General features: G+C 47.9%; 8 protein-coding genes and 1 long non-coding RNA gene across 25 annotated transcripts; 6 read left to right on the plus strand and 3 right to left on the minus strand.

Moving 5' to 3' along the window:
- The first annotated feature begins 6,772 nt into the window (after positions 1 to 6,772).
- On the plus strand, positions 6,773 to 21,126 carry CSF3R (colony stimulating factor 3 receptor). Of its 8 annotated transcripts, none has more exons than XM_059047046.2 (17): positions 6,905 to 7,023; positions 8,177 to 8,323; positions 10,281 to 10,364; positions 12,607 to 12,903; positions 13,838 to 13,961; positions 14,119 to 14,306; positions 15,115 to 15,284; positions 15,400 to 15,553; positions 15,646 to 15,725; positions 16,120 to 16,333; positions 17,216 to 17,404; positions 17,804 to 17,905; positions 18,519 to 18,665; positions 18,779 to 18,919; positions 19,206 to 19,299; positions 19,549 to 19,630; positions 20,015 to 20,814. In XM_059047046.2, the coding sequence occupies exons 3-17, from the start codon at positions 10,301 to 10,303 to the stop codon at positions 20,492 to 20,494; spliced, it is 2,526 nt and encodes an 841-aa protein (XP_058903029.1). In that variant the 5' UTR covers positions 6,905 to 7,023; positions 8,177 to 8,323; positions 10,281 to 10,300; the 3' UTR covers positions 20,495 to 20,814. The 8 variants fall into 8 exon arrangements, with proteins under 8 accessions (XP_066867451.1, XP_058903029.1, XP_066867414.1 ...); XM_067011313.1 differs by having other exon boundaries at positions 6,910 to 7,023; positions 8,269 to 8,323; positions 20,015 to 21,126; XM_067011330.1 differs by having other exon boundaries at positions 6,910 to 7,023; positions 8,269 to 8,323; positions 15,475 to 15,553.
- Positions 21,127 to 23,363: 2,237 nt separating this feature from the next.
- MRPS15 (mitochondrial ribosomal protein S15) lies at positions 23,364 to 29,530 on the plus strand. Its single transcript, XM_059047270.2, has 8 exons — positions 23,364 to 23,595; positions 23,898 to 23,942; positions 24,864 to 24,939; positions 25,735 to 25,783; positions 26,264 to 26,348; positions 27,636 to 27,694; positions 28,937 to 29,128; positions 29,381 to 29,530. The coding sequence occupies exons 1-8, from the start codon at positions 23,379 to 23,381 to the stop codon at positions 29,516 to 29,518; spliced, it is 861 nt and encodes a 286-aa protein (XP_058903253.1). The 5' UTR covers positions 23,364 to 23,378; the 3' UTR covers positions 29,519 to 29,530.
- A 5,095-nt stretch (positions 29,531 to 34,625) lies between these two features.
- On the plus strand, positions 34,626 to 61,519 carry OSCP1 (organic solute carrier partner 1). 2 transcript variants are annotated; one of them, XM_067011372.1, is made up of 11 exons: positions 34,640 to 34,843; positions 40,347 to 40,376; positions 44,182 to 44,336; positions 48,950 to 49,117; positions 49,965 to 50,045; positions 55,639 to 55,742; positions 56,201 to 56,329; positions 56,870 to 56,939; positions 58,766 to 58,905; positions 59,827 to 59,890; positions 60,131 to 61,519. In XM_067011372.1, the coding sequence occupies exons 1-11, from the start codon at positions 34,732 to 34,734 to the stop codon at positions 60,245 to 60,247; spliced, it is 1,170 nt and encodes a 389-aa protein (XP_066867473.1). In that variant the 5' UTR covers positions 34,640 to 34,731; the 3' UTR covers positions 60,248 to 61,519. The 2 variants fall into 2 exon arrangements, with proteins under 2 accessions (XP_058903219.1, XP_066867473.1); XM_059047236.2 differs by lacking the exon at positions 40,347 to 40,376 and having other exon boundaries at positions 34,626 to 34,843.
- Positions 61,520 to 68,835: 7,316 nt separating this feature from the next.
- Positions 68,836 to 72,745, plus strand: LSM10 (LSM10, U7 small nuclear RNA associated). Its single transcript, XM_059047396.2, has 3 exons — positions 68,836 to 69,004; positions 69,839 to 70,518; positions 71,997 to 72,745. The coding sequence occupies exon 3, from the start codon at positions 72,021 to 72,023 to the stop codon at positions 72,390 to 72,392; it is 372 nt and encodes a 123-aa protein (XP_058903379.1). The 5' UTR covers positions 68,836 to 69,004; positions 69,839 to 70,518; positions 71,997 to 72,020; the 3' UTR covers positions 72,393 to 72,745.
- A 6,752-nt stretch (positions 72,746 to 79,497) lies between these two features.
- On the plus strand, positions 79,498 to 116,928 carry STK40 (serine/threonine kinase 40). Of its 5 annotated transcripts, XM_067011392.1 has the most exons (14): positions 79,498 to 79,673; positions 84,326 to 84,368; positions 85,083 to 85,160; positions 88,905 to 89,035; positions 97,403 to 97,522; positions 99,710 to 99,795; positions 100,110 to 100,253; positions 102,347 to 102,574; positions 103,366 to 103,418; positions 109,020 to 109,135; positions 112,030 to 112,174; positions 112,312 to 112,431; positions 113,063 to 113,147; positions 114,549 to 116,928. In XM_067011392.1, exons 5-14 carry the CDS (start codon positions 97,411 to 97,413, stop codon positions 114,765 to 114,767), a joined length of 1,308 nt encoding a protein of 435 aa, XP_066867493.1. In that variant the 5' UTR covers positions 79,498 to 79,673; positions 84,326 to 84,368; positions 85,083 to 85,160; positions 88,905 to 89,035; positions 97,403 to 97,410; the 3' UTR covers positions 114,768 to 116,928. The 5 variants fall into 5 exon arrangements, 4 of the variants coding, with proteins under 4 accessions (XP_066867493.1, XP_058903115.1, XP_058903193.1 ...); XM_059047132.2 differs by lacking the exons at positions 84,326 to 84,368; positions 85,083 to 85,160; XR_010836208.1 differs by lacking the exons at positions 84,326 to 84,368; positions 85,083 to 85,160; positions 88,905 to 89,035 and having other exon boundaries at positions 79,499 to 79,673; positions 114,549 to 114,924; positions 115,356 to 116,928.
- LOC136792427 (uncharacterized) lies at positions 111,439 to 113,543 on the minus strand. The gene is made up of 2 exons (XR_010836212.1): positions 112,907 to 113,543; positions 111,439 to 112,217 (listed from the first exon to the last, which is right to left on the minus strand). It is a non-coding gene; the product is annotated as an uncharacterized lncRNA (long non-coding RNA).
- Positions 116,929 to 124,161: 7,233 nt separating the features above from the next.
- EVA1B (eva-1 homolog B) lies at positions 124,162 to 125,800 on the plus strand. The gene is made up of 3 exons (XM_059047347.2): positions 124,162 to 124,337; positions 124,746 to 124,843; positions 125,126 to 125,800. Exons 2-3 carry the CDS (start codon positions 124,777 to 124,779, stop codon positions 125,536 to 125,538), a joined length of 480 nt encoding a protein of 159 aa, XP_058903330.1. The 5' UTR covers positions 124,162 to 124,337; positions 124,746 to 124,776; the 3' UTR covers positions 125,539 to 125,800.
- A 796-nt stretch (positions 125,801 to 126,596) lies between these two features.
- Positions 126,597 to 149,005, minus strand: SH3D21 (SH3 domain containing 21). Its single transcript, XM_067025942.1, is given in 14 exon segments — positions 126,597 to 126,781; positions 126,866 to 127,099; positions 127,101 to 127,799; positions 127,949 to 128,043; positions 128,162 to 128,214; positions 128,309 to 128,402; positions 147,412 to 147,457; positions 147,560 to 147,615; positions 147,800 to 147,890; positions 148,140 to 148,258; positions 148,338 to 148,564; positions 148,658 to 148,797; positions 148,799 to 148,824; positions 149,002 to 149,005. Coding segments are annotated over 14 exon segments (1,956 nt in total). The 3' UTR covers positions 126,597 to 126,709.
- A 1,293-nt stretch (positions 149,006 to 150,298) lies between these two features.
- THRAP3 (thyroid hormone receptor associated protein 3) lies at positions 150,299 to 222,544 on the minus strand. 5 transcript variants are annotated; one of them, XM_067011426.1, is made up of 13 exons: positions 222,350 to 222,443; positions 221,794 to 221,929; positions 196,230 to 196,338; positions 170,473 to 170,640; positions 165,228 to 166,133; positions 162,980 to 163,693; positions 161,654 to 161,826; positions 160,809 to 160,920; positions 159,217 to 159,301; positions 156,881 to 157,068; positions 154,285 to 154,480; positions 153,671 to 153,814; positions 150,299 to 151,885 (listed from the first exon to the last, which is right to left on the minus strand). In XM_067011426.1, exons 4-13 carry the CDS (start codon positions 170,607 to 170,609, stop codon positions 151,664 to 151,666), a joined length of 2,877 nt encoding a protein of 958 aa, XP_066867527.1. In that variant the 5' UTR covers positions 170,610 to 170,640; positions 196,230 to 196,338; positions 221,794 to 221,929; positions 222,350 to 222,443; the 3' UTR covers positions 150,299 to 151,663. The 5 variants fall into 5 exon arrangements, with proteins under 5 accessions (XP_066867527.1, XP_066867534.1, XP_058902834.1 ...); XM_067011433.1 differs by having other exon boundaries at positions 196,279 to 196,338; positions 222,350 to 222,420; XM_059046851.2 differs by lacking the exon at positions 221,794 to 221,929 and having other exon boundaries at positions 222,350 to 222,544.
- Positions 222,545 to 239,618: the final 17,074 nt, after the last annotated feature.

The raw sequence follows: 239,618 nt of genomic DNA on the forward strand, positions 1-239,618 counted from the left end.
TGGGATCAAGAGGAAATCCCACCATATTCCTGGCCCCTGTCGTACCTGGAGCTTGGGAGAAGGAGCTGCCTCCTTTCCTAAGGGCCACAGGGAGGTAGTGTGGGAGGGATGGGAGGCCGGCAGAGGTTCTGTGAAGAGTCTAAGGGTGTGGAAGTTTTGCTTCTACAAAAAATACTTGCTGGATTGATGAGCGGGTGGGCAGATGGGTGAATGAATGGGTGGGTGTGATGGATAGACAGTGGATGGATGGATGAGGGGGTGGATAGATGAGTGAGGGGTGGGTAAATGAGTGAGCGGATGGGTAGATGGATGGATGGATGGACCAGTGAGTGAGAGGATGAAAGGAAAGAAGAGTGAGATGGTGGGACGTGCATGGTGGTGGCAGGAGGATGTGAATAAATAAGTGAATGAGTTGAATGACCTGGACATTCCAGGGAACATAGCAGAACAGCCTGGGAGGTCAGAGAGGTCACAGAGCTAATAGGCCAGGCCTTGCCCCAGGAGTCTACACCACTCATTAGAACACCTATAACCACAAGAGGTTGCAAAAGCCATCATCCCTCTACTCCCTGGGAGCCCCCCGCCTAAAGGCTCACCCAGGGGCAAAAGCCTCCATCTGTGGCCCCTGAGTCTAGGCTGGAGGGACAGAGGACACAGGACTAAGGGAACAGACTGGCTACATCTGATGACCCCTCTTCCCTCTCAGGATCCAGGCCAGGTACCCCAGGAAGCAGCAGAAGAATGCAGACCCTAGGTTCTCATCACAGAAGTTATGGCCCTGCCTTCACCTCTCTCTTGCCTTAACCATGTTATTTGACTTCTCCTGACTACGCCTCCTGGTAAGATTTTGAGGAAAAATGTCCCTGTCTTCTCCCTTCTACCTGCCCACCCCAATGCATGGGGACATGAACCAGCTGCCTGGATGCAGCTACCTCATTTAAGGAAGCCCACGATCAGGGCAGAAGCTGGCCCTGCCTGGGGACTCTCTGCCAGCCACAGGGTTGCAGAACAGATAGGTTTCCTCCAAGCCAAGATAAGCATCTGAGCTTTATCTCACCTCAGCCTCTGATTCTACCACCACCACCAGGACCATAACCCCCACCCAGACACACCATGGCAGGCCAAGGCCGGGAGAGCAGAGATAAGGCCCTCCTGGCCAGCAGACCACAAGCAGCAGATGGGGCCAGGGAGGGAGGGGGTGTCTTCCCTTTTGCCCACCCAAAGCTAGAATTCTGCTTCCTTCCCTAGAAGCAGGCCCTCCAGGAGAGCACTGGGCAGCCATCCTAGCCTCTTCGCAGGTTGAGGCCCTGCATACGGCCCTCCAGCATTCAGCATTGATTACGTCCTAATTGATTTATCTCTCATTTGGGGCACCAATCAAAGACAGAAAACCCTGCCAATCTGAGCACCAGGGAAGCAGGAGAGTGCAGTATGGGCTGCCACTGGGTGGAAAAGACTCTTCCAGATCCCTTGGCAGGTAAACTGATGACCACTGGTGATCCCTCCGGCCTGAAGACCCAGGTCCAACATCCAAACTGCTCAGCACCCTTTCACAGACACCTCCTCCATGCCAGGCCCATGCTGGAAACTGGGGTCACAGATCCAGTTCAGGGCTTCACAGAGCATCTGGGAACCCGGATGAGCAGCACCTAACCCAGCCTGGGAAATCCAGGGAGGCTTCACAGAGGAGGTGACATTTCAGCTGGATTTTAAAGGATGAAAGGGATTTCTTCAGACACAAAAATAAGGGGGATGGGCATTCTGAGCAGAGGGAAGAGTGTTGGAAAGCCCTGGAGCCTCAAAAAAGCAGCACATGATTGGACAGTGATGGTAAATGGAATGGCTGGGGTTTCAGGCCCCTAAGGGGAGGAGGAGGTTGGAAAGGGAGTATGAAGAGATGAGGCTCCAGCATCAGGGAGGATTAAGGGCTGGCGACGAAGGGACTCAAAGGCCATGAGGAGGACTTGGAACTTTATCCCATGGGCAGTGAGGAACCAATGGAGGGTTTTCAGTTGGTCAGCGACATGCTGGGAATTGTGTTTTGGAAGAAACCCTCCAGATGAGTATAAGAAGGGTGGTATCCCAGGAACGAAGGCAGGGAGACTGGGAGGAGGTCGTTGCCATCATTCTGAAGAGTAATGATGGTGGCCTAACTCCTGCCATGGCAGTGAGGTGGGAGAGAAGGGGCAGAACCCACAGGAAAGGGTGACAGGCCAGATGTGGGGCGTAAGGAGCAGGGAGGAGTCCAGGCCGAATCCAGGTTTCCAGATGCCTGGACAGAAAAGCAGGTTTTCAGGAGAAAAAGTGGAGGAGCTCAGGTGGGGGCATGTTTAGTTGGGGCATCTGTGGAGTATTAGGGGGAGATGGGGGTCTGAGACGCAGGACTGTGAGATGCTGCCCGAGGTGGTGCAGAGTCAATGTCATCTCCGGGTCTAGGATGCAGCCCTGACGCCACCACCATCTCCCACTATTCCCAGGCGCGTGCTACCTCTTCCTACCTCTTTAACAGCCTTCATACACACTCTTCCCATTGCAGCCTCCATGTCTTTGTTCTTGCTGTTCCTCTGCCCTGAATACCCTTCCTTCCTCTGTACAAATCCCACTCATCCCTCAAGTTCCAGCTGTAGTTCCACCACAACCCAGGGCCTGGAGCAAAGATCCAGGGTCAGAGGTGGGGTGGGGGTCGGAAGAGAGGTAGTGAGTGTGGCAGAAAATGCAGAGACCTGATTTAGAGCCCAGCTCTGCAGAGAGCTGGCTGTGAGACATGGGGCTGGTCACTTTCCCTCTCTGGGCCTCAGTTTCCTAACCTTTCAGAGGAGAATAAGGAAAGGTCCTTGTCCTCAGGGAACTCAAAGTCTAGACAGGGCCATAAGGTAAAACATGACCTGTGAATTTCGAGGTCTATCAAATGCCCAGAGTATGCAAATGAGGGAAAAGTTTATGGAGAAAGACTTAGTGGCATTTTCTCTCAGCCTTGAAGAATGGGTAAAATTTCAACAAGCAGAGATGGAGGTGGAGGAGGGCACTCCAGGAAGGGAGGACAGCCTGAGCCAAGGCTGGGAGGCAGAAAGTTCAGGGTGTGTTCAAGGAAGAATGAGTGTCCAGATTCTGGTTCCTTCTGAGTCAACAGCTCAGGCGATTTTTGTAAGCGGGCAGCCCAAGCTGGGCAGCCTCCAGTAAACACCTGTTTGCACAATCGAGGTCACACACGGGGGCGTGTTTGCACAATGACCTGTTTGCACAATCTCAGCCGACTGCTGTATTCCAGCCAAACCAGCCCCTGGCGAACGAGCAGAGCCTCCGCTTCTGGACACTCACCCTGGCTGGCCCATCTGGCCTCTGCCTGCAGAAACAGAAACCACCCAACCTGCAGTAGGGCTGCTGAGCATGGGGTTCCCCACCCACTGCAGAACTCCTTGACTGGGGTTTCCAGCCCCCAGAGGCCACCCAGTCTGAGGGAGAAGGGGGCGGGGCAGGAGAGCTGGAGGAGGAAGTATCCACAAAGCAGACACTAGGTGTGAGGGAGGGGTTGACTTCACAGCTGTCTCGTGCTTTCCAGCTCACCAGAGTAAACATTTATTGAGCATTTACTGTGAGCCTGGCTCTGTCCCATAAGCCTCACACGCATTAGTTCACTGATTTCTCTCAAGGATCCCCTGAAGTAAATACTGACATTATCCCCATTTTAAAGATGATGAAACGGAGGCTCAGAGAGGTCACACAACTTGCCCAGGGCCACAAGGCATTAAGTGGGAAGTCGAAGCAGTCTACTCCTCACTCTCTGCTCTTAGCCTCTCTATCTGCTAATGCTTCTTACCTAAGGAAAGTTTTTCCTTAAGTCTAATTTTCATTTCAGCTGTGGCATCTCCATTGCCTGGTGCAGGTCCTCAGTGGAGAATGGAGCACAGATGAAATCAGTAGAGTCTTGCTCTGACATACTGAGCTCTGCAGAGCGGAAAGAAAGTAAGGAATTTTCTTGAACATCTACCACGTGCTTGTTACCATGCTAGGCTCCGTACCTCCCGTAGCTCATTTAATCCTCACAAAACCCCTGGGAGGAGTTATTACCCCTGTGGCAGATAAGGAAACTGAGGCTTGGAGAGGGGAAACAGCTTCTCCAAAGTCCGCAGTCCAGTAGATCTGCACTGAGAATTCTGGGTGCCCTGTGCTGAGGCTGCAGGCAGAGAAGAGAACGTGGTTTCTGCCCTCAAGGAGCGCACAGTCTAATGAAGGAAGCAGACAGCCAACAGCCGCTGCAGCATTACAGCATCACCAAGGAGGGAGGGCACCCGACCCAGCCCGGAAAGATGCTCAGGGCAGGCAAGGTGCCCAAGCGGGGGCAGAGCCAGGACTTGGCCAGCCGGAGGTGACAGGGGTTCAGCCCCGGAGGGAGGAAGCAATGTGTCCAGGTGAGGGGTGGGGAGACCTGACAAAGGCAGAGAGAGGAGATGAATTTCTGAGTTCTTGATAAGCCTGAGAGCTCCATCAAGGCAGAAACTAGGGCTGCTTTTGCTCACCATCATGCCCCTGCAACCTACTTGAACAAGTTTTCTGAATGATGAACAAAAGGCTCATTCTCCTTCATTAGGAACTGACTGGATGTGACAGTGTGGGGGAGGGGCGTGAAGAATGACTCCTGGGTCCCTGGGTTGGGGGACTTGGGGGTGATATAATTTACCAAGATGAGGTTTGCAGGGACTGGGGACAGGTTTGGTGAAGTGGAGGGAAGATGCATCCATTCAATCGTTCACTCAACAAATATTATGTATTGAGGGCTCCCTGTGCGACAGACAGTGTTGAAAACCCTGGAGATAAAGTTGGTTTTGTTTTTGTTTTTTAATTTTATTTATTTATTTATTTATTTATTTATTTATTTATTTATTTATTTATAGTTGCTCCGTGACATGTAGGATCTTCCCGGACCAGGGCTCGAACCAGTGTCCCCTGCATTGGCAGGCGGATTCTTGTGGGTTTTTTTTTTTTTTTTTTTTGTGGTATGCAGGCCTCTCCCCGCTGTGGCCTCTCCCGTTGCGGAGCACAGGCTCCGGACGCGCAGGCTCAGCGGCCATGGCTCACGGGCCCAGCCGCTCCGCGGCATGTGGGATCTTCCCGGACCGGGGCATGAACCCGTGTCTCCTACATCGGCAGGCGGACTCTCAACCACTGCGCCACCAGGGAAGCCCTGGCAGGCGGATTCTTAACCACTGCACCACCAGGGAAGTCCCTGGAGATCAAGTTCTAAACAAAACAGACTAAAACCCTTGCCCTCGTGGAGCTTCCATTCTAGTGGGAGGTGGGGCTGGGGGCAGCCAGTGTCAGATGGTGAAAAGGGTAATATTAGTGGGGAAAGAAAGCTAGAGAGTGAGGGGTGGTTGCAATTTTTTTTAAGGGTGGTCAGAGAAGGCCTCAATGAGAAAATGACATTTGAGCAAAAAACCCAAAGAAGGGGAGGGAGTGACCCATAGAGTGATTTCGGGGAAAAGAGTCCAGGCAGAGGAAATAGCAAGTGCAAAGGCCCAGAGGCAGGAGGGAGCCTAACAAGTCCAAGAAATAACAAGGACAACAGATTGGCTAGAGCAGAGCAGCAAGGGGGAGAATAATCAGAGGAAACCCCGGGTTGAGTAGGGCTTTGTAGGTCATTGAAAGGGCTTTGACTTTGAGTGAGATGAGAGCCCTTGGGAGTTTGGGGCAGAGGATGACATGAATTGACTTTTGTTTGATCAGTACCACACTGGCTGCTGAAGGAACAATAGACAGGTCAGGAGGATGGAAGTAGGAGACCAGGGAGGGGCCGCTGCAACAAATCAGGTGAGAGAAAGGATGGCTTAGAGCTGGCTGGTATTGGTATAGGTGATATTTATATTTTCCAATTTTTCATCAGGAAAATATCCAAACATATGGCCAAGTTGAACTTTACAGTGCATACCTATCTACCCAGGATTCTGGTTATATTTTGAAAGAAGAGTCAATGGGATTTGTTGAGCACCTGAGCCTTCTGGGACACCTCGGGGAGGTTGCTGCAGACAGTTGGCTATTTCGTTCTGGAACGAGAACTGGAGCCCAGGTCTGCCCTATCACAACAGACTCAGAAACCCACTTTTTCTAAAAAGGATCGTATGTTATAGACACTCTGCTACTCTGTGGGTACCTAATCTTTATTGCATCATAAACCCAATAAACTGTGAACAGTCTGAACCCCCTTTAGAAAAATGCACAGAAAATTATTTGTAAACAATTGCAGAGGAATTGTGAAAGACATAAAATGTAGTCTGTTTCACTCAATGAACCAATATTCAGTTTGGCAGAATCACTGTGAGTTAACATTACTAATCTCTAGTGAGCCCGTGAAGACCAGAGCCTCACAGACAATCCCCTGCCTTGTCCCCAGAGTCCGCATTCCTCTGTCTGTGTGGCCTTTGGGCAACAGTAAGGAACATGCCATGCAGAGAGAGTGGGGAGGAAGGTACTGTGTTACAGAATTCCCTGTAACCTGGAGGACGCCCCTCTGCATATTGGGAGGATCAGGGCCCCAAGGCTAGTGCTAAAAAGAGGCTTAGAGCCGAGGGAGCCTTGGAGCCAGGGTCTGTCTCCAAGTGATGCTCCCCAAGGGCAGGGGGTTGCGGGGGCATGGGAATGGCACCCAGGCGGGTTGGAGCCTGGGCCCTGCCAGCCTCAGAGCTTTGAGGTCAGGAAATCCGGAGGCAGAGGAGGGGGACAACGTTGCCACATCCCTCTCTGCCCCTTTAAGACCCCCGAGGCAGGAAGGCTGCCCGGGCCCCACCAGCTTCCCTCCTAGGCTCCTTCCTGGGAGGAAGGGGCTGCCCGTGCCAGCTTCGACAATGCAAGGGCGGGAAGGAGGCTGGGCAGGTGTTGCAATCCGCAGCCCCTGCGCCTGTCAGAGGCCGAGCCATTAACGACAGGGCTGGGGAGAGCAGCCGGGCAGTGGCTGTTTTCAGGAACTTGCCTTGAAGAGGAGAGCAGAGACCAGGGAGGCCAGGCGGGCGCCCGGCCGAAGGCTCCAGGGTGAGTAGGGGAGCCCCAGGGAGGGCTGGGCCTTGAGCTCGAGGGGACCCTGGAGGGCCGGTTACACTCCCCCAGCTCTGTCGAGGGCGTGCGTATGCAGGGGGCCTGGGAGCAGAGCTCCTGCCTTTAGGATTTGTCCCTTGGAACCAAGAGCCCGGGACACTGAGTTACTTTACCCAGAGTGCCCCTACTTTTCTTTGCATTGGGGAAGTCACAAACAGACAAATATCTCTTTGAGGACACTGATCTGGGCTCAAGGAAGGGCTGGACTCAGGGAAGGGCATACTCATTGCCCCTCTCCCCCGGCACTCTCTCTCAGAACCTATGTCTTAACTGCTCCTGGTCTCCATCCCTGTCTATTTCACTCTCCTTCTCTCTTTCCTCCTCAGCCCCTCTCTGTCTTGCCACGCCTCTGAGCTTCTCTCTGTCTCAGAGTCTCTCTGTGCCTCTCTTTTTGTCTCTCACGGTTCCCTTTGTCTCTTGAATCTTCAAATCTCGGGTATCTCTTGCTTCTCGGCCTCTGAGTGCCTCGGTCTCTGTGTATCAGCATTCTTGTCTCTGGCTCTTTTCTCTCTCCTGCCTCAGTCTTTATCTCTGTGAGTCTCTCTCCATCGTTTTGCTCTGTGTATCTCACTTTCCTACTTTTTCCGCTTGTCTCTCTCTGTCTGAACCACATCTGGGAAGTCCTCTCCCTTTGTTCATTCCCAGCCTCCTCCTCCCCCCAACCCTCTTTCCATGGAAATAATCTCCACGTGAAGGGGAGTAGAAAGAACAGGTGAGAGAGGGGTGTGAACTGGAGAAGGTTGAGTTTGATGGGAGGGACAGGAGAAGAAAGCAGAAAGGGGGGGGTGCAGTGCAGTGACCCCAGGGGCCAGCGTGGTGTGCTGGGACTCAGAGAGAGGCCAGAGAATGAGCCGAGACGGCTGGAGAAAGAGGGGAGACTGGGGGGGGCCAAGGAGCAGCGGACTCAGAAATGGGTCTTTGAAATGTGCGGTGTGACACAGACAAAAGCAAGGTGGCAGTCCTAGGAGGCTGTGACCACGCAGCCTGTAAGCAGGGGAGGGAGGCACTAAACTATGCTGATTCCACGAGGCGGTGTCCCGCTTAATGGCACGTGAAAATAACATGGTTATTGAGTGTTTCCTCTGTGCAGGCTCCGTATTAAGTGCTTTTATCACGGACCATCTCATTTCATCCTCACCACAACCCTGAGAAGTGGGTGCTATTGTTATCCCTCTTCCACAGATGGGGTAACTGAGGCTCAGAAAAGTGGAGTAACTTGTCCAAGGTCACCAAGCTGGTAAGTGGCAGAGCCGGGGTTCAGACCAGGTGGTCTGGCTCGGGGCTGGGCCCCCAGAGAGTGAGACCATGCTCTACCCGGCCCCAGATCCCACTCAGCTGGGGTAGGGAGCACCCAGGGCTGCCATGGGGGACCAGGGACTGATGCCAAACGTGGCAACGCTTGGCAACCCTGGGAGAGGATGCCTGGGCCCCTGGGGGTTTGAGGTTGCATGGCCCTCTCTGGACAGGAGCCAATGGAGAGGAATGAAGTGGTACTTCGCTGGGCAGGAGGGCTGGGATATGATCAAAAATACATGGAGATGGGCACCGGTGTCCCAAGATCTGGGCCAAGGAGGCTAAATCTTCCCCAACAAGTGTGCATGGTGGATACTCATACTGGCACGCTGTAAGAAGAAAGTTGCCAACCACTGATAGATAGGCTGGGGTGCTCTGCAGGTTTCTCACTGCACAAAGCTGCCCAGCAAGCGGAGGTTGAAATTCAGCCTGTTCTCTAGTTGCCAGGTCCTAGTGTGGGGCTGCGTTCGTCCAGAGGAAGGGGCGCTTTTTTCTTGATTTGCAAAAAGGTGACTTATGGGCTAGCATTCACCTGGTGTCCTGATACTGCAACTTAGTATTGGTTTTAGTATCCTTAGACCAGTATTCCTGATACTGGTCTAAGGATAGACCAGGGGTTTAAGTAAGACCCAGGCAGGCAGGAATAGCCTTGGCTATCTGGGCATTTCTTATTCACACCTCTGTCTTGGAGGGAGAGAAAAGGGAGAGGAGTTTAATTCTTTCTGAGCACAGGGGATCAGCTGAGACACCACCTACATGTATGTGTTCATGTATGTACAGGCTGGTGATTCCCACTGACCTGTCACCGAGAGCGTCAGTTAGTGCTGGAGGATCAGGTGTGTGGCCCCAAGACCCCAATGGGAGCAGAGTGGACAGGCTGGAAGCCCACCCCAGCAGTAGAAACCTATGCATACTTCCTGAGACTAATGAACTAATTAGGGGGAACTAATGCTCCCTCCATCTGGGCACTGTCGCCACGACCACAGGATGCCTGGCCCCAGAAGGCCTCCAGAGGTCTGTGCCCAGAACTGGGGGTATCCTCCAGCCCACCTTCCCTTTAGCCATCTCTGCGGCAGCCAGCTTCCCAAGGTGTAAACTGTCCTCAGCTACTCTGTGGAGTTGTCCCTTTCTGCCAGGGAGCGTCTCTGACGTCACCAGCGTCAGAGGAAAGGACTTTGAGCATGGCTCACCCAGGAGAACCTGCCTGGTACTCATGCATGTGCAACAGGGACATGCCAGAGAATTAATACCTCAAGGGACAGCCCTTGACCAACGGGGGGCAGGAATTGGTGAATAAATGTTCCCATTCTCTCAGCCAGCCAAGGGATGAATTGTCCCTTGGGTGGACAGTTCTTGAGGCGTGTTCAACTTGGCTCCTTGGAAGGTTCCAGCAGGACCGAGCCCCAGCTGTCCATAAATGTGACTGGCTTGATGACGAACCCTTGTGTTGGCTTTCCCTCCTTACCCATTTCATTCTCCCCACTCCCTCACTCTGTTCCTGGAATCTTCCCAAAATAAACTCCCTGCATGCAATCCTTCATCTCAGGCTCTGCTTTGTGGGGGGAACCCAGCTAAGACAGAATGGAAGTTGAGAAGAATACTGTTCCCTGTGGCTCCTTTCCCTGCTCTCTCCTGGAAGGCAAACAGAATAATAACAGTGGCTGTCACTTACAGAGCTGTCTCCTATGTGCCAGGCACCGCGTGAAGCCCTTGACTTGTATCATTTTGGGTCCTCCTCCCAAAACCCTATGCAGTATAGGCTGTTGTTACCTCAATTTTGCAATGAAACTAGGCTCAGAGAGATCAAGTAACCTGGCCGAAGCCACACTGTGGCAGAGCAAGGACTAAGCTCAGCTCTGACTGCAAAGCCCATGACCTGAACCATCCCCCTCTGCCTCCAGGTGAGCACGAAGCCGGCACTATGGCGGGGCTGGGAGCCTGCAACCTAGCGGGAGCTGCTCTTATCATCCTGCTGCTGCCCAGAAGTGAGTGTGGCCAGGAGTGAGGGTGCCAAGGGGAGAGGGGAGCACAGGGAGAGATGCTGGGGGTGGAGGAAGGAGGCATTTCCCCAGCACTGCCACAGTGCTCCTGGGACTCCCAGAGAATCGCGAAAGAATCAACTGGGCCACAGATGTGGGGTAGCCAGGCTCCCATGCATAGACCTCTGTAGGCAAACCACCACCTCTGAGGAAAAGTGAGAGGATCTGGGCTGGCCAGCCCGGAGAAGGTGGGGTAGACCCAGGTCTTGTCTGAAAATCTGTGCCATGTTGTCAGAAGGAACCCCTGAGTCCTGTGCAGCCTTCATGGGCAGCAAAGGGATCAGGGTGAAAGACATAAGGAGGCAGCTTTAATCCTGAAATATAGAATCCCAGGGAATTCCCTGGCAGTCCAGTGGTTAGGACTCTACGCTTCCACTGCAGGGGGCACGGGTCTGATCCCTCATCATGAAACTAAGATCCCGCATGCCACATGGCATGACCAAAAAATAAATAAATAAAATAAAATAAAAAGAATCCCAGGCAGAGCTCTCCAGACTATGGAAACTCTATCTTGATAGGTGGAGAGCCTCCCATCTCTGGGGGTATGCAAGCCAAGGCACAGCAGGGGTCGGCAAACTTTGTCTGATGTAATGTTCAGCTTTTCAGGCCACATACAGTCTCTGTTGCATGTTCTTGTTTGTTTTATGTTTGGTTTGGTTTTCAACCCTTCAGACATACAAAAAATGTTCTTAGCTGGCAGGCCATACAAAAACAGGCCATCCTAGCCTTGCTGTGGAGGACTCAGTATCAGGTGGAGTTTTGAAGTAAACAGTTGGCAAGTTTCCTTCTAGTCTGAAGTTCTGAGTCTGTGGAGTAGTAGAAGCCTCCAAGAACTTGCTCTGTGACCCTAAACAAATTGCTCCTCCTCTTAAGGGCTCACCATCCCCATCAGCAAAATGGGCTGAAGAACACCTGGGAGAGGAGAGAAGGCATCGTGGGCAAAGTGCAGTGCTTACTCGTTTATTCCATATGTATCCACCAAGGGCCTGCTCTGTGCTAGGTGCTGGGAATGCAGCAATGAGTGAAACAGCCAAGGTCTCTGGCCTCACAAAACCCACGGTCTAGTTTGGGGGACAAACAAGCAAATAATCACATGACTCCATAATTATGAAGGATAATAAGAGCTTTGGGAAAGTTCAAGGGGCTTGGCCTGGTCTGGTTGGTCAGAACATGGTCTGGTTCCCCACAAGACGCCTAAATGCTAACCAGGTGAAGGAGGGGTGGGAGACAAGAAAAGGAGCACCTCCAAAAGGATCAGCAGGTACAAACATCCGGAGATTGGAGGGAGCATGGCGTTTTCAAGAAATAGCAAGAAGGCCAGAGTGATGGGAGCTGGAAAAGGATGGTCTGAGCTGGAACCAGGAGGGTTAGGTAGGGGCCAGGCCACAAGGGCTGTGAGAAGGATCTGAGTCTTTATCCTAATCAGGGCAGCAAATATTTACATGCCAGGCACTGTTCTAAGTGCCTTACACGTGTTCTCACATCTAATCCTTCCAGCAAAACTAAGGTAGGGACTTTTTTAATCCCCATTTTACAGATGAGAAAACTGAGGCACAGAAAGTCTCAGTGACACATCAAGGTCACATAATTAATAAGCAATAGAACCAGGCTCTAAACCTAGGCAGTCTAGTTCCAACATCCATGCTCTTATCCATCATACCATACTGCCTTTCAGAGGAATAACGTGCCATTGAGGTGCTAAGATCAAGATGGGGTAACCATCAGATTTGAAATCTGAAAAGATTGCTGTGGCTGTGGGGTTCCTATCATTCTAACCATTGTTTCACCACTGCTGGGGAGGGGACTAATCTCCCATCTGGTGGTGTGCTGGGGTTGGCTTGCAAGCGCTGATTGTGTACATCTCTTCCCAGGTTCACATTCAGTGATGTCACACTGGTAGCTTGAAATCAGCCACGGTGGGAATATTCACACCAGGGAAAGCAGCCCAGGCTACAAACCAGAATCTGTTTCTCTCTGTATAGCCAGCTGATAAACATTTACCCACACACCGCTATCTTGGTCTCACCCCCAGAGCCTCTCACAGTCCCCATACACATCCTCCCCATTCCAGCGACACGTCTGGAGGTAAAGCATGAAGGCAAAGGCACAGAGTCTAGGGGTACTGAGTCTAGGAGCCCGGCTCTGCCAGGCAGAGGAGTCACTTATGGCCCCTTCTCTTCCACCCCAGGCCTGGAGCAGTGTGGGCACATCAGCCTCTCAGCCCCCGTCGTCCGCCTGGGGGATCCCATCACAGCCTCCTGCATCATCAGCCAGAACTGCAGCCACCTGGACTCGGAATCGCACATTGTATGGAAGTTGGAAGCAGAGCTTCAGCCCGGGAAGAGGCAGCAGTACCTGCCGAATGGGACCCTGCAGTCCACCATCACCTTGCCCCACCTCAACCGCTCTCGGGCCCTTCTCTCCTGCTGCCTGCACTGGGGCAACAGCCTGCAGATCCTGGACCAGGCTGAGCTACAGGCAGGCTGTGAGTCCCTGCAGCCATCCACCCACTCCACTCTGCCTCCAATGCCCTCCTGCCAATACTAATAAGAACTATTCTTTCTTGAGCTCCTGCTCAATAAGCACTTGGAAGGCACAATATCATGTCATCTTCCCTACCGGTGGGTAGTGTCATTTAGCCCCATTTTGCAGATGAGGAAACCGAGGCTCGGGGAGGGTAAGTGACATGCTAAAGGTCACAAACTAATAAGGATGCAGCCAAGATTTATAACAGGCAGTGTGGCTCGAAAGCCAGTATAGTAACCACTACTCCACATGGCTGCCGAGTAAGCCCAAGCCTCCAGCCATAGGAGGGTGTCTCCAGGGAGGATAGTCTCTAGGAGCTGGGCTTGCTCCCAGCTTCTCCCCTACCCCAGTCTCAGCCTTCGGTTCAAACTGAGAAGGATGGATATGTGCCAAGCCAATGCATAACTAAAAACAAAGAAAGACCAAGGTTCTCATTTAAGAATCAACAATAGTGAAAGCTAACACTACAGAGCACTCACTATATGCCAGGCACTGCTCTGAGCACTGTATACATAGTAAGTCACTCAGCCCTCACAAGAACCCTAGGGGGTAGGTATGTTACCATTACCCCCATTTTTCAGATGAGGAAACTGAGGCACAGAGCCGTTAGGTGACTTCAAGATCACACTGCTAATGAATGGCAGAACCAGGATGAAAACCAGATGCTACACTGTTACTGTCAAAGGGGGCAGAGTTGAGAGGGTTGGAGACTCTGTGGTACTTATCCCTGTATGTGCCTGTAACTTAGCTTTTCCCCAGGGCTGTCCCTCTGGGGTCACCCTGCATGGAGACAAGGGAATGACCCAGGGCAAGGAAACGAGGCCAAGTGGTCCCAGTAGAAGTTTTCTGAGTGGTCTTACCTGAAGCCCTCACTCTCCCCACCCCATACACAGACCCTCCCGCCACACCCCACAACCTGTCCTGCCTCATGAACCTCACAACCAACAGCCTCACCTGCCAGTGGGAGCCAGGCCCCAACACCCACCTGTCCACCAACTTCACCCTGAAGAGCTTCAAGTGAGTAGGGGTCTCTATGCCAGGCCCCATTCCTTTGGGTCCTGGGACAGAGCATGGGTAGGACCGTAGGGGTGGGGGAGCCAGAGCCAAGGAGGGGAGGGAGAAGGGATCCTCGCTTTCTTCACCCGCTTGACACCCCAGCCTGGCCTGTTGGCAGGAGCCGGGGCAACTGCCAGAGCCAGGAGGACTCCATCCGCGACTGCGTGCCTGAGGACGGACAGAGCCACTGCTCCATCCCCCGCAAACACCTACAGCTGTACCAGAATATGGGCATCTGGGTGCAGGCCAAGAACGCGCTGGGAACCAGCGTGTCCCAGAAGCTGTGCCTTGTCCCCATGGACGTCGGTGGGTGACACTGAGTGTGGGGGAGGGGAGCGGCCCCCACCATGGGCGGACACAGAGAGGCATGGGGAGGGAGACACAGACCCAGCGACAGACAATGAGACGCTGGAAGACCTAGAGGTAGAGGAAGAGGACAGAGAAAAACAAAGTGGATGCAGTCCTAGACAGAGCCGTGGAGACCCAGACAAGGACGTGGAAGAAACACAGAGGCAAAGAGATACACTCATTAATTCTTTCAGCAAGTTTCTTGAAGTGCCCACTCTGCGCTAGGCGCCGTTCTAGGTGCTGGGGATACGGCAGTAAACGAAAAGGCAAAACTCTTGCCCCTGAAATGGCACATTCTAGTGGGCAAAATAAACAAAATAGAATGTCGGGTAATGGCAAGCACGATGAGGAAACTGAGCAGGGGGACGCGATGGGGAGAGGGGGCTATTGCTATTTCAGAAAGGTGGTCAGGGAAGGCCTCACTGAGAAGGTGACATTTGAGAAGATCCTTGGAGGAAATGAGGGAGCAAGCCACTGGATATCCAGAAGGTAAGTGCTCCAGGCAGAGAGAACAACCAGTGCAAAGGCCCTGGGGCAAGAGTGTGAAACAGAGAGAGAAACAGACACATATACAGAGACAGACCTGCAGAAACAGGATGACATAGAGATGAAGAGACACAGAGAGAAACAGAAAGACACAGAGATCCCATAAATGGAGACCCAGAGAAGAAATGGAACCACAGACAGGGAGACAAGTGGAAGCTAGCTAGGATAGAGCCCGATAGGACTGATCAGAGAAAGGGTCTGACGACCCCTCTCTTTGCAGTGAAACTGGAGCCCCCCACACTGTGGGCCCTGGGGCCCAGCCCTGAGGTGGCCCCGCCCCAGCCAGGCTGCCTGAGCTTGCGCTGGGAGACCTGGAAGCCAAGCCTACACATAGATCAGAAGTGTGAGCTGCGCCACCAGCCTCGGCTTGGAGAAGCCAGCTGGGACCTGGTGAGGCGGAGGGCAACCTCAGGTGACTGGGGTGGGGCTGGCTGAGGGCAAGGTAAGTTGAGCTGGCACCGAAGGGCAACAGAGATCCAGGCTCAGAGCCACGCCCCCCCACCAGGTGGGCGCCCTGCCCTCCAGGACCCTCCAGTATGAGCTATGCGGGCTCCTCCCATCCACAGCCTACGCCTTGCAGATGCGCTGCACCCGCTGGCGCCTGCCTGGCCACTGGAGCAACTGGAGCCCCAGCCTGGAGCTGACCACCACACAACGGGGTAAGTGGGTGGTGACAGGCTGGGAGCAGCCATCAGGACCCAATCTGGCCTCCAGGGCCCTCCCTGACCCTCTCTTCCTGCTCCATCCACAGCCCCCATTGTCAGACTGGACACATGGTGGCGGCAGAGGCAGCTGGACCCCAGGACGGTGGACGTGCAGCTGTTCTGGCAGGTAACCCCCTCTGAAGGCCATCCCTCCACCTCTTTCAATCCAAACAGACCCCTGCAAGCTGGGGCTCAGGACTCCAACAGATCTGGGAGGCTTGGATGCATTTGTAGGTGATTTGCATGCACTTTGCATGTGCCTAGGAAGCTGCGTAGTACCCTTCTGGAGAGACTACAGTGGAGGACTTATCTAGTTTGGTGCCTGCTGCATACACCGACTTGCTTTTTCCTTCCCTCCCTCCTAGGACCCAGCACAGAGGGAAGAAGGGAGAGAGGGAGGAGGGCTGGCTCCCAGCCTGGGGGGCTCAGTTCTTGGGACATGGCCACCCCATCTAGAAGCTCTCCCCCACTCCAGATGAGCTGGGCATCCCCTTATCGTTTTCCCCCTATGCCCACTGCAGCCAGTGCCCCTGGAGGAAGACAGTGGGCAGATCCAAGGGTACCTGGTCTCCTGGAGACCCTCAGACCAGGCTGGGGCAGACCCAATGCTCTGCAACACCACGGAGCTAAACTGTACCTTCCAACTGCCTTCAGAAGCCCGGGAGGTGACCCTTGAGGCCTACAACACAGCTGGGACCTCTCATCCTACCCCAGTGGTCTTCTTGGAGAGCGGAGGTAAAGGGGGCCAGCAGCTAGTAGAGCATGATGGTTAAGCATGTAAATTCGGAGGCTAGACTGCCTGGGTTCAAATCTAGCCCTGTCACTTGCTAGCAGTGTGATCTGGGCAAGTTACTTACCCTCCCTGGCCTCAGTTTACTCATCTAGCAAATGGGGATGATACAGTGTATAACTCAAAGCATCGCTGTGAAGATTACGAGCTAAGACATGTGCCTGGCACAAAGAAACTGCTCCATGTGTGTTAGCTATTATTATTATTATCATTAACCAGACCAGGTTAAGCCGGTGGTAGTGCCTACACACACACAGTCTATTCTGCCAAGGAAATGGGAAAGAAAGCCCTAAGTTCTTCCAGCTAGAACACAGTCCCTGAGTTAACTGCTCATTCTCAGGGGATCAGCCACTACCAACCCCAGGTGCCCCTGAACATGGATCCTCATGAAGTGAGACTCACAATAACAATAGCTAATATTCCCATTTCCCGGCCATGTGACCCTAGGCAAGTTACTTAACCTCCCTGTCTCCGTTTTCTCATTGCTAAGTTGGGGACCGTAGTTGTGCCCCACATGGGACTGTCAGCAGACTCCGTGAATTAATATACACCGAGAACCACACAGGGTTAGCTTTCATCATCACCAAGCACTACTCCATGCCAGGCCTGTTTCATGTACCACCTCATTTAATCTGCACCATGACCCTACGAGGTAGCAACTTTTATCATCGTTTCCACCTTACAGATGAGGAAACTGAGGCTCAGATGTTGACTTATCCAAGGTCACCCAGCTTGTAAGTAGCAAAGGCCAGATTGAACCCAGGCATCTGGCTCCAGGGCCTGCATTCTTTTCATCTTCATGTCATCGTCTCCTACTCTGTCTCCAGGCCCACCCCTGGGCAGACTCCACACCATGGCTCGAGACCCTCACAGCCTCTGGGTGGGCTGGGAGCCCCCCAGCCCTCAGCCTCGGGGCTATGTCATTGAGTGGGGCCTCGGTCCCCCCAGCCCCAGCGGCAGCCCTAAGACCTGGAGGATGGAGCATAATGGAAGCATTGCAGGGACCCTGCTGCAGGGTGAGGCAGGCCTGGGGGTCTGGGCAAGTGGGCAGGGCCCAGGAGAGGGGGGCACATTTTACCTGCCTGACAGTAGGCAAGGGGCGAGCTGAACCACCCTAAAGAAGCAGATTCCCCAGTCTTTCCTGTTCTTTCACTGTTCTCATCTCAGATCCTCAGAATCAGGAAGTCCATCCTGCAGTCTAACTGGAGCCTCTGTTTCCAGCCCTGACTCTGCCACCTTCCTAGCTCTCTCTTCCACTCTTTGCCCCTTACCCGCACCAAATGGTCCGAAGAAGAGACTGCAGAGGCCAGCCCTGCAGAATGAGGCCCAGGTTATCCCTGAAGTCTGAGGTTAGCCCCCACCTTCATCAGAGGCTAGCCCCTAACCAGGGTGTCGACCCTATTTTCTCTCTACAGAGAACATCAGGCCCTTTCAGCTCTACGAGATCACTGTGACCCCCCTGTACCAGGACACCAAAGGACCCTCCCAGCACATCTATGCTTACTCCCAAGAGATGGGTTCGTCAGCCACCAAGCCTTTTCTCAGAATCCCCTCCCCTCTCTCAAGGCCTGTCTAGGCCCCCAAAATCAGGAATACGAGGGAACATTTTCTTCCTCCCCTACCTCTGGCCCAGAAGAGGGTCTCTCCCAATCCTAAGATTACCTCTGGCTTACACTGGACCCCTGCAGCTGGAAAGAAGTCAGGTGGTGGGGTAAGAGAAATTGGGCAGTGAGAACAGCAGAATTCAGGGAGCAAGTCTGGCAAAAACTGAGCAGGTGTCACGTGTGACAGAAATTAAACTGAGGACCTGGCATAAACTTAAGAGAGTCAGTGGTAGAAATCATATAATGAACCAGACAAAATCAGGCCTGGCAGAAATCAGGGAGCGAGGCTTTGGAGTCAAAGAGGAGCAGGTTCAAATCCCAGCTCAACAACTTATTAGCAGTCGGTGGGATTCAGGGAAAGTTCCTGGGATAATGAGGCTTGGACGTAAGTCCCCCTGGACTCTCTTCTATCACCCACCCCCACAAAGTGTCCCAGTTCTTGGGTCTGGGGAGCCACAAGAAGTCCAACTGGGCTCTCCCCGCCACCCTGCTCCCTGTCAGCCACTGTACCTCTCTCTTCTGGCAGCCCCCTCCCATGGCCCAGAGCTGCATCTAAGGCACATTGGCAAGACTTGGGCCCAGTTGGAGTGGGTACCCGAGGCCCCTGAGCTGGGGAAGAGTCCCCTTACGCACTACACTATCTTCTGGACCAATGCTCAGGACCGGTCCTTCTGTGAGTCTATCCTCAGTGCCCCACAGCCCCAGAAGGCCAGGGAGGGCGGGTTCAGAAGCCTTGGGGAGGCTCAGCAGCCAACCCAGACTCACCATTCTCCTCTCCTCCCATAGCCACTGTCCTGAACGCCTCCTCCCATAGCTTTGTCCTCCGTGGCCTGGAGCCCTCCAGCTTGTACCATGTCCACCTCATGGCTGCCAGCCTGGCGTGGGCCACCAACAGCACAAGCCTCACCCTGATGACCTTGGCCCTAGGTAAGGGGAGAAGGGGGATGGCAGGACAAGGCTGTTGGGAGGGTGCCTCACCCAAAGGATCTCCATTTTGCAAGTAGATAAGCCTTGCATGGATCCCCTGATTTGAGGGAGGAGACCCAGCCCTGCCCTTGGAGCATAGTCTGAGGCAGGACACCCACCCAGCCCAGCCCTTGGATCCCAGTCTGAGGGAGGAAGCCCAGCCCTGCCCTTGGATCCCAGTCTGAAGGAGGAGACCCAGCCTTACCTACGTGCACTCTTGCCTATCCTGGCTTTCCCCTCACTCTAGAGGAGTCTGAGCTGCACATCCTCCTGGGCCTCTTCAGCCTCCTGGTCTTGCTCATCTGCCTCTGTGGGGCTGCCCAGCTCTGCTGCAGACCCAGGTGAGTCCTTCTGAGAGACCTGACACCCAACTAACCCTGCCTATAGGGAAGTACAGGCCTGAGTGAGCCAGTCTAGGCTCCTCTCAGCCTTGCCAGGCCTCAGGACCCAGGTCTGGGGGTCAGGCCCTCCATCTTCTCCTCTCTACGTGAAGGGGTCGTCCCCTCAGCTTCTGGGAGTAGGTGGAAGAAAGGATGGACAGATGGGAGGGCATGCCTGACCTGGCGGCCTTCACCTGCCCCCTTCTCCAGCAGGAAGAATCCCCTCTGGCCAAGTGTTCCAGACCCAGCCCACAGCAGCCTGGGTTCCTGGGTGCCTACCACCACAACGGAGGTGAGAACACTGGAGGGAGAGGGAAATGGGGCTGGGGGTTAGGCTCCCACCCCAGGCTCAAAGTGAAGGGATACCCCTCTGAGGATGAGTACTCAGGCCTTCCCATCACTTCACCTCTTTGGAGCAAAGCAGACCTGAGTGCGAACCCCTGCTCTACCCATTCAAAACCTCAGTCACCTCACTGTGAAATGGGACTAATCCCATGCAGAAACGTTGGGGAGATTCACCACGCTAAGTCTGAAGAGCACAAAACACGTGTCAGGAACATATGAGATGCTTTGCATCCTCTGAGTAACCCTTTGAGTTACAGCAAAGAGCAGCAGAAAGTGGCTGGGGCAGATATCTGAAATGAACCAGGCCCTCACCCCACATCTTTATGTCCAGGATACCTTCCAGATGCCCAGCCTTCGGGACTCCAGCATGCCACCCATCACCAAGATCACGGTGCTGGAGGAGGAAGAGAAGAAGCCAGGACCATGGGAGTCCAATGACAGCTCAGGGACCTGTGGCCTCCCCAGCCTGGTCCAGGCCTATGTGCTCCAGGGGGACCCAAGAGTACCTTGTACGCAGCCCCAGCCCCAGTCTGGCACCAGTGACCAGGTCCTTTACGTGCAGGTGCTGGGCAGCCCCACAGGCCCAGGGCCTGGGCACTACCTCCGCTGTGACTCCACTCAGCCCCTCTTGGGGGGCCTCACCCCCAGCCCCAAGTCCTATGAGAACCTCTGGTTCCAGACCAGCCCCCTAGGGACCCCAGAGCCCCTAGTCCCAAACCCGGAGGATGACTGTATCTTTGAGACACTGCTTGACTTCCCTCTCCTGCAGGGGCTCCGGGTCAGTGGGGTGGAGGGTCTTGGGGGTTTCTAGGGCTTCCTAGAACTCCCCACCTGGGTCTGCTTCTTGATAAGCCTGAGCTATCCAGAGAAGAGGAGGTCAGTAAGCCCTTCACTAAAAAACTCCCAGCCCCAGGAAAGGCAGCAAGTCTCCCAGTGTCCCCCTATCTCTGGCCCCTAGCATCCCTCCCCCATCCCCCCAATTTCCATGGGCTGGGCCTCCCACTTCAAAGGCCAGAGAATGCTTTTTCAAGCCCTGCCCACTAGCTTTTTGTACTGGTTTCCTATAATTTCAGTCTCTTAAACTGGTTTATATTTGGTTTGGCTTGGTTTTGAGAAACTCTTGAGTGTGCCTGAATCTCTGTTCTTTTTCTTTTCAGAGCCCTAGAAATCGGGGACGGTGGGAGGGGAGGGTTACTCCTTAGAATCATTCATTTATTTATTCTTTCCTTAATTCCTTCATTCAGCCAGCCCTCACCTAGCATCTAGGCCCTGTGCTGGCAGCGGGGTTTCCAAAATGACCAGGTTCAGTCCATCCTCAAAGAGTTCCCATTCTAGGGACTTCCCTGGCGGCCCAGTGGTTGGGACACCGCGCTTCCACTGCAGGGGTCATAGGTTCGATCCCTGGTGGGGGAAATAAGATCCCGCATGCTGCACGGCGAGGCCAGGAAAAAAAAAAAAAAAAAGAGTTCCCATTCTAGTGATGGAGACTTGAGAAATGACCATTAGGGCACGGTGGCCAAGGTTACCGAGGGAGTCACAGAGAACTGTGGGACATGGGGAACAAGACCTCAGAAAAAAGTAACCCCTGTTGCAGAAATGTAATTAAAAACAAAATCTCGGGCTTCCCTGGTGGCGCAGTGGTTGAGAGTCTGCCTGCCGATGCAGGGGATACGGGTTCATGCCCCGGTCCGGGAGGATCCCACATGCCGCGGAGAGGCTGGGCCCGCGAGCCTTGGCCGCTGAGCCTGCGCTTCCGGAGCCTGTGCGTCCGGAGCCTGTGCTCCGCAACGGGAGAGGCCACAACAGTGAGAGGCCCGCGTACCGCACACACACACACACACAAAAAAAAAATCTCCTGCCAACCTAGAAAACCTCTCCACAAGGGTAGAAGAAGAAAACTTTTTTTTTAATTGGATGAGAATTAAACCAGAATGTCACAGGCAATCAGCTCAAGAGTTTGCAAAGATGAATTGTATCTGTTTACACAGCCAAGCGGATACAACTCATTGCATACATTTTCTCAAGATAATCACTAGTCCTCAAGCAAGAGGACTTGACAGCACTATTTGTCACACAGGGGTCATCCTAAATTCAGCTGGGAAATGGGGTAGCCACCTGGGTTTGCTAATTGCCATTAACCAAAGGAAAAATAAATTTCTCATATCTTTATGAGAGGAGGGAGGTTTGCAAATTGGAGTTGGGCACCAGCTGAAGTTAGGCTCCTACCCTCCAGCAGAAACTGGGAGACAGGGGCTCTATCTTTTTTTTTTTTTTTTTTTTTTTTTTTTTTTTTTTGTGGTACGCGGGCCTCTCACCGCTGCGGCCTCTCCCGTTGCGGAGCACAGGCTCCGGACGCGCAGGCCCAGCGGCCACGGCTCACGGGCCCAGCCGCTCCGCGGCACGCGGGATCCTCCCGGACCGGGGCACGAACCCGTATCCCCTGCATCGGCAGGCGGACTCCCAACCACTGCGCCACCAGGGAAGCCCGGGCTCTATCTTTCTTAATGATTATATTTCAAAGAGCCGGCTCCCAGGTCCTTGAGAAACACATTCCTGGGTTGTAAAACTGGCAAGAGGCTTTTTTACCTTTTAAAAAGATTTACAGGGCTTCCCTGGTGGCGCAGTGGTTGAGAGTCCGCCTGCCGATGCAGGGGACACGGGTTCGTGCCCCGGTTCGGGAGGATCCCACGTGCCTCGGAGCGGGGGGGGGGTTGGGGTGGGGGGGGTGTAAAGATTTACATACATCTCAAAAGGGCAGAGAAAGAACTCACAGTTACAGGTATTCTAAAGTAAATGCTCTAAGAAAAAATTAAGATTTATCTTTCCTACAGTTACAGGTATTCTAAAGTAAATGCTCTAAGAAAAAATTAAGATTTATCTTTCCTACAGTTACAGGTATTCTAAAGTAAATGCTCTAAGAAAAAATTAAGATTTATCTTTCCTACAGTTACAGGTATTCTAAAGTAAATGCTCTAAGAAAAAATTAAGATTTATCTTTCCTACTTTTAATTGGCATTTGTCGTTACACCCCTCATTTCACAAATATCAAAGCTAGTATTTCTTGAATACTTACTATATTCCGGGTGCTTTGCAGACAACTGCCTCAGTTAATCCTCTAACAACCTAAAAGATAGATACTGTTATTACCACTCCCATTTCATGGTTGAGTAAGCACACTGTGGCCCAGAAAGGTTGAGTGACTTGCACACAGAATCACACAGCCGGTAAACAGCTGAGCTAGGATTCCAGCCCAGGGCTGTCCAAAATCAGCGACCTTAATCACCACGCTGCAACACTGCCAGAGAAGAGGCTGAAACCTAGTAGTTCTTACAGGGGTCCATTCTGCACTCTGGAGGGAGAGGGGGTGGAAATACTAGGTTGGGGGAAGAAGACACGACAGGGCCCAGGGAAGCCCCCAAGATAATCGGGGCCCAAGGTCAGGAACATGGAGTAGGATTAAGGGCGGGAGACATGCTCAAGAAAACGTGGCATCTTAGAGTTTATACAGCACCGCACGCCACTAACGATGTCAGGCAACGACTAAGCTCCCTGAATCTCGTGCTACAGCTAACCAGACCTCTCCCCTCGACCCAACTTCGCGTCATCACTGAGTCCGGCCTGCCAATCCATCATCTCGGTCCTCATCTGCTCATCCGGTCTCGCAACTGCACTCGATTGGTCGAGCCTGAGCCAACATGGCGGCGCCCTATAACCAAGTCCGTACCGCGAAGGCGACGGCGGCCGTGGGGCGGGTCCCTCGGGGGTCAGAAGCCACTATGCTGAGGGCGGTGTGGAGAGCGCTGAGTTCGATTGGGACCCAGGCAGTAACCCAGGCCCCTGTCCTCGGGCTGCCGGGCGGAGGGTGCGCCAAGCTTCTCTCCGTCCAGCGGGGCCTTCCCTCACGTCCTGGAGGTGAGGAGCTGAGAAGCCGGACAGCGGAAGTAGGGAAATGGGGTTTGGAGGAGATAGAAGATACGCGGGAAGAGGTTATGGGGGAGGGGGGCGGAGTGTAGCGGCAGGAGAAAGAGTGGTGGGTGGGGAAGAAGTAAGGCGCGGTGGGAGAGACATGGGGTATTCGGGGTGCGGAAGAAATGGGACTGTGGTTCTCGCAGAGGGGCCAAGACCTTGGAAGAAGGGTAACGCGAGGGCCATAGACTAGAATCGAGGCTGGACTGTTGACGGAGAATGTTCTCAGCCCCCTCTTTTTTGTGTAGGTCTCATCCTCCGGGCCGCCCGCGGATATGCCACCCAGAAACCAGGTAGGAGCTCTTGGGTGGGATTTGGGGCGGAAGAGAGATTAGATTGCTTGGAAGGCTTGGGGTGGCCAAGGGGACAGAGGTGTCTACGTGGAGCCACTGAGGGGGGAGGGGGGTGCGGGGGACAGGGGTGGGCCGGAGATCCTGCGAAGAAGCCCACGTCCACCTTATGACAAAGCCGTGGGCCTGGAGCCTGCATGAAGGGCAAGAGGAGGGGAGGTGGAGGGTGGGATATAGCGCTTCGTATCCGCCCTTCCGAGGCGGGGGTGGGGGGGGGGGGCTGGTTTCCCATTCCCAGGCAGTCTGCATAGCTGTTCAGATCTCTTACTATATCTTAGTATTATTTAATTAGTACTATCTGCATAGCGGCAGAGCAGGGGCTGACTGGAGGAGACAGATTGATCTCTCCCATGCCTCTCCCTCACCTACAAACACACACCAAGCCTGAGGGGTTCCTGTGATCTCTATTTGGTGTCTACAATTGAGGCATTTTAAAGTTCAGGGTCCCTCCTCAAGCCCCTTATTTCATTCATGCAGTCAGCCAGCGAGCATTAGTTGGGTGTCTATTCTGTGCTGGGCCGCAGACCAGACGTGAGGGATGAAAAGGGAGTCGACCTCAGTCCGGTCACAGGACCACCCCATCCTAGCGGGACGTCTGATAACTGTAGAGCCAGACAGGTGTGGGAGAAGTGCAGGCACAGTACAGGGGCACAGTACAGGGTCTTGGGAAAGGCCGCCTACTCCCAGCATGAAATATCAAGGCAGATGCCCACAGGATCTGCAGAGGAGAAACTGAGCCCGGGGTTACCCAGTGCCTTGCTTGAGACCCTGGATGTCTCTGGCAAAGTTGGTGAGAAGAGCCAAGTCCGGGAGGATGGGCAGTGAGGGTTGACTCTGGGTGTTTTCCATCCCTCCACTTGGCAGTCCAGCCCAGCCATGAAGACGACCCACCCCCTTCTATGCTGCTCAAGGACTACCAGGACATCCCTGGAATTGAGAAGTAAGCAGGAAGAAATCTCTTTGATGAGGCAGGGGGCCCTGGGAGGATTGGCAAGGAGGGGGCTTCGAGGTAGATTCCTGATGCAGCTTGACTATGGAACAGGGCAGAGAACTATAGAAGCCCAGGCACGGTGAGGGTGAGTGGGCAGATGGGGCACACCTGCTTGCCGTTTCTGTGCTCTGGGTAAAGACCCTCTACCATGAGGTACCAAGGAGACACCATGCCTCACAGGTGTTTGTAGAAATCTTTCATCTCTTGATCCTGTGAGGGAAGAAATAGTGTCCCCATTTTGTAGACTATCAGACTGCCCAGTGTCATACAGCTCCTAAGGGGCAGAGCTGGAGTTTGAATCCAGGGCTGAAAGATACCAAAACCGGGATCCTCTGCTCAGCCCCTGTCCTGTGCAATGGGAGCTGGGCAGTCCCTCCAGTCCCTCCCACTGTGCAGTGTGACATGAGAAAGAAACAATGACTGTAGAATTGAAGTGTCTCGAGACAGATTGAACCATATTCCAGCTAAAATGGAAATCCTCTTTTTGCTTTCCCTGTGACAAGCCTGAAACACTTGAGCTGACAGCTCCAATTTTCTGTAGTTATCACATCATTCTATGTTCTCAGCCCAGCAGATCAGATCCGTGCTTACTTTGAATCCCTCACTTCCAGAGAGACTCATGTTGTAAAAGAAATTTTCACTCATCCTTGGTTTTCAAACTAAAATGAAAACGGCATTGCTCCCCTTCCTTCTTCCCACCCCACCCCCCCACACCTGTCTCTCATTGCTGTGGTTTTTCCACAGGGTTGATGAGGTCGTGAAAAAACTCTTATCTTTGGAAATGGCCAACAAGGTGAGTGGCCTTTGCCAAGCCTTGGCCTCTCTCAGTCCTCTCCTCTGAGATTCCCTCCTACCCTGGTAACGCCTCCCAGCCCATGCTTCTCAAGTCACAGCACTTATCCCACTTTCATTCTGTATCCACTGTCAGTACGCCCAGACTGAGCACCTCCAAGGCCAGGACAGTCTTGTTTCCCATTGTACCCTTAGCACCTGACAAACAGTAGGTACTCGATAAAGACCGAATGCCTGAATGAGTGGGCACGGTTTGGGGCCATTCATCCAACATTCTTCTGTCAGTGGCATTGGCCTTGGGCTCACCTAGATGTGAACAGCCATGTGGTTGGCCAGAGGCCATACCCTGATGAGCAGAGTAAAGTCACTCCCTGAGCCTTATGGCCTAGTTGCTATGACTGTGGCCGTGGCCCTGGAGGTATGAGGGCTAGTTCTTACAGGGTGGCAGACCTCACAGATTCTCGGTCTCTGTCTTCAACAGAAAGAGAAGCTAAAAGTCGTGAAACAGCAGTTGATGAACAAGGTCGTGGAAAACCCTAAGGACACCGGCTCCCTGGAAGCTCGAAGTTGGTCGGGGGGCCCTGGGGGAGTCGGGGTGCAGGGGAGTCTGCTAGCTGGTACTTGATCCAGGCCCCTCACCTGCTGATACGCTGGTATTAGATGTGACTTGGTAAAGGGAGAAGGGGGAAGGACCAAGGACAGTGAAAACTGGACTCTATCTGTGATGCTGTAGTCAGCACCCAGGTCCTGCCTCATACCTCTGTATGATCTCAGGCCAAGCTCCTCAGGAACCAAAGCCTCTCTCTCCACTGTGCACCTGAGGTGGTGTGAAAGGGCGTGGGGTCAGGGCCAGCGTTCCTGCTGCACTCTCTGCAGTGCTCCCAGAGCTCAGTGTGTGTACAGTAAGGGCCTGCTGTAGTGACAGCCTCTCCTTGGGGCCACCTTCTGCTTTTGCCTTTGCAATATAGGTTTGAGTTAAACAAGAGGATAGCTGAGGGAAGGATATTCTGGGGCTTTAGGAGATGAGTGGGAGCTGATAATTCTGAAAACTCATTAATGAAAACACAGAGATAAGGATGGCAGCTGGAAGGGAAGAGGCAAGGAGGAGACCCTTGACAGTTTTGGGATCTTAAATTATTGCATTGTTGAGGACCTCCAGGTCAGTATTGAATCATAAACCATGATAGCAGCCATCCCAGACTAATTCCTGAATTTAACAGGAATGCTCTAAAGTTTTACCATTAAGAATGCTAATTTGGGATTTGGGGTTTGGGGATGATACCTTCATAAGATTGAGGAACTTCCCTTCCTTATGCTTTGCTTTCTAAAGGAAAGATAATCCAAAGTCTTTTGAGATCTTGAAGTTCAGAGTGCTCTGGGAGTGACAGAGAGGTGTACAAGAGCTTTGGTGATTGTTATTCCTTGAGGTCTTTTTTTTTTTTAATTTATTTATTTTAATTTATTTTATTTGTTTTATTCTTGGCTGTGTTGGGTCTTCGTTGCTGCGCATGGGCTTTTCTCTGCTTGTGGTGAGAGGGGGCTACTCTTCGTTGCGGTGCGCGGGCTTCTCATTGTGGTGGCTTCCCTCTGTTGCAGAGCACGGGCTCTAGGCATGCGGGCTTCAGTAGTTGTGGCACACAGGCTCAGTAGTTGTGGCGCTCGGGCTTAGTTGGTCCACGGCATGTGGGATCTTCCCGGACCAGGGCTCGAACCCATGTCCCCTGCATTAGCAGGCGGATTCTCAACCACTGCGCCACCAGGGAAGCCCTTCCTTGAGGTCTTAAAACATAACCAAGGTCTGGCTCTTCCTTCCTCTGTGCCGAGCTCTCATCCTCTGTGGTTTGTGGTTTCAGTTGTTGCCTTGACTGTCAAGATCCGCAGTTATGAAGAACACATGCAGAAACATCGAAAGGTAACCCTTGGGCCTCACTCACAGCTAGCTGGGGGAGAGGAGCCTGAGCACTGATGGGCTCTGGGTCCAGAGAAACAGCTTGAGAAGCCAGGTGGCTAGAGCAGCAGAGCACCCACCCCTCAGCTGCGGTGGGAAACACACTTCCCTTCCACCTCCAGGGGTGAAATGGGAGCCTTACAGGACAGTGCTGAGTGTCACTAATGGTCAAGAACACAAACTTCAGAGTAAGGGCACGGCGTGTGGCACACAGTGGACGCTCGAGAAATAGTTGAATGCGTGCATGGAGTCAGATTGCCCCAAGTTCAAATCCCAGCTCTGCCGCTGCCACTTAACTGGCTGTGTGGCCCTGGGGAAGTTACATGTCCAAGCCTCAGTTCTCCTGTCAGATGGGGATCATAATAGTACCCACCGACAGGATTGCAAGGACTGTATGAAGTAATGGCAGCCAACATGACACATATAAAGTATTCAGGCCTCATGCTAAATACATGCATCAGTTCATTTAACCCTTTTACTTGTCTTTGTATCCCATTGTACAGAAGAATGAGCTAGGCTGGCGTAATTAAGTTACCCCTCTAGGCACAGGCACACCACTAGGAAATGACGTGCTAGGACTTGAAACTTGGTGATCTTGCTCCAGGGCCCACATTCTTAACCATTCTGCTGGATCTCAGCACAGTGTCAGACGCAGAGCTGCTATAATTAGGCAACTGCTGGTATTTTTAATGAACACACTGTTGTGAACACAGACTGGCCCAGCTCCACACCTAGCACCTCAGTGTTTCCTGAAGCTAGTTGAGCTGTTCCTTGGAAATCAGAGTTGGAGTATGGAATGCTAGCTCCACTGAGGGAGCAGTGCCTGGCTGAGGGCAGGGGTTTTCCTAAGCCTTCCCTCCTCTCCACCCCAGCTGATAGTTTGCTGAGCTGTGCAGAGGCTGAGTGGGGAAAGAGCATGAGATGTGGAGTCAGACCACTAGACCTGGATTCAAGACCTGACCTAACACAAGGTCCCAACCCAGCAGTTCTAGAACCTTTAATGAATCAGTTAACATCTTTGAGCCTTTATTTTCCCACCTGTAAAATGGGAATAAACAGTAATACTACCTACCTCAGAGTTGCACTAATATTTGCCTAAGATTGTGGGGAAGTTTCATTGCCAGGGTAAAATGACCATCCTTTGTTACTGTGAAGTGGCACACGCTTACTTACATAATAGTCAAAGTAATACCAACTCTCGCACAGGACAAAGCCCACAAGCGCTATCTGCTGATGAGCCTTGACCAGAGGAAAAAGATGCTCAAAAACCTCCGCAAGACCAACTATGCTGTCTTTGAGAAGACATGCAGGGAGCTGGGGATTGAGTACACCTTTCGCCCTCTGTACTACCGAAAAGCCCACCGCCGCTGGGTGACCAAGAAGGCTCTGTGCATTCGGGTACGAGTCGGGACTACTGCTTTGGTTGGCCCCACTCCAGGACCATGGTGGGGAGAGCAGAAGGGAGGGGTTGTCTGTTTCTGAGCAAGGCGTGGAGCTGGCCCCGAGGCTTTGAGGTGGCTCCCAGGGCACAAAGCCCATAGAGAAAGGCTAGGGTGACCATCTGGGGGAGTCACTTCCCACCCCAGATGCTCAAAGTCTGATGTTTTGCATAGCATTACACAGTTTTTTCCTGCCCTCTCTCATCCCCAGGTTTTCCAAGAGGCTCAAAAGCTGAAGAAGCAAAAAAGGGCCTTAAAAGCTGCAGCTGCAGCAGCCCAGAAACAAGGCCAGAAGAACCCAGAGAGCCCTTCCAAAACTGGACCAGAGGCAATCAGAGAAAACCAATAAATGTTAAAATTATGTCTTGCTGCCTTAAAGAATAACAGTAGAGAAGGTGGGGCTCTTAGTGGCCTGAGGACGAGGAAGAATTCATTCCATCTTGCAACTCTGGGGTCCCGGGGGTATCTGAGGCAGAGTCCCTGCCCTCACACGCCACGGGACACATTCTCATAACACACACACACTTACAGAAACAACCCCCTGTCCTCCAGCGGCCGTTCAGTGGAGGCAAGACTGAGCACACAGCAGCACGGAGGAAGCGTGAGGAGGCCAGCATAGGAGCTGCCTTCTAGATGGGGCCGTGTAGGATGAGTGGAAGTTCACCGAGCAGAAGTGGGGAGCGAGGGCATCTGGACAGAAGGGATTGCAGGTGCAGAGGCAAAGAAGTGCACGGGGGCATGCTGCATGCAGAGAGCAGCAGAACTGGACGTACAGCTTGACGGGTAAGCTGAAGCTGGGACATGAGAGGTTTCATATGCTGCTGAGGAGACTGTACACGGGCCTCTACGGAGAGGGGAGACAGTTATGGTTTGAAAACCAAAGGCGTGATGATGGCAACAAGGCTGTTTGATAGTTAAGCGGCCTCAGTGTGGAGGTGGATGGGAGGGGGAGAGATCAGAGCGATTGATTGATTGGGGGGCAGGGGTTTTGGTGTTCAGATTGAGAATCTGGTAAAAGCTACAGGTCCTGTCCCTAAAACTGCACATGTACATAACATTGCTTATAAATTCTGGGGTGTCATGGATAAGCCCTTCCCCACAAAGCCCACCCACTTACACCAAGTTAAGTGCCAAGGCCTTGAAGCCTGAGTATGCTTAGCATGTTTGAAGAATCCAAAGACGGTGTGTCCAAAACTGAGGGAGCAAAGAGAAGAGTAGGAGGTCCGAGAAGCAAGCAGAAACCAGGTTAATATGGAGCTTGTGGGGTGTATTAGTCTGTTCAGGCTGCCATTTTTAAATACCATAAACTGGGACTTCCCTTATGGTCCAGTCATTAAGACTCTGCACTCCCCATTGAACCCAGGGGGCCTGGGTTCAATCCCTGGTCAGGGAACTAGATCCTGCATGCTGCAACTAAGAGCCCGCATGCCACAACTAAAAGATTCAGTGTGCCACAACTAAGCTACAGTGCAGTCAAATAAATAAAATACCATAAGCCAAGTGGCTTATACAACATTTATTTTCTCACAGTTCTGGAGGCTAGGAATTCCAAGATCAAAGTGCTGGTTTGTTTGGTTTCTGATGAGGAATCTCTTCCTGGCTTGCAGATGGCTGCCTCCTGACTATGTCCTCACATGTGGAAGGAGGGAGGGACGGGGAGAGTGAATCTCTTCCTCTTATAAGGGCATTAATCCCATGATGAGGGCTCTACCCTCGCGACCTAATTCTCATGATCTCCTAAAGACCCCCAAATACCATCACATTGAGGGTTAGGGCTTCAACATTTGAATTTGGGAAGGACAAATACCCAGTCCATATCACTATGGGGAAGACCTTAGACTTCATTCTGAGTGAGAAGGGAAGCCAGAATTTATAAGCAATGTTTTGTACGTGTGCAATTTTAGGGACAGGACTTGTAGCTTTTATCAGATTCTCAATGTGAACACCAATACCACTGCCAATGAGGAAAGCAGGAAAGGAAGGAAGGTATGTTAAAGTGATGTCCAAAGAGCAGCTGGAGACAGGTTTGGGAGTTAACGTTTAAAGTGACCCAAGCCATGGTGTGAGTGAAATTGCCCAGGGAGGGAATTGAAACAAAGAAGAAAGGACCATGTCGGGATTGGAAGGATGATCTCTGAGGGCATAGCCTGAGTCAGGAGGAGCAGCTGAGGTTAAGGGGAAGGTGAAGTGAGGGCGGAACAGAGGGCCTGGGATCCTGCAGAATCAGAAGTGAGATGAGAGGGTCAGAACTAAAGATGAGCTGCTCAAATACCACCTCAGGAATAAGAGGGAAGGCCTTTTATGGGGCAGGACTCGAGTATACACAGCTACTTAAGAGTTATTGTGTGGAGGGCCAGGTGCTCACATGTAAGGGCGCTAGTGGAAAGAAGGCAAGAAAAGGAACACGTTCGCACATTCATGGAACAGGCCCTTTGGGAAAGACATTGTTTTAAGTGCTGCGTTAGGCACATTAACTCATTTTATCTTTAAAGCCACCTTTACCTATTTGCCCCCCCTCACCATATTGGCATAATTATCCTCATTTTACCGTGAAAGAATTAAGGCTCAGAGAGGTTAGGTAATTTGTCCAAATTCACACAGCTGGTTAAGGGCAGGCAAGGATTCAAACCCACATCTGTCTTGACTCCAAAGCCCATGTTCTGTTCTTTTTTCTTTTCCTTTCCCGGATGTGCAGGCTCAGCGGCCATGGCTCACGGGCCCAGCCGCTCCGCAGCATGTGGGATCCTCCCGGACCGGGGCACGAACCCGTGTCCCCTGCATCAGCAGGCGGACTCTCAACCGCTGTGCCACCAGGGAAGCCCTCTGTTCATTATTATAACACAGCCTAGGGCAAAAAGTGGTCTGAGAAGCTCTGGTAATTACACTGTAGCAAACTCAAAAGCCTTTAGCAACCAGGCAGATAGCATAATGCATGAAGTTCAGGTGTAAGATAACGATGCTAAGCTGCTTGTTACATTCCCATCCTACTTATATTCCCTTTTGTGCACAGACCAGGCAAGATCAAATCAAAGCCTTGGGCTGCCGGCTTTCAACTACTGTATAGTATCCAATGCTGAGATATCAGTTAAGGACCAAAAAGTCTTCATGGTGAAGCAGTTTCAGTAGAGTGGAGGGAGCTGAGTCCAGTGGTACTGAGGTGGGGAATGAGGATGTTATGGAAATTCAGGTTGTGAGTGTAGACTACTTTTTTTTTTAATTTAATTTTATTTTTTGTTTGCGTTGGGTCTTCATTGCTGCGTGCGTGCAGACATTCTCTAGTTGCAGAGAGTGGGGGCTAATCTTTGTTGCGGTGCACGGGCTTCTCATTGCAGTGGCTTCTCGTTGCGGAGTACGGGCTCTAGGCACACGGGCTTCAGTAGTTGTGGCATGCGGGCTCAGTAGTTGTGGCACGCAGGCAATAGAGCGCAGGCTCAGTAGTTGTGGCGCATGGGCTTAGTTGCTCTATGGCATGTGGAGCAACACCAGGGCTCAAAACCGTGTCTCGAACCCGTGTCTCCTGCATTGACAGGCGGATTCTTAACCACTGCGCCACCAGGGAAGTCCCTAGAATACTTTTTTTTTTTTCTGCGGTACGTGGGCCTCTCACTGTTGTGGCTTCTACTGTTGCGGGGCGCAGGCTCCGGACGCACACGCTCAGCAGCTATGGCTCACGGGCCTAGCCGCTCCGCGGCATGTGGGATCTTTCCGAACCGGGGCACGAACCCATGTCCCCTACATTGTCAGGCGGACTCTCAACCACTGCACCACCAGGGAAGCCCCACTACTCTTTTTAAAACTCGGCTTTGGGCTTCCCTGATGGCGCAGTGGTGGAGAATCTGCCTGTCAGTGCAGGAGACACGGGTTCGAGCCCTGGTCCGGGAAGATCCCACAGGCCACGGAGCAACTAAGCCCGTGCACGCTGAGCCTGCGCTCTAGAGCCCACATGCCGCAACTACTGAGCCCATGTACCACAACTGCTGAAGCCCATGCGCCTAGAACCCATGCTCCACAACAAGAGAAGCCGCCACAATGAGAAGCCCATGCACCGCAACTAGAGTAAAGCCCGTGCACAGCAACGAAGACCCAATGCAGCCAAAAATAATTATTTTTTAAAAAAAAAACCTCGGCTTTAAAAGGAAGGAACGTAGACTCGAGAAGGTGTGGGAAGGACTTGAGCTTGGTATATGTTAAGGGAAGACCTTCCAGTGGTGGATGTGGTTATGAGGAAGAGGAGGTGATGCTCCAAAGTAGGGATTACGCAAATGAGCTGACTTCAGCTGGATTGGGGGTTTATTAAGGCAGTGCATAAGAAGTCTCTGGAAAGGCAGTTAGAGCCAGAGTGGACAGCCTTGAATGCCATGCAAAGGCATTTCACCTGTGATCTGCCAAACAGTAGAGAGCCACTGAAGGGATGTCATACTGAAAGTGGTGTCTTCTGAAATTTGGCCTAGCAGCCAGGCCCGTGGAGAAGAAAAGAGAGCAATCAATATGGAGAAACAGTAATGCAGATAGAAAGTAATGAAGAGGTAAATTTGAGAAAGATTTTGGTGGAAAAAGCAGAATTGGTGACATAAGAGGACCAGGGGGAGGAAGTTGGAAACCAAGGCTAAGGTTTCAAGTCTCATTGGCTGGAGGGGAAGATGATGAGTTGGTCATAGAAGTATTGAAATTTACAGAAATGGTTGCTCATCAAAGTAAAAATGTGCAACAGCTGATGAGAAGGTGATCCTGGAGCTCAAGATGGGGGTGAAGTATGTGGTCACTGACCTCAAAGCAGAGAATTGGATGCCAGGCCTGCTTAACAGCGTGGGGGGTAGCTTCGGAGAACCCCCAGCACGCGTCGGCCGAGAGTGGGACAGATGTGAAAAGGCCTGGTTTGCTTCCCGGTGTATCAAACAGGAGGGGCTACACTCCAAGTAGCTTTTAGGGAGGAAATGCAGATAATTCAAGGACTTCTGGTCCTTCCCCCACCTAAAAGTCAGTTACCATTTTATTGAGTGCTTTCGTGGCATTTTGTGATCGCAGTAAGTCCTCTCTGCAACCCTGGGAGGTGGGTGTCCCCTCCATTTTCCTATGAGGAAGCCCGGGCTCAAAACACTTGCCCCAAGTCGAACAGCGAGGAAACTTCAGAGCTGGGATTCAAACCCGGAGTCTGCTCTAAAGGAGTTTTGCTTGGGTCTCCCTCGTTCAGGGGGCACGTACGCACGTGCGCACGCAGCCCGGCGGGGTGAGGGTGACCGCGTGATAGAAGCCGTGCCGCCAGCCCTGCCAGGCCCTCACCCATCCGCCGGGGCTCAAGAAACTCAAAACCGGCGCTCCAGGATGAAGGCTCACGCCGCTCCCACCTGCGTCTCGGACCAATCTACCCTGTAGGTCTTCGCCGCCCCGCCCAATACGCTTCCGCCCCCGGGCGCCTCCCAACAAGCGGCCTGTTGATTGGCCCTTCTTTGCAGTCCGCCGTGTTGCCTAGCAACTGGGCTTCGGGGACGCGTCTGACGGGCCTCCAGGCCTCTGGCTACCAAAGCTCCGGGCTCTGTACCAGCTGCGCTCGCTTCCGGCACCATGTCGGTGCGGGCGCTACCGCTGCTCTTCTTGAACCTGGGTGGGGAGATGCTTTACATCCTGGATCAGCGGCTGCGAGCCCAGAACATCCCGGGAGACAAGGCCCGAAAAGGTGAGAGGGACCAGGCCCGCGCAGCCAGCCCCCGCCCCCGCTCTCGCAGCCAGAGCTCCCCAGCCAGGCCCCTTTACACACTGATCAACACCCCTGCACCCTGCTCTCTCGTAGCCAGGGACCTCTTTCACAACCCACAGCCCCATCCAGGCAGAGCCCCTCATGAGCAAAGTCCCCAAAAGATTGCTTCACCGCAGAGGGATTTAATACCCCCGTTGGATATTATTAGGGAACCTGATCTCCCCGCCAGTTACTCATCCCCTTAAATTGGAGGTGATTTCCCAATCTCTCTTGACAACCGGTCCCTCCCAAATGTGGGAGTCCCAGTGGCCCACCACCTGGAGACACTCTCTGCTGGTCCGAGCATCCTCTTTCCCCCCAGGGAAGCTTCTGAGCTTCCATTCCTCTGTGTGGTATCCTCCTTCATAAACTGGAAGCCAGTCTTGCTAAGTTCAGAAGCTATTTCTCGAAAGGTGAGGTTCTGAAGTAACATAGATAAATAAGAAAATAGAAGACAAGTTGTAAATCTTTTCCCTTCACAATTGTTTGGAGAGAATGCAATTGTGGAAGTAATGATATGAGAGCCTCTAAAGTGCAAAATGTGCCTCCCATGCACAGCACATCTAACCCCAGAGGAATGGCCACCCAGAACTCTCTGCCACCCCTCTTCTCTCCATTTTTCACCCTCTTCTCAACCAACAACTGTTTTCACCAAGTTTCCTGGATTAACTATGAAGGAGATATTATATTTCAAGGTAGAGGAAGAAAAGTTGGTATAAAGGTAACTGACATAGCCGCTGGTTAAAACATTTATTCTCTCCAACAGTCTCTGTATGCTCCATTGATGTTAAACATACAAATTCAGATGTTAAGCATACGTATTCAGATATTCACTACTGTACCTGTGCAACTGAGTCCAAGTCCATGCATAAAGAGATAAAAGAACTCCCTATAGCATACCTCCTCCATTCATTCAGTACACAGCTGCCAGTGAGCTTTCTAAACTGCAAATCCGTCCATACCTCCTGCTACTTGAAACCCTTTTTCAGCTTTCCACTGCTGTCTGGATGGAGGCCAAGTCCTTGGCAGGACATTTCAGGGTCCTTCCTGATCTGACCTCTGTCCACCTCTGCAGTCCCACCTTTCACCACTGCCTGCCTCCTACTGTGTATCTTAATACCAAACTGCTTGTAGGTCTCCATTTAAAGCATGTTCATTCGTGTTTGCATGCTAGTAATTCCCATTCTACCCCACACCTCCCATTTCCATGCTAGTTATCCCCTTGCATCCTGCATTATTCAGCTTAAAAACCATCTCCCTCTCATCTCCGCATGGGAAAGGGCCTGCGCCTACTCCCATAGCACCCCAGTGTGTCCCTCTCCACCTTATCGCTGGCCAGATTATACTGAAATGGTCTGTATATGCGTCTGTCTCCCCCATGTGATTGTCTTATTCATCTTGTATTCCAGCACCCAGCATAATGCCAACAGCAGAATAAATCAGTGCTCAGTAAATGTTTGTTAAACTGCTGTTTTGTATGACATTGCCATTTCTTCCTCAAGAGGGTTCTGTTTTCCTTGGCGCTATGTTATGTGATTTCATCTGGGCTATTGGCACTCGTGAGCTGACAGGTAGTTCTTGGACTGGTAGTCTGCATCTTGGAAGGCAGTGTAAATTAGCAATTAAGAGCATGCTCTCTGGAGTCATACAGATATGGGTCCCAATTCCAGTTTTGCCATTTAACTAGTTGTGTGACCTTGGAGTGTAACCTCTATAAGCCTGTTTCTTTCTCCATAAAAGGGGAATAATAATATGCACCTTACAATGAATTTGTAACGATCGAATGAGGTCATGTATTTAACACGTTTAACCCAATGTGTAGCAGGTGCAGTCTTTCAGGAGGCAGTCTGGGCAAGACCCTGTGAATACCAGGGGACTGGCTTCCTTTGTGTTCAGGAGTTGCAGTCCTTCCGGGTTTGCTAGATACAGTCTCAGGGAGCTTCAGCCACCTTTCGTAATTCACCTTCACATACTCATTCCTTCCACAGTTTGGTTGAGTGTCAGATGCCATGTGAGATGCTGGGTGGAGCCTGATGCAGCCCTTGTGCACATTCTCTGGAGGTAGCGCTTTTGATCAGTCTGTCCAGTAACTGATTCTAAACCTGGGGGATATGTCTTCCTAGTACAACAACAACAAACATTTTTAAAATTTATTTATTTTATTTTTTTGACTGCATTGGGGCTTCATTGCTGCATGTGGGCTTTCTCTAGTTGCGGCGGGCGGGGGCTACTCTTCACTGCAGTGCGCGGGCTTCTCATTGCGGTGGCTTCTCATTGCGGAACACGGGCTCTAGGTGCGTGGGCTCAGTAGTTGTGACTCGCGGGCTCTAGAGCGCAGGCTCAGTAGTTGTGGCACACAGGCTTAGTTGCTCCACGGCATGTGGGATCTTCCCAGACCAGGGCTCGAATCGGTGTCCCCTGCATTGGCAGGCGGATTCTTAACCACTGCGCCACCAGGGAAGCCCCAACAAACATTTATTAAGCACTTAACCATGTACCATAGACGTCTCTGAACATCTTAATCCCCACAACTATCTTATCATATAGGTAATACTTCTGTCCCCATTTTACAGATGGAGAAAGTAGGCTAATTTGCCCAGGGTTACATAGCTGGTAAGAGGAAGAGTAAAGGATTTGAACCCAGGTCATCAGACTCCAGAGCTCATACTCTTCACCCATATCCTTAACTGCTGCCCTGTACTTCCATACCCGAGGGGACTGTATCAGAATCTTTGTGGGGGGAGTTGGGTGGGGAGGGGACTGGAAGATTGGGAGGAGACGGAGAGGTTTGAAAAAAAAACCCAGTATAACCACTGATTTTATAAAAGAAATGACAGTAAGTAGCTGGTTGATGAGGACCTGCAGAAGACAGAGCGAGAAAGCAGGGCAGAGAGTGCGGGATTCAAAACATCGAGAAACACTCATCTCTTCCACTACTTAGAGTTGGTGTGGCTGCAGGAGCAGGGGCCTCTGTGACAAATGCCCCTGCACGGAGGCCTATAAAACACCAGACACGGTAAACTAGTCCTCACTGAAGCTTTGAATGGAAATCGTATTTCTTCTAGATGTTTTCACTGCCTTATACAACTAATTGGTCTCCTGGAGGTCATCCTGCTCCCACAAGGCCAGTGCAGATCTTGCAGTTTTTCCCCGCAGTGCAGCCTCTGGTTGAGCATTCAACAGAAAGGAAGTGCTGTCTCTGTGGGGCAACTTTTGAGTGTTGCATATTGAATGCGGTCCCATGTTTAAGCAACTGCGAGAATAATAAAAGCTGCCTTTGCCTCACTCCCACCCTCTTAAAGATACTCATAAGTAAGAACCTCTTACATTTTGTCTACGTTCCTCAGTTGACAAGGGGAAACTGAGGCATGGGGCCATTAAGGTTTTTTTTCCCCAGGATGCACAGATCACAGTGTAGTACCGAGCAACCAAATGCTGTGAGGTTCTGTTTTTATTTTTCGAGTTCCAATTTAACACGCAGCTCTGGATATCCTTGGGCCTACCTCCCACTCAAAATATAAGTAAAGTGGAATTGTCACAAACAAGTCCTCTGGAGAAATAATAGAAAAACAGGGCATCCTTTACCCTCCCCGGATCCTCAGGAGGAAGGGGGCCAGGAGCACACAGCACGACAGAGACCTCTGCTGGAGCTGATTGTCACTGCCTGCAGGGGTGCCTGGTAGCCCTGGGCATGTGTTCGCCAGCTCTGTTTCGTCAGCAGCAGGTAATCACTGTCCCTTAGGGTAGGCGAGCCCCTGGCAGCCCCTCTGTTCCCAAACACATCTTCAAGAGGGTTGCAGCTCTATGTCTCTGAATTCCCACGAGCCTATCAGGCAAGACCACCTGTAAAATAAATGCCACGAAATGATAGAAGATGCGGACATTATGCCCAAGAAGCCAGCATCTGCTTTTAATTTTTTTTTTTTTTTTTTTTTTTTTTTTTGTGGTACGCGGGCCTCTCACTGTCGTGGCCTCTCCCATCGCGGAGCACAGGCTCCGGACGCGCAGGCTCAGCAGCCATGGCTCACGGGCCCAGCCGCTTCACGGCACGTGGGATCCTCCCGGACCGGGGCACGAACCCGTATCCCCTGCATCGGCAGGCGGACTCTCAACCACTGCACCACCAGGGAAGCCCCTCTGCTTTTAGAAGGCCAGACTCTTGGTGCTGCTTCCCCAGTGTTTTCTCTCCTAAACCCTGTGACTCTTGTGGGAGAAAGAGGATGAATTTTCCCAGAGGAGCCTGACATTGCAGTGGGAACCCTTTGCAGTTAGTTAGGACATGGCACTGGCTGTGCTTTCAGGCCAGTCTCTTCAAAGCTGTTGGTATTGTGTACTGAAGGCACATACATGCTTTGCCATACATGCTTTGCTTATAACCTCAGAAATCACCTCTCAAACAATCTAGTGCAAATGTTTCCAATCTACACCAAAATACAAAATGTTTTTGAAATGTGGATGTGTGTAGAACTCTGTTTATCTGTGGGTGGTTTTTCTAGATTGAAATCTCTCCCCAAAAATTAAGGAAAAAAAATCACCATCCTTTATGGGTGGTGTCCAAAGTTCTGCAGTAGAGAAAGCAGAATTAGGAGAGAGGCCAGCTAAGTGCCTGATGTGTCTGTTTCGTCCCCACAACAACCATACAAGGTAGGTGCAGTTATCCCCCTTTCACAGATGAAGAAACTGAGGTTAACCAAGCTGTTTGAAGTTATCTAGCTAGTAAGTTGTAGAGCCAGGTCTCAACTCATAAAGGGTCTTGATTCTCACAGATTTCTCTAGCCAAGTACATTTTTCCTTATTTGGTCTCTTCTTGGCATCTCCCTGACTACCTTTGTCCTCAGGAGCTTTCTGTACAGTGGTCCCATCGTTATTTCCCTCTTTTTACGTGGAAGTCATGCCTCTCTATATAAAAAGTAAATCAGAAACAAATAGACTTTTTTCCCTATTAATTCACGTTTCAAGTTTTTTAACTTGAGCGGTTCTGTCTGTACTCTAGAAAGCGAAATCTTACAGTAATAAGAAAATCTGGTTGTGAAGAAAGAAAATCCTTTCTCTCCCTGTTCTTGGGATTATTCTTCCTTGTGGAAGGTAGTGTTTTTAAAAGCCTTGTATTGAATGATGTGTATTTTCAGAGTGTTAGAGGGGATGACTTCTTGAGCCTTTCAAGATAAACCCCAGGGTAGCTAGTCCTCCTGAGCTTCCTCTCCTCCTAAGCCACCCTCTGTAAGATATAGCCTCCCTAGAGCTTTTTTGGGAACTTGTTGTTTAACCATCATCCTTTTAAGAGTTTCAGATGGAAGGCAGAGCATTTGCATTAAACATGAATGCAAACATGCAAAATAAAGTTTCATAAGCCAGGTAATTGGAATTGGTATTTTTAAAGCCTCATTGAAAATAACGTTCTTGCTTCATGAACTGGTGTTTTCTTTTTATATGCTTCATGTAGATGAATGGACAGAGGTGGACAGAAAACGAGGTATGCTATTTCGGGGCTGCATGTATTCAGTCTGCATCCACAGGTTCACCCAGTGCTTCATCAGTGGGGCTTAAAGTGGGACCACTCTAAATATTTCCCAATAAAAGAATAGGTGTGAGTTTCTCTTTAGCTGAGACATTGGTTATACATTTGAATCTTTTACTTAAATAAATACAGAGTGGAAGACGAAAACCAAGGAAACATTGGCCAAAGGACCATATTGCACCTGAGGTATTTGTCCCTTTTCATCAGTTCCAAGCTTTGCAAGGATAGCTGGAGCAGTAGCTATATTTCTGGGTTGGCTGTCCTATTTAGTCATCCTTAAAACAATTCTGTGATAGCATCGTGTAGCCTAAGAGCTGTTCTGCTTAACACACGGAGATATCCGTTGAACAACCGAGAAAAATGGAAGCCTATGGCTGCATGGCCACCAGGATTGCGTTCAGAAGGCATATGACATGCATGCACTATGGCCTTATCATGCCAAATCTTCAGTTTCCTCTTCACCTACAACTGGCAGCAAACCTGAAAAAGTTGTCGATTCCTCAGAATAAAACCTTCGCCTTTCTCACCTTTAACCGTCACGAATATCTTCCATCATTTGACATTTGGGTATAGTTTATGCATGTCATAGCCAACGTCCTCGATATTTGAAGTCCTCTCCCCACCAAGCATACACCAAGTATGCTGAGGAGATAATGTATATATTTAAAAGCACAAGCATTAAAATCAAACAACCCCATTCTAATTTCAAGTCCACCGTCTGCTGTGTGATCTTGGACTTTAACTTTTCTAAGGCTCAGTTTTCCCCCTTGACAGAATTGGATAATAATTCAGAGTTGTCCTGGGGTTTAAATGAGGTAATGCATGGAAAATTCTAAGCCCAGTACTTGGAACATAATAAGGCTTCAAAACATGGTAATCATCCAGAAGTAGTAGCTTCTCTGTTTTACCCTTAGTACCAAGTTGTATGTTCCCATAAACAATAAAATTTACAGCAGAGGTAGCTGATTAAAAACTCAGTTGCTTTCATCAAGAGAATTATTTCATCAGGCCAGGCTCAAAGAAAAGCCCAATCGAAGTGGTCGATACTCTTTTATAATATTTCACAACCATCTTTCACCACTTCTCTTGAGCAATTTTTGGCCCATCTCTTGATGCACGGCAGAACTTCAGTTGAGAAGTATGGATTTTGAAGACTCTTCGTGTAAGTAATTGAACCACTGGAATTCATCTTAACTTAAGCGTCCAAAAATAATAAGCAGAAACTGACTTCATAATCTGAACCCGGGATTAGAAGCCTGTTACGTTAAGAACTCAGCTATTGACCCTTCCAGTGCACCTGTGATAAACCACCCCACTCCCTGGCTTTAGTCTCCTGATGAAATCTGGCTGCTAGCACATTTCTGCCTCATGAAAGTATGCAGAGCTCAGGAGAGTGCCAGAAATTAACACCAACACCAACGGACAGATCAGGTTAAAACTATTTCTCAGGTTTAATTGGAATACGGTGTGGGCTGCTACTCTTGGGCAAGGACAAAGTTTACTTCCTCTTTGTGCCCTGATGTTTATCTCAGTGTCTGGTACTCAGCAGGCCTACCTCAACCAAGTGCTAGGTGAAGCATGTTAATTTGTGCCCCCAAGCTCTTTCCAAAGAATTAAGTGAAAGGTGGGCGCTCTGGGTGCCAGGGCCCAACCGTAAAACGGCCATTTCCTCTTGGGGACATTTGTGTTCACTGCTCTGCCCACAGGGACAGGGCCTGTTGTACTCTCTTCCCAGCAGGAGAACTTTCTGGAAGTTCTCGTGCAAGGAGCCACGGTGATACATAGCTTATTCACTTCCCGGGGGAAAGGTTTCATTTTGCTTTTTACTTTGCCAGAGTAGCTAACAATCACCTTGGGATTTTCTTTCCTTTAGAGCTGATTTATTTGAGTCTAAGCTATTTTCCTAGATTCTGCTAAAGGCTCAGAGACCCTAGGGACATATTTCAGCCCCTAAGTGAGTGGGAGCTCTTTGTAAGCATGAACATAATCAGAGCTGATGTGATTCTTGAACTTGAATTCTTCCTCTTTGGCACTCCTCCCTGGCCTACATACACCTATGGAAAATTCTTCAGATTCTCTCTTCTGAGGCTTTATATGTGTCTTTCCATTTGTAGCTATTTCCTTGCAAAATTCTACATGTTGTATAGGCTGTGGTAAGAAAAATGTCAGAAAGCCCAAGTTATTGCAGGTAGGTCCTTGCTTGGTTAGGTCAAAGGCAAAAGGCTGTGCCTGAGGCAAACCCAGAAGAGTTCATCTGTCTCTAGGGAGACAATGGGGAAGTGTTAGTGCCCATCGAGGGTAAGCTGCCCTGGGTTGGAACTGTCCAGTGTTAGGGATGCCCTGTGTTGGTAATGGATCTGATTCTTCCTCACTAATGGGATGGAGTATAGAGTAAAATCCAAAGGTCAAGTGTGAGTTAAACACTTCTGGAAGGAGTCAGAGTCAGTTCGTTCTTTTGTGTCTGGGGGGGGCATGGGGAGGGAGGTGTTTGCCTTGCCCCTCTGCCCTCTCTCTGTAGCCCTTCCATTTAAGATTTAAGTATGACTAGCCCTCAGCTCCCCGCTTCTCCCCAAAACTGCTCTTTGAGATACTTTAAAATGCTGGCCTGAGCCCTCAATGTACGTCTATCAGTTACTTACCGGTTGAGAGGGCGCCCGAAATCATGACCTTGCCTTTACTCTCTAAGATACAAGGCCACAGCCAGTCACCCTGGTGTGTCCTCTGTGTGGCAAGAGAAAGAGGCGTCTGTATCTTTCAGCAATAATCACCCATGTTTGATAATTGATTTTGTATAATTATGTTAAGTAACCAGTTTTCTTTCAAATTTTAATTACTATGAATGTATAGTCTCAGCATCCATATACACTCACCTTTAGGCAGGAATATATCTGGCCTAATTAAGAATAATCTGTGTTCAACCATACCTGTTCTTATTTCTTGTACCAAAAGGCTTTCCTAGCCCTCAACTAATGTTATTTGAGTAGCACAAAATATCTAAATGAATGAGTGAATGAAAAACTAGAATTATAGAAACTTTGGTTTCTATAAAATGCCTTAGGACCTTTTATTCTCACTGTATGGACATTTTCCATCTGAACAACAGTATGAGACATATCACTACAGTATAATATCAATATTATAGATCATATATAGAAATTAAGGCATTCTAAAATGGTGTTTATCTGAAGTACACATCTTATGGAAACATTATAAAAGTTTTAATCTCTAACCAGTGGGTAGACTTGTCTATTTTTGTAAACTGTTTTGCAAAAAAAGGAGTCAATTACCATTGTAGGTCCCATTTTTATAAAATTTAATTTTAAGTAAAAATGTTATATACTTGCTAAACAAACAAACAAAACAGCATGATGCTGTTTCTCATTTTAAGGTAGAGCTCTAATCGAAAAGAATCTTTTTTAAAGATTCTAATAGGAATCTATTTTAAAGAAAGAAGAAACTTATCCCCTATCACCAAGTGAGATAATGTATGTAAAAGTGGTTTGTAACCGTTGAAGCACAGCATATTTGTACATTGTCACATGTATGTTTGCCCTGAGATGGTCTCATAAAGCACTCCTGACCCTGCTTTCTACTGGGACACCTGTTTGGTTTCTCCCCAGAGAGCAGATCTCACCAAACACATCCACATCCCCACTCTACACAGGGCCAGCTCCTCCATTCCATTCGTACACAGAGAGCATTTCCTGAATAAAGCTTCCGCCAGTACCTTGCTCAGCTGCATCTTCTCTTGTCTCTACAGTTCTGAATGACATCATCTCAACCATGTTCAATCGAAAGTTTATGGAGGAATTGTTCAAACTCCAAGAGCTCTATTCCAAAAAGGCCCTGAGGACAGTCTACGACCGCCTGGCTCACGCCTCCATCATGAGACTAAACCAGGCCAGCATGGATAAGGTAAGCAGACAGCTGCCTCTGTCCCCTGGGCTGCATTTCCTGTGGATGATCACAGACTGGAGTCAAATGAGATGACGTATGCAGTGGTGCCCGGCAAAAGACAGGCACATGTAAACATGGGTTGTTCTTGAGTTTCAAGTTGGGAAGGACCTCAGAAGTCATCTGCACCAACCCCTGTGTTGTTTATTCCATTATGTCACCCAAAGAGTGTGCTGATTTGCATGTCCATGTTTAGGAACATCTTAACCCAATACAAGCACCCAACCCTAAAAGCTTTAATTCTGCTTCTTCCTTAACAAAGCTCAGCTCTGCAAACCAGGCAATTTTTTTTTAAAGCAAATTCAAAACTGCTCAGTCTTTTTTTTTTTTTTTTTTTTTTTTGCGGTACGCGGGCCTCTTACTGTTGTGGCCTCTCCCGTTGCGGAGCACAGGCCCCGGACACGCAGGCTCAGTGGCCATGGCTCACGGGCCCAGCCTCTCCGTGGCATGTGGGATCCTCCCGGACCGGGGCACGAAGCCGCATCCCCTGCATCGGCAGGCGGACTCTCAACCACTGCGCCACCAGGGAAGCCCCTTAAAACTGCTCAGTCTTTATTGGGTTGGCCGAAAAGTTCGTTTGGGTTTTTCCATAACATCTTACGGAAATCATCTTAAATGAACTTTTCGGCCAACCCAATATTTATAATATATACATATCTGTTTCTTTGCGAAACCAATTTTGGGGTACTCTGATTTTAAAAGGAATAATTCCAAATAAATAATGGCAGAGCATAGATAAATCTCCTGTTCATAAGAATTCCAAACACTTATATAGATACTCTGCCCTCAGGGATAGAGAGCATAACTCCCCACTGCTTGAATGTGGCTGCACTTGGTGATATCCTTCCAAAGAAGACAGTATGGAAAGGAGGGGGAAAACAGCTAACTTCTCAGTGGAAAAACATGACAAATATTACCTCAACAGGTGATAACATCAACAGTGATAAGCTATGTGGTGGTACCCTGATATGATGTGATGAGGATAACACTTTGCCTCTGTGATCCTCCTCCCAAAAACCCACAACCCCAGGCTGATCATGAAAAAAACATCAGACAAATACCATTCGGGGGTCATGTTACAAAATACCTGACCAGTCGTCAAAGCTGTCAAGGCCACCAAAAACAAGGAAAGCCAGAGAAACTGTCACAGCCAAAAGGAGCCTAAGGAGACATGATGACTAAATATAATGTATGATCCTGGAACAGAAATAAGACATTAGGGTAAACTAATAAAATCTGAATTATACATGGACTTCAGTTAGTTTTTTAAATAATGATAATAATAATTCCTTTTCAAGTCCCTTCATTATGTGAATTTTTATAAATCATGAGGACTGACAGTAGGTGCCAGGTGTGCAAAAATCAACACTGTCTCATTGCTGGTACCTGGAAACCTCAGAGAGACAGACTGCCTTTTTTTTTTTTTTTTTTTGCGGCACACGGGGCTCTCACTGTTGTGGCCTCTCCTGTTGCGGAGCACAGGTTCCGGATGCACAGGCTCAGCGGCCATGGCTCACAGGCCTAGGTGCTCCGCAGCATGTGGGATCCTCCCGGACCGGGGCACGAACCCGTGTCCCCTGCATCGGCAGGCGGACCCTCAACCACTGCACCACCAGGGAAGCCCCAAGACTGCCTTTAACTATGCCTTCTTACCTTCTGTCACTTACCTTTAGAAAGTTACTTTCTTTCCTTGAGCCTCCGTTTTCTCATCTATAAAATGGGGATAATAACAGCTACTTCATCAGTTAGTGGGAAGATTAAGTGAGAAACATAGATACAATGATACAAGAAGGCCTGGCACATAGATGTTCGATAAATGTTTGGTATCTTCTCTTCTCTGCTTGTTTCTCTCCCTCTGCCTTTAGGAAAGTTTAGGTTTCCACTGAGAAAGGACACAAAACTTGGAATTAAAAAACCTGGGTTCAAGTCTTCTTTCTACCAATAGCTCTGAGACGCAATTGACTGAATAACTCATCTGAACTTTCATTTCTTCATCCTATACCTGTTTTTATCCTTTATTCCTAGCACAGTGCCCTGTACACAACAGGTACTTAATGTTTTTTGTTTTTTATAAATTTATTTATTTGTTTGTTTATGGCTGCATTGGGTCTTCGTTGCTGCGTGCAGGCTTTCTCTAGATGCGGCGAGCGGGGGCTCCTCTTCGTTGCGGTGTGCAGGCTTCTCACTGTGGTGGCTTCTCTTGTTGCAGAGCACGAGCTCTAAGCGCACAGGCTTCAGTAGTTGTGGCTCACGGGCTTAGTTGGTCTGCGGCATGTGGGATCTTCCTGGACCAGGGATCAAACCCATGTCCCCTGCATTGGCAGGTGGATTCTTAACCAGTGCGCCACCTGGGATGTCCCAGGTACTTAATGTTTGATGATGATGGTGGAGAGTCTTAAATCTACATCTCTAGTATCAGACACGCCTGCGTGTGTGTATGCACACACACGCCAGGCTGCTCCTGCTGTAAGCCACTTTCTAAGCGAGATGTTTATCTGCATGTTGGAAAAAGGGGATCGTGTAGAGGGTTCTAGCACGTGCTTCAGGATCTGATCGTCTTTAGTTTCAAATCTCACCCTACTACTAAGTACCAGCTCTGTGAAATTAGGCAAGCTTCTTCATTTTTAAACTTGGGATAATACGTACCTCATAGAGTTCTTGTGAAATTAAAGGGGATCAGTTGAGGCCATGCATATCCACGTGCTCGCACAGCACTCAGGTGGCTGTAGTTTAATTCCCAAGCCCACCTCAGATGTGTCCATACCTTCTCTCCCATACTCCCCTGACTCTGTCGTAGCATCATGTATCTCCCAGGCACTAAGTTGGAAATGCTGTGGTCCTTTTGGACAGCCCTCAGATCGTCCCCCGAATCCAGTCAGGCAAGCACCATGTACTGACGGCTTTCCTCCTGAGTGTGTCACATGCTCTTCTTTTCCCTTCCTTATCCATCCCCACCATCTTTATTCCAGGCCTTGCATCTGGGTCACTCCAACAAAATTTCTTTCATTCATACAATCAGTAGATGTTATTGCCACCCTCTTAGGAGCCAGGCACCAGCTAATCCTCCCCAGTCCAGTCTCTCCCTTCTCTCGCATCTCATCATGGCCAGAGTCACCAATCTCACTTAATTACTACTTTTATCACACCAGCACAGAGCATTTCAGTAGCCCCCTAATTCCTACCACATCTAGTCTAAATTATCTTGTCCATCTTTCTAAAACCTCTAATATTCCAACCTTGCCGTACCCACCTTTATTTCCCACCACCCCAAACACAAACCATCCCCTCCAGTCAGGCTGCTCTACTCTTTCTCCCAGGAAAATAGCATGGCTGTGGCTGCCTCCAGACCCTCACGCATGCTGTTGCCCTCCACCAGGATGCCTTTCCCCTCCCTCAGCCAGCTGGAACCTTGCCTTGAGTCTGTAGCAGGCCCAGTTCTTCCACAAAGCCTATCGTGAGCACTTTGGTCCTCACCAGTGTCTCACCTCTGATCTTCATGGGTGGTCATACCATACTTGGGGCTTGTTGATCTCTTACTAAGTTTCATTTTTCATCTCATACAGTTGTGGAACTTCATTCTTGCCACTTTCACATGTGTTTTCTCATTTACTCCTCTCAGCTGTTCTGCAATGTTGGGAAATTAGGGAGTATTTTTTTTAATATTTATTTATTTATTTATTTGGCTGTATCGGGTCTTAGTTATGGCATGTAGGACCTTCGTTGCAGCACGCGGGCTTCTCTCTAGTTGTGGCACTCGGGCTCTAGAGAGCACGAGCACAGCAGTTGCAGTGCGTGGGCTCCAGAGCATGTGGGCTCAGTAGTTGCAGTGCCCGGGCCCTCTGGTTGTGGCGTGCAGGCTCCAGAGCACACGGGCTCGGCAGTTGCAGCACATGGGCTCTCTAGTTGTGACGCATGGGCTCCAGAGCACACGGGCTCAGTAGTTGTGGCACACAGGCTCAGTAGTTGTGGCACACGGGCTCTCTAGTTGTGGCACATGGGCTCTAGAGTGCACGGACTCAGTAGATCTGGCGTGCAGGCTTAGTTGCCCCATGGCATGTGGGATCTTAGTTCCCCAACCAGGAATCAAACGCATGTCCCCTGCATTGGAAGGAGGATTCTTAATCACTGGACCACCAGGGGAGTCCCAGGAATATTTTTTACGCATGAGAAAACTCAGGCTTAGAGAGGCAAAGAGACTTGGCCAGGACCATCCAACAAGTCAGCAGCAAGGAGGACTTGAATTTGGGTTTTCATTCTCCACGCCCAGCACCTTGTCCAGGGCCCCCCAGCTGCCTGTACTGTTTCATGTGTATTCCATCAACAATACATGTAAGCTGGCCAGAAATCCTGGTTTGCCCAGGAATATCCTGGTTTACTCCTGTTGTCCCAGCTTAATTATTACTATCACCCCTTTTTACTCTCAACAGTGTCTTGGTTTGAGTGATGACTAGATATGGTCACTGAGCTGCATGATAAGCCCAGAATTGGTTTCCGGTAAGTGCCGACTGAATTGTTTGAGGTTCTGATGTCTGCCTTTATGGTCCTATTTCTTTTATTCATGTATGGGTTGGCAGCTCTATGACCTGATGACAATGGCTTTCAAATATCAAGTATTGCTGTGTCCTCGTCCCAAGGATGTGTTGCTGGTCACTTTCAATCATTTAGATGCCATCAAGGGATTCATCCAAGACTCCCCAAACATCCTGCATCAAGTGGATGAGACTTTCCAGCAGCTGACTGAAGTAAGCATATCGTCAGTTTATCACCTCTCAGCCCCAATACTCGTTCTCATTCCTCTGTTACGAACAGGCAGATTCTATGCCAAAGAGAACAGGGTGAGAGGAATGACAAAACCTGCCTCTCCCAGAAAACTCTCAAAATCTACAGGTATCCGTTTTGGAAACACAAGAGACATTATCATCTTATACCCTCTCACTGTTGCCTTCATAACTGGGGAAGCAACGATACAGAGCATAGCTGTTCTCTCCTAACTTTTCTGAAAGGGAGTTGGTGGTGGATGTTCTATAGAATCGTGGGGAACAGGGGAGGTAAGGTGCGCGCTGCTCGGTGTGCCACCGTGGGGCTTGTCCCTCAGGCAAGGGTGCAGTGCTGGCCCTCTTGCCCAGCAGCTGAGTCCTCTCCTTGCTCTCTGGCTCCCATCCCTGGGCATCCATCCACCCACCCCTGCCTGTCTGTACTTTCCATCTCACTTCTTTTTTTTTTTTTTTTTTTTAATTTTTATTTATTTAATTTTAATTTTATTATTTTTAATTGAAGTGTAGTTGATTAACAATGTTGTGTTAGTTTCAGGTATACAGCAAAGTGATTCAGTTACACATATATATGTATATTCTTTTTCAGATTCTTTTTTTAAAAATTAATTTATTTATTTTTTAACGTCTTTATTGGAGTGTAACTGTTTTACAATGGTGTGTTAGTTTCTCCTTTACAACAAAGTGAATCAGTTATACATATACATATGCTCCCATATCTCTTCCCTCTTGAGTCTCCCTCCCTCCCACCCTCCCTATCCCACCCCTCCATCTCACTTCTGAAAGTGGAATGCCTCTATCTGCTTTGCCTCCGCAGATATACGGGGGTCTCTCTGCGGGGGAGTTCCAGCTGATCCGGCAGACGCTCCTCATCTTCTTCCAGGACCTGCACATCAGGGTGAGTGAGTGGGCCGCCCGGGAGCTCCCTGCCGCTGCTGTCCTGGGGAGACAGGATGCAAGTCTTCAGGGCAGACAAGGCTGGGATTCTGCCCAGTTAGCAACATCCTCGGTGCTTGGCTCCATGCTCAAAACAAATCTCAGCAGTTTTTCAATGGACCAAGGAAGACAGTGATGCCACCATTCCCTCCCAGTTACCTTATGTGTTTCTTTAAAATATGGCTTCTTCCCTTGCTTTTCCAGGCCACCAGCCTGATCTCAATTCCAAAACCTTTTCTCGAGCCTTTATCATCTTGACTTCTCCAGTGTCTGAGCTGTCAGGAGGCTGCCCTCCTGCTCCATGAAACTGTCGCCTTTCATGGAGTTTCCTGGCACCATACCGTCCTGGCCTTCCCTTACCTCTCCCATCTCTCTGCCTTTCACTCTTTCCTCCCCCTCCTCCTGTTTCCAAACCTTCCCCCTCTGCTTCTACTCACCCCCTGCTCGTGAGGAATCGCTTTCCTCCCCACTTTGGCTGCCGACCGACGCTTCCACCTATGACTCCTACATCTAACCTCTACCCAACCCTTGCCCCAGCCCTGCCGTCCAGACCCACATCTCCACCTCCTTGCTGAGACACTCCCCCATGCCCACAACCTAATGTCTGTAGCTAAACTAGTCTCCACAATTCAAGTCCTGCCCAACTTCCTGGCTTCTTTTCAGGGCGCCACCATTCCCTCACTCACTCGGCTCAGAACCAGAGCATCACACCTTTGATTTCCCTTCTCTGATCTTCTAATTGCTTCTATGGCCCATCGAGTCTGCCTTTTCACTCTCCACACCCTCCTTTCCATTCCTGTCGCCACCAGCCCAGCTCAGGCCTTCATACTTCTTGTTGGCTCTTGCCTCCCAGTTGACCCTGCCTCCTCCAGACAGTTCTACACCCTAACTTTGAAAAACACATTTCTGAGCTTCTGAATTTGGGGCCTGTCTCTCTTGCACAGGACTTTGTTCCTTCCCAGAATTTAACACACTGATATGGGAGGGTAGGTGATACAGCAAAATGAGCCCAGACTCTGGAGTCAGGCACTCCTGTGCTTGAATCCCACCTACAGCACAGCTCCATGACCTTGGGCAAATTACTTCCCTCACGCCTTAGTTTCATCATCTGAAAAATGGAAATGACAGTACCTAATTTAGGGCTTTTCAGGAGGATTAAGTGAACCCTCACAGGTAATATATATGTATTTGCTTGTATATATATGTATAGACTATAGAATGCTTCTGGAAGGATGTGCAGAAAACTGGTCACAGTGGTTGGCTCCTGGGAGTGGGGAACCACATGGAGGATAGGGATATAAGAGAGACTGACTTTCCCTCGTGCACCCGTTGAACCTTTTTTCTTTTTTGGCCGTGCCACACGGCTTGTGGGATCTTAGTTCCCCGACCAGGGATCGAACCTGTGCCTCCTGCATTGGAAGCACAGAGTTCTAACCACTGGGCCGCCAGGGAATTCCCACACTTTGAACCTTTTGAATTTTGTATATGTGCGTGTGTAACATATTCACAAAATAAAATTCAAAAAAAAGAAGAATTAGAATATGCTTAGAACCTGATTGTTATTTCCCTCCTATGGACAGGGAAAGACAAATAGATTTCAATGCTGAGGTCAATTTTATTTTTAACCCCCATGAATAATTTCATTTGCTGTGGATGGAGCAATAATAACATCAATATAAATTAAGATCTCCAATAGTCATCAATTAAAATTAAAAATATGAAAGTACAAATAAGATTAAGTTTTGCATTGCTTTAAAATATTAAAAACTGTATCATATGGTTGTCAAGACTGCATATTTGGACATTATTTTATGGACTGTAGTGATATAAGCAGCCATATTGATTTCTCAATTCTGGCAAGATAAAATTCATTTTGATAAAAAGACTTTCCTAATAATAAGTCTATAACAAAATCATTAAAATATATTAAACCACAAAATATATTAAGCTTTAATTGCTAAATGGGCAGGCGATGAAACATCAGAATGTTCATCAAGAGAAATAGGGATCACATATCGTGACATGACTCAGCCACTGATCTGTAACATCTGGCTGCTTTTCCAAATCTGGTCTTTAATGGTATTTCTGCTCAGCTGCAATTTATGATTGCCTATACAGATTCTCTCTGTGTTCAAAACAATCTTCATAGGTTTTAGATTTTTTTAGCAAAACTAACTAAATCAAGAAAACACAGCTCTGAAAACTCCCTAGCTCGTTGTTTAACCAAAGCAAATGCAAGACTCCTCATCCTAATGTCCAAAGCTTTCTGTGATATCACAAGACAACGTGAAGTGGCCTTAGTATGGTCAAGGCCTGACCTGTGCCCCAGGCCCCAGAGGCTGCATGAAGACCGATTCCATTTGGAGTGCTGAGCAGTTATGTACAGCCATCTCAAGTCCCAAACCCCTTCAGCTCTCCAGAGCCCCTCCAGAGTTGCCTCCTAAAAGGTGGGCCCTCAGGTCACCCACCCTCTTCCGAATGCTCCTTCCCACACGTGCGTCTTCTATCACGGACTTTCTTCCTGTGCTCCCCCTGTTCCAGTTGTTGGAAAACATAACTCCATCTTCGCCTCTTCACAGCATGGTCCTTACACCTCCACTCCATTATCCACTCCACTTGGAAATAGTTCGTCCCTGGAAAACCAGTCAGTCTAACAAATATGTATTGAGTGCCTACTCTACACCAGGCAGTTTTCAGTCCTGAGATACAGAAGTGAACAAGGCAGAGGCCCTGCCTTGAGGAGCTTCCGTGCTAGTAGGTAGAGACAAGGAGGACACGTAAATCGTGTTATGGCTCTGATAACTCTTAGGAAGGTGGCCATATACAGTAAAGTTATAGAAGGCAACTGGGACAGGATGTTGCCTTAGACCAGCACTGTCCAACAGAGCTTCCTGTAGGTGATGGAAATGTTCTGTATCTGTGCTGTCCAATATGAGAGCCACTAGCCACATGTGGTTGTTGAGTACTTGAAATAGGGCTAGTTCGACAGAGAAACTGAATTATTGATTTAATTTAAATTTAAATAGTCATGCTTAACTAGTAGCTACCATACTGGACAGTACATCCGTAGACGATAGAGGCAAGGACAGCCTTTCTGAGGACAGATATTTCAGTTGAGAGTGTAATAACAAAGATCTCAGGCGAGAGCATCCAACCTGAAGGGACAGCTAGTTCAAATGCCATTAGGTAGGAGAAAGCATGATATGCTCCTTGGACAGAGCGAAAGACAAATGAGGATGGAGCATATCTAGGCAGGGGTGATATTTAAAATAAAGTTAACCACCTCTGTAGCATGGGCACTAACTAATCAGAAGAGATGCCAGTCATGAATAAACTGGTACCTACCTACCAGTTGACTTAGGTTTAGACGCTAGTAAAGGAGTTTATTCTAAGAGTAAAGCAAAGATCTGGAGCATCTTAAGGTGAGTGGTAACATGATTTGTGTCTGGAAGATGAATTGAATGGGACAAGGGTAGAGGTAGGACAGCAGTTACAAAATCTCGGTAAAAATGAAAGCACTTGGATTAGGTGCTAGCAGTATGGAATATACCTTCAGGGCAGGGCCAGTAAGATTTACTAAGAGATTGGATGTGGGGAATGAGGGAAAGAAGAAGAAAGAAAAACTCGTAAGGGGCTGGTGCCATTTTCTGAGCGGGGGAAGGACTGAAGGGAAGTGTATTTGAGTAGAAAAAATAATCAATTCTATTTAAATTGGATTTGTTCTCCAAGTAGCAGAGTCAAGTAGGTAGTTGCATACCTAATCCTGGAGCTCAGAGGAGAGCACCAAGCTGGAGACGTAAATGTGGGAATCCTCAGCATATAGCAGAGACGGTATGCGAAGTCTTCTGGCCACCTGAAGGAGGCCGGTCATTCTCCCTCATCCACAGGCAGGATATGAGAAGCAGAGTCAGCATTCTGCCAGTTTCTCCCCCTCACCTTCCGATCATTATTTTCCTGCCCTCACAAACTTAGCGCTCCTCTTGTAAGGCCAGTCCAGCAACCATTACACCATCCAAAGCCCTGCACTGATCCCTCACTGCTGAAACCGACTGCCAAGTCACTCACCCACATTCACCAAGCATTTACATCCCTGGCTCCCTTCCTCTTGGCCACCTGACTCCTACCATCATCCTGTGGAATGTGGGTGCTCATGGAGATGTCTCATCCAGCACTCCAGCCCCACAGCTCCGTGACCTTCATTCCCTCCTTCCATAGGAAACGTGGGTCCTGCCTTCAGGACCTCATCCGAGAAGGGAAAGTGCACTAAGTACCTTGTATATGTTTGGTTCTGACCCAGAAGAGTGTGAAGAGAGAGGACACAACGTGGGCCATGGCCACCTCTACCCAAGAGCATCAGGGAGTCTTCTTAGAGGATCCAATAGCTTTTCAAAGAAATAGGTTTTGGGGCCCTGGCAGTCCAATGGTTAGGACTCCATGCTTCCACTGCAGTGGGCCCGGATTTGATCCCTGGTCAGGGAACTAAGATCCCACAAGCCATGTGGTGCGGCCACAAAAAGAAAGAAAGAAAGAAAAGAAATAGGTTTTCACCAGGACCATGGGAAAACAGGAGAGGAGGGGTTAAGAGGACACCATCTCAGTAAAGGCAAAGGCGTGTAACCACCTGGTATAATTGGTGCCAACAGATGCTTATCCTTGATGATATTACTAATGTAATCTTGTAGAATTTTAGAGTTTCAAGGGACCTTCAAATGTATCTCACTTTACAGATGAGGAAGCTAAGCTCCAATAAAACTGATTTTTTTTTTTTTTTTTTTTTGGTGGTGTTGTGCAGCTTGCGGGATCTTAGTTCCCCGACCAGGGATTGAATCCAGGCCACAGCAGTGAAAGCACCGAGTCCTAACCACTGGACAGCCAGGGAACTCCCCAATAAAATTGATTAACTGCTACAATCTTGATGGGATTTAACCTGCCCAAGACCTGAATACAGAGCACACGAAGCAAGGAGTAGAAGTAAGCATCATGTAGGGTTTTCAGGCACAGAGAAGACCTTCAGACTCTAATGCCAGCTGGATCCACCAGTCCAGCACATAGCTGAGAGCTTGGAGTCAGAAACACAAGGGTTTGAACCCTCAGCCCTGCCCCTTATGAGCTGGCTGGCCTAGAGGAAATGTCTTAACCTCTGAGCCACCAATTCCTCATCTGTAAAACGGAGATAATGAGGTTCTTATAGCTCAAGCCTCACAGCTGTATGCAAAGTTGGCAAGGAACCAAGGAATGGGTGTGGAATTTGGCGTCAACCTTGGTTTTGAATCCTGGTCCTGTCTCTTATTGTTCTCTTTGGGCAAGTCATTGCACTCTGTGAACCTCGGCCTCCTCATCTTTAAGGCAGGGGTAGCACTACTCACCTGGAAGATTTGATGTGTGGCTCCAAAGAAGTTCCGTGTAAAAACACTACACCTCTGCAGGTGTTAAGTTACGGTGAGTTTTTCTCTCTTAGGTAGCATTCTTAAGCCATTACACACTTTCCATCCTCAGAATGCATATGTCTATGGAAATATATCAAGAAAAATGACAATAAGTATTTTTTTTTCCAGGTGTCCATATTTCTAAAGGACAAAGTTCAGAATTCCAGCGGTCGCTTTGTGTTGCCAGTGTCTGGGCCTCTTCCCTGGGGAACCAAAGTTCCCGGACTCATCAGGTGAATTCTCAACACTAATTGTCAGACTAATGTTTGGGGTGCTGGGAAACCAGTATGTGGGCCACCACGTAGAATGCAGCCCTGCTGGGGCCCCTCCTTTTCTTCAGTTAAGCACAGCAGTGAGGAGGTGAGGTTTAATCCCAGCTTGTCACCTCGCAGACACTGAAGCAAACCACCCAGTTCTCCAGGATTTATTTCTTCATTTATTGAATGTTTACTGTGAGAATGAATAAGATAATACTGTAATGCTCCAAAGTGCTACCCAGCACCCGGCACATAACATGTACTCAATAAATATTAGTATTATTATTATTATATTACTATCATCACATCAACCGGCATCTTTATCTTGAAGCAGTGCGTGAATTCCCTTTGGTCCCATAGTACCAAGATTAAAGAAGCCTCTGAGACTCTCGAAGCTTGGAGAACACGTCATCACGTCCTACTTTGTATTGTAGAACGTTCAACAACAAAGGCGAAGAAGTGAAGAAGGCAGAATTCAAGCACGGCGGGAGCTATGTCGCTGCCCCCAAAGAAGGGTCTTTTGAACTCTATGGAGACCGAGTCCTGAAACTGGGAACTAATATGTAAGCAAATTCCTCCTTCCCCAAATGAATTCAAGTCCAACGGAGGTCCCTTCACTTAAAAAACCAGCTTGACTTCTGCTATGAAAAATCCCTGCTGACAATTGGAGGAATTTTCCCTTAGATACACGGCATGCAGAGCCCCGATGTTTCCGAAGGGCACCTCAGATTTCCCAACATAAGGTAACTTAACAAGTTGAAAAGATAAATAATTTTAAATAGCCATGCAAGAGAACTAGCCAAAACCTTTGTTGCAGTGGCGATCCAAAAGGGCCTGGCCTTCATGTACCGATCACGTTTTTTTCAGCGATACACATTACTTTGCCAGAGAAAAAATTTCCACACAGCTTCCCAGATATTTTGTTTGGGGAAGAAGCAAAATTTGAGTGGTTGACACCCACTTAGTTGTATTCTGTATTCCCAGCGCCTTTCTGGACACTTTTTAATGCCTCAAAATAAAAACTATGCACTATATTTATGAGTTGGAAGGAAGTCAGGGTAAAAGGGCTGGACGATGTTTTCGTGGTTTTCTGTTGCCACCAGGTACAGTGTGAACCGGGCCGTGGAAACCCGTGTGTCTGGAGCATCAGAGAACTTAGCTGCACAGACACAGGTAAGCTTCTGCCTCCCTTGTTTATCTTCATAGCTTATTTCTAGATACAAGAGTCTGGATGGGGAGAGGGAGGGATCTCTAGATTTCAGAGCTGGCCAACATTTCCCTCATTTTTTGCAATCTTCTCCATTCCGCCTTACCAGTACACAGGTTTTTGGTTTATTTATTTATTTATTTATTTATTTATTTACTTTTGGTTGCGTTGGCTCTTCGTTGCTGTGCGTGGGCTTTCTCTAGTTGCAGCGGGTGGGGGCTACTCTTCACTGAGGTGCATGGGCTTCTCATTGCGGTGGCTTCTGTTGTGGAGCACAGGCTCTAGGCATGCTGTAGTTGCGGCACATGGGCTCGCAGGCTCTAGAGTGCAGGCTCAGCAGTTGTGGCGGACGGGCTTAGTTGCTCTGTGGCAGGTAGGATCTTCCCAGACCAGGGCTCGAACCCATGTCCCCGGCATTGGCAGGCGGATTCTTAACCACTGTACCACCAGGGAAGTCCCCATCACACAGGTTTTTAAATTACAGTTTCTCATGGAGACTTCCAGTGATCTGACTAATTAGGTAATTTTAAGCTTGGCTCCACCACCATAATTAAGCAGGAACCACACACCAGGACACGTGAAATAGCATCGTACCAGTGCTACGAGGTCCGTGGTTGCTGAGTTTAGCACTTGTGTGTATTCTGATCCTTAAAACTTCCCTTTTCAATGCTTCCCTGTGTAATGATGTGGAAGCTGAGTTCAAAATGGGGTTTTTGGTTCTCTGAATTCTGTTGTGTAAATTTTCACTGAACTAGCTACCAGCTAGCTGTAGGACAAATCATGGAATATTCAGTTATTCTGTAAACATCTGCTGAACTACGTCTATGGGCTGGGTTCCCAGGACACAGAGCTGGCTTAGATGTGGTCCCATCCTGAAGGGGCTTATAAAGACGGTGATGGAACAAATAACTACAACACGGCAGAAGACGGAAGATGCTCGCTCAGCATTCTGAGTAAAGAGCTGGGTCAGAACACATGTCCTGTCCGGGGGCGTGGGGGCGGGGGGCAGGGAACAAGAAGGCTTTTCAGCGGAGGCGACATTCAAGCGAGGCTGTAGAGTGAAGAAGATACTAAACAGCCCAGAGGGAGAAACAGGCGTACAAACCCAGGTGACGGTATGAGCAAAGGCACCCAGAGGCATAGTGTTGGGGGAGGCGGGGAGGCGGTGTCTCTCCCACATGGCTAGGTCGTAACACGACAGCAGCAGTGGCTGGGCAGAGACATGGGGCCTGATTCAAGAGGCCAAGCCGGGGAAGGCTGGGTTAGAGAGAGCAGGTTAGGAGGAGGGGGGATGGCTGCAGTGGGACCAGGCAGTGTGAGTGGGAGCCACAGGACGGAAGGGATTCGGTGGGGGGACGGGGGGAGGGGCTGTTCACGGTCACCACCGGAGCGCAGTGTGGTCGCTGCCATGGAATGAGTGCCCTTGGACCTGGAGCCTCCAGCCAGGCCACTTGTAAAGGCTGGGGGCACTAGAGTGCCTGAAGGAGAAGCAACCGTTCTTCTCCTTCCAGGAGGAAGGTCATTTGAGGAGAATGGGGATCCCTGGGGCCTTCCCCTGATCTCGAGACTCTCTGGATTGTGCCTTGTTAGAGTCCCCTCTGCTTCTGACACAGGTTATTTCTCTCTTGGTTAAGCCTGTTTTCTATGCTTCATTTGGACCTAGTCCTTCCCAGAAGTAATTTAAACTGTTATCATTTTGCCTTGTTTTATAATGCCACCCCAGGGCTCTGGGGTCTCAGGAGAAAATGTGATCACCTTCACGTAGCTAAAACTCATGAAATTGTTCCTGCAGGAAAGCATTGCTCCAAACCCTCTTGCTAAAGAAGAGCTAAATCTCTTGGCCAGGCTGATAGGAGGCATGGAGATTAAGAAACCCAGTGGCCCTGAGCCAGGATTCCGGTTGAATCTCTTCACCACTGATGAAGAGGAAGAGTATGTTTTCAGCCTGTTTCTTTAAAGACCTATATAAAAATCCTAAGTGTGACAAGAACCGAAAAATGACTGTTATAAACCAACGACACTTATAAACGCAGATGTAAAGATCACAAGTGAAATACCAGCAAACTCAATAACCTAGTTAAAGAAGAATCCACCAGTATTAAATAGCCTGAACTTGGTGGATTCATTCAAAAAATAGTTCTAATGTTTCATTTAGCAAAGCACAACTCAATGAGAGAATTGGAAGTCAAGATAATCATGTTAACAAAAGACTGTTAAGAAACCAGAAGGAGGTCGGAGCATGATATCTTGGGGATCAGTCTCCCCCAGAACCAGTAGTGGTGGCAATTCACTGAGACTGGCACAGCGCTTTACAGTTTACAGAGCACCTCTGCCTTCATTATCTCACGTGATGCTCCTCGCAACCAAATATTTGGGATGGGGGTTGCCTTCTATTTCCCTCTCCACTGAAGTGGCAGGTACTGTGGTACGTGTGGGGACCCACAGATAGAGCGGAAGACCTGGGACCTGTCCTCAGGCACTCCCAGTGTCGTAGGAGCATGAACACGTGCACAAGTCACTCGAGCGCCACGTCATAAACACTCCAGTGGAGGACACGGCGACTGACTTTGCACCCGCGGATTGAAGGAGTTGGCAACTGAGCTGGGTCTTGGAGTTTGCCAAGCAGAGGAAGGGGAAGAACGTTCTGGGCAGTAGTATGTGCAAAGGCACAGAGACATAAAAGGACTTCTTGGAGTGTAGGGTGCACTGGTTGGGGACGGGGTAGGAAGCTGAATGGAAAGGGCAGAAGGTGAGGCAGAAAAGAATAGGTTGCCAGATTATCAAGGGCCAGTTTGCCACACTAGCAGGGAGAAAACCCTAACCTTTGACCCATTTCTCTACCATCTTGTGCAGACAGGCAGCGCTAACCAGGCCAGAAGAGTTATTCTATGAAGTTATCAACATCCAAGCTACTCAGGTGTGTGCAGGGGATTACACAAGTCAAATCTTATTCCCCTCCTCATCTTAAAATAACATTGAACTCCAAAGGCCCTCCCTTCTCCTCTCTAATCGGCAGGTAATGTAGTCCCTACTCTGACAAACAGGTGAGGAACTGAAATGCATCACAGTGGTGGGAAAATTAACTACCAACTGCACAAAGAGGCCACGGTGCCCACACATCCTCCTTATTCCCTTCCACCTCTCATCTCTCTCACAGGACCAGCAGACGAACGAAGAGCTGGCTCGGATCATGGGGGAGTTTGAGATCTTGGACCAGCCAAGGCGGAGTGCCAGCAAGGGCGATGATTTGCTTGCCATGATGGATGAGTTATAGCTGTGCTGACCAGGCACGCCCCTCCCGCTGCGGAGAGGCTGCTTGATGAGGACCCTGGGGGATGCCCCAGGGAGCCAAATGATGCTGCTAGTTTTCTACTAAGTGAAGCCCTTCCTTACCTCTTGTTCCTGTTTATGTCCTAACGAACTGTGCGGGTCTCCCTCAGGGAGCACAGTCTCTGGAAGGCACACACACATTCATATTTTCAGCAAAATATATTCTGGCTTTTAAATGGGACCTTTCCCATGTTCTTGCTAGTTTTAATGGCAATCAAAGCATCCGGAGCCACAGGTTCAAGCCTGAGAGTCAGTAAGAGGGCGCTCCTGTTGCTGTTTTCATTACAGCTTTGCTCAGGGGACCTACTGCTCACAGATGCCTGTGAATCATCACAAAACTTCAGAGCTTTCTCGGATGTATTCTGCCTTGTGAGTTTGATGTAAGTGGTTGCCTCAGACAGTCAGGGCCCAGTTTATACAGCCCTCCTCTCCCTGGCACACTGGGAACGGTCACCTCAGAGGCAGAGGAAGCAGGGCCATGACAGGGAATCCTCAGGCAGGCCCCGCGCAGAGCGTGTGGGTGTCTGTGGTTCTCCGCACATCTCTCTCTCCATATGTAGTGTGGGCTTATCCCATATGGAAATGTGTACCAAGGAAACAGTTTGCTTCTTAAGAATGAGACGTCCTCCTTACCCCCAGAGTCTTCCTCTGCCACTTAGTGTTCTTGCCTTCTAAAGACACCCAGCACGACGTGCCATGACGTCTGTCTCCTCTGCTTCACCATCAGTGGCCAAGCAGAGCCTTAGGTTTGATGTACGGGAGGCGCACGTGATGTACCACTTTCCCTTCCGTGCACCAGATGAGTGACTTCCCTTGGCAGGAGGCCGAGTCTAATTGGGATCCATGAGAACTGTCTCAGGCCAGGGCTGCCCTAATTGTTTCAGGAAGGAGGGTCAGCCCTCCACCTCATATGCATCCTGAATTGAGTAACCAAGTGGCGGGCTCAGGATCAGCCAATATCCAGAGGTCAAGGTACATTCAATCCCATGGAAGCAAAATCCAGGACGGCAGAGGGTAGGAGAGAGACTGAGCTGAGCTGATCATTGCCTGAGATTGAGCCAGCCACCAGGACCACTCAGGACCCTTGCACCCTAGCAAGAGTTGAGGCGAACATATTTCTGGAATGCAAGGGTGCCTGTCCTTTAGCTTACCCAAGGCATAGGGTTTGGATACAGACGGGTAAATCACCCAATAAAGTTGCTTCCTGCCCACGAAAGTGACTCTTTCTTACCCACCAAAAGCCCCCAGAAGGTCCGCTGAGGAAGAGAAGCACACCGTGCTGTGTAAGCTGCTTCTTACAGGCTTACAAAGTGCCTTCCGTTGTAGTCTCTTTTAAGCAATCTGGCCACCAGTTGGGGTGGCCTGACTGGATGACAAGTGAAGGGGAAGGCTCTGTCCTAGGTCTGGCTGCCACCGCACTGCCACAAACCTGAATTTCACTGTCTGCTCCGAGCTTGTCCTGGGGCCTTGGAGGTGGGCCACGGGCTGCTGAGAAGCAGCCTCCTCCCTCCACCTATCCCAGAGCCGTGCTGATGATTTCAAACCTATCTGTTCTCTCAGTGAATAAACAAGATACAGGTACACCAGGTAAGGCAGCCTGGTGATGAGGCAGTCTTTGAGTTTCATGTCTCTAGACTTGCACAAATGTTGAGAAAAACAAGTTTATCTGCATGGTGGTTCAGGGTACCCAGAGAAAGCAGGGGAGTCGGGAGGGAGCAAAGGAAAGAGACGGCAAGGATTACTCTGGCAAGAATGTGGACTGAGTACTGACAAGGCATCATTGTTCACTTAACACCAGGCCACGGGGTCTGAGGGTGTCACACAACAGTGCCCAATGCGCTCCGAGGGAAGGCATACCGTGGTCCCCACCCCTTCCCCAAATTCACCACGGCGTCTTAGGCAGTTACCCTCACCGAGCCTCAGTTCTCTCATCTGTAAGAAAGGAAAAGAACTAGTTCATTGACTCAAAGCCAGCTTGCCCCAGCTAAGTTGCTGACTTTACAGATTCTTAGGCCCTGCCCCAGGTGGGGGTCTGAGAACTGGAATTTTACCCACGCCACAATCCCCCACCCCACTCCATGCTTTGGGAGTTATATCTGCTCTCTTCCAGCAATTCTGTGACTTACCTCTTCTCAACTAAGTTTTAAACTGTCCTGCTCTTGTTCTTATCATAGTGTTGGAAGGCCCTGTAGAACATTGCAAGGCAAAGCTCTAGAAAAGCCTTCCGGGCTTCCCTGGTGGCGCAGTGGTTGAGAGTCCGCCTGCCGATGCAGGGGACGCGAGTTCGTGGCCCGGTCTGGGAAGATCCCACATGCCGCGGAGCGGCTGGGCCCGTGAGCCATGGCCGCTGGGCCTGCGCGTCCGGAGCCCGTGCTCCGCAACGGGAGAGACCACAACCGTGAGAGGCCCACGTTAAAAAAAAAAAAAAAAAAAAAAAAAAAAATTGTAGAAAAGCCTTCTGAACAAAAGTACTTTAATGGCTCCCAGAAGAAAGATGTAATAAAAATTGAGAGTGAAGGGGAAGAAAAAACGGAGGAAATGTATTTAGCCCTTAGTTCTAGGATGAAAGTCATCCCATGCAGTCCACATAAGTATGTAACAATTTTAAAAGATAAACTCACTTTTTTCCTTAGAACCAGATCCTGGTAGGCGAGAAACAAATTCAAACATCATAACCAGATCCTGGAGATCCCCCAAGTCTGAACAGGATCAGATTCTCTCATCCTCTTCCACCTGTTTTGTCACTCTGGTTTACATCCATGGAGACCAACTCAAGCCGCAGGAAACCACAGAAAGACAAATGCAAATTTTAGGGGGAAAAAAAATATATATATATTAGCATAATACCGAATCGTAAAGACCCAAATTAAAATCCAAAAACGGATACACTGTTTACCTCCCCCGTCCTCCCTTTGAATTATGCCCTGGAAAACTCCTCGTCAGCTGCCAAATCCCTGGACATCTGGCAGCAGAGGGAGTGAAAAGAAGTGTTTTCAAGGGACTGGACTGGAGAACCCTCTTCACAGTTGAATCTTCCCTGCCCAGTTTCATGATTCAACGTGAAGTAAATTCTCAGATCATAGCCACCTCTCTCCAGATGAGAATGTCAAGATGCGTTCCAAGGGCCGATGGAGATTATTCTGGATTACTTGATCCCCTTAACACCCCACCACCACCCCACATACACACGCTGTGTTCTTTTTGTTTCTGGCTAGTCACTCCTCTGATGTCAAAAATAACACTACCTTCTCTGTTAGTTCCCAGAACCACAGGAAACCCCAGCTGCATTAGGCCTAGTGAGGCCACACCACTAGGTGTGGCTTTTTTTTTTTTTTTTTTAATTTCATTATGAAGGTGAAGGACCTGCCAGGGTGGGTCATTAACACTAGTCCTGTATCCTGGGAGAAAAATAAGAGGAAAAAACTAAAAGTGACTTCTTGAAAGTCACAGAGACAGCTGAAATTACAATAAAGGAAGTTGTTTAAATTCCCATCTCTTCCATAATTCATCCAAAACCACTGTCTATAAACTTCATATATTGTTTCTCTTTATTTTAGGGTTACTTGATACATACAACTTTAAAACACACAAAGGATAAAATAAGTATTATAAACAAAGCTTTATAGAGCTGGGGGCAGACCCAAGACTCCTAAATCCTAGACATGCACATTGGCTTCAGATCATTCCACCCTCCTGCTCTTTATAAAATTCCCCAGGGGCTGACTTTTTTTTCAGGTATTCAAGGGGATGGTCAAGGATGCTTGACTTGGGTTTTCTGGATATCCAGAAGGCCTCTCAGCTTCAGTTACAACTGAGAAGATAATACCTGTGTCAGATGCCCTCCCTCGCCTCTCCTCTCTACCTCACCACATCTTTTATCTCTTTTTCCCTACCCAGACCCCTTTCTGCACCTCAGAAGTTCACCAGGGACTTCCCTGGTGGTGCAGTGGTTAAGAATCCAACTGCCACTGCAGGGGATACAGGTTCCATCCCTGGTCCGGGAAGATCCTACGTGCCTCAGACCAACTGAGACTGTGCGCCACAACTACTGAGCCTGCGGTCTTGAGCCCGCGAGCCACAACTACTGAAGCCCTCGTGCCTAGAGCCCGTGCTCCGCAACAAGAGAAGCCACCGTCATGAGAAGTCTGCACACGGCAAGGGAGAGTAGCCCCCGCTCACCGCAACTGGAGAAAGCCCCCGCGCAGCAACGAAGACCCAACGCAGTCAAATATAAATGCATTCATTCATTCATTCATTAAATGTTTTTTAAAGTTCACCAAATGGCAGCTGGGGAGCTCCTCGGTCCAACCCACGGCCCGCCTGGGCAGGCTCCTCCAGGGCCTCCTCAGCTCACTCACCAGCTCTACAGGCTTCCGAGCTGCCTCGCCTTCCTCCCTCCTGCTCCGCATAGCTCCTGTCACTACACAGGTAGGTCCCTTCTCAAGTCTCCTGGCCTCAGCTTTGCTGGACCCCACCACCTTCTCTGCTCCCCATCCTCCTTGGCCCTGCTCAAGACCCTTTTCTTCCTAAAACTCTCTCACCCTTGGCCTTGGGGGCTCCAATCCTACTAATTTCTTTTCTTTCCCGCACCCCACCAGCCACGCCAGGCCCACTTGCAGGATCTTAGTTCCCCGACCAGGGATCGAACCCGTGCCCCCTGCAGTGGAAGTGCGGAGTCTTAATCACTGGACCACCAGGCAAGTCCCAAATCCTACTGATTTCTGACCACACTTCCCCTCTCTCCCTCGGTGGCTTCTGATCGAGGATGGCCCGTCTTTGATGCAGGCATTAATGTAGCCGTTTATAAGTCTGTCAGAACAGCCAGGGCAACTGCTGGAGGATCCTTATTTCATCCCTGGCGTTTTCCCCCACCCCCATCCTCACTCTCACCTCATCTCTCTCTCCCACTCCATTTCTCACCTTTACCCTATCCCTTATCCTCACCCCAGCGCTCTTGCCCCAGTGCTGACCAAATGTTTTATGTGCCCTGCAGTGCTTAGTTTGCATTCTTCTGCAAATTGTTTTGCATCCCTTTTTTCAGAGAGGCCATTATTTTCAACCAGTACTATTAACTCACAAATCTCTGTATCCCCCGCCTCACCTTGACTGCAGACTCACTTTCCCTGAGATGCTCCATCACCCTAAGCTTAGTGTCTAACACTGACATCATTTTTATTTATTCAGGACATTTATTTCACTTTTGAAAGGCATGAAGAAACTTCTTAAATATAATACAAAATAAGACAGTTCTCCATAGAACAGAACCAGAAGTGATGGGTAGAAGTTACCCCAAACTTCTCAACAATGGAGTAAAACAGCTGGCACAGGAGTGAGTTGCTGGTCACTGGAGTCTCGGGCAATGGTTACGGGGGGGGGGGGATCTGCGGGGGGCAGGGTGGAGTGGGGATTTGGACCCTGGGTGGTAAGTTGGAGCAGGTGACCTGGGAACAGCCCTAACTCTCAGGATTCTGTGAACAGGGAAATCCAAGGCTCTTGAACTCAATTCAAGTGGACACTTGTCTGGGTTTGAGGTTGCAAAAAAAATTGGAACTAATTCTGGCTACTTAGGTAGAGAAGGAATCTACTGAAAGGGCTCCAGGCAGCTCACAGTTGTCAGGAAGACTGAAGGACCATGGGAAATGGCCAGGAACCGAGGAAGGGCAGGCAGCATAGGAAAGCACTCCAGCACCAGCAGCACTCCCAGGAATGAGGCACTGGATGACGCAGACGCCAGGATGGAGCCTAATCAGTTCCTGCTGGTTCATGTCACTTGCTCCAGATTTAGAACCTGATAATGCCTGAGTTTATGTCACAAGCCCATGCCATACCTGACAAGGCCTTTAAGTCATCTGGAGTGGGAAGCAGAACCTCACCTCCCACTGAAATTCATAGAATGTCAGATTTCCCCAAATGGGAAAGGAGTTCGGTGCCTGAGTAGCCAAAAAAATGAGATACCCTCCACAGGCATGACCCCCCAACCCTCTTATTTCTATCAACGGACCACCACCTCTCTGGATACCCAGTGTTAAAATTTAAATCATTGATTCCCCCTCTGCAAACCACACTCCAGATTTAATCAGCCCCCAAGGATTCTGATGAGCTCTCTTCAGAGTCTTTAACACTCATCCCTTCTTTCCACCCCACTGCCACCAATTCATTCAGATCCCCATTCATAAAACCAGTCCCTCCTGCAACTGCTATTTGTAGGGTGAAGCATTTGTGCCTCCTAGGACCTTCTCCCTGTCTCAACACCCAAGAGATGGGCGGGAGAAGCAAGATTTACGTAAATAACTATGGTGAATCTGCATGCAACAAGCAAACATCTACCAAGCAATACGCTGTCAGCGTCACTCCCAATTGGGGAAATCAGGGAAGACTTCAGAAAGGTACAGCAATGGAGCTAGCCTTTGAAGGAGGGATTGGACTTAACATCTATAGATAAAAAGAGAAGATCCCAGGCAGATGGAGCAGGATAGCAAAGGCAGAGACAAGAGTGCAGGGCTTGTCTGGGGGTTGCTGAGTCTGACCAGAAAGGAGGGCAGCAGGTCTCCAATTGTAGTGTACACTGTTAGATGTGCAGATTCCCGGGCTCCACTCCTGAGTCTGTAGGTGTGGGATTGGGTTTAACAAGCATTCCAGATAACTTTAAGGCAACTGGTTCCCAGACCACACTTTAAGAAACACTGGTTGGAGAGTTTGGGTAGAGAACCTGAAGGAGATTCAGCTGGAAGGTAAGTTGGAATCAAATCAATGTCAGCACTGGAAACTTTATTCTGCTAGTGAATTGATTTTTTTCTTAGCAGGTAAGTAAGATCATAACTGTACTTTGAATCTGTTTGCAAAGGATCATGGGACACAAAGACCAGTAAGATGGCTTTTATAATGAATTAAATGAGAAAAAGAGGGTCTCACCTAGAATGGTGGCAGTCAGAATAAAAAGGCTAGTGAGGGCTGGGAGACAAATTCCAAAGAATCTTCAGAGTTCAGTGACTGTGACAGATGTGGGTGAATCGGGAAATGATAGAAGTTGTCAAACTTATTGAAGGTGCCCAACTTGGGTAGTTGAAAAATGGTGGTAGCAACCACAGAAATAGAAAAATTCAGAGTAGCAATTCATTTGGGAAGGACTTGATGAACTTGTCCTATAGACACGCTGAGTTCCAAGTACCAGTGACACGTGAGAATAAGCAACGGACAGTTGGGAAATGGAGGTCTTCTGTGGAGCAGTGTAGGCTAGAGATGTAGACAAGAAATTCAGCATATAGTAGTAGGAGGCAAAGAGATACTCGACCAAGAAGAGAGCTGGGCCCGGAATACAGCCCCAGAAAAAGCACACATGTTTAGGGAGCAGAATGAAGTGGGGTTTAAAAAAGAGAGATGGAGAAGAAACAATCCGAGAAATGGGTGAAACCAAGTGATACAAAGCCCCAGGCGGAAAAAAAAAATACCAAGGAAGACAATGGTCAGTATGGTCAATCACTGAGAAGGATCATGGAAGTAAGGACTAAGAAAGAGACAGAGGTTCTCTTAAGAACAAGGAAATTATTAGTAACCTTCTTCAGAGAAGTTAATGAGAGTAGAACTCAAAATACTCGAGAAGAAGCCAGATTACAGTGAGGTGAGTGAGTAGGTGAAAGCCTTCAGCATAGAGCAGCAGTTCTCAAACTTTCAGTCTCAGGACACTTTTGTACTCTTAAAAATTATTGGGGCTTCCCTGGTGGTGCAGTGGTTGAGAGTCCACCTGCCAGTGCAGTGGACACGGGTTCGTGCCCCGGTCTGGGAAGATCCCACATGCCGCAGAGCGGCTGGGCCCGTAAGCCATGGCCGCTGAGCCTGCACGTCTGGAGCCTGTGCTCCGCAACGGGAGAGGCCACAACAGTGAGAGGCCCGCGTACTGCAAAAAAAAAAAAAAAAAATTATTGAAGGGACTTCCCTGGTGGTGCAGTGGTTAAGAATCCGCCTGCAAATGCAGGGGACACGGGTTCGAGCCCTGTTCCAGGAAGATCCCACATGCTGCGGAGCAGCTAGGCCTGTGCACCACAGCTGCTGAGGCTGTGCTCTAGAGCCCGTGAGCCACAACTACTGAGTCCACGTGCCACAACTATTGAAGCCCACACGCCTAGAGCCCGTGCTCTGCAACAAGAGAAGCCCACAATGAGAAGCCCACACACCGCAATGAAGAGTAGACCCCGCTTGCTGCAACTAGAGAAAGCCCATGCACAGCAACGGAGACCCAACACAACCAAAAATAAATAAATAAATTTATTTTTTTTAAAAAATTATTGAAAATCCCCAAAAGTGTTTGTTTATGTGGGGGATATATACGTGTGCGTATGTGTGTGTATATATATATATATGGTAATCACATATATATGAAATTAAAATTTTAATATTAATTCCCTTTTAAATAACAACAGAACCATTAACATATTTTTATTTAAAAATAACTATATTTTCCAAAAGCAAAAATATGGTGAGAAGAGTGACACTGCTTTATAGTTTTGCAAATCTCTTTTATGTCTATCACAACAGAACAGTTGGATTCTCATATCTGCTTCTGTATTCAGCCCATTGTGCTATGTTGTTTTGGCTGAAGTACATGAAGAAAATCCAGTCTCACACAGAAATGAAGTTGGAAAAGGGACTGCAACTGGAGAACCACTGATATAGAGGCCTCTCCTGAGAAGTTCTACTGTGGAAGGTAGGAAAACAAGAGTAGCATGCATGGAGGAGAAAGACAATTTCAATTTTAAGGATAAGGAGAGACCAGCTGTGATGACTGGTAAAAAGAGAAGCTCCTGGGGAAGGTGGAAACCAGTGAATGAGAGGAGAAGGGAATGACACTAGCCTAACTCTTATTGAGCTTCTCCTGTGTGCCAGGTGCTTTCACACATTAATGACGGTCACTCAAACCTTAAAACAATTCTGAGTTAGTCACGTTTTGTTTTTTCTAATAAAATTGAGGCTGAAGGAAGATAAGCAGCTTTTCCAAGGCTATACAGAATGACCTTTTAAAATGTAAATTAGATCTTGTCACTCTCCTTTGATGGCCTGTCATTGCACTTCCAGTAACAGATGAGGAAACCTGAGGCACAAAGAGGATAATTAACTTGTCTAAAGTCACACAGTTAACAAGGGGCAGATTTAAACCCAGGCACAGCCTCCAGAGCCTGCACTCCTAATCCAGAAATCCAAACGCCTTACCTTGGCTTGCAAAATCCTAAATACCCTGGCTGTTGCCTTCCTCTCCGACTTCTTGTCACACTACTCTTCCCAGTCTTACTGGCCTTTCCGTTTTTCCAAATTGTCAAGCTCATTTGCACCAGGTCCTTTGCACAAACTGTTCCCTCTAATTGCAATGCTCTTCTCCTAGCGTTCACAAGCTTGGCTTCGTGTAATTCATCTCAACTCAGACGGCAAATGTCACCTTCTCAGGACACCCCTGACCGTCCAATAAAATGTCACCCAGTCACTATAACATCGACCCGTTTTAATTCGCAGAAGAAATTTTATCATAATTTTCTTTTTCTCATAGGCGACTCCCCGGCCTCCCCCCACCCAGTAGATTTAAGGGTCGGGTCATCAGATCACGGAGCTTGTCTCCTTGGTCACCCCTACGACCAGAGCCTGGGAAAGTGTCCGACACACGGTGAAGGTTCAATGAATACAGCCGGCCCTCCGTATCCGCGAATGCGGAACCCTCCTATACGACGCCACTTCATAGAAGGGACTTGAGCATCCCTGGTTTCGGTATTCGCGGAGGTTCTGGAACTAACTGCCCCACGGAGGAGGGACGACCTGACTCGCTGAACGGAAGAATGACTCCAAAATAGGAGAAAATCCAATGACGTAGGCCGCGGCTGCAGGCGCGCGAGTCACGCGCCCGCGAGGCCTTCTGGGGATTGTAGTTCCGCGCCCGCCGCGGGGTCGCGGGCCCTGCGCGCCGCCGCACTCTCGATGCTCCGGGAGAGCAGAGCGGCCCCTCGGTTGCCATGGCTTCTCAGTTCGGCCGCGGGAGAGGAGCAGCCTGGCTAGGCGCTCGCTAGTTTCGGCGGCGACGCGCACCTGGACAGCGGAAGGAACGCGCGCGGTGGGTCCGGGAGCCAGGGGCGGAACGCTGGGGAGCCACGAGCCGCGGAGGCGGCGGGAGCGGGGCCAGCGTTTTCCTCCCGATTGCTGAGCGTAGCTCCTCACCCAAGCCTACTCCCACGCTCTGTGAGTAAAGGGTGATCACCATCCCCCTTTTAGGGATTGGCTAACAGGCTTGAAGAAGCCAAGTGGCTTGCTCGAGGTCGCCCTCCTAGGAAGTGGCCGAGCCCGTCCTCGAGACCATACCTGCCTCTTTGCAGTCACTGTGCTGCCCCAAACCCTTGCTTAGACACGTACTCCTGGTGAAGCCTGGGTGGGGTTGTTAGAGTCGGCCGACCCAGCTCCTAGCCTCTCGTCAGTGGTATGGGTAGCTTGCCACACTTAATGCCACCCTGCACAGCCCTTTCGGTATCCTGAATGAGGTCTTAAGGAAAGAAAAGAAAGTTCCACCAACTTGCACTCAGGGTCTGAAAATGGGGGATAGATAAGACAAAGTTACATTAATACAGCATCAGGGCATAATCGAAAGCAAAGGAAAATACATTCAGTGTGGTGAGAGCTTGTTAGCCTCATTTAGCCTATGGTTTAGTAGACGTGGAAACAGGTTCAGAGACATTAAGTAACTGTCCTACGTTTACAGAGTGTGGATGGAGTGAGGAGTCGAACCTCCATTTTTCTACCTTCAAAACGTATGTGTTGTATATGCTACCATTTCTTGTTTTCAACCAATTATCTAAATTTCTGGTTACATGGTGGCAGCATCCTGTAGACCAGTCGTTCTCAGTGCGCCCCAGGTCAGTAACATCAGCATCAACTGAGAATATTTTAGAAGTGCCCATTCTTAGGCCCCACCTCAAACCGACTGAGTCAGAAACTGAAAGGTGGGCCCAGCAATCTGTGTTTTAACAGGTTCTCCAGGTGATTCTGATGCAGGCGATTGTTTGAGAACTGGTGGTTGACCTAGGGGTCACGTTAAAATGCAGATTCTCTAAGTAGGTCTGGGGAAAGCCTGGAGATTCTGTATTTCTAACAAGTGCCTGGGTGATACTGAAACTGCTGGTCCACAGACCATACTTTGAGTAGCAAGGGTGTAAACTACACTTTAGAGCAGTGGTTCTCAAACTCGGATGCATATTAGAATTACCTGGGGAGCTTTTAAAAACTAGGATACCTGGGCCCCACCCCTGACCAAATGAATCAGAACCTCTGGGGTGTGGCAGCCAAGTAAAAACTCAGCGGATGATTTTAACATACAGTGAGGGTTCAGAACCACTCGTGTGGGGTTTGGAGTCAGGCAGCGATGGATTTGAATCCCAGCACCTCCGCTTATCACCTGTGTGACCTTGGGCAAATGACTTAACCTCTCCCGGCCATATTTTCCTCATTTATAAAGTGAGTATAAGTGATCCTTGGCTTGCAAGGTGTGAGGATTCTATGAGATGTGTACCCGAAGCACCTAAGAGTGCTCCATAGACACAGAAATTGGGGAGGTGGGCAGACTTGGGGATGTCTGGGCTGGGGATTTTGTGCCAAAACCTGGTGGAGGTGAGTTAGCAACTGCACCCGCTAGCCTGCCACAGCTCCCCTCTGTGTGCCCCTCCCAGAGCGAGCAGCCGCAGTGCGGAAGAATGGCAGTGAGCCACTCAGTGAAGGAGCGGACCATCTCCGAGAACAGCCTGATCGTCCTGCTGCAGGGCCTCCAGGGCCAGGTCACCACCGTGGACCTGCGGGATGAGAGCATGGCCCGCGGACGCATAGACAACGTGGATGCTTTCATGAACATCCGCCTGGCCCAGGTCACCTACACGGACCGTTGGGGGCATCAGGTCGAGCTGGATGACCTCTTTGTGACAGGCCGGAATGTCCGTTACGTCCACATCCCCGATGATGTGAACATCACCGCGACCATTGAGCAGCAGCTGCAGGTCATCCATCGGGTGCGCAACTTTGGCGGCAAGGGGAAAGGCCGGCGGGAATTTCCCTCCAAACACTATAAGTGAGCCTGTCCCCTCAGCCAGCCCTGGTCCCTACTCAGGTTCCTCCAGAGTTCTACTGAGCCAAAGCCTGCTCTCCCTCCCCGCCCAGAACCTGGGAAGGGAGCAGGGCCAGCCCAGAAGCTGGTATCTGACAGACATCACCTGTCACAGCTGCCTTTCACAGGGTCCCATCTCCCAGACTCACCCTGGGACCCAGAATTCTAGGTATCTCTCTGTGGCCTTGGGGTAGATGACAGTCCCCCCTTTGGATCATTATTTATCTGAATCTCTGATTTACCGGCTTAGGGGATGTGTCCAATAGTTTTCAACCCTCTCCCAGTGAGGATTATTAAATGTGCTCGGCCTGAGCATCCCCATTTCTCTTGTAATTGTGGGTTTTTTTGTCACAAAACTAAATGGGATGCAAACAAGTACTGTGCCTCATGCTTTCCCCTCTGCGCTGGGCTCCCTGTTGGTCCCGTGTCGTAGGGTGCTGGGTCGCAAGCATGGCTGCACGTTGGAATCACCTATCTCACCCTCACCTATTTGGATGGACTTGGTATGAGGTGTGACCTGGTCGGTGGGATTGTTTTTTAAGTTTCCCAGGTGATACGAATATGCAGCAAAGCTTGAGAATGTAGGAGAGGCCTTCAGTCTGGTCGCGGGGAAAGCGGCTCTTCTGTTCCGATGCCCTGTTGAAGAGGTTGTTACTCTCATTGCTCTTGCCTGAGGTGGAGAGGCTGGAGTAATCCTGGGCCCTCCCCTCAAGTGTGGGAGCTCATCCCACAGCAAGAAATCAGGCTCCGATTCTGAGACTCATTGGGTCTTCAGGGAAGAAGGCGTTCTCAGGGTTAGAACCCCAGCCTTTGTTGTAGCTGCCTTGCAGCCATACCAGCCCTGCCACCATCTCGGTAAAAGCGGCTCTGTCCTCTGGAACCAGAGAGTTTGTCTTCATCAAACAAACGTCCACAGCAGCTGCCATGTGCCAGGCCTTCTGCTGAGCACGCATTGTCCAATAAGCTTTGGTCCCTTCTGGAGAGGGGCTTAGAATCTAGCAGAGGAGGTAATCATTTCCTGAGGGAGTTTGGAGAGGAGTGTTCATTTGGGCGCTGGCATCCCACGGTCACTGCATTCACATTCTAGCCCAGTCTGTCCAAGTGTTGGCCCTGGACCACCTCATCAGAACCAACTGAGATGGGTCTAGAAGAGCCACCTTCCTGGCTCCCCAGATTTGAAACAGAACCTGGAACCCGAGAATCTGCATTATCAACACCCACCCACCCACCATGAATCTTCTGCCTATTGTATTTACTTCATTTCCCAGAGGCCCCAGAAGGCCCTTAGACTCTGCCCTTTGCCTTCCGGAGAGAACACTGGGTCGTAGCAGGGAGAAAACCACTTCTCTGAGTTTCCAGGCCCCTTTGACAGCTAGAGTTAAGGGGAGCAGCACAAGAAGACTGCTGGTAAAAGAAACCAGAGGGCAGGCACAGAAAGGAGTTCCTCACTGTGGAAATGTCCATGTTCTCAAAGCCTGTGGGGAGAGAGCCACCCCTTCTGGTAAATGATGAACCGGAGGGAAGTGCACACACAGCCTCCCTTGCAGACATTTCCCACGTGTCTGCAGATGCCCCCAAACTTGAAGAGGTCTCATGCTGGGAGTTTGGCCTAAGGATAGAGGAGAGGTCTAGGTCTGAGGCTTTTACATCGGGAGCAGAGCAAGGAAGAGCCCCCAGGCCAGGGAGCAAAGCGGTTGGGCTAGCACGGGTTGCTGGGAAGAGGGGCTCTGGACATGTTCCATAAGCGTTGTGCACAGATGCCAGCGGGTCTGTATGGTTCTGAGGCAAGGCACTGGGAGGACAGGTGGGAGGGAGGGAACCAGGGTCCACTGAGACACACTCATGCCGAGTCCCTGGGGTAGAGCACAGCTAAGTGTCCAAGCCCCAAGGTTATGGGTCTTGGCATCTGGTCCTGGGTTGCTGGGAAAGGCTGGCAGGGGCCCAGGTGGAGGGGTGGAGGGAGCTCAGTGCCCGCCAAGCTATAGCAAGCCACGGGTCATTCATTCCACAAGTAATTTGAGTCACTGTGCTAGCTACTGAGGGAACATCAAGAGAGACAGAGGTCCTGCTCTCAGGGAGCTGACATTTTGGAGGGGGGAGACTAACAAAAGTAAACATACAGGCATCATGAAGGAAATAAACAGGGCCCTTTGAGAGAAAATAGGTGGTTTTATTTCAGAAAGTATGGACTGAAGAAAAACTGAGAAGGGGGGTGGGATAAATTGGGAGATTGGGATTGACATATATACACTACTATGTATAAAATAGATAACTAATGAGAACCTACTGTATAGCACAGGGAACTCTACGCAGTGCTCTGTAGTGACCTAAATAGGAAGGAAATCCAAAAAAGAGGGGATATACGTATACATATAGCTGATTGACTTTGGTATACAGCAGAAACTAACACAACATTGTAAAGCAACTATACTCCAATGAAAATTAATAAAAAGAGAAAGAAAAAAAAAAAAAAACTGAGAAGGAGCCTATCATTTAAAGAGCCAAGGGGGCTTCCCTGGTGGCGCAGTGGTTGCGAGTCTGCCTGCTGATGCAGGGGACACAGGTTCATGTCCCGGTCCGGGAGGATCCCATATGCCGCGGAGCAGCTGGGCCCGTGAGCCATGGCCACTGAGCCTGTGCGTCTGGAGCCTGTGCTCCGCAACGGGAGAGGCCACAACAGTGAGAGGCCCGCGTACCACACAAAAAAATAAAAAATAAAAATAAAGGGCCAAGGGAGGCAGAGGAAATCGCCAGTGCAAAGGTCCTGAGGTGAGAAAGCTTGGGGGTTGGGGGCAATATCAGAATACCCTTGTGACTGTTGACAGAGGGGAGGGAGGCAGGAGAAATGGGAAGGGGGTGAGGCAAATGATACAGGGCCTTGTGGATAAGCAGTATAGCTGGTTCCATTTTCAGGTGTGTAAGAAATATAAATTGAATTTTCTCTAACTCAACTGAATTCATATTTGGCTTCACTCAGCCAGAGTGGCAGAAACGTAATTGCAGTCAATTCAGAGTTCCCCGTCACTTTCCTCAGAATTGGTTGAATTCTAGGGCACTTCCTCTGAAGATGCCAAAGCTTGGGCAAGGTACTCTGATCTGATGGTGTCTGATCCAGTCACACTAGCATCCCCTGAGATGTCCTAGTTTTGTACTGGTTTTCTGTCTTCAGCCTGCTCAGGATGCTGCTGAGTTGCTCCTTCCTGACCCATCCCCCTCTCAGTATTCAGATTCTTACTCTACTTTTTCCAGGCCACTCAGGCCCAGGAAATTCCTAGGGTCTTGGGTTAGTTAGGCCCCGCTGTTTGCCCCAGTGCAGCACACAGCTGTTTCTTCAGAGGGTTTTATTACTTCTTGGTGCTCCACCAAGAAAAGGAGCACAACTCTTCCTGCTTCCTGGGCCCTGATGCCCTCTAGCTCAGAGGCTGAGGAGAAGCTTCTCTATTCTCAGGCACTGCCCCCTAAAGTCTCAGTCTCCCAGATCCCCCCTGTTACAGTTTTCTAAATTTGGATCTGCACAGATATTCTTTCCATTCCTCCCTGAAGGCAAGCCTCTTGGAATTCAGAAGCAAAAAATGAACTCTGCATTCTGTCGTATCATTTGTTTCCTGGAGTAATGTATGCAGAGTAACCTAACTACCTGCACAAGGGAAGGGTGGAGGGACACCAAGGAAAAGACGAAAAACATATTTCAAAATGTCATCGTCCCATCGGAGTTTGGGTTTTGTGCTCATTGCTGCAGCCTTTGTTCAAGCCCGCACATACACCGATGTGGGGATCCCAGTTGCTGACTGAGCCCCCTGGAATTCTGAGTGCTCAGGTGGGATGGCATGCCCCCTCATCTCCCTCCCCTCCGAGCCTTGGAGAGAAGAGTACAGGATGCTCTCTCATTTGGGGGAGGAGACTCCCAGAGCTGGGTGGCCTATGGCTTGAAGTTCAGATCTCTTTGGGGGGCCACACGAGTGATGTGACATCTCCAGCTCTCAGCTGGATGGGACTTGCAGGAGAGCATCCAGTTCAGTGAGTTCCAGTCTGGCATCCCCAACTGAAGGGTCCCTGAGGGCAGCAGGAGTCCCTTGAGTTCTTATCAGTGTTCCATAGGGACCCAGAGAAACAGCACACGGTATGTGAAGGTTACCCAAGCTAGTTTGGTCTCTGCTTCAGGCTGGAGTTACACCAACAGCGTGGCGGTCACACTGGCTTGCTCCTCCTGATCACAAGCTCTTATGGCTGTAATATGAGGCTGTAATGAATAAAAAGGAAGAAATGACTTGATGCAGGTTGTACGGGAGACAAAATCTTACCAGATATGTGGCTCATGTGGATGGAAAATACTAAAAGAAGCCTTCGAGGTGAGACGGTTGGGAATCACTGATCCAATCCAACTCTGTCGTTTTACAATTGAGGAAACTGAGGTCCACTTTCCTCAGGGGGAAGGTGGAGGCATCTGCCAGGTCCTGTGATTAAGGTAATGGCAGAATGCCAAGATGGTCATCACAGATAGCTACTGCTTGTTGAATCTCACTGTGTGCCAGGCCCTGTGCCAGGGGCTCTATGTGCTCCAGGAGGGCAGAACTGTGGTCTGTTTGGTCCCACTGGGTCTCTAGCATCCAGCTCAGTGCTCTGCACATAGCAGGCACTCCTTAAATCTTTGTGGAATGAATGAATCATCTCATTTCATCATTACAACAACCCTGGAGGTTTATACTAGTAGCCCCATTTTACAGGTGAACAAACAGGCCCAGAGAGGTGACGTGACTTGCTCAAGGTCGAAGAGCCAGTGAAGAGGAATGTGGGGATTTGAACTCAGGTCTGTATGCCTGAAACTCCATGATCTTTACTACTGCACGACACCATTCTGCCTCCCAGCCCTCCTGATGCTGGTAACCGGGTAACATAAGCAGCACCTCTGCTCACAGTGGTGGTACCCAGCCATCAGGTGTGGGCCTGGCACTCGGAACTTGCCATACCTTGGGTCTAGGGGCTTGGCCACAAAGAGAAGTCAGAAGTCAGCCAGTAGGAAGGGTTTGCTGGGTTCCAGAAGCCTGAGGAAGCTCCCCAGGGTTGAATGTCTCCTCCTCTCCTTCTGTAACAGGCAGATCTGCTGGTACATCCTCAAGCAACCATCTCATGCTGTTGTGACAGGCGTCACTTTGTTATGGCAGCGACGTCTGCCAGCATGCCCAGAGTTGGAGAGCCAGCAGGAGAGTATGTCACCGTGCGTGTGTGATGCAGCGGTCTCCTCCTGTCGGTGTCCTGGTGACAGTTTTTCATTTCCTCTGGCTGGCACCTTTCCTTTCTATTCATTACCTCTCCTACTCCTCTCTTTCTCTTCCTCCTCCTCCTCTTTGTTAAAATTCTATATTTTGAATTGGCTGAGAGCCTCCTGGGGGTGGGGATGGTGGTGTCAGCTCTAAGTGATTCATCTAGCTGATAATTAGAGCTCTGGAAAACCCAACACTCATTCCTGTCAGTCAGGGCTTCCGGAATCCCTAGGCTTTTCACTTTGTCAGAGAGAGGAGCTTGGGGGGCTGGGCCCCGCTTCTTTGTGCCTGACTTTCGGTCCCCCACTGCACTGAACCTCGGTAACTGAGAGGAGCAGGAACACTCTTATTCGCCAGGTCCCGTGAAAAGCCCTTTCCACACTCACTGGATCCTCACAGTGATCCCACGAAGTGTTATCCCTATGTTGACAGATGGGGATAACTTGCACACAGTCACTCAGCTTGTAAGGGACACAGCAAGTACTCAAATCCAGCCTTTTCGGAATCTGTCAGACTTGGTTCAAATCACAGCCCTGCCATTATTAGCTGTATGTGTCTTTGGACAGTTTACTTCCCCTCTCAGAGCTCTAGCTGCTTCATCTGTGAACAGACTCCTTAACGCTGATGTCTCTAAAGTGCTTAACACAGTGTGTGACATAATACTGGAGCTGTTTCGATTACTACTGTTATTCAGTCCCATCAGCTCAGTGTGCACTAGGCATTCAGAGACAAAGAGATGGACACAGGAGGAAGCAGCCAGACTCACACCAACTCTCACGTCCTGGCACTGCCTGTGTGGAGATGACAAATGCGTGCATACACGTAAGTGCCTGGCCACACACCCTAGGAAAATCCAGCAGTGTGCACACAGGCTTGGACACGTGTGCCCACATGGATACAGAAATGACACAGCTGGAAAGACACCCGGGGGTTAGACAGTCATATGCAACAAGCACCCTGGCTCACACCTGGAAGACAAAGGAGTGGGCCCATGGTGGCTGGTGCTGCCACCACGGAGCCCTTCTAGCTGCTTCTGCATGCCAGCGGAGGGAAGCCAGGCTCTCAGAGGGCCCCAGTGAGTCACCAGACTGATGCAATCCTTTTAAAGGGCTCATCTGCCGGTTCAAGAAGCTGAATCATGGAGGGCGTGGTTGCTGGAGGAGGAGGAGAAAGGGACCGAAACTGCAGCAGGAGGGGCTGAGGTTAGGTGGCTGGAATCGCTAACAGGAACTCTTCACTGTTAACCTCCCTGGTCGAGACTCTAAGGATCTTCAAATTGAAGCGTGGTTTCTACAAAAGCGAGGGCCCCCGAGGGAAATGAATTGTGAGGGCTATGACAGGAATTCCTATCATTGATTGAGCCTCACGGCAGCGCTCACCACACAAAGCTCCAGAAACAGAGAAATGGGGGTCAAGTTAGAGCCACTTTTCTGAGAAACACACTACAACTGGCCGACCTTTCAAATGCTGCAGACGTCTCCAGACCCGGGAGGGCGAGTGTAGGGCACGCAAGGCTCAGTGGAGTAGGGGCGGGGGCGGTGCCTCCGGCCCCACCTCACCGCAGACATAGCTAAGCGGTAAGTACCGCCCCTTAGGGTCTCAATGTCCAATCGTTTCTCAGGTTTAGGCTCGGACCCCACCCTGAACCAATCCTCAATCGGATTCTGGACTCTTGCCTGAAGGCTTCCGCCCATTGTCAAGATGGCGCCCAATCCCTGCGCCGTGGGCTGTAGATACGGGCAAGGGGCGGGAATGCGGCTCGTCCGGGAGGAGGGGGCGGTGCGTCACTTCCGTTGTCAGGTGGCGGCGCCGCAGCCATGGAGGGAGGCGGCGGCAGCGGCGGCGGCGGGTCGGGCGGCTGCGCCGGGAGGCGACGGTGAGCGGCTCCCACGCCCCTGGACCGGCCCCGGCCCCCCGCGACGGAGCGCCGAGCAGCCCCGGCTCCGGGCTACGGACTATGGGCGAGCAGCGCTGAGCACCGGGGGAAGGTGAGGGCAGGGGTCCGGGAGCTGGGAGCCGGGCCGGGGGTGCGGGTTGGTGGGGCTGGCCTCAGCGACCGTAGCGCGGGGACCCGGGTGACAGCCTGAGGCCGTCCGGCTGCGACAGAAATGGCAACAGCGATTGTGCCGTCCTCCGCTGTGGTTTGCGCTTCTCGGGCGGCGGGGGCGGGGGCTCCTGCGCGCCGGTTACCCGGTGGCTGCGGGGAGTCTCGGTCCCGCCGCAGCCCTGGGAGGTGGCACTGCCAGCCTTGCCAGGAGTCACTCGGCCAGTCAGTGAAGGCGCCGGATTTGAACCAGCCAGGTTTTCCCCAAGAGACACCCTCTGCCTCTCCACGCTGCCCCCTGATCCCGAGAAGGACATGAAAGTTGAAACGAGTCCCCAGATAGGACCAGCCCGGGCTTCCTCCAGGAGCCCTCACCCGTTGGCACGGGCACCATCGCTGCTGAGGAATTTTCGAATCCCGGGAGGTGTTAAGGTGCGGGTCAGAGCTATCTGCCTGCCGGTGCTACGTTTGGCCGGCCTTTTCCAAGGAGAGAGCCTACTGCTTTGGTCAGTGTTTCACCTGCTGTGCCCTCTCAGGCCCGCCCATTCCCACGCCGCTTGGCACCACCTTCCAGCCAGTAGATGGGGGCATCGGGATTCCCGACGCCGAGTACTCTCCACCCCCGCTTCCTAGGTTTGATCCCTGTTTGTTGGCGGAAGGAAGAGATGACAGCCGCCTTCGCTGTCAAGATAGACTTTGCTCTGTATTAAGTCACTGGAGGAAACCGGTTGGCTTTGCTTGGTTTTGAGAGCAGTGAAGAAGAGGGTAGTCACTCTGGGCTGGGCGCCTTCCCTCTTGGCTTAGCTTTACATGAGATAAGGAAAAGCAGGATATGTAATTGTCAGGCCCAAAGAACCCCTGTTTGTAAACAGTGCTTGTGAGCTGGGCCAGTGCTTGGTGGCCCTACTGTGCCAGTTGTTTGTCCCTTAGATCTAGACAGTGTGGAGATAGCCCTCGTTCGTTCATTCATTCATTCATTCCCCACGTGACAACAGCAATGCCCTTGCCTGGACGGGCAAGCACCCTATATTATAGAGGTTAAGAGTGGGCTTTGGAGCCAGAATTCCTGAGTTCAAATTCTAGCTCTGCAGCTTTGTAGCTGTGTGACCTTGGGCACATTGTTTAACCTCTCTGTGCCTCAGTGTTCTCAGCTATAAAACAGAGGTGATAACATAGAATTGTTGTGAAGATTTAAAAAGTTAACACATGTAACACACGTAGAACCATGTCTGCCACGTAATAAGAATTCAATAAATGTTAGCTGTTCTTATTCTTATGTCAAGAAGCTCACAGTCTAGTTAAAGGAGACTGACCTGTAAATAAATAATTGAAACGTAGTCTTGAAAAACTAGTAACAGCAAGAACAGAGGGCTGTGGGAGCCCAGGGAAGGAAGCTTCTAGCTCAGCCTGAGTTGGGCAGGGTGCAGGGAGGTTTGGGGGAGGCTTGGAAGAAATGATGATGCTAGAGCTACGTCTAGAAGGATGGGAAGGCTCAGCCAGGTGAGAACAAAGGGACAAGGTACTCCACTTAGACATGTCAACTCAGAGTTTTTCCAGAAACCTCAGATTGTTCAGTATGGTGGTATGAAAGGCAACCTGGTGCCAGGTAAAGCAGTACAGGTGGACAAGGGAATGCCACATTAACAATTTGGGACTTTGTACCAAGGGCAGTGGGGAGCAAGTGAAGAGGTTTTAAGCAGAGGAGTGTCACGATTAGACTTGTGTTTTAGAATGCTCTCTCTGGAGCCTCAGCAGGAGGGAAGGGAGAAGAGAGGAGAGACTAAAGCACTGGAGACCTCTTCAGAGGCTACTGCAGGCCTCTGAGAGAAGAGAGATGGCGTGGGGTGGGGGATCTTTGCTGAGACAGCACTGTATGCAACTGGTGGCAGGTGACAAGCTCCCTGCATTGCCCTGGGCAGCTCTGCCTGCCCCAGAAGTGCCTGGCACATGTGCCCCTCTCTTCCTGAGATTGCAGGTCACTCGAGCAGCTGGGCTGGTGAGGCTGTCCTCTCAGAAGGTCAGTTGTAAAGTCAGGTGCTCCCTGGGGCCTTTAATTTGGCCTTTTGGGAAGGCAGCAGATTGTAGTAGTTAAGAGCCTATTTGGTTCTGCTGTCAGACAGAATCTCAGTTCAAATCCCAGCCCTGCTGTCAGTAGAGGTTACTTTTTCTTCCGGTTCCCAGATTTCTCATCTGAGGAAAATGTGGGCAGTAAGAGTCCTTCCCTTGTAGGGAAGTTGTGAGGATTCAGTAAGATGTTGCAGGTTGGGCATTTAGCACACACTGAATAAGAAATGCTTGATAAATGTTAGCTGCTGTTGCAGGCTGCAGGAAAGGACTTCTAAGAATTAGTTGAAGCAGTTAGTGGCAACTAAAACTGTGTCCCATTGAGCTGTCAGAAATGTCCTGAGGGATCACAAGACCACAGAATTTTATTGTATTCTCTCCAAAAAAGAAATCTGTGGGGAATTTACCGAGTCTGTATGGGAGCCATGCAGATGATTCAGCTCAGCTCTTTAAAAGAACCATTTTTAAAAATAGAAGCAGGACTACTGAGAAGAAAAAAAAAAATCATGTTTTAAAGTATACTAGGAGAAAAAGTATTTCAAGTTTGTTCCTTGTGTGTCCCTGTTAGTGACCCTAGTCTGTTATCTGAACTAGTACCATCAGGAAGCACACATTGATGTGTTGTGGTGACTTAAAATTCGGAACCCCTGTTCCACACACATGAGCTCCCAAGCGTGGCTGAGGATGTGCTGGGTGCCAGGTGCAGAATGAGAATGGCGAGGCACGCCCTGCCCTGGCGGAGCTTGTGGTCTAACAGGGACCAGGCGGGCTCCTAACCAACTGATATTTGCATAGAGTTTGGTGAGTGTCTCATAGGAGTCTGTGCAGCATGTAGTGGGAGTGAGATGAAGGAGTGATTCTCCTCGGGGATGGGGAGGTGACTGGGGAGAACTTTGGAGAGCCCTTAGAACTTGAGCTGGATCTTGATGAAAATTGAATCTTGAAGGATGAATAGAGCTTTCTGAGGGTTCATGAAGCACTCCAGGCAGGGGAGCAGCAAGGCACAGGCATGGACGCAGGCTGGTGTGTGTGCACACTGTAGGAACCACAAGAGGTTCTGGCACAGGATGTGAAGGGACCTGGCTTTAGGACATGCTGGAGAGGTAAGCATCAGTGCTAAGATGCTTGAACTTCTTATTCTGTTGGTGATGGGATGCTTTGGTTTAAGGGAGGAAACACCATTAGACCTACATCTTGCCTGGAGCCCTCTGGCTGCCAGTGGGGGATGGACTGGGGATAGAACAAGTCTGGAATCTCTGTAGGAGGCTTTTGCAGTAATCGAAGTAAGGGCTGGTGGGGGCCTGGGTCAGGGTAGAGGCAGTTGGGATGAGGAGGAAGGGCATAGATCAGAGCTGTTTTGGGGGAAATCAACTGGACTCTGGGAGTGCTTGGCAGTGATGATTGAGGGAGGAGCAATGATGGCAGGTGACCTCGAGCTTCCCGATTTGGCTGACAGAGTGAATGATAGTGCAGATATAGAGACGGCAGAAGATAATGGCCAGTGAAATCCACCAACTCCATTCAGTAAGCCCTCTCATGGGAGAGTGTCAGTTGCAAAGTCTGTGGCACTCTGTCCAGCTTCGGGCCAGGCTTCTCTCTGGTTTTGCCTGCGTCAGCACCTGGGAAAAGGGCAGCTTCCCTTCCTTCATCTTCCCCCTGCCCAGATTTGCCCAGGACGGTGAACTTCTTCAGTATTTCAGAAACTCAAGTGGCTGAGTCTGCAAAACTTCTGTGACTTCCTCAGCCTTCAGATGGCCCCAAAGGGCAGCCCTTCAGTCAGGTGCCATCCATACTGATTCATCAAGTGATGGGTCCTGGACAGCAGCATGCCCTCAGGGGAGAGATGGTCATTCCCAGTGCTCCTGGGGAGATCTTATCTAGAAAGAGACCTTGAGGTTGGATTTACTCCAGAGGCTGGATCAGCCAACTCAGTCCCTCTTCTCTGGAAGGAGAGATGTCTGCCCCAGGCCACCTGGGACTCACTCAGAACCATTGGGGAAGTGAGAGGGAGCTGCCTTTGTGCCCTTATCCCTCTGAGCTCTAAGGGAGTACAGAGCTAGGCCTGAATCAGACTGGGCTGCAGAGAGGGATGTGCTGGTAGATGGGGCTTCAAACAGTCCCTTTGGAATTGGGGAGATTTTTGCAGGATTTGTCCTTGCATTTGTGGTGTGAAGAAGGTAGAAGAGAAAGTGGCCTGAGACAAGGGCACTTCTTCCTCCTCCACCTGCTCAGATGAGACTGTGGCCTTGAAGGTGGCCCCGGGCCCATAGCAGCCCTGCATCCCCTCTCGGGATCTGTAATCAAGATCCAAGAAGGGAAAGGATGGTGTTGCTTGCTTTGATTTACTTACTATCTTAGAGATGTTTCCACTTTGTCTCCTACACACCTGGGTCATTTTTGGCAATATTGTATCATCATTGTGTAATTTATTCAACAGACTCTCTGCTGATGAACTTAGGTTATTTTCAGCCTTTTGCTCTCCAAACAAAGCTGAAGTGACTATCTGCATATGTGTGGTTTTTCCCACCTTAGGTATCTGCAGGATAAATTCCAAGAGGAGTTGCTGCTTCAGAGAGTATCCTTCATGTTCATTATTTTTAAAGTAATTTCTTGGCCCCCTTTTAGTGAACTGGAGAAGCCTGATTTTCGCTCAGCAAAGCAAAGATACTCTTTTGGGTTGACATCCCTCTTCCCAAGGGGCACTGAGAACCCCAGTGGTGGTCACCCTTTTCTGGCTCTTGGCAGTCTGTCTTGGTGTCAGTTGGGGTTCCCTAGAGCTTACACAGCCCAGCAGTCTTACAGGTCTGATGGTTTCAAAGAAACTCTAGTTGTTGGACAGCACCAGAGAAACTGAGAACGGCTCTTGTCATTTAGGATGAAGCTGTCCCCTCTACATCTGCTTACAGACCATCACCTACTTGGCAAAAGAGACCAAGGATCTTTTGGCTTTGGGGAGTCTGTGACCCAAGGGTCCAGAAGGAAGAGAAAGTAACCTGGACATGGTAGAGGAAGCTGGCAGGAGCAGGACTGGTGTGCCTGTCACCTGTCTTTGGGTTTAGGGCAGAGCTGGTTTGAGGTGTGATCAGGGGATAGCAGGTGCCTCTAGGGAGAGGCTTGGTTCAGCCTCTTGGGAGACCTTGGGACTGGCATAGCCCAAAATTCTGTGGGACTTTTGGAGCCCCACTGCTTGCATTGCCACCTTTGGAGAGCAGGAATCCTACCCCTTTTTGTAGTAGAGCCCCTGGCATTACCATGTTTGTGTGACTTCCATGACTGTGTTCTCCTCCAGCTCCGCTCCCAAGGTGGTCCCTCCTGAAGGAACAGGAAGGAAACCAGCCACAAAAGAAGGATCCCCACCACCTTCCAGGTCCTTTGCTAAGTACTCTGCAATATGTATTGAGGCCTTCTCACAATCTTAAGGAAGGAGAGCTTGACTCTGTTTTACAGAGAACCCTCAGACACTGAGGGGTTAAGGAACCCTCAGCCAGCAAGGGCAGAGCCGGATTTCCAGCCCACACTCGTGTGACCCTAGAGCCCATGCCATCCCATTCCCCCATCCTGGCCAGGCTCTGGCCCCAGGGAGCCCAGGCCGCATGGAATAAAGCCGTAGAGCTGGAAGGGGCCTTGACAAAGCTGAAGCAGTCCCTTCTTTTTTCCTAGAAGAATGGAAACTGCCACTGCCTGGAGACAAGTCCTTCCCCTCCTGCCCTGTGAGTAGTGGGGTAAGGAGACCTTCAACCATGTCACCCAGCATTTAAGGCTCAGATCAGACCTGGCTTGAGAAGCCAGTTCTGCCACTTGCTAGCTGAGTGACCTTGAAGAAATGGCTTCCTATCTCCAAACCCAGTTTCCTCCAAAGTAGTAATGAGGATTAAACACGAGGTGTTACTGTCTGTGGCAGGTTCGGCCTGGTGCCTGACCCGCAGTCAGGACCCAGGGGCTGGCTCTGGTGAAGCCTAGGTGAGCTCTTTGCTGGTGGGCCTGAGTATCCCGAAAGAGGTGTTATGAACCAGCTTCCAGGTCTCCAGTTTGAACGGTTCGGTGGTCTTCCCAGCCTTTATAGAAACCGGGTGGTGAACAGGAAGTTCCTTATAGGCAAATTTACAAGTTACCTGAGAGAGTTTCAATGTACCGGGAGTGGTGGTTTGTCCCTTCTATCCCCCACTCTCCTGATGCAGCCTTGCATCAACATGCAGGCCCACACGTTCGGGGCATTCGCATGCCATACTCCCTCAAGTGTGCCTTCCCTAAGACCCAGCCTCCCCTGATTCCATTACCACTCTTAATAATTCTAATGGGCTCAGAAATTTTTTTAGACTTTTCAAAATTATTATAGTAGCCTACAATGAAACAGGTAAACAATATAGAAGAATATAAAATAAAACTCTCCATCTCCTTCGGGCCCCTAGTTCTATTACCTGGAGGTATCCACTGTTAAGTTTCTTCTAGAAATTTCCTATGCATATTCAAGGGTGTGTATAATCATCTTTTTTTTTTTACCCAAATGGGATCATCTTATACAAATAGTACTGCAGTTTGCTTTTGCTTTTTCATTTATTAATTTATTTATTTATGGCTGCGTTGGGTCTTCATTGCTGCGTGCAGGCTTTCCCTAGTTGCAGCGAGCGGGGACTACTCTTCATTGCAGTGCACGGGCTTCTCATTGTGGTGGCTTCTCTTGTGGAGCACGGGCTCTAGGCATGCGGGCTTCAGTAGTTGTAGCACGTGGGCTCAGTGGTGGTTTTGGCTTGCGAGCTCTAGAGCGCAGGGTCAGTAGTTGTGGTGCACGGGCTCAGTTGCTCTGTGGCTTGTGGGATCTTCCTGGACCAGGGCTCGAACCCATGTCCCCTGCATTGGCAGCCGATTTCTTAACCACTGCGCCACCAGGGAAGTCCCCTGCAGTTTGCTTTTTTTAGTGTAACGTATCCTAGACATCTTCATCTACCAGCAGATGTGGGCCTAGTCTTAAAGGCTGCGTAGTAGTCCCCTGTCTGGATGTACCATGATGGAGTGAACCAGTCCTCTCTTGGCGGACATTTAGATTGTTTCCTGTCTGGGGGAGATGTGTGTGCGTTTTGGTATTTGTGGTTTTGTCTTTGTGGGTAGCCCTGCTACCCAGGGCTCTCCAGGGACCCTTGTTGAGCACATTCATCTTGGTAAACTTGTGTGAGTGAACCTGGAGGATAAATCCCTAGAACTGGATGTGCTGGGCCCGGGGCAAATGCATTTTCTTCTGCTTTGCTAGCTGTGGTTTCACCTTGTCTTCTGCACACCTGTGGGGCCTGTGCAGGGGATTCTGAAGCGGTCAAGGCCCCAGGCCCTGCCCCCAGGAGCTCACCCTCTGGAGAGACACAGGCAAGCATGCTCTCAACCCACTCCTGAGCAGAGTATGTGTCAGGGGTGGCTCGTGGCTGGCCTCAGCAACTCGGAGCAGGTGAGGCCTCGTGTGGGTCCACTTGTCTGAACCGGCCCACTGAGGGCCACTCTGATGGCAAAGCCTGCTGTCTGCCTCTGTTATCTTGCCCACCAAGCAGCCATAGCCAGCAGCATTCAGTAAAACTGCAGAAAGTGAACTGTATTGTTCATTCGCAAGGCTGTGAAATTTAATTGAATTTCATTTTTGATAGAGGCAGTTAAAGAAAGGCAGTTTGCTGGCCCCAATCCAAATTACCTTTCTCAAGGGATGATTGTAGTGACTTTTGCTGTTTAAAACGCTATAAAGAAAGAGAATCCCATGAACCTGGCCCTGGCCCGGGCTTTCCCCTCTGTTGCTGTGGAAATCTGAGATGGAAGGAAGGAAACGCAACATTTACCTAGTGCCTCCCACACGCTGGCTCCCCGCAATCCTCAGGGAACCCTGGGCAGGTACAACACTGTCCCTGTCCTCTGGGTGAGGACCCCATGGAGCAGAGAAACACATGTCCAGGACACAAAGGTGCTCTCAGACTCAGCCAGCCCTTCTTTAGTCACTTGCTGCTTTCTCCTTGCCTGACTTGGGCCATCTTGGGTGTCAAGAACCTGAATTCGGGACTTCCCTGGTGGTCCAGTGGCTAACGTTCCATGCTCCCAATGCAGGGGGCCCAGCTTCGATCCCTGGTCAGGGAACTAGATCCCACAAGCCGCAACTAAAGTTACCGCATACCACAACTTAAAAAAAAAAAAAAAAATCCCGAGTGCTGCAACTAAGACCCGGTGCAACCAAATAAATAAGTAAATATTAAAAACAAAAAGAACCTGAATTCCACAAGGGACCTGTGGCGGGCCTTGTTCCCACTGAGCAAAGCAATAACAGAGCAATAACTGATGGTTTGAGCTGAGGAGGGGTCCCCTTTGTTGCAGGGCAGGCTGGCGTGACAGGGGAGGGCTGTCAGTGACTCAGTCTCCTGTCACTGCATATGGCAGAAGGCCCGCCCCACAGAGCTGAGGGACCACCGGGAAGGTCTCCCAGCCAGGGTATTGGCCGCTTCCCCCGGCTGCTTCTCTAAATAGGAGATACCAGGGCAGCACAGCCTGAGAAAGAGCTATTAAGTCTGTCCCTTCCTCTTCCAACACCCACACACAGTGACGGATTATTTGTTGTCACATCAGCTGCTTCTGGAGGCCCTTGGGAGGGGTGAGCTAGTGGCAGGGCTGGCGATGCTGCCCTGGATTCTCTCTGGTGGCTCTCAGAAAAGCTGCTGCTGAAGCCCTTTACCTCGTCCCAGGGACTGGTTTCTTACTCTGTTTATCTTTTCCCCAGAGGGGCCTCCAGGTCCACCTCTGTGTGCACAGCCCTGGAGCCTCTTCTCCCAGGATCACTCCAGGATACATCCTCCCAGCCTGGGGCCTTCAGGCCCACTCCCCTCCCCGTCTCTCCCCTCAGCCTTCATGGAGGCCACGGAGGAGCCCAGTGGGGCTTGCTCAGGGCAGGGGGTGAAGAGGGACATCACTGATTATGTAATCTCCTTGTGTGTGAATCTTGCCTTCTGGAGGAGACTAGAGTTGGACCTCCGAGCTCTAGATGGGTCTGGTGCGGATGTGCTGAGGGGGAGCAGGCTGGCCACTGGGCCCTCAGTCTGGCTGCCCCTCCCACTTCCCACTGGGCTGAGTCACTTCCTCTCTGGCGCTGCAGGTACTCTCCCACACACCCAGCACAGCAGCCTTCCGGGGGTGAGGTTCACCCCGTGCAAGAGAGGAGCTCCGGTTACTAGCAGCCAGTTCACCTGTCACCCCCAAGGCAAGCGTTTAGAGAAGGATGTGATGGTATGTATTCCTGACAAATTGGAGCTATACATATCCTGCATTTTTAAATGAACAAAATCATCACTCTGTTTTGGAACAGTGGAGATGACAGCACGTGCGTGAATCTTTGTCATCAGGGAGTCCTGGCTAAAGCTGAGGGTTTACTAATCCACCTCCCCATCCCCCCAGCATCCATCCTGAGCACGGAAGCATATGGCTTCCAGTGGGTTCCTAGGGAGATTGCTTGTGGCCTTCAGGCTCCCAGGGAGAGGGTCCATGCCTGCTTCAGGGATGGCTGTCATTCAGACTCAAAGGAAAAGCTCTTAAACAGAGCCCCCTTCTAGCCAGCCAGAAGAGAACAGGCCACAGGTAGCCTCCTCTGGCCCAGTCAGCTGGGCTAGGGCCTCTAGGCTTTGGTTTGTCAGCAAACCAAAAAAGGGGGGAAATCTTTATAAAGTTGTGAGAATTAAAGAAAATCTAGGAAACACTAAGAATGAACGGTTCCTGGCAAGCAGTAGGTATCCATCAAATGCTAGTTTAAAAGGTATGCACCTGGAGAGACTTGTCACCAGGGAGGTTACCTCAGCAAGGAGTGGGGAACGCTCACCTTTCATCCAGTAGAGACCTCGAGACACCCCTCTTTTACAGATGATGAAACTGAGGCCCACGGAGAGTAAATGACTCTCACAGAGGGTAGGTGACTAGTTCAGGGTCATAAAGCTAGTAAATGATGGAAGCTGAAGTTTGAACCCAGGCCTGCCTGACCCCAGAATCCATCTTGCGCTCCCAACTGGCATTTGGGTAACTGGTCCATGGTTTGAAACACCTAGTTCCATGGGCTGCCAAATTTCTCTTGGTTCCCTGGGTTCACTTTGTGAATGAAGAGCAAAGCCTGTAGGGAAGCTGGGCCACTAGTAGCAGCACATACATGTGAGTATTGAGGTACAATGAGGGTGGCTCCCCGAGTGCTTGGGTCAGGGAGGGTTGGGGGACACTGCCTTGTGGTCTGGTGGGAGGGGGTCTCAGTAACGCAGCCTCTGCGGCTCCACAGATCGTCTTGGCTGCATCGTGTGTTGAGATTTCACACCTCCAGTCCCGTTGTTTCTTTCCAGGTGTAGCCAGCTAAATGCATAGCTGGGCCAGAAGGTCTGAGGGAAACGAGTGGTAGGAATTTTTCTGACCACAGCAGAAGGACCTTCACACCGCAAACCTCGCGTGGCCCCCAGGAGCTGTCCCTGGTGTGAGGGGCAGGCCAGGCTGTCGCTCCCACGCTCCCACACTGTGCTGCAGGAAAGCAGATTTTTTTTGCTGGACTCAGCAGAAAGGGGGCTGGTCTGTCACTTCGCCAGTGAGGGGTTGGTCCGAGGCTGCAGGCATGCTGCGAATGGGTTTCATTCCTCGGGGAGGTTGCCCTCCAGCAGCCAACACTGTCTAAGCACAACCCCTGGCTATCAGCCCAGAACCGCCCCGCCCCGGGCATCCAGGCATTTCTGACCTGGGACTTTTCCTGGATAGACTATTCCCAGCACCACTGCAGCCCAGTTACCTACAGCTGTGACCCCGTCTCCCTGGTCTTGGAGTCTGGCTCCTGTCACAAGCTGGTGGACCATCCGTACTTTCTTCTGGGTCCCAATCCAGCGCCTGGCTTCTCGTTGGGTCCTCTCTGTCCCCTGCGTCAATGTGGGCTTTAGTGCCTTCTGGGTGCATAGCAGACAGTTCTACACTCTCTGTTTTCTCATTCAGCAGTTTGCCAGGCACTGGGTGGGTGCAGGGAAGCGGAGATGAACTGGGGTTGCTCAGCCTGTAGAGTGGTGGGGACAGGGGAGTCAGACAATGGTTATGGCATGGTAGGAGTGGACAGAGTGTGCTCTGGGAGCCAGAGGAGAAAAAGACCTGCTGCAGAAGGTGACACCAGTGAGGACTGAGGGAGAAGGACCAGCCAGCCAGGGAGAGGAGGTCAGGGCAAGCGTGTTTATGGCACACTCAGGGAACTGTGAGTCATTTGGTGTGGCTGGATTTATGGGGCATATAAGGGCAGTGAAGCTGGATAGGTAGCCTGGGTCTGGCCAGGCTCACTGAGGAGTTTGGGTTTCTTCTTAAAGACCACAGGAAGCATTGGAGGACCCCCACAGCAGAGACAGATGGAGATAACTGCAGGCCCAGGTCTCCAAACAGAGGAGAAAGAGTAGCCTGCTGGCATCTGTTTGTCCAGCCCCAGTTCCACAGGCAACTGAGGTGGGGGTCTTCTGATGGAGTTGCTCCTGCATTCTTCCTGACCAGCCTGGTGAAGAGCAGTGCCCCACCATCTTGCAGCGCGTGCAGAGAGAAACCCTGTGAAGAAGATGTGCTATAGAAAGACGCCACCAGGTGGCAGACCTGGAGATTGCACAGAGACCTCATTTCTTTTTCCCCCCATTCCTTTAGCACAGTGTTCAGCCTGGAGAAAGGGGGACATTCAAAACTGAACTCCTGTTCACGCCAGGTTGGCTCCGCCCAACAAGTATGAGATTCCAAATTCTGCCACTGTGAGCTGTGTACCCACAAAAAAATCCCTTTGAACCTGTAAATCTGGACAACAGATTCCTCCAGGGTCTTGGGAGCTGTTCCAGCAGGTTGCACTTTCTCTTCTGTCTCCGGGCACCTGAGAGTAAATTGCAAACATCATGACCCTTCACCTCTAAGCATTTTAGCATCTATCACCTAAGAACAAGGACATTCTCCTGTATAAGCACAATGCAGTTTTCAAATTCAGGAAATTTAACATCGTATTATCTAATATACAGTCCATATTCAGATTCTGCCAATTGTCCACTCGTGTTCTGTATAACTTCTTCCTCCCAGGATCACCCATTTCATTTACTCATCCCATGTTCAATCTCCTTTAAGTGAGACTAGTTCTTCAGCCTTTCTTCAACTCTCTGACATTGATGTTTTTGAAGCATACAGGCCTGTTCTGTCGAATGTCCCTTAATTTTAGTTTGTCTCATGATCAGATTGAGGTTATGCATTTTTGGCAAAAAAACAAATAAATAACTGAAATGAGGTTGTATCATATCAGGAGTAACATGATGTTAGTTCTGTTGTTAGTGATATAACTTTGATTATTTGGTTAAGGTTACAGCTTGTTGTTTTTTCTTCTTAATTGAGGTATATTTACACATGGTGAATTTCACAGGTCCTTTAACAGTTCAGTCATTTTGACAAATGCACATACCCAGAGTTATATCCTTTGATAGTAGAAGTTTTACAGCCCAGTATGTGTGCTCTGTCCCCCTCCCACAATCCTCTGCAAGAGATCGTGGACTAGAGGCCCTAGGTCTTAGTTGTAGACTCCTCGCTGCCCCCCAGCTTGGTCATGATGCAGGACCTATTTGGTACGGCCCCATCATCCTTGACCGTCCCTTCCTGCGCCTCGAGTTGATAGTTGCCAGCTGGTGCTCCAGCCTCTGCTCCCCCATAAACCAGTGAACAGAACAAGAGGATGAGATGCTGTGTACCTCTGCCTGCAAGAACAGGCCCTCCCTTTGACCCGCAAAACAACTGTACTCTGCCCTCTACTATAGAATTATACCTGGTACTGCCCAGCACCCCTCTTCCTCCTCAGCAGCTCAGCCAACCCCCAGGCCTCCTGTCCTCCCCACACCCAGTGGAACATGTCACTCAGGCTGGCCATCAGGCCACCCACCCCCACCCCCACCCCCACCCCACCTGTAGTCTCAGGCCAGCAGACAGATGGCAGCTTCAAGGTCTCTTAAGCCTTTAGTCTGGGTACCGTCCTTCTGCCCCCACCCCAAGTCAGTGCCTAACTATCCCTTTCTCCTTGGGCAGGAAGAAAAATTCGAAGCTACTGTGTTTAGGCTAATAAAAGCACAATTTATCAAATGCATATGACATGCCAGTAGGTACTCTTGCTAACCCTTTTTTTGCATGGGTTATCTCACTTAATCCTTAGACCAACCTTGTAAGGTGGATGCTGTACTCTGGGTTGTGTAGGTACAGAATAAGTATGTCATCTGAGATCTCATCATTGTTAAGTGATGGTATGGTGCTGGGCTTGCAACCAGGTTTGGCTCACTCCAGAGCCCTTGCTCTGACTCTGAGCTTCCCAGCCAGAATGGGTTATGTAGGTCAAGATGGTGATCCCTTTAGCCCAAGAGTGACTGGGCTAAGCAGAGGACAGCTGGTGTCCCCAGGCCTTTCACCCCCAAGTGCTGTACAGATGTTTCTGTCTGTACTGTGGCATGAGAAAGACTGAGACGCATTGCTCTGACCACATTGTTCTGCTGCCTGAGTGTCCTGTGGACAGAGACCCCTTTCTACCTCCCTCCTGGGGCCTGGTGCAGGTCTGGCCACACAGACCCTTAACTCATGCATGGCAAATAGGACTGAGGCCAGGGATGGGTGGGAGCATCTGTGCTCATTTCCACGTGCCAGGTGGGCTGGACAGAGGGGCAAGGTCCCTGCCTTCAGTAGACACTACCAGAGATAAAGTCCAGAAGACAGAGGCCTACACAGCTCAGGACCTTTTTACTTGTTTTGTTTTCACAGAGCCAGGAAACATGGGGGTGGGGATAGGGACTGCTGACAGGGACAGCTTGAATCCTGACACCATCGGCTCAGCCTGACCCTGCAGTGTAGACAAGTCCTTAGGCTCCTAGCAGGCATTAGAAGCTGCTGACAAACCGTGGCTACCAGCTGGGGTGTCATCACACACATACACAGAAGTAGCGCACCGGGCCAGGGTCCGCTGCTTGCTCCTTGCGGGGACCGCCCTTGCACTCTTCCTGCACTTGTTCGGTTTGCAAGGTCACCATCTCTCCAGGAACTCCGAGGTTGCAACAAGAAGCCTACAGCGAGAATGAGTGCAGAACTCTTTGCGCGTGTGTGCAGGCCCCGTGCCGCCCCTCGTGTTTGGGGGCTGGTGGCTCACGCTGGCTCTGCGCTTGTGAGTGTCCGCCGTCTGGGCCCACGCGTCTCCTCCTGTCTGGAGGCCTGTGGGCATATGCTTCTGGGTGCGAGTAATGGGCCCCTCCTTGCCTTGACCAGGCTTCAGACTGAGCCAGGAACGCCTCAGTACCCTCTCTCTTTGCAGCCCACCTCCTTTGAGGGTTGGTGGTATGTCTACCATATTGAACCATGCCCTGCTATAGGGTGCCCTGCCTGGCTCTGCCCTGCCCAGCTGTCCTGTACCCTGTCACACTACAGCACTGGACTGGGCACGATGGGCCTTAGAACCTTATGTGGTGCTGATGGCCCAGCCTTCGTTTCCTTCTTGGAAAGCTGGGCTCACATCACCCAGCTGCTTTGGGGCAGGATGACCTTAACAGCAAACTGACAGGGTAGGGCTGGCATCCCCTCCTCTGGGCATGCTGTGATGGCAGACACAGAGCTGAGGCCCACAACTTGCTCCCCAGGTTGGGCCAAGCAAAGGGAATCTCCTGCTTTCAGGGTGGAGGAGCGCAGCCTGCAGGCAGGGATGCCTTCCTCCTGGCCTCACCCCTCACACCCATTGTTGCCTCACTGAGCTTCCGGTTGAATCCAGGTTCTAAAGAAACTGGCGTTGACTTGGGAGGACAGCACATGGAATAGTAGACACATTTAAAGTTCCAGAGACTTCTAAACCAGGCCTGCTGAGTTCCTGGCAAGCTGAGCTGTGGGCCCAGGAGACACCAGGCAGATGGCTCCCCCTTTGCCCGGCTGGGCCAGGGCCCTTCACCCCAGTCTGAGGACCAGCATCTCTGGAGGGGCCTGGCCCCAAGCCCTTCTGAAACCAGGGTAGCCAGAGCTTCCACATCACAGATCTCACTGGGAAGCCAGGATCCCTCAGAGCGGCACCCCTGTGGGAGCATCTTGGGCCATTTGAAGGTGTGTCTCTGGAGGGGGACACATCAGGATGATTGGGAGGACAGGAGGGGCTTGTCTTTGCTCATCCCACCCGCGAGCCCGCAGCAGCTTCCAGTTGCCCAGACCTGCCTCCTCACACTGCTTGCATCGCCCTTACCAGCTCCGGCAGCGTGAAGGGATGTTCGGAAAGGGAAACAGCCTTGCTGCCACTTCGCCTGCCAGCATCTTTTCCCTCTCCCTGCCCATCTGCTCTCATCCTTCTGTCTGCCTACATTTTGGAGCAACTCCCATGCCATTTGCTTGAGTTGAATCCTTAGTGGGGTGGGTGGGGTCAGGCTGAGCCCACTCACTGTCTGTGCTGCAGCTGCTCCCGGCAAACTGCTGTCTAGACCATGCCTGTGCGTGGGCACCTAGGCAGCGTCTGCACAGGTACGGTGACACCACGTGGTGCTCTCCTAGGAACCGGGAAGAGAGAGGAGTCTTAGCGCTCCAGGCAAGGCAGAGAACATCGCCAGAATGGTAATGAAATCAACTCATCTGCCAGGGCAGGGCAGCTGCAGCACAGGGCTGCTGACCCAATAGGAACCATCAGCAACTGGAGGGAAGGCGTCCAGCCATTCATAGAGTATCTGCTGGGCCAGGCATTGGGGGTAATGGTTTTATGTAATTTTTTTTCTTTTTTTCTAGTTCTGAGGGATTTTTAGTCTAGTAGTGGGGAAAAGACATTAAGCATATAAGCACACAAATAAATACATAATCACAAAATATGGAAAGTGCTATGAATGAAAATTACAGGATACCGAGTGAGACTATGACCCGTTGGTGAATTGGCACAGCCTTCCTGAGAGCAACCTGGCAGTGTATGTCACACACCTTTAAAAATGTGTGCCCCAGGGCTTCCCTGGTGGCTCAGTGGTTGAGAGTCCGCCTGCCGATGCAGGGAACACGGGTTCGTGCCCCGGTCCGGGAAGATCCCACGTGTCGTGGAGCGACTGGGCCCGTGAGCCATGGCCGCCGAGCCTGCGCATCCGGAGCCTGTGCTCTGCAACGGGAGAGGCCACAACAGTGAGAGGCCCACGTACCAAAAAAAAAAAAAAAAAAAAATGTGTGCCCCATTTGACCCTGTAGTTCCATTTCTTGGAGTTTATCCTGAGGGAGAGAGGCAAGTATGTCAAGATGTGTGTGCATAACTGCTAATAAAAAATATAAAAAGTGGAAAGAATCTCGATGTCCGTGAATAGGGGTGTGGTCTGATAAATCATGCTATATTCTTACCAAGGAGGCTGTAGCTATTTCAAGTAACGCTACAAAGGAATATTGTCATGCAAGGACGTTGATAATGATTTTTTGTTTTGTTTTTTTACGGCTTTATTGAGATATGTTTCACATACCATAAAATGCACCCTCATAATATATTTTAGGTGGGAGAAAAGGAGGCTTAAAAATGGTATCATAGCGTGGTCTGAATTTTTGTAATAACGAGAACTGTAAGCATACACACACACACAAACAGACACACAGGAAAGTCTGCTTGAATATTAAGATTGTGGGTACCTTGTTTGCTTATTTTTGCATGTCCGTATTTTCTAATGTTTCTGCAGGAAATGCCAATTACTTTTATAAAAAGAAAAAATTATAGAAGCTTAGGGTTCAGTGTTCCCAAGCCCCCTGTGCAAGGGTAAAAGTCTACACTCCTAACGTGGCCATCAGGTCCCCTAGATCTGGCCTTTGCTCCCCTCTGTGGGTCACGTATCACCACTCCCTGTACACTCCAGCGACACAGACTACTTGCAGTTTGTTGCTTACGTGCCGTTTCTTACTATGTACGTTTGCTCACCCAGGCCCCTCTGCCTGGAGTGACCTTGCGTGTTGCCCGGCCCACTCCAGTATCACCTCCTCAGGGAAGTTTTCCCTGAGCCCCTGCAGCCACTCTGGGCCAGAAGCCTCGGGATTGGGCAGCTGGCCTTCCCCGGGCATCCCTATGACCCTCTGCCCTCTGCGTGTGGAGCTCCTCTGTGCACGTGTGTTTCCTCGCCCCACCTCCAGCACACTGCCTTCCCGAGGCGTGAACTGTAGAGAGCTGAAAGGAGCAACTCCTTTTTGTTTTGTTTAAATCCAGGTCTAGAGGTTAACGTCTTCTAGAATCTGGCTCCTGTGTCCCCTTTCCTTTTAGGGGAAAGGGGTATTTGGGGAGAAGGCCTCACTTTGGGAACAGTCGCTCCAGGGCCAGCTGTCTGTCTCAGGGGACCCCAGTTGGCATCTGCACAAAACTCTGTGTCCTTCTCTCTGCATTTGACTGGTCCCTTTGAGGTGGGCCAGCTGCCCACCTCTGTAGCCAGTGCATCAAGCTTGAGCCCCTAATTAATCCCCAGTAAAGGAGCCGTGGTCCTTTGTTATCGAGAACCTTCCATGCTCCTCTGGGAGGGGGAGGAGGTGGCAGGAGGCAGCTGTGTGATGCGTCCTCAAGTCAGACTCGCAGGCTGGGTTAGCGTAAGGAAAGTCGCTGACTTGCTCAGTGAGAAGGCTCTTTTCTGTCTTGTCTAGAGCTGAGAATGAAGCGGAGAGCATCAGACAGAGGAGCTGGGGAAACGTCGGCCAGGGCGAAGGCTCTAGGAAGTGGGATTTCTGGAAATAATGCAAAGAGAGCTGGACCGTTCATCCTGGGTAAGCCTCTGACGGCCGGGTGAGTGGGGTGCCGGGGCAGCACAGTCTGACCTGCAGACACGCAGGGTGCAGCGCCGCGCCCACCCCAGCGTGGGAGCCTGACCAACCCTCGGCCACTTTAAATGGAGTCTGTTGATGAGAGGGGAAGGTCGCTCTACACCAAGAGTTGTTTCTGTTATAGCTGCACCAGCCTTAGATTAGTGTCAGCTGAGAGATAGACTGCCTCTTCCCCCAGAGAATCCTATGTGTGCCCCCAGGACGTCACCCACGGGAAGCAGGCAAGCTGCCTTAGAACCCAAAGGTACATCATCCAAGGCACTTCTTTGACCATTCTTGGAGGGCACAACTAAGTTCACAAAGTGTTTGGTACAGCTGCAAACTTCTTACAAATTTGGCACCGAAATCCTGTAGAACTGGGTGTTTCCAGTGGTCTGGAGGAGCAGCGGGGCCTTTCTGCATGATGTTCAAAGCCCAGCAAGTCTAGACTGCATGTGTAGGGTGGCAGGTGATTTGGGCTCTGAGGACCCCAACTCTTCTAGCAGCCAGAGACTGGGTATGACTTTTGCTTTGGGTCAGCATCTTGGACTTATGAGTACAGGATAGTTCCAGTTCCAGTCACTTAGCAAACAGTTCATGGAGCCTGCCACCTGCTGGGCCTGTGCTATTTGTCAGGGACGCAGCAGTGATTAAGACAGACAAGTTCCTGGGGAGTTTCCTGGTGGTCCAGTGGTTGGGACTCCGCGCTTCCACTTCAGGGGGCGTGGGTTTGATCCCTGGTCAGGGAACTAAAATCCTGCATGCTGCGGGGTGCGGCCAAAAACAAGAATTGGGCATTGGGCAGGACAGTTGGTTGGAGACAAAGGGAGACACACTCTAAAGCTAAAAATAAAGACCATTAAGTTAAAAAAAAAAAAAAAGACAAGTTCCTGCCCTCACAGAACTTAACATTCTAGTTAGAAAAAGAAACCGAGAGTAAACAACACACGAGATCATCATGCGGGTGGGGAGGAGGGGTAAGGGCCTTGAAGGAAGTAAACAAGATGGTGGGAGAGTAAGAAGGGTCTAGAGAGGATGTAGACAAGGAAGGTTCTGTATGAGGAAGTGACAATTGCTCTGACAGCCAAGGATAAGAAGGAGCAGCCATGTGAAAAGCAGGGGAAAAGCATTCCAGACAGAAGGAACAGCAGGTGCAAAGGCCCAGAAGCAGGGAAGGGCTTAACATCTCAGGAATGAAGAGTCCAGCGTAGCTGGAGTATGGTGAGGAGGGGTGGGGAAACGTGATCAGTTGAAAGCTGGACAGGAACCAAATCATGCAAGACCTTGGAGGCCAAAAAAAGGAATTTTGATTGCATATTAAAAGCAGTGGAGGGCTTCCCTGGTGGCGCAGTGGTTGAGAGTCCGCCTGCCAATGCAGGGGACACAGGTTCGAGCCCTGGTCCGGGAAGATCCCACATGCCTCGGAGCAACTAAGCCCGTGTGCCACAACTACTGAGCCTGCGCGTCTGGAGCCTGTGCTCCGCAACAAGAGAGGCCGCGATAGTGAGAGGCCCGCGCACCGCAATGAAGATTGGCCCCCGCTCACCGCAACTAGAGAAAGCCCGCACGCAGCAATGAAGACCCAACACAGCCAAAAATAAATAAATAAATAAATTTATTTTTAAAAAAAAAAAAGCAGTGGAGTGCTGTTAAGGTTTTTTAGCAGTGCATTGACACTATGACATTACCTGATTTATGCTCTGAAAGCTCAGGGTGCTGTCACAGGACATTAAGCCGTGTACATCTCTAAAAGTATAGAAGTTCCCAAAAGCTGATACATCGCCGTATCAGACCGCCAGGGGAACCTGTTAAAGCGACAGTTTCCTGGCTCCTCACCCTGGAGTTGCTGATTCAGAGGGCCCAGGTTGCAGCTGGGATCTCTGTTTTAACACATACTCCTCGGGGATCCCAGCATGCACCCCGTGTTGAGAGCCCCTCTTGAGAAATGTGCCTGTAAAAGCCAGGTGTACTCGGGCAGATGCACACATACTGCTCCAGTTTTGGAGGGGAGACCATGAGTTCAGTGGATGTGAACGTGGTGCCCTCCAGGAGAGAAGATCCAGCCAAAAGCCCACGTGGTGGCCCAGTGCCCCACGGTGCCATGGTAGACAAGGCTCCTGAGAAGTAAGCCAGCGGCTGTCTGTGCCATAGGTCCCCGTCTGGGCAACTCACCAGTGCCAAGCATCGTGCAGTGTTTGGCGAGGAAAGATGGCACGGATGACTTCTATCAGCTGAAGGTAAGTGAGGCACCAGGCGTGGGGGGGCTGGGGACCCCGGGACATCCTACCAGCCCGGCTCCTCCCTCCTCCACCTTCTTCTGCACCACCTGTGAACAAGAGCAGTGCCCTTCTTCCTGGGGAGCTCTGCCTGTGCTTATAGCATTTTGCTGTCACATTGGGAAAGACCGTTTGACTTCGTCCATGCACGTGTGTGGGTGCGTGTGCCAGGGTTGCGTGGGAGGATGTGAAACCCTGCTCCTCCTGTTCTAGTCACTCTGCTTGGAAAAGTAAGGGTTGTGGGGTTTTGTTTTTGCGTGTGTGCCTTCCTAAAGATCCTTACACTCGAGGAGAGGGGCGACCAAGGAATAGAAAGCCAAGAGGAGAGGCAAGGCAAGATGCTGTTGCACACCGAGTACTCCCTGCTCTCCCTCCTCCACACGCAGGATGGGGTGGTTCACCACCACGGGCTCTTCCAGGTGAGTGACACCTCTCCCGTCCCCACCCCAGCTGGCACTGCTGGGGCCACATCACAGGAGCCCCCAGTCTTCCCGCATGCAGAGCAGCGGGACTTCCTGGCGGTGGCCTGGAGGTCGGGCTGGGCCAGCGAGCTCGTGCTCTGATGGTGGCAGCCTAGCGGGAATGCACCCGGTTTGCAGCTTGCAGGCTTTCTTTGAAGAGCCGCTTTTCCGAGAAAAGAGGAAAGTGTGAAGTTATTTAAAGACACGGGCTCTTTCTAGCTGTGTTGTCGGGAATCAGCCAGGCCAGGGTGGAAGGGAGGGCAATGAGGAAGGATGGGCGCCGGGGCACCGTGGATCTCCGCAGCTGCTTTTGGTACCAGTCCTTCTGCCTGCCCAGGCGTTTCAGCTTCTCTGGCAAGGGTCCCTGAACCCCATACTCAGATGTTCCAGGTCCGTTAGGAAGGGTGCTAATTGGCGACTGGTACTCTGAAAAGAGCCCTCCCCGGGGCAGAACTGAAATTGCCTCTCCAGAAATGAAGAACCAGGTTCAGAGTGCTGGAGGGTGGGGGAGGGTTCCTGCTGAGGCCCCTGTGGAGCTTCTGCACCGCCCTCAGCCGGATGCGCTGGCCAGGCCCACTCATGCCTTGGATGGACCTGGCACGCTAGAGGCAGCCTGGTGTCAGGGAGGGCACACAGGTTTTGGAGCGGGCAGTCCTGGATTCAGGTGGTGTGACCTCAAACAAGTCACTTCCTAAGCCTCAGATTCCTCATCTGCAAAACGAGAATAATGATAACCATGCCTACCATGCGTGGTGTTGGGAAGGTGAATGAGAGGGTATAAAGCACCGAGCTGTCCCGGGACATATGTGCTCATCACCGTTGTTATATCAGGCAATAAGAACTCCTTGTCGGCTTGATTTCTTGAGGGAAAATAAGGGGAAAATGCCTCCCAGCCCCACACATAGATCCCACCGAGGTCTTTATTCTTAGATGTGCAATGAGAGACACCTCTGAAACTCAGAGTGTCCCTTAAACATGAAATCAAATCGGGGGTGATTATGATTTCTTAGTATTTCATCTCTGGTAGATTCCAGAGCTTGGCCCTGGTGTATATCATTTTGGATAAGAGAACCGGAGCGATTAGAGGTATTTCTAGAGTCCTCTGTGTGCCGGACACTGTGCTGGGCCTCTGGGGAAGAAAGGATGAGAGGTATGACCTGCTCTTGAGGAGAAATGTGGCATTCAGTCCCCAGGAGTCCCCCAGTCTGCTGGGGCTGGCACCAAGGGCCTCCTCAGGCTGGGAGGATCAAAGTCCTCATGTTGCACCTGTGTTTTCTCTTACTTGAAACACCTTTTCAGCAAGGAAAGTGGGTCCAGAACCACCAACCTTGGGATTGGTAGCGGTGCCCGCTTACCGAGCCCTGGCTTACCGATAGCGAGTCCAGGTGCTTACTAAGCACTTGGCATGGTTGTCTTTTCTCTCAGCAACCTGAGAGGTGGGGGTTGCTGGCTCCCTTTCACACACGAGGTACGCGGGTTGGAGAGCTTAGGGGAGCCGCCCCAGGTCCCGCAGCTAGGACAAGGTGGAGCCAGGGCCTGAACTCAGCCGTCAGGGGCCAGAGCCGTACTCTTAACCACCATTACACAGCTGCCCAGACGTCCTGCGTCCACGTGACAGCAGTTGTCTTGGACACGCACAACACTTAGCTTCCCCCATCTTGGACACTGGAAGGAAGTTTACATCGGTCATTGCCGGAATCCCTGGGAGTGCCAGGAGGGGAGGAAGCCCCGGAGCCCTGAGTGTGCTGCCTGCACACTGAGCTCAGAGGGCCCCTTGGCTTTCAGTGCCCAGCCCTGATCCAAATGCTTAGCAGTAGGATCAAAGCATGAAGTGTGAACCTGAGCTGCTTCAACCTGAGCCACTGGCTGGGCCTGGCACGGGGGAAGCAGGGCAGTGCTGAGCGGCCCATGGGGCCATGCTGCCCAGATCTCAGGCCTCCGCCACTCTCACACATGCAGGCTTGTTCCAGGCTCCAGAAGAGAGCCCCAAGCCCCTGGCCCTGGCCCTGACGGGCCCCCAGCCAAGCCCTGGTCTGCCCCCTTCCTCCCAGGACCGCACCTGTGAAATTGTTGAGGACACAGAAACCAGCCGAATGGTTAAGAAAATGAAGAAGCGCATCTGCCTCGTCCTCGACTGCCTCTGCGCACACGACTTCAGCGACAAGACCGCCGACCTGATCAACCTGCAGCACTACGTCATCAAGGAGAAGAGGCTCAGCGAGCGGGAGACCGTGGTCATCTTCTACGACGTGGTGCGCGTGGTGGAGGCCCTGCACCAGGTGAGGCTCCGCCCCTGCGGCTCCCACCTTCTCTCCACGGAAAGCCACTCTTCTTGCTGCTGCTCAGCAGAAGCAGCTGTGTCCCACCCTCAACCCAGGTGTGCTTTGCAGCGGGGAACATCCAGAAGGAAAGTGGCCAGATGACACACACACCTGAGGACACAGTGCTGCAGGCCTCAGCCCACGGCCCTGGGGAGGTGCGGGCAGCCTAGCAGAGCCCCGCACAGAAATGCCCCAGAAGTCGAGAGGCTAAGTGGGAGATACCCACTGGGTGCAGCCACAGCCTGTCTCTGAGCTTTTCCTAGGGCTGGGGGTGTCGGGAACCCCGAGGCACAGGTTAGGAGAACCTGGGCTTCCTCCAGACACACAGCTTCTGTGGGCCGAGCCTGCAGTACTTGGTCATCAGAACCATGAGAATTCATCTCTGACCCCAGATCTAGGCAGGTGCTTGGGATTTTTTGGTTGCTTTTTTGGTTCTTGGTTTTTTGGTGGGATGTTTGGTAGAGGCAGAGAGAGGAGTGGTTTTCTCCATTGGCTGCTGCCCTAAGGGGAGAAAGAACTGGGGTAAACACCCTGTGTGGGGCAGAGACTGCCTGGGCTCACACGTTACCCAGTTCGTCCGCGTGGTTAACGAGGCCCTAAGTGGTCCGGATCTGTCTGTGGCTTGCCCACAAGGCCCAAGCCTAAAGAGACATGTCTTCCCCAACACCTGGAGAGCCCACCTCTTACAGGCTGGGCCCGACCCTGGCTCTCATCTTCACAGTGCAGACCATGTGCCTGTTGTTTTCCAGAAAAACATTGTGCACAGAGACCTGAAGCTTGGGAACATGGTGCTCAATAAGAGGTAAGCTTCGCTTTTCTTCTTTCGTGATGTAACCTCGGGGTTGGGACAGGCTACGTGCTGCAACTACCCAGAGCCCTGCAGCGTCCCCGTGGGGATTCTGACTCATGGGGCCAGGGGATGGGATGCTTGCTTCTGTCTTTTGCCACATGGGAATATGGTGCTTGCTAAGAAGGGGAGCCTTAAAGGCCACAGAAAGGGAGCTCTGGGAAGGATCTCAGCAGTCCCCCGGGTCCATTCATTTGTCATGCCCAGTGGGTGCACAGTAAATGACTAGAAAAAATAGACCAATAGGTGACAGAATGACAGATGAGCAAAACAAGGCTTTGTCATGGGTCAGGTTCCCAGGAAACGGAGTCTGAGATGTACGTGCAGGAAGTTTACTGAGGCGCGCTCTCGGAGAAGGGGGCAGGATTGGGCTGAGGGAGAAGCTAAACTCTGGGCAGTCACGACGGGGCCTCAGCCTGGAAAGCCAGGTGGCCCTTCAGGTACCCCACATCAAGTCCAGGGGCACATGGCCCTGTATCCCGACTGTGACCAGCCACTGAATGCAGGCTGCTCCCGGGGGCATAGCTTTGGGCAAAGCAGCTTCCTTTGGCTGAGAGGACTTTCCAGGTGCTCCTGGAAAAGGACACAGCTGTGAGTGGTCAGAAGCCGACATTCCCAGCAGCAGGGAGAGAGCACCTCGATATTGGAGGGAATTGGGGTGGCTCATGCCAGCATCCTCGGTGAGCCCGTGGCAGAGGGAGATCACAGGAGGCTCCTGCCTCAGGCTGTCACCCCACTCAGGCAGAGGGTCTGGGCCCCTTCTGAGGGATCTGGGGCAATGGTAGAGGGACGCCAACCATGTAGGGTCCCAGGACCGATGGGAGGAGAACCCACCCTGTGTGTCACCAAGTTCCGAGAAATGCAGGGCCAGGAAGGGCACACCTCCCTCGCCCGCTCTCCCTGAGCCTCTCAGCCTCACCTCTCTCTCACCTCCCGGTGTTAAAGTGGGTCGGCGGGCTTGCAAGTGGCAGGCAGCACACCCCTCATGGCGGAAGTGGTGTGGTGGGGGATTTGTTCCATAACGTGGTTGCCCGCCCTGGAGGGGCCTGGGCCCACTATCCCTGTGAAGTGGCCAGAGCCACACTGGTCGCAGGCAAAGGAGCTCTGGGGAGGGGCACGGGGCACCCGACCCTGCAGTGCCAGCCCGAGATGCCACCGGGAGGATGCGGCTGCCCCTCAGCGCTCGGCACGTCCCCAGCCCCGCCCGGCACTGGTGCTGCAGACAGTCTCCCAGAGCTTTTGCCACCTGGGGGCGACCGGAGGGCAGCCATCACTGTATGAGGGCCAGTGTGCAGAGGACGGAGGGGGCAGAGACTCTGGCCATCTCAGTCAGTTCGTGAAGGATGAGTAAAGATTTGCCTGCTTGAGAAAAGTGAAGTGGTTAAAACCTGGTCCTGTCGTGCTGCACGGGGAGGAGGGAAGGAAACAGGAGTTCCAGGGCTGCTTGAACCCTTGACCAGCCGAGAGAGAGTGAGGAAAGCCAGGGGAGAGTGGGCCCTGGGGTTCAGACCTGGCTCACAGCACAGCACTGCCTCTTAATTACCCTTGAGACCGTGAGCAGTGAGCACTCATTCCTTTGATTATTCACCTGTTGATTAAGCCATTCATGTGTTGAGAAGCTGCTGTGGTACCAAGCACTCCTCTGAGCCTCCGTGTCCTTCTCTGTGAAAGCAGAGATGATCATGCCTTCCTGCAGAGACTGCCCCTCATAAGCTCACCCTGTGCTAGCCAGCCGGGCCGGCAGGGCCTGTATGCTCGCTCCCTCTGGAGATGAGGCCTGCTGTGTGGTGAGTGGCCAGGTCCCGAGACGCCCCGGCCCCAGCTCCGAACTGCACAGGGAGAGGAGGTGTCGGAAAGTGCAGACCATCCTGGCCCTGAGAGCGTATTGTCTTCATGTCGGGGGACTCGGGTCCTGGCCTTCCGTGGGATGTTGGGCCAGTCGCCATCCCACTCTGGGCTGCAGGTTCACTGTGCACAAAGTCGGTCTGGCTGCAGAGCCCATGGCCTCCCGGGGCCTCCGTGCGGCCGTTCACTGGCTCTGAGTGAGCATCCCGAGGGTGCTCACGGGCATGCACCGTCAGGGGCTCCTGCACTGCTAACCAGGCCAGCACCCCAGGCCTCTTTGTCTCTGTGGTGGCTTAGCTTCTGGCTCCCACTTCTCCAGGCCCCCCTAGGTTCTGGGAATATAGTCGGAAGGTTACACCTCTCTTGAGTAACGCCAGTGTAGCTATAGCAGCTCTCCCGTGAGTGTCCGTGCGTGCGTGTGTCTGTGTCTGTGTGCGTGCATGTGCACGCATGGGTGTGTTTCCCTGGGATTGCAGAGCACCCACGCCTCATTCAGACCCTGGGTCTTGGCTGCACATCCTTTAACCCTATAATCCCCTGTCTGTCTTGGGCAGACAGAGGTTCTGGCCTCCTCTCCCTTGAGTCACGGGTGCCAGGAAGGCGCCGGGTGTGCTGCCAGGGACCCACGCTGGCCGCCCAGTGCCTGCTCCCATGTGTCCACACACACACCCCTCCCCTCTCGGGGCCTCGCTTTCATCCTTGCAAAGTCAAGGGTGGACCTGGAGGAGCTCCAGCCCCTTCCTTCCCAGCAGGACAGAGCGCTCGCAGGGAGGGAAACAGGGAGAAGGGTTTGCAAGGCAGCTGCTACAGCAAGTTCCCCTGCTGTGGATAAAGGGCAAGGGTTGCCATCTGAAATCCCCTTCTGAGGTTGGCTGTGGGTTCTTTCTCCATCCTCCTTTCTTTCCGCGTGGGCACGTTGCATGCCCAGTTCTTAGAAAAACAGACGCACTGTGGTAGCCCAGAGGGCCATAGCTGAAGAGTGACTCACTGAGCGGGCCCTCCTGACGCCGAGCTCTCTCCTTGCACCCCTGCTGCCCTTGCCCCTCCTTCCAGGAACAGCCTGGGGGGTCTGGACTCCCAGGGATCTGTGCGCCGCGCCGACTGGGGCAATGGTGGCGGGCAGGGCGCATCGCCAGGCTTCGGGAGGGCTGGGAGTTGACTGTGCGGTTTCCTGTGGGAGAGGCTCCAACCCGGTCCTGCCGCCCACCCTGCAGAGTCTCGGCCGAGCTTTTCTCGAGCCCCATGGGCAGAAGGCTGGCAGGTCCCGCCGGCAGAGTGGAGCAGAAGGCCAGCGCGCGGGCACCTGTGCTCCAGGGCCTGTCGTCACAGTGTGGCCCCTCTCACCCGCGACCTCGGCACGCTGTCTTCCCTGGGGTCTCCACCGGTAACCTCCACCAGCCGTGCCCACCGCCTGAAGATGAGATATAATCCGAGCTGGCCCTTAGTAATCAGTCACTATTTGCCAGGCCCTGGATTCAGTGCTTTCCCTGGGATTATCTTCTTATCTTGTTAAGTCCTAACACAGCCCTGGGAGTTAGGTGCTAATGTTTTCCCTGTTTTACAGATGAGGAAATTGAGGTTTAACAGAGATTAAATAACATGACCAAGATCACACAGCCAGGAAGTGGCAGAGCCAGGACTAGAACCTGGGGATGTGACTCCCAAGCCCACCAGCCTCTCCCCTGAGCGGTCCTCCTCCCAGCATCTCAGGCCGCCAGCTGCCGTGGCCAGCTCTGACCAGGCGAGAAAAGACAGTGTGTCTGCTCTGTGGGGCCCTCGTGGACAAGAGGCCTGAGCAGGCCGTATTCAGTGACATGGGCAGTTCTGAGCGGGAGCAGCCCACTTCTTGACATGATCCTTCCCCGAGACCCTTCGCCTGCCCTCTCAGACTCTAACTGCCCTGGAGGCCACCAGGCAGGTTTCCGTGGCATCTGCCAGGGCGGGCCTGTACGGAGGGCGAGGGCCAGCGTTTCCATTTGGAACGCCGGGGACAGGCTGGCCTTTGTTTTGCACCAAGCCCTTGCCTGCAGAATTCCCCAAGAAAGCTGAAGGGCTCTCGGAGCCTCGTGAGCACAGCCGCACACACCTGTGCCTCTGAGCCAACCTCTTCTCCCCCTGGAGGCTCTTCTACGGAGAGGCCGCCCGAGGTCCCCGGTGGGGCTTCCCTTCCTGCCGTCCTCCCAGGCTTCTCCGCCCAGCCAGCGGGCTGACACGGCAGAGGGGCCCTTCCTCCCTGTGCCCCCCAACACAGGCCGAGGAAGCTCTGCACCCTCACCCCACGTCCCCAGGGGTGGCATACGGCGTCCTCTCTGGGCCGGCTTTTGTTCTCGTTGTGAGCCTCCTAGAAAGGACCAGAGCCCAAAGCTGCTCTCACCACGGCTCTCTCAGATGGGGGATCTATGGTTTTCTAGCCAGTGCAGAGTCTGCTGTACAAGACAAGGGGTGAGTCAGCTTGGATGGAATGGAAGGGAAAGCCAGGTGCTGGGCATTGTCCCGGGACCCAGTGGGCACCCCACTGATGTCACTCAGGGTGCAGAGTCCGAGGTCAGACAGACCTGGGTTGCATGCTGCTCCACTCCTCACTAGCAAGTGACCCTGGGCAAGTGTCTCCACTTCTCTGTGTCCTGATTGCATCATCTGTGAGGTGGGCGGTGAGAAAGTCTCCCTGGTAGGCTGTTGTGAGGGGTGAATGAAAACAGTCCCCATCGGGCACTTAAGCCAGGGTCTGCACTTACTAAGCATTAGGTTTTTGGGGTTTTTTTTAAACTTTCTTCCCTTTTCCTTTTTTAAAAAATTTATTTTTATTTTATTTAATTTTTTGGCTGCGTTGGGTCTTCGTTGGTGCACGCGGGCTTTCTCTAGTTGCAGCGAGCTGGGGACTACTCTTCACTGTGGTGCGCGGGCTTCTCATTGCAGTGGCTTCTCTTGGTGCGGAGCACGGGCTCTAAGCACGCAGGCTTCAGTAGAGGTGGCTCGCGGGCTCTAGAGCGCAAGCTCGGTAGTTGTGCACGGGCTCCATAGTTGTGGTTTGCGGGCTCCAGAGCACAGCTCAGTAGTTGTGGCGCACGGGCTTAGTTGCTCCACGGCATGTGGGATCTTCCCGGACCAGGGGTCGAACCCGTGTCCCCTGCATTGGCAGGTGGATTCTTAACCACTGCGCCACCAGGGAAGACCCAGCATTAGTTTTTAGTACTGTTGGTGCTGCTGCGATAATAATAAAAGTGATGACCAAAGGGGTCAGCACTGGGGGACTGAGGGAGGCCCTCAAGGAAGGCCTCCAAGGATCTGCTGGACTTCCTCTGCCTCCTGTGTAAATGAGGGAACCAGACGAGGTCTCCAGTTCCTCCGAGTCTACTGATAGATACTATGTGTGTGGAGATTGAGGAAATCTCTGCAGTTCTTCCAAGCCCTAAGCTGTAGCCCCAAGACTCATCCAGGGCGCAGGTTCAGGGGAGCACCCTGAAGCTCCCCTGGTCAGAGTGACTCAGATCCCTGTGGGGACGGCTCAGCAGGTGGCAACCAAGGGTGACTAGCCTGTGTCAGCACCCCCAGTGGCACTCCCCACGCAGCTATGGGGAGGCCGGGAGGGCCAATGGAGAAGAAAAGGACGTGGGTGTGATTTGTCTGCTCCTTGGACGAGAGGTGGGGACAGCTGGGGCGCCCGTGGGTACAGACACCGAGGTTTGTTCACTCTCTGCCTCCTGCCCCCAGGACTCATCGGATAACCATCACCAACTTCTGCCTCGGGAAGCATCTCGTGAGCGAGGGGGACCTGCTGAAGGACCAGAGGGGGAGCCCCGCCTACATCAGTCCAGACGTGCTCAGCGGTATGTGCAGGGTGCCAGGCAGCAGGCCCTGCGGCCTCACACAGCCAGGCTCTGCAGCCGTTCATTCAGTCAACAAACTATCTGTGGGTGTGCCCCGGGCTAGGTGCTGGGGCTTCAGTGGTGGCCCAAACTAGTGCTGTCCCTCCAGGTACAAAATTGGGGGTCCCATGGAGGAAGAAGATGGTAACCATTACACTAGTTACTCTGAGATTAGTGCTTGGAAGGAAAGAAACGTGATTTTTGTGAGTATGAAGAATGGGCGCTTGAAGACCCTCCCCAGGGAAGTGGCGTTCGAGCTGAGGTTGTGAGAATAAATAGGAGCCCGCGAGGGGTGTGACTGGGCGAAGGTGGCGCCACATAGTTGAGGAACCACAGAAGGCCCCTGAGGCTGCCGCTCAGAAAGTTCAGGGGGAGGCCAGAGAGGTGGATGGGGGTCCAGCCGCGCAAGGCCTAATAGAGGCCCTGTTGAGAAACGCCATCCTTTAATTCAACTTCGAGAGGACGCCGCTGAAGAGGTCTTCACTGAGGCTACCGTGGTGAGACTTGCATTTCAAAGATATCACTCCCTTTGTTCGTTCATTCATTCATTCATTCATTCATTCATTCTGCTGGTATTTACCGAGGGCCTGCCACGTACGAGGCTCTGTTCTAGACACTTTGAATACAGCAGTGAACAGTCAGACAAACATCCTGCCTCCATGGATGGTGAGCTGGCTTTCTAGTGGGGCTGAGACAGGTAATACACAATATAAGTCAATTATGTAGCTATCACCTTCTGATAAACTGTCAGCGCTGGGTGCTGTACTGAGCACATGACAGGCATCATCTGTATAAAACCACACAGCTACCCTGTGAGGTAAAATTTTTACAGATGGGAAAATTGAGGCTCAGAGAGATCAGACCTCTTGTTCAAAGTCACAGCTAATAGTAAACCAGAAAACTGAGGCTCGATCCCAGGGCTGCCTCCTGCCCAAGCCCACGCTTCTGTTTCACCGTAGGCTTTCTTTCCTTTCTTGCTTGTCCTTTGCCACATTGGGGTCCCTCTGTCTGTCCTGATCCCTCCGGGGACCAAGGGCTCACATCCGCTCCCATCCCTGCGATGCGAAGGTTTCAGGGTTGTCTACAGGGCCCTTTATCCCCAGCACTCACACACGTGCCTCCCTCCTCACAGTGGCAGAAGCAGCCTCTTCCCGAGCTGTCACGTGTCTTCCTGTGGAGCAGGCTGCTCTAACTTGCCTCGGGTGTTTGCGACCTCCTTGGAGTCCCGCTCCCAGCTGAGGGTTCTGCTGGAGCATCAGGCCTCTCCCAGGGCTACCTCTGCAGAGGGCAGCGGTGCCATTCTCCAGGCCTGGGGATTTGGGGTGGAGTCCCTGTGGCCTCTGCTAGAGGATCTGGGTGCCAAGGGTGCCTCCCAACTCCCCGAGCACCCCTCCCCCACCAGCCCAGCCCAGCCTGGGTACCCTCCCTGAGAGTCCCGAAAGCATCTCTGTAGTTGACAGAGCCAGAGCTGTGTCGGAGGTGCGGTCTGTGACTGTATGCAGGCCTGGGAGTGGATGGGCTGCCTCTGGTTAGGCCTCCTCAGCAGTGCCAGGCTGGGGTGGCCTCCACGTGCAGTCACTCCCACCTGCTGCCCTCGGCCTCTCTCTCTGGCTCTTCCAGACTCATGCCAGTCTTGAGGGATGAAACAGAGGAACCCCCTGCATCAGAAAGAGACCTGGACTGGGAGACCAGAGACCCGGGCTCTGGGACTGGGCTTGTTAATACCCAGCTGTGTGACTTTGGCCCTCAACCCCCCTTCTCTGAGCCTCAGTCTCCTTGTGGGTTAAAAGCTGAAAACAGTCCTGCCTCCCTACATTGTTAAGAGGATGAAGTGGGGTGACTCAAGCGGGTTTTGATCCCAGGTCTGCCTTTCATGACTCTGTGTGCCAAGCACAGACCTCAGCACCGGGCATGAAGCTGTGAAATGGCAGTCATGGCCTTGCCCTCACAGTTCATAGTCTGGTTAATACCTGTGTGACCTTGGGAAAGGTACTGACCTCTCTGGGCCTCTAATTTTCTCATCTATAAAATCAGGATGGGGCTTCCCTGGTGGCGCAGTGGTTGAGACTCCGCCTGCCGATGCAGGGGACACCGGTTCGTGCCCCGGTCCGGGAAGATCCCATATGCCGTGGAGCGGCTGGGCCCGTGAGCCATGGCCATTGAGCCTGCACGTCCGGAGCCTGTGCTCCGCAACGGGAGAGGCCACAACAGTGAGAGGCCCGCACACCGCAAAATAAATAAATAAATAAATAAAATCAGGATGATAATAGCCCCTACTTCATTAGGTCCCTGTGGGATTAAATAAGGCCATAACCCAGTGTCTGGCTCAATAAACCATAGCTGGCATTGTCATTACCAAAAGGAAAGCTTGAAGTTCACTGTTCCCTCAAAAGTCAAAGCTCAGGGAAAAGTCACCTGACAGTTAGAGCTCCTGGGAGAGCTTGTCTGCTGCAGAGGCCAGACCAGCGCCCAAGAGCTCGCAGTCAGTAGAGCAGGGCTGGTGCTGTGAGGAGGAGGCGTGAAATGTGCCCAGGAGGGTGGGCTGCACAAGGCCAGGTGTGACCCCTTCCCCTCAGGGGCCACGCCAAGGCGGGGCATCCCCCTGTGGAGCCGGGTCTCCAGAGCACGAGCCGGAACCGGCCTGAGGAGCGGAGGAGGAAGAAGCTCAAGGACTGGGCCCGTGCGGCTTGCTCTGGGAGGAAGCATGGGGCGGGGGGGAGATTGGAAGTGAGGGTGCCAAGGCGGAGGGGTCCTGTGGGTAGGACTTCAGGCGCAAAGCCAGTAAGCCGAGGGAGTGCCAGGGCCGTTCTTCACCAGCCCTGGGCTGAGTGTGCGTGTGTCCATGTGCCCTGCAGGCCGGCCGTACCGGGGCAAGCCGAGCGACATGTGGGCCCTGGGCGTGGTGCTCTTCACCATGCTCTACGGCCAGTTCCCCTTCTACGACAGCATCCCGCAGGAGCTCTTCCGCAAGATCAAGGCCGCCGAGTACACCATCCCCGAGTGAGTCCTCCTTCCCTGGAGTCCAGCCATTCAGGCTTGAGGGCTGGAAACAACACAGTGAGTCTTAGAGTCCTGGGTCCAAGACCCAGAACCAGCCCACCCCGCCTGAGCCTCTCCCTCTCTCTCTCCTGCATCAGGGACGGGCGGGTTTCTGAGAACACCGTGTGTCTCATCCGGAAACTGCTGGTCCTCGACCCCCAGCAGCGCCTGGCTGCTGCCGACGTCCTGGAGGCCCTCAGTGCCATCATTGCGTCGTGGTGAGTGGGCAGGGGCAAGGCCGTGTTCTGCCCACCTATAGGCACTGTCCTGCCTCCCCAGAAAAGTAGCCTGAGGTTGGGCCCGTTTCTCCTCCAGGCAGAGTCAGATCTCCAGATGCTCCTGATGGGCAGGGTTGGGAGGGTGCAGGCAGAACTCAGGGTTGAGCATCTCCTCCACGCCAACTATGGGATGGGTATTATCTCACTGAGTTCTCACCACAGCCTGCGAGGCGGAAATTGTCCCCCATTTATTGGGTGAGGGAATTCCCGGGCAGTCCAGTGGTTAGGACTCTGCACTTTCACTACCGAGGGCCCGGGTTCAATCCCTCGTCAGGGAACTAAGATCCCACAAGCCTCGTGGCTAAGATATATATGTGTATATATATATATACATATATATATATATACACATATATATGTGTGTGTATATATATATATAGAGAGAGAGAGAGAGAGAGAGAGAACTGAGGCTCACCGAAGCAGAGGCAGTCGTGTCAGGAAGGGGCTGAGCTGGGACCTATCCCAGGTCTGTTGATTCCAGCCAAGTCTCAGAGCAGTGGGGACCTGGCCTTTTGGGGGAGCAGGGCCTGGGCTGCCTGGAGCCAGCCTGACTTACCTGCCTCCCCTGCAGGCAGTCCCTGTCCTCTCTGAGCGGGCCTTTGCAGGTGGTTCCTGACATCGATGACCAAATGAGCAACGCAGACAGCTCCCAGGAGGTGAGTTGGGGAGGGCAGGCTGGGCAGGGCTGCAGGGCCCCCTCCGCCCCTTTCCCAACCAGGGCCTCCTTGGCCTCTCCCCAGCCCTTGGAGCTGGGAAAGAGAGACCTAAGTCCTCAGCCGGAGCTGCCTGGGGCCTGCCTTGGGTCTGGCTCAGCTGGCAGTTCCGTGGCCTGAGAGAGGGGCTGTGAGGCAGCCGAGGAGGAGGCCCCACGATGGGGAGGCCTCATGGCAGCTCAGCCTGGCTCTCCCTCAGCTTCCTCTTCCTGCCCAGGCCCTGGCTCTGCCAAATGCCGGCCCTTTAAACGGTCACACTGGCCTGCCCCTCTGACTCACAGGGTTTTCTCTTGCCCTTCCTGCTTTTAGTTTTTCAGATGATTCATTTTCTCCCAGTTTTCTCTCCTCCCCTGTTGCCTACACTGGAGAAAGTGCTGGGCCCGGGGTCAGGGTGGAGACCAGGGCGCAAGGCAGCAGCTAGCGGGTGATCTCAGGGTGCGTCCTGGAGGGCAGGGCTTGGCCGAGCCCGGGGAGGGAAACTGTAAGGACCCTCCCTCTCTGGGCCACCCTGGAGTCCCACAGCAAGCACTGGGCAGGGAGGACCAGACGGAGCCAGCCTGGGACTACAGCAGAGCCTCTTGGCCCTCGAAGAGAGAGTTCCAGGCCCTGCCCCCCAGCTCCCACCCCCTCCCAGGGCTGTTCAGCAGCTAAAAATAATCATCACTAGCATGTAGTGAGTGCCCCTCCAGTACACCTCATTCAGTCCACACTACAGGCCTACGTGTCCTGTGTTCTTATCTCATTTCACTAAAGAGGAAACAGGTTCAGAGAGGTAAAGTAATTTTCCCAAAGTCGCACAGCTTGGAAGTAGTGGCTGAGCCTTGAACCCAAGTCTGATTCCACAGCCCTGCTCTCCCCCTCTCATGATTAGCACAGGGACCACGCGCTTCAGTTTGTGACTATGCCTGGGCTGTCCAGGGAGCTCAGCCTGGGGCAAGACGGAGAAACAGGGTTGCCCAGGTGCTGGCACCCCAGCCCCAGGCCGCTCTCTTGACACTTGACCTGCCCCAGTCCCTCGAGAGCCTCTGTGAGGGGAGACTACTGCCCCGTTTCATGGGGGGCGGGTGGGACGCTAAGCCTTCTGAGGGAACGTGACCTCTTCCAAGATCAGTGAGTTACGGGAGATCACAGGTCTGATTGACACCCAGGTTGGCCAGCAAGGCTGGCTGGAGGGCTTCTGGGACCCACACTCTGGGCCGCTAGATGGTGCCCAAGGGTGTGGTGCCCGGGGAGGGAGGCCCTTGCAGCGGCGGCCAGCTGACGCCGCCCTGCCCTTCCCTCTTGGGTTTCCGCCTCTCTCGCTGTCTCCCTGCCGGGCTCCGTGGGCCTCTCTCTGCCTCGCAGGCGAAGGTGGCAGAGGAGTGCTCCCAGTACGAGTTTGAGAACTACATGCGGCAGCAGCTGCTGCTGGCCGAGGAGAAGAGCTCCGCGCACGAGGCCCGCAGCTGGGGGCCCCGGCGGCAGCCGGGCAGCGTGCCGCCCGTGCGACGGCTGGGCCGCGACGCGCAGCCCGTGAACCCCCTGGACGCAGCCATCCTGGCGCAGCGCTACCTGCGGAAATAGCAGCCTCGGGCAGGGGCACCGGCACCACCCACCACCTCTTCCCGGACCCCAGCCGACAGCGCGGCTGCCCGGCTGGGCGCCGTAGTGCCGAACTCTCTCCCGGGCCGCACCGGGGACGGGGCAGGGACAGCCCAGGTCACGCATGGGGTCAGCAGAGGTACCACGAAGCTACCTTTTGGAATGATTGCTTGATTGTTTGGTTTTTTAATCTGAGAAGCCTAGATAACTAATCTGCTTTTAATCATGACGTTTTAATCTACCTCTGTCTCTTTAACCATGCTGTCTCTGGACTGAGTGAGAGGGAGGAGGAGGGAGCCCACCTGCCTGCCCAGGGGCCCGACCTACCCACTGACCCCCGGGGGCAGCTGCCCCCACAGTCCACATAAGCTGAAAGTGCAGCTCGCTGCTGGCTCCCAACATGAATGCCCGCTCCCCACTGCCCTGCCAGGCCCCTCGCGGTCTGTTTTCCTCCCTCCCCTTCTGACCCCAGGCCCCTCAGTCCAAGCTTTGGAAAACTGTCACCTCATCTTAAGCGGAATTCAAATGTATTTATTTTTGTACTGAAACCAACTTCTCTCCCATCTCTAGGTGGCTCGGCCCATGCCACTCCCTGCCCCCAGCCTGGCTGGACAGCAGGGAGTCCACAGCCCCCGATGGGCCCCCTCCTCGCCCCCAGGCTCAGAAGCCCCTTCTGGCCAGTCCCCTTCCACCTCCAGCCCACCAGTCCCTCCTTGTTTCTGGTGATGCGGAGGCCTTTCAACACTTGGTTCTCTCTCTCCCGTCTCAGCTTCTCTGAGGTGCTGTACACCCGCATCAGCCCTGGTTTCCTCTTCCACCCCTCACCGTGGTACTGAGGTGACGCCGACATGGATGGGAAGGGTGCCTGGTGGGGGGCTGGTGAGGGGTGCTCTGGGCCAGCTGTGAACAGGCGGCCCTGTTTGCACGCCGTCTCACTCCCCTCAGTCCTGCGTGTTCAGAGAACCGTGGGGGCATCTCCTCTCCCGCCCCTGCCTCGTAATAGAGGTGGTGTCTCTCCCAGCAGACCACCAGGGGCGCCAGGGTCCTTCCTGGGGGCTGTAGGACTCGTGGGGAGAATCGTAGGGACTGGGGGGCCCAGCCTGGCTTGAGAACAGCCCTGCTGCCCTTTTTGAGCCGAGATTTTGAAGTGGATGCCTGTCTTGCCAGAAACGCTGTTCTCACCAGAATGCCCTCCTTCCCGCTCTCCCACACTGGACTTGGCCCTGCCCAGTGCCAAGCAAAGACCTTCCCCTGACCTGCCCTCCCCAGGCCCCTCAGAGCAGCTGAGCGTTCCCCTCCAGGCAGCCCTGGGCCCTCGGGCCCTTCCTGCCTGCCTTCTCCCCAGTGGGGAGGTGACAGAGGCCTGTGTGACCTTGTTTCCCAGGGTGTGAGCTGCCCCCTCCCCCAAAGCTGACTCACTGTGAGGGACTTGGGCAAGGTCCCAAACCTCCTTGTGCCTCAGTTTCCCCATCTGGAAAAAATGGGGCCACCTCTTGCCAGCAGTAGCAGGGCCGCCCACGCCCCTTCCTCCCCACGCCCCCATCCCAGCACGTGGGCGCCTCGTGCCTCTGCCTCAGTGGGTCCGTGGGGGCCCGCCTGAGCCCAGCACTTACTCCCCTGAGCCCCGGCTCCGCCTGCCTCAGCCGTCCAGCTGCTGAGAGCCAGGGTCTCGTGCTGGGGTGGGGAGGGGCGGGGGCGTGGTGCGGGATGCCCTCTTTTCTATATTTATTTCAAAAAGAAGTCTCCTAAAGGAGTAGAAACGCAGTCCCCGGCCCAGGGCTCCCAGCCCTGTGACTGTCCTCCCGTGAGGGCCTCACTCGAGCCCCTTGTCCGGCAGCCTGCCTAGACCCTCTGGGCCTGCTTGCCTGGTGGTCTTTCTCCTTTTCAAAGCAATATCCTCCAGGTCTGCAAAGCCTGTCAGACAGACTGGTCCCTTCCAAGGTCAGCCCGTGTGTCTGATTAAGTTCTGGCAAAGCAAATGAGAGGAGTTTGGGTCTGCCCTCACTGGGTGTCACACGCTGAGAGAAGTCCTATTGTAAAAAAACAAAACGGGAAAAGTCACAAAAAAGTTTGTATAAAGTCATATTTTTGTACTACATGGGGACTCTTCCTGCATGTCAGCAATAAAACTTCCTGATCTGGAGCCAGCGTGGCCTGTGTCGTCTCTTACCCTCCTCGCCGCGTCTCCATCTCTCCCACCCAGGCAGGCAGCGCAGGATTCCTGTAGCTCTTGGCTCTGCCACCAGGTGCCCTGGACGGGCGCTCCCTCACCCTGGCAGCCGTCACTGTCTTGAATGGGGGAGGGGGCCAGAACCTCCCAGCAATCTCCCAGCCCCGTTGGTCCAGCCTCCCGCCAAGTGCCCAAGGGGGAACTCCCCCCTTGGCTTGGCTCAGCCCAGACCTGCAGACCTGTGCAGGAAGGAGGCGTCCCAGAGCAGCTGCCACCATCAGGGTATCGATCCTCTCTCCCCTCCAAACAGCCATCTGGGATGGGGGAGCCCTAGCCAGACAGACTGCCTGTTTGCCCACGTGCCCATCCAGGGCAGCTGGGGTAAGAAGCGCCAGGCCAGGCCTTCTCCTGCACCACCCTCCTCTCCATAGGAAACCAAGGGGGGGTTCCTTCCTTCCTTTCTTCTTTCCTTCCTTCCTTCACCTAAATTTAGACTTTGCAGATTGAGCACTGGAGCAGTGAAGCTAGAGGTGGGCTGGCCCTGTCCCCAGCACACCACGGCGCACAGGCAGACCCATTTTTGTGCTGGAACCCACACAGGCCCAGGTCACGAAAGGAGCAGAGATCCGTGCCAGAGGAGCCCCTTCCCTGGCAGGTGTCCACACAGCAAGAGGGGTGGCGCCTCCCCAAGGTGTGGGGAGGCCTTGATTCTTTGCAAATTCTTCAGGGCGGGCCCCGGGGCCCCCATCCCTCCCTGCTCCCACAGCTACCCCAGCAGCCAGGTGGCCCCTATCTTCACGGCCACTCCCGAGTCTGTACAAAACGTTGCCTGTTACCTTACCTGTGGCACTGTCCCGGAGGCAGTGCCAGAAGCTGCCCCACCTGCAGCCCACCCGGGCCACACTCCGCTCCACCAGTCACACCCCCTGGGCCTCATCTCCATCTCGGCCTCCCTCTTGTGCCCACGACCCGATCAGCCTCTGTTCTGCACACAGGTATCACCTGGGCACCTACGTGTCGGGCTTAACTTCAGCAACACCCAAGACAGCAAGTCGCATGCGGCCAGGGACTTTGTTTCGCTCATCGTGTCCTCAGCACCTCAGCTGTCACGCCAGAACTGTTGCTTCATTGATCTAAACTTCTTAGATTGCCCTTTACCAGTTTTTCTTGTGAGCCCTGGAAGCAAAGCAAGGGGAAAGTACCAGAAAGGCGGGTGTGATCAACAGCCTCCTATGTTCCTGAGGAGTCAAACAAGAACCGAGATGTTTCCACCAGTGTTAGCCACCGCCTGGTCCCCAGTGTTCTCAGGCAGAACAGCTTCAGAGGGAAGCCAGCCTGGAGCTGTGGCGCTGCCTCACGTGGGAAAGGAAGCGAGGAGACGGAGGCTCGGAGGCTGAGCTGTGCAACTTCCAAAGCCAGGTTAGCCTGGACCTCTTGCCTCTTTCCCTCTTGTACCCCATGTCCAACCCTCTGTTGAGCCTGCTGGCCAGCCAGGCAAAACCTGACCACTCCTCACAGCTCCTGCGACCACCCCCTCTGAGCCCCCTTTTCTCCCTGCTCCCACTCCTCCCCTGCAGCAGCCCAGGGGCCACAGGTCAGCCAGAGCAAGCCTTTTAAAAATCCAATGTTGTCCCTCTCCTGCTTAACAACCCCCCTCCATGGCTTCTGTACACACAGGGTATCATCCAGAGGCCTGTGTGTGGCTTAGAAAGCACTCTCCACCAGGCCCCGTCTGACTTCCCAGCCCTCCCCTCCCTCACTGTCCCCAGCCACGCAGCCTCCTTGCTGACCCCAAAGGAGCCCTCCTTGCTGACCCCAAAGGAGCCAAGCAGCTTCTACCTCAAAGCCTTTGCATTAGCTTTTCTTTCTGGGAGGCTCTTCCCCCAGATACGTGCATGGCTCACTTCCCTCGGCTCAAAATCTCACCCCCTCGGAGAGGTTGTCCCTGGCCACACCCACTGGGTCTTCCCTAGCCCCTTGCCCTGCTTTATTTCCCTTCATTGTGCTTATCACAGCCTGACACTACAAGGTATGTGTGATTATCGATTATATCCGTCTCCCCTACTCGGATGTTGAGCTCCACGAGGGCGGGAGGATTTTCTGTGTGTCCATGGCAGGGGGCGGGGGGGAATTGGGGGCTGGTCGTCACAGTGACAGAGTTCGAGGGGGGGAGGGTGCTGCTGGCATTTGGGGGGCGGGGGCCAAGGCTCCAGACAACCCCAGAAGGAGGACAGATTCTACATCCTGCTCGACATGAGTGAAAAACGTGTTTCTAATTACCAGAGCCAAGACTCTAACTCCATTCTATACATAAACACAGAGGACTTGTGTATACATAATATACACTGAATTTTCTGGGAAGGCAACTACTGTGTAAAGTGAAGGAAATTTGTCCTTTGTTTTGTTCAGAACTTCACCAAGAGTTCACAGTTTCAGACACTGACATAATATATCCCAGCATCGGTCTGCACTCGTAGCTGTCACCTTCCTGGCAATTAATTACTTCACAAATACACAGCATTGCCCTTTATTTCTTTTATATTACAGGACAAAAATAATGTACATTTTAAAGTTATATTATCTATATTAATTTAATTATATAATTATTCGATTTAATTATTTATTAATTTTAATTAGAGGTGGGTCTATTAGCCATAAATTTCATTTCAGGAGCATACAAGAAGCAATTAGAAAATATCATGGGGGCTTCCCTGGTGGCACAGCGGTTGAGAGGCTGCCTGCTGATGCAGGAGACGCGGGTTCGAGCCTTGGTCTGGGAAGATCCCACATGCCGCGGAGCAACTAGGCCCGTGAGCCACAACCACCGAGCCTGCGCGTCTGGAGCCTGTGCTCCGCAACAAGAGAGGCTGCGACAGTGAGAGGCCCGCGCACCACGATGAAGAGCGGCCCCCACTTGCCGCAACTGGAGAAAGCCCTCGCACAGAAACAAAGACCCAACACAGCCAGCCATACATAAATTTTTTAAAAAAAGAAAATATCATGAAGGGAATTCCCTGGCGGTCCAGTGGTTAGGACTCCGTGCTTCCACTTCCGGGGGCACAGGTTCAATCTCTGGTCAGGGAACTAAGATCCTCCATTCCTCACGGCACAGTGAGAAAAAAAAAAAAAAAGCAAGGAAAGAAAGAAAATATCATGAAAAGGCAGCTTTGGGTCTGACAGGATGGAGAACCATGGCCTAGAGCTGCCCAGTGGAAGACTGTTAGGGAACATGGCTCTGAATTCAAATCCAGACCCTCCCACTTCCATCCATGTGATTACACACAGGCTACTGGATCTCTCTGAGCCCCACTCCCCTCCTCTGTAAAATGGGAGTCACGCTACAAACTACACAGGGTTAGTGGGAGGATTTGAAGTGTTGAGACGAGCATGGCGTTTAGCAAAGTGCCAGGTACCTAGAGGATACTCAGTATCCATGACCATTTACACGTTTTGCAGACTTTCACAGTGCCTCTTCCCAGCAGCCGTCCCGGGTGCTGAGGGGGCATTCAGAGGACTGCGCAGGTCTTAGGAGGCCTTGAGTGAGTCCCCTGCCTCCTCCACCCAAGACCTAGGCAGCCCCTGACCTCCAGGTGGGGTGAGGCCCCAGTGTCAGGAGCAGAGCAGCCAGGGCCAGCCCCGACCTGGGCCACTGGGGAAGGGGGCAGATTGAGGCTTTGCCTTGAGCCCTGAATGTGCCAGGCCTCCCGAGGGCCCTCCCAGAGGCTCTGGATCTCTCAGCCTTCTGAACACCCATTAATACCCGTCTTTCCTGTATGTCATCTTAGGAACACTCTGCACCTCCCAAGGTGACAAACCTTTAGTCTCACAGGCAGACAGGAAGACAGAAAGGCGGCCAACAAATGGGCAGGTGGGCAGGCAGCAGGTCAACCACAGGCCGACAGACAAGGAGGAAATCAGCAGGTGGAGAGGTGGGACGCAAGCCAGGCAGGCAGGTGACATATATGCAGAGAGACCCCCCCAGCCAGCATGACCAGAAAGCAGGTGGCTGGGCAGACCTCCAGATAGGCTGGTGGGCGGGCAGAGGCAGACAGAAAAGCAGATAGGCAGGTGGCCAGGAGGGCATGGGGACGGTGGGGTGAGATGGGGATGGCCCACAGGGACCAAAGGCTTCGGGCCCTCTCCCAGGGCCTCGAGGAGCAGCCCCCAGCTTCTTTGAACCCTCCAGGGCAAGGCTGCCACTTCCCCCACCTGGCCTGGCTTGGCCACGTGCATCCCCCTGGAGAAGGCAGCACTCTGGGTAGCTCTCTCTGAGGCACCAGCAACCATCTCAAGCCCCACCCTGCTCCAACATAGCCATCTGCTTCACCAGGGTTTGAGTCACACCTGACCCACTCCAAACACACGAGTCACACGCCAACCCAAACACAGACACACCCTTGTCCATAGGTAGCAATACCCAGAGATCTGCGTGGCACAGATGCGCGGAAACAGCTTACCACAAACACAGCCAATATCGTAGAGCACCTACTCGAGAGGCACGCACGTGGACCCACACGGAGACCCAGGTATGTGCCATACAAACCGACGCACAGCATCCTCACACTCAGGGTCAGTCATACACGCACGGCCGCAGCGCACGCTGATATCCACGTGGACGGGCAGGCATCCAACATGTCAGTGCAACCCATGGAAACCCACAGCCAGGGGTCAGATTCCAGCCTCAGCTTCCCCTTGCAGTCCTGGCCTGGTCTTCCTCCCACCTCCCCCGTCTCTCCCGGCAGACGCCTCCTGCAGGAGACCTACAGTGCAGCATCCAGAACTCTCTTCTCTCCTGTCCCCTGGGCGACCTCAGCCACTCTCCGGGTGTTCAGTCCACCTTGTGTTGAGGACTCGCAAACACACTCCCAAGGCCAGACCCCTCCGGACTGCGCCTGCGTGTCTGACGGCTCCACCCAGATACTTATGGACCTCTCAAATCTAACCACCTGAAATGAAACTTGGATCCCTCAATCCTGCTCCCCAGCTGAGCTTTGCTCAGGTGCCCAGGCCCAGTGCCAAGCAGCTGTCCTACATTCCCACTTGCCCCACACCCTCATGCAATCCAGGCAGTCCTGCCGCCACTCCCTTCAGAATCTCAGCCTGGCTCACCTTCTCCACCGGTCATCCTGGTCCAAGCCCTCGGCCACTGCTGCCCTGGATGGCTGCCAGCCTGCTCACTGTTCCTCCGGGTTCCATTCTTCCTCTGTGGCCCCATCTTACCCAGAGCCCCCTGGGGGACCTCTCCGAAGTACATCACAGAACCATGACACTCTCCTGATGGAAACTCTCCAGGGGCCCCAACCACACTTGCGATAACATCCAAGCTCCTCCGCAGGCCCACCGGCCCCTTCACCATCACCCCATCACCCGTCCCCGTGCCTCGCTGCCCCTGGGAGAGAGGTGCCCCCAGGCGCTCCTACCTCAGGGCCCTCGGCCTCTTTCCTGCCCTGACACTCTCCTCCAGATCCTGGCACAGCTGCCCACTCTTCTGGATTCAAGTCTCTGCCCCGTGTCACCTGTGAGAGCTGTCCCAGGTGTTCTTCATCACCCTTCCCCACTCCATCGCCCTCTGATCACTTAGGAGCACCCAAGACGATCTTCTTCACGTACTGTCTTTCCTCCTTAGCGTCAGTTCCAAGAGGGCAAAGATTTGTGTCTGTTCTGTTTACTGCTGAACCCCATTACCAGGAAGTGCTAAGCAGACCAGTTAGCATTTGTTGACTAGTGGCTGAACGGATTTATACACAGACATACCCACCCCACAAAAATGTTCAAGAAGGGGCTTCCCTGGTGGCGCAGTGGTTGAGAGTCCGCCTGCCGATGCAGGGGACATGGGTTCGCACCCTGGTCCGGGAGGATCCCACATGCCGCGGAGCGGCTGGGCCCGTGAGCCATGGCCGCTGAGCCTGCGCGTCCGGAGCCTGCGCGGTCCGGAGCCTGTGCTCCACAACGGGAGAGGCCACAGCAGTGAGAGGCCCGCGTAGTAGTACAGCAAAAAAAAAAAATGTTCAAGAAGATACAACACGAAAATAGACACACAAATATACGAACATGGGCAGAAATACCTCCACACGTGCTCACAAAACAGACTAAACAGTCACAGAGACATCAAGAGTCCCTTCCCCTCCCCGTGGGAGTGATCCTAGTCGTTTCCCTAACCAGATCTGCCCTCTGCTTGAACCCAGTCTCAGGACTGGGAGTGGGGGTCTCCAGCCTGGACAGAGAAGGGGGTCACTGGCCCACAGGCCTCAGGCTGTGCCTTCAGCTATGTCTGCAATTTCCTCTCCCCCTTCCTTCCCTCCTCCTCTCTAAGGCTCCTGCCAAGAAGGCCTCCCCCTCACACCATCCCAGCACAGGAAGGGGGGCCCAAAAGCGGGGGCCTGGGAGTCTGGGCAGGAAGAAGACCCGGCTGCATGCTGATCACACACACACTGCAGGCACAAGCCCTGAGCCTGCGTGGAAATGCGTGCACGTGCACCAGCAGGTTTAGCCCAGAGCCCAACACACCTCTGCCCTGGTGCAGAAGAGCGCAGGGGCCAGCAGAGGCCCCAGGCTCGGTTCTGCAAGGCTGGCCTGGGCCTGGCTTGAAGCCAGAGTCCAACATTCATTAACCCTGCGTGACCAGAGCTGGGCCAGCTGGCCACACTCACTGCCTGGGCCCTGGGAGGAGGGGATGAGAGCCCCGGCCCTGGATTGTGGCTGAGGGTCTGGGGGAGGGTTGGTATCTGAGCTAGGGAAAGGGGCAGTCTTCCCTGGGTGAGGGGGCCTCCTGGGAGGAAGAGCAAGGTTTAGGGAAGGGGTTAAGAGCCCATGGTCAGAGAACAGTGGATTCAAATCCTGACCGTCTGGGTTAAGTTATTCAATCCCTCTGTGACTCAGTTGACTCATCTGTCAAGTGGGGATAATGGGCCCCACGTTATAGGGCCCATTGTTAGGATTAAATGAAAAAATACTGTAAAGGATTTAACACCGCCTGGCACCTAGGGAGAACTCCATCCTCATTATTATTGTTGTTATTAGCAGCCTGGGGGCGGGTTCCTGCAACCGGCCTCCCCAGCGGTTTCCTGTCGGGGAGCAGACGGCCCCTCAGGCCTCGGCCCCACCCCACCCCTCCTCCCTGCAGCCCTCCTCTCCCCTTCCTCTCCCGGCCCTTTTCCTCCCCGCCTCCCCCGCCCCGCCCCGCCCCGTCCCTCCTCTTTCCTCGGAGGAAACTTTCCGCCGGCTGGTCCATCGGCCCTTGTCCGGCCCGCGCTGCCGCGGCCTGGGATCCGAGCCGGGCGGGCAGGTGACCGGGACCGGACGGGGCGGGAGCGGCCGGGCCCCGGGTGTCTGCGGCCGCCGGACGCGCCGGGGCCGGGCAGCGGGGAAGCGAGGCGCTGACGGTGAGTGAGCCCGGGCCTCCGGGCCCGGGGGTCCCCGCGGGACGGGCGGGATGGGAGAGGGAGGCGGCTTCCCTTCCCGGAGCCCGCCCAGGGAGTAAGGAAGGCGCCCGCGTCTCTCTCCTCCATCCCGATTCCCGGACGGCGAAAGCGGGCCTCGTTTGGGGAACCCAGCAGGGTACGGAGCCTCCCGCGGTCACTCCCCCGACCCTCAGGTGTTGGGGCGTCCGCGCCCAGGGGAAGGGTCCCCCCAGCCAGGGCCCAGGTCGGCAACGAAGTTAGGAAGCCGCTCTCTCCAGGGTGGAGCCTGGCTGGGGCTGCCCTTCCAGGGAGCAGAGCTGCCCCGAGGAGAAAGCGGGGTCAGGGTCGGCTCCAGAGGGGGAGAAGGGTCTGACCTTGCTGACCTCGCAGGCTGACAGGGGAGCTGCGTCTCCAGAGAAGCATGGATGCCCCCCGAAGGGACATGGAGTTGCTCAGCAACAGCCTGGCGGCCTACGCACACATCCGCGGTGAGGGCAGACCCCGGGACCTGGACCCCTCCCTGCCTCCTCAGGCCCCACTCCACCCCTTCCCTCCCCTCCTCCCCGCCCCTGCCACTGTAACCACCCTTAGCCAGCCACTTACTCCCAAACCGACCCCCACGCCCCCGACTGCCCGACGGCGGCTACCTAAGGTCCCTCAAATAGAGGGTACTGCCCTTGCCCCCCAAACTTTGAACCTGGAGTCTTTTAGAGATGGGATGACTCCCACGAGTCAGGCCCCCTCCGTGACTTCTGCCCTCTGACCCCCAGCTAACCCCGAGAGCTTCGGCCTCTACTTCGTGCTGGGTGTCTGCTTTGGCCTGCTGCTCACCCTGTGCCTACTAGTCATCAGCATCTCCTGCGCACCCCGCCCGCGGCCCCGCGGCCCCACTCCACGCCGGGATCCCCGCAGCAGCACCCTGGAGGCCGACGACGACGACGACGATGACGATGAGGACACGGTGACTCGGCCGGGCCCCGAGGTGTCTGCGGAGCCCGACGGGCCCCTGAGCGTCAATGTCTTCACTTCGGCGGAGGAGCTGGAGCGGGCGCAGAGGCTAGAGGAGCGAGAACGGATCCTGCGGGAGATCTGGCGCACTGGACAGCCAGACCTGCTGGGCACCGGCACGCTGGGGCCCAGCCCCACGGGCACGGGCACCCTGGGCCGCATGCACTATTACTGACCAGCCCCCAGAGCGTACTGTATATGCACAGGGGCTTCGAGCTGCCCCAGGACCTTTGGACTGCCCCTACCCACGGTGCTATGGAGGCCCCGCCCCCACGGCTCCCCTGGTGCTCTTGGGCCTGGATTCCCGTCCCCTGGGAGACACCCTTCCCCGGTCCAGCCAGAAGGCCCTGGGGGTAGGGCAGGACGCAGGGTCCCCATCCCCTCCCTGGGGGCCGGTTAAGAGGTGACGTGACCAATGAAAGCTGCATTCTCAGTGACTCAGTCTCCCTCTGTTATCCTTCCCCCTAATGACTCCCAAGCTCTTGCCATGCAGGGCACCCCAGGGCTGAGACCCCTTTACCAGGCTGGCCACCTCCTTCCACCCACCCGGCGCCTCAGCACACATGCTTGTGTTCAGTTCACACATGGCAAAAACACACACTCCTGCACCCACACTCCACCGCCTCACCACAGACGCACACACACAAATCAACCGCATTCCTTACAAATGCATTCCTTACCGGCAAACGCCCGGGTACACGTTGCCCTTGTCCCTACAAATGCCCTAGGTTTATGCATCATTGCAATCACACACACGCGTGCGCGCGCACACAAGGCCTCGGAACCCTAACCTTGACGCTAAGGCGCTATTAGCCCCCAATGTAACCAGGGGTGCCTGAGCTGGGCTGTGGAGTTCGTGTGTCACTGCGTTCCTGTGAGTCCCTCAGAGCGGACAGTGGAGGCAACTGGGAGGGGTCCGGGCTGGAGAGCCGGCCCGCCCGGCCCCTCCCCTGGCGCACAGCTGGATTCTGGAATCCGGCCCCCAGGCAGAGGCCCGACCCCTCCTGGGCCCCTCCTGCCGGCCATTTCTCCCGCGCGGGGACTAGCGTCCGAGGGAGACACCCTCCCCCCTCGCCATCCGGTGGATAAAAATAGCCATGCGCAGGCCTTGGGAACGGTAATGGAAGCCACATGTTGGCCAGATGTGCCCAGGAGCGGCTGCCAGGAAAGCGGAGCGCCAGCCCCGCCCCGCCGCGCAGACCCCGCCCTGCACTGACCAGGGAGGCGTGGCACGCGTACACGGCAGAGTTTACTTCCTTGCGTTTCCCAAAATCGTGTGCAAGGACGTGGGTGGCCGGAGCCCGACTTCGCTCCAGGTCCCGCTGTAGTCCCTCCCGGGCCCACCCTCAGTGTGTCTGCGTCTGCGCCTGGATAGAGCCCAGGTTCCGGGACTCTTGGGTCCTCTGCGTCATCTGGACCTAGTGGAGAGAGGGTGTCAGGGGAGTGCCAGCCGCCCACCCCCACCCCACCCCCGCCCCGCCGGGGACCCGCACCCCACCCACCTCCAGCAACACGCGCTTCTCCCTCTCGCTCTTCAGCTCCTCCCAGATGTCAGTCAGCTCCAGCGACCTCCTTAAAGCCTCCACCTCGTCCTTTATCCTCACCATGTCGTCTCTGTCACTTTTGCTATCTGTGAGATTTTGCGGGACCAAGGAGTGGAGGGTGGGAGTCATTTGGGGCTCTGGAGTCAGCACGATAGGATGTGGATTCTTCTGAGCAGGGAATACCTCTTCGGGGGGACACCTCCTCTTTGGGGGTAGCCTCATCCTTCGCTGGTGCCTCCTCCAGGAGAGTGGTAGCCTCTTCCTGGGGGTAGGCCTTCTCAAGGGCAGCCATGGACCCTGACTTGGACTTGGACTCGGACTGGAGAGGGGAGCTGTCCCTCTTATCCAGGGGACGTTTCACCATGCAGAGGGGGTGCCCCTCTGGCATGTGAACCTCCTCTTGGGATTGAGCCTCACTGGCCTCAAGAGACCTGGCCTTTAGCAGGGCTTCCTCCAGAGAGAAGTGATAGAACTGAGTGTTGTCTCAGGTGGAGGCCTCTTCAGAGAGCACCTGTTTGGTGGTCAAGACCTTTCCTAGGGTGTGGGCCTCGTCCCCAGGAGGGGCCATCTTTGGACCAGGTGGGACTTCTGGGACTGGGGCCTCATGCACAGAAAAGACCCTGTCTGGTCTGGGGGCTTTGTCCTCCAGAGTTGGGGTCTCCTCTAGGATAGGGACCTTATCTGGAGTTAGGGATTCCTCTGGAGTGGGGGCCTTATCTGGAGACAAGGTCTTCTCTGGGCTGCGGGCATTGTCCAGAGATGAGGTCTTCTCTGGGCTGCCGGCCTTATCCGGAGATGGGGTCTTCTCTAGGCTGGGGGTCTTGTGCAGAGTTGGGGTTTTATTCACACGAGCAGCCCCCAGGGCCTTTGTTAGGCTGCTCTGCTCTTCGCCCTGTGGTGATGGGGGTGAGGTCTCAGCCGAGGTCTGAGTACCTTGACAGTTTGAGTCTGGTCCCCCTTGGCCTGGGATCCTTCACACCACACCCCTGAGAACCAGACTCTGCCCAAGATCCCCACTCTCCCAAGTCTTGGGCCTCTCGCCTGACTGGCTGCAGAGTGTTGCTGTGAAGCCTGGGTTTTGGCTCGCTTTCTGCGACTCTGGCCTGGACACCCACTGAGGAAACTGCTGCTGGAGCCTGTGAGTGCAGACCCTCAGGGGCCCGGGCCTACTTGGACCCCAAGCCTCTCCCCATCTCTGTCCCTCAGCACAACACCCCAGGCCTCACCGCACTGCAGGGAGGCATCGACACTTACTGGAGTTTCGGGAAGGGCGCTTCAGACCGTCTCCACCGGGTGTCCAAGATGGCCTGAAACATGTCCCCATCAGAACCGGGGATGGGGGCAGAGAGCAGCATTTCTTCTGTACCCTCCTCTTTCCCCCTCCGCCACCCTGCTCCTTACTTGGCTTTGCTTGGCCCAGTCGGGGCTGTCACCAGCTTCTTGACCGTAGGGAGGGCTGTTCTGGGTATCATCTTTTGGGGTTCCTTAATAGGAGCTGGCAGGGGAGAGGGGAGTGGGGCATTAGTTCACTCACCCATTCATCTAAGAGCCCCTGTGCTGTGCACAGGGGACTAGTGACAGGAGATGAATTATATTTGACTCTGCCTCCTGGGAGCTCTGGGGACATTGACCATGGGAGCACCCCAAAAGCATTGTCAGGGAAGGCTTCGTGAGGAGATGGCTCCAAATCCTGCTAGTTTTTCTCTCTTTTTTTTTGCGTTACACGGGCCTCTCACTGTTGTGGCCTCTCCCGTTGCGGAGCACAGGCTCCAGATGCGCAGGCTCAGCGGCCATGGCTCACGGGCCCAGCCGCTCCACGGCATGTGGGATCTTCCCGGACCGGGGCACGAACCCGTGTCCCCTGCATCGGCAGGCGGACTCTCAACCACTGCGCCACCAGGGAAGCCCCCTGCTAGTTTTTAATCCGTGCTTTTCAAAGACTTGTACTCGGCTTAGTACCCATGGCTGGTTCAGACTCTTCTCCTTCCTTCCCCCTTCCAGTCCACACTCCTCTCTCTGTCTTCTCTATCACATCTCCTCCCTAAGAGATCTCACCCAGTCTTATGGGTTTTATTCTCATCCATAAGCCAACAACTCCTAAATTTTCATCTCTAGCCCCTTCCTCTTCCCCGAACTCCAGACTCATACCCGACAGCCCTCTCAATATTTCCACTTAACTTAGCATCACGCGCTTACCATAGCCAGAACTAAACTCTTGCTTCCCAACCTCCTTGCCCTCAGAATCTGCCCCTTTCCCACTGCGCCCCATCTCGCCCACTCACTCAGACGACAAAGTGAGGAGTCCTCCTTGACGCCTTTATTCCCGTATGCTGCACATGCAAACCATCAGTAAGTCCTGTCTGCTCTAAACACATCCTGAATGCAACCACTCACCCCCACCTCCACCACTAAGCGCTCTAGACTGAGTCACACCATCTTCAATAGGACTGTCGCAGCAGCCTCCAACCTGGGCTTGGGCTGCACCCACCCTGCCTATGGTGTGCCCTCCCCACAGCAGCCAGAATGAGCTCATGTTCTACTGGGGAAGCAGACATAAACAAAAGGAGTAAACTATGTAGTGTGTTAGAGATGTATTAGTAGTACAGAGGAAGAATAAGCAGGGGAGTGTATGATTTTAAGTGAGATGGTCCTGAGAAGGCCACACTGAGAAGGTGACATCAGAGTGAGCATCTGAAGGCAGTCACACAAGTGACATTCATATCCACGGACACAGGAACAGCTACTCTGGCACGTGCACACGTGCTGAAATTGACTTACACGCACAATATCACACATAGATACAAACAAAATCCCCTGACTGTGGGTCGCAGTGGGTGAGAGCATGGATCCTATAGCCAGACAGCAGACCTGGAATTCCTGCTCTATTACTCGCCAGTTGTGTGAGAACTTGGTTGGTAATTTAACCTTCCTGTGCCCCCATGTCCTCATCCATAAAACATGGATAACAAGAATACACATCCTGTAGCGTTTTGAGGTTTGAGTGACTTAATCCATGTGAGGGTGCTTAGTGTCTGCCATATAGTCAAAGCTCAGTAAATGTTAACTCTGACTCCTACTTCTTGTAGTGTGGCTGATTAGGTGCACTAGAGAGCAATTATATCCTGCTTAGAATACAATTTTAAGGCACTGTTGGACATAAAAGAGATAGGAGAAGCCCACAAACAAGGGAGGAACTGGGGCCAGAAAGGAAGTGAGAAGCAGCACGACTTTGTGGCTACAGAGCCTGGGGCCAGTGATGAGGAGCAAGTGCCCCATGTTCTGCTCCTTTGGCTCATCGCAGGCCAACAGCTCGGTAGCCAGACAGCAGCGAGAGTCTTGCACCACCTTCGTCCGGAGGGCTGAAGTGGTCTCCGGTGCTTGGTGCCCTCTGGCTACTGGCAGAAGTAAAAGCGAGTCCTCGCTGGAAGAAGTTTTCCCCTACAGAGGCGTACAGAGCTCCCCCACACTGAGATCATACACAAAGATCCTAAAACACACGAGAGGGCAGGCCAGTGAGAGCAGGAGTCAGCAGACGCAACACACAGCAGATACTGGAAGTGTCAGGAAAAGAACACAGCATAGCTACATATAGTATATTTGAAGGAATAAAGGATGAGCATGCAACAAAAGGACCATTAGGAATAAACAGGAAGATTTTGCAGGGAAAAAAAAAAGAATTCTGTACTACTAGAGACGATAAATAGCATATATGTAATAAAATGCAATGTGTAGGTTAAACAGCAGATTAAACCTAGATTAAAATCTAGAGAGAGAATTAGTAAGCTAGAAGTAGAATGAGACAAGGAGTGAAAATTTGAAAGCAGTGTTCAAAGGAAGAGGTAATAGAAGCAGGGTTTGACTATGGCCGAGTGAGGTAGGTGGTGGTTAAATACTCTCTCCACACAGCAACTATAAAGCTGGATAAAAATGGCAAAACAACCATTTCAGTGCTTGGATACTGACCAAAGACATAATATAATTGGAGAAGCACTTGTGCTTGACGGTGTTCTTGCCTGCTCCCATTCCTTCCCCACCCCTACTGCCTCGGTCCATGTGGACGTTCTGCAGGGTGGGATAGGTGGAGGATGAGCAGCTTTACTGCCATGGTTGAAGAGAACTCAATCAATATGGGGTGCAAGCTTGGATTTGGCATTGGTTTCATTGATATGACACCAAAAGCACAAGCAGCCAAAGAAAAAAATAGGTCAGTGGGACTTCATCAAAATTTTAAACTTTTGCGCACAAAGGACACCATCAAGAAAGTGAAAAGACAGCCCAAAGAATGGGGAAAAATATTTGCAAATCATATATATGATAAGGGCCTTTTATCTAGAAAATATAAAGAACTCCAACAACTCAACAGTAAAAAGTCAACCCAATATAAAAATGGGCAAAGGCCTCAGACAGATTTTTTCAACATCATTAGCTGTCAAAGAAATGCAAAGCAAAACCACAATGAGATAGCATTTCATACCCACTAGGATGGTTACAAGCAAAAGACAGATAATAACAAGTACTGGTGTGAATGTGGAGAAACTGGAGCCCTCATACACTGTTGGTGGGAATATAAAATGGTGCAGCCACTTTGGAAAATAGTCTGCCAGTTCTTCCCAAAGTTAAACCAGAGTTATCATATCACCTAGCAAATCCTTTCATAGGTATATACCCAAGAGAAATGGAAACACGTCCACATAAAATCCTATACACTAATAAAGTTCATAGCCAAAAAGTAGAAACAATCCAAATATCCATCAACAAATGAATGGAAAAAGTGATACAATAGAATATTACTGGGCAATAAAAAGGAATGAAGTACAACACATACTACAAAATGGATAAACCTTGAAAACATTATTCGACGTGATAGAAGCCCATTGAGAAGACCATATATTGTATGATATCATGTATATGAAATGTAGGCAGATCTATCAAGACACAAAAGATTAGTGGTTGTCTTGGGATGAGGAGGGGAGAATGGGGAGACTGGTGGGGTAATGGCTAAAGAGTACAGTGGGTGACGAAAACATTCTAAAATTGATTGTGGTGGTGTTGCACTACTATGACTCTATTAAACACCAACGAATTGTACATTTAAATGAGTGAATTGTATGGTATGTCGATATATCTCAATAAAGCTGTTAAACTCCATTCCCCAAAAAAGGTGGCAGGACAGATTTGGCCCACAGACCATAATTTGCTAACTCTTAACCTAAACACCCCAATAAAAGGCAGAGATTGTCAGACTGAATTAAAAAAGCAAGATCCAGCTATATACTGTAAACAATAGATTCAAAGACACAAATAGGTTGACAGTATAAGATTGGAGAAAGATATATCACATAAATAGTAACTATAATAATAACCATATATTAATATCAGACAAAACAAACTTCAAGATGGGAAAAATTACTAAAGACAAAGAGGGAGAGGTTATAATGATAAACAGGTAAGTACATCAGGAAGAGATAGCAATGACAAATGTACATGTGCCTAACAACAAAGCCTCAAAATATATAAAGCAAACACTGACAGAACTGAAAGGAGAAATAATTCAAAAATAATAGTTGGAGATTTTGCTCAGGAGAAAGGTTAAGACTTTGAATTTAGACTTGTAAAGTTAAATATACATGGTAAATTTCAAAAGCAACCACCAAAATAATAATAATAAAGTGTACTAGATCTAAATTAATGAAAAAAGTGAAATAAGAAAAAAAGGAGAAAATAAACATTAAAAATATTGTAGGGGCTTCCCTGATGGTGCAGTGGTTAGGAAGCCACCTGCCAATGCAGGGGACACGGGTTCAAGCCCTGGTCCGGGAGGATCCCACATGCCGCGGAGCAACTGAGCCCGTGCGCCACAACTGCAGAGCCTGCGAGCCACAGCTGCTGAAGCCTGTGTGCCTGGAGCCCCTTCTCTGCAACAGGAGAAGCCACCACAATGAGAAGCCTGAACACTGCAACAAAGAGTAGCCCCCACTCGCTGCAACTAGAGAAAGCCTGCGCACATCAACGAACACCCAACACAGCCATAAATAAATAAATAAATATACTCCCAAAAAATATTGTAAAATAATTATGATTAATATAGTTGAAACTCATCAATTTATCACCAAAGAAAAAGACTGACAAACTAGAGTAAAAAAACAAAGGTGAGAGGGCAGACAGCAGAAGCAAGAAGATACAATCCTGCAGCCTGTGGAACAAAAACCACATTCACAGAAAGATAGACAAGATGAAAAGGCAGAGGGCTATATACCAGATGAAGGAACAAGATAAAACCCCATAAAAACAACTAAATTAAGTGGAGATAGGCAACCTTCCAGAAAAAGAATTCAGAATAATGATAGTGAAGATGATCCAGGAAAAAGAATGGAGGCAAAGATCGAGAAGATGCAAGAAATGTTTAACAAAGACCTAGAAGAATTAAAGAACAAACAAACAGAGATGAACAATACAATAACTGAAATGAAAACGACATTAGAAGGAATCAATAGCAGAATAACTGAGGCAGAAGAATGGATAAGTGACCTGGAAGACAGAATGGTGGAATTCACAGATAAAGAAAGAAGAATGAAAAGAAATGAAGAAAGCTTAAGAGACCTCTGGGACAACATTAAACACAACAACATTCGCATTATAGGGGTCCCAGAAGGAGAAGAGAGAGAGAAAGGACCCAAGAAAATATTTGAAGAGATTATAGTTGAAAACTTCCCTAACATGGGAAAGGAAATAGCCACCCAAGTCCAGGAAGTGCAGCAAGTCCCATACAGGAGAAACCCAAGGAGAAACACACCAAGACACATGGTAATCAAATTGGCAAAAATTAAAGACAAAGAAAAATTATTGAAAGCAGCAAGGGAAAAAACGACAAATAACATAAAAGGGAACTCCCATAAGGTTAACAATTGATTTCTCAGCAGAAACTCTACAAGCCAGAAGGGAGTGGCATGATATACTTAAAGTGATGAAAGGGAAGAACCTACAACCAAGATTACTCTACCCTGCAAGGATCTCGTTCAGATTTGATGGAGAAATCAAAAGCTTTACAGACAAACAAAAGCTAAGAGAATTCAGCAACACCAAACCAGCTCTACAACAAATGCTAAAGGAACTTCTCTAAGTGGGAAACACAAGAGAAGAAAAGGACCTACAAAAACAAACCCAAAATAATTAAGAAAATGGTCATAGGAACATACATATTGATAATTACCTTACACGTGAATGGATTAAATGCGCCAACCAAAAGACACAGGCTTGCTGAATGGATACAAAAACAAGACCCATATATATGCTGTCTACAAGAGACCCACTTCAGACCTAGGGACACATACAGAATGAAAGTGAGGGGATGGAAAAAGATATCCCATGCAAATGGAAGTCAAAAGAAAGCTGAAGGAGCAATACTCATATCAGATAAAATAGACTTTAAAATAAAGAATGTTACAAGAGACAAGGAAGGACACTACATAATGATCAATGGATCAATCCAAGAAGAATATATAACACTTATAAATATATATGCACCCAACATAGGAGCACCTCAATACATAAGGCAACTGCTAACAGCTATAAAAGAGGAAATCAACAGTACACAATAATAGTGGGGGACTTTAACACCTCACTTACACCAATGGACAGATCATCCAAAATGAAAACAAATAAGGAAACAGAAGATTTAAATGACACAATAGACCAGATAGATTTAATTGATATTTATAGGACATACCATCCAAAAACAGCAGACTACACTTTCTTTTCAAGTGCGCACGGAACATTCTCCAGGATAGATCACATCTTGGGTCACAAATCAAGCCTCAGTAAATTTAAGAAAATTGAAATCATATCAAGCATCTTTTCTGACCACAACGCTATGACATTAGAAATGAATTACAAGGAAAAAAAACATAGGGCTTCCCTGGTGGCTCAGTGGTTGAGAATCCACCTGCCAATGCAGGGGACATGGGTTCAACCCCTGGTCTGGGAAGATCTCACATGCCGCAGAGCAACTAAGCCCGTGCGCCACAACTACTGAGCCTGCACACCGCAACTACTGAAGCCTGTGCACCTAGAGCCCATGCTCCACAACTAGAGAAGCCATCACAATGAGAAGCCCGCTTGCTGCAACTAGAGAAAGCCTGTGTGCAGCAATGAAGACCCAACGCAGCCATAAATAAAATAAATAATTTTTTTTAAAAAACAACCATATAAAATACAAAAACATGGAGGCTAAACAATACGTTACTAAATAACCAAGAGATCACTGAAGAAATTAAAGAGGAAATCAAAAAATACCTAGAGACAAATCACAATGAAAACATGACGATCCAAAACCTATGGGATGCAGCAAAAGCAGTTCTAAGAGGGAAGTTTATAGCTATAAAAGCCTACCTCAATGGGCTTCCCTGGTGGCGCAGTGGTTGAGAGTCCGCTTGCCAATGCAGGGGATGCGGGTTCGTGCCCCGGTCTGGGAGGATCCCGCGTACCGCGGAGCGGCTGGGCCCGTGAGCCGTGGCCACTGAGCCTGCGCGTCCGGAGCCTGTGCTCCGCGGCGGGAGAGGCCACAGCAGTGAGAGGCCCACGTACCGCAAAAAAAAAAAAAAAAAAAAAAAGCCTACCTGAAGAAACAAGAAAAATCTCAAATAAACAATCTAACCTTACACCTAAAGGAACTAGAGAAAGAAGAACAAACAAAACCCAAGTTAGCAGAAGGAAACAAATCATAAAGATCAGAGCAGAAATAAATGAAATAGAAACAAAGAAAACAATAGCAAACATCAATAAAACTAAAAACTGGTTCTTTGAGAAGATAAACAAAATTGATAGGCCATTAGCCAGACTCATCAAGAAAAAGAGGGAGATAACTCAAATCAATAAAATTAGAAATGAAAAAGGAGAAGCTACAACAGACACCACAGAAATACAAAGCATCCTAAGAGACTACTACAAGCAACTCTATGCCAATAAAATGGACAACCTGGAAGAAATGGCCAAATTCTTTATTTTTATTTATTTATTTTTTTTTGCGGTACGCGGGCCTCTCACCGTTGTGGCCTCTCCCGTTGCGGAGCACAGACTCCGGGCACGCAGGCTCAGCGGCCATAGCTCACGGGCCCAGCCACTCCGCGGCATGTGGGATCTTCCCGGACCAGGGCACGAACCCATGTCCCCTGCATTGGCAGGCGGGCTCTCAACCACTGCACCACCAGGGAAGCCCCTGGCCAAATTCTTAGAAATGTATAACCTTCCAAGACTGAACCAGGAAGAAATAGAAAATATGAACAGACCAATCACAAGTAATGAAATTGAAAGTGTGAATAAAAATCTTCCAACAAAGAAAAGTCCAGGACTAGATGGCTTCACAGGTGAATTCTACCAAACATTTAGAGAAGAGCTAACACCCACCCTTCTCGAACTCTTCTAAAAAAATTGCAGAGGAAGGAACACTCCCAAACTCATTCTATGAGGCCCCCATCACACTGATACCAAAACCAGACAAAGATACTACAAAAAAAATTACAGACCAATATCACTGATGAATATAGATGCAAAAATCCTCAACAAAATACTAGCAAACAGAATCCAACAACACATTAAAAGGATCAAACACCATGATTAAGTGGGATTTATCCCAGGGATGCAAGGATTCTTCAATGTATGCAAATCAATCAATGTGATACACCATATTAACAAATTGAAGAATAAAAGCCATATGATCATCTCAATAGATGCAGAAAAAGCTTCTGACAAAATTCAACACCCATTTATGATCAAACTTCTCCAGAAAGTGGACACAGAGGGAACATACCCCAACATAATAAAGGCCATATATGACAAACCCACAGCAAACATCATTCTCAATGGTGAAAAAGTGAAAGCATTTCCTCTAAGACCAGAAACAAGACAAGCATGTCCACTCTCAACACTGTTATTCAACACAGTTTTGGAAGTCCTAGCCATGACAATCAGAGAAGAAAAAGAAATAAAAGGAATACAAATTGGAAAAGAAGAAGTAAAACTGTCACTGTTTGCAGATGACATGATACTATACACAGAGAATCCTAAAGATGCTACTAGAAAACTACTAGAGCTAATCAATGAATTTGGTAAAGTAGCAGGATACAAAATTAATGCACAGAAATCTCTTGCATTCCTATACACTAATGATGAAAAATCTGAATGAGAAATTAAGGAAACACTCCCATTTACCACTGCAACAAAAAGAATAAAATACCTAGGAATAAACCTACCTAGGGAGACAAAAGACCTGAATGCAGAAAACTATAAGACACTAATTATATTAACACTGATTAAATTAAAGATGATACCAACAGATGGAGAGATATACCATGTTCTTGGATTGAAAGAATCAATATTGTGAAAATGACTATACTACCCAAAGCAATCTACAGATTCAATGCAATCCCTATCAACTTACCAATGGCATTTTTTACGGAACTAGAACAAAAAGTCTTAAAATTTGTATGGAGACACAAAAGACGCTGAATAGCCAAAGCAGTCTTGAGGGGAAAAAACGGAGCTGGAGGAATCAGACTCCCTGACTTCAGACTGTACTACAGAGCTACAGTAATCAAGACAATATGGTACTGGCACAAAAACAGAGATATAGATCAATGGAACAGCATAGAAAGCCCAGAGATAAACGCAAGCACCTATGGTCAAGTAATCTATGACAAACGAGGCAAGGATATACAATGGAGAAAAGACAGTCTCTTCAATAAGTGGTGCTGGGAAAACTGGACAGCTACATGTAAAAGAAGGAAATTAGAACATTCCCTAACACCATACACAAAAATAAACTCAAAATGGATTAGAGACCTAAATGTAAGACTGGACACTATAAAACTCTTAGAGGAAAACATAGGAACAACATTCTTTGACATAAATCACAGTAAGATCTTTTTGATCTACTTCCTAGAGTAATGGAAATAAAAACAAAAATAAACAAATGGGACCTAATGAAACTTCAAAGCTTTTGCACAACAAAGGAAATGAAAAACAAGATGAAAAGACAACCCTCAGAATGGGAGAAAATATTTGCAAACGAATCAACAAAGGATTAATCTCCAAAATATATAAACAGCTCATGCAGCTCAATATTAAAGAAACAAACAAACCAATCCAAAAATGGGGGGCTTCCCTGGTGGCGCAGTGGTTGAGAGTCCGCCTGCCGATGCAGGGGACACAGGTTCGTGCCCTGGTCAGGGAAGATCCCACATGCCGTGGAGCGGCTGGGCCCGTGAGCCATGGCCGCTGAGCCTGCGCATCCGGAGCCTGTGCTCCACAATGGGAGAGGCCACAACAGTGAGAGGCCTGTATACCGCAAAAAAAAAAAATGGGCAGAAGACTTAAATAGACATTTCTCCAAAGAAGACATACAGATGGCCAAGAAGCACATGAAAAGCTGCTCAACATCACTAATTATTAGAGAAATGCAAATCAAAACTACAATGAGGTATCACCTCACACCAGTTAGAATGGGCATCATCAGAAAATCTACAAACAACAAATGCTGGAGAGGTTGTGGAGAAAAGGCAACCCTCTTGCACTGTTGGTGGGAATGTAAATTGATACAGCCACTATGTAGAACAGTATGGAGGTTCTGTAAAAAACTAAAAATAGAATTACCATATGATCCAGCAATCCCACTACTGGGCATATACCCAGAGAAAACCATAATTCAAAAAGACACACATGCACTTCAATGTTCATTGCAGCACTATTTACAATAGCCAGCTCGTGGAAGCAACCTCAATGTCCACTGACAGACGAATGGATAAAGAAGACATGGTACATATATACAATGGAATATTACTCAGCCATAAAAAGGAAAGAAATTGGGTCATTTGTAGAGACGTAGATGGACCTAGAGACTGTCATACAGAGTGAAGTAAGTCAGAAAGAGAAAAACAAATATCGTATATTAACATATGTATGTGGAACCTAGAAAAATGGTACAGATGAACTGGTTTGCAGGGCAGAAGTTGAGACACAGATGTAGAGAACAAATGTATGGACATCAAGTGGGGAAAGCCACGGGGGGGGGATGGTGGTGTGATGAATTGGGCAATTGGGATTGACATGTATACACTGATATGTATAAAATTGATGACTAATAAGAACCTGCTGTATAAAAAAATAAATAAAATGAAATTCAAAAATTAAGAAAAAACAAAAGGGGCTTCCCTGGTGGCGCAGTGGTTAAGAGTCCACCTGCCAATGCAGGGGACATGGGTTTGTGCCCCAGTCTGGGAAGATCCCACATGCCGTGGAGTGGCTGGGCCCGTGGGCCATGGTTGCTGAGCCTGCGTGTCCGGAGCCTGTGCTCCGCAACGGGAGAGGCCACAGCAGTGAGAGGCCCGCGTACCACAAAAAAAAACCACAAAAAACAAACAAACAAAAAAAGGTACTTTGTAAAGATATTTTGCAAAACAACGTGCATATAGTTAACACTACTGTACACTTAAAAATGGTTAGGATGGTAAATCTTACATATTTTTTACCACAATTTTCTTTATTTTTCTGTGCCGCAGCTTAGGGGATCTTAGTTTCCCAACCAGGGATTGAACCTGGGCCCTTGGCATTGAGAGCGCAGAGTCCTAACCACTGGACCACCAGGGAAATCCCTTATCACAGTTTTTTTAAAAGGTACAATAGAGAAGTTTTTTTTTAAGTGTGTGAATATAGTAACAAGAGACTGAATAAGAATATAGTAACAAGACATTGAACAAGCATATAGTAACAAGAGATTAAACAAGGAAAAACAGTGGAAAAAATAAATATTAGAAATGAAAAAGGACTATAACTGCAAATACTAATGAGATTAAAAAGATTATAAGAGGGGACTGCCCTGGTGGCACAGTGGTTAAGAATCCACCTGCCAATGCAGGGGACACGCGTTTGAGCCCTGGTGTGGGAAGATCCCACATGCCGTGGAGCAACTAAGCCCATGCACCACAACTACTGAGCTTGCGCTCTAGAGCCCTCAAGCCACAACTACTGAGCCCACATGCCACAACTACTGAGCCTACCCACCTAGAGCCCATGCTCTGCAACAAGAGAAGTCACTGCAATGAGAAGCCCACACAGTGCAATTAAGAGTAACCCCTGCTCACCGCAACTAGAGAAAGCCTGCACGCAGCAACAAAGACCCAATGCAGCCAAAAATAAATAAATAAAATAAATTAAAAAATATATATATAAGAGAATATTATGAACAACTTTATATAGTCAGAAAACATCGATTAAATCGATAATTTAAAAATATAACTCACTAAAGCTGATTCAAGAATTTTAGTGAGATTTTTGGCCAGCCATGGTTACCCAGGGACCAGGAGACAGAATGCTGTTTGTGCCAGTCTCCTAAGGTGTGAGGTTTCCTCTCCCTCTGAATTCCAAGGTGAAGCCCTTTAAAGAGCAGTTGTAAAGAGGTCTTTGCAGATGTAATCAAGTTAAGAGGAGCTCATACTGGATTAGGGTTGACCCTAACCCAGTGACTGGGTTAGGTATCCTTATTAGAAGAGGGAAATTTGGACACAGACACAGAGGGCAGAAGACCTTGTAAAGACAGAGGCAGAGAATGGAGTGATGCATCTACAAGCCAAAGATTGCCAGAAGCTAAGAAGAAGCAAGGAAATATTCTTCCCCTAGAACCTTCACAGAGAACATGGCCATGCCAACATCTAGATTTTGGATTTCCAGGTTCCAAAAATGTGAGATATTTGTGTTGTTTTAAGCCAGGAGAAGGCAGGAAGGCAGGAAGGCAGGCAGGCAGGAAGGAAGGAAGGAAGGAAGGGAAGGAGGGAGGGAGGGAAGAAGGGAAGGAGGGAAGGAAGAGGGGGAAGGAGGGAAGGAAGGGGGGAAGGAGGGAAGGAAGGGGGGGAAGGAAGGAGAGAGAGAAAGAAAGAGAGAGAGAGAGAAAGGGAGGGAGGAAGGGAGGAAGGGAAAGAGAAAAAGAAAGAGAGAGAGAGGGAGGGAGGGAGGGTGGAAAGAAAGAAAGAAAGAAAGAAAGAAAGGAAGGAAGAAAGGAAGGAAGGAAGAAAAAGAAAGAAAGGGATGTGATACAGGGAAAACTGGACCACTACAAGTAAAAGAATGAAATCAGAACACTCCCTAACACCATACACAAAAATAAACTCAAAATGGATTAAAGACCTAAATGTAAGACTGGACACTATAAAACTCTTAGAGGAAAACATAGGAAGAACACTTTTTTTTTTTGGCGGTACACAGGCCTCTCACTGTTGTGGTCTCTCCCGCTGAGGAGCACAGGCTCTGGACGCCCAGGCTCAATGGCCATGGCTCACGGGCCTAGCTACTCCGCGGCATGTGGGATCTTTCCTGAACTGGGGCACGAAACCGTGTCCCCTGCATCGGCAGACGGACTCTCAACCACCGCGCCACCAGGGAAGCCCAGGAAGAACATTCTTGGACGTAAATCACAGCAAGATCTTTTTTGACCCATCTACTAGAGTAATGGAAATAAAAACAAAAATAAACAAATGGGACCTAATGAAACTTAAGAGCTTTTGCACAGCAAAGAAAACCATAAACAAGATGAAAAGACAACCCTCAGAATGGGAGAAAATATTTGCAAACGAATCAACAGACAAAGGATTAATCTCCAAAATATACAAACAGCTCATGCAGCTCAATATCAAAGAAACAAACAACCCAATCAAATGGGTGGAAGACCTAAATAGACATTTCTCCAAAGAAGACATACAGATGGTCAAGAAGCACATGAAAAGCTGCTCAACATTACTAATCATTAGAGAAATGCAAATCAAAACTACAATGAGGTATCACTTCACACCAGTTAGAATGGGAATCATCAGAAAATCTACAAACAATAAATGCTGGAGAGGGTGTAGAGAAAAGGGAACCCTCTTGCACTGTTGGTGGGAATGTAAATTGATACAGCCACTATGGAGAACAGTATGGAGGTTCCGTAAAAAACTAAAAATAGAATTACCATATGATCCAGCAACCCCACTAGTGGGCATATACCCAGAGAAAACCATAATTCAAAAAGACACACATGCACCCCAATGTTCATTGCAGCACTATTTACAATAGCCAGCTCGTGGAAGCAACCTCAATGTCCACTGACAGATGAATGGATAAAGAAGACATGGTACATACATATACAATGGAATATTACTCAGCCATAAAAAGGAATGAAATTGGGTCATTTGTAGAGATGTAGATGGACCTAGAGACCGTCATACAGAGTGAAGTAAGTCAGAAAGAGAAAAACAAATATTGTATATTAACGCATATTTGTGGAATCTAGAAAAATGATACAGATGAACCAGTTTGCAAGGCAGAGAAAGACACAGATATAGAGAACAAACGTATGGACACCAAAGGGGGAAAGGAGAGGGTGGGATGAATTGGGAGATTAGGATTAACATATATACACTAATATGTATAAAATAGGGAACTAATGAGAACCTGCTGTATAGCACAGGGAACTCTAGTTCACTTTGCTGTACAGTAGAAACTAACACAACATTGTAAAACAACTATACCCCAATTAAAAAATATATATACATTAAAAACACTATGCACTTTAAAAAAAGGAGAAAGAGAGAGGGAAAGAGAGAGAGAGAGGGAGAGAGGGAGAGAAGGGAGGGAGGGAGGCAGGGAGGAAGGAAGAAAGAAAGAAAGAATTTTAGCCAGAAGCCAGACTTGCTTATAACTATAAAGAAATTGAAGTAGTTTAAAATCTTCCCATAATGGAAGAAAAGAGGACCAGATGAATGTACAGGCAAGTTTTACGAGCTTTCAAGGAAAGATGATTCCCGTCTTATGTAAGATCTAAAAGATATTTTAAAAACAAAAAAAAAAATATTCCTTAACTCATTCATGGGGCCAGTATAATACTGATAATCAGATGAGGACAGTAAAAACAAATGCAAAAATCTGAAGGAAAAGAAAAGAAACTGGGAAGGTATCCCAACAGTATATGAAAAAGTAATAAACCATGACCAATTTGAATTTATCCCAGGAATACAAGGGTGGCTTAATATTAGAAAATTCTACAAATATCTTTATTACATTGACAGATTAAAGAAGAAAACTCATATCATCATTTCAAAAGATTCATATAAACAATTTGAGAAAATTCGACACCCACTCTTGATAAAAATTCTAAGCAAAAGAAACAGAAAGACCTTCCTTAACCAGACAAAAATATACCTACAAAAGATCTAAGCCAACATCATTGTTAAGGGAAAAAGTTTGAAGCATTCCATTTAAAATCAGGAACATGGTAATGATGTTCAGCATCACTATTTCTATGCAATATTGTATTGCGATCCTAGCCACTAGAGTAAAACAAGAAAATGAAATTAAAAGATATAAGATGTGGAAAGGAGAGAGCCAAACTGTCATTACTCACAGATTAAATGACTGTCTTCATAGAAAACCTATTAAGGATTTACAGATGAATTAATGAAATTATCAGCACCATGGCTGGCTATAAAATCAATATACAAAAATCAGTGCATTTCTATAGTCCTGTAATAAATAATAAAAAGGATATCTAATTTTTTAAATGACACAATAAAACTACATGCAGAAATAATAAATGGTGCTAGAACAAGTGACTGTCCATATGGAAAAAAGTATAATTAGATCACTCATTAAAATCAATGCTGCATAGATAAAAGCATTTAAAAATGAAAAGCAACACTTTAAAAGTTTTAAAGAAAATATAAATGGACTGTTTTACTGAATTTGAATTTGGGGCAGGAAGAATTAATTAAACAAGAAAAAACCTGCTAACTATTAAAGATAAGATTGATATATTTGCATTAAAGTTAACTCCTAGATAAATATTGTATGTTATCACTTACATGTGCTTATCACTTATATGTAGAATCTAAAAAACAAAACAAATGAATATAACAAAATAGAAACAGACTCATAGACATAGAGAACAAACTAGTGGTTACCTCTGGGGAGAGGGAATGGGGTGGGGCAAGATAGGGGTAGGGGATTAAAAGGTACAAACTATTCTGTATAAAATAGTTAATGGGAATTCCCTGGCGGTCCAGTGGTTAGGACTTGGTGTTTTTCACTGCCGTGGTCCTGGGTTCAATCCCTGGTCAGGGATCTCACATAAAAATAAATTTTAAAAAATAAACAAACAGGGCGTCCCTGGTGGCACAGTGGTTGAGAGTCCGCCTGCCGATGCAGGGGACATGGGTTCATGCCCCGGTCCAGGAAGATCCCACATGCTGTGGAGTGGCTAGGCCCGTGAGGCACGGCCGCTGAGCCTGCGCGTCCAGAGCCTGTGCTCCTCAACAGGAGAGGCCACAACAGTGAGAGGCCCGTGTACCGCAAAAAAAAACAAATAAATAAGCTACATGGTGGGAATATAAATTGGTACAATCACTATGGAGGACAGTAAGGAGGTTCCTTAAAAAACTAAAAATAGAACTACCATATAATCCACCAATCCCACTCCTGGGCATATATCTGGAGAAAACCATAATTTGAAAAGATACCTGCACCCCAGTGTTCACTGCAGCACTATTTACAATAGCCAGGACATGGAGACAACCTAAATGTCCATAGACAGAGGAACAGATAGAGAAGATGTGGTACATATATACAATGGAATATTACTCAGCCATAAAAAAAGAATGAAATAATGCCATTTGCAGCAACATGGGTGGACCTAGAGATTATCACACTAAATGAAGTAAGTCAGAGAAAGACAAATATCATATGGTATCACTTATATGTGGAATCTAATTTTAATGATATATAAATAAATAAAGCTACAAGGATTTATTGTACAGCACAGGGAATATAGCCAATATTTTGCAATAACTTTAAATGGAGTATAAGCTGTAAAAATTTTGAATCACTATGTTGTATGCCTGAAACTAATATAATATTGTAAATCAACTATATTTCAAAAAAATTTTTTAAATTTAGAACTCCTGTTCATCAAAAACCTCATTAAAAAAAAGAGGGCTTCCCTGGTGGCGCGGTGGTTGAGAATCCGCCTGCCGATGCAGGGGACACAGGTTCGTGCCCCGGTCCAGGAGGATCCCTCATGCCGTGGAGCAGCTGGGCCCGTGAGCCGTGGCCGCTGAGCCTGTGCGTCCGGAGCCTGTGCTCCGCAATGGGAGAGGCCACAACAGTGAGAGGTCCGCATACCACAAAAAAAAAACCAGAAAAAACAAATAAAAAAAGAAGAAAAGCCACAAACTGAAAGTATCTATAACATATATAACATGTAATTCAGAATATATAAAGAACTTCAACAATTATTACTAAGCAGGTAAATACAAATGAAGTCCACAATGAGATGCTATTTTGTGCTAGATTCACGAAAATAATGAAATCTGGTAATACCAAGTGTTGAAGAGGATTTGGATCAGTATGATCTCTTATACACCAATGGTGGAGTGGTAAAAGTGTACAATCCCTTTGGAAACCAATGTGACTTGACCTCATGAAAGCTGAACATTTACATACCTTACACCCTAGCAGTGCCACTCCTAGGACTATATCCTAGAGAAACATTATACCTGCACACCGGAAGACAGACACATGATAGTGTTTATGGCAGCACTATTTGTAATAGTAAATACTAGAGCCCTGCTGCTTCTGGTTCCAGCCTTGCAACCTCATCACAGCCCTCCTAGCCCCTCTTGTCTTTACTACTCAGCTCCTGAAACAGGAGTCCTGCTGCCAGAGGCTGGGCAAGTCCCTGAAAACACACACCATAACCAGAGAGCAGCTCCCAGGGGACTGAAGGCTTGAGGCAGATCTGGGGCCAGCAGTGGCTACTGGTTAATATTGGAAAGATAAAGGAGATTTTCTGTTTCCTGCTTTATAAATGTACATTTTTCACTTGATGTCTTATCAAATGTTTGTGTTTAAAACATATTAAACATCTAGTATTGCCATTTTCTACTTGGCTTTAGCAAACAACAATAAATGAATAAAAAAAATAACATAAAATGAAAATAAAAACTAGAAACAATGAAAATGTCCAACATCAGGAATAGACCACATACATAAATTGTGTTCGATTCCACAAGGAATAGTATACAGCAAAGAAAAAGAAATGAACTGCATCTACACACAACATGGATGAATCTTAGAAACATAATGTTGATTGGAAACAGCAAGTCCCAGAAGACCATAAACATATGATGCCATTTTTATAGACCTCAAAAACAAACAAAAATAAAGTGATACATTGTTTAGGCACATACCAAAATTAAGTACATTTAAAAACTCAAGGGAATTATTCAAAATTCAGGGTAGTGGTTAGGGTTACCTTTGATGTGGGGAAAGTAACAGAAGGGAAAGAGAGGAGCACACAAACCACTAGCAATTTCTAGTTCTTGGGTTTGGGTGACAGACCATGGGCGCTCATTATTAAGTTTTAAAACATATATTATGTAGTTTTTGATTATGTGAAATATTACATTAAAACATAAATTAAAGACATATTCCACGAATACAGTGATGCATAAACAGAACTATTCACTGACACACTTAATAGATACATGAATACAGTCTCAAAGACCCGGATACACTGATCCATACATTTCCTTACAAAATGAAACAAACCTAAACACATTCATTCATGAGAATGACAGCCACATTCTCTGGAGAGAACAGGAACATACTAACACACACAAAGTGACACATTCCTAACACTGACCACATACATTCCTACCAGTCCCATGGGGAGGTACTTCCTAAGGGGGTGTACTGGACCACTGGGAAACTATGGGTGTTTATGAGCAACTGGACTGGTGGATCATCTCCCAGAGATCACCCCCCCAATCCCAGGCTTCCCAGGCACCCACCTGATTCCCAGGATACCACTTTCCATGGGACCAGCTTCTTGATCTATGCAGAAGTGTCAGAAACTGAAGATGAGCCCTCACATTTCTAGGTCCACCCTCATTTGTGGGTGGCCCTCCAGCTGTGTCCCGTGAGAGCCACAACCCCCAACTTTGTCCAGAGTAGCCTGCCCCTTGCCACCTGAGTGCCTGGCTTCGTACTCACTGGGGGTGGTGGGAGCACAAAGTTATCTGGGAAAAGTCCTCTTCTGCCTTGAGACTCTCTTTCCCACCAGCCCTTATCCACTGTGGTCTGGGAGAGCAAGATGCCATGGGGAGGTAAGCCAGATCCCCACGATCCTCCCCTCCCCAAGCCCACTCTTCTCAGCAACCCCGTCCCTGTGCCTTTCACACCTTCCTCAGTACTTTCACATCATCCCCCCTCCGCAGCGCCAACTCCTCTGGGGCCCCGGAATGGTAGTCAAACAGGACCCTGTAGGTCTCAGGGTGGGAGACTGAGGGGAGGTCAGTTCACTGAAGCCAAACCCCCTCCCCAAACCATTCATCGGCTCCCTCCTCCATCAGTCTAGCTGGGTCCCCCCTCCCCCCAAGTCAGAGTGGCTTCGGGGGAGTATTTGAAGGACCCTTTGGCTGGGTGCTCACCTGTCTGCAGGTAGTCTGGAGGGCTGTCATAGGTCAGGATGCTCAGCTAGTGGGGGCAGGGGGAGGAACAAGCTGAGCCCCCCAACCCCCCCGCCCCCCCCCAGCCAAGAGGAACTCACCACCTCTTTGCCCACTCCACCCAATTTACCTTGGGAGGCCGCTGGGGACCAAGGTTGATTGAAGGCATGTCTGGGTTACCAAGGCCTGGTGGGGGATAGTGAGGTTAGGGGCGGGTGCTAATTCAGTTTAGGTCATGGGAGAGGTCAAAGGGGTGATGGGGCAAGATGTGTGGATCACAGGCTCAGGCCACTGGGGAGGGTCACTGAAGATTGTACAGTCTGGTCACAGGGGTTCACGGGGTCACGGGGTCACTGGGTCCAGGTCTCACTTGGGGGCCCACTGTCCAGCAACTCCACAAAGTTGGATGGGAAGGCTCACAGCTGCCCGTTCTTCTTCCCCAGCCACCAGCCATCCTCAATCTGGGGAGGGGAGAGGACGAAGGGGCATCTGGCTCTGCCCCAAGGGGCTCCCTAGGCATCTTAAACCCTGGTTCACCCACCTCTCCCGATTCTGCCCGATGACCCATTTCCTCCCTTGCTCCCCCACTTTCCCATTTCTGTGCCCCTCATCAGTCCCATCATCCACACCCTCACTGCACCCATGTCCCCTCATCTGGAGACGTACTCCATCTTCTCCCCCCAAACCCTCTCATCACCTCATCCCCTCACCTCCTTTATCACTTCTACAATCTCCCCAGTTTGCAGCTTCAACTCGTCCGCCTGCTCCGGGCTGTAGCTGAAGTTCACTTTGCACCATCTTTGGGGTCCCGGAGATTCGACGGGGTGACCTGGGGTCGGACGAGAGTGAGGCCACTGGAGCCTCGGGCTCCGGTCCGCTGAGCTGGGAGAGGGGCGGGCCGCGAGCGCCCCTTGTTACCTCCAGGCCCCGCCCAAAGGCGGAGCATTGTACTCGAGAACCAATCACGGGCCGCACAGAGGCCACGCAGTCCCGCCCAAAGCCGCTTCCGTCTCGGCGATCTGGAGCACCTGGGGAGGGGGGAGCTGCGCGCGCCCGCCCACAGCCCTGGCTTTCACCTCGGCGGCCCGCACAGCGCGGTCTCGGCGCCTCCCCCGAACCGCGGAGTCTCAGGGGTCTCCTACGAATGAGCGCACGGGCAGGGGGGCTCTCAGCTCCCGGGGGCGCGCGCTGAGAGCCACCCCACCCCCCGCCCGACCTCCGGCCCGGCCTCACCTGCACCAGGCACTCGGGGAAGAGGCCACAACGGCCCCCCAGCTCTCCGCGCAGCCAGCCCCGTGCGGGCCCCTTGCACACCTGCCAGACCACGTCCCCGGGCGCCAGACTCAGCTCGTCCTCTTTCTGCGCGCTACATGTATCCGGCCAGGACCAGCACCTCTGCGGGCGGAGGATGGCGCGGGCACGCGGCTCAGAAGAGCCCATTCAGGGCCGACTGGCCATGGCGCGAGTCCCAGGCCCCGTGTGGACAGCTGGAGAGCGGGGTGGTGGTGTAGGCTTTCATGGCTATTTCCACGCAGTTGCATAGAAGAGCTACCCCAAACCCTCTGCACATACCCATGGCTTCCGGGCGCCTTCCGGAGCCGAGCAAGGATGGTGCAGTGGATGGTGCAGTCGCGTTCGCAGCCGATACTGGGTCCAGGTAGGGTGGGACAAGCAGCGAGATTGTGAAGCCAAGGAGGCGGAGACTCGAGCCGATAGGTCGGGCTCCAGGTGCAAGGAATGGGTATGGGATAGGGGGCGGCCCAGTTTGGCAGGTTCGGTCCCCAGACCAGGAGTGAGGACTCTGGGATCTCTGGCCAGTGCTGGGGTCACAGCTCCCCGACATGATCTTGTCTGCCTAGCCACCTAAGTTTCAGTCTAGCCACCTTCCCACCTTCTCCCAGCCTTGGCCCTGAGACTCCCACCCACCATTACTGGCCTACCCTCTCCAGGGTGACAAGCTTTTAGCTGCAGGGGAGGTGGGAATAGGCACATACCAGCAGTCAGCAACCGCTCTCGGGCGGGTCCTAGGTGGACCAGGTGGGTTGCTCTGTGCGCACAAACCTATTGCTGCTTTCCCTGGGAGGCATATTCCTCCCTGGACCCCCTTCAAGGGAAGAGGAAGAGCACAAAAACCCTTTCTTCAGGCCAAGGGAGCCTCGTTTGCTTTCAGAAAACATCCCTGGATTCTCCCAGGGAGAAGACAGGAAGAAGGGAACTTCAGGAGCTTTCAAGACTCCTGCTCTCCTGCAGCCAAGGCCAACGCTGGCAAAGGCTGAAGGTTAGTGCCAGTCCCACGTGGGCTAGGCTAACTTTCAGGTCATCTTCCTGCTTAGTGGAGAACGTAGAAAGCCGAGCCTGAGCCCTGCAACCACTTCATCTGTTGCTACCCCGGGTTAATGGAGACTCTTCACTGCAGTATGGAGCCCACTTTTGTGCTGCATTGAACAGCAGCTGGAGTGACTTAAGTAGCTTTATGAAAAGATATTTTTCAAAAAATCTGTGAGCCTCAAACAAACAAACAAAAAAGCCGAGCCTGTTATCCATACCCCTTGACCCCTGCCCCACCTCTTTGGAAGCCAAAGTCCTTGCTTATGACACCAGAGTGAAAAAATCTGGTTCTCTTAGGGTGTCCAAGGTACAGGATATGAAGCAAAATCACTGGAAAGGGAAAGAGGAGCTATTACCCAACGCAGGATTGGCTGAGGTCCTCCTAGAACAACCGAATGCCAGGGCTGGAGAGGATGGAGCTGAGCAACAGTCTGGGCCCAGCCCCACTAGACACCTGGTTTTTCAGGTTCCCTGAAGCTGCTATGGGAGACACCCACCACCCCCAACACACACACTCAGGGTGACAATGACCAGAACCCACTTACATCTGCCACTTCATTTATTTTTTTATTTGCAGGAGGAGTTGAAACAAATTTTAAGGGTATTTTCATTTTTTTTTTCCCTAAACATGAATCATTCAAGTAAAACCAACTTAACTATAGAAATGTAGCAAAGTAAGGGGAAAGTAGCGTAACAACCCAAGAGGCAAAGGTTGGAGGGTGGGGGGAAGAGGTGGGTGCAGTCCGCATATAACATATGCATAAATGCCATATGATTCACCTGCTCAGGACCGCCTCCCCAGAAGGCAAGCACAAGGACCCATTTTAAGAGGATGTTTTCCCCCCAAACATCTGAGAATGTTTCAACTTAAAGCTTAAGGTTAAAAAAAGAAAAAAGAAAAGAAAAAAACAAAAAACCCCCACAAACCACCCAGCCATAACCACCTTCCTTAATCGATCATAGGAGTTTCTTTTCATTTTATAAAAAGATTAATAAAAAATATTGAAAAAATTATTTTCTCATCTTATATTTGTAAAGATAATAGAAGTCAGAAGTTTCTTAGAAAACAGACCAGAAACTGCCACATCCAGTTTCCACCCCTGTTGCTGAGAGGATCAGCAGGACTAGAAAGTTTGGGATACTGGAGCTGCTGGTGGAGAAGGGGAAGCCCAGCCCAGAAGAAATCAGAAAATATTGGGGGGGAGGGGAGGTGCGCACATGGGGTGTGGTTAGGAACAACACCATGTGATACATGGCTGCGCAGAAAAGGGGATCACAAGGTGGTCAGAAAGGCCTTGAACTCCTCCTCGACATACAAAACCAACTTTTACAAAGATCCAAGCAGTTTGGTCCCAAACTGAGGTGAACACTTCAATGTTTATTCACATGCTTTGTTTTCTCTTTTAAGAATCAAAGTTGCCCAAATTAAATCTTTCTGCTAATGTTACTATATATGCCTAAAAAAAAGGGGGGGGGGCTTTTAAAATCAGGGTAAGGGAGAAGAGATTGAAAATCATCAAATTAGTCCTCTTAGCTCCAAATGAAATGAAATGAAGAATAAAACTGTTGGTTTCTAATAGGAAACAAACCAAAATCCAAGCATCGCTCTGCCCTCCCTACCCCAGCCCCACCCCACACAGCAACAAATGAGAACCACACAGCTAAAGCCCAACGTGATGTGTTCTGCTCAAGAGCTGGGCCTAACCCCAGGCCCCACAGCCGGCTGCCTCTGTCCAGCGGGACACAGCGCCAGGGATGCTTTCGGCTGTAGTAGGAGTTCTGCATGGCTGGTGCGGGGTAGGGGTGGGATTTTCAGAATCTTCTCGAGGCTCCTCTGTTTAGCTCCTCACCAGCCGTCTTCCCAGCGCCTCTCTCCCTTGGGCAGGGGCTCCCATCAAGGTGGCCTCTACTCAGCTGTAGGCTGTAAATTGTCCTTCTCTTCTCGATTCTCTGTCCCACTCTCGTCGTCTTCGATCTCCCCTTCCTCCCCACTGAACTTGTCGTGGGCCCATTTGGGGCTGGTGCTGGATTTCCGGAACATGAACCGGCCCCGACCCCGAGGAAAGGCTCCCCGGCCCCGGCCCCGGCTCACCCACTTCTCACTGCCTTCACCTTCACGGTCATCATGCTGAAAGGAAAGAAGACTGCCATCAATGCCAGAGTGAACAAGAGCAGCCAGAACCCTCTCCTCTGAACCCACCCAAATGTGACTTTCTCAAATGAACCTATGCCCTGTCCCCCACTCTAAAAATGCCACTGATTCAGATCTAAGAGAATATTCAGTTGGGTTCCTTGAATTCTAAGGCAGTAGTTTAGGCATTATAATAATGATGATGATAATAAAATCTTCACTCAAAGACCTTTTCCTGCATTATCTCAATCCTCACATCTACCCTACCCTATCATTATCATTCTCCACTACACAGATAAAAAAAACAGGCAGAGGAACTTTAAGTAACTCCATATTATTTACAACACTGTCTCTCAAAGGGTGGGTTTGAGAAAGCAAATCACCCCTAAATGTGAAACTATGATCTGAGTAGTCAGGAAGCTAAGAGATGAAGCAACACAGAACACACACATAGCTGGGACTCTAGCTCTCCCCAACCCTCCCCCTCAGCCAAGAATAGGCCGTGAGACCAAGGGAAAATGATCTGCTCATGGTCTCAGACCAGTTATTGGCAAAGGCAGGACCAGAACCCAGCGTCCCATCTTGTATTCCTCCCCTCTTTAGTTTTATGCAAGGAGGCAGTGTGGCAAAATAGAAAAACCAAAACCTACAACTCAAAACAATCCCTGGTCTGATGATCACATGAGAAAAGAAAGGATCCAATGAAAAAGAATGAATGACAAAGCATTTTGAAAAGTCACTGTTACCTTATCAGCCCCATGGCTTCAAAGAGTCTAAACCCTCCACCCACACAAGTAGTGCCTTAGGCCCCTGAGGGGTTAGCTCAGCTAAAGGACCAGATACTTATTCACTAGCCTAAATGAATCAGGCTGGCAATGCTCCTTCAGGGGACAGATGGGGCAGGGAAAGGGGCTTTGAGTGGCCTTTAATCCTTCCCTTTAGCAGCCCCACTCCAGTACCTATCCTGGGCCCAGGCAACATTTCCCTAGATATAGGTTCAAGGGTCCTCTAGGAGTCCCAAAGTAGCTACCAGCAGCCCTAGAAAAGTGAAGTCGGCTATGCACAGTAATTTACACAGCAACCTGTTTCCTAGCTTCCTACTTCCATGCCAGTCCTCAGGGGTGATGAAGAGACTCAGCTGCAAGTTGACCTTGGTTACAACACTCAAAGAGTCAGGTCTGCTTGGATCTGAGCCTGCTGTTGAGCAAAGCCAAAAGAGCTCTCTCACTGGCCAGGTAATTCAGCTTAGAAGAGCCCTAATCTGAGAGGCAAAGAGGCTCAGATGGTGCCTGGTACCTGACAATGACCAACAGCTTAGAAGAGAGAAGCCCCAGTGGCGTTTCATTTTGAAGGCAGGTCCCCTTCTCAAAAAGAGATCCTGAGCTGTCTTTCCTGTCAATCTTGTGCTGGGGAGAGACAGGGTGGAACTGCAGCCTCAGGTGAAGGTTATGGTTCTACCCCTTGCAGAAAGGCTGGAGGGAGGCTTAGGTTAGGGTGGGTGAGCAGTAAAACAATTTCACAGACTAAAAAGGCAAGAGCAACCTTTCCCACTTACCCTGGAATCCATAAACGTCTTAGATAGTGCTCTCAAGGTCAGGACTACCTCTCTAGAGAAAACTCATCTTGACAGCACTATGCCATCCCACAAGTACACATGTACCCAGTGCAGCGCCTGCACACATATTTAATCACAGTTCTGGAAAGACCAATTAAGGCCTCGGTATCAGCTACTGTGTGTGCCTAAGGCCCCCTGGCCCTTCCTGGTTGTCCCCAGACACATACCAAGTAATACTTCTTGCTTTTGGGTGTGTACTCGGGGTCCCATTCCTCCTCCCGGTTTCTCTTTTGAAAATCGTTGTTGCTGCTGCTGCTGTTGTTACCAGAGTAGTTGCCTCTGCCCCAGCCTCTTCCTCTGGCTCGAAATTGCTGTGGCAATAAACGGGAGAAAGGAACAAAGGGACCATGTAAGGAATGGAGAAAAACAATTCCTTGCCTTCTATTCAAACACTTTTCTGGCACAAAACATACAACTGTCCTCCAGTCAATACGCCGGTCAACTGATTTCTAGTCATTCCCTTTCCATTCATCTCAAGTCTACAGCCTAGACAGAGGACAAAATGGCATAAGGGCCTCCCTACATACAGCAGGAGTCAAGACAAGTGAGGAAGTTCGGAAGAGAAGCCCTAAGAGACTTTCTGGCTAAGTGATTATGAGCAGGAAAAAAACAAACAAAAACACTAAAAATGGAAAGCCTGGGGATTGGGAAACCACAGATTCTAGGGTCTTTAGACTGAATTACTTGTATCAAAGGCAACAAAATAAGTATTCTGATAAGAGCATAATTAGAATTGGTGGGAATAAAGGCTTAGAGAAAGGGAGAGGGGGCAGGGTCTTACAAAGGTCCCTCGAGCTCTGCCTCCTCTGTCACTTGGACCCACAAAGTCTTTGGTCCCCAGTCTTGATTTGTCAAAGCCCGTGGTACTCTCCTCTCTCTCCTCTGTCTCTTCAGTGTACTCTTCTGCTTTGTAGGAGTGGGATGACTGGGAGGAAGAGGATGATGACCTGGACCGGTCTCGTGCTCTCCGGTGCTTCCTTTGAAAATAGAAGAGGCAGGGAGATCAGTAAGCCTCTAGGGTACAGCCTTTGGCTGGCGGCTCATGGATAAGAAGCACAGGGCAATCAGGAGCGTGTCTGTGATGAAAACACTGAAGGCTAGTAACCTGAAAAACGAACTCACCCCCAACATACACACCCAGAGAACCTGGGGAGCTTCCCCCAATTCTGTCAGTCATGCTGAGTGACGTATCTATGTCCGAGCCTGTGATGAACATGGGACATACACAGACAGAGGAACAAAACATAGTCTGTGGCCTCTGGCAGCTCAGTCTAATACATGTGCGCAAATCAGAAAGGCAGAAGGAAACTAACACTGTGTTAAAAGTCACTGAGTATCTGGTACCAGGACAGGCTTTATATACATCTGTTTCCGCTTTACATTAGTTTTATTTCTCATAAGAACACTACCTGTCTTGGGACAGTGCTCTAAAGACTGAAAAAACAACGTGCTTAAAAACTCTACACTGACACAGCAGACATATAGTAAATGGCAATTATTATCAATCCATATTATTTCCCTCATTTTACAGACAAGTTCAGGTGACAGAGCTGAGTAGGCCTGGATTCAAGCCTGGCTCTAATTATACCACTACTCCACAAACCACCTCCCACTTTCCAGTGAGCTCAAACAGCTTTTGTCATTAAGCACAGGATCTGTCGAAACTCTTCCCAGAGTTATTTCCCATCCTTCCCTTCATCTGGGGGAAATTACAGACTAGGGTAAATCAGACTAATATCATGAGTCACAATCTGTGTACTAGAGGTCGGGGCCAGTCCTGTCATGTGGTGCTGGAGAAGGGCACCAACCATGTCTAAGGTGGCAGAAAGGCTGACTCCCAGGAGTAGAGGAAGACTTACAGGGAGAAGCCAGCCTGTGTCAGTAACCGATCACTGCCCTCCTCCACCACGGAAAGTACCTTGCAACCCCTCAGCCCACCCCCAAACATTCAAGAAGATCAAAGACTTACATGTTTGAATCCTACTAGCGCCTTCTAGCATTTACTCTTAAAAAAGGGGAAATCTAAGTTATTGTCATAGAATTCTTATAACTCAAATGTTTGACTCCTAGAAATCAGTGTCATTTCAAGGTTTTTCAAACATAAGACTCCAAAAAGCCCCATATTTGAGTCCCAACACTGCCTTTTATTAGTTGTGTGATCTTGGGTGAGCCATTCTTCAGTCATATGAGAAAAAGTTCTTCTAAATTGAAGTGTGATATACAATGAAAAGTGACATAATTATCATTTTTCTTCTTGCCTCAGTCACAAAATACTATGGTTGCAAGAGACTTGATCAAGGTTACACAACAAGTCAGAGGTAGAGGCATGTGTCCCAGGGAAAGAAATCATGATCAGTCATCCAAGTCCAACCCTGAAATGCTTGAGGGGTTCCCCTAGCCACCAGTGACAGTGCTGAAGACTACCATACCCCCACCTCCATTCCCTGTTGAGGATTATCAGATTTTTATCTGTGGGCAGCCCTGAAAGCTGCTAAGGCTCATAATGTGCAAGTAACTGAGTGGAAGGGTAGACAAAGTGGAACAGAAGATCTGAGTTTTGATGTCAGCTGTTACTGTGTGATCTTAGACAAATCATTCTGAGCTTACTTCTTTATCTTTCAAATGGGCAAAACAGGTAGCTACTAACTATCCAACTTATCTCAAAGGACTGTTATCAGAAAATGGATATGAAAGTGCTTGCCAGCTAAAGTTCAGAAACACAGAAGTAGTGCAGCTTCTTACAGGAAGGTGTGGGGTTTCAATTGTGCTACCTTTAACGAGACATGAAAAGTTATGAAAAGTTATGGAACATTCAAAAATGTAAATAGACAAGACCTTGGCATAAATACTGCCTTATGAAGTTCAACAATGCCACCTTTGTTTAAAGAATATTTGTAACACCTCTGTGTCTGTGAAACTAGTTTAAAAGGCATTTAAGATCAACAATCTTGTCCTATATAGTTCCACGCTGTTTCTCTGACCAAACAGTATTATTACCTGACAACAACTTTGAGCCATTTCTAAAACATAACCTTCCCAAGAATATTTGTGATGAGAAAGGACATGTCAAAGAACATGGCCAAAACAAATGCAAAAGGAATTCCCCTATGATTTTCCACACTGTCCCTAAAGCCAAATTAACTGCCCATCTCCCAGGAGGCCTCCTTTAGACAAGGATCATGCCTACTTTAATGCTAAAGTTCTATTTTCAATCTAGGGACCTTAAATGACAGTTAAAAAAAAGAAACTGTACAAGTGGCCACCGTTCCTAAACCCAAGTTCTCTGGCTTGGAGGGTCTGCCATACAGCCTAATGGTGGGCAGACAAAGAAATCCACTCAGGAGTCCGAATGAGGTGACAGACAGGGGCTTACGTACTTCTGCTTCTTTGATCCTTTATGAGTTTTCTCCGTTTTCTCAGCTGATCTTTCCCTCGAGTGGCTTGAGTCTCGGGAATCCACTGATTCTCTTGATTTACCTCGTTTAAGATCTCTCTCTTTATGTTTTTTACGACGTTCGATATCAAGGCGGAGATCAACAGGATCATCTTTGTATTTTCCCTCAGCCTGCCAAAAGAGAAATCAAAATTTAGGTTTTGGGGATTCAGGGCTACCAACTCAACCACCCCACGAACTGTGGCTTCTACTCCACTGGAGTGGTACAGAGGAAGCACTAGGAATGTGAGGCACCTCGCCCAAGCTCAGGAGGGATACAGGATGGTCCACAGAAGTCGTTTCATGAGGATCCCTACAGAGCCCAAACCAGTTCTCTAAAATAATGATGACGACCTTCTGCATGTGCTACACGTACACGCACCTCACTTTGCTGTTTCCTGTGGCCCAGTAAAGACTCTGGCTAGCCGACAAGTTGAGAAGGCCAAAATCCACTCTGGAAGGTGCTGGTTAGGCTGGCTCAGGCTTAGTCACCACCAAGAATGGAAATGCTGTTATCTTCCCCTACCTACACTGTGGCAGCTGCCCTGGGTCTATCCTCTACTTGGAATTCTCTCTCAGTACTGAGTCCAATGACAGACAATGGGAGACTCAAGCAGTCTTCCAAAATGTTTAGTTGTATTAAATTTCTCTAGAAAGTTTTCTGGCATATCAAAAACCATAATGAATTCATAATGTGGCAATACCAAGTCAAAGTTTATTTTAGAAAAAGGAAGGGAGGGAGAGAGGGAGGGAGGGAGGGAGGAAGGAAGGAAGGAAGAAAAGAGAAAAAGAAAACCTTTTTTTCTAACTTTCTAGGAAGTGTAACCTATCAGGGTATGTATGTTGCACATACAGCATGAGCCCAGCAACAACAGCGGCCTTCTACCCCAAACTATCATGCCAAGGGCTTTCGACAGCTCTTTAGAATCTCAGTGAGCAGAGGTGCAATGTGGTTTCAGGCACATTATACACTAAGATTTGTCTCATGTAAGTAAAACCTCCCTAGGGACTTCCCTGGAGGTCCATTGGTTAAGACTCCATGCTTTCACTGCTGAGGGGCCAGGTTCAATCCCTGGGTCCAGGAACTAAGATCCCACAAGCTGCACAGTGCAACCAAACAAAAAAAACCTGCAACAAACAACTCCCTAAAAAGAGGAAGCGATGAGTAGTTCACTTAGCGTTAACGTTTTATTTATACAAACAACTAAGCTTTTTGTTGAAATAATTTAATTAACAGGAGTGGTAGGTAGTAAGTTGGTTTATTTTATCATATGGTTTTCTTTTGACAGAAGGAATGGGGCCTCTGTACCCTCCAAAGACAAAAAAAGAGAGAAGAAAAATGCAGCTGCAGCTCCCTTAGGCAGTGCCCACAGCACCTCTAATGAGTAGGCTATGTGGGACAGAGAGGACGGAATCTCTTCTGATGTTTCAAAACCTTGCATTTCACATGGTTAGTGCCAAGCCGGTGGGTACTTGGAGAAAAAGAAAAGGGGGATAGGAGAGAAGAGAGATTGCGCAAGAGTGCCTCTCATCACATTCAACCAACAAGACAAATTTACGTGGAAAACTTGAAAATTACTATTTTTAGAAAAGGTTTCAGCAGCATCGGAAGAGCCATCTCTAATTTTAAATTACAACTCTATATGGGAATGGTGGTCAAGAAATACTAAGATTTTTAAGAACCCAAATCTAGTACCTCACAGTAAAAGACTGCACACAAGCTTTAACCTCTTAATAACAGTGTTTACGTGCACAACATTACAAATGTAGCTGGGCTATCAAAGCAATGTTTAGCTTTAAAGTAACAGTAATCGACAGATGATAGATATGGTACAATGTTAGAAAAAAATCTGGACTAGCTGCTTAAAACAGTCTACTAAGTTAAGATATATTTCATTCTTCTCTGACATGCATGTCTTTTTGAAATCATGGTTGGAAATAGTGCATGTATATAGTTGATTTGATAATACTTACAAGCAGAAAAATATCACAAAAAGTTTCTTCTCTCATCATGGGCACTTGTTCCAAAACTCCTCTCTTTTTTTTCTCAAGCTCACCTCAATAGACTTTGGGGTCATTTACCATATTCTAACCACTTCACAAAGGTTGTTGATACATTTAATAAAAATTAACCCTTTGTAGTTCATTTTTAGAATTATGCCCATCCTTAAAAGAAAAACACAAACTTAAGTAGAGAGTAATTTAAACAAACACATTTCTGTCAAGTTCATGCCCAACGCACTCATTTTGTTGGAATTACTGATCAAAGCAACAGTTCACCTTGTAGCCAGGTTCCCGGGGACTTTTCATTTCGTCATGAGCCAAACCATGTTTTCTGAATGTACTGGGGGAAATGTCTATCCTCCTAAAATTGAAAACACAAAAATTGTTTAACATTCCGTACTGTGAATATAGCACCTCAGTTTGTAAGTAGAGTGGTGCAAATCATAGGCATTCCTTTCTATTACACTTATGTTGTTTGCTTATATACTTACACTCTCCCACAGATGTGCATGCACACACAACACATACACACACACTCTCTCTCACTCTCACTCTCTCTCTCCCCCCTCTGCCCCCAACTTTCCAAACTCAAACAGAAAAAACATCTTATTCCACCCAGTATCGTTACAGCCAGGAAAACAGACTCACCTACAGCCGTGCCTATAATTTCAAATTCACATCAAGATTATTTATGCCCTGCTAACTTCAAAAAGCAGTTTTCATCTTGGGAATTAAAATATAATGGCCCTTGGGACTTCCCTGGCAGCGCAGTGGTAAGAATCCACCTGCCAACGCAGGGAACACAGGTTCGATCCCTGGTCCGTGAAGATCCCACATGCCACGAAGCAACTAAGCCCATGTGTCACAACTACTGAGCCTGCACTCTAGAGCCCATGAGCCACAACTACTGAAGCCCACGTGCTTAGAGCCCACTAGCCACAATTACTGAAGCCCGGGTGCTTAGAGCCCATGAGCTACAACTACTGAAGCCCGCGTGCTTAGAGCCCATGAGCCACAACTACTGAAGCCCGCGTGCTTGGAGCCTGTGCTCCTCAACAAGAGAAACCACTGCCAAGGAGAAACCTGCGCAGTGAAGTGAAGAGCAGCCCCCGCTTGCCACAAGTAGAGAAAGCCTGCACACAGCAATGAAGACCCAATGCAGCCAAAAAAATAAAATTTAATATTTTTAAAAATACAATAAAAATAAATACAATAAAATAAAATATAATGGCCCATTATTCACCAATAGGATGAGGTCTAAGTGAGAAACAACTGCCTGGCATGACAGAAATCCCAAAGACCCTAAATCCAAGACTGTTGTGCAAACATGGTCCTCCTACTTACTGCAAAGGTTCAAGAGCTGACTATTAAATAATTAAAGACCAACTTTGTTTCTAGACAAAGTCCCTATTTGCTGAATGAATAGACTCCCACAACCAAATGTTTAAACCTCTGGGCTTTTAAACCCTTTGACATAATCCTATAAGCTCTCCCACCTCCAGCCCCCACCTGCTGCAAATTCTTCCAAAGGAAGGACTAATACATGAAATACATGGGTTGCTTAAAGAAACAACATCTACTCTATGTAAAGAAAGCTCACAGTGATTTTGGGTTACTGTCTGCCAGCTCCCAAGAATACAAGGGTTCATTTATACCAAAAGAGCTGTTTTCCTCAGGCCCAAAGTGAGAAACTTATAGTCGTCAAAGCATACCCTTTCCACTACAAACCACCACTATCCTAGAGTCTGGAGGGCGTTACCTTAAATTCTGCTGATAATGCAACTAACAAGCTGCAAAAACAAGACGAGTTTATTATCTGATGAGCAGACTTTTATGATCGCCTCTAGTGTTAAGGCTGAGGTCCTCACCTGTGAATCTCTGGGCTTTTCTTGTTTTTAGCTGCCTCCTGCTCGGTTCCTCTCTTTAAGTATTTAGTAAAGCGTTCATGCAATGTCATTCCCGAGGACCCAAAGTGATGCTCTGTGGGGAGTCAAAAACATATCAGGCTATCAAAGGCACACCCAACATTCAACTCGTGTGCATGGACCTGCAACCACAGAGATGTGACTAAAGTAGTCAAGTCCATATAAAAAACATTAGGAAGAAGAAAGAAAAATGGCTGGTTCAGACAAAATCCAATGTCTGATTTCCACCGCAGGACATGGATACAAAGAGAGAAACTAGAGCTTACTATCCTTTGATTCAGAGCACCAGATCCTGCTTGAGTTCCAATTTCAGATGGAACCTGTAACTGGCCCAAACCCAGCTTCTACATCACATTTCCCAGCCTGTCCACCTCCATTTGCCCAGGAGATGGCAAAATAATCTGGGGAAGATATCCATACCCCAAGATCTACAAGAAACCTCTAGAGGATTCTACCTACTAGACAGGAAAAGACAGAGGGGCTGGGAAAGCCACCTTTCATACCTCCTTTTCCAGCAATTTAAACCTTCACATGAAGGATTTTACCTATTCTCATGATCACAGGTTACCACTAACATTTATTTCATAATGTTCAGCTCTGTAATTAAAAAATGGAAACTTCTCCCTGGAAGAAATTTCCTTCAAGCTAGCCCCTAGCTTCAAAGGCCCCTATCACTGAGATAAAGATCCCTAATAGATTCCCTCATTCCCCCACTCATGCTTCTGCTTGTTAGAGAGGAAGCTAAGCACGTGGAAAGGGAGCCTGAGCAGGCTGGGGTCTGGACTCACCTTTAACATGGTGAACGATGGTCACTATATGCTGGGCAAACAGTTCTGAAGGGCTCCGCTGAGACTGAGCTGACTGTATGTGCTGGAAAATAGATCGAAATTCCTGTTCCTTTTTGTTGCTATGAACTAGATCCCGACAAAGCTTTCGTTCCTGAGCCAATAAGCCACTGGGTCTGAAAAAGAAACACAGGGAGGCCCAATGTAACAAGATACACAGAAAATCAGAACGTTTAAATACAAAAAATGAAAAGCGTGCTTTAAAAGAGTTAAATTTATCTGTAAAGTTCCTTTTTTAATTCCTACCAAAGTAAAAAGTAACCTCAATGCACCATAACTATGGAAAAAGGCGGGCTTCCCTGGTGGCGCAGTGGTTGAGAATCCGCCTGCCGATGCAGGGGACACGGGTTCATGCCCCGGTCCAGGAAGATCCCACATGCCACGGAGCAGCTGGGCCCATGAGCCATGGCCACTGAGCCTGCGCTCCGCAACAGGAGAGGAGGCCACAGTGGTGAGAGGCCCATGTACCGCAAAAAAAAAAAAAGCAAAGCAAAGAAAAAGGCATCCAAGATCCCTCTCTTCCCTCTTCCCCATTGGAATTTAATAGGAACAAATGGGTAGGATGAGCATTAAACCTCAGTGATTCTGTTCTGGGGGTCTCTGCCAGTTTTAACAGATGACAAACAGGAAGGTGTTTTAAAAGACCAACTAGTTCGGCCATCCAGGGCCACTCAGTGAAGCCACACAATGCAGCAAAAGTGGGATGTGGCTAGAATGCTGTTCAGGAGACTTCCAATTGGCTTTGCAGTTTTTACACCAGGTAAAAAGCAGCCTGGGCCTCATCACTCTTTCCTGAAGTTGTCCTGCCCCCAGCCCCAACTTTAAAACTGTTACATTATTTCATGAAGGCCTGTAATAGTAGTATTGTGACTTAGCTAAGAATGGAAAAATGGATCCTGCATGGCTCCACAGGCAAAAGACATCTCAAGCACATTTAGGAAGGCAACAGGACGGGGGGTGGAATGGGGCCAGCGGGGGGGCTTACAACGTGATGAATAGAGTGCAAGAGAGAAGCAGAGGGGACCCAGCATCAAAAAAAGCCAGTCACTACAGTCTAAAAAGATGCTTCACCACTGCTATGATACTGCCCCCAACATAAAACCGCTCAGTGATGCACACTTCTCCACTGAAAACAGAGCCACGAGGGTATCCACACTGAAAACAAGACAGCAGGGAAATACATGAGGGGCCTGTCCTCGTTCCAGAATGACCTCAGGGAGAGAGGTTAGGCTACTAAAGCCCTGAGGGTCAAGATGGACTACAGCTCACCTTGCAAGGTCCTCATCAAAAGAGTCCATCCGGACATTGACCTGGGCCTCTCGAGTAATGGAAAAGGAAGACTTCCCCGTGGAAAAGTCTCCTTTGGCTCCTAGCTTCTCTCGGCTCTCAGAGGTCTTTCTCGGAGGAGGTGATGAGCTTTTCTCCTGGACTGCTTTGTAAGCAGTCACTCGGAAATTTTTTTCAGGCACAAATCCCCGGTGCCCACTTTCGGTTCTCTTGGGTCCTCCCCGATCCTCCTTTTTGGATCTCTCTGAGAAAGACTCTTCCTCCAACTCCTCGGTTTTTCTTTGCTTTTCCTTCCCTGGAGGTGCATACATCAGGCCCTCCCATTTGCCTGACTTTTCCTCCTCCTGGTTTTTGTTTGCACTTGCTACAACTTTCGACATGAATTTGGGTTCATCATCAAACTCAGATTCCTTCCTTCCTTTACCCTTGTCTTTATCTTGATCATCCATCTCGTCCTTGTGGAAGTCAGCCATCTTCTTCTCAAAGTCATCTCGGAGCTTATACCTTTTAGGAGACTGGCTACCCCGAAAAGTCTTCTCAGTATCAGTTTTGGGAGCAAATGGATCAGATTTCATTTTTGTATCACCCAAGCCGGCATCAGAGAAGCTCCCTTTCTCTTTCATTTTCTCTTTATCAGTATTTGTTTGTTTCTGTTCCTTATCCTTTCCATTCTCTGTCTTCTGCTCATCTAGATACCTAGTTATGAAAACACAAGGGAGACACACAAGAGGCTTCTTAAGCAACTTGATTTAAAATAAACTAGCACCATGTGCGTATGGTCTTAGGTTTTTGCTTCTCTAACAAGCATGTCTTGTGGATTCCAGTGTTACGAAAGGAGTCTTGGTTACCTTCTATTAATTTCTAAAAAATTGCTCTTCACAGATCTTTGAACTTGGCATTTAAGAGAAAACTATATGGTCTATGGAGTTGTGTATTACAAAAACAAAAAAGAAAATAGCAAAGGCAATTTTTAGGATACTGAAAAACAAAAACCTACTTACCTGTAAGTGGTCTAGGAAAAAAAAAATTTAAGGTCTTATCCAACCTTCACTCAGTCACTTAAAATCTGCTTTCAGCAAAGTTAACATAGAATGTTCAACCTTGGACTGTTTTGCTTTTATACAACTCACATTTGGAAATACAAGTCTCAAAAGAGACTTCAAATTTGCTCCAAGTCACCTAGAAGATCTAAGTATGAAATATACTGCAAACACAAATAAAAACAGAATACATGTTAATTGGGGGAGGGAGCAAAAATCATCCTACTCATTCTTATGGAAAAGCAGAGCTCATGCCCAAGTGTTCTAATGGGATTCACAGTCCCGGCAAGGAACAAAACTTGTATTTCAAAGCAGACTTACTGAAAGCTGCAAAGTACAGATTCTAAACATCTCATGTGTACCATGAATGGAAAACGTCTGATGATGTTATAGTTGCATTAATATGGCAAAAAAGAACCAAAGGACAGCAGGGCAGCAAGGAATATGCTAATAGAAGGAAAAAGTGGGGGCAGGAGGGGAACCACCTGCTCTGTAAGGCTCTCTTAACAACCTGGTCCCAATACAAATTCCGTTATGTCTCTGCCACCCCAATCCATCCAACCACATAAAAAAGATTCATGTTCCAACTCACCGTGTCCCCCAGGGTAGAAAGACAGAGACACTGTTATGTCCTCTCCTAACACACAGCCTGGTTGGCTTCTACTGGGACATACACCCACTTTGTGATTTTAAAACAAGGTCTCCCTGGACTAAGCCTTGGACTTTACCATTCTGCCCAGTCTCCTCAACTGGAGGGTGTGAGGGTGGGAGGGTGCAGCTCTTCACCATGAGGGACTGACACAGATCGATCACAGGAGATGGTGGGTCCTAGAGGGTCTAACAGCTCCAACAGCCATTCATTTTGGTAAAGACCACATTTTTTGATGGCTGACCCACAAATCTCTACTGTTCTCTGGCTTATACTGGTAGAATCCAAGGCAAACTTTAAATGTGAAAACATCATTGCAGAGTAGTCTAAAGAAACTTTATGCTGCAATACAAATTCAGGAAGGTAGGAAAACTAGAGTTAAGCTAAAGGTTTCCTTGGGTGATGCTTTAAAGTTTGCTAAATGAAAAGTTGAGGAAATGGGATTACCTTATTACCATTAATCAGAGCTCTACAGATCACATTACAACTAAACTGCCAGCTGGTGAGATAAAAACAACCACAGGGGAAACAAGATACTTGCCTCTTTGTATAGGCTGCTCCGCCTGGAGCAGCAGCCTCCTCTTTCTGAGATGAGCCATATGTGGAGCCAGTGGCTGGTGGACTCTTACCCACGGGGCTCTTTTTGGATGGACTCAAGGACCCAGAGCCATGGTCAAACTGACCTTGGTGTGTCCCAGCCTGGTACCCAGCACCACTCTGCAGAGCTGAGCCCATCTGGGATGTGCTGGAAAGCGGAGGGCTAGGTTTGGGCACAGGGCTAGGACGAGGTGACCGCCTCCTCACCACCACAGACTGGAGGGGGCTTTTGAGAGCTGGGCTTCGCTCCCGAGGACTCAGCTCAGATACGGCTGAGGCCCGTGATGCAGAACCAGCACTGTATGTGGTGGCATCTGACCAAGGCTTTGAGCTCTCAGACGCTTTTGTGTCTTGAGAGGTGCCTCCAGAGAACGGCTGCTCCTTGGGCTCATCTCCCTGGTTATCCCCGGCAGCCTGAGATGGCCGGCTATCCTTGGAAGAAGACTTTTTATCCTTTGCAGACTTGCGCTTAGAAGATTCAACTCGGCTGTGGTTGGAGGAAGAACGAGAGGATGAGGAACGCCTTGACCTGTCAGAGGAAGACTTATCGGAGTTTCTAGAACGGCTCCTGGACCTTGGTGAAGGAGACCTTCTCTTTGGGGACCGGGATCGGGAACGGCCCCGACGAGGACTGTATGCCTGCCGGTAATTCTGCCAATTTGAGCGGTAGTTTCCATAGCCTCCTCGGTTATACTGGCCCCATGGATAAAAGCCTCTGTTGCGCCCACGGAAATAATAGGGCCTTCTATAGCCTCTGTTGTGACCTCGGAAATCCCGATTCTGATATACTCTTGGGTGATTTCTCTCTCTGTTATGAGCTGGAGAATATGATCTGGAACGAGACCTAGAACTGAAAGAGGGGCAGGGGAGGGAAGAAATGTTTGAATTTTTGACACAAGCATTTTTACTCAAGAAAAACCTGCCAACAAAGAGGTAAATCCCTCTTCTTATGTATCATTTAATTTCAGTTGTTTTCAAATGAAAGGTACAAAGTTATATAATTAATTCTACTCTTATGGCCACATTAAGTATAAAAATAAAGAATCACTTTAACAAATGAGACACTGAGATGCTTCATTAATACTGTAGCACATTCTAAATGGAAATGTACTTCTACAGTGACTGAGAGAATATAAAAATGTTCCTAATGTAGTAAACTAAACAAACACCATTTTAATATAGTATACTAATTGCTAAGAGTTTCACAGGCACAGAGGATTTTACAGGTAGGTCCCTGGGTCACTGGAAGTGACCTGCATGCTATGGTACCCAGACAGGCAAATATTCAGATCATCCTCTGGCTCCACACTGCTTACTCCCTATCCTATCCACCTCTCTCTGTCTGTGCAGGGCTAATTTCTTAGCTTCCAATAAAACTTGGGGTTGTAAAAAAAAAAAAGTTACAACAGGTCTAAACCAAAGAATGCTTAAATAGAGACTTAGAGAACTCATCTGTTCAAAGCTTAAAAGAATTTTAACTGAAATCCGATCAGCAAAGCATACAAATGTTGTTTTTTTAAAAACTGGGAATCTGGAAATGGTCTCATTATCTAGAAGGTCAAGTTTCTGTGGCTGAACTACAAGATCTTACCCAGGTGCCACAAGAGGGCACCATCTGACCATAAGACACCGAAACACACAACAGGGTAGCAAAGAGGAACTACAAAAACAGCCCACACAACAGGGTAGCAAAGAGGAACTACAAAAACAGCCCTACACTTGCACATCTTTAAGGTCAAGCTAAAGCCTAGTGTTGTGTTCTTCATTTAACAATACAGAACTCTAATTTCGCAAAGGTACATTTCCAGACCGGTGGGAATTCAACAGTAACCCAACTGTAAAAATTACATGTTCACAAATGCCAGGCTTGTCAATGACAGGGAGCTTTGTTTCCATCAAAAAGCCAAAAACTGTATGTGTTGCTGTAGGAAATCCAGTGGGGTTCTTTGATACCACTTGTCATGTCAACTATGATATAGAGCATTAATTAGTCACTACTCCTAAGTATTTAACTAGAAATATGTAAAATTACTAGAAAACTCCAAAAATATTTTCTTTACATATAGAATAAAAACCCTTCAGTTCATAAGCAGGGCTTCTCATATCAGACCTAACTGGAAACAGATGCAAATGTGACAGGTTTTAACAACTAAACAGAATGTTATTTTTAGAAAGAAACTTACACTTAGAAGATAAAGTGGGATTGGTTTCCCACTACTTACTACCCACCATGCTCAGGTTCTTTATCTACCCCAAGAACAACAGGAACTGGTGAAGATGCAGCATACTGATGGTTGTTAATGGTTGCTATTTAAGTACAGTTTAAAAAAACAAACTTACCTTTCACACTTTTCATTCAAAAATAGTAACAATATAAGAAAGAAGGGAGAGGCAGATGCAGCTATGAAACTGAATATGACCCAATTTAATGGCTGTATTTGAGAGGTGATGCACCACCAGCACTAAGCAGGGTTTAATTCATGTTCCCATCCTCAAGAGGCTACTGCTGCTTCTGTCACCAATTACTAGTGAGGGCCCTGCGGCATACTGCATCCAAAACCCGCAGTCACTGCACAGATGCAGGAATATGACTCTCTGCAGATTGCAAATTAATTTATTTATGAGAAGTCACTTAAAAGGATACAACAGTCTGTGAAATACAAGGAAACAACCAATTTTCTCCAATTCTGTAGAACTCAGCAGTTAAGTTAATTTAAAGGCATGGTTTCTCAAACTCTCTGGACAGTATACTTTCCTTGTAGGAGAGGGAAAACAAAAGAAAAAAATCATGAAACAGATAAGCCAGAATTAAAAATTGAACATCCAGTGGCAAATTTATCTGTTTCTACAAAACAGAGAAGTCAGACTAGAATCAAATATAAAAACATGTTTTCTAGTGGAGATATTCCTCCAAAATTATCTTCCAGGTATTAGGACAGCACAGGGAGTGGCTCTAGACCTACCCCAGCACATATTGCCTGCGTAAGATATCTTTCCCTCATTTGCCAAGTTGATGACCATGCCAAATGATCTGTAGAATAAGGAGAAGCAATCTGTCCAGACAGATCTGCTCAGAACTCCAGCTATCACAAATACTTCAGAGCTGGTTAACATTTTTCAATTTGGGTTATGTCAGTTCAATTTACTCTCTCAGTTTTGGTTGTACAGCCTCTTCTTTTTGAACCAATTATTTAGTTTCCATTTACTAGATTAAGTTTTAAAGAACCAAATGAGCTGAAACTGAGATTTAAGCAAACCAGATCAAAAGACTCTGGGTGCAAGGTAGGAGCTTACTAAGAGTCTCTGCTCGGTCCTATGGCCTTGATAGCAATTTCCTGAGGTAGATATATTTAGTGGACTTTCCCTCATTTTTGGGGGGTTGGGGTGGGGTTTGAGAAGATAAAAGAGAATTTTACTTACATACAGACTCTGACACAATTGGGCAATAGAGAGACTCTATCTAGCACAGGCCTCAAACAAAGTTTGGTATAAAAATGTGTGCCCAATGGGCTTCCCTGATGGTGCAGTGATTGAGAGTCCGCCTGCCGATGCAGGGGACACGGGTTCGTGCCCCGGTCCGGGAGGATCCCACATGCCGCCGCAGAGCGGCTGGGCCCGTGAGCCATGGCCGCTGAGCCTGCGCATCCAGAGTCTGTGCTCCGCAGCAGGAGAGGCCACAACAGTGAGAGCCCCGCGTACCACAAAAAAAAAAAAAAAAAAAAGAAAAAAGAAAAAAGAAAAAAAGAATCCACCTGTCAATGCAGGGGACACAGGTTACAGCCCTGGTCCAGGAAGATCCCACATGTCGCGGAGCAACGAAGCCCGTGCACCACAACTACTGAGCCTGTGCTCTAGAGCCCGCAAACCACAACTACTGAACCCACGTGCCACAACTACTGAAGCCCGCGTGTCTAGAGCCCGTGGTCTGCAACAGGAGAAGCCACCACAACGAGAAGCCCACAAACCACAACAAAGAGTAGCCCCTGCTCGCTGCAACTAGAGAAAGCCTGCACACAGCAACGAAGACCCAACACAGCCAAAAATAATAAATAAATAAAAATAAATTTTAAAAAAAGAATTAACTTATTCTTGTTGGGAGGGTGGGGGTGGAGGGGAAGCCTACCAACCATTTGTTTATAGACTCTTTTAGAAGCAGGACTATGGAAAGCAGCAATAATAAAGATTAATTACAACTATTCCTGAGTTTATTTTAAACTGCATAATTCATTTAAGAGAAGGGCTCTAGATACTCATCTAAAATAATCAGCAGGGGCTCCAAGTGGTAAAACTGAGAAATTGTCTCCTTGCCTACTGCAGCTCTGACAAAAAGAATGAAATTGTACAAAGATTCCCTTTTGGTATTTAAATATTTAGATACATCAATATTTCTCTAATACACATACAGAAACTTATATTTATTAACAGGTTCTTACCTACTCACAAAAGAAAGTTTTAAAGAATGAAAAACCGAACTCATAACACAACAAAAGAGGAAAGATGCTGAAGTTTGGCATTATATTCCAAGACATAGCTAAAATAGGAAATAATCCAACTAAAGGTGTAGAAACTGACTAAAGAATACTGGCAATAAATTCAAAAGAATTATGTGCACATTTACTAAGGCAAAGTGATGTCTACAATAGTGATTTTTAGACAGCTGCAAGATGTGTTTTACTAAACAGATGCAGCTTGTTAGTAGTTGGTGTTATCAGGTATATATATACAAAGGACTCCTGATTAAGTTTTTTAAGGTTTAATTATTTTAGTGAGTTAAGGTTTCTTTTCCTTGCAATGTTGATCATACTATTAATCCTCTTAGCTATCCTTTCTTTGCGGATGATGCAAATAAACCTTGGTCCAAGCCTCCAAAAATACTTCAGTGAAAAATAATCAGGTGTAGAGATTTGAAGCAAGTAGCTTTAAATATAAAATGCTCTTTCTTCCACAGTGGATGAAAAACAGTATGTGCTGGCAGGAAAGAAAAGGAATTAGGCCAAGAGCATGGCAATCAAAGTTAATTCGGATTTGTAACATTTGAAGAGACCTGGAATATCTTACGGCCCAACACTCCACCTCAAGCCAACCCCACACCTCTATCTGATACTCACTGAAAGGGTCTAACAAAAGATCTTCAGAGACCTATACTGACCAATCAATGATTATCTCATTATACAATCACACCCCCTTACCTCAGCCTGCGTTTCCTTGAACGAGAGACAGACCGACTTCTGGACCGAGACTTCGAAAACGAACGAGAACGAGATCTTGATGCAGATCTTGAGCGAGAAGAGCGAGATCCAGACTTAGATTTGTTTGTTTTTGACATCTCTAAAGAGAGGGTCGCTTTTCAATTACACCTAATGTAAGAAAATAGAAATCAAACAAATGAGTGAGCCCCTTTGCAAATGAGTCCCTTGAACTTCTATGGACACTTAGAAACAAACAAAAAAGATGAAATGACTGTTAAAACCAAACAAAACAAAACACTCTTTGCACTTTTACGAAGGGGGATTTCTCAGCAGTACAATTCCGAACATACCAACCCAGAGCAGCAAATGGAAAACGTGACCTGTAACTCTTAACTGGGGGACACCATGAAACACAGACAAATATGAGGAGAGCTATCGATAAACTGGGGCACACAGTCTTTTCTCAATAAGCAGACAAGTTTTGCAAACTAAGTTAACTGTTAATAAAAGTACTGAGATGACCTGAGACAGGCTTCCCAGTCCTCACAGAAGAAACTCTATGCAATGACATCTTGGTTACAGAGTTTGTCGCACACCTTACCATTTCCCTACTTCCTGGACCCTGAATCCATGAGGCATATCCTTAATACTTACTTCAAAGGAAAAGGTTTAAAGTGTAAGAGATTCTGCCATCTCCTTTACACCTACAATTATGTATTACACCTATAATTATAATCATACATCTGCTCATTAGATCTAGTTACATCTTTCCATTTTGTATTTTTCTAACTTTTATCTTCTTTTTTATCAGTATTACCAAGTACCTATGTATATTATTTATCTTATCAAAGAATTAAAATCTGTTTATTTGTGCTCAGAAAAAAAAGTGTGACAGAATATTCTCAAATATTGTAATACCACAACAGGATGTACTACATCTTGTAAAATATAGGATTTTTCTTTTTGGCTGCGTTGGGTCTTCGTTGCTGCGCACCGGTTTTCTCTAGTTGTGGTGAGCAGGGGCTACTCTTTGTTGCAGTGCTCGGGCTTCTCATTGCGGTGGCTTCTCTTGTTACGGAGCACGGGCTCTAGGTGCACGTGCTTCAGTAGTTGTGGCGCACGGGCTTAGCAGCTCTGCGGCATGTGGGATCTTCCTGGACCAGGGCTCGAACCCACGTCCCCTGCACTGGCAGGCAGATTCTTAACCACTGTGACACCAGAGAAGTCCCGAAATACAGGATATTAATCCATAAACATAGGACTAAAGTAATTTATAAGGAGAAGAACCTCTACTTTCTTCTAGCCCATCACTAGCTTCAAGAGTCAACCTTCTTTCAGGGTCATTTTCCCATGAAAAAAACGAAATTGTTTTTTCCTTTTTTTTCAAAGATCAGAAAGCTAGTTAATACCCAAACCAGACCAGAACTCCAGGACTTATCCTATCACACCTCGCTGCCTCACTGCTTAACAAAAGATTCTTTTATGTAATGTTACGCCTGGCTTGTGAAGGGAAAACAATAATCAATGAACATTTCACCCTCCCCTACCTCTCAGATTTTCTTGTTATTCAGATCCCAACTCAAACGCTATCTCCCCAGAGGTTTGCCCCAGCCACCCAATCAAAAGCAGCCACCCAGTCATTCTCTAAGGTCTAGTCCAGTACCTTGTTTTCTTCTTCCCAGCACTAAATCCAGTATTTGAAACTTGTTTACTTTGTTTTTCCTCCTTTACCCAAGTAGGATGTAAGCTCCCACCAACAGAAATCTCATCTTTCTTATTTACTGCTGTATCCTCAATGCCCAGAACAGCAAACACTTAAACAGTATTTTTATTAACTTATCCTCAAGGAGGGTATTATTACATCCCTTTTTACAGATGCAGATACTGAGACATAAAGAAGGTAACTAACTTGCCCAAGGGCACTCAGCTTTAAGTGGCAGGGCTGGGCTTTGAACCCAGGTGACCTGGCTCTAAACCAGTGCTCTTAACTACCATTATACAGCCTCACCAGAGCAGTGTCTGGCACACAGAAGGCATGCAGAGACGTGTGGGATGAATAAATGAATTCAAGTCTCCACTCCTACTGAGTTTAGGATCTGGTAAAGAGGGCAAGACAGAGACAAAGTGAAAGGTGGTATCTGTTTATAATTACTACATTCAAGTTTTAGATTTGAATTTTAAGAACTTTTGGAAAGGCTTAAGTCCAAGAAGCTGCTATAGCTCCAGCTCATAAGGGAAATAACCATAATCTCAGAGACATAAATTCAGAAGACTGAGAAACTGCTAGGAAGCCAGAGACAAACAGTGATGAGTAAGAGATTGCTAAATGAGGATACCAAAGACCTACAGTCTAGATCCTGCCAAAAGGATCAAACTGTTACATGCTTTAGCAAGGTCAAAGATGTTTCAGTTTGGAACCAATTTTTGGAAGTAGTGTCATTATACAAAGCCAGGGTAGAGGAATAAGTTATTTGGAGATATGAGGTGGAGGTGTAAATAAGCCATTTACAGAAACTGAATATTGAAAACACATTGTTTTTCTGGTTGGCCTTCAGCATATTTGGGGATTCTCTAGGTTCACTCTTGCTAAATGGCTTTTTTCTGTTACAAGTCTAGGGGTATATCTTTGCCAAGCAACTTCTCTGTCCAGTCTTCAGTTTAGCTTAGACTAGAAATAAATACCCTTTTAGATCAGTTACACAATGGGTGGACAATATCAGACTTTAAAAGAAAAGGGGAGGGAATTCCCTGATGGTCCAGTGGTTAGGAGTCCTCACTTTCACTCGGGGAGCACAAGCTCAATCTCTGGTCGGGAAACTAAGATCCTGCAAGCCTGCGCTGCCTGGCAGGAAAAAGGGGGAAAAAAAAGAAGAAAAAGAAAAAAGGAGAAGGGGGAACAAGTCAGTAGAAAAGGAAATACTCATTTCAACTCCAAGTCACTGGAAAATTAAGAACCTAATTTTCATGAAGAGGAAGAAAAAGTTGTCATCTAAATACAGATAGAGAGACTTCCCTGGTGGTCCAGTGGCTAAGACTCCGCTCTCCCAATGCAGGAGGCCCAGGTTCAATCCCTGGTCAGGGAATTAGATCCCACATGCATGTCACAACTAAGAGTTTGCATGCCACAACTAAGGAGCCCACTGGTAGCAACTAAGACCCAACACAACCAAATGAACAAATAGAAAGGCGGCAAAGTATTTTTTAAAAATAAAGACAGAGCCAAATTTAGCACTTCTACCTATATTAAATTTACTAGAATTGACAAATGTACTCAAGAGTCACAATAATGTGACACCACCCTCACTCCTTTAACTTCTTTAACTTCTTCTGAACTGAAACTAATTTTAAAACATCACTATTTCCTGAGAGTTAAGAGGAATGATACAAAACCAGAGCTGGAAATAAATCAATGAATCTTAACTCATTCAAGAGAACTCTACAGAGTGGACAAACAATGGTAAAGTAGACGTGGTCTGCCTCCATGGAGCTTATAATCTAGAGTTACAGATAGATCATAACCAAGCAAGCAAGCAAAAAGGTAATTTCAAATTCTGGTAAGTACTAGGAAGAAGGCAAAGAGCGCATAATGTTGGCAAATTTATTAAGTGTGGTAGTGAGTTATTTAGATAGGATGGGCCAGAGGTGGCATTTAAGCTGTCACCTGAAGACTATGAAAGAGCAAGTCACACAAAAAAGGAAAAGGTCCAGGGCTTCCCTGGTGGCACAGTGGTTGAGAGTCTGCCTGCCAATGCAGGGGACACAGGTTCCAGCCCTGGTCTGGGAAGATCCCACATGCCGCGGAGCAACTGGGCCTGTGAGCCACAACTACTGGGCCTGCGCGTCTGGAGCCTGTGCTCCACAACAAGAGAGACAGCGATAGTGAGAGACCCGTGCACCACGATGAAGAGTGGCCCCCGCTTGCCACAACTAGAAAAAGCCCTTGCACAGAAACGAAGACCCAACACAGCCAAAAATAAATAAATAAATAATAAAAATAAAGGAATTCCCTTTAAAAAAAAAAAGAAAAGGTCCAAAAGACCGAGAAGTCTCTTCTGATATACATAAATAGATTTCATGTATATAAACACTTTATACAAACATTTTAGTGTAAGGTAGGGACAACCATAACTAAAGCTATCTGATTAAATTACCAAAATTCATTCAAAACAACTCGCAGTTCTACTTTGAAGACCTTTAAAACTTCATTGTGGGGCTTCCCTGGTGGCGCAGCGGTTGAGAGTCCGCCTGCCGATGCAGGAGACACGGGTTCGTGCCCTGGTCCGGGAAGATCCCACATGCCGCGGAGCAACTAAGCCCGTGAGCCATGGCCGCTGGGCCTGCGCGTCCGGAGCCTGTGCTCCGCGATGGGAGAGGCCACAACAGTGAGAGGCCCGCATACCGCAAAAAAAAAAAAAAAAAAAAAAAAAAAAACTTCATTGTGTTTATCACATAGCTTTTCCCATTTCGAACATTTCTTCCATGTCCATGCTCTAAAAATAGTATGGAAAGTACGACAGACAAATATCACCTTGAAAATCAACTTAGCACGTTTTACATGTTACAAGTATTGGGTTGGCCAAAAAGTTCATTCCGGTTTTTCTTTAATAAGTTTGGTTTCTGTTCAAATTAAAATTTCCCCCAAAGGAAGTTTTGTTTCTTCAGCAATGCCTACTCTTCCTGGACATGCTGTTTCATTCAGAATAAAACAGCCATGTTCCTACACCAGCAATATAAAAGAATCCACCTATTGAACAAGTAGTACTCAGCATGTTAGCAGGCAGAAATATAGGATCCAGTTCCTAAACTCCTAGTTAAGGGCTGGTATGATCCAAATACCCTCAACTTTCCAACATCCTTCAGATGACATGGTTTCATATCCACATTATCACACTGTGCCACTGAATCAATTCCAGTTTGTCCTCCTTCACTGGGATACTCAGAACTAAATGTAATTCTCCAAATTTGGCCTATTATAAAACTATTTAGACACTACTAATGCATCCTAAGACCTCTTTCTGGCAGCCACACCACATGTTGATTCAGAGTGAGATGAGTCACTAGGCCCTCAAATCCTTTCTCATAAACCCTTCTTCAGCTGCAAAATATCCTCCTCCTCCATCTTGTATTTATACCACTGTTGTTTACCCTCCCCCCTTTTTATTTAAAACCCAAGTGCAGAATTTCAAACAGCATTCTGAAATGGTTTCAGATATAATTCTGTCACTTGGAGGAAGGGTTCATCTTTAAACTGTTCTGCAGAGCCACGTGAGAGGGTAATTTCCAGACCCACGACCCTTTTTAAAGCCCAAGCCTTCTCCACCAAGCCACTCGTCCTTGGAAGAGCAGATACATTTTAACGTAAAACAAAACAAAGGCCTTAAGGCATATAATTACATGGCTTTTATGTCATTAAAAATACAGATCTTATTTTTCAACTCCAAGCAACAAAAATAATATTGGCAGTGAGGGCCAAAGCAAGCTTCTCTAAATCAAAGACTCTCAAAGATAAGAAAGAATTCAATTACTCCTCTCCCCTTCTCACTCCAGATTGTTAAGTTTCTTCTTAGTGTCCCTAGTGACTATGCCAGCATTGTGCTTGGCACATGGTAGGTGTCTTGCTGAATTCACCAGAAGGAACACTTTGGTAGTTAAATTTAATACTGTTTGCCCCATGTTTGGAACTCTGTGGATAGGTTACATTTGGCAGGAGACTGGTTCCTAAAAACTAAGTAGTGCCAAATACAGCTTCTCAATGGGCTGCCCTGGGGCTCCAACCTTGGCAGCCCTAAATGGTCAAGCTACTGGGTTGGCCAAAAAGTTTGTTTGGATCTTCCATAAGATGTTACTGTTTATTTCCTTTCATCAAGCAAATAAAACTTTAAGGCAAACATACTATAACCTGAAAACAAAACAACAACATAAAACACACCCACAGCTTTCCTAATACGTAATACCAATTCAAAACTAAGTCCTTTAAAGCTCTCTGAACCCATGAAAGGACACAGGAATTCAGTTGGGCCAGGGAACTATTGCGTATGGTGAACAGTCTGATCTCTGGATATCTATACCTAACTGTTTTGAATGACTTCACTGCTGTAACTTAATATCTGTACAGGGTTTTGCTGAGCAAACCTTTTTTTTTCCCTTTTCTCATTTCCATTAATATCAAACTTACTATCTCACAGGATATTCAATTTCCTCAAGAATCTTATGCACCTTAAAGGGCATAATCACAGCATTTCTCATGGTTTTAACTCTCACTTCAATATCCACACTACAACCAATTTAAAAACCAAAGTACTAGGTATTCTTTTAAGCTCCAACCTCTTTCTCTAGCACCACCTGTTTCCCTGCAGCAATGAAGCATACAGAGTTGCCTCTTTTTTAAAAAAATAGATCTTTATTGGAGTATAATTGCTTCATGATACTATGTTAGTTTCTGTTGTACACCAAAGTGAATAAGCCACATGCATACATATATCCCCATATCCCCTCCCCCGAGCCTCCCTCCGACCCTCCCTATCCCACCCCACTAGGTCATCGCAAAGCACTGAGATGATCTCCCTGTGCTATGCTGCTGCTTCCCACTAGCTAACTATTTTACATTCGGTAGTGTATATAAGAGTTGCCTCTAATTTTCTTACGTTATTAGAATATATTAACATCATGAAACTTTCATCACTAATTCTTACTCCAAGGACTCATGACAAATTCAAGGAAGGAGTGTTACAAAGGAACAACAGTTATTTTAATCTGTTTAATTTGGGTTACAGGACCCAAATAAGACCTAAGCCTGTAGAATTTCAGGACAGGATCACTAAACACCACCCTCTAAAAGTTAACTAAATGGTGACCTAAATGGGAAGGAAATCTAAAAAAGAGTGGATATATGTACACGTATAACTGATTCAGTTTGCTGCACAGCAGAAACTAACACAACAGTGTAAAGCAATTATACTCCAATAAAAATTAATTTTAAAATAATGAAAAATTTAAAAAAATTAATAGTCAAAACAATGGATAAGAACAATCAACTATGGAAATCTTCCCAAGAAATAGCCTTCCAAAAAGAAATGCAAAAATCTCACCATAAGACTTCGAATCCTTTTAGGCAAGTCCCTAATTTAAGACGTAAAATTCCATAAGATATACTGAAATGTATAACATCTATGACATGATTTTATAAACACACAAATTTTAGTAATGAATGAATACTGATGGGGAAAATGAAGCATGGGAATTTGCATCTTCTTGTAGTTCAAAGAAAAAAAAGGCTATGATTTAATGACTATAACATACATACATACAAATATTTATTTATTTAGGCCGTACCTCGCAGCTCATGGGATCTTAGTTCCCTGACCAGGGATTGAATCTGGGCCCTCGGCAGTGAAAGCATGGAGTCCTAACTACTGGACCGCCAGAGAATTCCCCATAACAATTATTTAAAGAAAAAATATCCACCTAGAAGTAGGGGGACCAGAAAGTTCAAACCTAAAAGTTAACATACACTGTATAGTCCAATAAAAGATTATTGCCCTGCTCTGGCTGAGACAGGCTAGGGGTGGGGGTGTGACATTTGTACCTAGCAATTTAAGGCTTCCAGGATATTTGGGTTGACAATGGGGAAAAGGACTTTATCAATAAATTGGGACTATCCTGAAAAACCAGGACTCATCATTCCTTCAAGGAGGACAACTCAGCTACCCTGATTTGATGGACTTAATTTAAGAATGTCTAGGGCTTCCCTGGTGGCGCAGTGGTTGAGAATCTGCCTGCTGATGCAGAGGACACGGTTTCGAGCCCTGGTCTGGGAAGGTCCCACATGCCGCGGAGCAACTAAGTCCATGAACCACAACTACTGATCCTGTGCTCTAGAGCCTGTGAGCCACAACTACTGAGCCTGCGCATCTGCAGCCTGTGCTCCGCAGCAAGAGAGGACGCGACAGTGAGAGGCCCACGCACCGCGATGAAGAGTGGCCCCCGCTTGCCACAACTAGAGAAAGCCCTTGCACAGAAATGAAGACCCAACACAGCCAAAAATAAATAAATCAATAAATAAAAATTAAAAAAAAAAAAAAAAGAATGTCTAGCTTCTCTTGCTCTGTATTTAGAATACGTTCATCAAAGATCCTTCTAGGGCTTCCCTGGTGGCGCGGTGGTTGGGAGTCCGCCTGCCGATGCAGGGGACACGGGTTCGTGCCCCCGTCCGGGAAGATCCCACATGCCGCGGAGCGTCTGGGCCCGTGAGCCATGGCCGCTGAGCCTGTGCGTCCGGAGCCTGCGCTCCACAACGGGAGAGGCCACAACAGTGAGAGGCCCGCGTACCACAAAAAAAAAAAAAAAAAAAAAAGATCCTTCTATTGGGTTAGCCAAAAAGTTCATTCGGTTTTTTCCAAAAGATGGCTCTAGTAGCACATAGCTGTCTTTAACTTCATTCAAGACAATCCTGTTAGACTGTATGTGACAGCTGTCATATCAGCGTGCATTAAAAAAAATTATCAAAATTGGTGAACTTTTGTGTAGCCATTTTAATATTGAAGATGGAAGGAAAAAAGCAATATTTTCAGCATCTTATGCTTTATCATTTCAAGAAAGGTAAAAACGTAACTGAAACGCAAAATAAATTTGCACAGTGTATGGAAAGGGTGCTGTGACTAATCGAACATGTCAAAAGTGGTTTGCAAAGTTTTGTGCTGGAGATTTCCTGATGGATGATGCTCCACCGTTGGGCAGACCAGTTGAAGCTGATAGCAATCATATCGAGACATTAACTGAGAACAATCTACGTTATACCACGGGGGAGACAGCTGACATACTCAAAATATCCCAATCAAGTGCTGAAAAGCATTTGCACCAGTTTGGTTACGTTAATCGCTTTGATGTTTGGGTTCCACGTAAGTTAAACGGAAAAAACCTTCTTAATGGTATTTCCTCATGCAATTCTCTACTTAAACATAACGAAAACACTCCATTTTTAAAACAAATTGTGACAGGCGATGAAAAGTGGATATTGTACAATAATGTGGAACAGAAGAGATTGTGGGGCAAGCGAAATGAACCACCAACAACCACACCAAAGGCTGGTCTTCATCCAAAGAAGGTGATGTTGTGTATATGGTGGGATTGGAAGGGAATCCTCTATTATGAGCTCCTTCTGGAACACCAAATGATTTTTTTTAAACACTTTTTTGAGGACTTCCGTGGTGGTCCAGTGGTAAAGAATCTGCCCTCCAATGCAGGGTACATGGGCTCGATCCCTGGTCAGTGATCTAAGATCCCACATGCCATGGGGCAACTGAGCCCACATGCAACAACTACTTGAGCCCGCACCAGACTAGAAAGAAGCCTGCGCACCTCAACAAAAGACCCGATGCTGCCAAAAATTTAAAAATAAAATAAATACTTTTTTTGGCTGCATCTCACAGCACGTGGGACCTTAGTTCCCCGACCAGGAACTGAACCCGTGCCCCTCGCATTGGAAGGGTGGAGTCTTAACCACTGGGCCGCCAGGGAAGTCCCAGAAAACTAAATGATTAATTCCAACAAGTACTGCTACCAATTAGACAGACTGAAAGCAGCACTCAAAAAAAGCATCCAGAATTAGTCAACAGAAAACTCATAATCTTCCATCAGGACAACATAAGGCTGAATGTTTCTTTGAAAACCGTTACAGTTTGGCTGGGAAGTTCTTTTGTTTTCTTTTAAATGGTAACAGTAGATCCAACCACCTTCTTCTTTTTAAAAAAGATATTTATCTACTTTATTTATTATTTCTCTTGGGTACATACCTAGGAGTGGTACTACTCAGTCACATGGTTAACTCTATGCTTAACTTTGTGGGGTACTGCCAGACTATATTCCAAAGCAGCTACATCATTTTACTTTCCCACCAGCAGTGTATGAGAGTTCCAATTTCTCTACATCTCCAACACTTTATTATTGTCTTTTTTATTATAGCCATTCTAGTGGGTGTGAAGTGGTATCTCATTATAGTTTTTTTGTTTAATATTTATTTATTTGGCTGTGCCAGGTCTTAGTTGCGGCACGAGGGCTGTTAGTTGCAGCATGCGGGATCTAGCTCCCTGACCAGGGATGGAACCTGAGCCCCCTGCACTGGGAGTGCAGGGTCTTAACCACTGGATCACCAGGGAAGTCCCTCATTATGATTTTGATTTGTAATTCCCTAATGACTAACCGTGTTGACAATCTTTTCACATGTTTATTGGCTATTTGTGTATCTTAGAGAAATATCAATTCAGATCCTTTGTCCATTTTTAAGTTGAATTATTTGTCTTTTTATTATTGAGTCGTAAGGCTTTCTAAATTATGGATATAGATCCCTTATTAGACATATACTTTGCAAGAAGTTTCTCCCAATTTGTAGGTTGTTCTTCCATTTTCTTGACTCTGACTTTTAAAGAAAAGGGATTTTGTTAGTTTTTTTAATAAAGTCTGATTTATCTTATTCTTTTTTTCCTTGTGCTTTTGGTGTCATATCTAAGAAGGGTTTGCCCAAGGTCACAAAGATTTATTCCTAGGTTTTCTTCTAAGAATTTTATAGTTTTATCTCTTGCATTTAGGTCCATGATCCATTTTGATTTAAATTTTATGTTATAGTGTGAGGTAAGGGTCCAACTCCATTCTTTTGCATGTAGATATCCAGATGTCCTAGTACCATTTGTTGAAAAGACTAGTCTTATCCTACTGAAACGTCTTGGCATCTTGGTCCCCAAAAAAAGAAAAAAAAAAATCAACTGATCACAAATGTGAGGGTTTATTTCTGTATTCTCAATGTTATTCCATTGATCTGTATGTCTATGCTTATGTCAAAACCACAGTTTGATTACTGTAGCCTTGTAGTACATTCTGAAATCAGAAAGTGTAGGTTTTTCAACTTCCTCCTGCTCAGACAATTTTGGCTATTCTGAGTCTCCTACATTTTCATATGAATTTTATTTTATTTTTTTAATTAATTTATTTATTTATGGTTGCTTTGGGTCTTCGTTGCTGCACGTGGGCTTTCTCTAGTTGCAGCGAACAGCGGCTACTCTTCATTGCGGTGTGCGGGCTTCTCATTGCGGTGGCTTCTCTTGTTGCGCAGCACAGGCTCTAGGCACACGGGCTTCAGCAGTTGTGGCACAAGGGCTGAGTAGTTGTGGCTTGCGGGCTCTAGAGAGCAGGCTCATTAGTTGTGGCACACAGGCTTAAGTTGCTTTGTGGCATGTGGGATCTTCCTGGACCAAGGCTTGAACCCATGTCCCCTGCATTGGCAGGAGGACTCTTATTAACCACTGCCCTACCAGGGAAGTTCCTCATATGAATTTTAGATTCAGCACATTAATTTCTGCAAAAAGCCAGCTGGGATTTTGACAAAAATTGTTTTGAATCTGAAGATCAATTTGGAGAGAACTGCCATCTTAATAAGTCTTCCAACCCATGAACATGGGACGTCTTTCCACAGTGTTTTGTAGTTTTCAGAGTACAAAGTTTGTGCTCATTTTGTTAAATTCATTCCTAAGTATTTTGCTCTTTTTGATGCTACTGGAAATGAACTGTTTTTCTGTCATTTTGATTGCTGACTGCTGGTGTACAGAAACACAATTCATTCTTTTTTAAAAATCATTTTATTTATTTTTGGCTGCGTCGGGTCTCTGTTGCTGCACGCAGGCTTTCTCTAGTTGCAGCAAGCGGGAGCTTCTCTTGTTGCGGAGCATGGGCCCTAGGCGCACAGGCTTCAGTAGGTGTAGCACTTGGGTTCAGTAGTTGTGGCACGCAGGCTCCAGGGCACGCAAGCTTCAGTAGTTGGGGCACACGGGCTTAGCTGCTCCACAGCATGTGGGATCTTCCCGGACCAGGGATCGAGCCCGTGTCCCCTGCATTGGCAGGCAGACTCTTAACCACTGCACCACGAGGAAGTCCCAGAGAAATACAATTCATTCTTGTATATTCATCTTGCATCCTGTAACATTACTGAACTCATTTAATAGTTCTAATAGTTTTCAGTGGATTCCTTAAGATTTTCTACATAAGATATCACCTGCAAAAGAAATAGTTTTACTTCTTCCTTGCCAAGTTAGATGGCTTTTATTTCATTTTCTTGCCAAACTGCCCTGGCTAGAACATCTGGTACAATGTTGAACAGAAATGACAAAAGTGGACATTCTTCTCTTGTCCCTGAGCTTAGGGTGAAAACATTCAGTCTTCCTTCCACCTTTAAGTACAATGATACCTGTAGGTTTTTCACATGTCTAATACCAGATTGAGGAAGTTCCCTTCTATTCCTAGTTGGTTTAATATTTTTATTATGAAAATATGCTGGAATTTTTTTTACTGTATTTATTGAGATGATCAAGTAGCTTTGGTCCTTTATTCTACTGTATTACATTATTTGATTTTCAACAGTTACCATTTAACACCTGTTTTTAAAATAGGTCTTAAAATAAGTCTTTTCCCTGTTTATGGATCTCTAACATAACCTTAATAGAAGAGGAAGTCTGTGAGGACTGACCCCATGTAGGCCTGCACTCCCTGTCCCTTGCCCAGGCCGCAGGACTGTTGTCTCTGCTCTGCCAAGAGGACAGCATACTTTTCCAGATCAGATGGCATTATATTTGGTAACTGTTAGGTAACACAAGAGTGCTAACCAAATAAATTTAACAATTCAGGATACCAAACCCAGGAAGCCACAAAATTACCTGGTAAGAGATCACGTTTGATTTGTTCTCCATTTTATGCACAGTGCTTAGCCACAGAGTGGACACTTGGTATGTGCTAATGAACAGGCTCTTTCGCACTTTCTCTTCATCACACAAGCATGAATAATAAAAGATCGGTTCACCAAATAGTAACAATACAATCCAAGAATAAAATTAAGTATGTATCACAGTCCTAATCACTACAGCTAAACTAAAAGTTGAGCTCATTCGTATTCCTTGTACATTTTCCTCAAAGGCAGAGAAGGCCAAACTGATCTCAATGTTAGGGAGACACACTTCATTTAGTAGTGCCAGGTTAGAGTGAAACTCCACTGCCAGCAAGTCCAGTCAAGACAGCCCTGCTCTCAACAGTCACTAAAGGCAAGAAGCAGAAAATTCTTTGTGAACAAAATGACTGAAATAAAGAAGAGACAGATCCACAAATCAGCTAAGAAAGAAATTCACCATTCATAAAGGGTTGTAGGCAAAGGACAGGGCCTGATTGTGTGCTCTGTATGCCTCTGGATAGTTAGGGGCAGGAAAGCAGCACTCAGGTGAAATATTAAACACGTTTACTATTTTATGTTTTCCTCTGGAGATTATTCTCTCCTGAGCAAAAGAGGGAGGGAAAGGGAAACAGAATCAAGAGCAGCTGTAGGTATCTCTAGGGAAATACAAGTGTATTTGACTTCACAACCACCCCCAACATCCCTGAAGAAATCAAATCAGACCCCTTCCTGACAGTTACTCTATTAAGGAGCTCTCTTAAACTATTAAATAAATCCATAAATATAACACTAATTTCTGAGGTCTTAAAATTCACAGAGGCAAATACCCACATGTGCACTGAGCACCCTCCTAAAAGGAGAGGAAGGTCCTTTGGGGAGAATGGCAATTTTATTGCTTAAACAACTTAAGGATATAATGAAAGGTTTTCCCTTGCCTATGTTATAAAATCATAGCTATTCTGGAGTTTAGTACTTAAAATTCTTAAACTTTAAACATTGTATTCTATGTAATTTGGTAGAACTTGTTTTTAAAATGAGTAATACGTAGGTACAGATGTACATATAAGACATATCTACATAAGCACATGCAGCAAACTATTAACAGTAGTTACCTCTGTGGAGCAGAAAGGAAGACATGAAGAGGAAGGGGGCAGGAGAAGGGAAAGACATGAAATTGGGCAGACAGGGTAAGAGCATGTGCTTCTTACTTTACATATAAATATTTTTAGCTAATGAGTTTACAGGTGACTTCCCCCTAACGGTCTTTTACAAAGTTGTTGACATTCATAGCGTTAATAGCGTTAATTCTTTTAATGTGGAATCAAACATCTACCTACTTTTTTCTGAGATATTTTAAAAATCTAGACTAGTAATTTCTACAAGACCTTAAATAAATAAAACTGTACTTTATTCAAAGTCCATTTCAGGAAAACTTTATTACAATGGAATTTTTTCCCTCTTTTATGACTTTAAAGAAGGTTAAGAAAGGCCAGCCTTACAGCCAGCTGGGCTCTCTCTCTATATATATTTTTTAGTGTTTTTATTATGGAGGCATTGATTCAAACATACACAAAAGTAGAAAAGAACAGTGTTAAGGAACCCAAGTACATCCGTCATCCAGCTTAAAAAATTATCAACTCTTTGCAGGTGGGCTCAACTCAAGGTCAAAATCCTAGTAAGTCTGGGTGGATACAGCCACTCTTTGCAGCTATTTCCCCATACCTTTTCCATAAAAAAAATATTAGAGAATCCTTCCATTAAAAAATCCAGACGTGCGGGAGTTCCCTGGTGATCTAGCAGTGAGGATTTAGCACTTCCACTGCGGAGGACTGGGTTCAATCCCTGGTCAGGGAACTGAGATACCGCAAGCTGAGCAGTGAAAAAAAAAAAAAAAAAAAAATCCAGACATGCAATGAGGGGACCCAAAAGGCTCACCTCTACATGCTTCTCCATGTGTGCTCTGCAAATAAGTCTAAAAGGAGAATCATTTATCAGCAAATAACAATGACTGATTTCAGTTCAAACACATTTAAAGTAAATTCCAAAGTGCAACCTTAAACTACCTCCTAATTACAGGACATGAGTAGCCCAAACTACCATTCCCACTGTGAGTTGTTTCAGCAACTTGTTTTTAGAAGTGTGACTACTTCAAAACAACTGAGAAATTATTATGAGAGGGGAGAAAATATACAATAAACTACATTTTGGGATTAGCAAGCAAAAAAAAGCTAAAGCTTCTAATTCTGAGGAGTCCAAAAGCCACTGTAAAAATTGTGAGCTCACTTCAACTGTTTATTTGGCATTTGGGGGATTATTTGACAATGTAATTTTTTTACCAGTGTGCTTTTATCCTAGCCTTACTATCAACTTCCCTGAAAATAACCCTTTTATTAATGACAGCATATATTTTAGTTAACTTATGCTAATAATGGACGTGTTTACAAAACAAATTCTCAATTGTTCTTCCTATTGGTTGTTGTCAGGCTGGAAAGAATTCAGAGGAACCAGCTCCGAAAACTTCACAGAAACAATTCAGCACAGGGACCCCTGTGTTCAGAAACTGGAGACTGAAGGGAAGCCAATAAAGCCCACACCCTCAGAGAAACAGTATCTGGCCTTTGGTTCTGTGTCAAGTAACTACAGCAAAAGGCCCAACCCTGTGTACTGTTTTCACTACGTAAAAAAAACTAACTCATGTTAGTTATCCATTGACACACAGATAATTTTTCTAAGTGAGTATTAAGAAGCTTCCCTGAGGGTAAGCTCTGAAGCATTTTTTGGGTTGGCCAAAAAATTTGTTCAGTTAATGAATAAACAGTTCGATAAAGTTGGTGGTGAAAACGAAAAATGTACTTAAAATGGAACGAACTTTTTGGCCAACCCAATAGTTTAAAAGTACATCAATTAAGGAATGGCAAACCTCACATAAAAATACATGGATAATTTATAATAATAAAAGAGCTTTTTTCCCCTAGGTCAAGAATACTGCCAGTGTGGGAAGTACTGGCCAGCTGGATAAGCCAGCTCTTATCCACAAAGGTTCAATTCCAAGTCCTTCAAAAGTTAACCTCTGTCCTTCCTTTGCCAGCCCTGATTTCTTTGGACAGCAAACAGGAGCACTGTTATTTGTCTCTTAGAAAATTCATAATAAACTGCACAGCAAAAACAGGAAAAAAAAATGAGGACTCTGCCATCATTTCAAACTTGAGGAAAGTAAGTAATTCCTTTCTAACAGTACTGCTACTTATGTTGGATGCTTTGGGCTCCCAAATGCAAAACAGACCTGTTCTGACAAAGTTCTTTTCCAAAAGCCACCAGATACCTGTATTCTGTGGGTGGGCATGGGGACTACAGGCTCCTGTCTAACCAGCAGGGCGCCCACCCTATCTCAGAGAGAGTCTTCTTGACTTCCCTCCTTTCGAGCCCAAGCACCAGGTCATCAACTAATAAATAACAGATGTTATTCTAGCCTCCTGTTTGGCTGTTGCAAACTGCTTTCTTCCCTCTATCAGGACCTCTGATCAGGGCAGAAGTGATCTTCTTCATTGCCACTGGTGAGCAATGAAAAGCTAAAAATAAGTAAATAAATAATGGGCACCTTAAATAATAGAAATTTACCAAAACTAAACTCATGCTCCTAATAAATGCAAAACCCCTTATTTGAAGCAGGTGTTTTTAACCTCTCTGTGCCTATTTTTCGTCAATAAAATGAGGATTTGGAACAGTTCTACCAATGGCAATAAAAACTTAAAAAACGTTTACACAAACTGAGAAGGACATTCCTCATCCTTACTTCAGCCATGTCCTAAAAATGGAATTAAGTGGTGAGGGTTAAACTTTTTGCTTTTAGGGCTTCCCTGGTGGTGCAGTGGTTAACAATATGCCTTCCAACGCAGGGGACATGGGTTCAAGCCCTGGTCTGGGGAAGATCCCACATGACACGGAGCAACTAAGTCCGTGCACCACAACTACTAAGCCTGCACTCTAGAGTCTGCGAACCACAACTACTGAGCCTGCATGCCACAACTGCTGAAGCCCACGTGCCTAGAGCCCATGCTCCACAAGAGAAGCCACAGCAATGAGAAGCCTGCGCACCACAATGAAGAGTAGCCCCTGCTCGCCACAACTAAAGAAAGACCGTGCACAGCAACCAAGACCTGACACAGCCAAAAATAAATTTATTTAATTTTTTTTGCTTTTAAGAAAGAATCATCCCTCCACTTCCATCCTATCAACTCTGAAATTTACTGTAGAAGAAATCATTTAAGATTCATAACATATTCTACTGCTTTAATAAAAACCAGTGCAGGGCTTCCCTGGTGGCGCAGTGGTTGAGAGTCCGCCTGCCAATGCAGGGGACACGGGTTTGTGCCCCGGTCTGGGAAGATCCCACATGCCGCGTAGCGGCTGGGCCCGTGAGCCGTGGCCACTGAGCCTGCACGTCCGGAGCCTGTGCTCCGCAACGGGAGAGGCCACAGCAGTGAGAGGCCCGTGTACCGCGAAAAAAAAAAAAAAAAACACCAACCAGTGCATCTGCCTGAAAATAGATGACCAGGGACTTGATTACTTGATTACTTAACCTTCTGACTGTACTTAAACTATCACTTGCATGGGGGCAATTCACCTACACCAAATTCAGGCAACCTCACTTGGGAAAGAGGAGTTTCCAGAGCAAGTCAGGGCTCTGCAACAGACTCCGTCAGGCTGAGGAGGAACACGTCAGGCTGAGGAACACTGCCGCTAGCTTCTTTCCATCACACAGCCAGCAAGAGGTCACATTTCCTTCCTGCTCTTCAGAGACTGAATTAGTTTCTCTGTCCTAAAGACATAGCAAACTCCACCCCTTCCATCTTTCATTTTTTAAAGGAACAGGACCACTACTTCTCAGTAACTTGGAAAGGCAGGAAAAATTCAGTGAGACAGCTATTTTCCATATGGCACAGAATACAGCATACCAGTAATTATTTCAGGCCTGATTTCCACAAAGGAATAAGAGTTTCATAAATGCTTCTCTTTCTTTGTGTTTTGCTTTTTTTAAAAAACACCAGAGAAAAGACTGAATATTTAAGATCAAAATGACAAACCTTTGCTGGGAAACCCCTTTATTCATTCTTTCCATCAAACTGCTGTTTCTCCCCCAATCAGAAATAAAAACATATGAAAATCTTAAGATAGCTGGGATATTATGTAATAGTCACAGAAAGCAACATAATTTAATCAATCAATGCTGGAAAATTCTGAAAAATACAAGTAATAAACTTAGGTCTCAAGCCACCAGTCTGAAAAAAGCTAGTAAAAGAAAATATATGCAAGCAATTTTACACACCAATTTCTTCTATTATAAGTATACCTCCTAGAAGGTGGTAAACTCAACTTCATCTGCCTGCACTGTGTTTTAAATATACGGTTTATCTAATAGCAAAAGGAAGTGACTTGGAATAAGAGGCATTCTGGCGGACTTGAAGGAAGTAAGTCTTTGTAGATTTCAGTTTATTCATTTGTTAAAGGTGGTTAATACCGAACATACAACTTAACTTCTAAACTTTCAGGGGACTTCCCTGGTTGTCCAGTGGCTAAGACTCCACACTTCCAATGCAAGGGGCCTGGGTTCAATCCCTAGTCAGGGAACTAGATCCCACATGCCGCAACTAAAAGTTCACATGCCACAACTAAAAAAAAAAGATCCTGCATGCTGCAACTAAAAGATCCCATGTGCCGCAACGAAGACCTGGAGCAGCTAGCTAGTTAGCTAGCTAAATAAATAAATAAAGTTTCAGCTTAGTAGACTGGGCTTCATAAACATAAATAGGACTTCGCACCAAGCACTGGTTACTGGAAAGGTAAATACACAATCATTTCACAATTTTTTAAATAGTTTTGCTTTCTCATTAAAGCAGGTTTCACAATCTCTGTACTTTGGTAAGATTATTGTGAGTATACTCTCCCAAAAAACACCATGGCCCAACAAGTACTGAGAGCATGTTTCTGTTCATTCTATCAGATTTTATTGAACACTTACTCCATGCTAAGCACTCTGCTGGATGCAGAAAAGAAAATTCTGTTGTAATTATAGGTAGAAAATATCTTTTCAGGCTCATAATGTGTGACTTGGTAAGTTTTCTTTTGCTTGTACTAAAGTCAGAAAGGAGGTCACTAGTTTTGAAATCTTTTCCAAGTCATATCCCCTCCCCGAATTGAAGTTTTCTTATGTGTTAAAAATAGGGCTTACATTTTAGTGAATAATACTGTTATCAATACTGGTTCATTAATTGTGAAAAATGTACCATTCTAATGTAAGATGTTAATAATAGAAGAAATTGGGCACAGGGAATATAGGGACTGTTACAGGTTAAACTGTGTCTCCCTAACCTTAAATGTATATATTGAAGTCCTAACACCAAGCACCTCAGAACGTGACCTCATTTGGAGACAGGGTCTTTACAGATATGACTGGTATCCTTATAAAAGGGGAAATCTGGACACAGAGATATGTGGCGAGAAGATGATATGCAGAGAAATAGGGAGAAGACAGCCATCTAATACAAGCCTACGAGAGAGACCTTGGAAGAGACCCTTCCCTCACAGGTCTCAGAGGAACCAATCCTGCCAACCTCTTTTTTTTTTTTTTTTAATATAAATTTTTATTTTGGCTGCATTGGGTCTTCGTTGCTGTTGCTTTCTCTAGTTGTGGCAAGCAGGGGCTACTCTTAGTTGCGGTGCACGGGCTTCTCACTGCAGTGGCTTCTCTTGTTGCGGAGCACAGGCTCTAGGCCTACAGGCTTCAGTAGTTGTGGCACATGGGCTCAGTAGGTGTGGCTCGCAAGCTCTAGAGCACAGGCTCAGCAGTTGTGGCACATGGACTTAGTTGCTCTGCGGCATGTGGGATCTTCCCGGACCAGGGCTCGAACCCATGTCCTCCGCATCGGCAGGAAGATTCTTAACCACGGTGCCACCAGGGAAGCCCCTGCCAACCTCTTGATTTTTGTACTTCTAGCCTTCAGATCTGTGGGACGATATACTGTTGTTGCTTAAGCTGCCCAGTTTGTGATACTTTGTTATGGCAGCCCTAGCAAACTAATACAGGAACTCTGTACAAACCTTGCAAGTTTCTGTAAATCTTAAACTATTCTCTCAAACAAAAAGTTTATTAAAAAAAAAATAAAAGACAGGGGTAATGGTGCCCACATCTCACAATTATAAGAAGACCAAAGTAGATAGGTAATTGGGAAATCCCTGCTCAGCGGAAAGAGAATCCATAATCCCAGTACACAGTAAGCAAACAGCTAGGACTAGAATCCAGGTTTCATTTAGTGTTTTCCATAGTATACTGTTATTTCAAAATGGGCATATAAAGGTGGGTGTAAGTGAGGGTATATGCCGAAGCAAATTATCAATCTGAAATGCCCTGTCCCAAATGAAGAGAACCTTAGAGAGTCACTTTATAATACTGGGCTAGGTTCTGCAGTGAGTAGTGGCTTTGGCACCAAAAAAATAACTGGGTTCAAATCTTGGCTCCTCCACCCATTAGCTGGACAAGATACTTACTCTCTCAATTTTCCAAACATGACCTACACCTCACAAGATCACCACAGGAATTAAAAAGTGTATGTAAACTGCCTGCCATTCAACACGTGACTTCACACCTTAAGCTATGTTTAGCTACAACCCTAGAGTAGTGAGAGGGAGATATTTAGGAACTTCTCTGAGAGCAAACAGATTTCACCACTGATTCTCTTTTCCTGCTATTAGTAAGCAATCAGATATCTTCCTACACAGAATAATGTGTTTTATAACTTTATTAGCTAAACTGGCATGTGTTGCACTGAAGAGGTGCAGAGAAGCAAAAAAAGGTCAAATTCTAGGGTCCTGACCTTTGTAGAATAAATCCCTTTGCTGCTGGATGGTAGCAGGGAAAAATCAACAGCAAACTGAGGGGTCTTTCATTTAGAACTTACTTATCTAATATTCCCAATGTAAGCAACTTGTGGTATCTTCTCCTGAGAATTTGCTCAATGGGTGTCTATTAGGCTCAGGATCATCTATGCAATTAACCTTTCATCATTAGAGAAACAGAATGAACAGCACAGATAGCAACTTAAATAATCTTCGATTCACCCCAGAGGCTCCTCTCCTATATCCCTAGGGTAGGCTGACGGTAATTTTAGTTACTGTTTTAAATGTGTTACCATTGGGGAATATATCCTTCCCATTTTTTAGAGGAACTCTCAGCTTTCCTGACTTTAAAGATACTACAGGCTATGTTTAACTAATCACCTATGGCCTCCTTCCAGCTCTCATTATGATAAACCTTTTTAAAAACTAAGTTTAACAGCCAATCATGACACAACTATTTTTTTTAATTAAGTTATTATTACTAAGACCTTGGGCTGAACCAGTGGTACATATTGCAACCACCTACAGAGCTTTTTAAAAAGTCCATCTATCAAGATTCTTATTCAGGAAACCAGGATAGGAATTCTGATCCACAGGTTTACAGACATTCTTTACAGATTCCAAGGACTAGGACTGTGTTCTCTCTTCATCCCACCATCAATACACAGAAAGCCACTGTTTACACGGAGTTGTACATAAAGCTTGTTCTACATAAAGTCTGTTTACAACTCTCTTAGGAGATAAATTGTTTGACATGTTTTACAGACGTTAGCCTTTTGTGGATAAAATCAACTTCCCCAAACAAGTCTATCACACAGAGGTTTAGAAGAGGGAAAAATGTATGTTTTTAAATTTATTTCCTTATATGTTAAACTATCACTGCTTTGAATGATGTTCACAACATGGCAGGGTTTTTAAATTACTTTCAATAACTAGATCATATCAATTTATCCATCCCTTCAGAAGTATGAACCCTAAGAGCTGCAGTGTCCCATACACATGTAGCTACCATGCATCTGAAATGTGGCTGGCCTGAACTGGGATGAGCTGTAGGTATAAAATACAGGATTTCAAAGACTTAGTACAAAACCCAGAATGTAAAATACTTCATTAAGGATTTTTATATTAATTACATGTTGAAATGAGAATGTGATGGATATATTAAATTACATAAAATATATGATTAAAATTAATTTCATCTGCTTTTTATTTTCTTAATGTAGATGCTAGGAAATTTGAAATTATATGTGGCTCACACTGGACTTCTCTTGGATGGCACTGTCCTAAAGGACAATGATTATGTCTTTTCAAATGCTCAAGTTTTGAACCTTATCCAATATTACTCACTTTTAAATTCATTTATTTTTGCAGTTTCTAGTCTTCATCCACTAAGACTTTCCTGTTGAGATAACCACCTGATATCTTTCCATTTATATCTACACTTTACCAGATAAGTTGAGGGGCAAAAAGAGAGATGTCTTAAATACACACACAACTCTACATAAGAAACCAAAAAAAATTTCAAGATGTGCTATCATTCTGAACCTTACCAGTCACCTGAGTCTACAAAAGAAATCAAGAACCCAACCTGTTGCTTCTAAATCTAAAACAAATTCATTAAGGCACTATTCAAAGCTATCTAAATTTAGAGACCACTCAACTACCCCAAGCACACATAGATCCAGACACTGAACCAGAACTCAGTTCAGATACATATGATCAGTGCAACTCCCCTCTCTGGCTCATAAGGAACAGCATATTAACTACATAGACAAATAGGTCTAATTATTTTCTGGAACATCTTGTATTTGTTTTTTTTTTTGTTTTTTTTTTTGCGGTACGCGGGCCTCTCACTGCTGTGGCCTCTCCCGTTGCGGAGCACAGGCTGTGCTCCGGACGCACAGGCTCAGCGGCCATGGCTCCCGGGCCTAGCCGCTCCGCAGCATGTGGGATCTTCCCAGACCGGGGCACGAACCCGTATCCCCTGCATCGGCAGGCGGACTCTCAACCACTGCGCCACCAGGGAAGCCCTGTTATTATCTTTTTAAAGGAACAAAATTGAATTCATCAGATTTATATATGAAAGCTCCAGCTTGCCATAATTTCAAGATTCTAAATGATCTGACTCCTGCCTACTTCTCCAACATCATCTCAAACCAGTCTCTCCCGAATCACTCTACTGGAGTCACAAAGGCCTTCTTTCTGTTCCTTGAACACTTACAAGCATTTATAGTCTCAGCACCTTTATACTTGCAGTTCTCGCTACATGAACACCCTTCTGCAGTCTAAAGCATGGTTGGCTCCTTTCTCATCCTTCAGATCTCAGCTTGTCACCTAACTCAAAAAGGTATTCCTTGGTATTCTACCTAATGACACCTCACTGTTATCTTGTAGTCGTATTTCTTTCCTATACACTTAGGAAATCTGAAACTATTGTGTTTGCCTTCCCAAACTAGAATGTAAGCTCCCCAAGAATGGGGGTCCTGGGATTCCCTGGTGGCACAGTGGTTGAGAGTCTGCCTACTGATGCAGGGGACACAGGTTCGTGCCCCAGTCTGGGAAGATCCCACATGCCACAGAACGGCTAGGCCCGTGAGCCATGGCCGCTGAGCCTGCGCGTCCGGAGCCTGCGCTCCGCAACGGGAGAGGCCACAACAGTGAGAGACCCGCGTACCACAAAAAAAATAATAAGAATAAGAATGGGGGTCCTGTTTGTCTTGCTCATTGCCGGTTATCCCTAGCAACAGAGAACAGGCACAGTAACAAGCACTCAAGCGTCTACTGACTGAATTAATCAAAAAATCAAAAGCAGCTTTAAAAGACAAAGGATCTTAGAGGGGAAAATCCAGTATACTTATTTTTTAAATTATGCAACTGGCTTCCTATTACATATCCTTCTAGTCTTTGTTTTCTAGTTTCCAATACTTAAGTCTCTTGAAGAACTGTCATAGTTCCACGTGGTGAAAAATAAGAAGTATGGAAATATCAATTATATTTTGCTTGCTGAGTATGGAGAGAGAAGAAACGCTTGTATCACTAAGTATTTAAAGATGAAATAAGGCAACAATAATAAAAACACTGAGTATTAGTGAATAGTTGGGACAACTGATTAATGACAATATAAAATGTTAGATTCCTTCTTCTTACCATAAACAAAACCAAAAGAGTAGGAAAAATCATCAGGATGATGATTTTGTGATAACAACATCCCAGCTGCCTAGAGCACATGTTCAGAATGAAGCAGATTAGAAAATATCTCTAAGGGGACTTCCCTGGTGGCGCAGTGGTTAGGACTCCGCGCTCCCAATGCAAGGGGCCTGGGTTCAATCCCTGGTCGGGGAACTAGATCCCACATGCATGCCACAACTAAGTGTTCGCATGCCACAACTAAGGAGCTGGTGAGCCACGACTAAAAGAAGCCCTCAAGCTGCAACTAAGGAGGCCGCCTGCCACAAGACCAGGTGCAACCAAATAAATCAATATTTTTTTTAAAAAAAAGAAAATATCTCTAAGATAAAATTTATAATATAACCAAAATGCTTAAAGTATTGAGGAAGAATTTACACTTCTGGGTAGAGTTTAGAAAGAAATTACTGATAAGAACATAGAAACTAAACAAAACAGACCAGAAAAAGATAATTATTAACAATAGAGAAAAAAAAAGTTGTACAGAAAAAAGAAAATTAACCATAGCATATGACATTTGTCTGTGAACAAGCTATACATAACCTTAATATTATTAACAGTGAATACTGCTCTAACCAAAATTCAGCTACAACCAGAGTGACAATAAATGTGGACATGTGAGGTGGTCAGAGAATTCTATCACTATCCAAAGTAGAAAGTTAATTGATAATACCCAAAACTGGAAAATCCGTAAGTAGCAAAATAAGCTTATTATTTCAGAGGTAATACCAAAAGAAACAGTAAAGAGTTGGAAATGATTGCTTCTAGGGACTGAAAAAGGGGCAGGAGGGACTGTTTTTCATAAAAAGCCCTGTGGAGCTGATGGTCTGACATGACTACGTATAGGGTTTTTGTACATGTATTAATAAAAAGTAAAACAAGGGACTTCCCTGCTGGCGCAGTGGCTAAGACTCCGCGCTCCCAATGCGGGAGGGCCGGGTTCGATCCCTGCTCAGGGAACTAGATCCCACATGCATGCCGCAGCTGGGTTTGCTTGCCGCAACTAAGGAGCCCGCCTGTTGCAACAAAGACCCGGCATAAATAAATAAATATTTAAAAGAAAAAAAAAAAAAAAGTAAAACAAAAAAAGTTTAAATAAATATATAAAATGTTTTTTTTAATTTAAGAGAAGAAACTGTACTATGGGGGGAAATCAACTGTATGCATAAATTTATTTATGTCCATCACACAGTTACCTAACACACGGAAAAATGAGAGAAAAGCCTAAATGTTTACCAAAAAGGAACTAGTTAGACAAATTATATGGCACATCCAATGATGAAATGCCACGAGCCATTTAAAAATGCAAACAGAGGGGCTTCCCTGGTGGCGCAGTGGTTGAGAGTCCGCCTGCCAATGCAGGGGACACGGGTTCGTGCCCCGGTCTGGGAAGATCCCACATGCCGCGGAGCGGCTAGGCCCGTGAGCCATGACAGCTGAGGCTGAGCGTCCGGAGTCTGTGCTCCGCAACGGGAGAGGCCACAACAGTGAGAGGCCCGCATACCGCAAAAAAAAAAAGAAAACAGAGAAAACTTTTCTTGTTAACAAGAACCAAGTGACAAAAAGCACAACTCCAATTTTGATTATATACACACATATCAAAGTAACATATGCATGACAAGGGACTGTTCACTGAACTATTAACAGTGACTGTATGTGTGTCATGTTTATGGCTGATCTTTTTCAGTATGTCCAAGTGAATAAACATGTGTTATTTAAAAACTCAAAAGTTAGTTCAAATAAGAAAGTAACTGCTGATTCTACAACTTGGGATGGAATCAGAGAGGAGAGCAAGACTACTTTATCAGCCTATTTAAGTTTTTTAAACTGAAAGATAAATATTACTTAATAAGAACCCAACAAAAATGAACCCAGAACTTCTATTAAGGAATCTTCTGGATAAACAACATAAGACTGGCTTTATAAGCCAATGAAGTTATTATTAGTTCCTTTAACCACCATGCATTTTTACCTTATTTGAACAATGATTCGACTTGCACCAGACCCCAAACAGACACTACCTCAAAGAATACTGGCAGTGCCGCGCTGGCTTCTCCAATTTACAAAGTCAGGATACAACTCTGGAATGAGAAGAAATAAGCAGTGATAAAATAGCTACCCAAACCTTGCAGATTGCATCTTGAAATACAGATGCTTGGAATCTATAAACAGAAACTCTCCTCTAGCCCTCAACTTAACTCCAAATGAACACAGGATTCTCTCCCAAAGTATACTGGCCTGAGGGTCTCTCGTACTCATTTTCCTCCACCCAACCTCCTAGAGTAAGGTTGGAAAGTATGGAAAGCTAAAACCTTCCTCTTGTAACCTGATACTTTCACTGGCAATATTTCAGGTGCTATGGTTTGCATTATACAAGTTTAATTTGTAAACTCCATAATTCAACCTGAAGAATAACTTCAGAAGAATTAGATGCTTGAAACAAAAAACTTTCAAGTATGCTGAACTAAATTTAACAAATACATTTCAAGTTAAAGCAACTCCCCACACTCATCCCTCAAAGCACAAAAAAAACCCTTCAGATCCAGTTGTTTAAATATTCCCAGATCCAAATACTACTAACATGGCCACATAGCAAAGAAATGTAGTATTATCCCAAACAAACAGGAAAACAAAGTTCCAAGATCAGCAAGCTCAGTATGTAATTAACATCCTCACTCCTAAAGTTTTTTCATTCATTCATAATACTGTAAAGTAGGAAGACACCTAAGAATTAAATAATATGAAGATGCAGTCTTGACATTAATCTTCTCTTTTTTCACTTATTCATTGACTCAATCAAGGATACCCACCTTAGCTTTCTCTGAAACCTGTGGTTTGCACATAGCTGAATCCTTGCCTATTTAGCCAGGAGAGAATAGTCTCTCAGTAGTGGGGAAGCCTCAACTCCCCTCTCAGCAAACTTCTACTCATTCTTATGAGGGTCTCCTTCCCCAGCAAGCTGTCCCTGGCTCACCCAGGCTGGGTTACGTTTGCTTCTCTGTTACCCTAGGCATGGTTCTCCTTACACGCATATCATTATGTCTGTTAATATGTCAACTTACCTCACAAGGCTCCAAACTCTATATATCTAACACTGATATGTGTCCACTGAATAAACTGAATACACAAGCAATAAACTCTTGACCTATACCAAAGGTTATCAGGTAATTAACATTACAAAGAGGCAACAAAAATCTACTGTTAAAACTAAGACTTATCAAAATGAAATTACTATTCAGTCAGACCATTTGGCAAATTAATGACAATGTTGGTATATATTCGCTTAGTTGATAAATAGCAAAAATACAGCACTTACAAAAACTCATTCTTTCACAATACTTTTGCATATAGTCTTGCAAGTCATTCTGGGAATTCATCCTGGGTTTCATCAACCGAAACTTCTTTCCCTGTTTCTAACTGCAGAGGCACAGGGGCTCACATCGGTCAGCCTGAGGAAACCCCCGATGACTGCTACAAAACTGGGAACCGCCTACTCTACAATGCACTGATTAAAGAACTATTCCAATACATCCACCTTTAAAATTCTAGCCAGTTAACAAACACACACACACAATCTTTCTCTTTCTAACCCATCATGTTTCTTCCCTATTAATTAACCTCTTCTCTGACACTGGCAAGAATCTTCTCATCGCGACAAATCTTCAATTTTCCATTGTTGCAATGGGTGGAGAAGCAAATCTGAGGCTCTGGACCTTAGTTATTCTATGACAGCAAGGAGACACCTGAAGCCCTAAGTCGCCTGCCACCAAATTTCATGCACCCCCAAACTTGTCCTGCTTGAGTCATCGGGACAGTGATAGGCATGCTTTTCAGCCTCATTCTCCTGACCTGCCTTTCGTCAGATATCAGTATATTAGCAAGGACACCACAGCACTACCGACAATATATCTTTTCCCCTTCCACACAATTTCCATTTTAACTGTCCACTTACTTCAATAAAAAATTTATTAAGTACCTACTACACTGCCAGGCACTACTTTAGGCAACGGAGATTCAGCAATTAAAAACCTCCTCAGGGACTTCCCTGGTGGCCCAGTGGTTAAGAATCTGCCTGCCAATGCAGGAGATACGGGTTTCATCCCTGATCCGGGAAGATCCCACATGCCTTGGAACAACTAAGCCCATGAGCCACACCTACTGAGCTTGCGTGCCACAACTTCTGAAGCCCGCAAGCCTAGAGCCTGTGCTCCACAACGAGAGAAGCCACCTCGATGAGAAGCCAGCGCACTGCAACAAAGAGCAGCCCCCATTCACCGCAACTAGAGAAAGCTGGCACACAGCAATGAAGACCCAACACAGGCAAAAATAAATAAATTTTAAAAATATCTCTTCATTCCTGGAGCTTACATTCTAAGGGGCAGATGGGAGCACATGAGGAATAAGAGTTACTCTTTTATGTAATGTGGTCAGAGAAGGCAAAGATGAACAGAAACAGTATGCTGTACTTTATCTGAAGGCAAAAGGGACCAAATAGAGAAAAGAGCAAGTGCAAAGACCCTGCGGAGGGAACATGCCTGGTGTATCTGAGGAACACAAAAAAACAGAGTGGCTGCAATGCCAACAGTTTCCAGGGAACAGCTGGAAGATCAAGTCAGAGACATGGGTGAATAGAAAGGGCCTTGCAAGCCATCGTAAGGACTTTGGTTTTCCTACAGGTTATGTAGGCAGCCACAGCACTGTTTTGAGCAGAGGAGTAAGGACCAGAATCACGTTCCAAAAGGATCTTGGCTGCTGAGTGTAGAACAGACCTTAACAGGGCAAGAGCAGAAGAAATTGTTAGATGCTGCCTACAATTATCCAGGAAAAGGACAGCAGTGGCTTCGACTACAGTGCAGCTCAGAATGCCCCCACGTTCCATACACTATACCTTACGTAACAACATAGTTCCTAAACCCAAACAGTGAGCACTAACATTCTAAGTTTTTACTTCTTACAGTTAAAGTATTTTTACTTCCTTCAGTTAAAGAAGATTTGAAATGTTTTTTCTTATCTCACTTCAAGCACCCCTGATAATCTTTGAGAAATACAGAAGATAAGGAAGCACAAAGATGATCTTGTCTGCTCCTATGAACCTAAGGTCAAAGCTAGTCCTTTAAACCACCATGCAGGGACTTCCCTGGAGGTCCAGTGGTTGAGAATCTGCCTTCCAATGCAGGGGACGCAGGTTCAATCCCTGGTCAGGGAACTAAGATCCCACATGCCGCGTGCCAACTAAGCCCTTGCGCCACAACTAGAGGACCCACACACCGCAACTAGAGAGAAGCCCACACACAGCAATGAAAGATCCTGTGTGCCACAACTAAGACCCGATGCAGCCGCATAAATAAATAATTAATAATTTTTTTAAAAAAAGACTCCGCTGCAGGGGGCACAAGTTCGTGCCCCGGTCCAGGAGGATCCCACATGCTGTGGAGCTTCTGGGCCCGTGAGCCATGGCCTCTGAGCCTGAGCGTCCAGAGCCTGTGCCCCGCAACGGGAGAGGCCACAGCAGTGAGAGGCCCGCGTACCGCAAAAAAAAAAAAAGACTCCACACTCTCAATGCAGGGGGCATGGGTTTCATCCCTTGTGGGGAAACTAAGATCCTGCATGCCGCACTGCACAGCCAAAAAAAGAAGGCCACCAGGCACACACTGCTTCTACAATACTTAAGGACTAATGTGTCTACTTTCAAAATCAAGTTGAACAGAAGTGAACAAAAGGGCTTCCCTGGTGGCACAGTGGTTAGGAATCCGCGTTCCAATGCAGGGGAAATGGGTTCAAGCCCTGGTCCGGAAGATTCCACATGCTGCGGAGCAACAAAGCCCACACGCCACAACTACTGAGCCTGTGCTCTAGAGCCCGTGAGCCACAATTACTGAATCCCGCATGCCTAGAGCCTGTGCTCTGCAACAAAAGAAGCCACCGCAATGAGAAGTCCTCACACTGCAACGAAGAGTAGCCTCCACTCTCTGCAACTAGAGAAAAGCCCGTAGGCAGCAACAAACACCCTACACAGCCAAAAATGAATGAATAAATAAATAAATAAATAGAAACAAAAGAGGACTGTGTCCTCTATTCAAGTTAACCCAAAGTAGCCAATGATAAAATTTAATCTTATCCACCCCCCATTGAAAAAAATACTAGGAGTTGATAAATTATGACAGCTAGGCAAATAAACCTTTAGTGTTTTACCACAGAAAACTGTGCAATGTCTCTCTCCAAGCAGCTTCCCTGGTATGAACCAGGAACCAATACTGAATCTAAGACTGGTGAAATTACTATGAATGGTTTTGGAGAGAAAGACAGATACTTCAAAAATGTGTCCAGTATACAGCGCCTTCTTCGCTTGCGGGGTGAACAAATGATGTCACACAGTCCAACCTGTTTTTGTACTACCTATGAGTTAAGAACAGTTTCTACATTTTTTTTTTTTGGCTGCCTGCTCAGTTTGCAGGATCTCAGTTCCCCGACCAGGGATCAAACCCAGGCCCCCCGGCAGTGGAAATGCAGAGTCCTAACCACCGGATCATCAGGGAATTCCCCAATTTCTACATTTTTTTTTTTAATGGTAGAAAAATATCAAAAGTATTTCATGATGTGTGAAAATTATATGAAATTCCAATTTCTGTATCCATGAAGTTTTACTGGAACACAGCCAGGTTCATTTGTTTATAGATAACTGCTTTCACACTACAACAGCAGAGTAGTTGCAAAAAAGTGACTAAAAGCAGGGGTCTCACCACTCTGTGCTGCTACAAATTGTGGTGAAGCAATTGTAACTAAAAAGCATTTCAGGGACTTCCCTGGTGGCGCAGTGGTTAAGAATCCACCTGCCAATGCAGGGGACATGGGTTCGAGCCCTGGTCCAGGAAAATCTCACATGCCGCGGAGCAACTAAGCCCGTGTGCCACAACTACTGAGCCTGCGCTCTAGAGCCCGTGCTCCACAACAAGAGAAGCCACCGCAATGAGAAGCCCGCACGCCGCAACAAAGAGCAGCCCTCACCTGCTGCAACTAGAGAAAGCCTGCATGCAGCAAGGAAGACGCAAAACAGCCTTAAATAAATAAATAAATAAATCTTTAAAATAAATAAATAAAAATAAAAAGCATTTCAAATACCATGTATTCTGTCATATCACACATGGAGTGTGGGTGCTTTTTTTTAATCCAATTAGATGGCAACACATTGTGTTTATTATGAAATGACACCATATCTGTGCCAAGAACACAATATGTGTCGACATTACCAAACTAAGCACTCACACAGTATTCCCAACTCACAGGAAACCAACTGCTGGAAATTTTTTAAAAATTTAAAACAGAGTACCTTATCACAACAGAAAACTTTCATAAAAACAAAATAAAAATAAACAAAAATAAGGCTACAACCAAAGTAAGTTTCTGAGCATTGTATCTGTTAGCATAAGGACAAGTCGTTTATCTATAGTGAGTTAATTAAATTATGTTTGACTGCAAGAGCCTAAAAAATGTGTCTCAAGAAAACGAACTTGTTTAAGACTATTAGCCTTTTGGTTTGAAGGACTGAGGACAATGGGAGCAATATAAGTAGTCAATTAAAAAATAGGGCAGGTGGAGAAGAAAGGTGCTAACCTAAGTTACCTATGGAAATAAGTGAAATGAGAAGATAAAAAGCAAAATGAACTGCATATAACCACTGTATTCTACTTGTTAAAGTTTTCTAGTTGTCAAGTTGTTAACGGGTACAGGTTAACAATCCTGAAACCACTACACTACATGTATACTGGAACTAATGAGTAAATGGATGGCAAATGATGAGAGCCAAGTTTCTCACTGCTGGGAGTGGGAGGTTATAGATTATAGATAAAAAAGGAAAAGACTAGAATGATCAATGAGGTACTGGATTAGAGTTGGAGATATCAGTAATTCATGTCTAGCTTAACACAGATACAAATGAAGATATGTAGAAATATGAAATACTTAAGATATTTCTATAAGTATATGGAATATATGTGTTAGTATACAAATGTATTTCCTTGCTTTGTCAGCTGAGAAGACCTGGAAGCAATAACCCTCCAGTAGCAATGGGCACACCTAGCACCCAATTCTTGATTTCTAATACCATTCTCCAATAAAAGAAACCAGGGCCCCTTGGAGAAATGGCTGAATCTAGGGCTGGGGGAGGGGATTCACAGTATGAGCTTGGGAGTATCTTACAGTGCCAGAAAGTATGGAAGTGCTAAACAGCAACAACCAAAAACACTACCACACACAATAAAGGGGGTATGTCAAAAGGACACTCCTGTCCAACTGAAAGAGCTCTCAATAGTAAAAATCAAAAAATTAGAACAAAATAAAGTACTGGATTATAACAAAAATACCCATGAGTCCATACTGATATAAATAAGTGACTGAATAAATAAATAAATGGATAAGAAAAGACCAATCTCCCATGCAGAAGAATTACAAATAATTTATATATATACGCCACCCTCAAGGAGGTGGTCTATAACTCTCCACTCAAGTGGAGGTGAGTATGCCTAGCGATTTTCTTCCAGAGTACACTGTGGCAGGGAGGGGAGGGAGTAATTTTTTGGAGAAACCTATCCAGATAATCACAGTTAACAAGTCACACTGATAGCATGTATTCCTTGATATGATATGGCACTTTACCTCTGTGTTCCTTCTCCCCCAAATCCTTAACACTAGTATAATCTTTAGAAAAATACTAGACAAATCCCAATTGAGGGACATTCTACAATACAGCTCACTAGTACTCCTCAAAACTGTCAAGGTCACCAAAAATAAGTGTGAGAAATTGTCACAGCCAAGAGAAGCCTAAGGAGACACAACAACTTAATGTATATCCTAGATGAGATCCTGGAACAGAAAAAGGACATTAGGTAAAAACTAAGGAAATCTGGGGACTTCCCTGGTGGTCCAGTGGTTAAGACTCTGTGCTTCCACTGCAGGGAGCACAGGTTCGATCCCTGGTCAGGGAACTAAAGATCCCGCATCCCACGCTGTATGGCCAAAAAAATTTTTTTAATTAAAAATTGAAAAAAAAACCCTAAGGAAATCTGAATAAAGTATGAATTTTAGTTAGTAAGAATATACCAATGTACCATACTAATGCAAGGTGTTAACAAGGGAAATGGATATGGGGTATACATAGGAACACCCTGTACTATTTTCCGAGACTGTCTGTAAATCAAACTGTTCAAAATAAATTTATTTTTTTAAAAAGGCAAATGATTGTGGGTGGTGATCCATGGCTCTTGATGATTCAACAGATATTACTGATACTGCTCAGTTGTTTAGTGATGTCAATGCTGAGTTTGAAGTGACTGAACACTATGAACAAAACAGTCTGTGTGGAACAACCACTGGCAAGAATCTTTTCACAAAGGTTGAGAGAACATTAATTCAATACAATCTGAACCTGAATCTGCTAAGATGTGCACAAATAATGGTAAAAATGTGTGGAGAAGGGCTTAGTTGTACAAATTTACAAAGCCTGTGAAAATGTAAAGTATTTCAAGCAAATGGTTTATTCACTGTACTGTTCATCAGCAAGTATTCTGCAAAAAAAACTATCACATGCTATTGACCCAGTATTGTCAAGAGTGACCTTCATTTGCTCTCAGTCCACTTCTGTAGTGGATTCATCAGTTCTATGAATTTCTGTCAGAAACAGAAGGTGAATCCCAACTTGCCTACTAAACAGCAGTTAAATGGCTGAGCAGCCATAAAATTTTATTGTGATTTTTTTTTTTTAAGCTCAAGGCTGAATTTGAGGGACTTCCCTGGTGGTCCAGTGGGTAAGACTCCGTTTTCCCAATGCAGGGGGGTCCAGGTTCAATCCCTGGTCGGGGAACTAGATCCCACATGCATGCTGCAACTAACAGTCTGCATGCCACAACTAAGAGTCCACGTGCCACAACTAAAGATCCCGCATGCCGCAATGAAGACCCAGCACAGCCTAAATAAATAAATACTTAAAAAAAAAAAAAAAGACTTAATTTGAAATTTTTCTGAAGACGAATCACCCTTAAACACTATTACTGAATACTTAATGGCTTTGGAAATTAGCTTTTGCTGCACACTTAATAACGTTTCTTAATAAATCCATTTGAAAATTAACAAGACAAAACAGCACTTCTATGGGAAACATACTACAGCAAATTAAAATGAACATACATTGTTTGAATCACAAGTAATGTTACTTTTTTCATTTCCTGTACTATCGAAAGTTAAAACAAGCAATGAGATCTCCAGTCCCACACAAATTTGAAGCAGACATATTTTCTTAGCTCAAACTACAGTTTTACCATATTTCCTCAATCCAAGTGCAAAGGAAATCTCCATATTTCAAAATCCATCTAAACATAACTGAGGAACTTCCATCTAATCTTCAATTGGAAATGATTAATGTGCAGTGTAAGGGCAGGCCTAAAAGCAAATATCGAGAAAAGACTCTAACAGAATTCTATAAAGCCTTCCAAGTGATAAATACACTCAATTAAAATCATATGCTCCAAAAAAAATCATATGCTCATGGATTAGGATTAGTATTTGGCAGGACCTGTGTGAAAAAACGTTTTCAAAGATGACATATGGGGACTTCCCTGGTGGCACAGTGGTTAAGAATCCGCCTGCCAATGCCAGGGACACAGGTTTGAGCCCTGGTGTGGAATAGATCCCACATGCCTCAGAGCAACTAAGCCTGTCCGCCACAACTACTGAGCCCACACACCTCAACTACTGAAGACCACGAGCCTAGAGCCCATGCTTTACAACACGAGAAGCCACCGCAATGAGAAGCCCACACACCTCAACGAAGAGTAGCCCCCACTCGCCACTACTAGAGGAAGCCTGCGAACAGCAACGAAGACCCAACGCAGACAAAAATAATAAATTAATTTTTTTAAAAAGATGACATCTGTAAAATCTCACTACAAATTTCATCATTAACAGATGAACATTTGCCATCAATTGCTATGGATCCCAATTAAAAGAAGTGTTATCCCCCCAAAAGAATCCCATTATTCTCACTAACACACCTGTATTATAAAAACTGTATTCGATTTATACAATTTGCCTAACAAAGTCATTTAGTGCAAATGGCCAAACAAGAATAAACCCTTAATGAACAGTAATTCTTGAAACTGTAGGGTCTCAAATGGTAGAAAATGTCATTTTTAAATACTTATGCCCAGCAACTTACAGTAAAGCAAATAAAATTAGTAATCCATCATCCCAAAGCAATCTGCAAAGCACTAACCAATAAATAATAAAAAAGAACACATGCTCTAAAACTAGACTGCCTAGATTTGATTGATTCCCACTCCACCAATTAACTTAGACCTGTGATAAATTTCTTAATTAAATCTCACTATCTCTGTTTCTTTACCAGTAAAACTGGTTCCTACTACAAAGGGTTATGAAAATTGAATAAATTAATATGCATAAAGTTACTGAAAGTGCTTAGCACACCATTAGTACTCAATAATAATAATTATGAATCAGGCCAATGTCAAAATGACAGAGTTAAAAGACAACAAGGCTTCAACTAGCTGGTATGGATAGTCACAAGGTCATTAAACAATTATGTTCTCTCTCTTGATAATTCAGAATCTGGATTTATGGCAGACTCAGAATATAAGACACTACATCTTCCAAATCTCTTAAAGAAGCAGAACACTCTGGCAACAAACCCAAACCCAGGGCTTCCCTGGTGGCGCAGTGGTTGGGAGTCCGCCTGCCGATGCAGGGGACATGAGTTCGTGCCCCGGTCTGGGAGGATCCCACATGCCGCCGCAGAGCGGCTGGGCCCGTGAGCCATGGCCGTTGAGTCTGCGCATCTGGAGCCTGTGCTCCGCAACGGGAGAGGCCACAACAGTGTGGGGCCCGTGTACCGCAAAAAAAAAAAAACAGAGAGACCATGATCCACTCCAATCTGACCCAGGAGCATATCAAAGTTATGGACAAATCTCACTAGAATTAGAGTCACAAAGCATTAAGAGCTGGAAGCACTCTTAGAGATCATTATCTAATACAACCCTAGTTTTCACAGAAGGAAAACTGAACCCAGATAAAGGAAGAGATATGCCCAAGAAGATGAGGCAAAACTAGAGCTAAAGGCCCTTAGCTCTCAGTGTGTCCCGGTTCTTTCCACATCATCATGCTACCTTTTACCTATTAAAGAACCTTAAACCACAAACTTCATCCACTATGCTCTAATTTCTCACTTTTCTTCCCAATTACTTATTATCTAACAGGAAAAAAATTTTTTAATGTGCTCTATGAAATCTGTCTTCCCTAAATAATCTATTATTTGCCTTAAATTTACATTACTGGAAGCTACAGGGAGATGCTAACTAAAAATAAATCTAATTCACTAAAGGCCTATTTGAAAGGAAATTTCAATCCACAACTAAAACCTCTTAATTTTATTTTATTTATTTATTTTTCGGCTGTGCTGTGTGGCTTACGGATCTTAGATCCCTGACCAGGGATTGAACCTAGGCCACGGCAGTGAAAGCAGCAAATCCTAACCACTGGACCACCAGGGAATTCCCAAAAAACTTAATTTCAGAGTTGGAAAAGTGGATGGTACATTCAGAGTATTATCTTCCACAACTGCTTACTTTCACTAAAAAAATTTATCCAAAATAGTAATTCGATTAACCCATTTAACCCAGAGCATCAGACCAGGATAACCAACTTCTAAATGAGTCACATTTCCTCTCATCTGTAAACAAGCAACAGGAAAGAGCCTAAATTTAATGCCAGAATAATCTGTTACATATATTTGTGACATTATTCTAGCAACAAATTTGGATATGATCAAGTCATGCTGGAGAACCTACTGAAGTACAATCACCTTCAGAGATTTTTTTCTTTCTTTCTTATTTTTCCTTTTTAAATTACAAATTGGAAGAAGCTACTAGGTTTGACACAAAGGTCAAAACTACTTCCCAGAGTACTGCCAAATTAAAACTTATTTTCAAACAAACTAAAAAATAGTCTTATCAGCAATTCTGGAACTCTACCCAAAATGTCCACATATATTCTGGTTCTGCTAATTCTGGAAATAAATTTGCAACTGCTTTGTAAATTTGCTGATGTTAACCCAACATTAATTTACAAACACCTTTAGGGATGCAAACCTCTTCTTCCCACAAAATGCCAAAATCCCAAGGCCACCTAGCCACTCCTAAGTACAGGGTTTCTCACAAAATACATCCTATTTCTGAAACATTTATAAGCAATGTAACTGCTCACCACTGACCCCTACCCTCACATCACAAAAAATAAACTCCGGGCTTCCCTGGTGGCACAGTGGTTGAGAATCCGCCTGCCGATGCAGGGGACACGGGTTCGTGCCCTGGTCCGGGAAGATCCCACATGCCGCAGAGCGGCTGGGCCCGTGAGCCATTGCCACCGAGCCTGCGCATCCGGAGCCTGTGCTCTGCGAGGGGAGAGGCCACAACAGTGAGAGGCCCGCGTACCACTAAAAAAAAAAAAAAAAAAAAAAAAACACCTCCAAGTGGACTTAAAAAAAAAAAGCATATAAACAAACATTAAATGTGAAAAGCTTTAAAACATTTAGAAGAAAATATAGGAGAATATTTGTACAAATTCCGGGTAGAGGATTTGAAACAAGTTATAAGTATAAACCATAGATGTAAAGATTGATAAATATGTCTACATGCTTTAGAAAATCAAAACGAAACCACATACTAGGAGAGTATATTTGCAATACATATAAACAAAGGATTAAAATCCAGACTCTATATAAAGAACTTCTACAAATCAATAAAAAAGGCAAAAAACGCAATTATTCAGATAAAAAAAGATTAATTTATTAAATACTTATTGAACACTTATGTATGCCAGGCACTGTCCTTGGCACTAGAGATACAACACTGACAAAAGGAGAAAGTCTCTCATCTTGTGGTTGGTGAGGCAAGACATACACTCAAGTAACTATATACTGTATGTCAAGTGATGATAAACGCTAAAAATAAAGTGGGCTAAGGAGATGATCAATTAAAAAAAGAAAAAAACCTATATGACTGATATACATATGCAAAGATACTAATTTTCACTACTAATCAGAGAAATACAATTTAAAACTATAATAAAACATTTCATACTCCCAAGAATGGCAAAAAATTTTCAAGTCTAATGACATCATGTGCCATTAAGATGTACAGCAACAGAAATGCATATGTTGGGAGTGTAAACTGATATAATTCCTCTGGAGAATAATGTGATAGTTAAAGATGTGCACATCCCGTGAACCAGAAATTCCAGTTTTAGGTATAAACCCTAGAGAAATTCTCTCAAGTCAGTAGAAAATATACACAAGAATATTCTTGGCAGCACTCTCTGAGTACAAACAGGATACAGTACAAAATGGATAAATAAAAACTGGCACTTTCATACAATGAATACTATAAAACAGTGAAAATGAAGAACACACATACCATGCAGGAATCCCACAAACAGAAGCCTGAGCAGAAAAAGAAGTTACAAAAACAACTTTTTGAGAGTTAGGGACTTCCCTGGTGGTCCGGTGGTTAAAGAATCTGCCTTCCAATGCAGGGGACGCAGGTTTCAATACCTGGTCAGGGAACTAGGATTCCACATGCTGCAGGGAAACTAAGCCCCCGCGCCGCAGCTACAGAACCCACACACTCGGGAGCCTGCACACCACAACTAGAGGGAAGCCCACACGCCGCAACGAAAACCCGAGGCAGCCAAAAATAAATAAACAAACATTTTTTTTTTTAAAGCTACAAAAAAGCAACAACAAAAAAAGGGAAAAAAACGCTAAAAAAAAAAAAAAAAGAAACAAGAACTTCTTGGTATCAGTCGGTATTGAACAATTTACATGAAGTTTAAAAACACAAAAATACTATATTTTGTTTACGAAAGCATACATTTTTAATAGAAGTCTAGAAAAATGCATAGGTATCATAAACACTAAGTTAGAAGAGAGGTTGGAAGAAAAAAAAAAGAGAGGTTGGGGGAGAAGGGGAGGACAATTGTAGAAGACTTAGCTATGATGGTAAAGCTTTTATTTCTTAAATTTATTAAATTAATCTCTTAAATAGTCAATACATGGGCACCAGTTATACAGTATTATTCTTCGTACTTTCTACATGTCTTCAGATTGCATACTTTAAAACCATGAAAAAAATGCTGTACAATGCTGAACACTGTTGTTGTGCTCACTTTAGACTTCATTTCTCAGTCCCTCTCTAGAGGAAAAAAGCATTAATACAATTCTCTATAATAGTGACAGAAAAGTACAAGCATTCCCACGTACCTCATAAGCTTCTTTTTTTTTTTTTTTTTTTTTTTTGCGGTACTCGGGCCTCTCACCGTTGTGGCCCCTTCCATTGCGGAGCACAGCCTCCGGATGCTCAGGCTCAGCGGCCATGGCTCACCGGCCCAGCCGCTCTGCGGCATATGGGATTTTCCCAGACCGGGGCACGAAGCCGTGTCCCCTGCATCGGCAGGCGGACTCTCAACCACTGCGCCACCAGGGAAGCCCCCTCATAAGCTTCTTGGCCACACACATTTAAACTTTTGCAAACAACTTCCAAAGATTGAAATAGGACTCATAAAGCAATGCTCTTAAGGTTGAATCAAAGAAACAACTCCACATTGAAGGACAAGCATATGAAAGTGTATGTTGAGGGGAATTCCCTGGCAGTCAGTCCACTGGTTAGGACTCTGCGCTTCCACTGCAGGGGGGACAGGTTCCATCCCTGGCTGGGGAACTAAGATTCCACAAGTTGTGCAACACAGCCAAAAATAAAATAAAATAATCCTTTCTTAAAAAAAAAAAAAAAGAAAGAAAGAAAGAAAAGAAAGTATATGTTGAATACAGGCAGAGTGATTAAGAGTAAGAATTTTGCAAATGTGACCAACATGGATTAGAATCCTGACTCCACTACTGTGCAGGCTTGAACAAGGTGTGTAATCTTACTAAGTTTCTCATATCAAAAAACAGATACACTGATCTTATAAAATTATCATAGGATTAAACGAATTAATGTATGTAAAGCACATAGCACACTGTATTCTAAAAGGGCAGTTTGAAAAATAAAAACAAGAAAGTTGGAAGGGAAAGGATAACAGTGGATAGGCTCAACAATGAGAATTTTATTTTCCCAAATTGTTTCAGTAGTGAATCAAGATTTTATACTTACATTAAGGCTTTTTCCCCCAGTAACAAGCTTACATAACCACCAAACAACAAATTAAATCCTTAAAGATATTTCCATTTCCAGAATCACCTTTAAATAAACTTAGCTGATACTCAAATATCTGTCCAATGCAAAGTAGAGATCCGGCTAAATCCCTAGCATTTTGTTTAATTCCACATTGGGTCCAATTCAGGTGCTGACTACTCAGGGAGAAAAAAAAATTACACTAAATGCTATATAACTTGCATCAAGAAATACAGTCAAGGGACTTCCCTGGTGGTCCAGTGGTTAAGACTCTGCACTCTCAATGCCGAGGGCACAGGTAGTGATCCCTGATCAGGGAACTAAGATCCCACATGCTGCACAGCACAGCCAAAGAAAGAAACATAGTCAAGAAAAAGTTGTGAATATTTTCTACAGAAAACTAGACTACTCATGAGTTATTATATGAAAGGCTGAGTTTTGTATACATAATGCATCCAAAAAGTGTATCCAGGACTTACAATTTTGATTTGAACCATGTTTTCCTACACAGTAAAAGGAGTAAAGGCAGGAGGATGAACAATACAGAAGACAAAGCCTGTATCCCTATAGCTCTGCAATGATATTTAATACAGAACAAGGAAACCAAAGATCCTCTCCTCAGAAAGCACCTCCTATTTCTTGTTGACAGCTCTAGGATTAGTTACCAGAATAAGATCAGGTGAGAAGCGAAAGGTCAAGCTTCCAGATGGAATAACACATTGTTATAATATTATATATACATATTATATCTGGAACTTAAGTTACAGCTTATGTATACTTTTGACCAGCACATAAAATCTTAGTTTCCTAAAAACCCCAGGAATGCTAGTTGACAACTTCAAAATTAAAGTTAACCTTTGATTTACATTCATGGCTCATGTATGAAAATACCTCAACACATTAATGGTCAGGGGCAGGTACCAGATTTTATCAGGAAGCTGCTCTTTGGGCTAACCACGTTAAAATTGTTTTCATTAAGTTGGCTTCTCTCAAAGAGAAGATGTTTTTCAAAAATATTAAAAAATGATAATAAATGATATGGCAAAGCATTTGAAATAGTTAAATGACACTCTGTATCATTCTTTCAATGAATTTTGGACCCACTGCTTCTGAACCAAGAGTCCAACCATTTGTTGAAGAGATGGTTCACTGCAGTGGCTAAACTCAAATGACATTCAAAACAATTACATTTGAGAATTTCTAGTGCTCAACTAACACTGTTCATTCAACTGTCAAAACAGGACAAGGGTAAAAAAAAAAAAACAGCACTAGACTAATTCTATTTGTGCCTAAACTTACGTGAGATAGGATTTTCATCACTTTTACATATCCAAACCATTTAATAACCACTTAGTAATAAAAAATGATAGCATGTGACTATGCTAAGTTGCATAACATACTGAACTATACAATTTTTCATGTATTCTTTATATTAGTGTCAAAATATATATACTATAATTCTCTCAAATTAAGGAAGGTAGGAAGGCAGGCGTATTTTCATTTTAAAGATGGAAAGACACAAAAAGCTAGGCAACGGAATTCCCTGGGGGTCCAGTGGTTAGGACTCTGCACTCTCACTGCTGAGGGCCTGGGTTCAATCCTTGGTCAGGGAACTAAAATCCCACAAGCCATGATGAGCGGCCAAAAAAAAAACTAGGCAAACATTATTGATTCTGAAATACATCTTCTGTCATTCTATTGGCAGCAAGGCGAATCAAAAAGCCTCTGCAGTCAGCTGGTAGATTCAAGTCCATTTATTCTTGAAGAGAAATTTAAATAATTTAACTCTAGATCTAATAAGCATGACAATAACAAAATGGGATGTTCTGTTATGTGAGGACTCTCCTCATTTACTGGTCAATCCACTCCCTGGACCCTTAGTCTGAGCCATACAGCAGTTGCTAAGAGTGGAAGTTTAGAGTCAGACCTAGGTTCAAATCTTATCTCTTCCTAAATTGATGTCTTATGGCTCAACTTTATCATTTGTAAACAAGAAACTCTTCACTTACCCTGTAAAATACAGGATTAAATGAGATAATGCATGTAAAGTGCTTAAATAAGCACTTACTTTGAAAAGAATCTCAATCTATAAAAGTTCTTCTTTAGTATTTAAGTTGACCTTATATCCGGGTTTGCTCAAGATAGTTTACACTTGCTGTCCCAGTGTATTAATAGCATCCCCTCTCTCAATATTGTCCTGGTTGAAAAAGATAGATTATGTGGTCACAATATTAATTTGACAAAAGTAAATCTAACTTGAGACAAACATCATTAAATCAGAGGAAAGGGAACTATTCCAGCTAAGAACTGGCACTCAAAATCTCTCTATCCAAGCACGTATAAATTAAAGAAATGATGGTCACATTTAGGTGTGTCCTCCCCCAAAAAGGGACTCATAAGAGTTCAATCATAAATATTGAACTCTAGCTAATGATATGCATGTTGAAGCATTTAAATATAAAATATACTGATTTCTGCAACTTACTTTAAAATGCTTCAAAAAAAATAAGGAAATGGGCAAAGGACTTGAACAAATATTTCTCAAAAGAAGATATACAAATGGTCCACAGCATATGAAAAGAGGACATCACTAATCAATAGGGAAATGCTAACCAAAGCTACCCCACACCCATTAGAATGGCTACTATTTAAAAAAAAAGAAAAGAAAAGAGGAAGGAAGGAACGGAGGGAGGGCGGAAATGCTGGTGAGGATGTGGAAAAATCAGGCACTGTAGCTGGGAATGTAAATGGTGCAGCCACTGTGGATAACAGCAGAGAATGGCAGTTCCTCAAAAAACTAAACATAGAATTACCATATGATCCAGCAATTCCACTTCTGGGAATATACTCAAAAGGACTGAAAGCGAGGTCTTGAAGAGATATTTGTACACCTAGGTTCACAGCAGCATTATTCACAACAGCTAAAACATGGAAACAACCCAAGTGTCTGACTGATGGATAAATGGATAAGCAAAATGTGGTATATACCTACATACAATGGAATATTATGAAGGGAAATTGTGACATGTTACAACATGAATGAACCTTGAGGATGTTATGGTAACTGAAGCGAGCTAGTCACAAAAAGACAAATACTCTTTGATTCCCCTTATATGAGGTACTTAGAGCAGTCTAAACCTTAGCGACAAAGTAGAATGATGGTTGTCAGAGGCTGGGGATGGAAGCGAGAATGGGGACTGACTATTTAATTGGGTATAGAGTATCGATTTTGCAAGATGAAACATTCTGGAGATGAACAGTGATGATGGCTGCACAAGGTGAATGTACTTAATACCACTGAACTGCACACTTAAAAACTATTATCATGGTAAATTTTATGTTCTGTATATTTAGCCACAACAAAAAAACCTGGAAAAAAAATACGGTGGAGTGATGAGTATAAAGAATGTGATAAAGTAAACATAGTAAAATGCTAACAAATGTAGAATCTAGGTGGCAGGCATATGGGTACTCGCTGTACAATTCTTTCAACTTTCCTGCATGCTTGAAATCTTTCATAATAAAACACTGGAGGAAAAAAAAAAAAGAAATTTTCATCCCTACTAAAGAAAATCACTTGATGCAGAGCAACTAACCTACCCAGTATACGACAAACATGAGCCTAAAGGGATGAGAGAATGTAAAAGCCAACGTACGCTAAATCTTCTAAAAGTACATTTTAGCCACTTTCAATGGGATCATCACAACTGTAATAACACTAATATAATGGGAATATATTTGCCTACCCTAGCTTCAAAATAACAAATTAAGATTTAGCTCATCCAACATAAATAACCAATATTCTGAAAGCAATATTTGAAGCCCCGATTTAAGCAATAAATCCATCTACTTCTAAAAAATAACTAACCTGGAGAGAAATTAAATCCTAAAAGCATATCAATCAGTAAAGATCTGTATACCACGTTATTTTCATTTTAGTAAATGCCTAGTACTTAGCAGACATTTAATAAGTATTTAATGCACTCTTTCCCCAAAAAAGAAAAGCCAAACAACATCAAAAACAATCCATACATGAATCTCAATTCCAGTGCCTGCTCAGCTGTTTTTAAAGTGAAGAACAGAAACTCTATAACAGGTTAAAAAAAATTCTAATCCAGAACTAGGAAGTTTAGCAAAATTGTCCCCATGTTTTCCCCTTTGGCCACAGAGGTAGCATTCTCTCTGCATTCTGAACAAACCCATTGTGGGCTAAGAGGTAAAGAGAGTTTAAATATTATGAAAATGGTGATGCATAAATGATAGCCAAAAGAAAGTCCAAAATTCTTCTGTAAACTCTAAGGGGAGAAAACTGCAACTACTATGAGGCCCCATCTATCATATGCAGAAGCAATGCTGACACAAACATGAAAAGACAATCTAGATCCACGCTAACAGAACTTTCTGAGATGAGGAAAATGTTCCGTATCTATGCTACTCAAAATGGCAGCCACCATTCACATGTTGCTGCTACTGACCACCTGAAATATGGCTAGTGTGAAAACTATACTAAGTATACTAAATATTTCATTTTAATTAACTCAAAGTGAGCTAGCTACATTTGGCTAGTGGCTACCAAAATGAACTGTGCAGATCTAGACCACAAACCACATATTTAAGGTAATTTTTCTCCAACAGAATCTAAAGCTCAGTACACGCTTAATAAACACTGACTATGGAGGAAATGGAGAGTCAGAAAGGTTTTTAGGGCTTCCCGGGTGGCGCAGTGGTTGAGAGTCCGCCTGCCAATGCAGGGGAAGCGGGTTCATGCCCCGGTCCGGGAGGATCCCACGTGCCGCGGAGGGGCTGGGCCCGTGAGCCATGGCCGCTGAGCCTGCGCGTCCGGAGCCTGTGCTCCGCAACGGGAGAGGCCACAACAGTGAGAGGCCCTCGTACCGCAAAAAAAAAAAAAAAAGCATCAGTTCTGGGCATTCTTCTTCCACACATTGTATTATGTCAACAAACATAGTGCTCCCATCTACATCTCTTTTCTACCTAGCATTCCACCGTACACACATGCTATAACGTAAGCAGTTCCCTAGTGCTGTACATTTAGGTTGTCTTTAATTTTTCACTTAACATTGTAATGATTATCCTTATCTTTAAGAACTTGTGCAATTATTTCCTTATGGTATATTCCTAAAAGCACAGGTACATTGTGTTGTTCTCCGGAACAGCTACAGCACCTTATATTGCTACCAGGAGTACTTGAGAATGTCCATTTCCCCACACCCTCACCAACAATAACCGTTATATTGAGTTTTTTTTTTTACCATGATGGAGATCTGAGGGAAAAAATGGTATTTCATTTTTGATTTAATCTGTATCTCTCGTTTTCACATGATTTATTTTGTCAAGTTAACGTAATTTTCAAAAAGGTTAGCCAAATGTTCCAGAGCTGTTTATTGAATAATTAAGTCATCCTTCCCTCACAATCTTGAAATACCAACTTAATCATGTACTCAGCACTTTCCATATGCTATCAGTTGAGGGCTCTGGGTGTTTCTCACGTCCTTTCAGATTTAATGCCATATAACTCAGTAGCAAACAAGCAATCCATCTTCCATATATAGTAAAATTAATTTGTTGAATCCCTACTATGTGCCCTAGCACTGGGCTAATCATCTAGCCATCACAATAACCCTTGTTGGAGGTAGATAAGAGATTTCCATCGCCATCTGAAATTGAACAGATACACTAAAGGGTTAAGCAACTTGCCCCAAGGTCCCAGTTTAATTAAAAACAACAAAAAACTTCTGATAAAAAACAAGGACTTCCATTTTCTCATCTCATTCCAAGGTCCCTAGGTACCATAGATCATATAACTTCATGACCATGCCCTATTAAATGAACACTGCAGCTGAAAATATTCTGCTAAAAGTGGAACAGAAAATATCCCCTACCAAACCCCAAAGTATAAAATATCAATGCAGCACCTCAGACTGAAATGTGGGTGGGCTATTCAGAGCCTGGCCAGCTTAGCCTCCTTCCCTTATAATGCCTGAGGCACCTCCTCACTCCAGAGTTGTTTTGTTTTTTTGGTGTTTTTTTTTTTTTTTTTTTTTTTGCAGTACGAGGGCCTCTCACTGCTGTGGTCTCTCCCGTTGCGGAGCACAGGCTCCGGACGCGCAGGCTCAGCGGCCATGGCTCACGGGCCCAGCCGCTCCACGGCATGTGGGATCCTCCCGGACCAGGGCACAAACCCTTGTCCCCTGCATCAGCAGGCGGACTCTCAACCACTGTGCCACCAGGGAAGCCCACTCCAGAGTATTTTAAAACCTCCTCTCCCACCTTTACTTGGCTAAACATACCAAAAATTCAAGGAAAACAATCATTACCACAGCCTACCTACAGAGTTACCTCAGTTTTACAGAACAGCCTTTAGAGAATGAGTTTTGAAAACAAATTTTTATAAATTATTATAACTCATATATAATAGATGTACGTATTTTAAAGATACAGTTCAGTGAGTTTTGACAAAATATACTATGTAAACACCACCCAACCCAACAATAGAATACTTTTATCACTCCAGTAAGTACCCTCTTGCCCCTTGGCAAACTCCTCACCAACCGCCATACAAATTATTTTCAACAGGTAGCTTAACAGAATCTGAGTAAGCTAGAACGCGATAGTGGGAGCACTTCCAGAGACTGCCACCCAGTCAGCCATCTATTTATTCCCATATTAATTCATCCTTTCTCTCAATATTTACTAAGCCTCTTCTATTTAACAGAGAATGTCCTAGATGTGGGGATTCAGCAGTGAATCAAACAAATCCCTGCTTCACTCTCTAAAAAGGTGAAGACACAACAGATGAAAAATAAATAATGTAATGTCCCATAGTAATAACCCGCGGTTGGGCCTCGAGGAGTATTGGTTAATGATCAGAGTACCATTATAGATAGGGTCGTCAAGAAAAGTCTCTCTCAGAACACTTTCCAATGTGATACATGCATACAAAGGGACATCAAAACTGCCCGAGTGGGACTTCCCTGGAGGTCCAGTGCTTAAGACTCCGGGCTTCCACTGCAGTGGGCGCAGGGTTTGATCCCTGGTCTCCCTGGTCAGAAAACTAAGATCCTACATCCCGCGTGCTGTGCGGCCAAAAAAAGGCTTTGCAAAGGATAATTTTATTACACCTGAAACAAGAAAGTTTTTACATTAAAAAATTTACCCAATTCTTTTTCTTTATTGGGCAATCCCACTCTGGCGCCTGACCAACTTCCTCAATCCCCTTCATTTTTCAAGTTTTTTTTTGATAGCCCATAATCTGGTAGCCAAAGGTTTTAGTCAAGACTCTAGGACACACAGGACACATCCTTTAGATAAAATGGGATCATCTTCCGGGAAGCCCTGATACAACGGAGAGTCCTGGAGTGAAGAAATCTCTACGGTAACTTCAGAAAGCAGTCTCAACTCTATGACTTCCTCTATCAATCCTTTCTGTAGGGATTTCCCCAGTGGTCCAATGGCTAAGACTCCATGCTCCCAATGCAGGGGGTCCGGGTTCAATCCCTAGTCAGGAAACTAGATCCCACATGCCTCTACTAAGAGTTCGCATGCTGCAATGAAGATCCTGCATGCTGCAACTAAGACCCAGCGCAGCCAAATAATTTTTTTTTAATCCTTTATGTATCCTGCCCTTTTTATTAAAATAGACAAAAATAAAATTGAGTTATGAACCTCTCCAAACAACACACAGGATTTCTGAAAGCAAAGCGATGGACTCCACAAACACATATATTAAACACACACACACACACACACACACACACACTTTTGCCTCAGGACAGGTGCCAAAAGTCTTCTAATTAGACATTCAGCAACTTCTCTTTGCTTGGCCTTCTATCTTCTGAAACAAGCCAAGCTGTGCAGTTAGTGCATTCCAGATGCTAAAAAGCAAATCAGGCAGAACAAAAATGAGGACACTGCACACGTGCCAGCTAAAAAGGCATGGGCAGGGGTCAGATCAATGCCTTTTGCTTTCTAAAAGCCCTTGGGTTTCTTTAGTTTGGAAACAAAATAATTCAATGTTTTGGGCCCTCCCCTCCCCACTGCACTGCTCCATCTCCCTCTTCTGAAGTTATCTAAAATTTCCTTTTTTTTAAAAAAAAAAAAAAAAAAAAAAGGAAAGAAATAAAGCACCAAAGCAGAAAAAATATTTTTTAGTGGTGATATAAGGACATGCCCAACTATAAAAGATTGCTGCTGCAAGCAGAAACACAGGTCCATGGCTGCCAGATCTGATTTTTCAAAGCAGCCTGAATCCACATTTTTACATGAAATCTCCCTGTTTTTCAATGTTGACAACTAATTCAACTTTACAACACTGTGTGAGCCAAACAAAACACATCTGCCGACTGGATTTAGTCCATGAGCCTTCAGTCTTCAACATCTGCCATAGAAAGAAAAATACATGGTTCCTTCAGTGGTAGAGCTCTAACTGTGGAAAAAAGCACACCCTATGCTTCGAGTAACACACTATCATCTGAAAAATACACTAAAAAATATATAAACATACATATGAAACCTCTAACTGTTAGAAGGAAAGCAAGAAGAAAATCTCACTCTTCACACACTAAGGTGCTCCATTTCTACCACTAAAATAGGAACTGTAAACAAAACCCAATGGAAGAAAACAGTAGGAATGGATATGGATTTTCATGAAACTGAACTCACTAATGTTCAGCTTCCTCAGTATGCACATCGGCCCAGTAACTCCTAGAGAAAAAGAAACTAAAAGGTGACTTTTCTATGGCACAGCATTTAACTTTGATTTAAAACAAACAAAAAACGAATTCCCTAAAGAAAGGCAACCTTGGGCTTCCTTGGTGGTGCAGTGGTTGAGAATCCGCCTGCCAATGCAGGGGACACGGGTTCGAGCCCTGGTCCGGGAAGATTCCACATGCCACGGAGCAACTAAGCCTGTGTGCCACAACTACTGAGCCTGTGCTCCATGAGCCACAACTACCGAGCCCGCGTGCCACAACTACTGAAGCCCTTGCGCCTAGAGCCCGTGCTCCACAACGGTAGAAGGCCTGCAATGAGAAACCCACGCGCCTCAACAAAAAGTAGACCCCACTCACCACAACTAGAGAAAGCCCGCATGCAGCAATTAAGACCCAACGCAACCAAAAATAAATAAATAAAGTAATTTTTTTTTTTTTAAAGGGCTTCCCTGGTGGCGCAGTGGTTGAGAGTCCGCCTGCCGATGCAGGGGACACGGGTTCGTGCCCCGGTTCGGGGTTCGGGAAGATCCCACATGCCGCGGAGCGGCCAGGCTCGTGAGCCATGGCCGCTGAGCCTGCGCATCCGGAGGCTGCGCTCCGCAACGGGAGGGGCCACAACAGTGAGAGGTCCGCGTACCGCAAAAAAAAAAAAAAAAAAAAAAAAAAAAAAAAAAAAAAGGCAATCTTTTGAAAGGCTACCCATGACTCTTAACTCTCCTGGTAAGCCACGGGCAATTACTTTTTTATGGGTTATAAACCTGCACAAAGAGCCCACGTGCAGCAACTAAGACCTGGAGCAGCCAAAAAAATTTAAGAAACCTGCATTACAAACTCTACAGCACTGGTTCTTAAATTTTGAGATTCTAATGAATGATAGAAGGTAATGACCCTTTGAGAAAATGCACTTCCCTCACAAAAATTTTAGAGTTCATGAGCTCCCTGTAGTCCATGGACCGTACTAAAAACATCTTACTCTAGAGAATATTAAAACTACCTAATCTCAAAACCCTCTGCTTTTTCCCACCAACGCATCTCCACTCCATCTCTCTACTTGAGGCAATTATCATCTCCAGGCCATACCAGTACAAACCTCTTAACTGAGAGCCCCCCAATCCATTTTCTACACCCTTGGCAAAAACGATTTTAAAATGTAAATCTGGGGACTTCCCTGGTGGCGCAGTGGTTAAGAATCCACCTGCCAACGCAGGGGAGGCGGGTTTGATCCCTGGTCCCGTAAGATCCCACATGCCGCGGAGCAACTAAGCCCGTGAGCCACAACTACTGAGCCTGCGCTCTAGGGCCCGCGAGCCACACCTACTGAGGCCGCGTGCCTAGAGCCAGTGCTCCACAAGAGAAGCCAGAGTGCGATGAGAAGCCCGCGCACCACAACGAAGAGTAGCCCTCACTCACCACAACTAGAGAAAGCCTGCACGCAGCAATGAAGACCCAATGCAGCCAAAAATAAAAAATAAGTTAATAAAAAAAAAAGATAGCTGTACTAGTTATGCTATTAAACTAATATGTTAAAGAACTACTACTACTGCTGCTGCTATGACTACTATTACCACCACCACCGCTAGAATTGGACTGTACCTAGTCTGCAGACTAAAAACACCAGTCTCCAAAACCGGAGATCTTTCACTAGTGCTAAGAGATGTAAAAAGCAGAGATGGAACTGTATTGAACGTAAAGGCTTTTAGTTAAACAGTTCCTAACAGAAACTTCAATCCACTCTTCTACAAAATATAATCAAGCTTAAATGGCTGCAGAAAAAAACTGCTTTTGATATTGCTCAAGTGTGTATACTAATTCACAAAGCAAATTTCCCAGTAGAGAACAAACTAAGCCCAGTTTGTTCCACAAGTCGTTCATGGCAGCAACCAGCTTTGGCTCTTTAACAGGCTTGATACACACATCAGTCTGTCTAGATAACAGGAAAAACTACAACAAACCGTATTACCACAAACAAGAAAAGGGAGGGCCATCTGAAAGGGAAAGAAAAAGATGGTGTGATACGTGCCTTTCCACTCTGAGTCTACAACCTATAAATTCTAGAAGTGACGATAATGATAATAGTGCTTAATACATGGTAGGTAATGAGCTAAGCGGTCTTCAATTTACCTCATTAAACCTTCACAGTTACCCTATAAAACAAACAGTGCTGCCGCTATTTTGCAGATAAGGAACGGGAAGGACCTGGAAGTAAAGCTCCTCGACCTGAAACCAAAAGCTAGCATAGCCAAAACTTGAACCCAGGCAGCTGGCTCCAGGATCCTTCCGTTACGCTGCCACCAGAAGCTTCATCGGCTCTCTCCCGCCAGACGCTACCACGCTCTCAGAGGCTTTTCCTTCAATCCAATGAACAACCTCCCCGTAAACACTCAACTACCACTGATGGCTCCAACTGGTGGGCACCAGCGTTACTTGCCAGTTTCTGCCGCCATACTCCATCCCTAAGACTTAGAAAGGCAAAGAGAATAACTGATAAAAGTTGCTTGGGTACTAAGGGAGATGAAGGAAATTACCTTATTCAGGCAGAACACACGCCAATTACCACTGAAACGCAAGTCGGCCTTACCTCCAGCGCAAGAGAAATGAAAGTGGGCGCACCAATGTTCCCGTGAGTGATAAATTTGGACTATGCCTCCTCTGGCCACAAGGCAGAAAAGAACGGAAGAGGTACCAACATTTACTGAGTGCCAGCCACATGCGCCCTAAAAGAAGACAGATCCAGGCCAATGGAGATTAGGCTGGGGGGAAGGGCACTCTAGAGTTCCGGGAAAAGAAAAAATCCAAATAATAGGATTCACCCGACTAAAGAGGGAGATAGAGGAGGTGGAGGCCCCTCCCTGGCAGCTTGCAAGCAAGAAAAAGGATAGGAGGTGCTCCGGAGAAAACGCGGCCCTGAGCGTCGGGAGCTAGGCCGGAGCGAGGGGAAGCCCTGAAGGGCGGGGAGGGGGAGGAGCCGGAGCGAGCAGGGCCCGCTCTGAAGAAGCCGAGGAGCAGGCGAGGGGGAGCGGCTCCGCGCCAGGCCTGCCGGGCACCGTGAGCCAGCGGCCGCGGAGAAAAGATAAAAGACGAAACGACTGGAGCAGACTGAGCTGCCTTAATTCCCATCAAGGGCCCTCACTCACCTGGGCCCACCTCAGCGATCGCAGCAGCAGCCTCGCAACGGCACAACCGGCCCGAACCTGCCCCCCGCCCGACAGCGCGCCCCGCGTCCCAGCTCTCCGACGGCGTCAGCTGCGGCGTCGCCCCGCGGCCTCCTGTGAAATGTAGTCCTAGATCCCGCCTTCCCGGCTAGCTTGACGGTCCACGAAACTACGTTTCCCACAAGGCAAGGCGAGCGCCGGGCCCGCCGCTTTGCGTCACGCGCCAGGTTGTCGGCAGTCACGTGGGCTGCTCCGTTCCATCCCCTCCCCCCGCCTGGGTGGCCTGGGGAAGAAGGAGGGAGGTGGACGGAAGGGGCGGGGGCGTTGCTGACGCCAAGGCCCCCACCATTTTGGAAGCAGCCTGGAGCAAAGGCCTGAGCCCCACCCACTCGCGGCCTCCCTTCGTAGTCGGAAAGTCTCCGAGCTGGGAATCTGGTAGCCCGGCTTTTGGTCTCTGCCCTGCCACCTCTCGCTTCGTGACCTTGAGCAAATCTCCCCTCTCTAAGCCTCAGTTTCCTCCCCTATGAAATGAGACTCAATTTTTACCCCACAGAGTTTTTGAGGGACTCCGACAAAGTACGGCACACGAAAGCATCTACTACCCTGAAAGCGCGACTCAAAATGAATTTGTTTTTATTGTGACAGTGTGCTCCTATGGAGACCCAGAAGTCCGGGTGGGCAAAGCTCTCTCCACTCTCATCTCCCGCCACCGCTGCCCCCCCACTTCCAACGACAATGGGAGCACATAAAGAGGTTTTAAAGAGTGTGGTCCTGTAAAGCTTATTAAAGTGGATGCCCTCACCTATAGAACCAGAAATTTCCCGGGAGGTATAACCCTGGAATCTGCATTATAAACAGACTTCTCCAGTGATTCTTAACTCACATAGAAGTTTGACAACCACGGCATTTATCAAGGTTTTTGCACAGGCTGGTTTGCGCTAGAATTCCTACCCTACTGAACGTCAACCTTTAAGACTGAGCTCCACTGTCACCTCTTCGGTGAAGCCTTCCAAGTTTACTAGCTCCTCCTCCTCTGTCCTCCCACAGTACCTTTCCATGTTATAATTATCAAGGACTGTGTTTGTCTTCCCCACCAGACTGTGAGCTCTTTAGAACAAAGATCAGTTTTGATGGATTTCTGCATCCCCAGGGCAATGTAAACAAAGTAAAAGTGAAAAAAATATTGAATCTCTTCTTCCTGTGAGGAAAAACTCACTAGGCTCAACTCAAATCTCACATGGTGCCACATCAGCTCTCACCCTTACTGGCTTCAGCAGCATTCCTTCCACATTGTTTTCTTTCTTTGAGCATTTCCTGTAGGCTGCATGCTGTGTAGTGCTTCTTGAAGGGTTCTGTTTCAATTTCATTTTCAATTCACAGATTTTCTGAGTGTCTACTATAGGCTATGACTAGTGCAAGATACTAGGAACACGGAGGTAAACTAGGTAGATACAAAAATACATAGTCATTACTCTTTATTTCCAAAACACCTCTGTGTTTGATCTCTTACCCTTCTCCTACCTCTGCCCCTTCCCTAGCCCATAAACTTACCCCATAGTTCCAGCCTCCTCTCTCTCTTCTCATTCAACCTCTGTCCCTGAGTGACCTCTCTCCTTAAGTGATTGGCACACTCAGGTAGCTTTTACAGCTCTTCTGTGAATTTTACTCCCTTAGCTATGTCTTAGCATCAACTCAGTTCCAGATGTTTGTCACCATACCCTGATTTCCCACTGGTATCTCAAACTGAACCTGCGGAAAACTTAACCCTTTTCTCCAATAACCTTACCTAGTTAATTGTGCATACGTCTGTATTCTCCACTAAGCTTGGAGTGCCTCTCAAGGAAAAGAACACCTTATCACCCCATTCATTTATTGAGCACCTACTATGGTCCAGGCCCTGTGCTAGAAGCTCAGGAGGAAAATGGTAAACAAAATAAATGTGGTCTCTGTCTTCACAGAGCTTAATTCTAACTGGAGAGACAACATTAAGGAGTCTATCACATGCATAATTAATTACTACTTGTGATAAGGGCAACACAGGAGATTATATGAGACATATATATATAAAACAACACAGAATAGGGGTTGGCAAACTGTGGCCTACAGGCCAATTCTAGCCCGCCTCCAGTTTTTTTATGTCCAGAAGCTAGGAATTGTTTTTTCATTTTTAAATGGTTAAAAAATTCAAAAATACTAATATTTCATGACACATGAGAAGTATCTATGAAATTCAAAGTTCAGCATCCATAAATTTGTTTATGTATTTTCGATGGCTGCTATGACCCTGAGTTGAATAGTTGCGATGCTCTATGACCTGCAAAACTTGAAGTATTTATTATATGCCCCTTATAGAAAACGTTTGCTGATTCTTGACAGAGAATCCCGAGGTCCTGACCTAGGCTTGAAGGTCAGAGGAGGCTTCCCTGAGTAACTGACCGATAAACTTACAGTTAACTAGGTTGAGAATTGGGGAAGAGCATTCATTCCAGACAGAAGAAACAACACAGGGAAAGCCCTGTGGCCTGAAGGAATTTGGCACATCCTAAATATTGTTAGGCCTACTATTGACTCTGGAGTGTTATAGGAACTAAAGCACAGTAAGCTTAGTGAGGTCAGATCCTGCTGGGTTGGGTAGTCCAGGTTGAGGATATTGGATTTTACTCTCAGAGCAATGGGAAGCCATTGAAAGGTGTATAAGCAGGGCAGGGATTCAGATTTCCTTTTTTAAAGGATTAAATAGGGGACTTCCCTGGCAATACAGTAGTTAAGACTCCGTGCTTCCACTGCAGGGGTCACGGGTTCAATCCCTGGTCAGGGAACTAAGATCCCACATGCTGTGCAGCATGGCCAAAAAAAAAAAAAAAAGGATTAAATAAATTTCCTAAACGATTAAATGAAATTCCTATTTTAAAGGATTATTCAGTGTGAGAATGGATTAGGGCAAACTAGAATGAAAGTGGAGAGACCAATTTAGGAGGTATATCACAATAGTTCAAATGAGAAGACACAGTGGCTTGATCTAGTGTGTTTTCAGTGGGGATGAAAAAAGTAAGCAGATTCAAAAGATACTTAGGGGGACTTCCCTGGTGGCGCAGTGGTTTAGAATCCACCTGCCAATGCAGGGGACACGGATTTGAGCCCTGGTCCGGGAAGATCCCACACGCCACGGAGCAACTAAGCCCGTGCACCACAACTACTGAGCCTGTGCTCTAGAGCCCCGCGATCCACAACTACTGCAGCCCCCGCACCACAAAAAGAGAAGCCACCGCAATGAGAAGCCCACACACTGCAACAAAGAGTAGCCCCGGGGCTTCCCTGGTGGCGCAGTGGTTGAGAATCCGCCTGCCGATGCAGGAGACACGGGTTCGTGCCCTGGTCCGGGAAGATCCCACATGCCGCGGAGCAACTAAGCCCGTGAGCCATGGCCGCTAGGCCTGCGTGTCCGGAGCCTGTGCTCCGCAACGGGAGAGGCCACAACAGTGAGAGGCCCGCATACCGCAAAAAAAAAAAAAAAAAGAGTAGCCCCTGCTCGCCCCAACTGGAGAAAGCCCGCACGCAGCAACAAAGACCCGAAAAACACAGCCAAAAAAAAATTGTTTTTTAAAAAAAGAAAGAAAGATACTTAGGAGATCAAATCTACTGGTCTTGGTGATTGGATAAAAGAAGGAGAGAAGGAGTCAAGGTTGACCCCTAGGTTTCTGGCATGAGCAGCTGTGTGCATGGATGTGCTATTACTGCCTCCCTACTGGACTCTGCTTGTACAAGTCCCCCCACACTCATCACAATGTATTGAAATCATCTGTTACATGCCTGTGTCTCCCACAGACAGCCATCTCCTGGAAGGCAACAATGAGCTTGTTTTTTGTCTTCCTAGGGCCTGGCAGTGAGCTAGGCATAGAGTTGGCAGCAGTAAATGTGTATGAACTTTTCTTCAGTTCTTATTTCTGTTTCTTACAGGAGCTCTCTATCCTTCTGACTGCTCAGGTTCAAAATCTCAGAGGAATCCTGGCTTCCTCTTTCTACCTCATCTACCATATGGCATCAGTCACAAAGTCCCATGTATTCTGTCCCCAGAACGTCTGGTGAATCTCCTAGTACCCTGTTTCAGGCCTTCACATGTCTTAACACGTGCAAAGTGATTAGAACAGGGCCTGAGCCAGAGTAAAGGGTATATAAGTGTTGGCTATGATTAAGGACTCTTCCTCAGTCTCCCTGCCTCCTGCTTCTTTCCATTCAGACCATCTTTCAGAAGTTAGTCCGAGTGCTATCTATCTCTCAAGTACAACTCTGATCTGAAGCCCTGGCTCCAGTGCTCTCAAGACCAAATCCTAAATCCTCAGTGTGGCCTACAAGATCCCATGTGGCCTAACCTCTGATTATCTTCCCAGCTTTACCTTCACCTTCAAAGGCATTCCATTACCACTGGGATGAAGGGCAAACTCAAGGCCTTCCAGCATCTAGACTCAATGTCCTCACCAGCCTCAGCTCTTTCATACACAATGCTCCAGTTGTGTATACTTGTCTTGACCATACTCTGGGTTTCCTGCCTCCTCAAGCCAGCTCATGCCCTTCCTACCCAATGGCCCCATCTATCAAAGGCTTATCTTGTCAGTTCAGGGTCCCCCTCCATCAGGAGTACCCCAACATCTACTCTTGTCAGATCCTACCTTATATTGTGGTTTCTGCACATCTCATTCCTCCACTACCTGGGAGCAAATGGATCGGCCATCTGTTGCTGTGCCTGCTCAGCATCTTTCCAATCCTCCTCCACTGGTAACAGCACTCTGATAATCCTTTGAGATGACTTCATTCCCCCACTCTGGCTGATGAGCACATTTCATTCCTTTGGCCACAGTGATTGGTAGGTGGCTCAAACCAGGCTAGCAGAGAAAGTGAACATCAGCCTGAGACCTATGCTGGAACACCGAGAAAAGAGCCCTCTCTTTCTTCTAGGGTTGCTAAACTAGAAGAGTAGCAACCTGGACTTGGTTTTTTTTTTTTTTGGCTGTGTTGGGTCTTCATTGCTGTGCGCGGACTTTCTCTAGTTGCAGAGAACGGGGGCTACTCTTCGTTGCAGTGCACAGGCTTCTCGTTGCTGTGGCTTCTCTTGTTGTTGAGCATGGGCTCTAGGCACACAGGCTTCAGTAGTTGTGGCACATGGGCTCAGTGGTTGTGGTTCACGGGCTCTAGAGCACAGGCTCAGTAGTTGTGGCGCATGGGCTTAGTTGCTCCACGGCATGTGGGATCTTCCCGGACCAGGGATTGAACCTGTGTCCCCTGCATTGGTAGGCAGATTCTTAACCACTGCACCACCAGGGAAGTCCCCAACCTGGACTTGTTAATGGTCATCTTTGCCATTATTTGAAGAGATCCTTCTTGGGAATAAAGCCAACAGAGTTGGAAAGCAGAGCCATGAGTTGAGAAAGACAAATTCTCAGCTATACCAATTTGAGCCTTTAGATTCGGCCATGCCTGAAATTAGTAGCACCTTGACTTTTCCATGCATGAGCCAATAAATGCATTCATTTGAAATGAGTATCTGTCACTTCTGTGCTGGAGTCATGAGTAGCAGACTGAAGCTGCTGGGGCTATCTGTTGTGTACAATAGACTTTCAGAGAAGGAAGGTGGGAGAGGAACGCAGAAGAGACTGGGACTAGCACCAGTGTGTGATCCTCTAAGCTTGAAGGTCCACCTGTGGAAAAGAGGAGCAGTTACCTTTGCTGTTGCTCAGACCAACCAAAGTGCCTTCACCTCCATCTCTGCCTTGCAGGAGAACCAAACCAAACATTCTGGTCAAGGTAACAGTTGCTTGTTTTGCTGATGATCATTGGGAAGAGGAGGCTTTTAATGGCTGAGCTTAAGCAGGAGGTGGTTCCTCCTTAGCCAGTTGGCTAGCATCTACCATCAGAGAATACTCTAGTCCAGTGGTTCCTAAACTTGTCTGCACATTGGAGTCATCTTGGGATAGTTTAAAATTTCCGACACCCAGACCACATCCCAGACCAAGTAAATCACAATCTCTGGGGGTGGGAAAGAGGCATGGCTATTTTTTTTTTTTTTTTTTTTGCCATGCAGGTTCTTAGTTCCCCTACCGGGGATCGAACCCATGCCCCCTGCAGTCCTGCAGTGGAAGTGCGGAGTCCTAACCACTGAAACGCCAGGGAATTCCCGCTATTTTTGAAGTTTCCAACATCAGACACGTTTGGGAACCACTGCCAAAGGTCCCATCTTCCTGTTCCCAAGGCTTACACTTCTATAAAGCAGAGATTCTCCACCAAGTTGACATTAGATCACCTGGGGACTTTTTTTAAAAAATATTTATTTATTTATTATTTTGGCTGCACCAGGTCTTAGTTGCGGCATGCGGGATCTTTAGTTGCAGCATGCAGACTTCTTAGTTGTGGCATGCGAACTCTTAGCTGTGGCATACATGTGGGATCTAGTTCCCTGGCCAGGGATCAAACCCAGGCCCCTTGCATTGGGAGCACAGAGTCTTCCCCACTGGACCACCAGGGAAGTCCCAGGGATTTTTTTTTTTAATGTACATGTCTGGGCCCCACCTTCAGAAATTCTGATTCAGTTGGTTTGGGGTGAGACCCCCAATACTGGCTGCTATAGACTGAATGTTTGTGCCCATCCCAAATTCATGTTGAAACCTAACCCCCAAGGTGCTGGTATCTGGCAGTGGAATCTCTGGGAGTGATTAAGTCATAAAGGTAGAGCCCTCATGAATGGGATTAGTGCCCTTATAAAAGAGACCCCAGGGGAATTCCCAGGTGGTCCAGTGGTTAGGAGTCCACACTTCCACGGCAGGGGGCACAGGTTCGATCCCTGGTTGGGGAACTAAGATCCTACAAGCTGTGCAGTGCAGCCAAAAAATAAAAAAATAAAGAACCATTGTAGTTATAAAGAAAAAAAAGAGAGAGAGAGAGACCCCAGAGAATTCCTACCCCCACCCCCACTCCCATTCCCTTTCTCATTCTCTTGCTCTTCCCCGAAGGCAAAAGAATGTTTTGTGGGAAGGATGAGACTGAGAGAAGCTTCAAGAAGCAAATAAGACTCTGGCTCCCCTCCCTTTTCAGATCCTCCTCCTCCTGCCTTCCATGTGGTGAGCACATGGCCAGGGTGCCATCAGATTTCTAGAGGCAAGTCTGGAGATCTACCTCTCAGGGTTGGCCCAAGGTTTGGGTAGTGTTATCTGTCCTGCCCAGACTGTCCCTTAGGTGGGTCTTGCCAAGGCCTAGACATGGGAGGGGAAAGTTTTTGAGTTTAGGTCCAAATATAAGCAATTAGCAATAAAACTGATTTGGCTCTCCATCCTACTGCCTTGACTGGCTGGTCTGAACTCAGGGTTTGGGGTGGAGTGGTATATGTAAGTATCACTCTCACACCCCAGCACTAGCATTTGTACCAGCTTCCATTCATTGGTTTTCTCACTGAACTGGACTGAACTGTGTCCTGTGTCCTCTGTATAGTCCCCAAGCACAGAGACTGCCACAGAAGTTCTCAATATATATAAATTGACTCAGGTCTTGGGAATTCCCTGTCAGTCCAGCGGTTAAGACTCCACACTTCCACTGCAGGGGGGCACAGTTTCCATCCCTGTTCAGGGAACTAAGATCCCGAATGATGCACAGCAGGGCCAAAAAGAAAAAAAAAAAAAAAAATTGAGTCAGGTCTTCACTGAATTCCTACCCCATTTAGGAGGAAGGAAGGGATACAAAATATACAAATGGGACATAGTATGATCCCTGCTCTCAGGGTTTCCAGTGACCAACAGCCTCGGGGGGGCAGGGAGGACTTCCCAAAGAGGAGGCATTCAGCTGATTCCTGAAAGATGGAGGGGTATCACAGGAAAAGTGGGAAGGTGAGGAGGTATGAAAGGTTCATCTAAGGGAATATTGTGCTCCCTCAAGGGCACTTGGAAGGGCTGTTCTCGATAATAGCCCCATCCCCACCCCCCCATCCACACGAAGAGCTTCACTGTGGTTCTCCTCAATCCACTCATGTGGGCAGATCAAGAGACCGAGACAGATACTTAGAGAAGGAACCAGTTCCAGACACAGAAGGAAAAGAGACTCCTAGAATAGGGCTGTGGACAAGCAGGATGTGGCACCAACCACCAGTTGCTGCTCTTTTTTTTTTTTTTTTTAACTGTATAATGTATTTTTTATTATACTTAATTTCTAGTTCAACAATCATTCTATCAAACATCTAAAATGCATCCTTTGGTTTATGCATTTTACAATCCACTTAGAGAAAAAAAAAGTAAGCATCTTTTTCAGTTGACTCATCTGTAAAATCGGAGAGGAGTTGCATGTCTTTTCCCACCTTGGCTCTGAGCAAGTTCCTTTTGCAGTTGGGGCATCCCCTTTGGGGATGGCAGTAAATATAACATCACTGACCCCTCCTGGACTCTGATTTGATAGAGCTGGGTACCGGTAAAGCCAGTTATGCCCAGGGAAGTCAGGCCTCAGAGGATCACCACACCACAGGCCCGGCTCCTGACTGGGATTCAGGCCTTAGAAGCTTCCTCTGCAGCCCCCTCTTGCATCAGAAGCAGAAGCCTAGGGCTTCCCTGGTGGCGCAGTGGTTGAGAATCCGCCTGCCAATGCAGGAGACACGGGTTCGTGCCCTGGTCCGGGAAGATCCCACATGCCGCGGAGCAACTAAGCCCGTGAGCCATGGCCGCTGGGCCTGCGCGTCTGGAGCCTGTGCTCCGCAACGGGAGAGGCCACAATAGTGAGAGGCCCGCATACCGCAAAAAAAAAAAAAAAAGAAGCAGAAGCCTAAACCTCAGTCATTTATCTCCCCCAAGCTACTTCAGAAGAGGGGACTTATTCCTCCCTGGTACATTTTATTTATAAGACCTGCTTTTTTTGTGTGTGTGTGTGGTACGTGGGCCTCTCCCATTGCGGAGCACAGGCTCCGGACGCGCAGGCTCAGCGACCATGACTCATGGGCCCAGCCGCTCCGCGGCATGTGGGATCCTCCCAGACCGGGGCACGAACCCGTGTCCCCTGCATCGGCAGGCGGATTCTCAACCACTGCGCCACCAGGGAAGCCCAAGACCTGCTTTTTTGAAACAGCTGCTGTTTTATCTTTTGTCTAACTCAGTGGTTCTCAACTGGAGTGGATTTTGTCCCCACAGTGAACATTTGGCAATGACTGGACACACTTTTGGTTGTCACAACCTGGGGGCGGGGCTGGGGGTGAGGCATGGTACTACTGACATATGATGAGTAGAGGCCACGGATGCTGCTAAACATCCTACAATGCACAGGACAGCCCCTGACGACAAAGAATTATCCTGCCCAAAATATCAATAGTGCTGAGGCTGAGAAACTCTTCATCTTGGTTAGGGAGAAAAAAGTTTAGTAACACTAGCTTTAAAATATCCCAGTGGTCTGCTCAGCAATAAGTAACACAAGGCTGTCGTCTTGCAATTCATCCAAAGATTCGTGCTTGCTCTCCTTTCCCTGGGTCCTGTGTGGGGAAGGGTGGAGGTTGTGGTATGGGGGATGCTGCAGAAGTAGATAAGGGTCAGGTGGGGATGAGAGATGGGAGTCACACAGGGCAAAGAACACAGGCCTTAGAGTCAGACCTGAGTTCATATTCCAGCCTTGACTACTTCTTCTTTTTTTTTTTTAGTATTTGCTTATTTGGCTGTGCCGGGTCTTAGTTGCAGCATGCGGGATCTTCATTGCCGCGTGCGGGATCTTTAGTTGCAGCATGCGGGAACTTTAGTTGCGGCACGTGGGATCTAGTTGCCTGACCAGGGATCAAACCCCGGGCCCCCTGCATTGGGAGCACAGAGCCTTAGCTGCTGGACCACCAGGAAAGTCGCTTGGCTACTTCTTTAGCTGTGTGCCTTTAGGCAAGTGACTTTCCCTCTCAGGGCCTCAGTTTTCTCCTCTGTAAAATAGGACAACTCCTACCTTACAAGGTCCAGGCACTCAGCTATTGCTACGACTTCATCCTGAGGTAGTCACAAGCCATCAGAGGAAGCCTGTGAGCCAGGGGGAGGCAAATCATCTCTGAGTGGTCGCTGGGGCAGCCTGGAGGTGAAATTACTTACCCTCACAGTGTCTGCATTTAGTTCCCTCCAGGCAGGTCCAGAAGTCTCAGTGTAGCTGTAATCTCTCCTTGCATGGCCTATACTCTCCCTTTTGTTCAGTTCAGGGCCTCAGCGGGTTGTTGCCACCACAGTAGTCTGACTATGCAGCAGAGAAATACATTGAGGTTGTAATTTGCATTTTGGTCTCCTTGCTGTGGGTGAGTTTCCTCCTCTTTGCCTGGGGGTGGGGACTGAGGCTGTCAAAGGTTGCCAGGCATCAAAAGACATCCCCCAGGCAGGGCTTTTGTTTACTAAGTCCCCGGCTCTAGGAGACTAGAAGCTGAGTTATTCCAGAGTACAGGGCTCCCAGCCTCCAGGCTGGGGAGGGGAGGAAGTGGCCCCATCCAAAAAGGTTTGAAGGGTTTCCCAAGCCTGAGAAAGTGAACAGGGGTCTGTCTGCGCATCTTGGCTGTGGCTGTTGTCTTTCCTTGAGTAATAGGGACTTTGCACCACTCCCACTTTGATCTCCCAGGACCTCGGATGGGCCTGCAGAGCTTCTGTTTGCTGGCGAGGGGATGCGTATGTGAGTACGTGTGAGTACTAAGAATGCTGGCTTGGGAGTTACAGCAAAAGACCACTGTGGCTAAGCCAAGCAGGTCCACGAGGATAAATCAAAGTTGACTGAAGATTAAACAGTCCTGCCGTGACTATTCTAGATCGGATAAACACAGTGCTTTAGAGGGGTGGGGGCATTACAAAAAATTAAATTATGTAAACTTACAATTAAATAAAGTATATTCAAAGGTAATAACATTCCAAGTGTGTCACTTCCTAATTATTTTACTGCACTTTGCTATTACACATGCTCTTGGGGTTATTCTTGTCTACATGGTGGAAACGCTACATAACGGTGCACTGCTGCTGGCCTCTTCCCAGCAGCACCTTCAGTGACGTCAGGTTGGCAGCTTGAAGTTGGTGGTGGTGGGAGTATTTACACCATGGAAATTGGCAAATGCTACAAATCTTTCCCTAACACACCCCTCCCCCTTTCCCTCAAGCCGTTTGTAAACATTTTACCAGCACAACACTGGGTAGAGGATTCCCAAAACATGACAGTGATTGAATTTCCAGCCAGCTTGGCAGGCAGGGGGTTTGGAGCAGATAATGTGATTTAGAGAAATAAATAAATATGACATGTCTTACATCTGAGTATTGTGGGTAAAATGAATACTTGCTACAAATACCTAGTCCAGACATACTTGGGGACTCACTTCTCCCTCCTGCCTTAGAGACAAGAGTGTATACCCACTCACAAAGCACCCCCTAGAGCACCCCAAAACACCCTGTGGTGCCTTCTGGATGGAATAAGACCCGAAAAGCCACGAGGACAGGTACTTTGCTCACGGCTGCTTCAGCAGATCTTCAGACCCCTTCTCAGTCTCAGCAACTCTCCCAGTTTCCCTGGCTTCAGAGTCAGGGCAGTTGAAGCTATGTGGGGAGCAAAGGGGGTTCTGGATAGTAGAACCAGAACAAGCCAGAAACCAGGAATTGGCTCTCAAGCACATGGATCTACTTGGGAGCAGGGAAGATTGTCAGTCAGGGGCAATTCCTCCCCAGGGAACATTTGGCAATGTCCAGAGACATTTTTTGGTTGTCACATCTTGGGGGAAGGGTGCTTCTGGCATCTGGTGGGCAGAGTCCAGGATGCTGTTAAACACCCTACAATGCACAGGACAGCCAGCCCTCAATCCCACATCAGAGAATTTCCTGCCCCAAACATCAGTAGTGCTGAGGATGAGAAACTGGGGTAGGAGACACAGTGGGGAGACACTCAGACAGGGCAGGGTCTAGGAAGAGAGAAAGGAAAGGTCTGCTTGCCGGGTAGCTTCTCATCCCTCCCTCCCCCACAAAACCCACTTCTGTGGGTGGCCATTCAGTCTCTTATTTTGTATCCTGTCCTGTTTCTCTAGTCTCTCTCTGGTGATATCCCTGTTTATCTCTGTTTATCTCTTGGTCTCTTTTTCTCACTCTCAGCCGTGCCATCTGCTCTGGCTGGATCCTTATGTTCTGAGACGTGAGACAAGCTTTTGGCATTCGTACTGCCTCGGTCACACTCATCACTCCAGCTGCCTCGGCCTGGGAGCTGGGCCAGGAGCTTAGCAAACGGGAGGGTATAAAGACAAGGGGACTAAAGGGTCCCACACCTCCCACCACCCATCTTGCCTTTGCCCTACCTGTCTGTCTCCCTGAGGCCTGGAGCTCCAACCTGCTGTCACCCCCCCAGGGCCTGGTACCTGAGTCAGCCTGTCCAAGTGGCCTTGCTCAACCCACAGATCCCTTCTTCCCCACCCCCAGCTCCTTAAATTTCTCCTCTAGCTTAGTCCAGCAGCTGTTACAAAACAACTGGAGTTAGGCAGCTCCTCCTGCCCCGGGGGCAGTAAGTGACACCAGGCTCATGACTGCCCCTGAGCCCAATAACTTCTGCCAAGTAACCAGGCACTTGTGGCCTCTGCCCTGGTCCTGGTTTCCAGGACCCAGAGCCCAGAGCTCAGAGACACGACATGGTGCCCAGTGCTTGGAACCCAGTACTCAGCATCCAGACTCAATTACCAGTGCCCATTACCAGGACCCAGGGCCTGGTGCCAGGGCTACCTACCCTGCCCCTCCCACTCACCACCCCTGGCAGACCCTGGCGGCCTAGGGTGCTATGTGCAGGTGGGCACTGTATGAAGACAAGGACACTGCAGAAAAGTCTAGTGGCAATTTTTAAAATAAACTGGAGTGACTTTTAAAGTAAAAATTATTCAAATCAAGATTTAAAATAAAGGAGTTCCCTGGTGGCGCAAGTGGTTGAGAATCTGCCTGCCAATGTAGGGGACACGGGTTCAAGCCCTGGTCTGGGAAGATCCCACATGCCGCGGACCAGCTAAGCCCATGCGCCACAACAACTGAGCCTGCGCTTTAGAGCCCGTGAGCCACAACTCCTGAGCCCACGTGCAGCAACTACTGAAGCCTGCATGCCTAGAGGCCATACTCCGCAACAAGAGAGAAGCCACCGCAATGAGAAGCCCCCGCGCGCCACAACGAAGAGTAGCCCCTGCTCTCTGCAACTAGAGAAAGCCCACACGCAGCAAGGAAGACCCAACGCAGCCAAAAATAAAACAAATTTTCTAAAAAAGATTTAAAATAAAAATCGGGGAAAGGGAACTTCCCTGGTCCAGTGGGAAAGGCCCAGCAGTATGGTCAGAGGGAAGAGAAAAGCTGGGGTATAGGGCTGCCGATAAAATAGAGGCTGTTCAGTTAAATTTGAATTCAGGTAACAACAAGGACTTTTTTTTTTTTTTTGGCCATACCATCAGGCTTGTGGGATCTTAGATCCCCAACCAGGGATTGAACCCAGGCCCTCGGCAGTGAAAGCGCAGAGTCTTAACCACTGGACCAACAAGGAATTCCCAACAAAGACTTTTTTAAAAATTAATTAATTTATTTTTGGCTGTGTTGGGTCTTCGTTGCTGTGCGTGGGCTTTCTCTAGTTGCAGCGAGCCGGGGCTACTCTTCGTTGAGGCGCACAATCTTCTCATTGCGGTGGCTTCTCTTGTTGCGGAGCACCGGCTCTAGCTGCGTGGGCTTCAGTAGTTGCGGCTCGTGGGCTTAGTTGCTCCGCGGCGTGTGGGATCTTCCCGGACCAGGGCTCGAACCCGTGTCCCCTGCATAGGCAGGTGGATTCTTAACCACAGCGCCACCAGGGAAGCCCCCTTTCATCCACTCTTTAAAATGATTTTTTGACCAAGTGATATAGTCACATGCTTTACAATTCCATAGGGACAAAAGAACATGCAATGAAATGTCTCTTCTGCCCTGCCTCTCAGCCACCCAGTTCCCTTCCCCACTTCCCTGTGTGTCCTTCCAGAGACACGTTACTGCCACAGCCTCATAACTGTCTTCCTGCCTGCAGTCTGGCCCACCTGCCTCCATACTGTGGCCAGCTGGTGTTTCACCTCCAATCACGTTACTTCCTGACTTAAAACCCTGCTGTGGTTTTCCATGCCATGGGATGAAGAAAAAAATTCCCAGCTAGGGCTTCCCTGGTGGCGCAGTGGTTGAGAGTCCGCCTGCCGATGCAGGGGACACGGGTTCGTGCCCTGGTCCGGGAAGATCCCACATACCGCGGAGTGGCTGGGCCCGTGGGCCATGGCCTCTGGGCTTGTGCTCCACAACGGGAGAGGCCACGACAGTGAGAGGCCCGCGTACCAAATAAATAAATAAATAAATAAAATTCCCAGCTAATCAGGATACAAGGCATTCGGTGCCTGATTCCTGCCCATCTTCCTGGACACTTGGCATCATCCCAGCCGGTCTGACACGCCACCACAGAAACACAACCTGCCAAGTAGTCTCCCTCACTCTCCCAACTGTTCTGGCGTCCATGCTCTTGCTTATGTCTCTCTGTCAGACATTTATTGCACACTGACAGCATCTATGGTGTGCCCGGCACCGGGGGCTACGAGAGACATGGTGGACAACAAAACGGAAATGTCTCTGCTCCTGTGACTCAGGTTCTGGCAGAGGAGCATTTAATAGACAAATCATTGAAATAAAGCATTTGTTGTGCTAGGGTAGGTCCAGAGCTCTGGGGTCAAAGAAGGCCTCCTGGAAGAAGAGCTATTTAATCGAACAGTCATCAGCCAACCAAGGGTGGGAGACGGCCAGGCAGGGAAGAGTGGCCCAGGCCCAGGAAACAGTTCATCGGGAGGAGTTACAAATCCAGGGTTGGGGGAACACAGAGAAGAGAGGAAGGGCGTGGGAGCTGAAGGGTTAGCGGCCCTCAGGAAGCCACTCTACAGGGTTTGCGTTTTATCCTAAAGGCCTGAGGGGATTTACGCAGGGGAGTGTGTGGGCACATCTGTGGCTGTTCTGAAGAGACTGGATTGGAGGAGAGGACCTTGCTGCTGTTTCTAGGATGGCAGAAATGACCGCAGCCTGGGCCAGCGAGAGGGCACTGGGGACGGAGTAGGAGATATCACAGAGGTGAGGCGGCGGGAGGAGTGACTTCCCAGGGATATTGCCTGAGAGGCTGGTGGATCCTGTGATGCTCTCTGGTGATATTTCTAAGTCCAGATTTGGACTTGAATTGGTGGTGCCTGCAAGATGTCCAAGCCAGGATGTCCAGCAGACACATACGTATGTTGTCAACCTCGGGAAGGAGGTCTGGACTGAAGATTCTTTTTTTTTTTTTAAATTTTAATAGTGTACCCTCTTTTAAAAAAATTTATTTATTTATGGCTGCATTTGTCTTCGTTGCTGTGTGCGGGCTTCTCACTGTGGTGGCTTCTCTTGTGGCGGAGCACCGGCTCTAGGTGTGCAGGCTTCAGTAGTTGTGGCTCGCAGGCTCTAGAGCACAGGATCAGTAGTTGTCTCACACAGGCTTAGTTGCTCTGTGGCATGTGGGATCTTCCCGGACCAGGGATCGAACCCGTGTCTCCTGCATTAGCAGGCAGATTCTTAACCACTGTGCCACCAGGGAAGCCCTGGACTGGAGATTCTTATTTGAGAGTCATTAGCAAAAAGTTAACAGTAAAAATGTTATCTACCCCCTTATCAACTGTTAGACACTTTTCTAAGTTTTTTTTGGGCCTCGCCGCACAGCTTGCAGGATCTTAGTTCGAACCCCGGCTCTCGGCAGTGAAAGCACGAAGTCCTAACCACTGGACAGCCAGGGAATTCCCCCTAAGTTCTTACATACTTTAATTTATTGACTTCTTACAACAACCCTATGAAGTATTGTGCCTTCACTCTTTTTCTATTTTATTTTATTTTTTGGTCTCATGCAGGGCCTTTTAAAAAAATGTATTTTTATTATTTATTTATTTATTTATTTATTTTTGGCTGCAGTGGGTCTTCGTTGTCATGCACGGGCTTCTCATTGCGGTGGCTTCTCTTGTTGCATAGCATGGGCTCTAGGCACCTGGGCTTCAGTAGTTGTGGCACGTGGGCTCAGTAGTTGTGGCTCACGGGCTCTAGAGTGCAGGCTCAGTAGTTGTGGCGCGTGGGCTTAGCTGGTCCGCGGCATGTGGGATCTTCCCAGACCAGGGCTTGAGCCCGTGTCCCCTGCATTGGCAGGAGGATTCTTAACCACTGCGCCACCAGGGAAGCCCCTGTACCTTCACTCTTGCCATTTTACCATGAGGGGGAAAAAGTTCAATAATTTAACCAAGTTTACACAGCTACTAAATGACAGAGCTGGGTTCAAACCCCAGAAGTCCAGCTCCAGGCTCCATGCTCTTAACCGCATCATACAGCCTCTCACCTAGACAGTAGTTTAAGCCCCAAAAGCAGATGAGATCAACTTCGGAATGGTGAGAAGGGCAGACTGTCAACCCTGAGGAATACAAGCACCTAAAGCCCAGGGTCTGAATCCTGCTCTTAAGATAAGTTTTCTCTGAAATGTTAGTGTTTTAATTTTTAAAAATTAGTTGCTGGGGGACTTCCCTGGTGGCACAGAGACAGAAAGTAGGATGGTGGATGCCAGGGCCTGGGTGGAGGAGGGAATGGGGCATTAGTGTTTTGGGGGTTTGTGTGTGTGTGTGCTTGTGTGTTTTGGCCATGCCGCGCGGCTTGTGGAATCTTAGTTCCCCAACCGGGGATTGAACCCCAGCCCTCAGCAGTGAAAGCTCGGAGTCTTAACCACTGGACCACCAGGGAAGTCCAGGAGAAGCATTTTTTAACTGCCGTTGTTTAAAATTGCCAATGGGTGGTGATGATAAAAAGCAGGCCAATTTTTAGTTTTTTTCATTGTGATTCTTTAATTCTCTACCTTTATTGCCCACACCTGGGGCACACCCAAACCATCATTCTACCCTTGTTGGCCATTGCCAGCAATGCTGGGATCCAAATCCACCTGGCAACAGTGGACCAGAGCTGAGTGCTAGGGGCTGTCCTTTCGAGGCATAACGTTCTCAGTTCTCAACCCTTAATTTAAAGGAGCTTCTCGGAAGTTATCTCCTACGGGTAGCCACCCCTGAGATCTGGATCAAATATGTCTCCTTTATATTCCCATCACATCCTGTGCCTGGTTCTGTCACTGACCTCTTAGGTTGCATTCAATGCCTCCTTCTACGTCTAGATTGAGCACCCTGAAAGTACGGACCTGGCCCTATGTATCACAATGTTCTGGACACATCGAGGTATGTCTA

This window comes from Kogia breviceps, chromosome 1 (genome assembly GCF_026419965.1).
Source record: "Kogia breviceps isolate mKogBre1 chromosome 1, mKogBre1 haplotype 1, whole genome shotgun sequence".
Lineage (NCBI taxonomy): Eukaryota > Metazoa > Chordata > Mammalia > Artiodactyla > Physeteridae > Kogia > Kogia breviceps.

What these genes read in the sequence shown, in the direction of transcription:
- CSF3R (XM_059047046.2), top strand. Translation starts at nt 10,301, where the DNA reads ATGGCGGGGCTGGGAGCCTGCAACCTAGCGGGAGCTGCTCTTATCATC. An exon ending in GAGAAGCCAGCTGGGACCTG is followed by an intron (nt 15,285 to 15,399) that starts GTGAGGCGGAGG and finishes CCCCCCCACCAG; the next exon opens with GTGGGCGCCCTGCCCTCCAG. An exon ending in GCTGACCACCACACAACGGG is followed by an intron (nt 15,554 to 15,645) that starts GTAAGTGGGTGG and finishes CTCCATCCACAG; the next exon opens with CCCCCATTGTCAGACTGGAC.
- MRPS15 (XM_059047270.2), top strand. Translation starts at nt 23,379, where the DNA reads ATGGCGGCGCCCTATAACCAAGTCCGTACCGCGAAGGCGACGGCGGCC. An exon ending in GACATCCCTGGAATTGAGAA is followed by an intron (nt 24,940 to 25,734) that starts GTAAGCAGGAAG and finishes GTTTTTCCACAG; the next exon opens with GGTTGATGAGGTCGTGAAAA. An exon ending in CGGCTCCCTGGAAGCTCGAA is followed by an intron (nt 26,349 to 27,635) that starts GTTGGTCGGGGG and finishes TTGTGGTTTCAG; the next exon opens with TTGTTGCCTTGACTGTCAAG.
- OSCP1 (XM_067011372.1), top strand. Translation starts at nt 34,732, where the DNA reads ATGTCGGTGCGGGCGCTACCGCTGCTCTTCTTGAACCTGGGTGGGGAG. An exon ending in GGGAGACAAGGCCCGAAAAG is followed by an intron (nt 34,844 to 40,346) that starts GTGAGAGGGACC and finishes TGCTTCATGTAG; the next exon opens with ATGAATGGACAGAGGTGGAC. An exon ending in ACTTAGCTGCACAGACACAG is followed by an intron (nt 56,940 to 58,765) that starts GTAAGCTTCTGC and finishes TTGTTCCTGCAG; the next exon opens with GAAAGCATTGCTCCAAACCC.
- LSM10 (XM_059047396.2), top strand. Translation starts at nt 72,021, where the DNA reads ATGGCAGTGAGCCACTCAGTGAAGGAGCGGACCATCTCCGAGAACAGC.
- STK40 (XM_067011392.1), top strand. Translation starts at nt 97,411, where the DNA reads ATGAAGCGGAGAGCATCAGACAGAGGAGCTGGGGAAACGTCGGCCAGG. An exon ending in ACCACCACGGGCTCTTCCAG is followed by an intron (nt 100,254 to 102,346) that starts GTGAGTGACACC and finishes CCTTCCTCCCAG; the next exon opens with GACCGCACCTGTGAAATTGT. An exon ending in CAGTCCAGACGTGCTCAGCG is followed by an intron (nt 109,136 to 112,029) that starts GTATGTGCAGGG and finishes TGTGCCCTGCAG; the next exon opens with GCCGGCCGTACCGGGGCAAG.
- EVA1B (XM_059047347.2), top strand. Translation starts at nt 124,777, where the DNA reads ATGGATGCCCCCCGAAGGGACATGGAGTTGCTCAGCAACAGCCTGGCG. An exon ending in GGCCTACGCACACATCCGCG is followed by an intron (nt 124,844 to 125,125) that starts GTGAGGGCAGAC and finishes TCTGACCCCCAG; the next exon opens with CTAACCCCGAGAGCTTCGGC.
- THRAP3 (XM_059046851.2), bottom strand. Translation starts at nt 170,609, where the DNA reads ATGTCAAAAACAAACAAATCTAAGTCTGGATCTCGCTCTTCTCGCTCA. An exon ending in TCAAGGAAACGCAGGCTGAG is followed by an intron (nt 166,134 to 170,472) that starts GTAAGGGGGTGT and finishes CCCCTCTTTCAG; the next exon opens with TTCTAGGTCTCGTTCCAGAT. An exon ending in AAAGGATCAAAGAAGCAGAA is followed by an intron (nt 154,481 to 156,880) that starts GTACGTAAGCCC and finishes CTATTTTCAAAG; the next exon opens with GAAGCACCGGAGAGCACGAG.